Source organism: Sciurus vulgaris (genome assembly GCF_902686455.1).
Source record: "Sciurus vulgaris genome assembly, chromosome: 2".
Classification (NCBI taxonomy): Eukaryota; Metazoa; Chordata; class Mammalia; order Rodentia; family Sciuridae; genus Sciurus; species Sciurus vulgaris.
The window spans coordinates 111,470,804-111,715,700 of record NC_136462.1 but is presented as its reverse complement, the minus strand read 5'-3'; the positions used below and the strand labels follow the sequence as shown (position 1 = coordinate 111,715,700).

The 244,897-nt window shown below is 43.1% G+C and overlaps 6 protein-coding genes, 1 long non-coding RNA gene and 1 pseudogene across 24 annotated transcripts in view; 6 read left to right on the top strand and 2 right to left on the bottom strand.

The window, feature by feature from the left end:
- The window catches only part of CSNK1G1 (casein kinase 1 gamma 1), a 165,149-nt gene extending 147,753 nt beyond the window's left edge, over positions 1-17,396 (top strand). For all 7 annotated transcript variants that reach the window (XM_079125712.1, XM_079125711.1, XM_079125706.1 and 4 more), the window contains 2 exons: positions 3,856-3,962; positions 11,577-17,396. In XM_079125712.1, the coding sequence (XP_078981838.1) occupies positions 3,856-3,962; positions 11,577-11,631 (162 nt within the window). In that variant the 3' untranslated portion in view covers positions 11,632-17,396. The remainder of the gene's footprint in view (positions 1-3,855; positions 3,963-11,576) is intronic.
- A 1,852-nt stretch (positions 17,397-19,248) lies between these two features.
- Positions 19,249-25,771, top strand: PPIB (peptidylprolyl isomerase B). Its single transcript, XM_079130235.1, has 5 exons — positions 19,249-19,541; positions 20,188-20,301; positions 21,143-21,236; positions 24,304-24,488; positions 25,441-25,771. Exons 1-5 carry the CDS (start codon positions 19,407-19,409, stop codon positions 25,561-25,563), a joined length of 651 nt encoding a protein of 216 aa, XP_078986361.1. The 5' UTR covers positions 19,249-19,406; the 3' UTR covers positions 25,564-25,771.
- A 5-nt stretch (positions 25,772-25,776) lies between these two features.
- Positions 25,777-29,183, bottom strand: SNX22 (sorting nexin 22). 3 transcript variants are annotated; one of them, XM_079130237.1, is made up of 6 exons: positions 28,974-29,183; positions 28,517-28,600; positions 28,036-28,140; positions 27,448-27,542; positions 26,784-26,851; positions 25,777-26,367 (listed from the first exon to the last, which is right to left on the bottom strand). In XM_079130237.1, the coding sequence occupies exons 1-6, from the start codon at positions 29,046-29,048 to the stop codon at positions 26,246-26,248; spliced, it is 549 nt and encodes a 182-aa protein (XP_078986363.1). In that variant the 5' UTR covers positions 29,049-29,183; the 3' UTR covers positions 25,777-26,245. The 3 variants fall into 3 exon arrangements, with proteins under 3 accessions (XP_078986363.1, XP_078986364.1, XP_078986362.1); XM_079130238.1 differs by lacking the exon at positions 27,448-27,542; XM_079130236.1 differs by lacking the exon at positions 25,777-26,367 and having other exon boundaries at positions 26,374-26,851.
- A 288-nt stretch (positions 29,184-29,471) lies between these two features.
- Positions 29,472-40,082, top strand: LOC306655617. The gene is made up of 3 exons (XR_013762304.1): positions 29,472-29,579; positions 30,422-30,513; positions 31,352-40,082. It is a non-coding gene; the product is annotated as an uncharacterized lncRNA (long non-coding RNA).
- Positions 40,083-42,107: 2,025 nt separating this feature from the next.
- Positions 42,108-77,103, bottom strand: SNX1 (sorting nexin 1). Of its 3 annotated transcripts, none has more exons than XM_079130234.1 (15): positions 76,840-77,102; positions 62,443-62,554; positions 58,650-58,777; positions 58,011-58,077; positions 55,021-55,064; positions 52,020-52,161; positions 51,012-51,090; positions 50,505-50,580; positions 48,562-48,675; positions 48,254-48,347; positions 46,771-46,976; positions 44,243-44,386; positions 43,603-43,683; positions 43,123-43,211; positions 42,108-42,544 (listed from the first exon to the last, which is right to left on the bottom strand). In XM_079130234.1, exons 1-14 carry the CDS (start codon positions 76,996-76,998, stop codon positions 43,161-43,163), a joined length of 1,497 nt encoding a protein of 498 aa, XP_078986360.1. In that variant the 5' UTR covers positions 76,999-77,102; the 3' UTR covers positions 42,108-42,544; positions 43,123-43,160. The 3 variants fall into 3 exon arrangements, with proteins under 3 accessions (XP_078986360.1, XP_078986358.1, XP_078986359.1); XM_079130232.1 differs by having other exon boundaries at positions 43,123-43,194; positions 76,840-77,100; XM_079130233.1 differs by lacking the exon at positions 42,108-42,544 and having other exon boundaries at positions 43,202-43,291; positions 76,840-77,103.
- A 1,626-nt stretch (positions 77,104-78,729) lies between these two features.
- CIAO2A (cytosolic iron-sulfur assembly component 2A) lies at positions 78,730-100,919 on the top strand. The gene is made up of 5 exons (XM_079125753.1): positions 78,730-79,048; positions 83,956-84,120; positions 89,944-89,993; positions 96,767-96,812; positions 100,603-100,919. The coding sequence occupies exons 1-5, from the start codon at positions 78,925-78,927 to the stop codon at positions 100,698-100,700; spliced, it is 483 nt and encodes a 160-aa protein (XP_078981879.1). The 5' UTR covers positions 78,730-78,924; the 3' UTR covers positions 100,701-100,919.
- Positions 100,920-122,393: 21,474 nt separating this feature from the next.
- DAPK2 (death associated protein kinase 2) lies at positions 122,394-239,796 on the top strand. Of its 7 annotated transcripts, none has more exons than XM_079125704.1 (12): positions 122,413-122,535; positions 128,274-128,371; positions 183,616-183,837; positions 196,524-196,662; positions 213,206-213,335; positions 218,555-218,603; positions 219,380-219,406; positions 221,841-221,993; positions 223,009-223,054; positions 235,542-235,631; positions 235,742-235,825; positions 238,939-239,796. In XM_079125704.1, exons 2-12 carry the CDS (start codon positions 128,280-128,282, stop codon positions 238,999-239,001), a joined length of 1,095 nt encoding a protein of 364 aa, XP_078981830.1. In that variant the 5' UTR covers positions 122,413-122,535; positions 128,274-128,279; the 3' UTR covers positions 239,002-239,796. The 7 variants fall into 7 exon arrangements, with proteins under 7 accessions (XP_078981831.1, XP_078981830.1, XP_078981829.1 ...); XM_079125703.1 differs by lacking the exon at positions 238,939-239,796 and adding an exon at positions 238,240-238,474; XM_079125700.1 differs by lacking the exon at positions 238,939-239,796 and adding an exon at positions 224,201-224,508.
- LOC306652991 (large ribosomal subunit protein eL19-like) lies at positions 213,342-218,539 on the top strand (annotated as a pseudogene). Its single transcript has one exon. The product of its transcript is annotated as a large ribosomal subunit protein eL19-like (transcript).
- Positions 239,797-244,897: the final 5,101 nt, after the last annotated feature.

Genomic DNA, 244,897 nt, shown 5'->3' with positions numbered 1-244,897 from the left:
CTCCAGTCCAGTTCTCTGTCTTATTAGTGTTCCACTGCACATCCAGACAGTGGTTTGACAGCAGTTCAGTGGTTTGACAAAGTATCTTCAACTTGAAATAATTAAGTGAATGCTGTAAGGGTCTGGGTTCATAGCCATTGATTCCCCAGGCTTGTTTTAGTGCAGTTAAGTTTAAGGGCAGAAAACTGGTGAAAAGGTTCCCATTTGTGCCTGATTATTTGAGGCCAGATGCTCATTGATACAGGCAAGATGTCAGTTTGTAAACTGGAAATACCCCTTCTTCTGTTGATCACCCAAGAACTTTGATTGTAGACTGAGTAGTAATTTATAGGGAAGAGAAATGAGGAAGTATAAGACTGTGAAATGCTGTGAACAGGCATGACCCAATGTCACCAGGTATTTCTCGGTGTGATGCTAATTACTACTTTATTCATGTTGGTAGAAACGAAGACTTTTATATAACATCTTGTCTAGTTCTTCAATTATTCTTCAAGAAACTATGATTTCTCTGGTAACCCTTGTGCTACATGAATTTACTGTGTTTAACAATAATGTGCAGTCATAAGGGATCCACCAGAAGCAAATGTAGAACTGAGCAAATGTAGTATAGTGTTAGAGTATTTCTGTGGTTCTCTACTCTATAAACCCTCTCTCCTGTTTTTATTTTTGCTGGGTTTTTCCCTCCAGTATCCTCACCACCACCCACCCCTCTAATCGGGGATTGAACACAGGGGCCTTAACCACTGAGCCATATTCCCCAGATCTTTTTTAATATTTTATTAAGAGACAGGGCCTTGCTAAGTTGCCAAGATTGGTTTTGAACTCACAGTCCTCCTGCCTCAGCCTCCTGAGCCACTGGGATTACAGGTGTTGCCATCACACCTGACTTTTTTCCAGTTTTTATCTTGAAGTTTTCAAATCCACAGGAAAGCTGGGAAAATCCTTGAACTAGATTAACAAATTGTTAGGATTTTGCCACATTTGCTTTAAGTCTCTATGTATGCTTGCCTACTTATTTGAAAATAAGTTGCAGAAATCATTACATCTTACCCCCTATATTTCAGCCTGCATTTCCTAAGAACAAAGATGTTCTCTCAGGTAGTCAATAACACCATTGCCATTTCTAAGAAAAGTAATAATCCCATAATCTATATCACATTTCCCCCAATTCCACTTGTCCCCAAAATTAATATTATAGCTTTCAGGTTCTAAACAAAGTGCACACATTGCATGGGTTGTTAGGCCTCTTCAGTGTCCTTCAATCCTTTGGTCTTCTAATCCCTTTTAATCTAAGGCAGTCACCAGTGTTTAAAAAAAAAGAAGGGACAAGAATACTTTTGCTGTATGGTACTTATTACATCATTGCCAGATGATTATACATATAGTCAGGTTGTCTGCTAATCAGAGATGCTAAATTTAATTTCTAGCAGAAATTTGCATCTCCCTCACACAAGTCCAAATTTAATGTTGTAGGAGTTTTTTGGGCTTGTTTTTATATTTTGTTTGCTTTTGGTTTTTTTGGTACTGGGGATTGAACCCAGGGGAGCTCTACCATTGAGATATATCTCCAGCCCTTTTTATTATTTTTTATTTTGAGATAGGGTCTCACTAAGTTGCTGAGGGTCTCTCTAGGTTTCTGAGGCTGGCCTCAAACTTGGATCCAGCAGTAGTTTTTTTCTGTAACAATAATTCTGTAACAGCATTATTTTAATTAAAAAAAAATCTTATGTAAAAGCAGTAATTATTCTGGTTTTGAAATAATGGTGACTGTAAATTGCTGATAGGTAGTATTCATTCTTTCTGCCCCAAAGGCTGCTATACCAACTATTTCCTCCTACCTTCTTTACGTAAAAGGGAAATAACCTCTTATTCCTTTGATCACTCAAGAACTTTGATTATGGACTAAATTCATAGGGAAGAGAAATTAGAAAGTGTAAGACATGTGAAATTCAGGAAATTTTTGTGGATTAGCTGCTAGTAAGCACCCCAAAGCTAAAGATAGGAATGAATAAACATTTATAGGCTGGGGATGTAGCTCAGTGATAGAGTACTTAATCAGCATGCAGGAGGCCCTGTGTTCAATCCCCAGTACTACAATAACAATATTAAACATTTAAGATCTAGGCGTAGTGGCACACTCCTGAATAATCCCAGCTATTTGTGAGGCTGAGGCAGGAAGATCACAAGTTCAAGATCAGCCTGGGCAACTAAGTGAAACCCTGTCTCAAAATTAATTTTTAAAAGGTTGAGGATATAGCTCAGTGGTAGAGTATTGCCTGACATGTGCAAGGCTCTATGTTCAATCCATAGTACTGCAACAAAACAAAATAATATGTAAACATTTATGGACGGAGGAGAACAGTAAAATGAACATTTAGTGAGCCGTTACCATGTGTTAAGGCACTAGGCCAAGTACTTTATATGGATTAGTCACTATGACCCCATTAGGTAATAAGCAATATTGTTTCCCCACTTACAGACTAGAACACTCAGGCATAGAAAGGTCAAGGACCTTGCCCAAGGATCAGCAGCAAGTAAGTGCTAGAGCTAAGGTTCAAACCCAAGGCTGACTAACTCCAGAACCCATTTCTTTCTTCTTGTGCTGTGCAGCCTCCATTATTTTATACCAGGTATTGTACCCAACACTGTCTCATACATTTCTTGTATAATTCTCACATCAACCTGTAAGAACATTCTCAAATAGGGCATATGATATCTGAACCATTTATCCTATTTTGTGGTTCTCTCCCATGTTTCAGCCAAGGTCTTTAACAGCAGAGTGGTTTGTCCAGCGGGGTCCCTTTTCCCACTCCCCAGCACCCACATAAACAGGAATCATGTGCTGGAAATGAAACCAGGTGGCAGAAGCAGCTGCACAAGCAAGAGAAGCCTGATCGGGTCCACATTAACCAGATGACAGGAGTGAGAGCCTTCATTTACAGTTCGGGGACCATCAGTGAGAACTGGGATGACAGTGAACCTGAAATAAAGGTCGTTGAAATAAGACTGGTTTTCTAAGGGAAAGTGTTTCCTTACCGTTTTTCCTTCTCACCAGAGGGGATGTGGCAGTCTTGTTATTCAAGTAACTTCAAACCAGTGGTCAAAGCCATGAAGAAATTTCAGAAGGAAAGTGATTGCTCATAGTTTCTGGTGACCACTTTTAATTTCCTTTTCAGAATTCTTTTTAAACCATCATTATTGAGTCTATATGACTATAGCATAATAAACAGAGGAGTACAATTTACCCACCATGGTCAAGGAAGCAAAGTGGTTTTACCGTTAGAAACCAGCTGTGCAGTTATTTTTAATATGATAAAGTACTATATATATGAAAGAATGTATATTTAGGACAAAGTTTTTTCATGGAAGTCCACAAACCCTAACTTAACCTTTGGTTAAAGCTGTTTCTTAGCATTTCCATCTATTTATAAAAAGAAAGTAATAGTACCTGTTTCCTAGGATTTTGTGAGGATTAATTTTATACACACACAGAATGGGGTATATCTCACGGTAGAGTGCTTATCTAAAATGCACAGGCCCTGATTTGATCCCCAGCACCAAACAAAATTTACACACACACATAAAATGTAGGGGATTGCCTGACACAAAGTAGCACTCAGTGTGAAAGTAATTATTATCATTATATGATTAACTTTAGTGTTCTCACATGATATGGGTCTGGGAACCTTCCCTGAATTAGGACACTTGGCCTGCTAACCCAGGAAAACAAGCATTCTAGACACTACCTGACTCTAGCCTAAGCTAGAGACTTAATCTCCCTTAGTGACCCACTCTGGTACTGGCAGGAGGTTCATACTGCCATGGTGCATGTCACAATCTGTCTTTCTGTTTCAGGTGGTTAGCTCAACCAATGGAGAGCTGAATGTTGATGACCCCACAGGAGCGCACTCCAATGCACCAATTACAGCTCATGCCGAGGTGGAGGTAGTGGAGGAAGCTAAGTACGTTCATATTTCAAGGGGATTCTTGAGTCGTGGGTTGAAAATCTTTGCTGTCTCCTCCTCTCTGTGTACTGCTCATCTCAGACTTGGATTCTTCATGCTAGTGTCCATAGCTTTCTTCCTTTGATCATTTTGTTTTTTGCATGCTACCTTAAGGCTGCTGCTGCCCTTCTTTAGCTGTGATTTCTGGGACAATAGTCACATTTTTCTAGTCCACTTGGTGCAAAGGGCATAATGAACTAAATGAATTATGTTGTAAGGGCTACAACAGATAGTAGCCATGGGCCTCTGGAAGTCCTAGAGTTTCTTGTTCCCTATAAGGGAAAAAAACCTGCTAAACCATGAGCTGTGCTCAACAGCATTAAATTTCTGGTTGTTGGCCAACAACTCTGGGTGTACAGTCCTGGAACAAGAGTTTCAGGGCCATTTTATTTTCTCTCAAATGATTCTGGACTCAAGAGAGACTAAATAAATCAGGCAAGAAAAATAGTTTGCACCTGTGATTGAGAGTTTTGGAAAGGAAAGGAAGTGACCCTAATCCCAAGAAGGTGAGGCAGTTACCCTCATACCTTTTTCTGCTCTCTTGCATGTGTATGTCGTGGGCCTTATCACCAGCCCGTTGGTGCTCTCTGCATGGTCTGTGTTTAAACTCTTAAATTCTGGGATGGAAGGTGAAATAATTGCTGGTTCTGCTGCAAAAGCACCATTTCTGCCACTTTCCCTTTTGTCTGAGAGGGTTATGCCAGCAGACCATTTTTAGTAAGGAAACATATCAGGAACTTTGGCAGTGTTTTGATACTCAATTTTTCTTCCATTCTCCTCAATAAATATTAAGGTATTCCTACCTTCTGGGCTTTCAACCTTGACTGCACTTTGGAGTCACCTGGGGCATGTTAGAAAATACAGATGCTTGAGTCTGGCTCCAGAGATTCTGACTTGATTTATTGGATTCTGGCCTGAGCATCAAAAAATTTAAAAGTTCAGGTAGTTCTAATGTCCAATAAGGTTAGGAACCACTACATCAGGCATGGTCTGATCTTGAAAGATAGCCATATCTAGATCACCCCTCCTAGTTCACATTTGTGGCTGTTGCTTTGTAGAAGTTCTGCTCTGGATTTAATATTATACTTTGAATACAAAGATTAAATGGACTTTTAGTCTTATGATATGCCCTATACAGGTTTATTTTCTTAACCCATTCATCTCATTTCATTTTGGTAAATGTATACAGTAATTGTGTATGTGAGTATGGTGTTTGTGTCTTGTGTGTAAGATAGGGGGCCATTCACATAGAGTTCAGTTTGGTGTGTTCTGTTGTGGTATAATCTAAATTCTAGACTATAAAGAGTTTAAAGTCTTTCCTTTTAGCAACAAGGACCACTGTGCATCTTTGCCACCAGTTCCAGGTTTGGGCCTTCTGAAAGGTGTAGAAATCAGAAGGGGAGCCATTGTATTTGACCACTTGTCCAAAAGCTTATGGCTAGAGTATTTTGTGTGCTGATTTCCCTAGTGATTTTATGTGCTACCAATCCATCTTGTGTAGGGAACTGTCAGGGCCCAGCCATATGTTATTATTCTTTGCCCACTGGGGGTAGTGGGGCAGGAACAGGGTAGCCATGTGTCCACTTGCTTGATCATTTTCATGGGAAGAAGTCACAGCTAGAGAAGCATGAGGTGTCTTGAACAACCCCTCATTGCACGCAGCTGGGATGCCATTTGTTCATGCAACCTGTTTGTTGGGATAAGGGAGACTATTGCCTATATTAAGATTCAACTCAGAGACGGGGGTTACGACTCAGTGGTAGAACACTTGCCTAGAATGTGTGAGGCACTGGATTTGATTCTCAGCACTGCATATAAATAAATAAAATAAAGGTCTATCAACAACTAAACAACATTCAAAAAAAAAGAAAAAAGATTCAATTCGGGTACTGGGAGACTGAAGCCTTCACTTTCAAGCTTTTGATTTTGGGTTCCTCATCCAACTTGTTTTCTGTAAAGATGGAAAGATAGGATCTTGGTTTTTGTTCTGTGAGCAAAATGAACATTTGGTGTTCTTTTTTCTGTGGATGCAGGACACATGTCCTTGTTTAAGTATGGTTGGAAGGGTGGGGAGGGCAAGCAGCTTTTAAGTTGATTTTTTTGTTATAGAAAGTACATAGGAATTCCAGGTTATCTAGACTAAAGCTGTGACTTAATAAATGTAAACCTTATTTCTCCTGAGAATTAATGAGTAGGTTTAGGCACTTCTCTGGCAGTTTTGCCCAGAGCAGTGACCATCCTCCCTCTGGTCCATCTGATAAGACAAAATAAGTGTCTCTTAAACCTTTTCTCCCTCTTTAAAGCAAGAATTAATTGCTAGCAGCTTTGGTCAGGTGTGTTGGACTTGTAGAAAGCGAGGGACTTCTTTTTCCCTCAGAGTACAGGAGAGGTTAGCTCAACATTGGACAGGAAGACCTTGTGTGGGAACCAAATGGCTCAGTCTTCATGCTTGACTGAGTTTTTACAGGCAGGGTCATTTACTCTTTCCCCTGCAGCCTTCCTGAAAGTTGCCCAGAAAAGGCCATCCTGGGGCTCCTACCAATTCTTTTGTTTTGCCTTTCCCCTGAGATCCACCTCCTACTTTGATGCGTCTGACAGGCTCTTGCCCCCTCCACTTTAATGTGGAAACAAAGTGGTCTACTCAGCCTACCTCAGCAGGAGGAAACTAAACACAGACACATACTGCATGTTTGCATGGCTCACAGGGAGTCGCTTCCATCTCATCTCTGTGGACTAATATCTCTCTTTCTTTCTTTCTTCCTTTCTGTGTTTTTCTCTTTACATACTCTGTAGCTGCCTGAAAATGCTCAACCTGTGGTGAGTCCCTCTCTCCAGTCCACATGCAAGGGGAGTGGACCAGACTAGGCTGGGATTGGCAAAGCCAAACAAAATGCCTTAGGAAACATAGATGGCTTCCATATGTCTCCTTGTACCATAATAACCCAGACTGGGGAACTAGATCCACAAAGTGGGGATGGGGCAGACCTATATCCAGGAATTAATCTGTTCCTTCTTTCTTTTTATACCTACCTCATTTTTCTCTGCCACCTCCCTCAAAATAACATTACACATTATCCAAAATTATTGTTTTTTTTATTTTTGGCCAAGTAAATTTTCTCCCAAAATAATATGGCCATTATTATTAAAGGAAGAGAGACAGGTAAAAAGGTTAAGATAGCAGTTGTTTAGGTATCAGTTTTTTCCTTGCCAACCACAAGGATTAGTATTGTTGCCAGATAATCTCACATTGTGCAACTTGGTTTCTAATCTGGAAATTGATTGCTCTGGAAAAAGAAAATCTTTTTTATTTAGTGAAGTCTTCCATCTGTAGAGTGGGAATCTCAAAAAAACCAAACTCCTTAGGGGGAGATGGACATTTTGTTGTTGTTTTGGGGGTTGTTTTGTTTGTTTTTTTGTTTACTGTCTCTCTTTATTCCTATGATAGAGTATAGTAGACCAAGGGCTGGCTCAGCTGATGGAGATATTGGAGCCTGTCTCTTTTACTCCCAGAGAAGGCTTCTTGAATGCTTTCTTAGCAACATCAGAGGGTATATATGGAAATAGAAGCCCTACAGTGTTCATAGTGGTGACAAACATTATTGCTACAAGATAGGGCCCCTCGATAGCTCTCTTCCTAGACAATGCTTGTGACCTTCCAGGTGCTCCTGAACTTGTTGGTCTGTTGCAGTCTGGAATTGAAACTCTTCCAAATTGCCTTCATGCATTGGGTCATATTCTACACTGTGATACAGCCTGCTGGACTCATTTCTATTTTCTTCAGTGACTGGGTTGGGCACTAGTTTCTGATCCCTAACCGTTCTAGGCCCAATTGCCTACAGGACTTTCCCTAGGGACAGGAGTGTATTAAAGATAACAGCTGGGTTTTATGTAGGTAGGATTTGTAGTCTTATGGTTTCAAAGAGCACATTTGGCCTATTTATTTTGCAAATATGTGTCTGTGTAATCTGACATTGTTGTGGTCTATATTTTTTCTGTGAGATGTCAGTCACATGATCCTGGTTGAAAATTATTGCAGTCCTGTTGTGCTCATCAAAACCTGTACTTGGGCTGGGTATGGTGGGGCACACCTGTAATCCCAGGAGTTCGGGAAGCTGAGGCAGGAGAGTTGCAAGTTCAAAGCCAGCCTCAGCAACTTAGTGAGTCCTTAAGCAACTCAACAAGACCCTGTCTCTAAATAAAATATTAAAAAGGGCTGAGGATGTGGCTCAGAGGTCAAGCACCCCTGGGTTCAGTCCCTGGTACCAAAAAGAAAAAACCTGTACTTGGAACTCTAAGCCATCTCAAGGTCTGCCCAAAGCACTTACCAGAGATGAGATAAGACTTGATATTAGGTAAAATAACAAGGAATTCTCTAGTACGCTTACATTATCATTCCTAGAAGCCTAAAGGGGCCAAGAAATCACTCTGAATGGTCAAGGAAGATTTGCAGAACTCAAGCCAAGTTTTAGAAGAAAGGGAGAATGTGCAAGTATGGCAGAAAAGAGGAACATAGCAAGGGAGGAGCTGAAGGGAAAGAGCAGGAAACAATAACCAAGTGATGTGAAAAGGGGTAGTGAGTCAGAGACCTGCAGGAAGAGTGCCTGATGGCTCCTTGGAGTCTTGGATCAATTTTTGCTCTAGCATGTGCGGTCATTCAAATAATCAAAGAATCAACTGGAAAGGAACCTAAACATGATAGGAATTGCTCACCTGTCCTGATTTTCTTCTGAGAGTAACACACTAGTATGAAGTCAGTCAGTGGACTTGGTCTGGAATCCAGCCTAGTTTAATGGGTCCTCTTGCTAGTTAACACCACAGAAACGAAACAATTAAAGAACAGATTGCGGGGCCTGCTTCCTCCTGTGTGGAATTGTTCATAGCTTGTGTTACTGCTGAAGCTTTAACTATAATAACTAAGTAAAAATTAATCTAGGGCTTTAAGTTTAAAATATTACAGTTCCTCGGAAGGACAGTTCATGATGCTCCTCCAATCAGTTGATTGGGCACTGCAGGTCAGGTTGTGGTATTCCAGTAAGCAGATATTAATTTGCTTGACTTGCCTCAGAAGAGGTAAAAGAGAAGTTATTGTACAGTTTGAAATGGACCAGTATTTCAAACATTTTTTTGATTCCTTTTATTTATTTTTATGTTTGGTCATTCGTTTATTTTATACTGGAAGCTAAATCTAGGGATAACTTTACCAGTGAGCTATATCCCCAGTCCTTTTTTTTTTTTTTTTCAATTTTAAGATAGGATCTCACTAAGTTCCTGAGGCTAGCTTTGAAGTTGGGATCCTCCTGTATCACTCTCCTCCGTTGCTGGGATTATTAGGTGTGCACCACCACACTTGACAACTCCTTTTATTCAAAAACACAAAATCATCATCTTAGCATCCTCCAAAAAGAATAAGAATAAAAATTAACTTAAAAGTTAATAATACCTATGAAAATCATGATTAAAAAGGAACAGGTAACACTATTGAAATATTAGGGATCCCATGAGATGAACTTTGCCTCCTTAAATATTGCTGGACATTCATCTTGGAAAGTGTCCAACTCTATTACATACACAAACACACACACACACGTGTGCACACACACACATATGTATATACACATACATACACAGAACAAGACCATTTTTTTTTCTTGAATTCTTCCTCAGGGTTCCCACTGAAGACTATGTTAAGCAATCAGAAGTATTGATCATTTTTATTTAGAAGAATTTATTCTGTTCTTGAATCTATATAACACTTTGGTTAGTAATTATACTCACACCCATTAGTGGTATATTTTTTTCCATAGGAAAATCTCTTTTTTAAAAAATTTGTTCTTTTTAGTTATATATGACAATAGAATGTATTTTGACATATTATAGGTCCATGGAGGATCCCATTCTTGTTGTTGAACATGAGCTGGAGTTATACTGATCGGATATTCATGTATGAACATAGGAAAGTTATGTCTGATTCATTCTTCTGTCCCATTAATGGTATTTCAAGATGTCATTGTTATGCTTAAAGAAAACTTAACAAACTCTCCAAAATTTGCAAATTTGATTCATTCAGATATGGTTAAAGCACATCATTTTCTGTGTAAATATTTATTTCTGCCTTCTAAGGAACTTTCTCCAAGATTGCTTTGTTTTGTTTTTTTGGTACCAGGGATTGAACCCAGGGGTGCTTAATGCCTGAACCACATCCCCAGCCCTTTCTATTTTTTTAATTTTGAGACAGGCTCTTGCTAAATTGCTTAGAGCTTTACTAAGCTCTTGAGGCTGGCTTTTAACTTGCAATCCTCCTGCCTCCGCCTCCTGAGTCACTGGGTCTCCAAGGTTTTAATAAGTCCATCAGATGTAGTGATATCACAAAATATAACTAAAACAAGAGGTGATCTTAACTAGTGTGGAAAACTCAGAGGTATGGGAAGAGAGCAGTAGTTCTGTATTTCCATATGAATATTCTTAGCATTTATCCTAGAAGGATTAAGCAAGAGACTTAAAGGTAGTTTTCTCAGAAAAGCTTTTCTTTCAAGGATCCAGCAAGTCTGAGCTACAGTTCGGACTTCACTTCTCTCCATCATCTGGCATCATTGATTCATTCACTGCCTTCTGCCCCTCACATTCTCATTTCCCATGTGTTAGTTCCCTGGAGAGAGCATAATCTTTTGCCACCAGCATAGCCCTCATCACCCCACTCTGGATTGCCCAAGCAAGAGCAATGCTTCCTAATTCAAAGCTGGAGTGAGGAAGGGATACTCAAGCTTAGGGAGGTGCCAGAAGCATAGCTGTTCCTCCAGGAGATGGCATAAAGGGAGTAGGCCCCAACCTCTACCCTAAACAAGGTTAGTTCATAACTATATCTGACACAGCCAGCAGTAGTCTCAGGAAGCTACCTGAAGAGTAACCAGCAGCCAGAGAACCTCCTGTGTCTCAGCTCATAGGTTGGGGCATTGGTCCCTCAGAATGAAAAGGGAGCTGTTCTGGTCTCAGGAAATGGGGGTTCACAGTTTTTGTTTGAGTCAGGTCTTCTGCTTGTGCCAGGCATCTAAGTGGGGGCAGGAGTTGGGGGTGAGAGAATCATTAATCCTTTTCTCCCAGAACTCCATACCTTCTATGGGGTTTATTTGCCTTTGTTTAACTTTCTTGCCTACCGGCTAGTGAGTTGCATTAAATGATTTTCCCTCAATATCAAGGAGCAGAGAGTGAGGGTTAATTTTATGCAGCCCTGAGGACCCCCTGCCTTGTTCTAGACAAAGATGAGGCATCTGGGTTGAGTTTTAGACTAGGAAAGAAGCTGTCTTTATCCTCCTTCCAAAAATGCATGTTTCAGCCCTGCCTAACCTATAACATTTGGATGGTTAAGTTGGGCAAATTAAAGTTAAACAGCTATTTCCTTTGGCTTTCCTGGCAGACACTGCCTCCTGCCTCCAGTGGGTGCACTGTAGATGATGGGTGGCCCTGTGGGTGGATACCAGAGGGGAAAACCCCACTCTGCAGGAAGCAGAAGCAGGCAGAGGTCTGCTGGAATCTGCAAGCCATTAGCATTGATTTGCAATGTTCCTTGTGCTCCAGGTGCTGCTGTTTCTTTAAGAGGAAAAGGAAGAAGACTGCTCAGCGCCATAAGTGACCAGTGCCTCCTAGGAGTCCTCAGACCTTGGGGACTCTGACTCGATTGCACCTGCAGCTCCTGCCATTTCTCATTGGAAGGGACTCCCCTGTAGGGGAGGGTGGAGATCCAAACCAAAAAGAAGAAAACAGATGCCCCTGGAAGAAGCCAGTGTGGGGCAGCCAGGGCCCAGTGGGTCAGTTGCTGTCCCCTCCTGCCTGAGGCTCTGAGCAGGTCCCAGAGCTGCTGCTCCTCCACTGCTTGCCCTTGGGGCTACCTGGTTGACTCTCCTTCCCATTGTTTACAGTGAAGGTGTCATTCACAAAAACTCAAGGACTACTATTCTCTTCCCTCCCCTTCTACTTTACTCCGGTTCTTGCCCCACCCTCAACCCTCTCCAGCATAAAAGCTAGTGAGCTAAATGCTTTGTCTGTAATAAGAGCTCAGGAGGCTGGGGGTGTGGCCAAGAAGGTAGCAGGAAGATGGAAGCCTGGGCTGAGAAGCATCTTCTCCACTTCCCAGGTGCGTCTGGCAGTATGGCTTCCTTTCCCTCTGGGCAACCTACAACCCAGCTGGCCCTAGGGTTCAGGTTTATTCCTCCCTCCCTCCTATGAAATTACACTGTAGGACACAAGCTGTGAGAAATCTGCAGTCTACTGTCCCTGTGTGTTGGTGTTCTTAGCTTTTTTGACAAGCAAATTCCTTTCTCCAGGCAGTAGCAGGACATGCAAATTGTTCTGAGCAAAGGAAAGAAAACTGACTTTATTGCACTTTTAATTTTTTTTAAACAAACAAACAAACAAACAAAATGTGGCAGATGCATATTGTGTCTGGTTATATTGGGGGTTTTAACTTTTTTCTGTTTTGAGGGGGATGGACCCAGCCAAGCCATTCAGAGAGAATGTGGGTCCAGAGGACATTCTCAATGGAAAGAGATTGATCTGCAGCACCCAGAAGAGAAGCCAAACTCTTTGTCATTCTGAGTGAATACTCAGGTTGGCAAGAAAACATACTTGAATTTTATTCATCTTCTCAGCTGCTGAAGAATGTCCCTACCAGAGCCTCTTTACCTAATCAGACTGCAGTTTGAAATCCTAGCTCTCCACATGGAATGAGCAGCCAAGTCAGACTGTGACCAGGAGACAGCTCATCCCAGAGAAGGAGATGCTTAACAAAAAAATATCTGAAATGTCTGTTTCCTCCACTGCCAGGGACTTCCTACTATAGCCATGTGACTTTTTGGTGACTTGGGGGACAGGATTAGTGATTAAACAACCACCACCATATTGCCACTAGTGGACAAAAAGAGGACAATGAACCTGCCTTCCAAATGCCAGAGAAGCCTCAGGATGTGGCATCATAGGGCCAGGAAAAGCAAATGACAGTGTGCCCTGTCTGCCCCAATGGTTGCATTGTAGTATTTGGTCTGGACTGCCTTATCAGAAACCAAGCCCATGAAGTTCTTCTTTGAGCAGGTCCACAACAGCAGGCGTAGAACTCAGCACATGGGGCTACAGTGAATAGGAGATTTGGTGCTGGTAAATTCCAGGGAAAGGGGGCCTAAAATGAAATGTTTGAAATTATATTCTCAATAGGATGTAGACTCCTTCCAGATATATGGCCATGCATCTAAGCGGGTATTCCCCAGTACACCCTCCACTTCCCACCATGGTCCAGTCGCATGACGTATAACCAACAAGCTTCTAGGTTCCTCATCCTCTGGTTGAAAAATTAATGTGTGGAGTTAATCTTCTCATATTAGAGTTCATTCACATTTAGTGGCTTTTCCAAATAATGACTTCTCATTCCAGATGTAACAGAAGAGAAAGTATAATTTACATCAGGGAAAGTGGTCTTGTATCTGGGAGTAAAGGCCTAACCATGCAGAACAATGGCTGATGACTTAGTCTGGTGGTTTGTGGCGCAAACCACAGAAATCTTCACCTCTGGCTTGAGGTGTAGGGGCTGTCTTTTGGACTGGAAGTTTTAGGGATACTTTCTGGTAGTTGGGATTTCCTGACAAGTCCCTTTATGTACCTCGTGTGGAGCAGAGAGAGCATTCACATGAATCAGTTATTGGGCTTCACCTCTTCCATTGGATCTTGGCTAGTGAGTAACATTTCACTGGCTTCAAATGTGCTTGATTTATTTAAAGATTGTAATCTCCCATTTCTCTAAAAGAAATGTTACTATATACGATACAGAGTGTCAGGGAGAGGCAGTCATACCCTTTCCCCACAAAGATTTTGAATATTGGGGTATACTTCCTTGCCATTACCTAGTGGTTAAAGCCCATCACTAAAATTTAGTCTCTCATTTGGTATTTGAGTAACTCTAACTTCCTGTACAGAAAATTTAACTTCTTCACCCCTGTATAGCAATGCCTTACCTCTCAAGGGAGGGCAGGGGAAATAGTGGCAAAGCCTGGAGATCTGGGCACACTGTATCCCACAAAGTGCCTCCCGGACCCCGCTTCCACAAAACAGCTTGGCTGTAGGGCAGGCTGCCTTACAGCTGGGTCTGTAGCTTTTTTTTGTCTTAAGATTTTTTATAGGCTAGCTCTTGAGGGGTTGAACCTGAGCAGTTGGGGGGGGGGCTTCCTAATGCACTGTTCTCACCCTCCAAACCCCCATAAATCTCTTAGATATTTGGTTTCTAAAGAGCCCCAGATCCCTTTAGCATGCAGGGTAATGGTGATCCTTCCAAGGCTATGACACTCCAAGGTGGTCCCAGACCTGAGAGATTCTATTATTCCCTAAGAAAAACAAACCAAAACAAAAACTGCATAACCAAGAAACAGTTTGATCATCAGTTCCAGCCCTACCTGTTCTACAGTTTGGCTTTATGCCTCAGCCAGATCCTTAAAGAATGGTCACTTCTTCCCCATCTCCCATACTATCCAAGTCTACTTGCTCTATAGTTTTTAAACTTTTTCCATTTTACTCACAGCTATGATGCCAGAGGATCATTTTCTTTGGGATTGATGCAGTTATTTCCCCTTAAAGCTAACTGAACATCTGTTCTTACAAACACATTAGGAGTTATCAGCCAGGTGCTGTGGTGCACGTCTGTAATCACAGCTACTTGGGAGGCTGAACCAGGAGGATGACAAGTTCCAAGCCAGCCTGGGCAACTTAGACCCTGTCTCAAGAAGACTTGGGGTTTAGCTCAGTAGTTAAACATCCCTGAGTTTAGTCCCCAGGAGCTCTCTCAAGCTGTCCTAGGCATTGCAGCCTGAGTGGACCAAACGAAGCAGGCAGGATTCCACCAAGTATCCTCTACTTGTAACTGGACCAGCACTTGTTCCTGTACAGGCTAATCATATAAGGAGGATTGAGTGTCCCAGCAGCCAGCATGCATTCATGACTACCTTAATTAACATTCTTCGTGGGGTCTGAATGGTGTAAACAGGGTCTAGCTAGGAAGGTACAAATCAGGTGCCTAGGTTAGCCTTCAGTTAAAATTGCATTTTAGTTGGGAATGTGTGAGCTGCAGGAGATAGCAGAGTTCCTGAGGTTTCTAGAAGTGTTAGTTTCCTGTTTACTTTCAGTGAACTCCATAGAAATAGTCCTTGCCTGATAGCCAAATGGGGTTTCCATCACCTCTAAAGGAACTTCCAACTTAGTTCAGTGAAATGTATGCTGGTAGTGCTTTTTCAGTGTTGATTTTCAGTGTTGGTGACTGCTTTTAATGCCAGAAATATACAGTATGTTAAAAGTGGTTACTAATGAACTTTGCCTTAACTTTTTGTCAATGTAAAATATATAATCCATTCCACATCCCCATGAGCAAGCATGGCCTGCATTTCTCAAAAATAAGAAATGGCAGCTTAGAAAGCTTCTCCTCAAAGGAACTTGATCTTTCTTAAGCATCTTTCCCAAACCCACACACCTACTGTGTCCTAGCCACCTCTTCCATTTTCATATTTAAGCCAGTTTTTCATTCCCATTAAGTTACCCTGACAATGTTGTCTCCAGTGTGAGAGACATACTAAGTATAAAGTTTCTCAGATTGGGAGTTTGCAAGGCCATACAATCAATATTGCCTTTGCTAGGCCACTGCCACCATTGCCCCACCGTGGGCTGATGAATTCCAGAGACCCTTAGGGAACCAGGATAACTAAGTACCCTGTCTGGATTGGCCACATGGATCACAGGCACTTATCTCTGGGGTTCTTGGCTTTGCGGACTCTAGGGAAGTCCCATGTAGAGGTTGATAGCAGCGACTCCCAATCTTCCCTGTGATGGGCTAGTAGGAATCGGGATTCCTTTGGGTTGGAGTGTTTTGTTTTGTTTTTTGAGGGGAGGAGGTTGGTTTGTGTTTCTGAGTAAGAAAAAAGTAGCCATGGCCCTTCTGTGAGTGTGTAGAGTTTTTGAGCAGTGTTTTAGCCACCAATTGTAAGAGTCCCAGTAAGCAATCTTAAAAATATTTTTCCTAACTCCTTTTGCCCCTGAGTGCAAAAGTGTAAGAATAGGTTTCTTATTGTATTCAGAATAGTAAGTAGGTCCCTGAACATAGGTAATATAGTTGACATATTCTCTTAAAAACCCATCAGGAAATCCGATCCAGTATTTTTAAATCCAGCGTATAAAGGAAAAAGTGAACATGTACTCCATGTTTTTTGATTACCAAATTTGATGTTACAAAGAAACCTCAGTTGTGTGGACAGAATTTCTTTCATTTTTTTCTATTTTACTCACATCACTTGCTGGTGCCATTACCACCTTCCAGGTCTCAGAGCAGAGGATTATTCACAGTAATGAATGGGGTACCTGAACAAGAGGACCACTGTCCCGACTGCCCCCAAACCCCTCTTTCAGGATAGGTGAGACATTTTCAGTGTTCTCTTCATGAGCTCCAGACCAAATCCCAGGCCCTTGCACCAAAAGGCTTTTTAGAAGGCTTATCAATCTGTTAGGAATGTCTCAGGAAAGATGAGCCATTTCTTTGGGGAAAAATATACTTAACGATGGGGGTGTGATTGCATGTGTGTGCATGTGTGTGTGCGCTCATCTGTATGCATTTCACTTTCATAAAGTCTCACAACCCAGGCTGCTGGGAACCTTGTGTTCCTGAGTATTCTCATAGGTAAAGCTATAGTGAGCTTCTAAAATCAGTGTCTCAGCAAGCTGGCTCTGGGAATGAGCCCCAGTTATCAAGCAGAAAGAAGAGTAACAGCAGAGAAGATAAGAGATGAAACCAAAAATATAAACTGCCCCCTCATGGAAAATAATGTTGATTCAGCAATTCCCATTGAAGATATTACATGCTCTAATTTATTATATTATTATTTGTTCAATCTTTGCCCACTCTACTCTTAAAGATGTTGGGATGTTGATTGTGATTTTTTTTTTAAACTAGATAATGTATAAAACAGCTGAGGAAATCAGTTTTAATTGATGTGTGGAAGTGTATGATTATTAAATGCCTTGTTTTTTTACTTTTTTAAAAATATGTAATATTTCATAAACCCTGGCACTGGTCGCAAAGCTCAGCTGTGAAAATGAAACTTGTAGTATTTTAAAACGTGAATGTCAATTTCAAATGTATTTGAAATGGTTCCTTCGGGAGAGATTTGTACACCATTGGGGAAAACTCCTCTGCAGAGGAAGTAGCCTTCTTTGGAGAAAATGGGTCCTGATAATTATCTCAGAGTGGCCCATTTCCTAGAGCACCATGGAAAACACAAATGTGATCTTTAAGTATACCTCTTTCCCGGTTTGGGGAGGAAAGGACTCAGTTTGCACCCTTTTTGTATGTAAAATAAAATGTCTTACCTTTCTTGACTACTTTTACTTGTTTGTTTGGTTCATTGGTTTATCTGTTTTTAATGACCTGTGGTTCACTTCTAATTAGGAATCTTAGGTTAGGACTAAATTTGATTTGATTCAGTGCTCCCATGACCAAAAATGCAGGATACTTAGGCATTCTTGCTTTCTCTTGGGTTGAACATTGCCCTCTGTGAGTCACTTCAAAAACAAGTATTCCTAGAATGTAAGAGATACTCACAGGTAAGTTCTTATATCTTGTGATTCTCAGGTAGTAGAACACCCAGAAGTCAGGTTTTACTCTGTGTAACAACATGTGTATAGACAGAAGATATAATTCATGTGCAGTGTAAAATAACATGCATATGTGGCAACAATCAACAAACTGCCTATGTATTACTCAATAACTGATTTATTTTTTCACTGGTAGGCAAGTAGGAGCAGAAAACGTGTAAGATCATGAGAGAATCTACATGTTGAGGGCATTTTATCCATTACCTTGATTTTTTTTTTTTTTTTCTTTTGAAAAGGGGTGGGAGAGAGGCTGCTTTTGTCATTTTAGCCTTACCTCCTAATGTACAAGAGATCACTTTTTTTTGGGGGGGGGGTACTAGGGATTGAACTCAGGGGCACTCAACCACTGAGCCACATCCCCAGCTCTTATTTTGTATTTTATTTAGAGACAGGGTCTCACTGAGTTGCTTAGCATCTCATTTTTGCTGAGGCTGGCTTTGATTCTCCTGTCTCAGCCTCCTAAGCAATGGGATTACAGGCATGCGCCACCACCTGATTGAGGTGCAAAGAAATAGCAAACATCATTTGTGTTTATATAAGAGAACTGTCTTGAAGTTCTGCAGCCTGACTGTAGTGACATCAGTGTTAGCAAAGGACAAGTTAAGGAATGCCAGTGGCCATGCATAATTCAAACACGTCAGCACTTCATACAGAGGCCAAATTGCAAAATTCAACTATAGAAATGGAGCCATGCTTACAATCTGGGTGGTGACAAACTAGAATTTCTACAAAGTTAATCCTTGAAAATGAGTTTTAAGAACATTTATTAACACCATGGTCCAAATTTTAGAAAGATGTGTGCCATTCTATCTATTTTTCTAGGTAAGACTTCAAAACAATTTATGTAGTAGACTGGAACAAGAGCAAGCTTCTTTCACAACCTAAATAGTCCAGTGGGGGCATCTGATGACTGTGACCTTCCTGAAGGTCTCTGGAAAAAGTAAAGTCAGCTCTTTGCATGTATTTCCCACCTCAGTGCTAATGTGAAGGGATCCCAACCAACAGTTGAGCACCAGCGATAAGGAAGCCGTATACAGTGCAATACAGTACCTGCTAAAAATGGAAAAAAGAAAAAAGGAATGTGATCTACTTCGGTAAACAAATATGCAAAGAAAAGAACCAGAGTACAATAGAGTGTGCATTGATTCAGCTAAGCGCAGAACTACAGAAGGGAGAGAAAAGTGGAAAAACGGAAGTTTTACGAGACGAGTAGAAGCTGTAGACGACAGTGTAAGAATAAATGTGCTCTGAATTTTTGGAAGCTACCACACTGAAACCCAACTTGATAATGCCTGACGCTCGGCGGGCGGCACAGACCGTAAGAGTGTCCTCCACCCTTGCCCAGGCCACTGTCTTCGGGACACCCGACTCCACCGCCTCACGCTCGGCATGCCGGGGCCTGTAGTCTCTTCGGAGACCAATCCCCGCGATCTCCCAGCGTCGCCTCCCGCCTACCGCCTTCCAGCAGGTAGGCAGACGAGCTCTGAATCCAATGAGGGAGCAATAACGTGGCAGCCACCCACGAGCCCGCGTCCCCGCTGTCGCGCCGGCCCCGCCCCCTGGGGGACCTACTACCCGGCGCCGAGGCGGAGGGGGGAAGCGGCGCCCGCCCCTGGCTCCGAGGCCGCGAGCAGCCGCGGGCCCCCCCGCTCCGTGGCCGCGCCGACCCACGCCGCCGCGTCCCCACCCTCTTCCGGCCCTGGCTGCCCGGGCCGCGTTCGCTCCTGCCGGTGGATGCTGCGCCTCTCGGAGCGGAACATGAAGCTCCTTTTCGCCGCCGCCCTCATTGTGGGCTCCGTCTTCTTCCTGCTGTTGCCAGGACCCTCTGTGGCGGATGAGAAGAAGAAGGGGCCCAAAGTCACCGTCAAGGTTCGTACCTGCCTCCCCGCCCTGCCTGGCGCGGCCTGCGCTCCGCCGCCTGGGATCCGGTCGCTGGTCAGTCGTGCCCGGAGCATTTAGGGCCTGGGAGCTCGAGCCTTGGCTTCGAGTGTCCTTGGCCTTCTGGAGTCTGGGCCATCCCCCAATCCCCAGCCCCACCCTGACCCGGGGAGCCTGTTGGAGCCCGGAATGCCCAGCTGCGGCCGCCGCTGGGGCAGCCCTTTTGCAAATACCTTGCAGCTGGAGAAATGGTGAAAGATCACGTCTGTCGAATCCTTTCTCCTTGTAAACCAGAATTTTAACCACTTCCGATCTAAAAACACAGGTAAATGCCATCTTAGACTTGCATGGTGAACTTGGGCTCACCTCCTAATGTGGCTTTTTTCTTTTTTATGTGAATTTCTAGAATCTGGGCCCATTGTTCATTTAGCGCAAAGACTGGAGTCTGTGGAGAGTGCAAACACAAACACATTTTTCAAGAAGAGGGTTTGGAACTTTCGTTAGATTCTCACATGGTTTTTACCTCTACTGCTTTAAGTGACTGCCCTCTCCCGTCCTCATGGTAGCCTCTTGAACACTCCCTTCCCTACCAAGGCCCCTTTAAAGACCTTTACTTTGAAGTGGTCTTTTTCCTTAGGTGTACTTTGACCTACGAATTGGAGATGAAGATGTAGGCCGGGTGGTCTTTGGTCTTTTTGGAAAGACTGTTCCAAAAACAGTGGATAATTTTGTGGCCTTAGCTACGGGAGAGGTAAGTGACTGGCATAGAAGTTGTCAACTCCTGCAGTAGGTATGGCAGCAGAATGCAGCCCATTTGTAGCAGTAGCTGTCTCTGAGGGCCAATTGACCATGGCCATGAGGACCCAGTATTGTCATTTTCTTTCCCCAATACTGGGGCTTGAACCCAAGAGTGGGCCAGAGAGTTACATCCCCAACCCTTTTTATTTTGAGATGTGGGGGGGTCTCACTTAAGTTGCCTATGCTGGTCTCAAACTATTTCTCCAGCCTCTCAAGTCACTGAGATCACAGGCATGTGCCACCACATCCTGCAATAGGAGGTTTGTTCTTTGTTTTTCACTTTTTACAGTGTCAGGGTCTGCCATATGCTGGACAAGTGCTGGGCAAGTACTCTACCACTGAGCTACATCCCCAGCCCTAACATTGCTATATCATAAGAATAAGGGAGACTTTATCCTGGAATACAGCACAGTGTTTGAAGGCACAGCCCCTTTAATGAAGTTTATATTTCAACTTTGAGTTGTTCCAGCAGGTGACCTTTTTTCTTAAGTTTGTTTTCTTCTGTCTGACCTTATGGTTAGAAGAAAAGAGGGGACAGGCATTCTATAATGAATTGTATCAAGTCTGGCAACTGCACAAAGGCAGAGGAGGGTGGAGTCTTGGCTGTTCCCAGGTCTGTGTGCTTTGGGCCTGGCCTGTAGTTACTATTCACTCAGTAGCATGTTCAATGATGAATGTGGCCAATAGTGGGGTCTCTCTGTAAGCAGGAATTGTGGCCTGGGTTCTTTCAGGGCCTATTTGATATCTGCCTTCTGTCTTATGTCATCTCTTTGCTTCCTCATTCCTTTTTCTAGAAAGGATTTGGATACAAAAACAGCAAATTCCATCGTGTGATCAAGGACTTCATGATCCAGGGTGGAGACTTCACCAGGGGAGATGGCACAGGAGGTAACCTTAGGTTCTCTGGGTAGAAAAGGGTCTGTCAAAGTTAGCTTCCCAGGTAGAGGGGTCAGGCTGAGCCAGGCAAACAAGGTCCCTTCCTTCCCCAACTTCAGAAGCAGACCACTTAAGTTGCATTGAGCACAGCTGCATTCTCTGCAAAGTGGACCAGTACAAAGGAGAGGGAGGGATGGAAGTCATGTGGGCTTAAGAGGATCTCTCTCCTGTGCAGACCTGCTGATCCAGGCCTATAGCCTGGTGACTCCCACCCCCATCCCCACTCCCCATACTTGTGGAGTGGAGGGCAAGTGGGGGAAGGAGATGGCAGCAAAATGTGGGTGGCATTTCTAGATCAGATATGCGGAGCCTATATGTACCACCTTTGAAGCCCCAGAAAGGGTGAGAGGGGTGGCTTTCCTTGGTGCTTTCCCACCAGAGACTACCACCTCTGCATTACCTGTTTGCACAGGACAGAAAGACAGATAGCCTGGACTAACCCGTGGGTCTCACTGTGTTTGGATACCCATCCTGCCGTTCCCTCAGACCCCAGGGAGAGGGCTGAGGACATGAAGATTAGCAGGACATCAGCTCCCTTTTACTTCTAGTACCTGAAAATTCTGAAGTGGGCCACATACAGCTTTTAGAACTCAGGCTCTGTCCTTAAGTTGTTATTGTCTTTCCTAGAGGAAACTCTGAAAGCTACATAGCAACACAAGATTTCTTCCTCTTTTTTATGGACACAATACCTTTATTTTATTTATTTATATGCAGTGCTGAGGTTTGAACCCAGTGCCTGACACATGCTAGGCAAGTGCTCTACCACTGAGCTACAGCCCCAGCCCACAAGATTTCTGAAGAACAGGAAAAACTCAAATGCAGCAAATGGACAAGAGCGCACAAAACAGGATAATATGAATTGTTTTTGTGGAGTCAGACATGGTCGAGTTTGAGCCAGTGACTGCCACCTTTTTACCTCCTGAGCCCAGGCAAATGACACTTTGGAGCTCCTGTTTCCTTTTCTGTAAAGGAGGGGGAGCGTAGTGCTGGGAGGATTAGGTGAGATCCTGAGGGTTAAGAGATCCAAGAGTGTGGTGAATGCCCTAGTAAGGCCGACCATTGTTGAAGTGCTAACAAACAGGCCTCACTAAATGCCAGGGTAATCGGAAAATGGCCTTGTGAACATGAAGATGTGAGCAAGGGTACTGGATGGAGAATCTGAATGGACAGAGAAGAGGTAAGGTTAAGGACTGAGCCTCACTATGTTCTGTGGCAGGAACTTGGCAAAGGTGGTGTAGTAAAAACAGAAGTAGAGCACACGGTGGAGTGTAGAGAGGTGGGTTATGACCAGGCACTTGGGCTTTGTGCTCTAGGAAGTGGGACCTACTGAAGACTTGAATGGAATCATTGCCCACACAAAAGATTTGAGGGAAAATGATGTGGCAGGATTTACTGTATGGAGCCAAGAGCTAGCTGACTACTGAGGGATTGGTGCAGCTCTGCTCAGCAGGGTGACTTGGGCCCAAACCCCTGCAGATTATAGCCTAGTGGGTAAGAGCAGAGACTACTTGATTTGAAATCCAACTCTGCACTTCCTAGCTGGGTGCCTTTAACCTTTCTGCATCTTGGCTTTTTTGTCTTTTCAAAGAGTTGTTATCCTGCCTCATAGGGTGGGTTGCTGTCAGGTGCTTGGAGCAGTTTCTGGCACACCCTGTCCACACTCCAGGCATTAGCTATTGCAAGGAGGGCTGCGGGGATGAAAAGAAATGGGGGAGGAGGGTGGAGGGTAGAGACAGTGTCAAGCAATGTGCAGAGGAAAAGTTTTCAAAGAGTAAGTGATCTGGAGAGAAGGCTGGTGATGGATGTTGGAACTATCTCTTTGAGTTTGGAATTCCTTGTATCTTTGGAAAGTGGTTGGAGATAAAGGATATAGATTTGGAGATTTTCTGAGTATCAGCAATAATTAAAATATTGCAATTGATTGAGATTGATAAAAAGGGTCTTCAAATGGGAACATCTCAACCAGGAGTCACTGCAGAATTGTAGCAGTCTAGTCTCTGCCTGGTGTGGGAGTAAGGGGTAGAACACAGACCAAAACACCTCTTTCCCATCAGCTGGTTCAGTCATTCTTGGTTTGGGGTCTTCCTGCCTGATAGGCAGTCAGCAACACCACCCTGGTCAGACTTCGTCTAGGGCAGTTTTCAGCTCAGTTCCATCCTTTGGAACCACAGGATGAACATAGGTGCGTTGAGAATGGAAACAGGTTGACATATACAAGTGAATTGAATGGTATGGGGTCAAACAAAATGAAAAAGGCTTCTTTCCTTCTGGATTTCTCAGGGCCTTGAGCCTGCTGATGCATAGTATGAATCTCCAAGAAGTAACTGAGAAAGAGGGTTCCATTGTTTCTCCTGGAACCACTTTGGAACTAGGGTCTCAGAAGTGGTGTAAAGACTATGGGTCTGGCTCCCTTCGTTTTGTACCCTGGCCCCAAGTGAACAGACACATTACACATATTCATAAGCTTCTTTTATTTTATGCTCATTTCATTGATAATTTTATGTTCATTTCATTGATAAGGTGTTCTTTACTCTGCAAAACCCAAATGGCAGCCCCTATCTTTTGCCTGTCGTGGTCCCTCCACACTCATCTCTGTCTTGTTTCTGCTTTGTAGCTGTGCCTTTCCTGTCTTTTGTGCTCTTAGGAAGACAAGTTGGTCAGCCAAGCAGTCTTTTTCTGGAATGTTCTGTCCCTCTCCTACATCCTGCATAGCCTCAGAGCATCTGTCTGCCAGGCCCTCCATGCAGGCTTGAGGCTTCAGCCAAGAGTAGCTAAGAATGTGTCTTAGTTAAAAGCAGTAAAGCAATCCTTTACGCTGGTCACTCAGTCAGTGGCCAATGCCTCCTTTGGTCTCAGTCTCCATGGTTCGGCTATAGAGCTGGAGGATAGGAAGGGGTAAGCTTTAAATGCCACCCAAGCCTGGACTGGTACAGCTGGTTGTACCCCTCAAATCCTCACCCTGGAGGTCTTCCTGGTTTAGGCCAACCCAACTCCTCCCAACCTCCTTCTCTCTTCTCAGGAAAGAGCATCTATGGTGAGCGCTTCCCTGATGAAAACTTCAAGTTGAAACACTATGGGCCTGGCTGGGTGAGCATGGCCAACGCGGGTAAAGATACCAACGGCTCCCAGTTCTTCATCACTACCGTCAAGACAGCCTGGCTAGACGGCAAGCATGTAGTGTTTGGCAAAGTTCTAGAGGGCATGGTAAGTTCTGGAGGCGGGGGGCTAAGCCTGGACAGGTCTCACCAGGGATTCAGCACAAACCCTGGGGCAGGGGCTCCATGAATATTATCTTCCCAAAAGACCCACAGCCAAAGATTCAGACCAGTGCTTGTGTCTGGGGAGGACAATTGAGGATAAACACCTGGCCAGTGCCATAGTGCACACCTGTAATCCCAGCTACTTGGGAGGCTGAGGCAGGAGGATTATGAGTTCAAAGCCAGCTTCAGCAACTTAGCAAGGCCTTAAGCAATTTAGCGAGCCCCTGTCTCTAAATAAAATATTTTAAAAAATGCTGGGGATGTGGCTTGGTGGTTAAGCACCCTGGATTCGACCCCCAGTACCAAAAAAATAAATAAATAAAATAAAACAGCCTGGCTGGGTGTAGAGCACACAACTGTAGTCCCAGCTACTTGGGAGGCTGAGGAGGGAAAATTGCTGAGACTAGGAGTTTGAGGCCAGTCTGGGCATAGCAAGACCCCATCTCAACAAAAAAGAACAGTACCTCTATCCCCCAACGGTTAAAATCCCTCCAGGCCCTAGACAGATCTTGTTGAAGCTACACAACTGTAGGATCATCCATTCCATCACTCAGGCAAGGTTGTTCAGACTCCCACCCTGAGCTGTATAGGGTACAGCTGATGTCCCTGAGGAGGAGCCACTTGGAACCTTGCTCCCCAGTCACTCACTTCCTCCTTATCCTTTGCCCAATTTGGTTCTGAACAAAACTCCTGCATCCACTCATTGTCAAATCTGTGTTCTTCCCACCCTGGCCTGGCACCCTAGCCATACGTTCAATAGAATTTTGGTGCCTCCAGGTTTGTGTACTGTTGATCCCAGGTGGATCTCAGCCCTCCTCAATCATACCGAGGCTGTTGCCTATTGTTGCTGGGCCTCATGACTATCATGCCCTACTTTTCCCATCTTTCTTTTTCAGGAGGTGGTGCGGAAGGTGGAAAGCACCAAGACAGACAGTAGAGACAAGCCCCTAAAGGATGTGATCATTGCAGACTGTGGCAAGATCGAGGTGGAGAAGCCCTTTGCCATCGCCAAGGAATAGGGCCCCAGGGACCACTGAGCAACCCTCTGTGCAGGCCCTGTTGCCCTCGCCTGGGAGAAGGTAGCCCATCACAGGGCTCCATGCTGCACTGGCCCTAGTGCCAGCATCTGATGGAGCAGGCCCACTCCCCTCACATTCCACAGGCCCAGTTTTGTAACAAACTCATATGTTGACCAATTAAAAGAAAAGTGGGTTTTTTTTTTTATAATCTGAGTGTGGTCTGGGCTCTTGAATCTGTTGTACATTCCCCTACTGTGCATCCCAACATGTCTGGGACTCTCCTGTGGCTATAAGATGCTTCCTTCCTGAGGCTCCTGTCTGAACCTATACCCAGATGCTACCCACAAAATACAGGCAGGAGCTTTTTACTGGCTTCTGAACTTTGCAGATCTATGTCTCAGCCTTTACTGCCCTTGCCATCTTCTGGTCTAGCTACAGCTACAACTGTACCTTCTCAGTCTACTCCAAATTCCTCCCTTTATTCCTCAACTCCCTGGCCTTGCCTTGGCCCCTAGGCTCTAAGAGCACCTGAATTCTACCACCCCCAGCTGCCAGTGCAAGCTGAGTTAGGAGTAGTTAAGTCACAGGTCCAAGCCAAAGGAGGACACAGCCCTAGTTCCTTATATGGAACTCAGGACAGGCACATGCTTCCTGACAGGTAGCCCAAAGGCTTCTGGGCTGATCAGGGCATTGGTGGCAGAGAAGGTGGGTGACAGTCCACTTTTGGCTGGGCTGATGCTGGGCTGGCACTGAATCCATAGAGGCCCTGGAGCACACCGTTCACCACCACATCTGGTAGAAGCTCTACGGTAAAAATAAAACAATGGAGGGGTGGGGAGTGGTGTAAGACAGGCCTATCCCCAGACTGGCAGCCTCTGCGGTCCTTGGGATTAGAGCCCTTGTCAAGGTGGCAGATAACAGCTGTCCACCCAAATGAGGCATTGGCATTCCCAGGCCACAATCTGTTTACACACACATCATACATCAGCTTGGTAAAACCAGGCCACTGAGGAATGCAGACCTGGGGACCCAAGCTTATTTTACCAGTGTCTACAAAGCAGGCTATAGAGTTGGAGGAGCATTGGGTAATGGTCCCAAAGAAGATGTCCTAGAAAGATGCTGCCTGGGGCTCCTGGGAATGGAGAAGTAGTAAGCCCACACTCTAGCCCACCCTGGTACCCAAGCCCTAAGTGCAGAGCGTGGGTCAGGCACCTCCTCACCTGGAGAAGGAGTGGAAATGTATGGATCTGTTCCAAAGCTGATAACAGGCCGGTGGTGTAGCTGCGAGCTGGGAAGAAAGGGTCATGAGCCTTGGCGGCTGGGGAGAAGTCAGGGCAGAATCCCATATGGAGTGGAGACTTAAGGACTGAGATCACCAGGGACCCACAAAGGAAAAGGTGAGTAGGAAATGGATTCAGGAGGCACCAACAAGGACTGGCCCCAGGCTGCAGGCCCACCTCCTACCATGCAGCCACCAGGGGGCAGCAAGAGGCAGGCAGGCCAGGGCTTTGACTTGCCTGCTGTCGCTGGAATTCCCCCCGGCTGCTGAAAAGAAGAGAGACACTGTAAGCTGCCTGGGGATGCCTGGGAGGTGAGGAAGGGGTGGAGACAGCCCAGAACTTCATTCCCAGGGGACCGCTGCTTCTATTTGTAACAAGTCAGTTGCGTAGGTGGAGGTGGCTGGGGTAACCAAGGCTGTCCAAAAATCAGCCCCTCCACCAGGGTCAAGAAAGCTGAGGAGGGAGGGAGGTCATGTCTCAGAGGGAGAACCAAGCAAACCAGGGCCTGGCAGAAGAGAGGAGGAAAAGAGCTTACCCTGAAAAACTTTCCTCACCTGCTTGCTGCCAAGAGTCCCTTCCCTCCCCCAACTCTGGCCCTCCTTACCCCCAGCTACTGGTCTTGGGGTCTGTGGGGAAGTGGCGGAGTCTCAGGAATTCCAGTAACTCCTTGGGCACATCCTGGTTCAGGTACAGGATGCCCTAGAAAGGAGGACAGAGGAAACCTAAAATCACACCCAGCTACTAATTTACACAGCCCAGTACAAATGAAAATGTGAGACACTTAGTTCCAAATAAAATTCAAGGTGGTGAGAGCACAGCAAGGCTCTTCTGAGTGCTGGGCCCTGTGTGATTGCACGGGTTGTGGCCCAATGAAGTGGTCCAGCCTGCAATCCTACATCACTGTTGTGGACAAGAACCTACACTGGTATTGCACTGAGGGCACCACAAAATTTACCCTGGAATGGAAGGGAGCTAGTTTTCATTGAGTTGGGGCTACCTGCCCCCTGCTTGCCTCACTTAATCCTTTCAACAATCCAGTGAGAGATATTTGGACTCATGACTGTTCAGAAAATTGAGGCTAGGGATAGTGAACAACCCGCAAGTTGTGAGAGCCCTCCTATATCACCACTTTCTGTCTGGGTCACACCCTGGTCCAGCTGGCTGGAGACAAAAGAATATGACCCTTGCACACCTGAATATAGGCCTCCAAGCCCTGCCGGCGCTGTTCCAATCCTCTGGTCCTCCAATTGGGCAGGCGCTTCGATGGGAAATCAGGCACTTTGTACAGTTTCTTGATCTGCCGGGAGGTTATGGAGGACCCATCACAGTATCCCAACAGAGCCCCTCAAGCCCACCTGACCCTAGCCAAGAGTCCTCTCCGGACACCTCTTTAGGCCCTACCCTGGGACAGACCCTGGTAAGTGGTGGTTGGAACAGAGATGAGGGTCGCCCGAGGGCGGATGGGCACGCCAGGGACAAGGTAAGTGTGAGCTGGAATCCGCCCCTTTGTGCCCTCTCCACAGGGGACCTTGCAGCCAATGGGGAGTCTGCTTAGGATCTGTGGCCTTCAGATGCTAGGGTAGTAATGGGGGTGGCCGAAGCTGGGACTAGAGCTCTTCCACCCTCCACCCAGGGGTTAGACCGGGATCAGTTGATGGTCCGCGCCGCCTCACCCGTTTGTGCAGTGCGTGGAACTCGCTGTAGCGCCTTGGCACCGTGTGTCTGCGCCCGCTGCACAGCACCTCCACTCGGAACACCTGGCGGGCGGAGGTGCACTTGAGGCCCCTGGGCAGGATGCAGCAGGGCCCGCTCTCAGCGACGCTCCCACCCTCCCGCCTCAAAGGCACAAAGCGGACTCGGAGCGCCGACGCTCTCGGGGGAACCTCCCACTCCAACAAACACCTGAGAGGAAAAAGCTAGGAGACCCGCCCCTCTGCTCCATGCGGTCCCTCAAGAGCGCAGGCCACCTCCCGGGGACCGGCAAATCCAAACAGTCCGGAAACCCTCAAGTCGGGGTATCCTGGGACTGCGCTGAGACAATCCGACCTGGAACGATAGGTCCCCATTGCTCTGGGCGCGGGGAAATTCGGCAGATCCCGGCACGCCTTCCCAACTAGTGGTTCTGCTCACCATGTGGCCTTTCTCTGGGCTCTGCCTGGGCCCCTCGGCCTCGGGCCCCACCGACGGAATGTGAACTTCCAGCATCCGCGCACGAGCACCAGCAGCGTTCGCTCCTCCAGTACTGCTCTGAGCGCGAGCTCCCGGGCAGCCGCCAGCGGCCCCTGCGCTGCCGCCCCGCCTTTCGGGCCCGCAGGCCCCGCCCCAGACCCCGCCCCGGGCGTCCCCCGCGCAGCCGGGTCCTGAGCCGAGAAGATTAGGCAGGGCGCGGGCTGGCGGGAGTTGAACGCCGCCCCTTCAGTTCAGAGGGGCCGAGCGCAGGAGAGGAAGCCTCAGCAGAGAGTCATCTGTTTGTCAAACATTTGCTGAACGCCCGTCTGCCAGGTACGCGGGCAAGCCAAAATTTCACCTGTTCTTTGTTGAGTGCCTATAAGGACTAGAGTTTGCGGCGCTTGGCGTGGGCGGAGGCGTCTGCCCCGAGGACAGCCCTCGGAGGTCCCTTGCTTTCCTCAGACCCTTCTCCGGAACCAGGCCGCCCTGTCTCCTTCCCTTCTTCCCTCCTTTCAGTCTGGCCTTTGGGAGCGCTGGTCTGGAGACTCCAGCTGAGGCCATGCCTGGGTAAGACGTGAGTCAGTTCAGCTTTGATGTCCCCTTTCCCCAGCATCCACAGGTCTTCATTCATTTTTTTCTTCCATCCCTCTTCATATTTTTCAACCTTAACCTGTTTCAGGGACATTTTATAAGGAAGAGGTAGTTTAGGAACCCAGGCTCTGCTTTGGGGATCAGTATCAGAAACTGTGTAGACCTTTGCTCATCTGCAAACTAGAAATAATATGCTTCTCAGGGCTGGAGACCAAAAATTGAACAAAGCCAGATGAGATGGCGCACACCTATAAACCCAATTACTTGGGAGATTGAGGCTGAGGTGAGGCTGGAGGATGGCTATAGTTCAGGAGTTAAGGCCAGCCTGGGCAACATAGGGAGCCCATCTCAAATAAATAAGATGATGATCCATGTTAAGCCCTTAACACAGCAGGTATTGAATAAACAACTTGATTGTAGGCTTGACCTGGAGAGGCTGGGTGATGAGTAGGAGAAGTAGGTACAGGGCAGTGGACAGGGAAGGACTGTGGGAGGAGGCACCAGGCTGCTCTTCCCTACCCTTCTTAGCAAGGGTCATCCTGGGAATGTGGAAAGATTTAAATGCAGAACTTTCTCACCCCATGTGCTGAAAAGGCCTGTGCACATCCCACCTCTTTACCACACCCCTTAATAGCAGAGCTCCTACCACTCAGAAGTAGCATAACAGGTGCCCTCTAGCTCACTGACAAACCTGAGGTGAGATGTGATACCTGCCTCTCAAGAGCTCATACCTACTACCTGGTAGGAGGCCTGGTGGGGTGGGGGGGCAGAGTGCCTCTCTTAAGTGGGTTCTGATGGACTCACTTCTCTCCTATTAGTGCAGAGGTACTTCAGAGCTGGAGCAGAACATCTGCATTCCCAGTCCTGCCCCCAGAGAGGGGCTCAGAGGATGACCCCCCAGTAATGCCAGGTAGGTCTCATGTGTCCCAAACATTGTCCCTCCAAATTCCATAGCACAGGGGCCCCAGAATCAGGAAGCTGAAACTTCCTGCATCCTGGTGTGGTCCCCTGGAAGGGAAATGACCAACACTGAGGAGAAGTGCTGCCGTTTCATTTCCTCCCTGGCATTCTAGGGCCCCAGCTCTCCTTGACCTTCAGGGCCTTAGCAATGCCTTCTGTTCAGGGCACCATTCTAATGACCATTTGCCCTCTGTCTCTGGACTTCCCTACTTTTCCTTGCCTCCCTCCTCAGTCAACAGAAGGTCCATTCTCTATCCTGCTATCAGACTATGAAAGCATCTGCTTTCTCACTGCTTGGAATAAAACTCACTCTGCCTGCCACAGTCTACAAAGGACTACAACCCACCCTCCATCTCCCACCTCATTTCCTCTCCTCTCCTAAAGCACCAGGCTCTAGCCATAATGACCTTCCTCTAGTTCTTCAAACCTGACAAGTTCTTTCTTGCCTCAGGGACTTTGTGTTTGTTTTTCCTTTATTTGGAACAGTCTTCCTTGACTTTGAGCCTGGTGGGCTCATCCTCCAATTCTGAGCATAAAGCTTACCTCCTCAAAGAGGCTTCCTGCCTGACCCCCATCATATCACTTGGTTCATGCATGTATTGAGTCTGTAATTATTGTATATTATAAGTCTCCACAGTGCCAAGCATTTAGTCTAGGTCTTTGGTGGGTAGAATAGTGGGATACCTTTCCTCACCCATCATAAGGTTCACATGGACATTGCTATAACAAAAGATTAATAAGAGAAAAGCATAATAAAATTTATTTAATCAAAGTTTTATTTGATACAGGACCCTTCCAAAATTAAGGCCCAAAGACCCAGAGGAAACCATTCAACGCTTAGATCTAATGAAGGATGAACAGTCATGTAGAAATGTGACTGGACAAAAGGATATGAAAGACTAAGCGGGCAATCCAGCAAGGCCTGTTCAGATTCTTCTCAGCCTCTGGGCATTATTCATTTCTCCTGGATGTGGGGCAAGATTCCTCCGGAATAAGGGTCTTCAAGGGAGAAGGGAAAGGGTAAATAACTTTTCTAGGTTTTATGGTTTGCTTTAGGGGAATGGGGTTCTAGTTTTTTGTCTGTTTTTGATACTAGGAATTGAACCCAGGGCACTCTACCACTGAGCTACATCCTCAGCCCTTGTTTTTTTATTTTGAGACAGGGTTTCTCTAGGTTGCCCAGACTAGCTTTTAACTTGTGATCTTTCTGCCTCAGCTTCCCAAGTAAGCTGGCATTAAAGTGCACACCACCACACTTTGTGGGTTCTAGTTTCTGCGACCCACTTTGGGGAAGAGAAATTTTGATTTCTGTGGCTCACTTCAGGGAAGAAAGTAAGGGCAAGAGACTAGAGGGCAAGAGAAGGTCAGAGAGACCTTGCTTCTGAGGCCCTTCCAGTCTTTTTATTTTATTTATTTTTGGTGCTGGGTGGAACCCAAGGCTTTGCACATGCTAAGCACACACACTATCACTGAACTACATCCCCAGCCCCCATATTCTTTAGTTCAAAATATTTAGCATGTTGGGTGCCATGTTGGGTGGATTATGAGCCCTAATATACTATAAACAAAAATTTATTGATTGAAAGACTATATAAGAATGAATCTCACTATTATATATAATTGTAAAGCACCAATAATTTTTTTTAATAAAGTAAAAAAGACTAAATGAGGTGGGGAGATAGAGCAAAGGCTGGAGAGGGAAGAGAAAGCCTTGGAGAGAGGTACAGCGGAAACAGGTTGCTAAAGGGTTAGAAGTTCTGCTGCAGGGGGAGTACAAGAATCCTTTCCCCACCTTCAGGGTTAGACATCTATCTCTGCCTCTCTCTTTTGAACTGTTGTTCCTTTTATTCATTGACTTAATTTCCAGGTGTTCCTGAGAAGCTTCAAATCAATGGCTTTTCATTGCCAGTTATGGAATGAGATTCAGTGCAACTGACTTGAAAACTTCTGTAATAAACATGCAGGTCCTAATTCTACAGTGTCCTGTGATGCAAGGGTGCAGGTCCAAATAAGGAGAAACAAGATCCTTGACCTGGAGGTATTGTTTACAGTATCTTTGGGGAGATAGAACAAGTTATGTGGAATATTTTCCTATAAAGAGCAACACATGGCATGACAAACTCCAAAGTAGTTATTACAGTCAAAGAAGACTTTATTTTCTGTATACTTTAAGCACTGGTCAGTGTGGCAAATGAACACTGTTAAGTTCCAGACTTATACCATGGGTGTGGAGACCTCACAGTGACTTCTGTTTTTAGAATGAGTTGTTTTACTGTAGAAGCTTTGTCTTTCTTCAATCACCATCTAGCATATGAATTTAATGTCTAAGTTGCTGAGTGAAAATCACCTAAAAGTGTTAATTTATCACATTTTCTTGGTCAGAGTATTTCCATATTAGATTAGAGCAATAGTTTTCAAGTTTTCAGTCTGCAATATTCCCTAACGGTCCTGTTAAATCTCAGATTATAGGGCCCTGACCCCATATTTTCTGACTGTAGAGGCCTACATGGTACCTAATCATGGACATTTTTAACAGTTCCCTGGGAATGCCCCATGTATTCCTAGTTGGGGACCGTATGGTAGGCATCAGTCTCTTGACTCCCACATCAGCCCTTTAAGGGACTGTGCCACACTGGCTGCTTGTAGACAGGATCATGGCCTGAGCAAAGGGCAGGACTGGGGCAAAGATGTACCCCCAACACAGCCCTGCTCCTGTGGTGGTCCTGGTTACTGGGGGAGCACCCGATGCCAGCACACAGTTGGCTGGCCTGTGCTTCTGTCATGCCTTGCTGGGGCCCTCACCCTCTACCATTGCTGACAGCACACAAAGCCCCCTTTTACCCGCAGCTCCAGGGATGCTCAGGAGGTTTGGTTAACCCCATTAAGAAAACAAATAGCTCCTGGGCCAGGTGGGCAGGCGGATGCTGCTAGGCACAGAGGCTGGATTCTTCTCTGGGGGCAGGTGGGTGGACCAGAGGGAGGGGCCCAGCACCAGAGTCTGCCTGACTAAGGGTGAGCCTTGTCTGCTCCACCCAAGTCCTACTCTAGTCACTTGGGCAGCCCCTGAACCTGAGTCCTTATCTGTACAACAGAGACTTGTGTGAGGGTTGTGTGTAGGTTAAAAGACATCATGCTTCTGAAGTGCTTATCATGGGGCCTGATACATGGTAAATAAATATTAGCTGTTATTTTTTAACTGAATTATATGAAATTGCTATTTTTGTAATCCAAAAATGGTAGGCTATTGACAGGTACATATAGTTCAGCCTAACATATTGTTACTGATTTATCAACAAAAACAAATTCTATTCCTTTCAGTATGCCAAGCTTTAAAGGTTTGAAAAACAAACAACTCTTAGCTACTAACTCTGTGATATGGATTTTCCTGATTTTTCTCCATAAAAATCCATTTTTCAACCAAAAAAGAAGCAAATGAATTGGAAGCAGAGGTTGGTTTAAATCAGCAACTATCCTATTCATCACAACACCTCAGAGTTTCTACTGATTGTCTTTTCAATAAGTACATTTTATTAATTTGAAATAATATTTAAAAACTATTTTTGTTATATAATATTGAATTATGGAACAAGATACCTTAAAAAGAGTTCTTTTGCTACAAGATTTTAAAATTACCTATGTAGCCTAAACTCTTCATTTTTATAAACAGGAGAGTGAGGCCTGAATGTGAGAAGTGGTTCTGGAAAGGACTGGATTAGAAGGCACCTCTATAGAAAATGTCTTCTGAGAGCGAACCTGGCTCAGGGCAGGCTGGCAACCTGCTTTTCAGGATTAAGTAGGTTCCAGACCTGCAGCCCCAACTAGCAGTGTCACTCCTTCAGGACCTCTTTTCCCCAGCCCAGATATGACAGCTGTTTGCCCAGGGCTGCACCAGCACTGCCTCAGCACTTTCCATGGCACAGCAAATTTTTCTTGTGATAGAACTTCCTAACGCTCCTCAAACCATACGTCACTATACCTGGTTCAGCAAATGTAATAGTTTTTAGTGTCTGCCATTAAAGTTCCCCAGCTGCTCACTAGACCTGCTTCTCTGCTTCCAATGGCTGCTCCTAATACCCAGCTAGGCAACCCCCTGTGTGTGTCTCGGGAAAGAGGATCTCAAAGGGGTCAGAGAGGCTCAGACACATACAAGATCAGGTCAGTAACAAAATGGAACTTGCGCTAGGTACAGTAGCACATGTCTATAATCCCAGCTACGCAGGAGGCTGAGGCAGGAGGATCTCAAGTTTGAGGCCAGCCTGGACAACTTAGCAAGATTCTGTCTCAAAATAAAGTAAAAAGGGTTGAGAATGCAGCTTACTGCCATGCCAGCACACAGTTGGCTGGCTTGTGCTTCTGCCATGCCTTGCTGGGGCCCTCACCCTCTACCATTGCTGACAGCACACAAAGCCCCCTTTTACCGCAGCTCCGGGTACAATACTGCCCAGCATGTGCAAAGCACTAGGTTCAACCCCCACTAAAGGAGGATGGGGACCAGAATGGGCCTTGTCCTTAAAGGGCATACTGTATGGATTTATTGAGGCCTTTAAGAACTTAGTAGGTTAATGTCTTAGTAGATTAATGTTAGCTCTGGGGTGTTGCTGCTTGTTCTCTGAGCCTCAAATCTTTAAACATAGGTAATAATGTTTACCTTGCAGGTCGATGGTACTGGAGTAGAGATGTCTTAGAGCCTTGAGCACAATGCATGGCAGATAGTGTTTAATTAAGCTCTACAGTGGGAAGAGGCTACCAGGGGCAGTCTGTCCCTTGCCCTGCACATATTCCTGTCTGCCAGGTGCACTTCATCATTTTATCTGGTAAGGCTACTTATGTGCCACTGCAGGGAGACTTGCTGGTTAGGTCCCTGTGGTCATCATTGCTGCCACTCATAATGGAAGGGGAAGCTAAGAGCACTAAAGCTCAGAGGGGAAAGTCATTTGGAAACAGTTGTCACATCTCTTTAGGGAAAGGTTCTATCTCAGACTGGCCAGGGTTTTTCTGTGGGGTTTTTCTGGACCCATAGTACATCCTATGGAAGATGAGCAGCTGGGTTTCTCTGAGCTGCCTTGGGTGGGTGGGGCTTTCTGTCCCAGAGGTCTGGTCATCATAGCCACAGGGGCATTTCCACAACAGATAAGGAAGGCTTATCTCGGGTAAGCCTGATGGGGCAGGTGGCTGTCATGGGTCAGCCTGCAGGGCCCCCCTAAGGCTCTGAATACCAGTCTTACCAACCATGGTAGGGCCTACTGAGTCTCCAAATGGCCACATTTCTGAGCTGTTTGAAAAATCTCAAGATCTGTCCTCAGTGGGCTGCAGGCTTTTATGGCAATGATGTGGAGCTAAGGAACAGTTACTTCTTCCATAGGCTGCCTTTGAGGGTGGAGGAGGGTACCAAGATGAGTAGAAAATACACAGTCTATGATTTAAGGAATTCATTGCATAGGAGGCTAATGAGATAACCTCAGAGAGGGCACTGCATAAGGTAGAGACCAGAGTTTAAAAGGACAACAAATGCAGTGCAATGCAAAAGGTACAGGAAGTTGAGCTCCCACTCCTGTATGGGATAGGGATGAGAGTGGATCAGAGAAAGTTTTTCAGAGAATTTATGAAGTAAATTAGGCCCCAAAGGATGCACTGGATTTTTCTCCCATAATGAAAATAGCTTTATTTGATTTTTCTGCTTATAAAGATAATACATAGAAATTTTAAGCAATATAAACGGTATAAAAAATGGAAAATAATGCAAAATTCCATCTCTAGAGGTGACTATATTTAACAATTAACACCCTTCCCATATATAAAATTTTATAAAATGTGGATCATATCATACATGCAATACTATAACCTGCTTTTTTCACTCAAAAATGAGTTTTTCTTGTCAAAAAATATAACTACATATCACTTCCAATGGCTATGTAATATCCAGCTATATGACTGTACCATAATTAATTTGATCCCTTCATGATGGACATTTAGATTCATTCCAGTTTTTGCAACTGTAATCAAACATACAGTTTACAATGGGCATCTCTGGATAGTCTTCATGGGCCTGGTTTCTAGAAGTGTCTACAAGGATCCTCACTGAAGTTCTGACACCCTGGTAAATGCCTTCTATCTCCTTACACTTACATGCCCATCCACAGTGTTGAAAAATGTCTGTTTCAGATTGGTTATAATTCTGAAATTGAAGATAAGGATGGGAACTGAGAAAGAATGCCACAGGTACAAAGCCCAGAATTAACAAAGTCTCCTCCAGTCACAGAAATGAGAAAGGGAAAAAGCATGTTTGTAATCAGTTTCCATGAAATGTCAACAATGTTGTGAGGACTGGGAGCAAGGTGAGCTGGGTCCTCTCACAGGTGGCTGTGAATGCCAGGTGGCAGAATCTGCAACTGAATAATCATGCAACAGTTATCTATTGGACACCTGTTTTGAACCCCATCTTTTTCTCGAGCCATGAAATGATAAAGACATATAACCTCAGAGTTTATAGTTAGGTGGGAGCATCAACACAGAGCCACACAACTGGTATACCACAACAGTGACATATGCTCCATTCCCAAGGTTCAGAGGACAGGATTGAGTTGTTGTCCATTTCTAATTCTTAGCTCAGGCCTGAAACTACTCAACCATGGCAAAGAATCTTAGCCAGTATCTTCGAAGACAAAGTATATAGTTCAGGCATGTGCCAACTGCAGCAAAGATATGTCGTTTTTTCTGCTAGGGCAGGGATCACTATTCTTCTCTTTGCCTTGTTCCTTCAAAGCTGTCAAGTACTGGTGGAGAAAATCCCACATCTTGGGGCTAGATGTCACCATAATTCATAGACTTCAACCTCATGGAGGCCCTAAGCATGCTCAGCAAAGGATGCTCCTTCCATCACCATACTTTGCCCAACAAGACCTTTGCCTGTTTGAGCAGGTTTCCATCAATTCTCCTTTTTAAGATTTGAGTTTCTGCAAAGGCATTCTTTATTTAGGGTTCCCAACTACAGGTGCATTCAGAATAAAAGCCTTTTGCGAAGACTTAAAAGTTACTAGTATTTATGTGTGACACTTCCTATCCATTTTATTTCTACTCCACTCACTTATTCTGTCACAGAATACTTATATTGAAAATTATAGTTTCTCCAGCTCTAAGTCCTGACTTTCATTTGGAATCCAGATTCTTGAGGAGATAACCCAAGGGGCAAGCAGGGCAATTGTAGACTTATCTCCGTACCTTTAGTCTAAACCTCTTGGCTCAAATAGGTAAACAGAATGTCCCTGCCAGAAGGCATGAACCCTTCTTCTGCCTTCCCTCCTCCAACAGATTTCTTTCTCATAGCAGACAGCAGTAAGGCTCCCCTCTGAGCATGGGAACTGCTCCCTCCTGTGCTCTGGGCTGCCTTTACTCCCAGATGTGACTCTGATAGTTGTTCCCTTTCTCGCCTCTGAATTTTTGTAACATGCTTAAGTCTGCCCTGCCTTTAAATAAAACTCTGCATCCCCCCAACCTCTAACCACCAGCCTCCCATCTCACCCAGAGGAGCTTCACTGTCCCAACTGCTTCCCCTCCCATCTGCTCTAAACCTGTTTACCTCCTGTAAACTGTGTTACAATGTGTCACCTGTATCCAATACTCAAGCCTGATATCTGAGGGTCATGCCAGCTACCTCCTTCTCCCTCAGGTCTCTCATCAAGTTGGTGGCCAGATCCCAGTTGTTGCATCTCCAACTTCCAAACCTCTCCCTGAGTTCTAACCCCATTATTACTGTCCTTAGCCCTATGGATGTCGGGAGGAGCCTGGCAGCAAGGTAGAGACCTCTAGTCTGACACCTTCTGATATGTCTAAATCACAAATAATTCCCTTCAGTAGCTTCCTATACTTGTAGGGTAATGTTCAAAGTGCCTCATGAGTTCTCAGGCAGTATGATCCAGCTTCTGCTCGTTACTCTCACCTCACTGATTCAACTCTGACCACACCAAGCACTTCTATTTCCCTAGATATCTGTGCCTACCTTCAACTGCCAGATAGGCAAGGAAAGCAGAACGGTCCTGGTAGAAGAAGCAAACACCTCTTCACCTTTAAGACACAGTTCAAGCATCACATTCTCCATCAATTTCTTCCTCCTGAATTTCCTTCTTTTGTGCCCTTTCTTTATTCCTTTATTCATTTATTATTTATTTATTCATTTGTGCCTGTTATTCCCTGTAGAGGATTCTGGCTCAGTACCCCTCACCTGCGTCAGCCTTCTTAATTTCCATGTCTACAAACTGCACAGAAATGCATAAGCCCTGAAGTCAACTGGCCTGTCAGTTTTGAGACACAGAAGACTCAGAGGGAAGTTTTGAAACCAAAGGAGCAGTCATCCCAAGAAAATAATGAAATATCAAGATGATCATTGGATAGAGCTTAACTAAGCACAGAAAAGTTATTTTAAAAATAAGTCTCAAAAAAAAAATAATAAGCCTCTGTGGAGAAAAGAGTTACAAACATAGCAAAGGGGACAGACTAGATTAAGTTTATAGGGCTGGACTAGAACTATCAATGTGAATTCATGATTTTTTTCTTATTATTTTTATGGTAATGGGATTGAACCCATCATGACTTGTGCATGGTAGCCAACTGCTCTACCACTGATCTACACTCCCCAGCCCATGATTTTTAATATCTACTTATGTGCTGTATCTCTACCTTTCACAATATTTCTGTATACATCTATATATTTTCTTGTCCTGTCTATTAAGAACCTTGCAGCAAAGATGCCCCAGTAACAATGAGCACACTCGACACCCAAATCTTGGTTTCTAAATTCTATTCTTCATTAAAAAGAATCAAGGCTTCCTGGAGAAATGGCTGATTCTAAGGCGGGGCAAGGAAGATATAAGAATGAGCCTAGAACATCTTGTTATGCCAGAAAGTATTCAAAAATTAAAGACACAAGAGCCTGCTACCAATGTAGGGCAGTCTGAGCAAAATACAGTCAAAGCAATATCTTGCATTTGAATACAGTAAGAATCCATGTATCCATACGGATAAACAAGTGGTTAAATAAATGAGGAAAGAGTATGCTTTTCTTTAGAAGGAGAGTGCCAACCAATAAATGTAGAAGGCATAATGGAGCTGGAAAATAACACTGCTGAATCCTTGTAATAATAACTCATTCAGGCAAGACTAATCACCAATGGATGCTGTAACAGAGAATAAACAAAATACTTGTGTGATCTCAAAGTATCTTTCACAAATTACTTGATAATTACAAAGGGGAAAATAGTAAATTTAAAATGAAAAACCTGGCAGACATCAACTTAACCAAGTGATCAGATTTATTATCAACATTAATGAGACAACCAACATCATATGCCAACTTCAGAGGTATGGAGAAGATATCACTTCTATGATGTTCCTATCCAGAGTGGAAGACCCCAGTCATGTGGAACCATAAGAAGAATGCAAATTAAGGAACATTCTACAAAATAACTGGCCTGTATTCTTCAAAAATGTCACCAATGTCATCATAATGAAAGACAAAGGCTGAGGAATTCTTCTGCATTCAAAGAGATATAGGTAGGGATGGGGAATATAGGTAGGGCTCAGTGATAAAGCACTTGCCTAGCATGCAAAGCCCTAGGTTCAATCCCCAGTACTGCAAAAACAAAACAAAACAAAAATTATTTTTTTAAAAGACAAATAATCATATGTCACAAATAAATGTATCACATGATCCTGCATAACAAAAAAGAAATGATACAAAGGACATTATGGGGACAACTGACAAATTTAAATATGGTGATCATGGGTTAGATAAGTAATGTATCAGTGTTCAACTTTCTGGTTTTGATAACTTCTTATATGACAAAGTCCTTGTTCTTAAAGAAATGCAAACTGAAGTTTCTGGGGCCATGGGGTTCACTGGTATGCAATTTACTCTAAATGATTCAGAAAATACAATATGTAAATATAGTAGATAAAGCAAATGGGGTAAAATGTGAATACTTCATAAATTTGGGCAAGGGGTATATGAGTTCTTTGTAACATTCCTGCCAACTTTTCTGTAAGTTTTGAAATTAAAAAAAGTTATCAAAACAACCCCCAAACCAAGAATCCAACAATAAAGGATGAATAAAAATTATGGTATAGTCAAAAATTATGGTATAGTCAATCTATGGAAGCCTTAAAATGATATAGCCTTATAAATTTGTGAAGGTATATAAAGATACAGAAAAAAATGCTTACAACATAATGTTGAATGATAAAAGCAGGATACAAAATATTTTATGTGTATATTATTATAAGTACGTAAAAGTAAGCATATTAAAAAGGAGGAAGGATAAAATCAAAAGTGATAATAAAGATACAGGGGAGAAACTGAGTAACTTTTTCCAAAAACTTAACTTGTTGGAAAAAATACTTGCAGCAAAGACACCTTCCCAGGTACAGGTCAGCACCATTTCATGCATTCTTTTGCCTCAGGCTGCCCCTCCCCAAACCTTAGCCACCACCAAAAAGAAGTGAAAGAGCAGGTCCTAGCGCTTCTGTGCAGGGGGTGTGGGGTTGGAGGTGGCAAGATTCCCAGGGTAGGCAGTTAGCCAGCTCTGACCAGTGTGGCTCAGGCAGCTGTGGACACAGCTGAGAGGAAGCCCAGCAATGACTGATCTGAGGCTCTGGCCTTTTCTGGCCAGATCAGTAAAGACCTGTTGAACACTCTTGGCTTGTGCTTACAACACTTGGGGGGCTCTTCCTGACATGCTCCCTCTGAAGACAGACAGTAAAGCTTCTGTGAATCTCAAAAAAGACTCAGGATTTTGGAAATGACCCCATCCAGAGGCAGAAGGTCTGGCTCTCTGTAGGGATAAAGCAGCAAGTCCTTATCATATCTTTACACCTTAACAAGAACAGTCTGTTGAGGATGTGGTGTTTTGCTTGCTTACTTATTTACTATGGCTTATTTCTGGTGCTGGGGATTGATTCAATCAGTGTCTTGTACATGAACTCTACCACTGAGCCACACCCCTCAGCCCCTAAGGACATGCTTTGATGGGTGGCTAGAACATAAAACTAGGTTCCAGAGGCAAGACTCAGAGAGTCTTGGGCAGCTTAGGGCAACAGTAGGAATAAGAGAAAGTTGACCTCCCTTCAAAATAAGTTTTTAAAATTCCTTCTCTAAAGAAACAGGAGTTAAGAAGTAGGCAGATTTGGACTGGGGCTGTAGCTCAGTGGCAGAGCACTTGCCTGGCATGAGTGAGGTACTGGGTTCGATCCATAGCACCACATAAAAATAAACAAAATAAAGGCATTCTGTCCATCTTCAACTGCCAAAAAAAAAAAAAAAAAAAAAAAAAAAAAGAAAAAAGAATTAGGCAGATTAATGCAGCCTCTGAACAGTACCTGAGGTAGGTAGAGAAAAAGAATCCTGTTCCACAGGGAAGGAGCAGCAAAAACTTGTGACCTTCTATACAGAGAAACTTTCTACACCTGGGCAGCTTCTTGGTTATGAGTAATTCAGACCTGCTTCCCAACTGCTCCCCGGACTAAAGCAAAAAGCACCACATTCTGAGTCATGTGACCGGATTTTAAAATATTTTATTACATAATCTTTTCATGGCACCATCAGGAGTAACAGAAAACGTTATTCCCAGTTCCTAAACCACATCCTGAAAAATATACATTTGTATTTATATATTTATAGCAATACTCCACCCCTATTCCATAATCCACCACCTATTGTAGGTCTTTTGCTTAAAGCAGGAAACTATTCTCTTAGGTAAGAAAATATATATGGAAGCTAAATGAAATACTGGTTAGAGTAACTGGGAACAGCTTGGTCATAGGGGCAGGGAGGAAGGGGCTAAGTCCAGCCTAGGAAAGATGCATCACTGGGGTCCATCAAGGGGAAGGAGAACGTATAAAAAGGCAGCGTCACACAGGTAGGCTCTGGTATCCTTGGTCCATTAGGAGATGGCCTTTGCCTCAGGAAGGAAGGCTTCCCAATACTTTGCCAGCTGCAAAGAAGTGGGGACAGTAAGCGAGTACCCCCATGTAGTAGCAGGGCCCGAGCTAGCCTGGGAGGGGAGCAAGTACCTCAGCCACCCCAAGGAAGGTGTGCATCTGCTGAGCAGATGCAGAAGCCACATTGCCCTCCCCTCCCTATATTAGCAGGAGTACCAGTTTCTGAGTTCCAAGTGTACGGGAATTCTCTCTAAAGACAATCTTGGTTTTGTCCTGAAAGGTGTACCCCTAGAGGCCACAGTTTCCCAGCTGTTAACTTCTCACAGCAAGGCCATTGTTCCACATGCTGATTGAGAAGGCAAGGTGGAGACACAGGGTGGCCACTCAAAGGATAAGGGCTGCCTTTACTGGGAGAGAAGATATAATTTCTCCTTAAAAACTAACCACAGACTTAGGACAGAGATGGATCATCCTGTTAGATGTTCCATGCTAGAGTAATTTTCAATTATTAACTATAGCAGGGTCCCCTCCCTCCAAGCAGGGCCTGCCCATTTTGCCACCCAAGGCCTAAGTGGGGAACTGACCCTTGAAGTGGGTAGTAGGGGACAAAGTTCATACATAACTTACATACCTGCTGCTGTGAATACAGGAGTGTCTCAAGGTACTTGATTACGTGGTTTTTGAAGTCCTTGGATTTCTCTTTCTATAGGAGACAGGAGTCTACACTAATCATCCAGACAGTTGCTCCTTCCCCTTTTGATGGGATGGTGGTGTTTTTGCTGATCAAGGCCAAACACAACCTCCAAAAGTAGAGCCAGCAGCTGGAGTAACTATAATTTCCAGCCAAATAGCCTCTGCTAATGCTCTGCAAAGCATTCTTGGAGGACAGAGGATGGGTAGGGGAGGAGTGAGAATGGGGGCCCAGAGGGTGCACAGCAGCTACAAACTGTTTTGTGTCTAATTGCTCTGATTTGGCAGTTAAGAGAGCTACCATGCTTCAGGAACAAGTGCACATATGTGCATGCACATGTACATACACATGAGCACACGAAGGCCTTGTCTGTTCATACGAACTGCATGCTAAGTTAGAAGTTAAGCTCTTCTATCTTACCTCAAACCGTATCACTTCTTTTCGGACCACTGTTGAGATCCTTTCAAAGTCCCTTTCATACTGAGTCACCCGAGACTCCCACTGTGAAGAAAAAGAAAGAAAAGATCATTTAATAGTACGGTATCATTATTAAGCCTTTACATTTGGTCAGAAATTCCACATGAGACCTCAACTGATCATTATGGTTTATGTCCCTCTAGGTAGGATTAGATACATAAGAGATTCAGCATATAAATCAATCCAGCAGAAGGCCACTTCAGGGGCTGCCGAAAAAGAGATGCCATGTGTTCCAGGCCAAGTCTGGTCTTTGAGAAAGCTCTGGTACTGCAGTAGCCTCTCATTTAGGTTCTTGCCAGCAGCCCCAAGAACCTCATTTAATTCTCACCAGGTCACCATTTCTGCATCACCTAAGCAGCCATGCCAGGATCCCTTGCTGAGACTCTGATTTGCCAAGTTTAGGTGGAGCGGGAAGAGAAAAGAGCCAGGCCTCAAAGAAGGCCTGCAAATCACTCTGAGGCTTACTTTAAACTCAATCAGCTTTCCTGCCTGCTGTGGGGTTCCAAGCATCTGGGTGGGATGGGACCAGGGCTCATTCAGAAGCCAGCAGAATACCCTGGCTGGGATACCTCAGGAAACTCACCTCTGTGATTTCATCCTTGGCCTGCTGTAGCTTGTCAGGCTTGTTGGCCCACAACAGCCGAGCCTCAGCTTCCCGCTTCTTCTGCAGCATGGCTTGAGCATCCTGCCAGCGCTGCCATGTCTTCATGCGCTGGTCGAAGGCAGCCTATGGAGGTGGGGGTTTGGGAGGAGCACAACCAGCTCTTCAGGAGCTCTGCTAGCTCTGCCTTGTGGAGAGGCTCTCCTAGCAGTTGTGCCAGGGAAGGACTGAGCAGGTTCTGCAGCCATGTTAGTGCCCAGCTGCAGTTTAATGTCTAGAAGCACAAGCCTGGGTAAGATCCTCTCCAAGCCTTCAATGGGGCAGTGCCATGCTGCTTCATGCTACTTCCAGGATTGGATGGCTGGGAGCACAGTAGGTGGCCTGATGCCAGTGACCAATACTATGACTTCCGAAATGCCTCCCTCAGAAAAAATCAGTCCATGAGACTACACGTTTTCCCTGATGCCAAAAGCTAAGAATACAGTGGCAGTGAAACACATGATCCAGTTTTCATTGAACTTATCATCTATTGGAAAAAGCCATCATTATATTATCAATCACAAATACATACAAGTATATGCAGAGTAGTAGGGAAACAAGCAGGGTATTTTAACATAAAGCTAGGGACCTAGCTTAGCCTTGGAGATATGTCAGGGAAATATAACCCAAGGAAGCAACCTTTCAACTGACACCCAAATGGCATACAGGGTTAGCTTAAGAATTCTTTAAATAAACACTTAAAACAGGACACACTGCTTATATCTCAACCACACACTCACCTTCTCTGGCTATCAATGCTGTCAAGAAGCTCCCCAAAGTCTACTTGCTGATTTTCCCTGTTTCTAATCCCTTGAACACAATCAGCATTTCCAGAGAAAGGCAGTTGTTGATTTAACTAAACTAACCCCACTCCACATTTGCTTTGAAGACCTCAAGAGGCAGCACAGATCAAAGTAACTAGAAAGGTCCATGCCTAGGGCCAGCCTCCCGGCCCTGTTCCATTAGTTCCCCTTCCCTACAAAAGTTACCTGTACATTTCCTAGGCTTCCTTAACATGGGCCTTTGCCAAAACTTGAACATTAGGGAGTGCAAACCCACCAAATTTACCTTCCTCAGCATAGTCACTGCTGACTGCCTGCAATTACTCAGATGATTTCACATCTAAGACTCAAACTAACAGTGGGCTAATAGTGGTCTAGTTCTAGGTTCAGGGAAGGGCAGGAAAAAAAAAAAACCCTCTGCTTATCTCTCCAGTCCCACAGAAGCATATGACATAAGGTGGGGACATGAAGGGCTTTGAGAAATGACCAATCAAGTTCTATACTCTAAGTCATACTTCCCCAGCCCTGGCCTGTGGAGCTCCAGGCTAGCTTTCTCTCTCTCCTGTACATACAAGCTCACCTTGCCCAAGGGTTATATCCAAATATTCTCCAGAGACCCCCAAACAATGCTCCTCTCAGAAAGCTTCCCCTAGACAGAAGTCTTCCTTAAGATGACTCCCAGTCTAAGTAGTCTGAAGAGTTCTAAGAATTCCATAGCAGGTTATTTTTCAAGCCTCTAATCACTCTGGAGTTAGCAGCAAACCAAAGAGCAAAGGGAAAGGACAATGAGCAGTCTCACAGCCTATATTAAGCAACCTACTGCGGAGGAAGTGAGAGCTTTGGGAGCATCTCAGTTCTTGACAGAACACAGAAGCTCCCTAGTGGGAGAAATGTTAGGGACAGGGAGTTGGGGGTGGCACCATTCCAACTCAGAGGCTCACACATCCTGATCCCAAGCTGAATCAAATTTATTGGATAGGCCTCTTCTGTTTCAGAGGCCTTATAAGAGCTAATACTACTGCCCAGTCAAGCTTCCTTAACTGCTCTGAGATGTCATAGGAAACCAGACTTCCCTGGTCACCAGGAGAAAAAGAGAGGTGTTTGACCTGAGGGGCAGGCTACAGTGTTGTTACCAGGGTGGTCAGCACAGCACAGGGGAGGCTCTGGTGACACGCTCTCAGACCCCTGGCCATACTCCTCCATGCAACGCCAAGCCAGTTCTGTGTAGTTACCTGACTGCCCACATTGGAGGGACAAGTGGAAGCCAGCAAGAGCTCTTATCAGGGCAAAGCCACCGCTTGCTGTTAAGGAGGCAAAGACCAAAGGACTGAAGAAGTCAGTGCTCTAGGGAGCCAAGATCATAGGTCTATAATAAGCCTGGCTTGAAAGAAAGAGCACAGAGGACACTGTCCTTCAACAATGGGGTGGGGGGCTATTTGGAAATTCAGGAGTTGTCTTTTCTCCAAATGCATCTAGGAAATTGACTATGGGTCTCATAATAACTCAATCATATTTGACCAACAATTAAACAGATTGCTTAGTTGGGTGGATACCTTCTCTTTTAAGAGTAGAAAAAGTTACACCTATTTATAAGCTATAATGAGATCAAACTTTCTTGGAATAAGAAAGAGCAAGAAAAGACAAATTCAATAAAGGGGAGGAGAAAGAGAAAAAGAAACAGAAGCTTACCCGGACTATGGCCAGGAGGCGAATGTAGTCACTCAGGAGCTCAGCAAGGAGGAAGAAGTCATTGTTGGCCTGTTCCTGATGAAGCTGCTCAATTTTTTCTTCCACCTCAGCCAGCTGGGACAGTGCCCGTGACAATGCTGTGTTGTCCTCAGAGCTCCCAAGCATGGCTAGACTCTTTGCAAACTGGGCTGTGTGCAGTGCTAGCTCTGAAAGGAGGAAAAGACAGCAAAGGCCCCTCTGATCTCACAAGAAAAAGGGAGAAGTCAGCTGACCTTGCATGACATGTCTTAGCAATTATTGTCCTTGTATATCCAGCAGGGATATAGAGGGCTCTATAATGCAGTTATCTGTAATACACTCAACCATATTCAAAAAGTGAAGGTAAAGTGGAATGGTCACAGGAGGAGGAAGGAGAGGCATCTGCTAACATATATTTTACCAGATGGGCCTATCTGAAGGAAGCAGCTTCAATATTCCTGGAGAACACCAAGGGGCAGATAATAAAAATGGGCCAAAGGAATAATGCTTTTGGTTTATATTTTGATTTTGATACTAGAGATTGAACCCAGGGTCATTTAACCACTCAGTCACATCACCAGCCCTTTTTATTTTTTTTATTTTGAGATGGGGTCTTGTTAAGTTCCTGAGGCTGGCCTTGGACTTGCGATCCTCCTGCCTCAGCCTCCCGAGCTTCTGGGATTACAGGTGTGTGCCACTGTGCCCAGTGAATTATACTTATTTTTATGTTAGAGCTCATGCACTATAACCTGTCTACATGAAAGAGACATACACTATGTAGTTTTACATGCTCTACGGCAGGGCAAATTTTCTCTGTAAAGGATCATACAGCAAATATTTTAAGCTTTGCAGGCCACACATGGTATTGCTACATGTTCTTTTCTCTCCTCCAACCTCCCTTTAAATATTCCTGCTCATGGCAATAGGCCCCAGGGCTAGGTCATCATTTACCAATTCTTACACTAGCCTCACATTAGTGGTCTGTCTTTTAGATTTCTAATTATCAATATGTTTAAGGCAGAGAGGGAAAGCTTTCCAAATTTGGGAAATTTTACTAGCTCTTAAGCAACTCCAAAGAAAGAAAGATGAAAAGGGTTAGGAGACATATATGGTTTCCCTGCATTTACACATTGCTGGTACAATGATGTAGCTAAAGCATGTATGATTTTTTCTTGGATGTAAACTCAAATCATTTTAACAAAAGCCCTCATCCCAGGTCAATATGTATCTGGGACAGCTTCTTTACATCTCAACCAGATAGAAAGTGCAATGTCCACAGTGGCTGAGTCATGTTTCCTGCCAGGAGATGTAGGGCTTATCTTTTTGATCAGAACATCAAGGACCAGGTGGGCTGAGAATTTCAATTTAGATGCCTGACAGGCTTGGGAACAGCATATGCCCTCCCAATCTCTAGCTCACTGGAGACAATTTCCCCCAGGTCCAAGTGCATTTCAGAGGTGGTTACCTTTTCTGTGGTTGACTAGAGTTTCTACCACAGCATGTAGTTTCCTTAGGCGCTGTTCCTCACACTCTACCTCCTGGAGCTTCTCTTCAAACCACTGAAACACAAGGCCAGAGAGTCAACAGAGGTTACTTGTATAGGTGCAGAGCAGTCTTTCCTTAGCAATTTTTTTTTTTTAAGGAACTAAATCCTTTTAAAGTTGTTTTTTAATTGAGAAAAAGTTTCTAATCTCAGAAATTTCAGCAATCCTCAGGGCTTCTGACCAATAAATCTGAGGGGTAGAGGGAGCTGAGAGGTACAAGGCTACTCACAATGTCTGATTCATTCATCTTGATGGTCATTTTGCTGACTGCATCTGTGGCTTTGTTGAACATCTTGAGGAGACCAGCACCGCTCAATGTCTGAGTACCAACAGCCCGTGGCAGCTACAAGACCAAGAAGGCGGGGATGGCAAGTTATCTGCTGCCCCTATTTTAGGTTCAGAAGAATTAGTATCCATCAGATGGCATGCCCAAAACTTGCCAAACAAATTATTTGAACTGTAAATTGTTGTTGTATTCTAAGGCAGTTACATCAATCTAAAACTAATATATACAAAAGAAAATCAAAGAACCATGTTAAAAACAATCAGTAAAGTTTTCAAATTTTGATATTATTCACAGAAAGAAAGTAGACTGGGGGTAATGTGACCAGGTGACCCCATATATGATACTTCTGTGCCTACTCAGGTATGAATTGCTTAAATGCCAAGTATACATTTGTTTAGTCAAAAGTTCCTTTGGGGGCTGGGGTTGTGGCTCAGTGGTAGAGCACTTGCCTAGCACTTGTGAGGCACTGGGTTTGAACCACATAAAAAAATAAAGTTATAAAAAAAAGTTCCTTTGGATTAGCATATGCTGCACACAAACCAGAATTTGAAATTATATTGTGATTTAAGTTTTCTTCATTAAACAAATGTCCAATAATAGGAACATTACTTATTCATATTGAGGCTACTTTTACATAGTAGATTATGCTAAAAAAGTTAGATTTTAATGCTTAGTATTTTATGGCAGTAGGTCTCAATTTGGGATCATTTTGCCCACCAAGGGGACATGTGGCAATGTCTGGTTGTTACAGCTTGGGAGGCTACTGGTATCTAGTGGGTAGTGGTCAGAGATAGTGCTAAAACATCCTGAAAAATATAGGACAGTCCCAACAAGAATTATCCAGCCCAAAGTGTCCACAATGCTGCCATAGACAAACCCTGTTCTAGGGGTATGAGGTAAGGATGAGGCAGTGAAAAGGAAATATGGATTTAAGAATACCCAGGGGCAGACTAAAAAGATTTATAGCATCTGACTGAGAATTTTTCATTAAGAAATTCATTTTGGAGGAAAAAAAATTCAATACATTTGGTACCATTTTCTTCACTAGAGTAACATATTCTATATGCAAATTAAAGAAAAATGTAAAAGTTAAAAACAAAATATAGTCTTATCCTGTCACTTCTAGTTTTCTCAGATAAAACACCTTTTTTTGTTTGTTTGTTTTTTGTGGTGCTGGGGATTAAACCCAGGGCCTTGTGTATGTGAGGCAAGCACTTTACCAAGTGAGCTACATCCCCAGCCCCAAAAATACTTTTATTCTAGAGCTTCTTCTGATCCTTAATGACTTGAGTTTCTACAGCTATATTTATATGCTGTTTCATGTTTCACTTTTTGTAACTCTTTTAAAATATGCTTCCATATACTAGTATTTCTGTATACTCTGTTTATGAAAAGAATAAAGTATTGGTTATATTGATATATTTGATTCTTCAGCTATTGCAAATTGTGTTGTCTCTAGTTTTTTACAATCATGAATAGCCTAGGCATAGCCTGTAAAAAAAAGACTGTCCACTTGAGTCCACACTTTTGCTACATGTCAATTCTATGGTTTTTGTTAAATGGTTTTTAACCAATGTTCCTCAGCTCCTGGAACAAATACACATTCAATTGAGCCAACAAGTAATCTATGAAAGACATGCCAAGGACCTGCCAAATAGATCTCTGTGTTAATTCAGTGGATAAAATTAGGCTGCCAATTGACCTCTATAACCAAATTGCTTTTATTTCAAAAGCTAAAAGATACTTGTAACTCTTGGGGGCTCACATAAAACTAGGATGTAGTCTCATAATAGTTATGTTAAGTGCTCAAATATTTGGTGAATGATTAGTTTCACTTCACAAGAGGTAGATATAAATTATGAAATTCAGTTTCAGACAATACTGACCTCTTCTTTTTCCAAAAACTCCCTGACATCAGGGTCCTGTAACATGGTAGGATGATTCACAACCCTCTGAAGGTACCTAAAGGGTAAAGAGTTATCATCTGGTTAGATGATCTGACCTCAGAAAGTTTTGGGTAATGCACTGCTGGCAGAGGCACTGTATCTTTCACTACTTAAAATATCTGTCCTCAGAGAAGGTACTCAAACAGGACTCTAAGTATTCAATTTCATGTTCTTCCCATTTACAAAAAGGGATAGTAAAAGAAAGAGATCTAAGAACCATTCATATTTGATTGTTGAAGAAGGTGAATATGATTGTGCATCAGGATGGAGACAGAAAGGAAGATGGTTTACGCCTAAGATGGGAAGATAAGGGATTTAGAAAAAGGAATAATATGGAGGTGTGACTCTTTAATTCAATCTGTTTTCATGGCTACTAACTCATAATTCTCAATTTCAACATCTTAATTGTTCTCAAGTTATTCAGAAATGTGGTTGTATGGCACCTACCTTTCTAGAGCAGCCCTCCGTTTTTCAAGAAATTCTGCTGAGGAAGAATCTTCCTTCCCAACTTTCACTTTTGTCATTCCTAGAATGGAATTTAAGAAGCAAAATAACCAGAAATCATGAAAAGAATAAATCTATTTTATTTTATAAGTACTGGGGAATGAACCCAGGGAGACCTCTGTCAGTGAGCTACACCCCAACTCTTTTCATTTTTATTCTGAAACAGGGCCTAAGTTGCCAACGTTGGCCTCAAACTTGCAGTCCTTCTGCCTCAGCTTCTCAAGTCATTGGGATCATAGGGCATGCCCCACTGATCCTGACTGGATAAATGTATTTTAAAAAGTCACAAGGAGGAAAGGCCCCAAGGATAGCACTAAAAAACAACCTAAGGCCACTTCTGTGTCATGAGCAGGCAAGAACAAAAGGTTCTTTACATCAGAGTTACTTTTTTTAAACTAGTTTCCAGGGCTATGGATGTGGCTTAGTGGTAGAGCACCTGCCTAATATGTGTGAGGCACTGGGTTTGATCCTCAACATCACAAAAAAATAAATAAATAAAATAAAGGTATTGTGTCCATCTACAACTAAAAAAAAAAAAAAATTAAAAAGATATTAAAAAAATTAAACTAGTTTCTAGTGTTAAAGATTCTAAACTCTGGAACTTGTAGTGCACGCTTTCTTAAAAAAAAGGGCATAGGACTGAATATAAATTAACAGTCAATTGGTGGTAATGAAAAGGTTCCTCCCTGACCCCAAAACCAACTTAGTACATTTCAATCTATAGGGAACAGCAGTATTTAAGACTCCTGAATAACAACACAAGACATGAACAGGTTAAAGGCTAAAACCAAAGCACCCTACTGTACCCAAGGAAAGAGAACAGTCAAAATATGCTATTTCTCTAGGCCTCAAGTGTTCTACATCATTAACAGAAGTAGTCATATACTACATAGTAAATTCATTATAGAAAAAATATAAAGGAAAAACCCAAAAGAAAGACCTCGGCCTTACCTATTAGACTCTTCTCAGGTGGAGGAGGGACAATGAAACCATTCTGAGAGTGTTTCTCTGAAAGCTTCTCATAAAGACCCAGAAAGTCACTAAATCTTCTTTTCACTGCAAACTGTTTACTTCTGAACATTGGTAGGCTGGTCTGGGGTACAGAAAAAACACAAGGTGATTTTATTCCAAACACAGGATGAATGAGTATGTTGAGAGCCATCCAGCTGACATCAAAGGACTCCCATTTCCCAGATCCTTGCCCTTTAGCCACCTAGCAAATACCTTTCTCCCCGGCAGAGGCAATCTTGTTTGAGCTGTTTGGCAGTCTGGGAGCCTAATAAGGAGCCCAGCTTAGAATAATGATTTTAAATGCAAAAAATAAAATATATAGGATTATAAAGGCAACCAACTAAATTCAAATATAGTTTCATTCCTAAAATCGGAATACTTGCTCTAAAGAAATAAATGTTGAATTCTAGTTTAAAGCTAGAATTCTACTCTCCCCAATACCCAGTTCATCCTTTACTGGTCTTCAATAATCAATTTATCCCTTATTGGCTTCTATAAAGATATTAGCTGCTGGAATTAAATTAAAGCAGACAAACTTTAAAATATAAGACCAATGAAAGAGTGCTTCTAAGAGGGGCAGGGAGGAATCAGAAGATATGTATAAGCTGCAGCCACTGACCTCTCTAGTGTCACGGGTTCTATAGAGCTCACAGGAGACAGGTCAAAAGCAGTAAAAAGACAATAAAAAGGAGACTGAGAGTAAAAAAAGGACTAACCAGTGAGATAAGTTTAATAAGGATGGCCTACCAATTGCTGGCAAGGAAGCGAATCAATGGGAGCTTTTATACACTGCTAAAAGAAGTATAAACTGGTATTTTTTTTTTTCTTTTCTTTCTTTTTTCTTTTTTTTTTTCCAAATTAGGAGTTAAAAAATGTAAAAAAAGTTTTTTTTTTTTGTAAAAAAAGTTTTTTAAATTGAACTTCAAAAAGTTTGTATTCCCTGAATTCAACATTTGCAGAACCCGTGACAAAGGGAAATTATTCCTAGTTACGTACCCTAGAGAAACTCCATGGATATGCTAGAGACATGCAAAAAAGTGCTGAGTTCATAGAAACAAAAACTAGAAACATGTTTCATGACAGGAAAAGATATTCTATGGTATGTCCACACAGTGGACTAACTAACTACAGCTATGCTCTATAAGAATGGGTGTGAGAAACAATGCTAAGTTTAAAAGTACTATTTTCAGTATGATATATGTATTTTCAATGCTGGGGATTGAACCCAGAGCCTCACGCATGCTATGTGAGCATTCTACCACTAAGATACACCCCCAGCCCTTTTTATTTTTTATTTTAAGACAAGGTTGGCCTTGACCTTGAAATTTCCTATTTTAGCCCTCTGAGTAGCTGGCACATGTACAGCACATGGCATGATAGCATTTTTTTTTTTTTTTGGTGCTGGGGATTTGAACCCAGGGCCTTGTATTTTCGAGGCAAGCACTCTACCAACTGAGTTATATCCCCAGCCCATGACAGCATTTTTATGAAACTCAAAATCAAAGCAAAACAGTACATTATTCAGAGATACATATATAAAGATTCTACTTGTTTATTTATTTAATGTAGCAGGGATTGAACCCAGGGGTGCTTATCACTGAACCACATCCCTAGTCCTTTTTATTTTATTATTTTGAGACAGGGTCTCAGTAAGTTGCTGAGAGCCTTGCTAAGTTGCTGAAGCTGGCTTAAACTTGTGATCCTCCTCCCTCAGCCTCCCAAGCTGCTCGATTACAGTTGTGCATCAATGTACCTGGCTATAAAGATTTTTTTATAAAGGAAATGAGAACTCAGGAGAGTGTCACCACTAAGGTATGAAGAAGAGACATGGCAGGGAGAAACATGAAGATACAGTTAATGGTACTCCTCTTAAAAACTGGTTATAGGTTCTGGGCCTCATTTTGCTTTATAACTTGCATATAACATTATATAAGTCTCATTTTTGTTTTTTTTTTTTTTTTGAGACAGGGTGGTCTCAAACTCCCTGATCAAGTAATACTCCTACTTCAACCTCTTGCCAGTCGTGGATTATTGACATGCACCACCATGCCCAGATTGTTCGAAGTTTTGTATGCATTAAAATTATATTAAATCTGCCATTCCAGGATCTGCTGCAAAAATACATATGTATATTAAAAAATAAGACCAGACTTGAGGGGAAAATGTAAAGGTATTAAAAGAAGCTCTCTCTATAAAACCTGAGAAGAGCTGAGGTCTTTATTTGGTACTGGGGATTGAACCCAGGAATGCTTTACCACTGAGTGACATCCCCAGCCCTTTTTAATTTTTTATTTTGACACAGGGCCTTGCTTAGTTGATGAGGACCTTGAACTTCCAATCCTCCTGCCTCACTCTCCCCAGTCTCTGGGATTATAGGGATATGCCACTGCACTGGGCTGAGCTGATGTTTTTTATTTATTTTTATTTATTTATTTATTTATTTTTTTGCAGTACCAGGGACTGAACCCACATACTAAGCTAACACTACCACTGAATTATACTCCAGTCCCCCCTTTTTAAAATTATTCTGAGACAGAGTCTCACTAAGTTGCCCGAGTGGCCTCCAACTTGGGATCCTTCTACCTCACCCCTCCAAGAAGCTGTGATTACAGACAAGTGCCACTATACCTGGTTGACCTCAGAATTTCTAAACAGGTAAATTAGCCTTGGTTTGGGGCAGTCCACACCACACACTTCCTAAAGGGAAGGGGCTAAATCAGATAGATACACAGCACATCTTAATAAAATTTACAGTTTCACTCTGGAAGAATAATGGAAAGGCTCAGTGTGGAGTACTCAGATAAGATCACCTTAGTATGTAAGGGGAATTCTAAACATGAAGGGAAAATGTTGGCAAAGAAATCAAAAGATACCCAGAAATAATGTGAATGATGATCTTGGTATGAGTGGTGTGGTAATAAGCGGGGTCACTGGGACTCACCTGTGTTGTAACTTTGTAGGCCACATAGGCATTCATACCATCCCCTGTGGAAGAACAGGAAAGCAGGAAAAGATTATTCTTTAAATCAAAGTAGTGTAAATCCAGTAACATTTAACCAGGAATCATAAGCCACAGGAACCCTACATAAAAAGGATTTGTTTTGACTCCAAGCTTTACATGCAATCCTAGAATCCAGTTCCTAATTTGCTTCAGGGCCTCTGTGGCACATATAATGTCCCCCGCCCCCCCACGGATGCTGGCTACACCCCAGTCTGAGTTAGACGAGAGAGTCAGCCCCCTGTTCCAAAGCCAGGCTCCATTTATACCCTCTACAAAGCAGCACTGGATACTGACAATCCATCAGTTGTTACCATGCCAATATTTGGGCTGGTTACACACATCTGTCCAAAACCAAACAATTCCCTTGCTGTATAAAGCAGGAGGAGAAGGAAGCAACTGATGTAAAAGGAAACAAGTAGTTCTACCCTAGGCTAGCTCTGGGCTTGGTTTGCTCTTTCAGAAATATCAGCATGGCCCCCTCCACTGGAGCTGGGGGACACTGACCCTCTCTGATCTAGCATGCTCACCCAGAGCAAAGGGCCTGGCAGGAAGACACTTGGGCTGCCTGATGTCACACAAATCTCTCTTTCCTGAGGAATTATTTTTATGAAAAAGCCTTTGACTGTTAAATAATCTGGGATTCAAGCAACTGTTTTTCTCTGTTGTAGTGTCCTGACCTAGACCACTTAGGGAGATAAAGGCATCATTGACTCCTTAAGCACTCAAAGGACATACACTGGAATCCACAGAGTCACAGCTCCAGTGCTGCACCATGGTATTTTGGGTTGATTTTGTCCCCTTTCTCCCTTGCCCTGGATTCCTCCCCACATCAAACAGGAAAGCCTAGGTTAACAATCAGTAGTTGCTTAAGCTCCTGAATTAATTCTGGGAGAGGGGTCAGGGGAAGAAGGGGCAGTAATGGATCAGCAAGGTCACATACAACAACTTGGTTTCAAAAAGATGGCTGGAAATGCTTGCTGTTTTAAATATACAAAGAAGCTGGAGATTATACAGGAATAGAGGGCATGCCTGTTCTACCTTCTCAACACCTAACAAATGAGTATGTATATACAACAGCAATTAAGCTAATTTAAGCTGAGCTTTAGAAATTATTTTATGCTGATTACCACACCTTTAGTTCTCTTCTAAACCATTTGTACTACATTGCCTAATATTACTTAGTATATTTACCACTGGAAAGAAAAAAGCTAAATTTACTTCATAGAAATAGTATTCAAAATTTCATTCACTGTTGAAGTAGTCATGTTTAAATGTACAAAAGACCAGTTTCATAATTTAGTGCCAGCATGATCTTCAGACACTGCCTGTATGTTGGCTGCTTTTAATAAGGCAATGTGTGTGAAAAAAGACATACTGTTTACATATGGACGGAATACATAAGATCTGGAAATGGAAATAATAAAAGAGTCTGAAAATTTATATACATTTCCTAAATAATTTCCAAGAGGTGAAGATAGCCTATATAAATTACCAAATTATAGAAAGAGTATCCCGGTGAAAGCAGGATTCTAATTTATAAAGATGTGTTCAGGACTAAGAAGCACATATTGAATAAATAGCGCACACATAAGGCCCTAGTCTGGGGTTGGGCTCAATGGTACAGCCCTTGCCTAGCACGTGTTGAGACACTGGTTTGATCCTCAGCACCACATAAAAATAAACAAATAAAATAAAGGTATTGTGTCCATCTACAACTAAAAATTAAAAAAAAAAAAAAATCAGGCCCTGAATATGAAAATGTCTTAATGAGCTGGTTTCTTGGCATCAGCATGACTAAGAATCACAGTCAAGGGGATGAAAGCTTATCACCAAGAGTGATTTGTGTTCAAATAAATCTAATCCATAGGACATTGAAATTATCCTACTGTGGGGTAAATTATGCCCCTCCAAAAAGATATGTTGAATGTCTGAGGTACTAAGGTACCTCAGAATGTGACCGTATTTGGAAACATGGTCTTTAAAGATATAATCAAGTTAAAATGAGGACATCAGGGTGGGTTCTACTCCAACGTAACTGGTGTTCTTAAAAATAGGGAAAGTCAGACAAAGACCTAGATATGCACCAAAGGGAGATGATGTGGAAACACTTAGGAAAAATGCCATATGACAATGAAGGCAGACATTGAAATAATACATCTATAAGCCAAGGAACACCAGAGGCTATAAGGATCTAAGAGAGAGGCATGGAATTAGACTTTAAAAATTTCTGTTCCTAGTTCTAAGAAACTGTTACATTTGTGTTCTTAACCATATGAACATCACCTTTGTTTAGAAGGACAAAGTTCTGAAATAGCCTTTTCTGTAAGGGACTACACTTGGAACAAGGAAAAGTCAAGGTCTACTGTTTACTGCTAATAATTTTCACAAACCTGGGAGAGGGGAAGATTATCTTAAAATCCAAGCCTGGCCAAAGTTAAGTATTATATTTTTGAAAATCTAACTTCAATTTGATCATGCTTCAACTTGGGTCCCCTAGTCTTCCATCTATGAGAAGAGGATGCCAACTTCCCCATCTCATTTAGAATATCAATAGTGCATGACAAATGTTATATAGCAAAAGTTTCAAAGTTCTTGAGGAATTTTTTTTATTTTACTTTTTAAAAATAAATTTGAATGCTTCATGAATTTGCATGTCATCCTTGCACAGGGGCCCGGCTAATCTTCTCTGTATCTTTCCAATTTTAGTATATGTGCTACCAAAGTGAGTACCCATATCCCAGAATTTTAACATATTTTAAGGTGCTTAAATGGAATTTATGATCTAAAATGGGAGTAAAGGGCTGGGGCTGTAGCTCAGTGGCAGAGTGCTTGCCTACCATGTATGAGGCACTAGGTTCGATCCTAAGCACCACATAAAAATAAATAAATAAAAGAAACCTAATATCACAAGAAGTCCCAAGGACACTCACCTATCTTCTCAGGATCAGTAATACCAACTGTCAAATCAAAGTGATCCTCCTGTTCTTCTTCCTCTAGCTTTTTAAAGAAAAAATAAGTCATGAAAATTGATACAAAAAGTTTATTAATTTTATCCATTAATAAACATTGATACAAAAAGTTTATTAATTTTATCCATAGTAATATATCTGTAACTTTATAGTCACATAACAGAATCAAGATATAACCTTCTATATATCAGTGTCCAGCTCTGTCCATTTCCAATAATTTCAATTAACCAATGCCCACAATTTCAAGTTGGGAGCCAGTTCACAGGTCTTTGTTACATCTATCCCCTTGAAACCTCATTTTGATGACAATGAATAATTACTAGATTTTGGAAGACTTAGACTTTCAGGCTAAGGAGGGAGTGGAGAGAGACTACATTCCTGAATATAGAAACTTCAGACACCATCATTAGTGCTATCCTCTGGATAACAGACTGTTTAAGAAAGGGTTCTTTACAGGATTCTAGCTGTCTATTAACCACAGAAGGTCTCCTTCACGAATCATAAATATGTTCTCAAGGTTGATACTCAACTGAACTTTAAATTGGTGACACACAGTCCTAAATATCCAAAAGCATCCAGATCAATAGCACAGATTCTCACCTCCTCATAGCTTGGCTGGGACTTAGAAGAATTTGTGGCTTCCTGTGGAGGAAGAGAAATGAGTGTTTTGGCTGGTAACTTCTTCTGATTATTTTGTGTGCTGTCCAGTGATAGCTCCACTGTGGCATCTGAAAACAGTTGATATTTTTAAATGAAGGTCAATAATGGGTCTTTGAAGGCTGAACTTCAGTTCTACAGGCTGAGACTCATGCGAACAACAGCAAGTACTATTAAGTAAATACTTGGAGGCTCTCAGATTAAGAGAGCAAGAATCACAATTTTTACATGGATAAAAGGGAAAGAACATGAGGGAAAGTGTTCTTTTAGCACAGGCTTATGAGTAGAGCAATCTCTCCTTTTTCTTTCCAACCACAACTGCTTGGTCACCCTCTCCCTCTAGAATTTAGGCAAGAACTAGGAATCAAGCCAGGTGGTAGCACATGCCTATAATTCCAGCTACTTGGGAGGTTGAGGTGGAAAGATCAAAAGTTCCAGGCCAGCTGGTCAAACTTAAAAAGATCCTGTTTCAAAATACAATTTTAAAAAAGGCCTGGGATATAGCTCAGTAGCAGAGCATTTGCCTAGCATATATGAAGCCCTGAGTTCAATCCCTAATACTGCAACGAACAAACAAAAATGGATCAAGCAAAAAGATTCCACAGTCAAAATAAGGGTACCAATTAATTTTACTCTTGCAGGTATTCCTTTAGAATCTGACATCAAACCTATTTATCCTTGTTGTAACTGTTTGTAAAAGGACAATGTTTGGTTACTTGCTTTACAAATCAATGTGTAAGAAGAAGAGGCAAGCATACTGACAAAAAAATAACATCAAAGGAGAGTCAGGAAAAATGTAAGCCAGAAAAATCAGACTCACAATACAAACACACAGGGCTGGGGTTGTGAGTCAGTTGTAAAGCACTTGCCTCATACACATGAGGCACTGGGTTCGATCCTCAGCACCACATAAAAATAATAAATAAAATAAAGGTACTGTGTTCGTCTACAACAACAACGGCAACAAAAAGATACAAACACAGTTATTAATACACAGGAAAGGGCAGTTTGCCATACCTGAGGACAATCATTGTTAATTTAGCACATTTAAGAATTGTTCAAAATTATAGTTTAGTTATGCTTATAAAGACTGAATCATATTTAAACATGTTATCCAAATAGGAAAAAATTATATCTGCAATACCTGAAAATCTTTCAGATCTAAGTAGTGCTTAAGAGCTACTTTTGTCTATCTGGGGAAAACTCAGTTGAGTGGAACTACTTACTCTCTAAATGTTCCAGAGAGGGAACTTTTAAAATAACATTATGTACCATTTTTAGGCATTAAGAGTTCTTATGCAAATAAAAAGGATGTACTTTCAACTTGGAGCAATGAAGCTAGACGTTCTAAACCTAACCAGTTCAATTTTTTTTTCTTTTTAAGTAAAGAGAAACATAAATATCCATTCAGGTTTGGTCTGATCAGTAGGTGTTAGTCTGTCTTAGGAACTTCAAAGAAAGCTATTTCTTTTTCTTTTTTAGATTTTCATTTGAAAAACAGAAATGGGGCCCAGAAGTCATAATCAAGTTCTAGGTCAGTGTGCTAATCATTAAATGTGAATTATGTCTGCAAAGTTGCTACACTGTTAGAAATAGTGTCAGTTTTAGATGTAATGTAAACTGGTGTCTGTTTTAGATGTAATGGATGTCAAAAAGGCAGGGAAGGCCGAAGACCAAATTAAATGGTTCAAGTCCAAGAATCGAAAAGAAAATGGTACCATTTTTAGAACCAAATTCTAAAGAAGAAGGAAAATAATGACTTTAGGAGAAAGTCCTATCAGGAAAGCAAAAACAGTGGTAATATAATTCCACCAGAAATAGGAGTACAAAACAGAAAAAAGTATTCATAATGAACATGGTAGGTTGTTAGGAGTCTGAAACAAACAGCCAGCTGAAGTATGTGTAGGATATTTCCATCATGCAGGTTCCACAGAAATAATATATGTGTTTGTTTGGAAATGAAATAGGAAGTACTACTGCTAATTCAAAATGTTTGACTTTCATGTTAGTAAAAGAATTTTGAAAAGGTGTATCTTTTCTATTAAAATTCATATAACAAAGATGCTCAAACTTACATTAAAATACGCTTTTTTTCTTTGAACTCCTGATAAAAGCAATGGAAAAAGCCTTTGGGCTCCATCAGATATTCTGGTCATCACCAGACTAATGATGCAGAAAATAAAATTGAAACCTTTAAATTTCTATAGTTAATATGGTGGTGGTGCATGCCTATAATCCCACCTACTTGGGAGATGGAGACATTGAAAGGTCGAGGCCAACCTTGGCAACTGAGCAAGACCCTATCTCAAAATAAAAAGGGCTGGGGATGTAGCACAGTGGTAGAGCACCCCTAGGTTCATTCCAGTACCACAAAAATAAAATAAATAAGTAAATAAAACATGTGAGAAGCTATTCAAGTCCTAAACTAAATGTCTCATTATAGACATTCCTTTTTAGAAATATCTTATGTTCCTTTCTTAGTACTGAGACATACTAGTTGCTTATGAAACTGGAAGGGGAATAAAGTAAATCAGAATCATTATCACTGATAAATATGTCCTTAATAAAGATCTCCAGTACGTACAAAAGCCCAGGCATGAGAGTAAGTCTGTTATACACATGTTAAGTTTTCTCAAAGATAGAAAATTTACCTTTTAAATCTATCCTATAATGGAAAGAACTCATTTTCACGTTTATAATTTCTCCTGCAGAAATTTTATCCAAAAAATAATTGCTATCAAATCAATAGTGTGCACTTCAAGTTTCAGGGATAAAAGAAGTGGAAAATCTTCTAAATCTTTATATTCCTTCTAATCTCTTCTTCCCTCTCATGTCTTTTTAAAATTTCCTACCAGAGTTCTAATGTGAGAGTCCTCCCAAGATCTTGCCCTTTATCCTCTTGTGTCTCCCCTTGCTCTCCATTCTCTCCTTTGAGACTTTTATTCACATGGCAATATTGACTACCACCTCAAGGAAGAAGATTCCCACATTTCCAGTTCTTTTCTCTTTACCAGGTAAAGTACCACAGTAAAATCACTTCCCGGGTATTTCTCTTCGCATCCCAATTTAAAATACCAAAAACCCCAAACTAACTTTTCTCCTAAAGTCATTATTTTCCTTCTTCTTTAGAATTTGGTTCTTAAAATGGTACCATTTTCTTTTCGATTCTTGGACTTGAACCATTTAATTTGGTCTTCAGTCTTCCCTGCTTTTTTGACATCCATTACATCTAAAACTGACACCAGATTTGTTTTCCTTTTGAAAAATTTCATCTTTCCCTGATTACTTCTATCATCTATGTTTGGTCTTTGTCATTTCAGTCTTGAACTGATCTGTGACTGTCTTCTAAAAAGCTTCCTGTTTTTGTCTGCTGCAACTCATTTTATATAATAATTTCTCTACATCAGTTTTTCTAAAACATTACTTTGCCCATACACATCTGTTACCCCAAACTGCCAAAGGCTTTTAATTGTCATTAGGATGAAAATTCAAACCCAAATTATTGATGTATAAAGCCCTCCTAACCTGTTTCTAAACAATATTTCTCATCTATCTTCCATGGCTTCTCTAAGAATCTCTGCTTTGGCCTACCAACTTTACTGACTGTCGTTCAGTTATGCTTTATGCTGCTGGTCCAACCATTTTTTTCTTCTCTCCTACTTTTTCTTCTCTCCTACTCTCCTACTTCAACTTAAAAAAAGCTATTGAGAAGGTTCAATTTTGAGTCCATACTTGCCTGCAAAGAGATCCTGTGGTTCCTGGTCTTGTTCCTCCTCGATTCCATTTTCTTTGGAGCCATTGTTGATGGGAAGAATGGATGTGGTTCTCTTTGGAGACTGGGGTTTACTCTGAAAACAGTGAGATACTCTGAATAAAACAATACTATTAAAAACAAACAACCTGCCTAGAAAAAAATATTTGATGCAAATCCCTTCATTCCTAGGTTGTTCCCCCAAGTGTTGTAGGGGACAACAGGATCACTTGTCAGCCAGTTTGATTAGCAGCAAATCATTAATAGTAATGAAAGTGCTGCTACTCAAATGATCACAGAGTTAAAATAGGTTCATACAATTTAGGATTAATTTCTAAAACTATAACCTTGCTGAAATGCCCTATCCCCCAAAGCACATAACAACAATGGTGTGTGTATGCACAGATAATTTTCAAAAGAATCTGTCCAAATGCATTTCTCCTTCTCAGTTGATGACCTTTATTCTTTCAAATGCTGATGAGGCACATTCTAGTGACCAGGACACCACTCTGGAGTTCAGAATTCAAGCTCTGACCCTGGCTTATTTCTATAGTGTTGGCTGAACTGTTAACTGAAGCCCACTTGTGCAGATATTACGAACCCAGCTGATGGGCAAAAGAGGGTATACACTTTACATCTAATGCTGTTTGTAAATACAACTTTCATTTCATCCTTCTCACACGTACAAAATTTTCAACCACACTCTCTCAAGCTAGGAGAATAAAAACCAGTCATGCTTTGCCTACTAGGCACACGGTGAAAATACAGTGAGTACATGGCCTTTATTGAAAGAGGCAAACAAGGGTGGGGTGGGTCCCCAGACCAGTACCAGAGGGAACAAAGCCGGATTGTGCAGCACATGCACAGAAAGCTGGGAATCTGGTTTCAAAAGTCTATCAGTGTGGAATTGCAGGGTTTTGAAGTCAGACCCTAAGGCTAAATCAGTTAAAAGACCTGAACCTTTTATGAAACATGTCCTTAACAAATCTGAGGGATTTTGTTCCTTAGAGACAGACCTTTTCTGACCCAACAGAACAAAGTGAAATGACAGATCTATTTGGGTACTCTGAATTTGTCATGCAAACAGCTTCATCACCATAGTGGGGTCACCCACTAGGAAAGAAACTTACCAATATTTAGATATATATTAGTAAATAATGCTTCTACTGCAACTTCTCTATGTTAATAAAATTTAACGAGCACTTAGTTGTATATGCCTACATGTTATACCAATTCTGTTGAGACAGTGGTCCTGTCCTCTATCTGCTTCCACAATCTTCAAAAACAAAACAAAAATCACTGTCTGCTGGGCATGATGATGCATGCCTGAGATACCAGTTACTGGGAAGGGGGAAGTTGCAGAATCACTTGAGCCAGAAGACCAGACTGGGCAACAAAAGCAAGAAGATCAGAGAGAAGACAAATAACTGGGTAAAAACAAAACTAGTACTTCCCTTTGCCTCACAAACTGCAACCACCCTCATACACAACCACTTCCTTCCTTCACTCTTGTACAGAACAGAATCTCATAAACTAACTGATTTCTTTTAATCCACCTCCCGCCGACACCAATCATCTCCAGATAAAGATCCAAGATAGATTAAAACCCAGTATACAGGAAGAATGTATGTGCACAAATGTAATTTACTAGTAGCTCACAAGGGAGACTAAAGTAACAGGAAAGTCAGTTAAGAATTTGGTCATTTTAAAAAAATGCCTACAAGAATCTATTCCTGTTATTTGCAGATGAATAAATTTAAGCCAGCTTTCCACTTCTGATCTATCACCTAATCCTGGAAGGTTTATGACTAATACTTTATGAAGCAGTGTTAAGATAGCAGTCTGTTAAGTGACAGACCCAGATGAATGGGATATACAGGGACAACAAGAGCACTAGCACCTGTTTCTCTTCCTCCACCCAGCCACCTTCAAGCCCAAACCAATAAGTTTGACTAGAAATATGATTTTAAAAAATGTGTGCTCCCTCAGTAAGATAAGTGACTTCAACCTGTGAGACTAGAAAACTGCTCTCAGATCTCCTCTGAGAACCCATTCCCAAAATCAAACACAGTTGATTCTAAGAGAGCTGAAGACAGACTGATTACCATACCTATTACCTTAATTTTCCTCTGCAATTCTTTTATAAAATTAATCTTCTACATGTGTAAAACTCCGTGTCCTGTTTCTTCCCCCTACCTTTTTTTTTTTTAATCTGTCACTAATAACTGTAAGGCTGGGGGTGTTGCTCAGTGGTAGAGCAGTTGACTAGCATGATGAAACCCTGGGTTCAATTCCCCTAACACCATCAAAATAAATAAATAAATAAATTGGGGGATGCAGAGCTCAAAAGGAATTCTGGTCATTTTGGGGGCTGGCAATGTGGCTTAGTGGCAGAGTACTTGCCTAGCATGTAAGAGGCCCTGGGTTTGATCCCAGCACTGGAAAAAAAAAAAAAAAAAGTACAAAATCCCACTTTTAGTTACTTAATTCCTCCCCCTCCCCCCAGGGCCCCCCGTGGTACCAGGATTGAACCCAGGGGAGCTAACCACAGAGCCACATCCCCAGTCTTTTAAAAAATATATTTTATTTGGTGAAAGGGTCTCACAGAGTTGCTTAGGGCCTCAATAAGTTGCTGAGGTTGGCTTTGAACTCACGATCCTCCTGCCTCAACCTCCCAAGCTGCTGGGATTACAGGCATAACCGCTATGCCCAGCATGACTTAATTCCCTATCAAGTGGGTATATTCCAACATAATCATTCTCTTAAGGTTGGACAGTTAGCTAGCTTTCAGATTTCATCAAATAATGCTGTGATGTTCATCTTCAATATAAGTCCACATTTGATTTTTAGGGGCAATAGATTGTTTGTCGGCCATTTAATCCCCTTGGCTTAACTTGATGTCCTTTGCCTATTTTTGTACATAAATTATCATCACTTGGGTACACTTTTGTTTGCTTTTATTGTTTTGGGGTGCTGGGGATGAAATCCAGGGTTTGGTACATGGGCAAGTGCTCTATCACTAAGCTACCTCCCCAGTCCACTTTTCTTAAATAATATATTAGCCCTCTTTCTGTCATATTGTACAGTACCCCTCTCAACTTTACTTCTTTTCATATTTGTTTTATTTTTGTTTGTTCATATCAAACGTGCCTTCAGTTAATTTGGACTGGCACTGGACAAATTAAGCTGCTTTCTTTGACGGTATAGTACCCAACACACAGCCTTCAAGCTGTAATAATATTCTCAAGTTTTAATTACAATCATATTTTTTTTTTAAAAACTAACTGAGCAGAACCACTTTTAAGATACAAAAGGGACACATGTTCATGGCATCCCATATTCACCCAAGAAAACAAGTTTTCCATGAGACTAGAGCTATAATAATAAGTTGTCACTAAAATACATATCCATCCAGGCATTGTAACAAAGCATTTCATATGCCATGAAAAGTTAAAAGACCATTTAAAAATTACTATTAATAATGTATAATTTATATTAGAGAGCTAATTTGTGCTTTATAATTATATATAGTGTGGGGTTTGTTGTTCAATATTTGTACATGCACACAATATAAGATAATTTGGTAAATTTCATTTCCAGTATTTCTGCTTTTGTTCCTCTCTTCCCTCCAGCTGGTCTCCTTTCCATTTTATTTTTTAAATTGTAAATAGATTCAATACCTTTATTTTATTATTTTTTATTTTTATGTGGTGCTGAGGATTGAACCCAGTGCTAGGTGAACGCTCCACCACTGAGCCACAACCCCAGCCCTCTCCCTTCCATTTTAGAAAACTAATTTTGATTCAACAATTAAAATTCCAGGGTGAACTTATTTTGCAAATTCCAGGATGAACTTATTTTGCGAGAAAGAAGATACACTGATTACATTGAGTAGTAAACTCAAGACTGAAAAATAAGCCTTGCTTTATAATCTATATTTTAAAAACCTTTTGTTAGTCAAGAAGTCAGATAACTCTTCATCTGTTTGAAAGGGGATAAATTTCTAGGCAACAGATAAAAAGTTAGTTTGTAATAAATAAAGCCGCCAAACTGCTATTTCCTTGTCTTTTTCTTTTCTTTTCTTTTTTTTTTAATATAAAAGCATTCTTTTTTGTTAGTAGATAGAATTCCTAGCTAGGATATCCAACATTTGCTTTACTGCCTTTGGCTATTAATTCTAGCAGGTGGTTCCACTGATAAGCCTGTTTATAATTATAAGAACACAAATACAGACCAATACTAATTTGCAGACAGGTACCAGAAAGATCATCTAGCAAGAGAACACTTTTGTGAAGAGCAAATGGGTATCTCTCAAAAATTACTAGTCTCAAGCTATGAGGCCCAGGTCATTAACCCTATTTTCTCAGCTCAGGGAAGAACAGATGTGGGCTTGCTGCCCTTCAAAGCTGACACAGTCATTCAGTACTGAAAAGGCCTACTGTGATTCCGGGTAACTTCCCTGTAGGTTAGCCAGTTGTGGTTCTTCCTCGTGTTGCCAACTGCTCTTTACTTCACGCAGAACCAATGCATTACATTCAAGAGATATGCTTCTGAATATTACTCATTTTTGGAGAGAAAGTAAGTACAATTTAGTAAGGCAAGATGGAGCTAAGGAGTTGTGTGATCACACTAAAGTAGTAAGGCAAGAAAAATTAGAAATAAGTCAATGACAGGAGCTATACCCAGATGAAAATAGGGCAGCCATATAGTCTTTAAAACAGTACCCTGGAAGACTGCAGCATTAAATACAGCTCCTTTTGTCATCTTCACTGATAGAAATGAAATGGGTTAGTATATTTTATTGCTATTTTAATGAATTGTCAAAAATTTAAAGTTTAAATAATGCAAATTTATCACCTTATAGTGCTATACAAGTCTGATACAGGTTTCATCGTACAGGCTAAAATCAAGATGTCAGTGGGGCATTTCTTTCTGAAGGTTCTAGGGGACAATTGGTTTCCTTGCCCTTTTCAGCTTTTAGAGGTCCTCTTCCTCCATCTTCAAAGTCAGCAATGTTGAATCTCTGTGTCTTTCTTCTCAGTCACCTTCCATATTACTCCTCTCACTGGTCCCATGAAGATAATCCAGGATGATTACTTCATCTTAAGGTCAGGTAATTAGCAATTTTAATTCCATCTTCAAATTTAATTCCTCTTTGCCATGTAGCCTAACATATCCACTGCTTCTGGGATTTGGATGTAGATACCTTACTGGGAAAAGAGGGGGCTTCATTCTGTCTACCACAGGTAAGTTACTCCTGTCCCAGCATCATTCATCTGAATTCACAATAGCCAAACTATGGAACCAACTTATATGTTCACAAACAGATGAATGGATAGAGAAAAAGTGGTGTATATGTGCAATGGAGTTTTTATTGTCATAAAGAAAAATGAAATTATGTCATTTGCAGGAAAATGGATGGAAGTTGAGACTAGTATGTTAAGCAAAATAAGCCAAACTCACAAGGTCAAGAGTCACATTTCTCTCATAACGTGAGAAGCTAGAGAGAAAAAAGGAAAAGAAAGGGGGGTGTCTCATGAAAATCAAAGGAAGATCCATAGAGGAAGGAAGATCAGGGAGAGGGAGGTGAGGGAAATGAGAAATACTGGGGAATGATATTGGCCAAATTATATTGTTATATTGTGTGCACATATGAATATGTAACAAATCCCAGTATAACTATAATGCACCAATATAAAAACATGGAGAAAAAATGGTGCATTTGTGCTTGTGAGAATGGACATTCATTGTCCACTGGATTTGGGAGTAGAGTGCATCTTACTCTGTGAACTTGGTGAGCTAAAATGATGTCACACTATTACTCCTCTCATAGCTTAAGGAGTTATATTAGGGGTTCTTATCTTGGGTCCATGAACCACAGAATTCAGGGGCTACCTATGAACCTGAAAGGGAATAAAATTACAATTTCATTTTTCCTAGCCTATAACTGAAATTTAGCATTTTCTTCAACTATAAAGATAAGCAACAAACTATAATTGCAATAACAATGCTTGAGACTATATCTTATAGATATTAGGTGCTGGGCTCAGTGGCACATTCCTACAATCCCAGCAACTCAGGAGGCTCAAGCAGGAGGATCATAAGTTTGAGACCAGCCTGAGCATTTTAATGAGGCCTCAGCAATTTAGCAAGACCCTTTCTCAAAAAAACAAAAACAAAAACAAAAAAACACAATGAACCAAAAACAGGTTAGGGGATGCAGCTTAGTGGTAACGCACCCTTGTGTTCAACCAAAAATTAAAAAAAGATATTTTTATAATATCATAGTTGCTATAGATCTTAAAGTGTCATTTGTGCTCATCTCTATTTAAAAGTTATATAGTTATTGTACCTATTACTAGCATTAAAAATACTTGTTATTGGGCTGGGGTTGTAGCTCAGTGGTAGAACACTTGCCTAGCATGTGTGAGGCACTGGATTTGATGCTTGTTATCACATGTAAATAAATAAAGGTATTGTGCCCATCTACAACTAAAAAATACTTATTATTAATACAAAATTATTTTAATGTTGATAACTATATCTCAATATAATTGGTTTCCTTCTTACATGCTATATTTTATAAATGTTTTTAAAAACATTCTGAGAATGGATCCACAGGCTTTACTGCCTTGCCCAATGAGTCCACAGCACAGATAGAGGGTAGGAGGTCTACTGAAAATGGAAAAGGAGGAGCTAGAGGATGGCAAAAGTAAGCCTCAACCTGACCATTGCGCTAGTTAAGGAAAACCATGAGCAAGGTCTCTAGGGATCTCAAACTGAAAGGGCAGTACATTATCTACCAAAATTAAGCTATAGATGTTCTACTTAATTTTCTACTATAATTTCTCAACAAAACTTTTTGGATCTCAAACTCACAGAACTCAGAAGGGCCCAGAAAACTGCAGAAAGATCAGAGTACTAATGGATGGATTTTCTTCTGAATTGAAAAAGCAAACCCAGTCTAACTCTGCTCTGAAAGCAGATTGAAGCTCCAGCTGTCCATTTGACTAAGCAAAAGAATAAGCCAGAAAAAGTTGAGCAACAGGCTTTTCCTGGAGATGAGATATTTACGGCTACTTGCTCTAGCAACAATCAACTACTCATGATTTATTTATGCCAAAAGTTACTTAAGAGTGCTGAGAAGCTTTGAAGACCACGGGAGAGAAATTAGAGTATTCTTTTTCCCCTCTCCCCTCCCAACCTAACCAATTGTAAATGACCAAGTCAAAAGTACCTGAGTAAGCAAAAGGGGCAGCAAATCCCTCCAGAAAGCAGAAAAAGTCCAACAGTAACCTTTGCTGTTTCTCTCATGTCCCAAATTCTTTATTTATTTATTTTTTTAAACAACACTGGGCACTGAACCCAGGGCCTCACACATGGTAGGCAAGGGCTCTACCAATGGGCTACACTCCAAGTTCTTTTTAAAATTTTATTATGAGATGGGGTCTTGCTAAATTGTCCAGGCTGGCTTCAAATTTTCAATCCTCCTGTCTTAGCCTCCCATGTTGTTGGGATTACAGGCATCTAACTACCATGCCTGGCCCCAAACTCTAATTTTAAATAAATTTAAAGTTGGGTTCTTATTAGACAGCTTTATAAGTCTTCTCTCTTCCTTGAAAAGGGCTTTATAACTACATTTTTTTTGGTGGGTGGGTACAGAGGATTGAACCTGAGCCACATTCCCAACCCTTTTTGAGACAGTTTCTCACTAAGTTGCTGAGGCTGACCTCAAACTTAAGATCCTCCTGCCTCAACTTCCTAAATTGCTGGGATTATAGGTATGCCTCCATAATTCTGAAAGTTAGGTTAACTGCTATGGCAATTTAATGATAAATAAATCAATGAGTCTATGTACTTTAGGGAAATATAAATTTTTGAGAAGTAAAATCTGTTTATCATTTCACTAAAGTGAATCTTTGGCCATAATACCTATCACTGACTTTTTAAAGAATACTTTTATCAGAATGTGGAATTTCAACTTCTGATGTTAACTCCAAAAAGCAGTGTTTGAAGCAATGTGCCTGTAGAGGCTGAGGCAGGAGGATTATAAGCTTGAAGCAAGTCTGGCCAACACAGAGAAACCCTCAGCAACTTAGCAAGACCCTGTCTCAAAATAATAAATAAATAGGACTGGGGATATTGCTCAGTGGTAGAGCATTCCTGAGTTCAATCCCTAGTACTGAGGGGAAAAAAAGATATTTTTAAAGAAATTGTTTTGTAGATTTACTTTCAGAAGTCTGATTAAGACCACAAAATGTCTAAGAGCCAAGTAACTTATTGAGGACAGGCTACACTTTGGGAACAACCACTGTGTACTTTTACAGAACAGAGAATTAAAATACTGGCCAGTTGAACTATCAATGTTCTTACTGCTATTAATAAAACTACCAAATTCTGTCCCGGATCCAAAGAAGTTATTCTATAAACATGAAAGGTCTGAAAAGAGCTGAAGTGGGATTGTAAAATGGTGTGGCCACTATGGAAAACAGTATGAAAGTTCTTCAAAAAATTAAAATAGAACTATCATATGATACAGCAATCCCACTACTGGATATACATCCAAAGGGGTTGAAAGTAGGGTCTTGATGAGATATTTGCACTTTCACTTTTTTTTTTTTTTTTTGGTGGTGCTTGGGATTGAACCCAGGGCCTTGTACTTGTGAGGCAAGCACTTTACCAATTGAGCTATCTCCCCAGCCCCTACACATTCACATTCTAAATAGAACTTTTTGCAATAGCTGAGAGGTGGAAGCAACCCAAGTGTCTGGTAGGTGATGGATAAACAAAATATGATGGATACAAACAACAGAAAATCATTCAATGTTAAAATGAAATGAACTACTGATACATGCTTCAATATGGATGAACCTTGAAGACATTATGGTAAGCAAAATAAATGTCAGAAAGTGACAAATACTGCATGATTCTACTTATATATCTAAAATGGTCAAAATCATAGAAACTATGCTAGGTTCAGTGGTATGGCCTGTTACTGGGAAGAGACTGAGGCAAGAGGATGGCTTGAGCCCACCAGTTCAAGACCAGCACAGGCAATAAAGAAGGACTCTGTTTCAACAAAAAAGAAAATTATTTTCATAATGTTAGAATGGTGATTACCAAGGGCTGGGTATTATTTTTTTATTGTGGTGCTGGAGATTGAACCCAGGGCCTTGTGCATGTGAGGCAAGCACTCTACCAACTGAGCTTGGGAGTTGTCCCCAGCCTGGGAGTTATTCTTTAATGGATAGGGGGTTTTAGATTTGCAAGTTGAAAACATTTTGAAGATGTTTCACATCAATGTGAATATATTTAACATTACTTAAATGTACATCTAAAACAATTAAGACTGTACATTTTATGTGTTTTTTTAAACCATAATTTAAAACAAATTAATTACTCCCCCCACCAGGATACATACTATACAACTCACAGATTTAGAGCTGGATTCTATGACTATGCCCTTTCCTGTTTAAATGTTAATATATAACTTACATTTACATAATTTTCTGCAGTCTACATAAAACACTGTCAATTAGAAGTCAACTGCTATCCCCAAGACATTTAAATACCAATAAAAGTAAGTAACACTGTACATTAATCTTAAATACCGGGGCTGGAGTTGTGACTCAGTGGTACAGCGCTTGCCTGGCATGCATGAGGCACTGGGTTCGATTCTCAGCACCACATATAAGCAAATAAGATAAAGTTCATGGACAACTAAAATTAAAAAAAAAAATCTTAAATACCAGTAGACATACAGACATATGTAAATATTTTTTGGAGGGGGTACTGGGGATTGAACCAAAGGAGCTTAACCATTGAGCCACATCCCCAGTCCTTTTTAAAATTTTTTTAAATTTTGAGACAGGGTCTTTCCAAGTTGCTTAGGACTTTGCTAAATTGCTGAGTCTGGCTTTGAACTTGTGATCCTCCTGCCTCAGCCTCCAGAGCCGCTGGGATTACAGGTCTGCAGCATCACACCCAGCAACATACATAAATGACTCTTGACTAATCAAATTATTAAACATATGACTTTTATTTTTTTGGTATTGGGGATTGAACTCAGGGGCACTTAACCACTGAGCCACATCCTCAGTCCTTTTTTGTATTTTATTTAGAGACAGGGTCTCACTGAGTTGCTTAGAGCCCCACTAAGTTGCTGAGGCTATCTTTGAACTCACGATCCCTCCTGCCTCAGTCACCCGAACTGCTGGGATTACAGGCATGCACCACCACGCCTGGCTTCATCATATGACTTTTCACGTTCCTTTTGTTAATCCTTCTTTATCCTATTTCATTTTTTCCAGACATTTCTGTAATCACTAGGGCTTCAATTCACAAAATAAGAGTAATGGGAAAAAATTCCAATTGGTCTGATGTACCATCAAAAGAAGTTGTCAAATTTGGCCAAAATATGAACTGAAAATATTTATGCTTTCTTCCTTTCTGTCAGCATGAGAAGACCTGCCACAGTTCTTCCTTTTATTTAGAAGATAAATCTAGTCACAGTCCTAGTATGCTGCTAACGAGGGACAGGCATATAAGAACTCCTGGAAAGGCAAATAAAAGAATTTGCTTCAATGTAATCACTTTAGGTTTAGAACTTAGCAAATAAGACCAGTGAGCAATAAGACCATAAGACCATAAACCAAATGAGGGGAAAAATGCATGACATTTATAGTCTTTTTTTGAACATGACAATTTTAAGAACTAGGAGAACCAAAAGAAAGACTTCACTTCAGTCTCTTGTTAAGGGAAAAATTAATCCTATACATCTGGATTCAAATTCAGATAATATATTTAAAGCAGACTTTTCTTATTTATGGGCCCACAAAGAGGCAGAAAGAAGAAAACATCTTAGGTATTGTTAAGAATTAGACCTTTCACAAGCTGGTTTTCAGTCTAAAAGCAATGACTTCAGATTTGTTTTAATAATTCTTTTGCTTCAGTCTCTTCCACTCAAATAACTGGTTTATAGATTCTGAGATGTATATCATGGGCTGCTCTTTCTATTATAAATTAAATCACATTTTTATTATTGTACTAACAAAACCAATACTATACTCAAATCACATTTTTATTTCTGTACTAACAAAGCCTAGTACTCTTGGGCTGTAAAAGAAAGCAGATGGGATGATTAATAGCAGCAACTGTTATACTATGTCCAGAAAATTGTATGCATACAATTAGTTTTAAAAATTTATAAGCCTCAACTTCTCAATTCTTTAATGCCCATCTCTTTACCTCCAAATATAACAAAACACAACATGAAGATTCACTTATATCAATAGGAAACTACTCCAGTCACTGAGTGCCTACTTTGATAGCTTTTAGTTGATTAAATCAATCTTATTACATTTTTTGTTGTTGTTTTTGTACCAGGGACTGAACCCAGGGGTGCTTTACTAATGAGCTACATCCCCAGCCCATTTTATTTTTTGAGACAGGATCTCACTAAGTTGCTTAGGGCCTTGCTACATTGCTGAGGTTGGCTTTGAACTTATGATCCTCCTGCCTCACCTCCTGAGCTGCTGGATTTATAGGCCTAAGTTTTTTTTTGGGGGGTGGCGGGGGCAGGTACTGAGGATTGAACTCAGGGGCACTCAACCACTGAGATACATCCTCAGACCTTTTTTATATTGCACTTAGAGACAGGGTCTCATGGAGCTGCTTAGCGCCTCACTGTTGCTACGGCTGACTTTGAACTCTCCATCCTCCCAAGCCATTGGGATTACAGGCTTGTGTCACTGTGCCTGGCTAGACCTAAGTTTTTATTTTGATAAACTGTATTATCCATTTTTTATGGTTAATTAATTTTTCTAATCCATTATTACATTTTATGGGTTTTATAAACCCATAATTTTATAAACTAAAATTATTTAGTTTTATAAACTAAAATTATTCTTAGAATAATTTGTTTATAAAATGCTCATCACAAATATAGCTCAAACCCTCAAAACATTAAGTACTTTTAAAAACGTTTACATGTGGAAGGAACTGTTCTAGAATTTCACAGATATTCTAAGTTAATTCTCAAAACAACAGAAGTAAATATAGCAAACCTGGGCTGGGGATGCAGCTCAGCAATAGAGTGCTTGCTGGCATGTGCAAGGCCCTGGGTTCAATACCCAGTACTGGTCCCCCTCAAAAAAAGGTAGTCCCTCCTTCCATATATGATGGGGACTGGAATGGTTCCAGTAATCTACCCAACTGTAGCTCTGCTCCATCCATTTTCAGGGATGCTCAAGTTCACTGTATAAAATGGCATAGGATTTGCATAAAACCTACACAGCTCCCTTAAACCTAAAATCATCTTAATTACTTATAGTACGTAATACAATGTAAACAGTTTTTAATATTGTATTGTTTGGAGACTACAGATAAGAAAATCTATACATGTTCATTACAGAGCAACCCCCCACAGCCCCAGTATTTTCCATCTGTGGTTGGTTGAATTCAGATGTCAAAGTCAAGATAGGGAGCCCAACTGCACTATTACTATTCATATTTTGTAGGTGAGAAACTTGAGATGTTTATGCAAATTTAAGCAAGCAAGTAGTACAGTCTGGATTTAAGTCAGAATTCAAAGCACACTCTCTTTAATTACTTTATCCTTCAGTGCTGTTCCTTAAAATACAGAAGGGCTGCAATCCCCTACATCTTCTCGCTTACAGCTAAAGAATTTATTGAAATATAATTTGTAGTTAATGGTTGTTTAACAAAACAGTTTAACTAGTGAGGAAACTTGTGGTCTCGGCTTCCTGAAAATTAGTATCAAGGAGAGACAGCTCAAGGAAAGACAGCTAACAAGTGGTATTTCAGTTTCCTTAGCAACTCAGTTTTCTTGGATTGAATATAAATAAAAATATAAATAAAAATTGTTTTCTGTGGCTGAACAAGGTCATTGTGATCCCCTCCTCCCATTAGCTGGAAAGTAGGCAAGATATTTTAATTTTACAACCTTAGGAGAGAGGTATCATGCCTCCATAAAGTAACTTGGTGAGATCAATTAAATCACAGCTTCCTGAACTTCTTTAGAGAACTCTAGATAATGATTTCTCACCCTTCCAGCCATGTTTTTGGAAAATAAATCAACAATTGTTCAGGAACCAATCACTTTCAGTGCCAGAATTTCTATTTTCAGATACTTGGTCTGAATATCTCTCATCCCAGTAGTTACCAACAGTAGCTGTTCTCCATGACTTATGGGAGATTAACTATACAAAGACTTGTTTAAAATTTGAACAAAGATAAAATAACAGCAAGAGTTATTTCCTGGGATAACAGACTTCATTAGAAAGTTTAATGCTATGTTAGCATCAGCAAGCACTTTAGGAGCACTGATTATGGGCTTAATTCCTGAATACCGTGTAAGGAAAATTCTAATGATTGTCACAGAAGAGGTTTAAAAAGAATAATCTTTTTTTCTGCCACAAATAAGTTTAGTCTCTGACTTTTACAGACACATACTACATAACAAATTTAAAGTTGTTTTAGTCAATTAGATTCTGAATAGCTACTATGAAGAGAAGCATTATCCAAGATAAAAAGATAAATTCACAGACTCAGCACTGAACTTTAAAACCTGGAACTAACTGAAACTGCTATGAGTCAGTATTCTCATAAAACAACCCCAAACATCTCCACTAGTTCCATAACTGATTATTGAGTATCATGTTCCCCATATAAAGATTAGTTTTTTGTAGTCTCTCTAATTAGAAATCTGGATATTTACTATGGGAAATATCATTTGCTCCTCCCATTTACAGATTTGCTCCCAATTAGGTCCTTGGCACTGTAATGCTTTCCTTTAACAGGAACACTGTTTTCTGGTTTATGTAGTAATTTACCTGGCAGGGCCTAAGCTGAACAACGGGCTTTGACCCTATTCTCCTGAAGAGAGGAGTCAACCTAACTTTCATAAACTAAGATCTGGAATGGGCCTTTAGTAATAACTGGTAAGAGCAGAGGATCTGTGGGCGGGTCACCATCCTGGGCTATGCCAGGTAACGTTCTTCAACCTAGCAGCAGTAAGGCAGAGGAAAGGTCTGCACCCCAACCCCTTATCCTGACCTATTGAGTCAGCATGGCCAGGGCACAACCAGAAAACAGTCCCGTGGATCTGTGGGGTGATCACACCGCAGGGCCAAAGAACGGTCTCAGCGGCTCTGGGCTCTTAAGGACCTCGGCGGCGAAGCCACCACACCCCTCATTCCTCAACCCACCGATCGGCTTTCATTCAGGACCTCCCAGCCGGGACTGCAGACACCGCGGCGACGTCCACCAGGCCCACTCTCCCCAGTTCCCTGAACCCTCTCCTGGCATCTCTTCTCTGTTGGGGCGCTCTGCCGCTTACTGCCCCGAAAGGTGTGAACTCACCGCTGCCGCGGCGCCAGTGAAAATGTCCTCCCCCTCGGTGTCGCTGTCCCCAGCTTCGGGTTCTGACCCCCCGGCTGCCCCCTCAGACTCCGTATCCAAGCCGGGGAACGGCGGAGGGAGTCTCTCCGAAGCGCTACAGCCACCACCTCCCGACGCCATCTTCCTCCACCCGCGGCGGAAGCCACAACAACAACTTTATAGAGAAAGCGCGGAGAGCAAAGCGTTCCAGCGGTGCGAGGAGCCCGAGGGCCGCGACCGACCCTGTGGGATTGGGGGGGCGGGGCCAGGGCTCCGGGGGCGAGAGGGGCGGGGCCACGGCTGCAGCCCAGCAAATCCAAGCTCCGGACCTCGACGCTGCGCTCTTAACGAGGCGGGCCAAGGGGGCAAAGAAGGAGGGGCTAGGGGCTGCCGGTTCCTAGGGCCCTTTGTGCTCTGCGTAGCTCTGTTAGGCTTTTAAGAATTCGTTTAAATAAAGAAGTCTAAAAATATTTGAAAACCTCTACATGCCACCTACCCATTGCAAGTACAGTGCCCTCACAGAAATTCAATAAATATATATATTTTTAAAATTAAGGTCTCTGAACAAGACTACAGGAAAGTTTTACCACTTATTATTTGACATTCAGTTAATATATTCAATATATACTGAGCATTTACTGTGAGCCTAGCACCTTGCTCTGCGTTTGAAATACAGAAATAAGCTCTTGGACCATTGGGTGCTTACAACTTAAAGAGGGAGGCGGCCATGTAAGTCAACGATTCAATATGTTCCCTGCTGTAGTGTGTGCTGGGGGAATAGAGAAAGATCATTTCTGCTTGGAGAAGTCGAGAGGCCTCATACAGGGCGTGACACCTCAGTGTATGAAATATGGTTAGAAGGAGGTAGAATTATCCATTTATTTGCTGTAAGTGGGGTGGAATAGATGACAGGGAAACAAAATGTTCCTGGGACCCAAACTATTCACTGATTGGTCATCCAGTCTAAATCAACCAGACAAACAAGACTGGAATTTAAAGATATGGGACATGTTGTCATGTGATAATTCTGCAACATAATCCTAACTTTGTTTTCAGTACAGACGAAACTTTCACCAACAATGACAAAATGTTGTTTCTAACTGCAAATTCCTAAAAATCAGGTTCACTCCCTCAAGGGCAGGGGCCATGTCTTTGTAAATTTGGCGCCTACAAATCTCGTAAGACAAATTAAGTACCTAATAAATGTTTGACATTTGGACGGCGGGATGGATGGATAAAACAACATCGTCAACCTTGTAACTGGTACCCATCACAGTTACGAACACCAAAAGGTTTTTTAGGATGGCGATTTCCATTATGTCACTGTTGGGCACATTAAACACATTAAACAAAGTTTTCTCCTTATAAGTTGTTTTTGAAGGAAATTGGCAATAACATTACCCGAGGCGGGTAGTGGCGCTGGACTGAGTCCACAAGAAACGAGAAAACCAAAAAGTCGTCCCCTCCCCATCGCCATGCTTAACTTTCCTTACTGAACTCCCAAGACGTCCCACTTCACCGCAACGGAAACCCACTTCCGGACTGATCAGGAAGTAAGAAAGATTTTGGCTGGAAGCAGCTCCCTTAAAGAAATAACTGTAAAGAGTCTCCGTGTTAGAAACGTCCTCATGCACTAGAAGGTCTCCTTTCCCCTACCTCTTCAGGATTCATCTTTAGTTTACTGCGGGTGCTGAGTGAGGTACTCAGCGACCGGTAGCTGACCGTTACATTCCACCCCCAGCAGGGACTACAAATCCCAGAATACAGTTCGCTGTCTTCCAAAGGAAACGTCCCATACATCCCAGCATGCAATACGCCTCAAGAGGCGCCAGGAAGCTTTTCTTGTTCCCCGGAAACCGAGCAAAGCATGCAGGGGCATGTAGTCCTTATGTTTCCCTTCCCTAGGGCCTTCGCGCTAGTGTGTCGTGTCCCGCCTATTCTCTGCTCCCCTAAACCTTTACACTTGTCTTGACCATTTGAAGACCAGGAAGTTGATAAATCCTGAGGCTGGCTGCAGAGAGACGGTGGCTCAGATAGGACAGTCGCCAGGGATGGCGGAGCGTGAGAATGGAGCGAGTGTTGGGGCTGCTTTCCTCTACGCTGAGCAGAGCCCTGTGGTCCTCAGGCCTCTCTGAGCAGGGAGCTGCCCGGCAGCCCCGGATCATGGAAGAGAAAGCGCTAGAGGTTTATGGTAATTAATTTTACCCAGTGCAGCATTTGGCGTTATACATGGAATTGGCTGGGGAGGCGAGGGGGACAAGGGCCTCACCCGAGGGTTGGGAGTGGACACCTGTTTTTTTTGCCGAATCTAGTGGGTGGGAAGCATGGGAAGCGTTTTCTTCGGGGTCCTAAATCACGCAGAAATGTGAGTCCTTCTAGCACCGGCCTCTTCCTAAACTTGGGGCAAGCTGAGACTGGGAGTCAGCCGGCTTCATTCCCCTTTTTTGCCCCCCATGCCCTAGTGCCGTTACAAGAGGTGTAGACAGAGCAGAAGTCTAGGGTGGTCAGTTAGGAAGCAGAGCTGTCCTAATTGCACCTCTCATGTGCGTTCCTGGACTCGCACTGTAACCACTTCTGAGGGCACTGCTATGAGTTGGGGACTGGCTCAAGGTCACAGCCACTCTTTTATGTGACAGATTCGATACCCATAGGTCCCTGAGAGAAGACAATGAGATAGGCTTCTTATAGTGAGGCCTGGAAATTGCAGTTCCTTAACACAGTTAACCTGTGTTTTATGTATGCATACTATATACACACATATATATGTTCTCTACTGTATATATTTAGTAGTCTCCTCTTGGAACTGTCTTCATTGTACAGATAAAGAAACAAAAGCTTAGAATAGTTAAAGAACTACTTGGAGGTCACACTGTCAGTAAGGAACTAAGCAAAAATTAATTTCTCATTCCAAAGGTAGTGCACTTTTGCACTTCTCAGCATTTCACAATTGCCATTTTTCTCTCTCTCTTTCTCTCTCTCTGCCCCCCCCCCACCCCCGTCCCTTTCCTTCTCCTTAGGTAGTATTTTTGAAAACCAAAAAGATCCCATACAAAAAGAGATCTAAGGCTTAGGACATAGCTCACTTGGTAGAGTGCTTGCCTCCTATGCACAAGGCCCTGGGTTCAATCCCCAGCAAACCCCCCCCCCCAAAGGAAAAAAAAAAAAAAGAAAAGAAAGAGTAATATCTAATCATTACAATACAAATGTAATTGGGGCAAGGACATAGGCCAGTAGAAGAAAGTCAGGGATGGGAAAGACCTTTGGAGCTAGTCTAGTTTACTTCTCTCTTGTTAGAGTCAGGAATACTAAACCCCAACCAGATGATAATTATGAGTGTACAGATCTCCACAAAGTAGATGAACACATTCCTGTTCTGCCAAACCTCTATCTATAGCATTTAGGAACTGCAGGGCCCTGGGAAGACAACTTTGGAAGACACATGACTCTAACCCTGAAACTTACATTTAAAGAAACCTATTTATGCAAAAATATAGTATGCATTAGAAGGCCGTAGACTTCAATAAGAGATACAGAAGTTTATGGGAAGGGGAGATAATAGTCTCTTTGAGGATCTGAAAAGAGTTTAAAGAGAAGGAGCCACTTGAATTGGGCCTTGAAGAATAGTTGGGACCTGAGGACTAAGGCTATAGCTCAGTGGCAGAGTGCTTGCCTAGTATGTATGAGGCACTGGGTTCAATCCTTAGCACCACATAGAAATAAACAAATTAAAAAAAAAAAAAAAAGAATAGTTGGGACCTGAATATGTATAGGGTCAAAAGGGTATGCTAAGCCCAGGAGACTGAAGCACAAGTGTGGAGATTGGAAGATAACATAGCTAGGGAATGGGAGATAGATGGAGCTCAAGGGTAGGTTTTATGGTTACAGGTAGACGTGTGGCTGAATGTTGTTTTAGATAGTTTGGAATTGGATACTGAAGCTTGTAAATATAAATGAAGACTAATCAATGCAGAGCCATGGAAAAATTTTTGTCAGAAGTAATGTGAGGAAAGCAGCATTGATTTCTTTAAAAAGAAAAACCTCTGAAATCACTAGAAAACTAGAGAAGTTTAATAAGGGGTGAGGTTTAATTTCAGGGTTTAGATGCATATACAGTATAAACCAGGCACAGTGGTACACATCTGTAATCCTAGCAACTCAGGAGGCTGAGGCAGAATAGCATAACTGAGGCCAGCCTCAGCAACTTGGTGAGACTGTCTCAACATTTTAAAAAAACAAAAACAAAAAATGGGGATGTAACTCAGAGTTAGAGGACCCCTGGGTTCAATCCCCAGTACACTTCTCCACACACACACCAAATAGTACAACTTAGATAAGTGAACCTTACAGGAAGAAAGTCTGGGAAGAAAGGTAAAAAAGCCTCTTTTTTCAAAAAACCCTATAAATCCCATGATAACACAACTCCTGTAAGAGAAGCTATAGCATCTTTCCTGCCTATATTTTAAAATTGTTTCTAATTAAGAAATAAGCCCAGGGGGCTGGGGTTGTGGCTCAGTGGTAGAGCGCTTGCCTAGCATGTGTGAAGCACTGGGTTCGATTCCCAGCACCACATATAAATATTGAATAAAATAAAGGTCTATCAACATCTAAAATAAAAAATATATGATCAAAATTTATTAAAAAATTAAAAGGACTGGGGTTGTGGCTTAGTGGTAGCGTGCTCATCTAGCATGCCTGAGGCCCTGGGTTCGATCCTCAGTAAGCCCAGGAGATAGCTGGGGAGAAGGTAGAGTTTAATTGATTTTTCCCAGTTGCATTTCTGATTATAGGAGAGCTATAAATAATAGAAAAAAATGTGATGCTTGAGAACATCAAACCTATCCTACCTAAAATTCTACTTTTTTCCTTTCTGTATCACTGTTTATCATTCTCTTTATCCTTTTCTACACTTAGCCTCAGTAAGAAGGAAATCTTGTCCTCTCCATGGCCAACTCAGGCTCCCACATTCTTTTTGTGTGTGTGTGTGTACCAGGGATTGAACTCAGGCACTCACCCTCTGAGTCACATCCCCAACCTTGTTTTGCAGTATGTTTAGAGAGAAAGCCCACTGAGTTGCTTAGCACCTTGCTTTTGCTGAGGCTGACTTTGAACTTGCAATCAATCCTCTTGTCTCAGCCTCCCGTGAGCCACTGGGATTACAGGCATGTGCCACTATGCCGGCCAGGCTCCCGCATTCTTAATCCCATTGCCTTCTGCTTAACTTTACTAGTTTCCATCTACCCCCCCCCCCCTTCCTTCCCTTTGGGTTATCTAACTTACTTGGGTTTCTTCTACCCTTGTCATTGGTCTTCCTCTGCCCCTTTTTTCCCCTACCAAGATACCTTAAGAATACATTTTCAGGGGCTGGGGTTGTAACTCAGTGGTAGAGCACTTGCCTCGAGTGCATGAGGCACTATGTTCAATCCTCAGCACCACATAAATAAATAAAATAAAGGTATTGTGTCCATCTACAACTAAAAACAAAAAATTTAAAAAAGAAAAAAGGAATACATTTTCAGTTCTTACTACTTCTCCTTTTGAAGGCTGACTTTGGCTCTTGCTTTTCTGCTGAAACTGCTTTTTTTTTTTTTTTTTTTTAAATGGTACTGAGGTTGAACCCAGGGACACTTTACCATTGAACTACATCCTCAGCCCTTCATATTTTTTCTTTTTGAAACGGATTCACTAAGTTGCTGAGGTTGGCTTTGAACTTCTGATCCTCCTACCTCGGCCTCCTGAGTTGCTGGGATTACAGGCATGTGCCACTGTACTTAGCTGAAACTGCTTTCTTATAGGTGACTTCCTGGGTGACAAATCAAAGGCCTGTGTTAGCTCTTGTCAGCCTGATTTGCTTCAGTGTTTGATGTTGTTAACCACCTTTCCCTTCCTTTCTCTGATTCTTCTAACTTTTCTTTCTCATTCTAACCCTTAAATGTTTCCCAAGGATCTATCCCTACATTTCTTTCTCCTTATACAAATAATTCTCAAATTGAGCTGCACATATGATAACCTGAGAAATTTTTTAAACTCTCAACTCTCAGACTGTACCCTAACCAATTAAATCAGAATCCCTCAGACATTAGTTTTGTTTCAAAGGTAAAATTCTACTCAGTCTCTGTGAATTCCATGGATTCAACAAACAGTCTAGCCTTGGTACCCTCTTAAACACTATGGTACAGTTAAACATTTGCTGGAAAATTCCATTGACTTGCCCCTTATACACCTAGAAATCACCATGTAGGACTTGTCCCATCCAAATTTCTCTCTTATTTTTATCCTATTTGTGTTCCCCTCGGCACTTGGACCTAAAATTTGAGTATCTTTCCTTGTCTTCTGTATCCAAAGAAGTGTCAAATGCTGTTGATTCTGCCTCTGAAATTACTTCTTCATTTGTTCCTTCCTGTTACCATCATGTACTGATTTTAGGGCCAACTTTTTTATCTAATATTACTAGCTCTATTCTTTATTTCTGAGTCTGGTAGTTGGTGAATGAATCACCAGCTGACAGCAGAGTGCTATTCATGTCACTTCCTTGTTCCCAATCTCTTAAGGACTCCCTGATGACTGTAGCCAGCTGTAAAAGACCCTTGATGGTCTGGCCCAACCCTTATATTCTACTCTTCACTTATGCTGGATTCTAGGCAAATGAAACTTGAAATATTACCTATTTTTTTTTTTTTTTTTTTTGCGGTGCTGGGGATTGAACCCAGGGCCTTGAGCTTACAAGGCAAGCACTCTACCAACTGAGCTATATCCCCAGCCAAAATATTACCTATTATTAAAGGCTGGATTTCAAATTGCACTTCTATAAAGCCTGAAAGAATATTTTTCCAACCCAATAATTCCTCTTGAGTTCCCATGACACATTTCCCATTCTTATTATATTCTCTCTACAGTGTTGTATCCGAGAAACTGGATATGGTCTACTAATGATCCAAGAAAACAGTTGCTCTCAAAAGGAAACCAGTAGTGGAAATCTGTCAGAAGCCCAGGAATTGCTGTAATATTTGCTTAAAAAGAAGTCAGTACTTAGAATTGGCAATATCCCTATTTAGAATATTCATAATTTAATGTAATACCTTGTCTCTCATAATTCTTTAGATTTGATTCGAACTATCCGGGACCCAGAAAAGCCCAATACTTTAGAAGAACTGGAAGTGGTAACGGAAAGTTGTGTGGAGGTTCAGGAGATAAACGAAGAAGACTATCTGGTTATTATCAGGTTCACACCAACAGTACCTCATTGCTCTTTGGCAACTCTTATTGGTAAGGTTATATGTGTGTATGTGTAAATTCTAAATCATTCATGTGAACTTGACCCAAGATAACAATTTATTTCATGTATCACGCTTTATTGTTTACAGAATATTTTCATGTATTCATCTTCTATCATCTAGTACCTGAGACAGTTAAAATACTATTATCTTCATTTTATAGATGAGGAATTGGAAACTGAGAGAGTTCAAATCACTTACTCAGAATCCAGTAGACAAGAAATGGTGAAGGTGAGGCTTAAACCCAAGTCTCCTGACTCCAGATCTCTTTCTCTAATTACCTTACAATGTTTCTCTTAGGTATACATGGTCACAATTAACAGAGAGTGGGTATAGGACAGATCTCCTAGTTGTGGAGATTGGAATGGGTGCTATCAGACTAGCACTGCTGCCATCACCATCTTTGCCATTCAGCTTCTCTGTTGGCTTCATGTATATGGGCGTGGAAGGGTTAGAAGGGTTTTGTTTGATTTGGTTTTGGTTGGTTTGTTTTGGTGGTTTTGGATATTGAACCCTGGTCTTTCATATGCTCTAGAAACACTCTTCCACTGAGCTGTATTCTGAGTCCCTAGGAGGTTTTTTTTGTTATTGTTTTAGTTTTATAGTTACTGGGGATTTAACCTGGGAGTACTCTACCACCAAGCTATATCCCCAGACCCTTTTGTTTTGAGACAGTCTTGCTATTGCTGAGGCTGGCCTTGAACTTGCAATCCTCCTACCTCAGCCTCCCAAGTAGCTGGGACTACAGGCATGTACCATTGTGTCCACCTCTGGGATGGTATTTTTTTAAGCAGTTTTTCACTTGTGAGGCTGCAGTCTCAATATTTTGAATTAGGTTAGCAGTGCTTTGAATATATAAGTTGTTATAAGGAATAAAAAGGTAATATAAAGGAATATTTCAAAAGGTTTCTTTGAATATGTACTTATTGTAAAGAATATAAAGGAAATTTAAAATTTTTTTTTATATTCAAAATTTTATTCTCTCTCATAGAGTATACAAAGACTTTAACATCAGAAAATACATGAACCAATGAAAATTCTATTTCCTTAGTTAGATTCTTGTTTCAAGAAAATATACCAAAGAGATCTCAGAATAGGAAATTTATTTTATACCAAATGTTCCCCAGTGGGGGATTGATTAAATAATTAATTATACATATAAATGAAGGAATACTATGCAACTATAAAAAGAATGAGGAAACTCATTAATAGTAAGTACTTATGACAAACTGTTAAGAAATAAAAATAAGCATAGTGTTGCTACTGTTTATACAAAAAAAGGCAAAAATAGCCAGGTGTGGTGGCACAGGCCTGTGATCCAATGCCTTGGGAGGGTATTGCAGGAGAATTGCAAGTTCAAGTCCAGTCTGGGCAACTTAACCAGACCCTGTCTCAAAATAAAAAATTAAAAAGACTTGGGATGTAGCTCAGTGTAAACACCCTGAATTAAAAACCCAGTACCATAAACACACACCAAAAAAAAAAAAAAGACAAAAATAATTTATATTTGATTGTATATACATAAAGCATCCATAAAAAATGAATAGCTATGATGGGTATAAGTGGGTAATAGTGGTGGTGGGAACTGGGCAGATGGGGGACAGGATGAAAGGGAGACTTTATTGTGTATTATGTTTAAAATTTTTTGAACTGTGGGAATAGATCATCTGTTGAAAAGCAAACAAGTTTATAAAAATTGAAAAGGTATTTTGTTATTGTTCCCACCATTGTGATTTTGTGTCCTTCTCACTAGTTGACCTAGATTCCCTTTGTTAGTGGTTTCCAGCACATGAGCCATATCTTGAGGGACTGGAAGTTCTGTGTATTCATAAGTGTTATTATATTTATTAAAATTTTAATGTTAGGAAAAGTATTATTGAATGCAGTTATTTTTTGTCAATAGAGAATTTCTGAACCAACAGATATTGGACATACTACCACCATCTTGAGGAAGAGGGAGGTATCTTAAACTATTTTGACATTGAGCATCTTTAAATAGCATCCAAAAGTCTATTGAAAATTCATTTTTTAAAAAATTAACATTTATTTAAATTATAAAGTGACATGTTTATTTGCAATCATTTTGAAACTCCACAACAAAGTATAAAGAAGAAAGTAAAATTAGCTGTCAAAAAAGAATGTATACTTTGAACTAAAATCCCAACTCTGTCAGTTCTCCCATTTTGTAGCCTTGGGCAAGTTACTTAACTTTTCTGAGCTTCAGTTTCCTTATCTGGAAAAGAGAGATAGTAAACATATTTTCAGAGTTGTATAGGTTAAGAAATAGAAAGCATAAAATATAGGATTTTTTAAAAATTTTGTTGCCTTATGCATCCTAGGCAAGTGCTCTACCACTAAGCCACACCCTCCCCTCAAAAAATGTTTTTGTTGTATTAGTCTTTAATTACATAGTTATATGTTACATGATAACCATATCAATATAATTACTGCAACTACTTGGATTGCCTCCAGCCTTTCACAATTATAAATAATACTGTGATGAACAACTGTATACATAAATATTTTTATAAATCTTATTATCTCAGGATAAATTCCTATAAGTGGAATTATTGGGTTAGGTGATCTAAATATGTTTAGGCCTTTTGATATTTATGGCAAATCCTTATCAAAAAAACTTATACAACCCAGGAATTAATGAAATAATTCCATAGAAAAATACTATTATGTATAAAATGTTTATAATAAATTTAAAATAGTGAAATCTGGAAGAAACTATAGAATCTATTAATAGGGAAATGGCACTAATGTAATATGCTTTCATATTGTTATTAAAAATAAATATGACCATGGAAACAAAGTATCTGTGTGAAAAATGTAGGGTGGGCATGGTGGCCCACCCCTATAATCCCAGCTACTCAGGAAGCTGATGCACGAGTATCATAAATTCAGGGCCAACTGGGCAACTTAGTGAGACCTTCTCAAAATTAAAATAAATAAATTAATTAATTAAGGACTGGGGATGTAGCACAGTAGTAGAGTGCCCTTGGATTTACTCCTCAGTACCAAAAATAAGTAAGTAAGTAAATAAATAAATAAATAAAAGAAAAGCATATGAGATTTGAATAAGTTCAATCTGCATCATAATTTCAGTTATAGAAAAAATATTTATGGAACAAATAGTGAGTGAATGAAATAAAAATAATGCCTGTGTGAGGATACTAAGTTTATTTAATGGTTGATATTGCAGATGTTTATACATACTGAGCAAAGTTTTTGTCATTTTTCTTGGCCCTTTTGATATGTATTTCAGTTAAGATTCTTGACTTTTTAGGGGTCAATATAGTAGGTAATCAAATTCAGTCAACACAGTTGGAAAACTCAATGAAGAAAGCCTTATTTCTATGAGCAGATAGTCCCAGTAGAAAAGGTACCAGAGTAAGAGTTCTAGCTTAGATTGTCACCTACTCAAAGTTATCCTGGTGAATGATTCCAAAGATAGGAAAACTCAAAGGGGTCAAGTGAGTAGCAGGAAAACCAGTTGATGATCATTTATGTTGACAAACCAGAAAGAATAGCTGTAGGTAGCTGTGGTCCTATGGGAAGGGCATAGGATTTGGAGTGAAAAGCTATGGGTTCAACTTCTTCCTCTGCTACTTGTTAGCCATGAGATGTTGAACAAATTGCTATAAAATGAAAATGAAAGAACAGTAACAGCTAATGTTTATTGTACATTTTATGTGCTGTGTACTATTTAAAGCTCATTGCTTAACAATTTATTCCTCATAGCAGCTCTATACATTGGGATACTAATATAATACCTGTTTTACAGATGAAGAAACAAGCTCAGAGTGATTGGGTAGCTTGCCCAGCATCACAACTAGTGTGTAGTAGAGCCACTTTTCAACACAAAGTATCTTTCTCAGTTATGCTATAGTGCCTTTCTTGAGGATAATGATACTCAAAAAGTGCTTTGTGGGTGCTGGGGAGGAAGCTCAGTAGAGCACTTGCCTTGCATGTACAAGGCTCTGGTTTCAATCCCTAGTACCTCCAAACAAAACAAAATAAAACAAAAAGTGTTTTGTGACTTGTAAAACAGTCATTAATTTATTTTATGGGTGAAGCACTTAACCCACAGTGATGAGATCACATGTATATGCTCATAAAAATTAAGGAAACATTGTGGGAGCCAGGAGAGTAGAGTTCTCCTGCTTTAAGGCAGACCTCTAAAGGGACTCTGTTAAGGAAATGATATCTTTTCTTTAGAGTCCTCTAATATTTAGTAGAGAACTATTGTTTGTTTGGTGCCAGGGACCAACTGTAAGACCTCATCATGCTAGGTAAGCACTCTACCACTAAGATACACCCTATCCACCTAGAGTTACTGTGTTTGAGGCTCTGAGCTGGGCACAGTCTCATTATATCTCATCTAATCTTTTTCTCTCTTCTGGAATTTTTCAAGATTGTGTTGGAAACTTAATGGTACTTAGAAAATAAAAATAAATTAATTTCATAGCCCCCAAAAGATAGGTAGTTGGACAATTGTACTTTGCTGTGTTAGGGTAGTTTGGGGTTTTATTGTTAATGTATATTTTTAATAAGCCAAAATGCTAAAAAATTATTTTTTATAGCATAAAAGCCCTTATGCATTAGTTGGTTGGAGCAAGAAATAAATTACTCCAAATAGAAGGCTGCAAAATCTGATTTATCTTCTGTTGTATAAGAGTATGGATTTAGTAAAATTTGATTTAAGATTGATTATGTTATATGCATGTATGAATATGGCATAGTGAATCCCACTATTATGTATAATTATAATGCACCAATAATAAATAAATAAATATTCATTCTTTAATTTGGAGATGGGGGAGAAGTTGAACATTGGTGTGTGTTCCAAGTTGAGGGTGTGTTCCAAGTTCAGTTTTAATTACTTTTCTTTCTTTCTGTCTCTCTTATTTATTTATTTATTTATTTATTTATTTATTTATTTATTTATTTTTGTAGTACTGGGATTAAACCCAAGAGTGCTCTACCACTGAGCTACATCACCAGCCCTTTTATTTTTAAATTTTACCTTGAGACAGTGTCTTACTAAGTTTCCCAGGCTGTCCTTGAATTTGCAATCCTCTTGCTTCAGCCTCCCAAGTAGTTGGGATTATAGACATATGTCACCACATCTGGTTCCAGTTTTAATTTCTGGCACAAATCTCAACTGAAAAAATAAATTACTGAACTGTGGCTTAGCTATGGTGACAAACTGAACTTCGGTAGAGCTTGTTTTAGGATAATAATGATTTGTACTTTGCAAGCATAAAGAATTCCCACTTCAAGAAGTTTTACGTGGCCCTTTTTAAATGACTCTTGGTTTTATAATTTTTATTTAATCATTTTTAAAAATATGTGCTGGGGATTGAACCCAGGGCTTCCAGTGTGCTGGGTAAGGTCTCTACCACTGAGTCACATCCCCAACCCCTCTTACTTGGTTTAACATTTTTGCATTGCCTAGCCTGTTGTGAACATTAATAAAGTTTAGTGGAGTAATTGACCTTTGCTGGAAGACTAATTGATACAGTAGAAAAGTCATGGATTTTGTAGTGGTCCTAGGTTCCCCTCCCAACTTTTCAGCTTTACTAGCTCAGTGACTTTGGCAACTTGTATTGAGACTGGTTTCATAATTTATAGAATGGTGTTAGTGATGCCTGTTTACTGGATTATCATGTGAAATACATAAAATTGTATATTAAATTTCCTAGCATTGTACATGTGTTATGGGAACACATAACACAGCTATATAACTTTTAAGAATCAAGAAGAGATCAAGTGATAATTGGAGGATTTTTTTTTTTCTCTTCCACAGGGCTGTGCTTGAGAGTAAAACTTCAGCGGTGTTTGCCATTTAAGCACAAGGTAAGGAAATGCTTTATCATTGTCTTGAACCCAGGGCCTCACAAATGCTAGACAAGTACTCCACCACTGAGCCACATTGCCAGCCCATGTTACTGTCTTTCATACCTGCTCTGTTTGAGATATAATTCATACATATCACATAATTCATATATTTAAAGTATATAGTCCATAGAGTTTTAGTATATTCATAGAATTGTGCAACCATCACTCTAATCGATTTAATATGTTTTCATCACCCCCAAAAGAAACTATGCCCCCATTAGCAGTCATTCCCCTTTTATCTTGAACCCTTCTCCATCTATGGGCAATATCTGTCTCTAGATTTGTCTATGCTAGATATCTCATTTAAATGAAATTATACAATGTAGCATTTATGTCTGACTTCTTTGACTTGGCATGATTTCAAGGTTCATTCACATTTTAGCATGTATCAGTGTTTCCTTGCCTTATGATATTCCATTGTATGAATAAACCACATCTTATTTACCTCTTCATAATTTGTTGGGGCATTTGGTTGTTTCTACATTTTGTCTGTTATGAACAATGCACATTTGTATACAAGTTTTTGTATGGGCATGTTTTCATCTCTTCCACCTAGGAGTAACTCTCTGACCATACCATTTTACATTTTTACCAGCAGAATATGAGTGTTCCAATTTCTCTGCATCCTCACCAACATTTATTATTGTCATGTCTTTTTGATTATAGCCATCCTAGTGGGTATGAAGTAATATTGTGGTTTTGATTTGCATTTACCTGATGACTAGTAATGTTGAACATCTTTTTATGTGTTTTTTTGGATATTTGTGTATTTTTTGGGGAGAGCTACCTATTCAGATCTTTGGTTCATTTTTAAATTGAGTTTTCTTTTTATTGTCAAATTGTAAGCGTCGTTGTTTTGTTTTTTGTTTGTGCTGGGGATTGAATCCAGAGCCTCACACGTACTAAGCATGTGTTCTACCGCTAAATTATACCCACAACCCCTAAGTGTTCTTTTTAAATACAAATTCCTTATTAAGTATTTGGCAAATATTTTCCCCATTTTGTGGGTTGTGTTTTCACTTTCTTGATGATATCTTTTGTACAAAAGTTTTTAGTTTTGATGAAGTTCAATTTATCTTCTTTATCTTTTCTTTTATATATGTATACTTTTGGTACAGTATCTAAGGAAGATGGTTTTGACCAACTGTTGAGCAGGAATGCAGATTCACAGTTAATTCATGATAATTGGTTATAGTTCATGAAAGGTCTTATCTCTTTCAGTCTCTATAATTCCCAAGCAAGTATGCCTTCTATACATAGCTTCTAGCTCACCTTTGCTTGGATTACCCCAACTTTATAGAGTTGCCAACTCTCCAAACTCATATGTCCAAATCCTGCCCAGTTTTTTTTCTACCCATCGTTTAAGGCCCAGTGAAATCCTTTCTTCCATAATGTCAGTCTTGATATTTATGACAAAAATTATTTTGCTCTTTAAACTCCCATAGTTCTTTGTCTTCTAATGTAGAAAGTGTCATTTTCTAATATGTTTTCTAACCAAGTCCATATTTCATCTCCTGGGTTGTCAGCCTTTTTTTTTTTTTTAAGGTGAATTTGTTTCTTCGTTGGTATCTTAGAGTCTCATTCTGTTGCCCAAAGCTGGACTCAAACTCGTGAACCTCCCATCTCAGCCTCTACTGTGGCTGGGATTATAGGTGTGCCCCACTACACCTGTCAACTTCTTGAAGTCAGAGTTTTTGTATGATCTGTCTCTTTTTTTCCACTGTGATTTTATACATAGTAGGAGCTCAATAAATGTGTGCTAAATTGAGTAAATTAAAGAATGCCAGTTCTAGTGGTATCTGATATACTGTAAACTTTGTTTTGCATTTTAACTGTTTTAATTAAAATGTCTAATTTTTAATTTTGGAATGATTTAAAATTTATAGAAAAGGTGGGACATAGTATAAAAACTCCCATATGTTCTTCACCCAAGTTCACTAATTGTTAATGTTTGCTCCATTTGCTTTATCATTTTCTCCCTCTCAACACATATATATCCACATATAAACACACACACATACATATAAATACTCATATAACCACATTTTTTGAACTGTTTGAGTGCAGGCATTCTACCATCATCTTACTCCTATATATTCTAGGGTGTGTTTCCTTAAAAAAACAAAAGGACATTACTGCAGTACAATTTTGAAAATCAGGAAATTTAATGAATTAAACGTTGGTACAATACTGTCATCTAATCTACAACGCATTCAAATTTCCCTTGTCAATAATACCCTCTGTGATGATCCTCCTCCTGTCTCTGCCTCTTCTCCATCACACATTGCATTAGTATAGTAGTCAATAGATTTAGGTTCCTTTAATCTGGAGTAGCCTTTATCTTTTATTATCTTGATATGTTTAAAGAATGTGGGTCAGAAATTTTGTAGATTGTGTCCCAATTTTTTTTTTTAAATTCTCTCATTTATTTATGTATTTTTTGTTACCAGGGATTGAACCCAAGGGTGCTTAATGACTGAACCCCATCCCTAGCCCTTTCATTTTTTTTTAATTTTTATTTTTACATTTTGATTCATTGCACACAAATGGGGTACACCTTTTCATTTCTATGATTGTACACAATGTAGATTCACACCATTCATGTAATCATACATGTACATAGGGTAATGGTGTCTATCTTAGTCTACTATCTTTCTTCCCCTACCCCCTCCCACCCCATTTTCTTCTACACCATCCAAAGTTCCTCCATTCTTTTCTTACTCCCCTTACTCACCCCCATGTTATGTATCATCATCCACTTATCAGAGAAAACATTCGACTTTTGCTTTTTTGGGATTGGCTTATTTCACTTAGCCTGATATTCTCCAACTCCATTCATTTACCCTGCAAATGCCATATTTTTCTTCTTCTTTATGGCTGACTAATATTCCAATTTGTATATATACCACAGTTTCTTTATCCATTCATCAATTAAAGGGCATTTCCTTTGGTTCCACAATCTAGCTATTTTTGAATGGAGCAGCTATGAACATTGATGTGGCTGCATCACTGTAGTATGCTGATTTTAAAACCTTTGGGTATAGGTCAAGGAGTAGGATAGCTGGGTCAAATGGTGGGTCCATTCCAAGTTTTCTGGGGAATCTCCATACTGCTTTCCAGAGTGGCTGCACCAATTTGCAACTCCAGCAATGTATGAGTGTGCCTTTTCCTCCACATCCATGCCAATACTTATTATTGCTTGTGTTCTTGATAATAGCCATTCTAATTGGAGTTAGATGAAATCTTAGGGTGGTTTTAATTTGCATTTCTCTTATTACTAGAGATGATGAGCACTTTTTCATATATTTGTTGATCACCTGTATATCTTCTTCTGTGAAGTGTCTGCTCGTTTCCTTAGTCCATTTATTGATTGGGTTCTTTGTATTTTGAATGTAAAGTTAAGTTCTTTATAAACTTTGGAGATTAATGCTCTGTCTGAAGTGTGTGTGGAAAAGATTTTCTTCCACTCTGTAGGCTCTCTTTTCACATTATTAATTGTTTCCTTTGCCAAGTAAAAGCTTTTTAGTTTGAATCCAGCCCACTTATTGATTCTTGCTTTTATTTCTTGCGCTCTGGGGGTCTTGTTAAGGAAGTCTGGTTCTAAGCCAACATGATGAAGATTTGGGCCTACTTTTTCTTCTATTTGGTGAAGGGTCTCCAAATTGGGTTTTTTGATGTTCCCTGATTTGATGATGATGATGATGACTTGGTAAGAATAATGAATAAACATTTTCTCATTGAATTATATCAGGAGGTCTATAATTTTTTTCCTTCTTTTTTTTTCTTTTTCTGGTACCAGGGATTGAACCCAGGGGCACTTAACCACTGAGCTACATCCCCAGTCCTTTTTTTTTTTTTGGTACTGAGGATTGAACCCAGGACTGCTCAACTACTGAGTCATATCCCCAGCCCTTTTTTATATTTTATTTAGAGACAGGGTCTTGCTGAGTTACTTAGGGCCTTGCTAAATTGCTGAGGCTGGCTTTGAACTCTCGATCCTCCTGCCTCAGCCTCCTGAGCTACTGGGATGACAGACTTGTGCTACCCCGCCTAAGAGGCCTATAATTTCACATTTGCCCCATTATTGGTGACAGTTGCCTTCATCAACTGTTAGTTTACCCTGATAGGTATTTCATGTGGAAATAGCAGGGTAAATGCTTGAGTCTTCCCCTTTATTTGTTATTTTTGGGATTAATGAGTCATATATAAGTTTTTTATTGGTACCTAATAATTATACAAAATAATTGGTTTCACTGTGTCATATTTATATATGAGCATAGCATACTGACATCAACTTTATTCTTAATATCTCCCCTTTTCCTCCCTTCCCCTGGATCTCCTTCCTCTACTATTTTCATGAGCCTTTTTTTCCTATTTTCTCTCTAGCTTCCATATATGAGAGAAAACAAGCTCCACTTTTTAAATTTTATCTCTGATCTTTATTATTTCTTTCCTCCTACTGGTTTTTGGAATGGTTTGTTCTTGTTTTTCTAAGACCTTCTTATACGTCGGTGGGTTATTTAATTGGAATCTTAATGTTTGTTTGTTTGTTTTTAATATAGGCTCTAATAGCTATAAACTATTATCTCTTAGAACTGTCTTTACTGTGTCCCAGAAATTTTGGTGTGTTGCATTCCTATTCATGACTGAGTCTCAGAATTTTTAAATTTCTCCTCTGATTTCTTCAATGACCTACTATTCAAGAGTGTATTATTGGGGGCTGGGGAGATAGCTCAGTCGGTAGAGCGCTTGCTTTGTAAGCACAAGGCCCTGGGTTCGATCCCCAGCACCCCCCCTCCAAAAAAAAGAATGTATTATTCAGGGCTGGGGTTGTGACTCAGTGGTAGAGCACTTGCCTAGCATATGTGAGGCACTGGGTTCGATTCTCAGGACTGCATATAAATAAATGAGTAAAATAAATGTCCATCAACATCTAAAAAATATTTTAAAATTTTTAAAAAAGAGTGTATTATTCAGTCTCCCATGTGATTACATAACTTCTGTAGTTTTTTAATTGTTGATTTCTAATTTCATTCCCTTATGATCTCATAAGATGCAAAAGAAGTTGAATTACTTCAATTTTTTTGTATTTGCTCAGATGTTTTTATGTTCTAAATGTAATCAATTTCAGAAGAAGTTCATGAGAAGCTGAAAAGAAAGTATATTCAGCTGTTATTGAAGGATATATCCTATAAATGTCCATTAAGTTCATTTGATTAATAGTATGAATTAACTCTGTAGTATCTGTGTTGATTTTATGTCTGGATGACCAATCAGTGAGAAAGGTGTATTGAAATCACCCAGTATTATTGTACTGTGGCCTGAGACTTTATATCGAATAGTGTTTATTCTATATAGGTGCACCAATTGTCGGGGAATAAATATTTACTATCATTATATTTTCTTGTTGGATTATTCCCTTTGCCAATATGTAGTGACCTTCTTTGTCTTTAATTTTGGCTTGAAATTTACTTTGTTAGATATGAGAATAGCTACTCCTGTTTGATTTTGGATTTCATTTGTATGTAATACCATTTCCATCCTTCACATTAAGCCTGTGGATGTCTTTGCCTATGAGGTGCATTTCTTGAAGACAATGTATAACTGGGTCTTGTTTCTTAATTCAGTGTAGTTGCACATAATTTTCAACCAAAGTTAATGAATGTGGAGTTATTCTATACCTTGTTTTGTACTAGGGGCTCATGTATGGTATTTTGTCTTTTAAGAGAGATTAGATGAGATGATCTCTAAGGTCCTTTTTAGCTATAATAGATTATGCTTTTTTCATGGAAAGCATTTATCTCAGTAGTGAATAAGTAAGAATTAGTTCATATGTTCCAGTGTTCTGTGGACAGCATGCTTTCTTTTTTTATATACATTTTTAGTTGTAGATAGACACAATACTTTTATCTTATTTATTTATTTTTATGTGGTGCTGAGGATTGAACCAAGTGCCTCACATGTGCCAGGCAAGTGCTCTACCACTGAGCCACAACCTCAGCTCAGAGAGCATGCTTTCTTAACCACAGGATTTGCAGTGATTTTGTAGGTTGTCTCAAAAGCTCTAGGTCTTAGAGGCTAACTAATTTGTAGGAGTGCAGCAAGGCCAGGAGGGATAGCTTAACCAATATGATACTTAAGAATAAATGCAGCAAAATAATAGAGGATAAGAAAAGGAGATGCTAAAATTGGGTATATTGTGGTCCCATTTTTCTAAAATAATGAGAAAACACTTCCAACCTCTGTGCGTGCATGTGTGCTTGTGTGTGTGTGTGTGTGTGTGAGAAATGTGTGTAAGGTTATATGAGTATAGAGAAAAATATCTAAGAAACTACATGAAATTATTAATGTGGCTTTACCTGAGGAGTGGGGCAGGAGGAGGTTTAGATACTAATTTGGGAAGAAGTAGAGTACAGGGGAAAGATATTCCTGAGTAAAACCACACATATAAGATTTCATTTGCCAAAAATTTTATGTGTATTCTTTTTAAAAAAATTCTTGAAAATGCCCCCTACAGGATCTGCTCAGTTGAACAAAATATTATTAATTTCAGTCCTTGTTTTAGAGAAGAATGTGAGGGATTTGAGCCTAAGTCTTTAATGTCTGAAACAGGATTTAGGCTTTTATCCCAAATTTCAGATGTATGGATTCTTGAGTCCTCTAAACATTCTGCCTCATTCTGTCATCTTAGAATGCTTTAATGTTTTGCTTCTATTATTTTTTCTTCCCAGTTGGAAATCTACATTTCTGAAGGAACCCACTCAACAGAAGAAGATAGTAAGTGAATCTGCAAATATTAAAAACACCTATAGATAGTACTTTTAAAAAAAATTTCTTTTTAGTTGTAAATGGACACAATACCTTTTATTTAATTTATTTTTATGTAGTGCTGAGGATCAAACCCAGTGCATCACACAGGCTAGGTGAGCGCTCTACCACTGAATCATAATCCAGCCCTACAGATAGTACTTTATCTTGAATACTGGGTTATTCTACCAGCCAAATATCTACTGGGTCACTTGTGAAAAAAGAGTATACTGTCAGTTATTTTGATCCTTCTTCATAGGCAGTGAAATCCAGGCATTTGAAAGAAGTGGTTTTTTACACCAAGACTCTTAACTAGAGTCCATGGATACTGACTGACTTGGGCCAGAGACTGAACATCTATAAATGATATCTAGGGACCTTCATCTTTGAGCTGAAGGGCATAATCTGTTCTTTGATGGCAGATTAGAGAGCCGTGTGCTTCAAATAGGAGCTCTTGTGATGAAAGCATTAGGGAATCAGGGTAGGTGCTCTTTAGGTTAATGTGTTAGAATAGGAGTTGGGAATCTTTTTTATATTTAGAACCTCTAGCCTACAGTGAGAAATCAAACAATAACTGCTTAAAAATCACAGTGGTGGGATTTGGGAAATGCAAAAGGTAAGAGTTCTAGCTGGTCTCTGTGTTAATTTTTTTTTATTTGTTCTTTTTAGTTATATATGACAATAGAGTGTATTTTGACATATTATAAAAACATGGAGTATAACTTATTTTAATTAGGATCACATTCTTGTGGTTGTACATGATGTGGAGTTTCACTCGTGGTATCTGTATGTTAAATTAAAAACAGAATTCTAAGACAGGTTCAGGGATACATGCCTATAATCCCAACTATTATACACACCTATAATCCCAGAGTGTGAGGCAGGAGGATCTCAAGTTTGAGGCCAGCCTGGGTAACTTAGCAAGATCCTGTTTCAAAATAAAAAGGGCTAGGAATGTAGCTCAGTGGTGGAGTATTTATCTAGCATGTACAAGGCCCTGGGTTCCATCCCCAGTAACACAAAAATCCAAAAAAATTTTTAAAATATAAAAAAATAAATAAAAACAATTTTGTACAAATGATAGAGCACAAATAATGAGAAATATATATAAAATGTATGGCTATATTAAGCTTTCATCACTAAATAGAGAAAAGAGAAAAGATATCAGAGGAGAGGAAGAATGAGAGAGCAATTTAGAAAGAGCAATAGTAAGATAGGTATGTAGAAAAAATAGTGACTCCAAAAGGCACACAAGGCTGGGGAAATATGCACCAAAAAAAAAAAAAAAAAAAACCAAACAAACAAACAAAAAAAAAAAAAAAAAAAAAAAGAGATGCAGAGAGGAAAACCTGCTACTTTCACAACAACAGTCTGTTAAAGAAACATATTAGGTACTGCTATGAAAACTATTAAGGTCATGTCCTATTTTCACAATTTCAGACTTATAGATCATCATTCTCCTCATGGGCTAAGCTTATTCAAACCCTATAAACTGAGGGCTTCTACCTCTAATTTAAGAAATAATAGACTGGCCCAGGTGCAGTGGCGCATGCCTGTAATCCCAGCTGCTTGGGACACCAAGGCAGGAGGCTCTGGAGTTCAAAGCCAGCCTCAGCAATGGCGAGGCACTAAGCAACTCAGTGAGACCCTGTCTCTAAATAAAATACAAAATAGGACTGGGGATGCGGCTCAGTGGTTGAGTGCCCCTGAATTCAATCTCTGGTACCCACCCAGAGGTTGAAGATGCAGTTTAATGGTAGAGCACTTGCCTGGCATGCTCGAGGACCTGGATTTGATCTTGCCACCACAAAAAATAAATAGGTAAATAAGCCATGTGCTGTGGTACATGCCTGTAGTCCTAGCTACTCAGGAGGATCCCTTGAGCTGTGGAGTTTGAGGCCATCCTGATCAAGACCCCATCTCAAAAAATTAAATAATAAAGTAATAAAGTAAAATTTAAAAAAATAAAAGAGTTTAAATATCCTTAAGCCACTCAGGTTATCCATTTTTTTTCTCGGTTCATTATAGTTGTACATAATGGCTAAATCTGTTATATATTTGTATGTGCACACAATACAACAATATAATTTGGCCAGTACGATTCCCCAGTATTTCCAGTATTTCCTCTTTCCCTTCTCTCCTTTCTGGTGTTTTTTTTTTTTTTGTTTTGTTTTGTCTTTTCTTTTTCTTTTTTTTGTACTGGGGATTGAACTCAGGGGTGCCTTACCATTGGGCTACATCCCCATCCCTTCTTATATTTTAATTTTGAGACAGGGTCTTACTAACTTGCTTGGGCTTGCTAACTTGCTGAGACTGGTGTCCAACTTGGGATCCTCCTGTCTCAGCCTCCCAAATCACTGTAATTACAGTGTGCACCACCATGCCCAGCCTTAGGTTATTCTTTTGAAAGTTCTCTAACCTGTAGGATTTTATAAGAACAATAGTATTAAGTCTTATGATTCTGGTTTTTCATTTTTAATTATTTACTGAGTGCCTTCTATGTGTCAGCACAGTTAAACCTTTGAGATACATACCTGCCCATGTGGAGCCTACATTTTCATAGGAAGAAACAGAATGAGCTGCATTTGTTGATACAAGAATGTGTGTGTTTTTTGCGGGGGGCAGTACTGGGGATTGAATCTAGTGTCTCACAAGTCTAGGCAACCACTCTACCACTGAGCTACTTCCTCAGCACTTCAAAATTTTTTTTTAATTTTAAGACAAGGACTTGCTAAGTTTCCCATGCTGACCTTGAATTTATGATCCTCCTGCCTTAGCCTCCTAGTAGCTGGGATTACAGGTATGTGCCACCATGCCTGACTGGGTGTGTTCTCTGCATGAGAAAACCCAGAAAAATCTATTCTCATTCAGAATATGGATATCTCCCTTTTGAACTCTTTTATTAATATCCCTATTAGTAAATTGTAGACAACAAAATGGGTCAATAGCTTTATTATGTAAAGATCTATGCAAGCTGATTTAAAAAAAAATAGATTAATAGGAAGAGATATTATCAGAAAATTCACACAAGAACTGATCAATAAACATGGAAAATGTTCTATTAATCAAGGAAATGCAAATTATAGCAATAATATGGAGCCATCTTTTCTTGTTTTGTATTTACATTTAGGTGTATTGTTTTTATTAATAAAACCAGCTATTGCTAGCAAAATTATAGCTTTTGTATTGTTCTTAAAAATGTAAATTGGCAAGTAATCTTGGAAAAAATTCAATAATATGGAGCAAACCATAAAAATATTTATACCCTTTGCTCTCACAATCACATTTTAAATTTTTTGTAAAAGAAAAAAACATGAAAGAAAAGGCTATTTTAAAGTTTTTTAAAAGATCTTAATGGACTTTATATTTTATTCTAGATTGGGCAACATACAGAAGGCTTTATGCTTAAAGTTGTTTATTATAGCATAATTTCCATAATTAATTTAAGTATCCTGCAGTTTAGAAAATAGGCTTAAGGGGAAAATAAAGAGCCATTTCCAAAATTGTATTTACTCTGAGTGTATACAGTTGTATAGAAATGGACAATCACAGGAAAGAAAGAAATTTGGTTGTAGTAGGGTTATAGGGAATAGTTTTCTTTTTAAGTCTGCCTTCCAGTCCTTAGAAATTGCATTCTGAGTAGTCAGAAACAGCTCTGAGTTCTCAAGGAGTTAAATTCTTTGTTTCAGCAGACTAATAAAAATATTGTGACCCTCTATATTGACACAGTTCTGCTCACTTTTGTCTGTGTGTTTTGCAGTCAACAAGCAAATAAATGACAAAGAGAGAGTGGCAGCTGCAATGGAGAACCCCAACTTACGGGAAATTGTGGAACAGTGTGTCCTTGAACCTGACTAATAGCTATTGTAAGAGTCTCTGAACTGTAATTATTTGATAGATTTGTTTAAACTCTTTGTAAAATGTAAAAGACTCATGTTTAATACATAAATGATTTGTACCTCAAAGCATTTTTTAAAGGATTATTTCCAAGCAAGTTATAATTACAAGGTAGGACCTAATTTGTTCAGTGAATAACATTCTCAGGATTTGTAACACTTAAGTGATCAGACAGAAAAATATTTTCTAGTTCTTATGGTGTAAGATGAGTTACTATTTTTCTGATGCTCATTCTGATACAACTACTTTTCATGTCAAATCTCTACTGTGCCCAAATATATTTGATTTAAGTCATTACTATAAAATAAATAAAACAGATGATTCTTATAATGTCTCACCTTAGAATTTTTTCATTGAATTGTAAATTCCACTATAAATGTCAACTCTTCAAAGATATTTCCAAAGCTTTATTTTTGCTGATTATTATATAGTATCAACTAAAACCCAAAAGGGACCCTTAAGATTGAACCCTGCTTTCTTTCAAGGAGAATCCTGGACACATTTATATGGGAGGAACAAATGTGAAGGTAAGATGACTTACACAATTTTGAAGATAAAGAAGTACCCCAAAGGCCTGGAGATGTACCTTAAAGATAGCAGGCTTACCTAGAGTGCAGAAGGTCCTGGGTTTGATCCCCAGCACTGCAAAAAGAATCCCTCCAAAAGGAGCATGTAAACATGCTTAAGATGCTTGAAGCCCTGAATTTAATTGCTAGCATCACCAAAATAAATAAACAGGTAGGGCTGGGAATATAGCTCAGTTGGTAGAGTGCTTGCCTTGCAAGCACAAGGCCCTGGGTTCAATCCCCAGCACTGCAAAAAAAAAAAAAAAAAAAAAAAAAAGAATTATAAATAAACAGATAAAGTATGGATGTTTCCCAAAGAAGTTTTGATTAAATCAGTCTAAAATGTATGGTTGGTTCTTTATTTATATTTTGTTCAGTTTATTTTAGGGGTTAATGGTCATTTGAAGTGCAGCAGGGTATAGTAGGCAGCCTTCAAGATAGACCCTCACTTCCTGCATTTGTGCCCTCGTATAGTCTTCCATATCGATTCAGAGCTGATAGTTTGCGCCTAATAAGGAATAGTAGAGGTGGCAGCGTGTAACTTCTAGTCTAGATCATAAAGGTGTCGCTGCTTTTGCCTTGCTCTCTCGGATTGCTCATTCTGCCCGAATCTGGCTGCCATGTCATGAGAATACTGAAGCAGCCCTGTGGAAAATTCTACATGGAAAGGAACAGGCCTCCCACCATGAACTAGCACCAACTTTCGAACCATGGGAGTGAACCATATTGGAAGTGATCTCCAGCCTCAGTCAGGCTGTCAGATTGGAAACTCATGAAAGACTCAGAGCCAGTACTGCTTAGGTAAGCCACTCCCAAATTCCTGACCCAGAGAAGCTCTGAGAGGTAATAAATATTTATTATTTATATCACTAAATTTTGGGGGCACTTTTTTATGAAGCAGTAAGAACTAATGTAGAAGGTATACCTGTGCTGAGTGCCAACCCACATTTTGGCAGAAGTGCGAGGGAAGTGACATCTCTCTCTACCTGGTAAGGGGAATTTCAAGAGGATAACTGAGAGTTTGGAAACATGCTGTCTGTAGGTGAGAGACCCAGAAAATTGGTGCCTGACTCAGGCCTAAAAAAGAAAGTGGAACTGTCCTGAAGGTTGGGGTCTGACTCCTACCTCAGCAACCTAGAGGGCAGAAGGTAAAGGTAACTATTTTGAAGGCAGAGCCATACCTGAATGTTTTTCATAGGCCTTGCTGTGCAGTCATTTGACATAGTCCAGTAGGCCATCAACAGGGCCAAGGAGACCTCAGCATACAGCATCTGAACATGTAACTGCCTAGTGCCTAGGGACCGAGTGATGATAGCAGCCAGGGTGGAGATGGATCTGCTAGGATCAAGAGGCTCAGTAGGAACCCCTAGTAAACCTGTGAACCTGCCAAGAGAAGAAGCAGCTCTTATCACCAGGTAGGCCCAGAGAGCACAAAGCCAACTAGCTAAGTAGTAACCGTCCTGTATCTTTAGTATTCCCCCTACTTCCAACTTTGAAGGCAGTGGTAGAATAACTACCGAGTTGGGAGTTAGGAGGAGGGAAGAGGAACCATCCACCTCTCCACGGTAGATCTGAGCTTCAAGCACACTCAAGATTTAATGCCAAGTATGTACTTATGACTACTGGCATCAACTGCCGCCAGTATTCTGCCCACCCCCCCACACACCATTTTACAACCCAGATCGGCAGTCTGCAAACATCCTAGCCAGCCATTGGTCCAGATTGTTAGCCTGCAACACATTTTCATCAGTCATTGGTCCGTTGTTATTAGCCCATGAAATTCAACTACTTAAGAATGGCTCCATCGCCATTCTCCCCCCCCCTCCCTCCCTCTCCCTCCCTCTCCCTCCCTCCCTCTCTCCTCCCACTCTCCTTCCTTCCTCTGTCTCTCCCCTCTCACCTCTCTCCCCTCTCCCTCCCTCCCTCTCTCTCTCCCTCCCTCTCTCTCTCCCTCTCTTACCCTGCGGGCAGACACTCTGCCTGTCTGCTTAGTAAAATCTCATGCGTGAGTTTCTGTGTCAGGAGTGGTTTCTGGTTGCTTTCAATGACTATTAGAAGTGACCAGATAGATGTTTTAATGAAATGAGATTGTATGATTAAAAAAGTGGCAGGAAGTGGTTGGGGTATAAATTAGTGATGGAACACTTAGGATACTAGAGGCCCTGGGTTTGATCCCCAGTACCCCGCCCCCCCCAAAAAAAAATGACAATAAGACTTAACTGACAGAAATCCTGTATCTTTTCAAATCTTCACTTACGGGTGGAGTAAAATGCTGACCATAAAGAAATTCTTGGGACTGGGATTGTGACTCAGTGGTAGAGCACTTGCCTAGCATGCCTGAGGCACTGGGTTTAATCCTCAACACCACACAAAATAAATAAATAAATAAATATATTGTGTCCATCTACACTAAAAAAATTTTTTTTTAAATTCTCTGACAGACTGATAGATGATCTGATGATAGGTCATAAGACCCTTGTTTCAGAGGGGCCCTGTCCCATACCCAGGAAGAAGGAACACTGCATAGAGAAGCCAAGAAGAATCTGAACAGACAGCCCTCACTGGATTTCCCCATTCATTCTCTTAGCATTAGATCATACTCTTCTGTCCAATCACATTTCTACATGACTGTCCACTCTAAGCATAACAATAGAGTGACAGGGTTCTTGGGTCTTTGGGCCTTCTTTTTTTGCTTGTTTTTGTTTTGTTTTGGTACCAGGAATTTGAACCCAGGGGTTCTTAACCACTGAACCACATCCCCCAACCCTTTTGTATTTTCTTTTGAGACAGGGTCTCACTAAGTTGCTTAGGTGTTCCCTAAGTTGCGCAGGGTAGCTTTAAACTTATGATCCTTTTGCCTCAGCTTCCTGGGCCCCGGGGATTGTAGGCATGCCCCACTGCTGTGGGCCTGAGCCTTCATTTTTGAAGTCTCCTGTGTCATATAAATAAATTTGTTATGCTTCTGTTAATTAGTCTTTTGTTGTAGGAGTGTTGGCTATGACCCTCATAATGTTTGAGGAAAGTTGTCACACCTTTTCCACTCCTATACTTTTTGTTGGGAATTTCCAAATACAGTAAGAGGGTTCTGATGACTGATGTCTACTACATCAATAATATTTGAAAGTGAATTTGAACTGTATCAGTCATAAAAGCATCCACATGCAAGTGAAAAAGAGAAGTACATACATTCATGATGTGTATTATCTAGTCTATCTCTGGCAGAGGTTGGCAAACTCTTTTCAGAAAAGTGCCTAATGGGCAATATTTTAGGGGGCTAAGGATATAGCTCAGTGGTAGAGCACTTGCCTAGCAAGTGTGAAGTCCTGGGTTACATCACCAGAACTGCAGAAAAACAGAAAGGGAGAGAGGGAGAAAGAGAGAAAAAGAGAAAATATTTTAGTGGTTTCTTTTGGGGGTCAGGGAGCATGGGCTATTCTGGGTTGAACCCAGAGCCTCCCACATGCTTAGGCTTCACCACTGAGCTACATCCCCAGTCTTTATAATTTTGAGACAGGGTTTTGCTATGCTACCCAGGCTGACCTCCAACTTGTGATCCTCCTACCTCAGCCTCCCGAGTAACTGACCTTTACAACCCAACCCGGCTACTTTAGCCTTTTTGAACCATATGCTTTTTTCCAACTATTCAACTCCACCCTTGTAGTACAACAGGAGCCAGGATGATATGTAAATGAATGAATGTGACTTTATTACAATAAAACTTTATTTATGTACACACATTTGAATTTTATATGATTGTCATGTGTCATGAATTTTTTTGTTTTTGTTTTTTCCCCCAACTATTTGAAAATACAGAAGCAAGCATTGAACTCCATTTGGACTATGGGTCATTTGTGAATTGCTGATCTACCAGAAAGATTCTTAAGCTTTTTAGAAGTTCTTAGACCAGTTCAAAAATTAGATAAAAGTTACATAATAGATTCTGTTCCTGAAGGATAAAGGCACTCCCACAAAATGGTACATTTGACTCCCATATGTTCATGGAGTTGCTGAGGAGCCAGAACATTCTGACAATAACTCTAGCCTACAAATAATGTGAGCTGAACCTTTGGGTTTCCCATTCCTTTAGTAACTCCTCAGAGCCTTGGGGTTTCAGGGTTAGTAGGTAGCCTTTACCTTCTTAAACCATAGCAATCCAGAAGCTTCTCAGCTCCCCTGTGAAGCAAGTACTTTGTTATCAAAACTGCAAATGCTCCAATAGGATACAATTAAATATAATTAAGGGAGGACAGTTTATTAGAAAGGGGAAGGGTTGCTATAAAAGTCACATGGTTTCCATACCCTAACTGGTATCCCTCACCTATTAATTCAATGCCAGAAAATGAGCTGGGGAACATAGGGGTAACTCATCACTGACAACCTGTTAACAATTTGGTTTTTAAAAAGCTGCTGTTAGATACTATTTGTTATGCTATTCCTTGTCTCTTTTTGTATCTATGAAATATTTTATAGATAAATATATATATTTTTAAAACCCTTAGAACTAGCCTGGGCTGGAGGTTGTCTGTGACTCAGACTGCTTATAGGGCAGTGGGTGAACTCAGCTACTGTGTGAACTAATATGGGGCAAGTGTGCTGGGGTAGGCAAATGTTGCCTCGTGGGCTATGAGTTTCTCTCCAAGTGCTACTAGTAGTACACAGATTCTTGATCCTTGCAAAGAAGGTGGTCAGGAGCACAGACCCTGGTGCCTAACTGCCTCCTGTTTGAATCCTGGACTCAGTCACTTAGTAGCTGTGTGACCTTGCCTCTGTACTTTCATTTCCTCGTTTGTAATTGAGATAAAATTACCTACTTATTTCTTTTTGTTGTTGGTACCAGGGATTGAACCCACATCCCCAGCCCTTTAAATTTTTAAAAATTGTATATGGACACAATAACTTTTATTTATTTATTTTTATATGGTGCTGAGGATCAAAACCAGTGCTTCTGACGTGCTAGGAAAGCGCTCTACCACTGAGCTACAACCCCAGGCCCCTAATTTTTTTTTTTTTTTTAATAGGCAGGCTCTGACAGGGTTGCTGAGGCTGGCTTGCAACCTGGGATCCTCCTACCTCAGCCTCTTAAACCGCTGGGATTACAGGAGTTCGCCACCATGCCTGAACTACCTACTTATTTCATAGGGATGAAAATAATTTTGAGCACAATGCCTGGAGCCTAGTAAATGCTTTATTAGAGTTTGGTAAAAACAGGAAAAAATCCCTTGGGGATTACTTGTCCGAGGCAACCATTTTTCTCCCCGTCCCCATTGGGTGCAATTACTCAGGGAAAACACTAGATGGCAGCAAAGCACGACTCCTTCGTGCACAGCATTGTCCACTTTGGCCTGGGTGTTCACAGCATCTGCAGACTTGAGGGCACATTCACTAACTCTCTAAACAGGTAACATTAAATGGAGCCCTACCACAATGGATTCTGCAGTTTGTACTTTTATTCTGAATGTGATGGTATCACTGAAGACTTTCTGACACGTGGAATTACTTTGCCAAAAATTATCGATAATTTGGAGACTTTGATACATATTGTTAAATTGCCTTTTGAAGAAATTATATCAATTGCCATCCACCAAGAATGTGGGGTAGGTGTCCCTGTCCTACATTAATATTGGATATTTTTATTTTAAAAATATTTTCTCAAAGCGAGTAATAAAAAAAGATATCTTTCTTCATTTGCGTTGTTTGCTAACGTTTACCATTCAAAAAAATCTGGAATTAAAAAAAATCTGTTTATATCCTTTACCTATTTTTCTATGGAGATGGTCATTTTTTAAAAAGTTAATTATACAGTGTGGATATTAGCAGTTTCTCTCATGTTTACTACAAATTTATTTCCCAGTTTTTTGGTTGCATAAACTCTATTCAGTTTTTGAATGAGTGGTTCAACAGTAAAAAACAAAGAATATGGTGGGAAAAAACTCTTCCTCAAATAATTCTCACCCTTTTTCAGTAGATTTTATGTTTGATAATTTCTTTTTCTTTTTTTCTTTTTTTTAGTGATTGGTGGACCTTTATTATTTATTTATTTATATGCAGTGCTGAGAATTGAACCCAGTGCCTCACACATGCTACACAAGTGCTCTGCCACTGAGCCACAACTCCAGCCCGGTTGATAATTTCTTACTTGTTATTTCAGAGAGTTTTTAATACCTGTAAAAGCCAATACAAATATATATGCCCACTTTTACACAATTTTTAGCATACACTATGCTGGGCCTTGCTGTTCTATGCTTTGCTTTATTTTTTTACTTAACAATGTATCTTTGTGATCCATTTTCCCATATCACTCTCCAAGAGCTTCCTCATTTTTTATAGTATTGCAGTGTTCTATTATGTGTATCATATTTTATTTAGCATTAAATAATATTATAATGATGGACATTTAAATTATTTCCATAATTTTGCTGTTCCAAGCAATGCTACAATGAACAACCTTACATATGTGTACCTCATATCATATGTACAAGTAGATCTCTAGGATAAATTCCTGGAAACAGGATTGTCAGGTTAAGGGATTATACATAACTATAATTTAGATAGATGCTGGCAAATTGCCCTCTATAAAAATTGTGCTAATTTACGTTGCTACCATCAATGTATGAAAGCACCTGTTTCACTATAGCAAAACAGGCCATTATCAAACTTAGATTTTCGTGACACCTATAGGTGAAAACTTACTCCTTAGTGTTTTAGTATTTATCCTATTATGAATGAGGCAGACCATTTTTTTCTTATGCATTATGGACATTTGAATTTCTTTTTCTGTGAACTATCTGTTGTTATCATTTTTCTCAAAAGCAAAATACAAACCAATATGTCAGATGATCTCAATTAAAAACAAAAATGCTTATATGTATAAAAATAGCTTAGCAGGAAATATATGAAAAATTTAAGAGTTATCTGTCTTTAAAAGTTTATTGCAGCCAGGTACAGTGGTATAATCCCAGTATCTCAGGGGGCTGAGACAAGAGGATCAGAAGTTCAAAGCCAGCCTCAGCAACTTAGCAAGACCCTAAGCAACTTAGTGAGACCCTATCTCAAAATAAAAAAAATAAAATAAATAAAAGGGCTGAGGATGTGGGAATGAGACTAATGGTTAAGCACCCCTGGGTTCAATTCCTGGTACCAAAAAAAACAACAACAAAAAAGTTTATTGCAATAAATATGTTTTTAATGACTTGGTAATCTATAATATTATTTTAAATGACAAAAGTCTTATGGTATATGTGTATATAAACATATATCATATATATGTGTATTTCACATATATATTTATATAATTATCCTTCCTGCCCTACAGGTGGTTTTTCTTTGTAAAACCATTAAATGTGAGTGTGTGTGTGTGTGTGTGTGTGTGTGTGTGTGTGTGTGTGTAGTACTAGGCCTTGAACCCTGGGCCTTGCTTATGCCAGGCAAGAACTCTATGAGCCCCTAAAACCTATAAATATTTACTTGTTTATTTTATTTGGTACTAGAAATTTAACCCAGGGACACTTTACCACTGAACTACATTCCCAGTCTTTTTTTTTTTTTTTTTTTTTTTTTTTTTTGGGGTGTATTAAGGATAGAACCCAGGATTGCTTAACCACTGAGCCATATCCCCAGCCCTTTTTAATTTTGGATTTAGAGACAGGGTCCTGCTATTTTGTTTAGGACCTTGCTAAGTTGCTGAGGTTGGCTTTGAACTCTGGATCCTTCTGCCTCAGCCTCCTGAGTCACTGGGATTACAGGTGTGTGCCACCGTGACTATCATCTCCAGTCATTTTTATTTTTTATTTTGAAACAGGGTCTTGTTAAGTTGCTTAGGGCCTTACAAAGTTGCTGAGGCTCTTTGAACTTGTGAGCCTTCTGCCTCAGTCTCCTAAGTCACTGGGTTTACAGGCATGTGCCACTCACTATACCTGTCCTAAAATAAGTTTTCAAGGTGAGAGATAAATAAAATAATACATATTTTCCTCTCAGTAAGTTTTCTGTGATTTTATTCCAAGCCTTGGATCTTAGTACTGTAGCATACTGCGCACATTCTTGGTCATCATAAATATGTTTTCTATTTCCTATCTCCTTAGGTTCCTCCCACATCTTCCACAACTTGTAATATGGTGTTTGGATACAGTAGGTCTTCCGCAACTTCTTGTTGAGTTATTTCAGGCTTACTTGGTCCTAACAAGTGACTGGCTTTACTCGGGGCTTCAGCCTTTGGCATTTCACATGAGGAATGTCCATTGAGCAGGAGGTCAGTGGGCCTGAACTTCTGCCCCAAAGAGTATGAACTTGGGTAAATTCCATTTCTCTCTTTGGGATTCCTACTCCCTTCTATAAAATGAAAATGTTTGATGATTTCTAAGGTTTCTTCTGGTTTTAAACTTTTACCTACTAGAAACCACAGTGGATTTTGTTTTAGAGGGAGTTCTGAGGATTCATTGGTCTCATTAACAACCACAAGACTGATTAATAGTTGCTAATCTGTTGATTCATGCAGAATTTAAAATAATTATGACCCTTTACCAAATCTTGTTAGCATACCATTCTTTTTAAAAGAATGTTGTAGTTCTTAGATTTTTGTTGCTGTCGTTCTGATTAAGCTAATGAAACTGAATTGGATTATATCAACCCAATTGTTGCTGGATTCCTGGAGGCCATCATATCAGTGTCCTTTGGCTACTTTAAGGTAAAGTCTGTAAGATACAGAGTAAATATGTGTGCAAGCTTGAGTTTGCCTTGCATGGAGAAACTTACGTTGCACAACCTTGTGAGAACTTCATTTCTCCAACAGAAATACTTGGCTATTTTCAGGGTTTATAGGGGCTGATTTTGTGTTAATCTAATCCAACTACTTCACTTTATAGGTAAGAAAATTAAGACCAGGAGAGGCTTAGTGACCTTTCCACACCTCACAGCATTGAAGAATTGGGACCAAGGTTATGGAGTTAAGATATATAGAAAGAGGCATGGTTTTCAGTTGAGCAATTACCAAGAGTCAGCATTATGATTTGGGTGAGGCATTTCTCCCTCTGTATCAAAGTGAAATAAAAGACTGGTGGAAGTGTAGCTCATTGGGCATCCTAAATACACACAAACCTCTGTGTTCTAGCCCCAGCACCACGTAGAAACAAAAAAAGATAAAATGAAATGCAAAACTTTCTAGGCCGCTGGTCTCTTATTTATTTTGTGGACTGATAATAGGGGTTAAATAGGTTGACAGACATAGAATTTCCTGATGCAAAAAAGTAGGATATAGTTGGACATAAAAATCAAGATATGGTCTTACTGGGGACTGGGTTGTAGCTCAGTGGCAGAGTGTTTGCCAAGCATGTGAGGCACTAGGTTCGATCCTCAGCACCACAAAAATATAAATAAATAAAGTTATTTTAAAAAGATGATTCTGTTCATTTTGTCAGTTTTATCAATTTCTGAAGGATATTGATAGCTCAGTGTGTCTTCACATTAGCAATTTTAATGTTCTTGGCACTTTTTTCTCTTAGTAGGATTTAGCAAAAGAATACAATATCCTTAATAAATGTTATTGAACAGAAATTAGACTATTGAAACCAAGTGAGTTCCAAGAAACTCAGCACTCATTAATAGGTCTAAAATGAACATTAATGGGCATTAAACACAATGTGAATTAATTCTTTTCTGGAACGAAGAGACCTCCATGGATACAAGTTTACTATTCTCAGAACAGCCTCAATTATAAATATTTTCTTTTATGAATTAACCTCATTTCTTTAATCATAGACGCCATACAGAAACATGGGGCTGGGGTTGTAGCTCAGTGGTAAAGTGCTCACCTAGCATGCATGAGGCTCTGGGTTCGATCCTCAGCACCACATGAAAATAAATTTAAAAAAAAATATTGTGTCCATCTACAAGTAAAAAAATAAAAATAAAAAAAGAATGCAGAAACAGCAAAAACAAAAAAAGTTGAAAAAGTATAAAATGAAATGTAGAAGTCTGTTTTTTTCCCACTCTAGTGTTATTCACTGCTATGGTCAATGTGTGTATTTCTTTCATATGTTAAAATTCTAACCCCAAAGGGGTTAGGTATTAGGAAGTGGGACTTAGGGAGGTCATAATAGTACAGCCCTTATAAAAGAGTATAAACAAGAGTCCAGTGAGCTACTCTTTCATCTCCACCATAGGAGGTAGGAGCCAGCTATGAATCAAAAAGTGAGTTTTCTCTAGATACCAAATCTGCCTGGGCCTTGATCTTGGCTGGCTTTCCCAGCCTCCAGAACTGTGGATAGTAAGTTTTTGTTATTTTCAAGCTACCCAGTTTATGGTATATTGTTATAGCAGCCCAAAAAGACTGAGATACTCCCTAAAGACAACCACTTGCAATTTTTATTTGTGTGTTTTTCTGATAATAACTATAATAAAGTTATGTTTTATTTTCCCCAACTTTTGATTTTGAAAATTTTCAAACTTACAGAGAAATTGTAAGGATTCATCTAGATTTATCAACTGTTATCAAATGTGCCATATTTAGTTTTCTCATTCCATGTATATACAAATTCTTCTTTTGTATGTGTACCTGTGTGTGTGTGCATGAGTGCAGGCATGGTCCTGGGGATTGAACCCCGGGCCTTGCACATGCTCAGAACATGTGCTAGTGAGTTGTATCTTCAGCCCTCCCCCTTTTTTTAACAGTGATAAAATGCATTTTTATTTACTTGATTGAGTCAGAGAGTCATAAATAATCATTGCTAAAGTAGATATCAGGGAAACAGACAAGTGCTTTAGAAGTCCAGTTACCTTGAAATTTATTTAAGTCATAATGTTTTCATGTAATACTTGATTATTTAGATAACAGTTGTGACAAAATAGCAGAAAGAATTAAGGAATGCTGCACTAACGATTCATACAAAGCACCAGTATTTTGGGTTGTAATAATTAAAGAAATACTTTAGTTTTAAAAATACCGTAATAACCAATACACAGAGGCATGCCTTAGGTGGGCATAGCAATGCAGTTTAAAAAAGGAAAAAAATATCATACTGGAGCTACTCAATTTCTTTAAAATCACTGAGCAAGAAAAGCAATGTTGAGCTTCGCAAGGGCTATATAGTACCTTGACTTAAATCCAAGAGCAACGGTTAAGACTCTCCTCCTCTATTTTTGGTAGACAACTGCCTGGTAACCTTAGATGACATTCCCCCCTGGATTTTATTTTGGAGTGGCCTTTTTAATATTTTATTTAAAAGAGTACAGATTTGGCACTTTATACTAGTATCATCAATGTTAATATTTCTTGGGATCTCAGGAAGATTCCTTTTTTCGGGGGGTATCAGGAATTGAACTCAGGGGCACTTGACCACCAAGTCACATCCACAGCACTATTTTGTATTTTACTTAGAGACAGGATCTCACCGAGGTGCTTAGCACCTCGATTTTGCTGAGGCTGGCTTTGAACTCTCAATCCTCCTGCCTCAGCCTCCCAAGCTGCTGGGATTACAGGCGTGCACCACTACATTCAGCACAAACAGTTGAAAACAATTTTAGACACTATGAGAAACAATTGTAGACACTATGCCATTTCCCCCTGAAATACCTCAACATGCATGCTCTAAGAATAAGGACATTCTCCTCCCATAACCACAATATGATTCTTCCACTCAGAAATACACCATTGATGCAATTATGTAATAAAATGTCCATATTTAAATATCTACACTGTATTTTTTTTGTGTGGGTACCAGGGATTGAACTCAGGGATACTCAACCACATCCCCAGCCCTATTTTGTATTTTATGTAGAGACAGGGTTTCATGAAGTTGCTTAGCATTGTCTCTTTTTTTTTTTTTAATTCAGGATTCAATCATTCATTACAGGTTGCACTGAGTTAAGTCTCACCAATCTCCTTTAATTTGGAACAGTTGTGTTTTTGTCATGACACTGATATTTTTGAAGAGTACAGGAAAGTTGTTTTACAGAATATCCCTCAATCTGGATTTGTCTGATTGTTTCCTCATGATTGGATTTAGGATCTACATATTTTTGGCATTAGTACTAAATATATGATGGTAAATCTTTCTCCATGCGACACATCAGCAGGCATATAATATCAATTTGTCTCATTCTTCTTTTTTATGATTTATTATTATTTTTTGATTCGTTGCACACAAATGGGGTATAACTTCATTTCTCTGGTTGTACACCAAGTAGTGTCACACTGTTTGTGTAATCATACATGTCTACAGGGTAATGATGTTTGTCTCATTCCATTATCTTTCCTTCCTCCACCCCTCCTCACTCCTCATTTCCCTCTACACAATCCATCCTTCCTCCATACTTCCCTTACCCTCCCAACCTCTGTTATGTATCATCATCCACTCATCAGAGAAAACATTTGGCCTTCAGTTTTTTTGGGATTGGCTTATCTCACTTAACATGATATTCTCCAGCTCCATCCATTTACCTGCAAATGCCATAATTTTATTCTTCTTTACAGCTGAGTAATATTCCACTGTGTATATATACCACAGTTTCTTTATCCATTCATCAATTAAAGGGCCTCTAGTTTGGTTCCACAATCTAGCTACTGTGAATTGAGCTGCTATAAATATTTATGAGGCTGTGTCACTGTAGTGTGCTGATTTTAAGTCCTTTGGATATAGGCCAAGGAGTGGGATAGCTGAGTCAAATGGTGGTTCCATTCCAGTTTTCTAAGGAATCTCCATACTGCTTTCCAGAGTGGCTGCACCAATTTGCAGCCCCACCAGCAATGTATGAGTGTACCTTTTTCCCCACATCCACATCAATACTTATTGTTGCTTGTATTCTTGATGATAGCCATTCTAATTGGGGTGAGATGAACTCTTAGGGTAGTTTTGATTTGCATTTCTCTTATTACTAGAGATGTTGAACATTTTTCCATATATCTGTTGATTGCTTGTAAATCTTCTTCTGTGAAGTGTCTGCTCAGGTCCTTAGACCATTTATTTATATTCTTGGTGTAAAGTTTTTTGAGTTCTTTATACATTCTCGAGATTAGTGCTCTATCTAAAGTACGTGTGGTAAAGACTTTCTCCCACTCTGCAGGCTCTCTCTTCACATTGTTGATTGTTTTCTTCGCTGAGAAAAAGCTTTTGAGTTTGAATTGTCTCATTCTTATTGATGTTAAACTTGGTCATTTTTAAAGGAAGTATCTGCCGAATCCTGCATTGTAAAAAGTACTTTGTAATGAGTATAATGAGTGATTTGTGATAGAGACCATGTAAATATCCTGCTCCTCAAGAATATTTCAAACAGTGGTTTTAATATCCAGGGATAGTTCTTATCTGAATCACTTATTACTATGTAGTATAAAATGGTGATTTTTCTAATTCCATCATTTCTTAAATCTTCAACTGTTTGCGGGAATTCTTTTTTTAAAATGTCATTTTCCTTTCTTTAAAAGATATATTTTTCAGTAGATCAGAACATGTAGATACTTTCAAAAGTACTAGATATATAGGACCTATTCCTATCATTAATTCATATTCAAATAATTCCAAATCTGGCTAGTGGGAGCCCCTTCAAGCCAGTAACCTTACCCTCCTAACACATTTCAACTGCTTTTTTGGCCCTTCTTACTTTTTGGCACAAGTGCTCTCTGTTTACCTATGTTGTCCCAGTTCCAGGCTTGGAATCTGTCATTTCCTTGGAAGACTTCCTTAATAATTTGAAATAATGTTAACTAGAATGAATCTCTTCTTTCTACCTCTTTTTCTACTTCCCATGTTTGTTTTCTACATGTTTTTTTCATTGTCAATATTTATATAATGACATTTTGATCTGAACCTTGTCAAACAAATCACTCCTTTGCCCATAGGTTAATTCTCAAAATCAACAATAACACATTTATTTTATGATTTCATATATTATTCCTTTCTAGAAACAAATACTTGTTGAGCCTCAAGCTTTAGAGTAGATATGAATCTCCTAAGGGATCTGCTAAAGATTCGAGTTCTTCAGTGTGACCCCCACAAGCTCTAAATCAATAACTTCAAAGGATCCAGTGATTCTAAGACATTCTAAAGAAGTAGTATTCGATGCATAAAGAAACATAATTCCCTGTCATTAAAATTTGGCAGTTTGACCAAGAATCCTCTGAGTGTCAGTCCCTATTTTCTTTCTAGCTATGCCTTTTTTCTGGATTATAACAGGTCCAACTGTTTCTTATGTACTCTATCACTTTCTTTCTTGGATTCTTTAAACATTTTTTTATACCTTCTAGAGTTATTTTTTCAGATGTGTATCATAAAATGATAGTAGATATTTTGACTTGACTAATAAGTCTGTTGTTGATCTGATTTATATTTTTGAGGCACATGCTTTCCCCTCTCTTCTTTTAGGATTTTTTTCCCTATATTCTTAGGGTTCTAAAATTTCATCATGATGTGCCATACTTTTTCATTAACCCTGTGTGGCCCCTGATGAGTTTACATTTTTCATTTTTGTTTGTTTGTTTCTCTCTCTCTCTCTCTCTCTCTCCATATATGTATATATACCTGTGTGTGTGTGTGTGTGTGTGTGTGTGGGTGTGTGGGTGTGTGTATACACACACTCTCTTTCCCAGTGTTGGGGATTGAACCCAGGGCCTGGTGTAGGCAAGTGCTGTACCACTGAACTATATCCCCATCCTGGTAGGTTCTTTTAATCTGAAGACTTATATCTTTTTTTTTTTTTTTTGGTATATCTTTTTACTATTTCTTTCTTTTAATTTTTTCTTTTGTCCTACCTCTCATTTTATATAAATACTGAACTTCCTAGTCCTGTTCTCTATGCCTTTCAAAGTTTGTCCATATTTCTCACCTTTTTGTCTTGTTCTTACATTCTGGCAAACTTCTCTATTCTCCAACTTATAAACTGTGTAAGTGCATTGGCATGTGAGACTAGCTTTCCTGTCAGGGATGATGTGGGAACATACAGATTGGGGACACACTGCCAAAAAGTAGGGCTTTATTCAGAGCACAGTGCAGCATGGTGTAGTTCACTTCTAGATGGAGCTGTCTTTCCTTTCCCAACTCTGTCCCTTGAGGAGGGTCAGAATTGCCTGTTCCTTGCTTCTCCCTAAAGCCCCCACTGTCTTCATCAGGAGGCCTCCTCAGGCAAGTTGTCCTCTTTCCTGGAGTTACTTCTACTCAGGCTTTCCTCAAATCCAAAGCTGTATCTTCTGGCCACTGTTGGGTGAGAAAGAATAGGTCCTGTTGTGCCTAAGGTGCCACTTCATTATCCTGAGGGTCACTGAGCCACCCCAGTCCACTTAGGCAGGTTTCCTTGGCTGAATGCAGAGTTTGGCACTTTAGGGTATGGCATACCTGGGGCTCTGCAGTCATCAGACTGGTTGCATAGGTTTCAATTTTGGCTCTGCTACATGTTAACTATGTGAGTCTCAATAGCTTTCACCTGTAAAGTGGGTAAAACTAGTCACTGCATCAGTGGACGATTATTCTTGGTTACTACGAAGCCCACGAACTTTAATTTCTTCAGCTATGCTTTTCTTTGCCTTTTTTTCTATCAATCTTTTCCTTTTTTTCTTTTAATTTAGTTTTTACCAAAGTAACATTTTTGTACTATAGAGCAAAACTTTATGAGTCTTACTACTAAAAACCACCATCTTCCACCCCATCTGGCCCCACACTTGAGCCTGAAAGTCACTAGTTTCAATAGTCAAAGCTGTTTCTTTTGTTATTTATCATTGTATTTCTAAAAAAACATTATTATAATGCAATTTCATGCTTTTCTCTTTTTTTTAATCTACTGACTTCCAATTATGACTGATTGGGATTTAATGCTTATACTTTTTCCATTCCTATCTATCTCTCCACTGAGATCATTTAAAAAGTATCATTTACATTTTAAAAACATGTAAATATTATTCACAGTTCAAAACTGAGCCATAGTGCATTAGTGACGTTTCCTTGTTTATATACCTTTTTGTTTTTTCTAGGTTTAATATCACTTAGTTTTATATTCATTTAATTTTCCTAGAAAAGGAGAATAAATTCATCACCAAGTCTTCTCCGAGAGCACTACTCTAGGTTGAAGCACATTGCCTGATGTATCGGTTTCACTTTTTTCTTAGAGACACCCCCCTGGGCCCCCTTTTTCTCTGCTGCAATCTGGTCTGGTTGCTCTCCAGGCCAGCGCCCGCTGTCAACCTTGGATCCTTGAATCCCGGTGAAGAGGTGGAAAATTCTGGCTGTGCCTGTCTCTCCTAGTATCAGTGAGTTTCTTGTCAACTCAGCACAAAAGGATTTACCAGAAAGCTAAAGGGATTCAGAATCAATGGAGGCTGGAACAGCAGGGACAAAGGGGCTCTGAAGACTGAACATAATCTGTCCAGGATGCCTTGACTGCTGCTGACCCCCTCTGTGATCATCTTGCCATTACTTACTTGGAATTCAAAGTGCTGGGAGGAAGTATCTAATTAGCCAAGTCTAAGTCTCAAGGACTGAGGGAGAGAGGATTTTCCCTTTTCAACTTTGGTGGTGGAAGACGATGCTTTATATCCACTTGCACCCAAATACAGCCACCAAAGCCATTTCCTCCCAAATAGGAAGGTGGAGTTTGGAAATTGCACAGCCTGGATAAATGCAAATATTTGCTACTCTCTTTGAGTTTCAGTTTCCTCACCAATTAATAATTGGTTTAAAAATAGGCACTTAACTTGGGGATTAAAGGAAATCATTGAAAAATAGCACAGTGGCTGGCTTATGATAGACTCTACACATGTTGATTTGATCTGGGTAGAAGGATGAAAACACTCTGTATAGATAGAGTGATGGAAACCAAGTCTGAGAGACCAGAAAAATCTCATGAAAGAGAAGGGTTGAGGAGGGCTGGGGCTGTGGCTCAGTGGCAGCATGCTCGCCTAGCAATGTGAGAGACCCTGGGTTCGATCCTCAGCACCAAATTAAAAAAATAAAATAAAATAAAGGTATGGTGTCCACCTATGACTAAAAAAAATATTTAAAAAACAAAAACAAATAAACAAAAGGGTTGAGGAATCCTGTGTCCCTTAGCTTAGAGAACAGATCTGGAGGGCACAGAGCAGGCCCAGTCCTATTGGGACAGAGAGCATTATAAATGGCTGGACTTGGCATCCTGTGACTTTGTTTTCCCAGATGCATCTTATCATAACAGAACCTGGGCTCAGTAGAGATGGAGTCAGAGCAAGGAGGGCAGAACAGGAGCTTTGAGTTCAAGAGGGCAGACCACACAGAGGTCAGGGGCCAGTCAGTGGTGTAGAAAGAGCTGCCTTCAGAGTGACCAGGGATGGCCCTACAGTCAGAGAAGGAGGGGAGGAAATGCTTTCCTACCCATCCTGCCTGTGTGGGGAGGTCTCTCATGGGTCGAATCACATGACTGGCAGTGTAGGGAAGGCTGACAGAAGTCACTCCAAGGATCCATTAGCAAACCCCGAAAAGTGAAACCATATCTTCAGCTTGGCAGATGTGACTGTGAGCTATGGGAAGAGTTCTCTCTTCTCGGAGCTCCTTTCCCCTGCCCCCTCCCAGGCACTCAGGGATCATCCCCTTATCTCTGGACTCACCTCTCTGGCCCCAGAACACAGGATTCCAGCATCCCAAGGGGCCCAGGATGGAAACTACAAAAATGTCTGAAAAATGAATGAGGTTGGAATTGAGCTAAGCCTTGGCTTGATGAAGGAAAGAAGAAAGTATTTCATAGACATAGGCAGGAACAACATGGCTAGAGAGAGATGGCTCAGGGGACAGACTGTATTGAGGAAGGGAAGCCAAAATTTGTGCCAGTGCTTCCTCAAACATTTGGCAAAGTGTAGGTGAACCTGATCCTCACATCAGCACTGAAAAGTGTAATTACTCCCATTTTAAAGATGAGGCAACTGAGGCCCTGAGAGGGGAAGTGACTAGCCCCAAAAGTGGGTGAGTGGGAATACAAATAGGCCTGGCTGATTCTTGAGCCCAAAGTAAGTGGATGGAGTTCATAACCCTAAAGGAGAGCATGGAAAGGGTGTCTCTGGCCCAAAGGGAATGCAATACCATAGGCCTGGATCATGATCCTGCAAGGTGACCCCTGTGTGGCTCAAGTAGAAGTCTGGACAGTAAATGACAGGTAGTTTCATACCCACAGCCCTTTATACACAGCTGCTCCCACTCACCCACCTGTCTCCTCACTCACGTGATCTTCCCTCCCAACAGTATTCTTCTTTCAAGGAGAATCAAGCCTCCCCTTTATCTTGAGGACCCTTCCAGAGGAGACCTGACCCTTTCTGGCTTTAGGCCTCCACTTCTCCCTGCTCCAGTGCCTAACCCCCAAAAGTGGTGTGGAATGTTTGTAGAGTGAATGAGTGTGCACACGTGCCCAGAAATCCCCATCCTCCAGGACCTCCAAGAAGAAGTAAGGTCTCCCATCTCCAGCTCCTTCCTCTTCTCTCTCCTCTTCCCTGTCCCATCACTGTGATGGGGTCAAGGCCTTTCTGAGTCCAGCAAGGTGCTGGCCGTAGAAGCCAGTTGGCCTCCTGAGTGGGGAGCAGGAAGGACTGCCAGGCCTGCCTAGCTCCATGCCCTGACGTTGCCTGGTTGGGTATTGGAGAGCAGAGGGCACGAAGCAGGGTGGCAGGACTGAGAAGGTTGAGAAGCCAGGCTGCCAGTCCACCTTTGGAAGGAGGAGACTTCCTGCCTACCTGCCTGTTACCCAGGGAGTAAGCCAGCTGGGAAGGAATCACCTGGCCTGCCTGATTGCCAGAGAAAGGTGACAGCACTGGATCCATTGACAAGAAGCCCACATTCCAGACTATCTGATACTTGTTGAGAATCTGGTTTGGGCAACATGCGGGTGAAGTTGGGTGCAAAGGTGAATAAGATCCATCTTCTCCCTAAGGGAGCTCATACCAGATATTTAAAAAAAAGAACAAAAATAGCTAATACTCATTGAGTGCTTTACCGAGTGCTAGACACTGATCTAAATCTTTCACACATATTAATAACTAACCAAATAGTAGGTATCCTTGGTTCTACTGTCCTTGAGCCTCCCTTGGTCTCTCCACTGTTACCTTAGTTCCATGTTCAGTGCTCAGTGTCTTGTTTCTGCCCTCAGGTGAGGGAGGGCCTGATGAACTCTCTCAGCCTCAGAAACAAAATGCAACTCCAAATGGTATCCTCCTAGGCAACCGCATGTTGGCAAGTACAATGGAAGGAACATGAGACTGAGAATCTGGAGGAGACCTTATTCTAATCTTAGCTCTGCTTCTAACCATCTGTGTGAACTTGGACCAGCGACTAACCTCTGAGCCTCAGTTTCCTCATCTGAAAAAAGACTGGGCCGGATGGGTTGACAATGACCCTTCGAGCTACAATTTTCTCTGACTAATTTACTAACTGCCAAATTCAAGAATGTCTGCTTTGACTCAGGCCAGGGGATGCCACTGCTGAAAATTAGTTCTGGAACATGAGGATCAGGAGAAAGAGGTGGAGCAGCTACTTACAAGGTGCTCAGCAGTGTCAACTGAGCTCAGGCTTGGATTCATTGCAGCCCAGGCACTGGGCATGATGATGCTTCCAGATGATTCAAGTCCCCAGCCATCCAAGTCACTGCCAGCCACTCAAGTCTTCCGGATTAAGTCCCAAATGTTGTGGAACAGAGATGAGCCCCTTACACTGAGCTGTCTGAATTCTTGCTCCTCAGAATGCCTTAATATAATGAAATTATTGTTTTGTGAAACCAAAGTCAAAATGGTGTGTTACATAGCAATAGATAACTGGAAATGAGGGAGCAGGTGTCAGGGATGGTTGGAGGGTGAGGGGCTCCCTATGCAGGTGAGACCTCACCAGTGGGTATCATTCCCCTCTGTCTGCTGACTTCAGTCCTGCCTTTGATGATGGATGTTACCCCGTCTAGCATGGTGCTCTCAGGACAGGCTCATAGCCTGCCCCCTTTCCTGGAATGTTGTACAGGAAGCTCTGGGATCTTCCCAGAGGCTGAGGCACTACTCACTGTGGGGCGGGGTCTATCTTTATTTGTCAGAACCCCAGTGTCCAAAAGGCTAAATCAGGGACAGGATGTGCACATTGGTAGAGCTCCTCTGGTACATCTTACACACGGTCCCATTTCAGCACCGCAGCAGGTCCGGAGGAAACTACTGAAAGGGATGTTTCTCCCTCTTCACCGATGAAGGAAGAGCCATCCCAAGACCACACACAGGGAGGGCAGAATAGGGCTTTTAACTGGGCCATAGGACTCTGCATCTAATATTCAGCTCTCTGGAGGGGCCCTGTGGGTGATCTAGCAATAGCTCCAGGAAGGAGACTGTTTCCTTCCACTAACAGGTTTCTTGTCTTGAAATAAGACCACTGAAGTGGGTTTAACTTGTTTCCCCTTCCTTTCTCCCATCACCTCCTCAGCTATCATTCCTTTTTTCCTTTGGAATTTCCTTTTTCTTCTTCCTTCTTTCTCTCTTTTTCCTTTGGCAGAGAAAGAGGAAGAATCCACTCCTAACTCCTTTATTAGGAAAATATTTTTGGTGACATGGGGGTTTCACTAACTCTAACTCTGTCAGGACTAGGGATGGAAAGGGCAAATGAGACCGGATGCTCCCAAACTGGGTGGGGGGCAGTTAAGGAGGGAGTGTTCCCATCACAGCTGCTACCCTGCTGTGAAACGTGGGCGGTGAGGTTCCCAGAAGAATCTCTGCAATGTCAGGGAATACTCTGGCTGCAAGCGGGAAAAGGGGCCTATTTCCTGGCCCAATTTACTCCCTCACGGTGAGGGTGTGGGGGTGGGGGATTGGAATGAGGTAGGGGGACCAGAAATGCTGTTTTCTGAGCAATTGTGCCAGACTATGTAATACACCTATCAGTTCATTAAGACAAGGCTTGGAGAGGGTTTGCTGACTTGCCAAAGGCCGCCCAGCAAGTAAAGGGCAAGAGTGGGAAAGGACGCTCTAACCATCTTGCCACCTCTTGCGGCAAGAGGCACCTCAGGGCTCCAGGCAGCAGAAGGGCTCCAGGCCCTCGCCCCCGGGGCGGTCGGGAGGGGGCTCCCAGTAGGGGGCGCCCGGAACCCCGGACGCTAGCCGGGCGCGCCTCCAGCCGGCGCCTGGGACGGGGCCGGCCGCTCCGCCCCCTCGGCTCCTCCAGGACTGCGGGCGGGCACTGGGCGCTCTGCTAGGAGAGTGGAGCTGGGCGCCGGGAACGCCGCCGCGTTCCCGTCCCGTCGTGCCCGCCTCGGCCGCCGCTGCGCAGCCTTCCGCCGTGAGTAGCGCTGGTCTGCGGGCTCGACGGGCGGGACCGCGCGCACAGCCCGACGGCCGCAGCGCCAGGGGCTGGGGCTGACGGGCAGAGCCCCGGGGCGCACTTTCGGGGATCCTGACGCCGGCCCCTGGTATGGCCGGCAGTGCCCTGGGCATTGTGTCTGGCATCAGATCGCCAATCTGCCCCAGGCACGCTCGGAAGCCTGACAGGCAGGGGCGGCGAGCAGAGGCCTGGCGCGGGTGGGGAGCAGACTTCCATCAAGTTAAGCCCCCTCAAAAGGCAAGAGCATGCTCGGGGCCAGTTCCCGGGAGAGGAGAGGCCAAGGTTCTCAGCCTCTGTTGTCTTTCACACCTCCTATGCCTGCGGCCCAGGAGGTGATGCGGGAAGTGTGCTCAGTATGCCTTGAGCCTCCTGTGTGGCCGAATGAGCTGTGGGCCCCTGCTTCAGGAGCCCCTCTCTGGGGCAGAGCTAGGGTGCGCAGAGCTCAGCAGCCCGTGGAGGCAGCCAGCCGGTCCTCTGCAGGCTGGGGTGGAAGGGCATTGCCAGGGTTGACCCGGACTCTGGGCAGGCATTGTGGATGGCTCACAGGCATACCTTGGTTTGGCTAACCCTCACTATAACGCTGCAAGGTGGAAATGGATTTAGCTTTCAAAGGACAGGACGAACTCTAGTGGGGTGAGCTGCTTTGAGGCCATGCAAGTAGTGGTAAGTTAGGGGTGCACAAGGGTGCACACTGGAGAGGGTGCCATAGCTGGCTGCTGCAGTCAGATGGGCACAGCCCCTGGCACCCTGTACTCTAAAATCCTGTGGAGGGCAGCTGGGGGATGCTGTTCTGGTTCCAGACAGTTTCCCAACTGTCTCTGCAAAGGTATTTCAGGGGCAGTCCTATTGACTAAGGGGTGCTGGTGTCATGGCTACTCTATGGTTATCTTGGAGCTGTTTTTCCCCAAACACCTATCCCCCCAAGATGTGTTTTAGCATCTAATTGACCCCACTGATAATTCAGAGGCTTCCTGGAGGGCTTGGATAGGGGCTCAGGAGTGTGTGGTGTGGGTGGACATCTGCTGTCCTGGGCCAAGTTTCTGGCTTGCCCTGAACTGACCCTCATGGCCTCCCAGAAGCCTTCCTATTTGTTAGATGAGGAGGTGGAGCAAAGCCAGATCTTTACCAGGAAGATGGAGTTTTTCTCATGTCAGCTCAGGCAGGTGGCAGACCTCTTGTGCCCCAACTTCCTCATCAGGGATTGTGGTGGGTCAAAGCATGGAGTGGCCAGAAGGGCTCTGTAAGCCCTCCTCCACTTTCTTTTGGCAGCCTCCCCACAGCCTGAATGTGATGATTCCTAATGTGGGTGTGTGTGAGGGATCAGTCATTTGTATTTGACCCAAACCACTGCCTGTCCCTGCCATGGTCCTGTTTCTCTCACTTACTGTACGAGGTGAGGTGAGGAACTCAGAGTTTACTTTTGCAGAGTGAACTGTGGACAGTGGGAGAGAGGGCTTAGTGAATGTGAAGTGATGTTTCAGGCTTGAATATCTCCTAGGTTGTCCCCCAGGAGGCCACTGACTTCCCAACCCCAAGCTACCCTTGGAAGGGCTGGACGGCTCTCTACCCAAGCCCTGAGAAGTTCAATGAGCTAGCTGTGTGACTGTTGGCAAGTCCCTTCCCCTGTCTGGACCTCAGTTTCCTCCTTTTGTCAAACAAGTAGGTTAGACCAGAAGCAGTGGTTTCACAAAGGTGTGAAACTTCTGTTTCACAGTGAGTTCTTACCCAGAATCCTAGCACATAGAACAGATAGTGTGAAACTACCCTGGCCCCACTTTCTCACCCTGTTGGCTCCTGAAGCAGAGTCTAAAATCCCCTAAATAGGTGTCTGTGAGGTCCACTTCTGTGGGGTCCTAGGAAATCTGTTAGCACCCCAGGGTATTGCCTGTTATTGAGGTGGTAGGCAGGAATATGAATTCCAAGGACTCCGGTAGGAGAAATGTGGGTACTAACGTGGGTCTCATCCTTGGAATGTCTGGAGCTAATGACCTGTGTCTCTGGCCAAAAGTTGTAGCCATGTCTCTTCCCTCTGCCATGTGGTTTCAGCTTTTCAGGCTCAGAAAGGCGCCTGTGCCTTTCGGTCCTTTTCTAGGTCCTACCTGGTGACAATAAATCCACCTCAGAGTTTCTCTAGTTTATTTACATGCTTCTAGACTGATAAAGTGCAGTCAGTTTGGGGGAGGTATTAGGAAAGGGCTTTAAGCTGTTATGTGTTGTTTTACTGTATGAGCTATGTCTTTGAGAAAGGAGGCTGGGGCACTAAATGCAAACCAACCAACATTTATGGAGTGTCTGCTGTATATCAGCTACTTCGAGGGGACAGGAATGAAAATGTCACAACACTTATGGGGTTCCAAGACAATAGGCAGGAGAGGAGAAACATATCAGGATTGTCCAGAGACCATTTCAAACATTTCATGTATCTCACTTATCCATAAAGTAGAAATGTCTAATTTTAAGAATTATATAAAACTTTGATTGCAAGCAAAATACATGCACATCCCATGTGTCCATATTACCATCACCCAGATTGAGAACCAACATTGCCAACACCCAGAAGTCTCTTGTGTCCCCTTCTAGTCACAACGTCCCACCCAGATGGAACCATTGTTTTGACTTCTAGCATCACAGGTTAGTTTTGCTAAAATGGAACCACACACTATGTAATCTTTGGCATTTGACTTCTCTCATTCAACATGTTCATTAATGAGATTCAACCCTGTTGTAGCAGGTAGCAGTAGTTTGTTAATTCTCATTGTTGTATAATTCCATTGTATGGATACATCTCAATTTATCCATTCTTCAGTTGATAATTATTTGGTTGGGTTGCTTCCAATTTTTAGTTATTCCTAATAATATTGTGAACATTCAAACATGGACCATTCTGGAAAACAACCACACACATTGCTTTTTTTTAGAATATTTTTTTAGTCGTAGATGGACATAATACCTTTATTTTATTTATTTATTTTTATGTGGTGCTGAGGATCAAACCTAGTACCTCACATGTGTCAGGCAAGCACTCTACCACTGAACCCCAGAAGGAGCTGTATGCATTTCTTTTATTATGTCCCCCGCTCCAGCAGTTTTCCAGAGTGGTTGTCCCTGTATGTACTCCCCTTGACAGTATTTGAGAGCTCTAGTTGCTCCACATACTCAACATCAGCAGGCATTGTATAGGTCTAATTTCCCATGGAAGTAATTTGAAGTTCAGAAAAGCTATCCTGTGCTCAGCTAAGGACAATGTGTTTATAAGTGGCAGAGTTGGGATTTGAACCCAGACCTGTGTTACTGTGTAATCTGTGCTGCCTACTTCTGAGATAGACATAGATTATGATCTGAACCCAAATTCTAACCCTAAATATGTATGAAGAGCACTCTTTGGGAATTTAAACGGGGAGAATTTTCATTTGTTTGTGGGAGGAAGGATTGTGGTGCCTCACAGAGATGGTAGCATTTGAGCTGGGCCTTGCAGGAAGAGGGTTTTGCCTGGAGGGCTCTCCAGGTTGGGCTTCTGTGGAAAGGGCCCTGCTCCAGCAGAGGCATGGTAGGAGTGAAAGTTTTGGGGGAATGGGAAATGTCTACTTTGGCTGTGATATAGAATAGGTGGACAGATAAGTTGAGGCCAAATTTGGCAGGTGAGTTGAACCTTACGGTGCTCCCCTTCTTGCTAACATTGACCATCCTAGATGTGGAGCTGTTTTACTGAGGAACTGGGGCTTCTTCAAATGCATCTCAGCCTCTGGTGGTGAATGGAGCTGACCTCTCACCAAATGGAAAATTCCTGAGACCACTCTTAGGGTTTTTGCCAACAAAAAAAATTTTTTTGGAGTTTTCTGCTTACATCTAGCTATGTGAGTTTAGTCACCCCCACCCTTACGACCTGACCCAAATAGTTGTTTGGAAGGAGTTTTTCAGCAAAAAGAAGATGGTAGACAGCAGTCCCACCACCTCTAAGACTAGACTCAGAAGATTTGCCATAATATTGGGGGTGAGGGTAGGCCTAGCTTCTGATTCTGGTTTTGCTGGGGGACTCCGAGACTGTTTTTTCTGAGAAAGGAACCAAATTGGTTGTCTCAATGGCTGTGGGAAGCAGAAACACAAATAATAATCTGAAATGAATCAAGTAACATTAACAATCATCCTCCTTATTTGTATAGCAGTTTATAATTCTTATCACAGTGGATTCCCAGATGCATATATCACAGTAGGTGATATGGATAATGTTACCTCTGTTTACATTTGAGAAGACTGCGACCCAAAGAGGGTGCCAACCTGTTGTGGGCCATAGTGCTATTGCACACCAAACTAGTCCAGAGCTGGGGATGCTGCAGCCTGTTCTTTTTGTTATTCCATGTCCAGGCTCTGACTGCATAGTAGAGACCAGGCAAGGAGAGGATACGTAAAGAACTATGGAGGCAGACAGGCAGGTGATCCTGAGAGTTAGACCTTGAAGCCAGGCCAGCTCTGCCTGGGGGGGTCTTCAGATGTGTGTGTGCCTTGGCAGGAGGGACAGTGGAGGTAGCATCTAGATAGTGGTGCTCTGATTTGCAGGGGGCAGAGCTGGAGGAAAGAAAGTGGAAATGTGTATATCCCCTGAGAGTGAGAACAGCTCCAACCACTTGGCATTGGTGAGATGTGCCCTTATGTAATGGTGTCTCCACCCAGCCTGTTGAAATTGATCTTTTGAGTTACATGGAGCCTGGGCATGTTTGGCATCTGATTGGCAGGCAGGGGTGCTACCCATGCTAGCCAAAATGGGTTCTGAGAGGCCTTTTCTAATTAATGACTTTTGAAATACAGATCCACAAGTTTTATCTTTTTGACTGGCAGACTATGCCCTGGGCCCTGCCCTCCCGGTGCTGTCCAGGGTGGCAAGTAGCTGTCTCAGGAATGGGCAAAGATCCCAGGGGAGTATGCAAAGTCTCTTTTGGTAGAGTGATAAGGGCTCCTGATGGCTCAGAGTAGCCCTGTGGTTCTCATTAAGGTGCCCTGGGCGGGAACTTAGTTCCACTTTACAGATGAGGAAACCAAGCCTCTCCACAAGCAGTGAAATCACAGATCTAGTTGCAGGCAAAGCTGGAACCAGTACCTCAGGCTTCTGACTCTTGGTGCCTGTTATAATTTGTCACTTTATTCCCGCCCATCTTCCCCTTGGGGTGATGAGTGAGAGCAGTTACCAATCTGTTCAGACTTGCAGTTGGGTGGCACAACCCCTGAGGGAGCTGAGGTCATGATAATTCCTGCCTTTTTATAGCATTTTGTCATTTACCAAACAATTTCATGACTTGAAGTTGATTTTTACAGAATTAGCCCATTTTACAGATGAGGAAGCAAAATCCCTTGCAGCCTAAATGGGACTTGAACCTGGGACTTCTGACTCAAAAACTAGTGCTTTCATTACTGTACCACAGTTTTTTCTTTTCTCAGTGGATCTGAACTTAATGAGAACAAATAGTTCACCATGGATCTTTTTCTCAGAACTTCTTCAAAAGAAGTAAGAAGGACTCTTTTTCTGTCTCCTTAGTAAATTTGAATAAATAACCAGATGTGGTGGCACATGCTTGTAATCCCAGATTCTCCAGAGGTTGAGGCAGGAGGATTGCAAATTTGAAGCCAGCCTGAACAATTTTGCAAGCCCCTGTCTCTAAATAAATAAATAAACCGAATTAATTTCAGGTTTCTTCCCATTTCAGGGTTGTATGGTCCAGGCCTCCATGAGGAGCTCAAACATGGAGACGTTCAAGCAGCAGAAGGTGGAGGACTTTTATGACATCGGGGAGGAGCTGGGGAGGTAAGAAATTGGTGGAGGGGATGTGACCAAAGCCAGTTATGCTGCCTTTTGGTGGATTGTCAGTTGGTGTTGTAAGACATGGACTTGCCAAGGAATAGTGGGAAGCTTTAAAAACAAGCCCGAGGCTTATTCACTTCATGGGTGACTCTGCAAACTGTCATCTCTCTGGAAATAAAGACTTGCTAGTAGAAGGGACTAGAATTGATGAGATCTGTTTTCAGTATAACCTGACAGCTGTGGCAAATCTTAGTGATTCTTGTCTCATCTGTTACTTTTTTCACAATTCCCTCTCTAGGCTCTGGACAGAGACCTGAACCATTGATTTTCTTCTGAGCCCCACTTGGGATTCTCCGTGGTTCCCAGGATTTTGGTTTTTAAGCTCAGAACCTGAATGGGAGGAGGTGGAGTAATCTCCTGTAAATGGATTTACAGTCAAGTAAACAGTCACATGAGTCTAGTCATGAAGTTTCTTGGAATCTGAATTACTTAGTGCATTGTTGGGTTTGCTCAACCCAGAATGCAGTCAGAGCTAAACTCTGAGGTATGAAAACAATTACTCTTTGGAGAGAAATTAGGGTTTTTCTCAAGTTTTCAGGTCTTCTAATTTTTAATAACTGCTGATACTTAGGTGGTGTTTTTTTCGTTTTGGTTTTGTTTTTGCTGTACTGGGGATTGAACCCAGGGCTTGTGCATGCTAGTAGATAAGTGTTCTACCTACCTCTGAGTTACATTCCCAGTAAAATTTAAAAAAAAATTTTTTTAAAAATTTTACCTTGAATTAGGTTCACACTAAATTGCCAGGATTGGCCTCAAACTTGTGATCCTCCTGTCTCAGCCTCTTGAGTAGTTGGGATTAATAGGCATGTACCTTTTCGCCTGGCAAGATGGTGTTTTTTAGTAGTTACAAAACACCAGTCATGAGATCTGATTCTCACAACAATGTGTGAAATAGAAATTATTTCTACTCTTATTTTCCAAATAACAAAACTGTAGTCTACAGTTTAGGCGAGCTGCCCAAAGTCACTGAGGCAGCAAGTGACTTGGCCAAGGGGCTGACCAGTTCAGTTTGTATGTGCACATTTGTCCTGCTCTCTTCTGTGAGAATGACACTGCACAGTCACATGGGCTCACCAGAATACCCACATGCCCAGCAGCATAAAACCCTGGCAGTTTAGGGTGTCCATTGTATTCAACAAGTAAAATAAGTGGCCTTTTCCCTTTATAGAACTCTTGGGTCAGGACTAAATCTTTTACTTTAGTTTTTAAAGACAAGCAGAAAGAACTCCAAAGCCAAAAGTTTCATTGTCAGAAAAATGGAAATAGCAGATGCAGTGTTAGTTCTGGCTGGCTGGTTAGGTGGGAAGCAAGTGACTGCAGAGACCTCAGAGGAGATGACTCCTCAGCCTTCTATTGGAGACTGGCTGCCCCTGCCAGTGTGGGGCCCAATGAAGATGTGTCAGGAAAACAAAAGGCCAGAGGCTTGGGGGGCTCATCTGGGTTCTGCCTCTAAATTGGAAACCAGGTTCTCTTCTCCTCAGGCCCTTCTGCCCTTGGGAAGTGGCCTCTTCTGCAGATCTTGGCAGGCCCTGCCCACGGTGATGGATTTGGCTTCGCCTTGGCCATATGGAGTATAGGGTGTGTGCTAGGTGCCGTGAGTTCAAAGATGAGCAAAACACAGATAGCCTCTAGCTCTGCTAGAGCTCCAGCCTGCAGTAGGATCAGCTGCATACACAATGACAAGGACAGAGTGGGATTAGACTATTGGAAATTGAGAAGTCAGATGGGGCAAGGGTCCTGATGAAGAAATAGAGGCAGTTCCCTGGGAAATTCATTCGTCATCTCCTTTCCCATTTACTCTGTACATTTGGGACATAAGTGGAGCTGGTGTCCGTCTATAATCCTAGCTACTCAGAAGGCTAAGGAAGGAGGATTGCAAGTTCAAAGACCAAATTCAGCAACTTAGCAAGACCCTGTCTCAAAATTAACAAGGGCTGGGGATGCAGCTCAGTGGGCAATTGTTGTAGCTCAATTCCCAATACTGCAAAAGCAAACACAAAGGGACCTGAGCTGTTAGAACTGGAAGAGAACTCATGTTTTCTGGTTCTCCCCTGCAGCAGGTGTGAATGCCCCTCACAGGCTGGGGACTCCCTATCTAAAGTGCTATATGGGTTAAAGGTGGGTAAGAGGCAAACGAGGCTTGGGGTCTTGAGGCTTTTGGAGTTACCAGCATGCTAGAACCTGTGGTCTGAAGGTCAGGTGGGCTCGAAGGCTATTAGAGGTCCTCTGTTTTAGGACCCTTATTTGACAGTTGAGGAAACCAAGGTTCAGAGCAGGGAAAGGGTTTTGCTGGGGAACATAGAACAGTTTGGAACTAGACCTGCCTTCAGGCAACCACTCAGCTTAAAGGGACAGTCCTGTCCTTCTCTCTTCCCCACCTTTTCTTCACTTAACATATTGAAGACCTACTATGTGCCAAGTACTACCCAAAGCAGCGATAAACAAAACATATACATTTTTGTCCTCTCATAGTCTGTGGTCTGTTGGTGGAAAAAGGCACAAACTAGTGAACACAGAAGGGTGAACCATTATACAGGGTGTTAGGGCTGCAAAGGGAGGGAACAGGATGCTCTGAGAGAATAATGGGGGGCATAGACCAGTGGCTTGTCCAAGGTCACACAGTGAAGCTGTGATGGAACTGAGGTGGAGTCTGGTGATCTGACTCCTAGCTTAGGGTTCTAACCATCATACCAGGAGGTTGCTCTGAACTAGCCATTTTGAGAACTGAGTAAACGCCAGGCAAAGGCAGCAGTGTGGACTGGCCCCGTAGGCAGGAAAATCCCAAGGCCAGTGTAGCTTTGGGGCAAACAGTGCCAGATGAGGTAGGTGGGAGCCAGGTCCAGTTGGCAAACTTCCTGCCAACTTGGAGTAGTAAGAGGTTTGGCATTTGGGGTCATGTGGGTTGGGATTTGAGTTCCCTTCTTAGCTGTGCAACCTCAGGACAATTTATTCAACCTCTGTTTTCTTCTCCATAAAATGTTTTCTTCTCTATACCCACCTCATGGCTGTGGAATGGTATAAGATGTTGAGTCAAAGGTGTTGAGTCAAAGGTGTTGAGTCAAAGGTGTTGAGTCTAAGGCGACCTAACAATGGACTGAGGCTTTGAAGTAAGTTTGGGACATCAAGGCCTCACTTTCCACCTCTACAGCCCCCCAGGAGGAAGGCGTGGGACTCTGCAGGAAGCACCACATGGGGGTTAACTGATTTCTGGAGGATTGTATGTAAACCTGCTTCCTCTTTTTTTTTTTTTGAGAAATGAACTCAGGGGTGCTTTACTATTGAGCTACATCCACAGCCCTTTTAATTTTTATTTTCAGACAGGGTCTCACTTAGTTACTTAGGGCCTCACTAAGTTGCTGAGGCTGGCCTTGAACTTGTGATCCATCTGCCTCAACTTCCTGAGCTGCTGGATTACAAGCATGTGCCACCACACCTGGTACCTGCTTTTTCTTCTATCAATGAGCACCCTACCCTAGACTCAAGGTTATCTCATTGATTTTAACTCTTCATAAGTTCTTACTATGCGAAAGTGCAAATGAATGAAAGCTTGTTACCTATCATAATGGATGAAGCTCACAAGCAATCCTGAGCAAGGGAATTAGATTCCAGAATCCATACTATATAATTCCATTCCTATCAAGTTCAAACCAGGCAAAATGAATCCATGGTGTTAGAATTCAGAAAGGCAGGTATCTTTAGGGAACAAGAGACTCAGAGGGCATGGAGAGGATTTCTGAGGTGCAGATATCGTTCTTTCTTGATCTGTACTTGTCTCATGGTATTGTTCATTTCATGTGTATCAAGATGTACATGAATATGTATATTTTCCTGTGTGTATGTGATACCTTAACTGAAATAGACTACTAACAAAGATCCTTCAGCTGTACTCCCTGTCCTCATCTGTCCCTGAATCACATGTTTTTGATTCCTTTAGAGGCATTTTCTTCTTTATCCTAGGGGCAAGAGACCCTCTATAAACTTTGGGTTGGAATAGCGTACCCTCACTGGGACATCCTGTGCTTAGCTGGGGTCCCATCTGCCTACACAGCTAGCCTGATTTCTGGCTCCCCACAATGCCCGCAGATGCTTGGCTGTGCTCACACTTTGGCACCAGCCTGTTCAGGGTGCTGGAGGTTGTCTGCTCTTCCCATGAGTGTGGAGAAACGCTGGCCTGCAGATTATGGCCTCTCCCAGCCTTGGTATCCATCAGTAGGGCAGAGCGGGGGAATATTAAAGCAGGACTCAAACAGAGAAGCCTGTTCAGCCCCTCATTTTATGGATGAGGTAAAGAACAGTGGCTTGTCCAAGGTCACACAGTGACGCTGTGATGGAACCGAGGTGGAGTCTGATGATCTGACTCCTAGTTTAGGGTTCTAATCATCATACCAGAAGGACTCACAACACACAAGATCATTTTTTCTTTTAATGTGAATGCTTCTGGAGAGTTGGAGAGAATACAAAGCAGGGTAGTCTTTTTGGTTTGACCTTGAGGATAAACCATTACAGCCCAAGTTAGGAGGTGGAGCATTTGGGAAGGAGCAATGTTTCCCAGGAGAAGAGTGCTGGTGGATAGGCCCAGTGGTAGTTTCCGACCTCCACCTACACATCCTGAGGATATAAAGGAAATTAACATCATGTAGCAATCAGAGATTCTTTTTTTCCTATTCTTCAATTACTTTCCTTCACTTAATTTCCTTTTCTTATATTATCATATTAATGTAAAATCATTAAATGTTACCATTAAACTGGATCGCAACAAAAATTTAATTCAAATCCCGCATTTTATAGGCAGGGAAAGTGAGGACCAGAGAGGGGAAGTGATTTGTCCAAAGTCACAGAGCAAGTGATATAGGAGATAGAACTCAAAGGCAGAACCTTCTCAACGATATTGTGCTGGTTTAAACAAATAAACAGACAACAACCAAAACTTAGCATTGGACCTGGTGGTGTGCTCCAGTAGTTCCAGCTATCTGAATGCCAAGGCTAGAGCATGTTTACAGTCCAGGAGTTTAGGGCCAGTGTGAGCAATGTCACAGGACTTCATCTCTCTAAAATAAGAAGATAATTTAAGATAATAAAAGATCAGTAACATTAACCCAATAGCTATTTATTTATTTATTTTGCAGTGCTGGGGATTGAACCCAGGGCCTTATTCTTACGAGGCAAGCACTCTACCAACTGAGCTATATCCCCAGCCCCTAACCCACAGCTGTCGTTATTTCTCTGTCTTCCCTTCTAATCTTTCTGAGGATGTTTCTCATATCCACACATTCCTCCTCCCTGTGTCCACTTGAAGCACACATGCTTGCACACAGTTCACATTCCCCTAAGTGCTAAGCAGGCTGGGGAGAACCAGCAGAGCAGAACAGGAATGGCCCCTGTCCCTGGGAGAGGCCAGGGATGAGATTAGGCCTGTCTCATATTTGTTTATACTGGGCTGTCAACTCTTCGAAGTCAGGTCCACATCTGTTCTATTTTGAGCACTATTTAGTACTGAGATGGAGGCCAGAGGTCCCCAAAACTTCTGTGACTCATCTTTATCCTTGTTCTTCCCTCGCTCTTGGAAAAACTATACTTTTCCCTTAAGGACCAGATCAAATGCTATCTTCCCAACAGAGCCTGTCATGACCCACCCTCCAGTCCATCCCTCCCTCTTCTGGTGGATTTAGTTACTTTTTATTCTGGAACACCATCTCTATTGAGTGCTAAAGTCACTAACCCTCATGTTACACAACAGGGTTTATTTGGTCCTCTTCCCTGTTGGACCAGCAGTTTCTCCAAGTTGGACTTCTGTATTTTTCAGCTTTTATCCATCTGTCCCTGCTACTGTGGTGTCCATTCCAGGCCTTTTATACTCAACACCCACAGTTCAACTGCAGAACTATCTGGAACCTACCTTAAGTTAACAATGAGTCAGAAAACCCCCCTTCCCATAACGCTGGACTCCATGAGTGACTGGGACATCTCAGGTACAAAGTGGGAAACACAACATAAAAGTTACTTCTGTGTACCTGACACACACTGTTGTATTTAATTCTTATAATACCATGTGAAATAGTTATTTCCATCTTTTTTTTTAAAAGAAAAGTAGATGTGGATTATTTTTTAAGCTGTTGATGTACCTTTATTTTATTCTTTTATTTATATGTTGTGCTGAGAATTGAACCCAGTGCCTCACACATCCTAGGCAAGTGTTCTACCACTGAGCCACAACCCCAGCCCAGTTGTACTCATCTTGAAGATAAAGAAACTCAGTCTCTAAGATGTTAAATAATTGATGTAAGAAATATAGACCTGCCTTATCAAGGAGAAGCCAAATTGGACATTCAACTCTGTGTGACCCAGTAAATCTCAGAAAAAGTCAGAAATAAAGAGCCCTGTCCTTCACCCTGGCCTGGGATATTTGTGCCCTTATGATCACACACATGCCAGCATTTTCTGCTGCTGGGAAAACAGAAACTACTGGAGTATGTTAGGAATCTACTGCCCTCCTGTCAACCTGGACTGAACCCTTCTCATCTTTCTGGAACAGCACAAGGGGGATTCCATTTCCATTTGACAGATGAGGAGAACAAGGCTCAGAGAAGTTAAATAAGGTACTCATGGTCACACAGTCTGAAAAGTGAAGTCAGGATTCTCTCCTAGATCTGTGAAATTAAAAAACCCGTAGGCTTTCTATGGGAATTTCATGATTTAATCAAAATCTATATGGGAGATTCTTCGAAGGTCATCTGTTCTAGTAGAGGCCAGGGCTCAGGCTGGTGGGGGTTGAGGTAGTTTTACCAGTAACGGGGACTCAAAGTGAAGAAAAGAGAGCAATATATACATCCTCCTCATGGGGCAGTAGCTAGGATGACCCCAAACTGCAGAATTCCCTTGGTGGGATTCCGTCTTGCAGCCTTGATGTTGTTCTTATTCTCAAGCCTTCTAGCTATAGGACAGTGGCCCAGCTCAGTGTGGAGAGTGGTTAGACACAGGGGAGGTGGGTGGCAGGAGTCAGTGACAGCCCCCTCAATATCCAGAAGCAAGGAAAAAACGCCAACTCCAGTCCTGTCAGCACCACAGAGCAGGCTTCAGATGGGAAGGGTCCTCACCTGGCTCAGAAGTCCTTGTGGCCTCTAACCTGTGGAGTAAATCAAAGGGTAAAGGGAACTGTGAGTGCAGAATGCCACAGTTCAGCACAGTGCCCTCTTGTCCCTCAGGCTTTAGGCTTGAGACTTTCCAGGGCCTGTCACAGATAAACTTGGAGTTAGTGGTAAGGAAGCTACCTGGACCATAGCTGCCCCCTAGATAAGCCAGTGGTTTCCTGAAACTTAGTGGGTGTGTGGATGTGTACGTACATGCACATCTGTACTCTAGGTCATTGTTGCAGTTAACAATAAATATTTTTACCCATGATACCCTGGGAACCTAGATGGAGAGAGGAGACTTAGGACAGGCCTGGCTCCACAAGACCTTAAGACTCAGTTCAATCCCAGGGATGTTCTCCTCCAAAGATGAAATGAGCAAAGGGACTAGACCATGTGCTAATGGAGTGACCCCCATTAGAGTTCCGACCCCATTAGACCCCATGGAGAGTTCAGAGGAGGAAACCATCACTCTGGGTGGGGCAGCTCCTCATGGTCTAATGTGGGAGATGGCTGTGATCTCCTTGAGGAAGGGCTCTATCAGGACTGTGGGGCAGAGGCTGGGCAGGAGGAGAGGGTGAAGGGATGGAGCTGTGGAGAGGACAGACTGCAGAGGGCCCTGGATGACAGAAGCTGTAGATGAGGGAGGGAGGTGTTTTCATCACCCATTGTTAGGAAAACAAAGCACAAAGCCACTCAAACAAAGTGGTTGCATTGCACATGCTTCAGTCAGAAAGAAGCTCAGCACCCAGTGCAAATCTCTGGCCCTGAGGTGTGGGTCTCATTGAGCTCTGTCTACCGTAGGAAAACTGTAAAAACTGGGGGGAGGGACTGTGTGGGGGTGAGTGAAACCATTATCTCCCCACCATCTGCTGGATATCCTTTCTTTTCTACTTATTTGTTGCCAGTGTGTAAATTCTGTGTTGTGGTTTTGGGTTGTGGTTTTGGACTCATGTTATTTATTTATGTGTATCTTTCCATGCATCTGGAGTTCATATACTCAAAATTCTTTTGTTTTGAAATAACTTCAAATGTAATAGGAAAGGTATAAGAATAATAGAACTCCCATGTACCTTTGACCCAGATATACCCATTTTAACATCTATTTGTCTCCTGTCTCTTTCTCTCTCTCCCGTTTTTCCCTTCCCTTCTTCTCCTCTTCCTGTCTTCTTACCTTTTCTTCTGAGTCAGACTCTGTATGTCTCCATCTATCTGACCCATTTGAGGGCAGGTGGCAGACATTCTGCCTCTTCATCCCGTAGTACTTCATTGTGTATCTCCTGGGAATGTGGACATTCTCTTTCATCACCACAGTACAGGATCATATGTGGCATCTTGTTGTCACATCTCTTTAGTCTCCTTTAAGTTTTAAGCTGGAGTTATTCCTTAACCTTTTTTTTTTTTCCACTTTCATGATGTTGGTATTTTTGAAGAATACTGGCCTTTTTAAAGATAAATACAATCCATAGACTTTTGTTAACTTCAAAATATTCAACCACGTAGGCATTCCAAAATTATTTAATTTTCCCCTGTTGTTTTTCATTGCTAAAAATAATAGTATTTCTGTGAACACATTTGTTTAATTTCCTCTCTGCGTTATTTCTGTTGGGCGTACTCCCAGAGGTGGCATTCCAGGGCAAAGGTTGTGACTGATTTGCTTAATGGTTCAAACTAGAAATACTGAACCAGCTTACAGCGTCACCAGCACATACTTATTTCCTTATGGCTTTGCTGACACTCTCATTGTTTTTGTGTATTTTTGGTAGTTTTAGAGTTTTATGAAGATACAGTAATATTTTCATTGTGGGGAAATTTGAAGAGCTTGAAGTCTTCTGTACTTTTCCGTTTATTCAAATCTTATTCCTTATGCTTCTTTATCATTTTTCATGGTATTTATGTTTCATTTGCATTCATTACCTTTTCATGGATAATTTTAAATTCTGATAGCAACAGGGCAGGTAATCATTTTATAAGTGATGAAAGGGAGGCTCGAGGACTCTCCCTGACCCAGGCCTAGACACAGAGTTCTTCCCTATAGACCCACGGTGTTGCTTCCTCTTACCAGAAATAGAATGCATGTTTCTCAGGGCCTCCAGAACTCTTCAAGGAGTCTGCTTCTTTGTCTCTGCCTTTGGAAGCCAGCTGGAAGGGTCCTATTGGGAAGCTTTCTGGGAGAGTGCTATTGGGAGAGGGCTGCTTGGGGTGGATGTGCTTTTGGGAAAGCCCAGGAGTGAGCTCTTGTTCTCCTCCTTGCTGGGGAGAAGGTGAGGGCTCTGAGACTCCCATCTTCTCAGGTCTAGCAAGTAACCCAGAGCCCTGGGGTGCAGGGGGGAAACCCTGTGAGACCCTACAGCTTCCAGTGCCTCCCATAGAGGAGACAGCCCTGGCCTTGAGTCTCCCTTCTGATCACCTCACCCCAAAGCAGCTTTTGAACCCAAGACCTTTACCTTTCAAGGACTCTTGCATCGTCCAGGGGACAGAAAACTGTAGCCCTGTGGCTGAATCTGATCTACCACCTGTGCATGACTGACCCTACAGATAAAGATGGTTTTATAGATGAACATTTCCAATCAATTTGATGGTAGGGAACACTAACTTTAGACCCACATTAAAAATACCTCTCCCCCATTTCTATTCTTCTCATTGGAACACCTATATTACAACAAAAACAAAACCAAGCAACTTCACTTATATTACTGTGTTTTGGATTTTATCAATTAAATCTTGTGAAAATTTTGTTTTCTCCTTCATTGTATAAGTACCTATGTAATACTTTAGATTTTGCTTCTTGGTCCTCAGTACCTCAAACATTTACCATCTGGCACTTTGCAGAAAAAGTGTACCTGCTTCTGAACTCCTCCAGTAGGGTTTACTATTTAAAGCAGAATATCTTTTTGAAAGTGGAACTACTAAGGGGTGGCAGCCCTCAGCGAAGGTGCAGCCTCGGGGGAGCAAGAAGAAGGGCTTAGCGGAGGCCCTCTGCCCTACTCACCACCCATGAGGAACCCCCAGGGACTCAGGGCTCTGGGAAACCTCATTTCAGAACCACTGCCCAGTTGATAAATCCTGCCCTCTTCAGAGAGTGACTAGGAAGAGGAGGGAAGAGCTCAGTATCAGGGACCTTCTTCTCCAACCCTGGCCCTGCACTAGGCGCTGAGGTACGTTACCTGGTTCAATCCTCCTGCAACCCTATGGGGTGGTATATTTCCCATTTTATAGATGAGGAAGCTGAAGCTTAGGCCAATATGGGTGTAGATTTATAACTCCTGACTCCTGTCCAGTGGTCTCTTTGAGGTACAAAGTTGCTTAGGATTCTTTTTCCTGGGACACTCAGGTCCCCTCCAAAGAATATGGAAGAGGGTGATAATATTGCTTAGCATTCTTGGTGGTTTAATGGAAGCTGCTCAGAGTCAGTTGTTCGGTGTCTAATCATTTCCAGAGCTGGCACTGGCTCACCCTCAACTTCTTGCTGCCAGCATCTAACCTGAGGCCTCAGGACCCTAATCTTGAATCCTGCCAGCCCTTGGTGACCTGGACACAGGGCCTGGAGAGTGATGAAACATCCTTCTCTCGGTGGGGTGAGGTTTGTTGAGCACCCAGGGGCAGGGTCCACCAGTAGATAGGAGGATGTGCTGCCGAGGGGCTGCCATGTGGTCCTTTGGGATGTGAAGTATTCCTACTCATCTGAAATTTGGAGGGGCCTGGTTGAGAAAAGGTGAAGGTGCAGGAGAGAAAAGGGCAGCAGAGACCCAGGAGGACGGCCCAGGGCAAGCCAAAGGACCCCAGCTTGGTGGCGACTGTTCTGGGCCCTGGAATTACTAGGTCAGACTATGACTCTGGCTCAGCCACTGTGAGCTGTTCTACACAGGCAGCTTTGCTCTCACAAGCTGTTTCTTCAGCCTAAGATGCTGCTATCTCACAGGGTTGCTGAAATCCCACAGGTGAAATCTAAGTCCCTTCGTTTTCCAGTCTTAGGGTTCTCACAGGAATAAGGAACATTCTATTCCAGGGAAGCAGGATGTCCTGTTCCCCAGCCCAGCCTTCTGGAGGCTCCCCAGGGAAAGCTTACATCTTTCTTCAGGCTCCAGCCCTTGGAACTCAAGTACCACCTTCCTCCTTTGAGGCATGGCTGTGCCCCCTCTGTGATCCCAAGACTTAGCCCCCTGTTTGAGTCTGACCCTTGTCACTAACACTGACTGCAGGAAACTGAGTTTCATGTAAGATTTGAAGGTGATGAAAATTTCTTCATGGAAAAGGAAATAGCTTAAAGTTGGGTAAGAGACACCTCTGTTCCTGTGACTTGTGACCTCTACCATGCCTTCCAGGACTCTACCTGAGGCCCCAAATCTGCTACCATCCTTTATAATTTACTGCTGAAAGGAGACACCCCTTTTCTTTCACACACAGGCAGTGAAACTCCATGTCGTTAACTACCTTTCCCTGAGTAGATGCTGGGCTTCTCTTTCACAGAACCAAAGGTGCTTTGAAGTTTTTCCCAAACAGAAAGTCATCTCTGACCCATACACAGTGGAGTCTTCTGTCTCCTTTAGCAAGTGGTAACAGCTTTGAGCAGCTTTCAAAATAGCTCTTTCTGGGATCTCGCCACAGAAGTAAGGTGCATGACCTAGTGTGAGGGAAGAGCCCAGCAAATGACCAGATATCGATGCTCTTGTCTTAGAGGCCCAGTGGTCAGTTGTTTTGGAGAACTGAATCAAGCAGCTTCTCCTCGGTTACCTCATTTGGTCTTGAGAGTCCTTGTGTGGGGCAGGCAGGCAGGAGGCAGGTGGGAAGTCATTGTCCCCATTTTACAGAGAAGGTAATAGGTACACTCCAGATGGAGTGGAGATAAGTGTGTTCACAGAGTTTCAGAAATATAGATCCAAGCTGCAATGTTAAAATGATTTCTTGAAGCAAGAGATTTATAACCCACCTGCTAACTTTGCAGAGTTTAGGGTCATGAAATTCTTCCTGATGTCTCCTCTGACTCCTCGCTGGAGTCCACACATGCCTCTGAGAATATATCAGCTCCCTGCCAGTTAGGAAGCTCTGCCAGGCCCTGGTTAAGTGAGCCTGGCCCACCCACCCTCTCGTACGGTTCCTGGTGCTGCTCCTCAGGCCATCTCTGTGGGGCAGTCGAATCACCTTTGTCTAGCACATGATCAAGAATTTGGCCCTCAAGCCCAAGGGTCAAATCTGGGAGTGAATCCGGCTTTACTAACTGCCTGCATGACCTTGGGCAAGTGTTTTCACCTCACTTAGCCTTGGTTTTCTCATCTATGAAATGGAAAACATACCCTCTACCTTATCAGGCCAGGATTCAAACCCAGATATGTCTTGGCTCTAGAGAACTGATGAAGTTACAGCTGGAACACGCAACGCAGTGGTTGTCATCCCAGGCACGTGCCTCAGCATCACAGAGGAGATTTCAAACAACGGGTGCGCGTGTCAACCGGTCAGTTCCTCAAAATTGTACTTGAGACACATAGTGGGCTCTCAGAGATGTTAGTTTATTCCTTTCTTGCTTTTTAAAAATATTTTTTTAGTTGTAGATGGACACGATACCTTTACTTTATTTATTTTTATGTTGTGCTGAGGATGGAACCCAGAGCCTCACGTGTTAGGCGAGTGCTCTACCACTGAGCCCCAGCCCCAGCCCTTACTTTCTTTCTTTGATTAAGGAAGTCTCTTTATTATTCTTTGTCTTTGCCTTTACTCACACTAGACCGCTCCTGAGACCCATGCACACGTGTGTGTGTGCGTGTGTGTGTGTGTGTGTGTGTGTGCATATGTGCACCACACTCGGCATTTCTTTCTTGCCAAAACCCTCTTTCCCCTTACACCCACAGCACCCTGCTCCATGAGTGGAGCTGGACTGGTCTTTGCATAAGTGGTCCCTCCTTGGAAGAGGAATGTCTTCTGATCCAAGAATGACTCATTCATTGGCTACTTGTATCCTAGGTGTTGGCTGGGCTCTGAAAGCTCTGCCCATTGACTGGCTAAAGTCAATTAAGGAACCTCTCTGTAGGACTTGATGCAGAGTATGAAAAGGAATGGAGCAGCCACTGAAGATGCAGTGGACTTCACAAGCCAATTCCCATTCTTATGTGTTTCCTTCTAGTGGCCACCTTTCTCTCAAAGATCCCCTGTAGCATGCTTTCCCTGTGCACAGCCAGATCTCACCCGTCCATTGAGCCCTACTCAAGTTTTGCTTCCCACAGCAGGCAGGGCTGGGTGCCCTCTTCTGCATCCCCTAGCACATGTGGATACCCCTATTGTCCATTCTATAGTCTACTCCACACTTGTATGCTCTGGTCTTTGCCAAGGAACTACCCAGAGCAGCTCACAGTCCAGTGAGCTGGAGGTCATTCTGTTTTTATCTCTTAGTGTCTTACTCAGAGGTCAGTGCATAATAGATGGACAATAAATATGTAGCTGGAATTACAGATGCATGCCACTACATCCAACACCCTTAAAAGTTTTAATAGTATTAGAGACAGACACAATGGCACATGCTTTAATCTCTCTACTCAGAAGACTGAAGCAGGAGAATTACAAGTTTGAGGCCAGCCTGAGCAACTTAATGAGACCTGACTCAAAATAAAAGTAAAAATAAAGGACTGGGGATGTAGGTAAAATGATTGCCTAGCAAGGACAAGGCCCTGGGTTTGATCTCTAGTGCTGCAAAAAAGTTAAAAAATAAATTTTAATAGCATTGGTCATAGGGAGGTGGTGAGGAAGACAGGGCTGGGGGTAGGACTATGGATGATTTAATTTTTTCACTTATAATTTCTGTATAAGTGAATTTCTTCTAAATTTAAAACATTTAGAATGCATTCTAGTGTCACTTGGAACACATAAATTGCTTCTTCAAAGTATTTCGTGCTCAGGAGTTTGGATCGCCTACTGATTTTGAGCTGGACTGTCAGGAAGAAAGGTTAATGGGATTGGATGGAGAAAGGAAATGTGGTCCAGTCTGTGAGGAATGAATCACTGTGGAGAACATGAGATGAGGCAGACCTGGAAGCTCTTCAAGGGTGAGGTGGAGGCATTTCTGTCTGTACCTTTCACACAGGAAGAAAAGCTCAGGAATCCCTTGTTGAGAATCAACAAGTTAGGATGACAGTAGCTAAAGGAAAGTGAAGAGGTGGTCGGGCACATGCCTGTAATACCAGTAGCTCAGGAGCCTGAGGCAGGAGGATCTCAAGTTCGAAACCAGCCTCAGCAACTTAGAGAGGCCCTAAGCAACTCAGTGAGACCCTGTCTCTAAAAAAATTTTTTTAAAAAGGCTGGGGAAGTGGCTCGGGTTAAGCACTCCTGGGTTCAATCCCTGGTACTGAGAGAGAGAGAGAGAGAGAGAGAGAGAGAGAGAGAGAGAGAGAGAGAGAGAGAGAGACCTGCAAGGTGGTACCTGTAGTGAGATTCCCATGTATTTGCCAGATAAATAGATAAATTCTAGCAGAGACACCACAAGGGATTTGGAAAGAGTTGTTATCTTAAAAGTAGGACTGATACCATCATCTAGCCTCTTCAAAGAACTGTGAGCTCTTTAGGATAACTTCTAGATTTTAAGCAATACAGTCCATAGGAGAATTTACCAGGCACAAATCCTTTCTTGGGTATTGGGAAAAGTGACTTGACTTTCAAAAAGTCCATGTTTTGGCCCTGTCTCACTATGTGTTGCCCAATATCTAGTTATGATACAGGAAGGAAAACCTCATCAAAAAAAAAAAAAAAAAAAAAAAAGGAGAAAAGAAAAAATAATTAAGTCCTCTTTTTGGGAACTAGCTTGTTGGGTGAATGAAGTACACTTGTAGCCTAAGCCCTACTCCAGCTAGTGCTTCCTTTAGGAAACCAAGTCTATAAAGTCTGAGAAACATCCAGATGCTTGGTGCAAGGAGTGTATGTGTGTCTGTGTTTTGTTTTTGCTTTTGGTACTAGAAATTGAAATTAGGGGCACTTTACCACTGAGCTACATTCCTAGCCCTTGTTATTTTTTATTTTGAGACAGGGTCTTACTAAGTTGCTAAGGCTGGTCTTGAACTTGCAATCCTCCTGCCTTGCCTCCTGAGTTTCTGGGATTACAGGTGTGCACCATTGCTCCTGGCTCGCCTTATGCTTTGAAGAATATGACCATTAACATTAAAAGAACTTGATCTATCTGTTAGTAATGCAGGGTGCTCATTTATGGGTAACAGATGGACGTTTCTTTGTGTCTCTACAAGATTGCCCAGTGGCCAGCACCTACCTGTAACATTGTTGATTAGTTGACCCTTATTAACATTAACTGGATAACCCTTCTAAGATTGTTCTCTATGCCTACTTCATATGTTTCTGATATGTTTACTTTCCCTTTTTGTTGCCACCTTAACTTTCTTTCTGCAGGATAAGAGCTTCGAGACCAATGTTAGGCCATGTCTTCCCTATACAATGTCTGATAAAGAACCAGGACTAATTGACTTGTAGATTAAATTGAAGGATGTGGCTAACTTAATCCCATTACTTTGCCCACTCTACCATAACACCATTTACCTCCTGAACTTTGTCTGTTCTCATTGCTCTTTTATTAACTATTTTTTTCCTCCTTCTGAACACCTCTCTTATCACCCTTCCTGCCTCCTACTTACATATTTCTTACCAGACCTCAAGTCCAGTGAAAATACCTCCTTTCCCCCTGGAACCTTCCTGTGCATTCTTCTTCCCAGTCCCATACATCTCTCCAGCTTTGAGCATCTATAGCCCTTACAGACTGTGCCTCAGACATAATTAATTGTTCTGACATAGAAATTTTTCTAGATGTTCATTGTGCATTTCAAGTCAGACTATGAGCCCCTGAGCACAGGCCCAAGTTTTCTCCTTAATGTTCCTGTTACCTCTAGCATATGGCCATATCCACACTCGACAAACATGGGGGCCTCAGGGTCTTGGCAGGGCTCTGAGTTTGCATCTGCAAGTCCAGGAGAAGGAGAAATTCAGCAGAAGCATTTTCATCAAGGCTCTGTTCACACGACATTCTTTGTTTTCTTGGCTGGAGGGGGCAGGGCAGAGAAACAGGACAAGTGTGCAGAGTTGTTTGACACCCATTGACTGCATAGAATGCTCACTTGTGTTCCTTCTTATGTGTCAGGATAAGCCCACATTATAACATCTTGCATGGTGTAAGCTGGTGGCCCCTGTCCTGATCCTGCTTTTCCAAGAAGTGACTGAGCCTGGTTCTTTGAACCCAGTGGGTGAACCTACTCCCAGGGAGAGAAGATGTCAGGGCCTTTCTTTGTGGGCAGGGCCTCCTCCTTAACTGAGGAAGAAGATGAAGAAAAGTCCTGTTGCCAAGGAACTTCCAGATTAGAGTTGTGGCTTTCTTGAGGTTAGCCAAAGATTAGTAAGGTAAAAAGAGGCATCTTTGGCTTCTGGGTCATCAGTCACAGACTTGGAGTGAAGAACTTATTTAGGTTGCACATTGGCCACTTTCTTTATGGGTCATGTGTGGCATTTTGGTGGCAGTGGGACCTCAATGCACATCTCCTCATTTCAGGTTTTTCAGTCTTTCCACTAATTCTCAGAAACACTATAGTCATTTAATATCACACCAAAGCCTATCCTTTTCCTTTTGACTTTTCCTTTTGGTACCCTGGTTGCTTGGAATGGGGACTTTATTCCAAGGACTGCAGTTCAAGGGCTACCCCAAACCACGATTCTCCTGCATTTTCTTTCTATGGGTACTTCCTTCTAAGCCTCAGACTTCCTTAGGTTATCCAATGGGTGTTTCTCCTTTGGCAACTATACATCCTTCCCAGAAGAGGCAGGCAAAGTGATGTTGCTTTGGTGAAGCAAGAAATATCGCCCCATAATTGATGCTTAATAAAAACTTGTCATATGAATGAATGCCAGCAAGAGAACTGATGATGCCATGGTATCACCTTAATCATTAAGAGACCAGGCCACTGGTCTTGGCAGATGCAAGCTCAGAGCCTTTGTGGGCTAGTGCTGGCTGAGGACAGTGTATGACTGACTGCACAAGCACCCTTCACCCTTTGGTGAAATTGACCCTCTCAGAGCAACCTCTGCCCAATTTCCCATCCTGATGAGATGGATTCTGTTTCCCACAGCCTTCGCTTCTATTTCTCCGTGTTGATGTGTTCAATGAGACAGTTTGAGAGTGTTGATGTAGAAGCAAAGGGATCCTGACTTTGCTTGTAGAGCTGCATGTGTTTAGACAAGTCCTTTTCCCCAGCAGAGTCTCAGTTTCTCCATTTCTTAAGTACCTTTCAACCTAGCACCCTAAACTTCACAATTATGTGAAGCATCCTAGCTGGGCCTGAGCCGCACCCACTCCTACAACCCCGCATTCAGTTAGGGCTGAAATCACTCACTTAGTGCTATGACCTGTGGCACAGTAAAGCCTTCAGGTGCCACTGAGACTGCTGCTGCTGCTGAGATTAAACAAGGGGACTTGGCACCATGTCTGTGACCACTGCCTGTTTTAGCAACATGGCTAGTAAATATTGACTTTGGCATGAAAATGGAAAGCAGAGATGTCTATGTTAACTCATTCAAAGGGTAGAAGTTCACCAATCGTTGATAAGACAAGATGTAGTTATGCAATGTATAGGTTTTTCTGCTAATAAATACATTGTGTAGGGATGGAAAGAATGGAAAACAGGACAGGGAAGCCTTCCATGCACAATCAACAGCTGTCTGCACTGCTGGCTCTCTTTCTCATTTGTTCATTTTAAAATAAATGTCATAGGGAAAAAAGAATATATAAGACTGGAAAGAAATATACCAAAACTGATGGTGGCAGTCTCTAGACATGGTGAAATTGCCATGGATTTCTTTCTTTCATATACCTTTTTTCTGTCTTCTACACTGTCTGTAATGTCATATGACTTTTATAATCCAAAAGGTCAAAGTGTTAGAAATAAAATAATTGTCTTCAAAGAGTCTGAAGGAACTTTCAGATCATGTAACTACCTTCAACCTGTGTTATTTTGCTTGTGGAACACTGTAATTCCACAGCTTTCAAAAGAAAAGACCATATAAGAGAAGTTACACTTCTGAATAAACTTGATCTCAGTGTGTTTACTTATTGATTTATAACCATAAAAGCAGTATGTGGTGGGAAAAAATTCCATGATTTAGGATTTCAAGAGTAGTTTTTTTTTTTTTTTTTTCCCCTAAGTAAACAGACACTTACCGAGTGCTCTTTGGTTGCCAGCCCTGTGCTCCACAGCAGCGAGGCCCCAATTGGCCCAGAGCTGGGCAGGGCTGAGGACAGGGCATACTGGGAAGTGGTTACATGGGAGCTTGAGGTGGCTGGAAGGACTAGGCCTTAGAATGTGGAACCCTGGGGTCTGGGTTGCAGGTGGAAGTGGCACTGAAATAATAATTAACACTGATTAAGCACCAACCATATAACAGGAGCCTTCAACAAATTTCATAAAACTTTGTGGGATGGGCATTAACTTTTAGAGATGAGGAAACCGGGGCCAGGGCAGTCACTTCTTCAAAGTTCCAGGGCAACTCAGCAGCAAGCCCTGGATCCAAACAGGTGTCTCTCAAACAGTTCAGGGTTTTGCAGTGGAGAACAGAAACCTCTGAAGGGATCCTGAGCTAACAAACAGGTGTGTGTGGTCCTCATCCAGGACAGAGGGCCTTTGGAGGAAGAGGCAGCCCCAAGTGTGAAATACGCACAGGCTGGAGGTAGGATCCCGCTGTGTCTGCCTTGAACTCAGGACTGCTCTCCTTAGCCCTGGGAAAACCCAGTGGGGGCCATTTGGCCTGGGCTATGGGGCATGAGAACCACAAACTGACTGCTTGTGATGGGAGGCCGTTTGTCGGGAAGCAGGAGTAAGGGGCTGCTGAATCAAGGCCTGTGGGAGAGAAGAAATTGGTTTTTCTTTGTACCTGGTTTGTTAAACCAAATAGTAAAAAGGGATCTTAAGGTAATTTTGCTTTTTGGCTGGATTATAAGAGCTAAATTTTGAGACTGAGGCAGCAGTTGTGTCTTGGGGCTCACAGCCCTTGAGATTTACCTAGGGAGCTCCCTCCTCTTCCACCGCTGCTGAAAACCTCTATCTGCAAACTGTGACTGTGAATGCTTGTGTCTGCAGCAGGGGAAGGGCCTGCTTTCCGAGAACAGTTATTTCTGAGTTGAGTTTCATCACTTAATGTTGGTTTCCACTGATTTTATCTTCTTAGGAGAAGTTTTGTGGGGAGGGACTGCATTGTGGTGTGTGGTGTTTTTTAAAAACTTTTTTTTTTTTTTTTTAATTTTGGTCTAAGCCGCTGAGTGGATTGAAGCCCAGCAACACCCATTATGAAAATGGCTTGTCTTGTGGTTGGACTATTTTTGAGTTGTGGCTAGAATGTTTTTGGTTTCCTGGCAAAGCCACGTAGGATTTAGTAATTTGATGGTGAAGTTTTCAAAGTCACAAAAATTGAAAGGAGCTGCCACATATGTGCTCTCCTCCTTTGGGCCCGGAGTCTGTGTTCTTCCGATGCATTCATGTGTCTGGTTTTCAACCTGAAGTGATCATTGCAAGAATCACCTGCATTTGTATAGAACTTTACAGTTGACACATTCACATACAATATCTTATTTGATTCTTGTTGGTACATTTCTAGATAGGCAGGAGTAATTGACCCTCTTTTACAAAAAAGAAAACTGAAGTTCAGAAAGGTTAAGTGACCTAGTCACATGACTAGGAAGAGGCAGCCTCAGAGTTGAACTAAGGAAAGGCATGGAAGTTTGCTCCCAGTTTAAGGTGTGGGCCTGTGCAGGGAAGTGTGAGCACCTTGAGATCTCACCGTGTCTGTCCTAGGCCCAGGAGGCCACCTTAGGGTGCACTCCAGGCCTCAGTGTGGTGCTTTGCCCTCTTCCTAGGCCTTCCACAGCTGCTACCTCTGTTTGGTCTTTACACCTGCCCTGTGAGTCTGTGGGGAAGGGAGATACTTATTTAACTCTCATTTTGTAGAAGAGGACAATGATGTTTTAAGAGCACCATTGCTCACTGAGCACCATTTATTCATTATTCACAAATTAAATATCTATTGGGTGTTTATTGGAGGCATCTAGGGGACTAAGATCACAGCTAGTGATTGGGGAAGAAGGGACTTGAAGGCAATAAGAGGAAACATAGTAGGTTCTCAGTAGTTCTCTGCTAAATGAGAGACCCTAGGGCCAGCCCTGGGTATCCACCACAGCAAAGAGAACAAGGTGGGCTTAATTCACTGTTCCAGAAAAACTTCATTATGATGTAAATAATGGTGATGCAATGGCCACCACTTATGGTGCTTTTGCAGTATAGAAGACCAGAGATAGCAGTTATGTACCCCACTTTACTGATGAGGATGCCAAGGTTCAGAGAGATCAAATCTCTCTTATCCCAAGTCACCCATGATTAAAATCCAGGTCTTTTTAACTCAAAAGTCAGAACGCTTTCCATGGAACTATACTGCATCTCTGCGATGATGGGATCCGAGGGTACTTGGTGGGGAAAGATGGTGCTGGTTTCTTTTGGGAAACTCATGGATGAAGAGTGTCAGGTGTGGAGGAAGTTCAGGTGTATGTAGAGGACCATGGCTCTGGGCAGAGAATCTGTGAAATGCTGTACACTCTGTTGGTGGCAGCTGGTAATTGAAAGAGAGGAGGGCAGTGTGGGGCAAGCATCCTGTTCATGACCCTTGTATCCAGCTGGCCTGAAGTCCTCTGGAGGCAGGCCCACCTGGGCTCTGTGAGCCCTGCAGAACAGAGGCTGCCCTGTCACACGTCCCTGAACCCTGCATCCTGCTTCCCTACTCCCCCTTTCCCTGCCATACTAATTTCCTGGGGCTGCCGTAACAAAGGCCCACAAAGTGAATGACTTAAAACAACAGAAATTTATTCTCACAGTTGTAGAGCTTAGAAGTCCAAAATCAAGGGGTAGAACTGAGGGAGAAGCCATTCCATGCCTTTACTAACTTCTGGTACCTGCTGGTAATTCTCGGTGTTCTGTTTTGTAGATACCCCACTCCAGACTTTGCCTCTGTCTTCATGTTGGTTTCTCCCTTTGTGTCTCTGTGAATTCTTCTCTCCTGTTTCACTCTTATAAGAACACCTATCATTGAATTTAGGGCCCACCCAGGTAATCCAGACAATCTTATCTCAAGATCCTGAAGTTAATCACAGATCCAAAGACCCTTCTTTTCAAATAAGGTAACATTCACATGTTCTGGGGGTTAGGAAATGGACATATCTTTTGGGGAGCCACTCTCCTGCCCACTATATCTGTTTCCTCTTGGGGTCAATGCACGCACTATAGGCTGGGCCCCATGCCTACAGCAGCAATTTGCTGTGCCCCCAGCAGCATCCTGGACCTTATGGTCAAATGGGTCTTGGCTTCCTGTAGACCAGCAATGGGAGAACCTTGTATAATGAGCTCACAGAGCCCTGGGATTAACTACTTTTGAACTTCAGAATGGTAATTCCTACCTGGAACATGCTGCCCTTGTACTGTGTGGCACAGGCAGGAGAGAGGGTGTCCTTGGCCTTGCAGGGCCCCATGGTCAGCCAGGCTGTTTGTTCTCCTTCCAGACTGCAGCTGGCACAGATCCCTGACCACACAGTACCCTTTCCTGCTGCCTTACCTTTATTACCTACTCTGCAAAAGTCTGCTCTTCCCTTCTGTCTAGATCTCCCCATCCTTTCCTACCCACCTCCCCTTAAGGTTCTGCCCTATCACATACCTCTTGGTTATCTGCACTGTCCATCTACTAACTTACCTCTCCTCCCTCAACTGTGGCATGTTGTATATTTACTTAATAGTATTAACCTATCTGAGGGACCAGGTCTCCCATGGGATGTAGGTTCCCCTGTGGTACCCCTCTCCATGGTCTTTGGTAAATAACTATAGATGCCTCCTTGGCTGCTTACCTGGTATAGAAAGGTGTTTGGTCTCATCCAATCTCTGTTCCTAAATTGTTGGGTGACTTTGAACAAGTCACCAGCTTTCTGAGATTGTTTTTTCCTCTGGAAAACCAGTCTTAGACTATTCGATACTCTCGAAGGTCCCTTTCTGGTTGAGCATTATGTGATTGTCCCTACAGTGCTCAGGTCCCTGAAGGCTCATGCCTGATAATGGCAAGATTTGGACCAACTTGAATGTTTCTCCTGTGAACAAGATAGGAGGGGTCAAAGATACCCATTCCTTGACCCCTGTCCCCAGCAGTGCTGCCTGCACATGTAGTATATTCCTAGACAGCATGCTGCAGGAGGGACCCTACTTCTCTCTATAAAGCAGCTTTCATAATAACTTCTACTTCCCATGGATCAGGTTCTCTAGGGTGCTCTAAGGCCATCTTGGAGCCTAGTTAGAGGAAAACCAACTAAATAAATGCTTGACCTGTACTGGTACAACCTCAGCAAGGACTCAGGCAGCTGAACTTCTGTACCCAGAAATCCTACTTGGAAAGTGTTTCTTTCTGGCAAAGCTGTCAGCCACACCCCAAAAGTCCTCTCATTTGTTAAGTAAAATGACTAATTAGTTTTGAAGTGGGCGATTTCTATCTGGTCACAATGGTATCATGATTTATTGATGTGAGGCCGGGCCACTTGTAGTGAGTGGGCCCTTATTTCCTGTGGCTTCCATGTGATGTGTAGCCAATTGTATTTTTCCAGAATCAATATTGAGTATCTTAAATCCATCTTGCTTTCCCCGTTGCTACCAGGAAATCTATAACTCTGGTCGCTCAATAACACTCTCATTCCCAGGTCTGTTGTCATTTTAGAAGAAATACATTCTTCTTTGGGCCTCAGCTCCTTCTCTAGTGTTGTAGGGTTTGGTCTAGATACTCTCAGGGCCTTTCTAGCACTTAGGTTCTTTTACTTCCTTTTTTTCCCCAATAAATTTTATTGTGCATATCTTAGGATGATTTTGTTTATTTATCTATTTTTTTGGTGCTGGGGATGGAACATGCATGCTAAATACATGTTCTACCTCTGAGCTATATCCCAGCCTCAGGCTCTTATACATTTCTCTTTGCTCCCAGTTAATCCTCCTATTTTGTTGATGTGTCTGCTTTTATAGGACTGCATGGATGGTCATCAGAGACATCTCAGCCACTTGGAAGAATGTCTCCTGGTTTCACTTTTTTACTAAGTCTTAAATGCATCTTGTGTCATTTAAGCTGGCCTCTTAAGATACACAGATTCATGTAATGTTATCCCACCGTAGTCTCCTATCCTAAAATCTCAGTAAAGAACCAGATCTCAGCCCTTGTATAGAGATAATGGCAGGCTCACCCCCCCACTCCATAATCCCACGCATAAGAAAGGAGTTAGAACCGTCTCACTTTACAGGGTGTTTGAAATACTATTGTGACTGCTTCTGGCTGTGCACTCTAGCTGTGGAATGAGTCAGCTCTTTAATGATTTGGTTTCCATCATGTGGATTGGCTTGGATGGGGGGGTCTCAGGTCTCCTTACAAGACATAGACTGGGAGGGACAGTGATAATTTTGCTTCTGTAGATTCTTTTTTGTGAGTTTGACATTATGACCACACCAAACATTTAATTTATATCCTGTTTCCCCCAATTATGTTGTAGTAGAAACATTTTTCTGTCATTTTCTCACTTAATATATTTATTGGCCATGCAGTTTTCCATATAGAATTTTTAACATGATCAAGGTTTAACTTTTATAGTTGAAAAATAAAAATAGTTAATTAAAAAAAAAAAAATAGTAGCCTTTCACTATCCTCCTGAAACTCTCCAGTCCCAATCTACGGTAGTGACCGTTGTTGAGTTTCTTGTATATCCTTCCAGAAATTGTTTTTACATATACAACTATTCATATGCATATTCTATATTTTTTAAAATTAGATGGGATCAAAGTACACACATATATGGGATGAGAATGTTGTTTGCAACCTGATTTTTTTAAATCTTGTGCATTTTCCCAGATCAGTGTGCACATGTGTATCATGTTCTCTCTCTCTCTTTCTTTTTGCAGTTTCGGGAATTGAACCCAGGGCCTCATGCATGCTGGGCAAGCACTCTACCACTGAGCTACATCCCCAGCCCTTTTAGAAATTTTAAATTTTGCCCTTTTTAAATTTTTAAAAATTTTGCATCAAGTTCTTGCTAAATTGCCCAGGCTGACTATGAATTTGTGGTCCTCCTACCTTAGTTTCCTGAGTTGCTGGGATTACAGGCATTATTGTCGTGGAAACAACAAGATGGCACTCAGAAAGTAGGAGAAACCAAACAGTATTTTAGGCCCGCGGACCCGGAGGAGATAAGCACTCCAAAATTCTGAGCACCTCTGACTAATTTTTCATAACATTTATAAGCTGTCTAGTGTCATAAATTTTCTAGTCTAAAACAGTACATAGTTGGACACAAGATTTCAAAAAGTAACATAGGCTTGTGTGTAAGGGTTTTAGAGCAGGAACTGTTTACAAAAACAAACTGTGATACAGGAAGCTGGCTTACAGGGTCTTCTGTATCTCTAACCTTGAGCCCCAGCTTCCACAGGTGCATTTACACTTCAAAGGATGTGATTAGGTCCCAGGGAAAGTCCTTCTAAAAGGAAGGAGTAAATGGAGCTAATTAGTTTTCCAGAAGCCCAGCTGGTGGGAACATGGGGGAGGAGAACTCTCTCGGGCAACATCCTCAGTTTATTTTATATCCAGGCCTGGGTCAGTTACCCACTACATTATCACCACACCTACTTTATCACGTTCTTTCTTCTTCTTTTTTTTTTTTTTTTCAATTTTTAAATTTGTTCTAATCAGTTATACATGACAGTAGAATGCAATTATGCATTTTGATAAATCATACATGAATGGAGTATAATTTTTCATTTTTCTAATTGTACACATTGCAGGATCACATTGGTCATGCAGTCATACATGCACATGAGGTGATAATGTCTGTTTCATTCTTCTATCCTTCCTACCCCCATGCCCTTTCCCTCCTTCACTCCCCTCTACCTAAAGTAACTCTATTCTTCCCTAGTGCCACCCCACCTTATTGTATCACGTTCTTTTTAACAGCTTCATAGATCACCTGTTTTGGATGGATCATAATTCATTTAGCCAGTGCCCTGTTGATAGGTTGTTACTGAAATGAGCATCTTTTTGTGTACACCTGTATACCTCATTTACTCATGTCCTGTCTGACAAATATGGTTCTAGGCATTGAGGATTCAACAGTAAACAAGACAAACTCTTATGCCACCCTTGTACTAGTATAATTGTCAAACAAATTCTGGAAAGTAGAGTTGTTGATAAGTTGATTTATCACATTTGTTGAATGTATGCAACCTGTATAGCACACAGAATATTTTGTTTTTGTAGCACTAGGGGATTGAGCAGAGGACTTTGCACATGCTAGGCAGTACTATGTCTGAGTTACATCCCCAGCCCTTGTTTTTAATTTTATTTCGAGACAGGGTCTTGCTAAATTGCTCAGGCTGCTCTCCAACTTGGATACTTCTACCTCAGCCTTCCAAGTAGCTTCCCAAGGGCTGGGGAGATAGCTCAGCTGGTAGAGTGCTTGCCTCGCAAGCACAAGGCCCTGAGTTCGATTCCCCAGGACCGCAAAAAAAAAAAAAAAAAAAAAAAAAAAAATGGTGCTGCCAAGTAGCTTCCCAGCTTGATTTGAATGTTTGTTCAATTTGGTGGATGTCTGAAGATATCTCCCCTCCCCTTAACCCTGGCCATAGTAGGTTCATCCTCTTCCCAACCTCCCAGTGGCTAAAGGGCCCTGGAAGGTGGCTCCAGCAGCAATAGGTGGTGGCAGTAGTGCATTTGCAAGTACTTAAAAGTTCCTTACAGTACAGTAGACTCACAACTCTGTGAAGAAGTCAGTGACTGACTTGCACTTTATAGGAAAAAGTGGGATGTGTGGAGAAACCAAACTTGTTAGGGCTGAAAGGGATTCATTCCTAGCTCCCCATGAAGGTGGTTGGCAGCAAAGCCAAGCTGAGGACCCAAGAAGAAGGGTCCTCATGGACCCTTTAAGAATCCCTTAGAGTTTCTGCCATCTAAATGAAGAAAGCATTAGCAAATTGGAAGAGCAGTTTTTTATCTTTTTATTTACTGTATGGAGACAGAGTTCTTAAGACCTTTGTATTTCACGAATTCACTTTGAGTTACACTGTGCAATGTGGTAACCACCAGCCACCTGTAGCTATTTAAAAATTTAAATGTAAATTTATTCAAGATATGTAAAATTGCAAGTAAGTTCTTCATTCATAGTAGCCACTCTTCAAGTGTTCAGTGGCCACATGTGGCTGGGAGCTAGCACATTGGACAGGAGAGATACAGAGCATTTTCGTCATCCACAGTATGGACTTGGTGTACCTGGAAGCTGTACTGTTGTTTTTCTCCTAAACACTTGAATGTTTGGAAGGGATTTTTTTTCGGTAATCTTCATTTTCTAACTTTTAGGAAAAGTGATTTTGCTGCCTGCAGTCATGTAGTAGGAGTGCAAAAAGCCACAATTAGAACCAGACTTCTGCCTGGGTTTTCTCTAGTTCAACCTGCTACATTTATCCTGAGAACTTCTTTACATATGGCCTCACCTTGCCCTGCCCACTGACTGATCCAGAGGGTCAGATCCAGTGCCTGCTGTGAGCAGGGCCTTCTGCCAAGTAGCTTCAGGTCTGTGTTCATGCATTGTCCCCAAGTCCAAGAGACCACAGAGTGAGTCAGCCACCTTGGCCCTTGGCATGTGGATGCTGTGCCTGCAGATTCTCCCCCAGGACTACAGGCCTCCCCTTGAACCTTCTTCTGAGGAGGTCTTCAAGACAAGCACCAACAGTGTACCTACAAGACCAGGGGTAGCTGGCCTGCTGCTGTGCAGACAGACCCACCCAGTCAGCAATCTGCGGGAGTGGGACAAGTGCTTATCACTTGGAGGAGCAATGCAGCTTATCTCCATGGATGGTAGAAAACTGGAGATGCTGGCAGAGACCCAATGTTTTCACAAGTGGAGGTGGGTAGACGAATTAGAAATCAAAACTCCTTGGAGGGGCTCAGAACAATTAAAGTTCAAACTCTGTCAACTCTGGGCGGGGCCTTGGCTGGAAGTGGTTTTCTGGGGTTAGAAGGTGATAAGAATCATTCAAGACCCAGAGACAAATGGGGATCATCATCACATTGAAAGGGCCAAGAATGTCCCTATCCAGGCCTTGTATATTTTATCTTCTACTCAACCTCTTGTTCTTGAAAACTAGATAGCTAGAAAAATTGGCAGAGAATGCTAGGCAGCCAATAACTGCTGTTGTTATGATTATTTTTATTGTATTAGGAGTAGTAGTAAACAGAAAGACAGGAGTTAAAAATCACACCCTTAGGTAGTCTTTAGAGGTCAAAGAAACTGACCCTTCTGGTGTACCAGGATATTCCTATTTACATTAGTGGTTCTCAAACTTTAGTGGACTTGGGTACCAGCCCCAGAGTTTCTGAGATCTGGGGTGGGGTCTGATAATTTGCATTTCTAACAAGTTCCCATGTGATACTTATGCCCCTGGCCTTGAAATCACATTTGACAGCCATTGGCTTATATTGTCAGGGTTTAGGAAGACCTCACTAAGTTTCAGAAGCATAGGTCTAAAGTTCTATGTTCTTTTTACAAACCCTCCTATCCAGACCCCAGCAGTGCTGGCTGCCTCTGTACCAGAAACTACTTTGTTGTTTCTTTCTTTTTTCTTTTTGATATGGGAGATTGAACCCAAGGGAACTTTACCACTGAGCTACATTCCTAGCCATTTTTATTTTTTGTTTTGAGACAGGGTCTTGCTAAGTTGCTTAGGGCCTTGCTAAGTTGCTGAAACTGGCCTTGAAATTTCAATCCTCCTGGTTTAGCCTGCTGAGTTGGTGGGATTACAGGTGTGTGCCACTATGCTTGGCCCCCTTTGTCATTTCCAATTATGACTGGCTTCAGTTTTTAGCCCTAACCCTCATTAAGTCTTTTTTTTTTTTTTTTTTTTTTTTTTTTTTTTTTTTTCTGGTACTGGGGTTTGAATCCAGGGGTGCTTTACCTCTGAGTTATACCCCCCAATCCCTTTTATTTTGAAACAAGTTCTTAATGAGTTGCCCAAGCTGTCCTCAAACTTGTGGTCCTCCTGCCTCAGCCTCCTGAGTAGCTGGGATTACAGGAATGTGCCATTTTGCCAGGCTCTTCTCTGTCTTGAGCTTTATAATGTGCCTCTCTTAAAGTTGGTGTGGTGGTCATAGATGAAGTGTATGACATTGTCCTGCCCTTAAGCAGATTAAATCTAGTTTGGAGTTAGGGGACTGACAAACACAGGAAGGAAAAGGGCACAAAAAGATAATTAGTTGTACTCAATTGTAGGAGCTGACATATTCAGAGCTAAGGATTCCTGGAGATTGGCATGGTCAGGAGGACTTCCAGAAGGAGTTGGAACTTGACCTTAGGAGTAGCACTTGGGTAGGCAGAAGGCCTCCCAGGATAGGCAAACAGAGCTAGCAGAAGCCCTCAGATGGGGATGCTCTTGCTGAGCTGTGCCTGCTTGGAAGCCAGATTGCAATTGGGCACATAGAATGGGGTCAGGTGATGAAAGGCTCTGGGGCCCTGCCAAGGAGCTCAAGCTTGATGGGCAGGAGAAAACCATCTTGAGCAGAGGAGAACCTGATGACATCAGAGTTCAGGGAAGGTGGACTGGCGGATGTGGGCGGTGGACTGGGAGTGTGAGTAGAAGGTTGAGGAATGCTGATCAGGAGGCTGTACTGAGAGCCTTGATCTTTGAGAGTCTAGCTCAAGAGGATGGCAGGTGATGTAGCCCAATTTCACTCAGAACACATGTGCTATAGAACCTGCATGTCTAGCATCGTATTAGGTGCTGGGGGCTACAAGGAGGGTAATTATGGACCCTGTCCAATGAGGAAGAGGAATATTGTATGGAAAGAGAGAACTTCAGTCAAATGTGCTGAGTGCCATGATGGAAGTGTGCACAGAGGTAAAAATAGAGGAAAGCCTGGTGGCCAGGTCACATTTTGAAGGCAGATCAGTGGTGAGTGAATAACTGCTGGCCAACTTCCTCGTGCCTTCTTTTGACTAAGAGGAGGTTTATAGAGTAAAAAGGGGAGTTTTGCCTTTTCCTCTTGTATCAACTATAAGACCCTTAGTGATCTTGTAGCCCAGTGGCCTGTCCCCCAAGTTCACCCTTGATTGGACAATGACAGTGCCCTGCTGTGCTGGCTGGAGGATATCCAATCAAGTGTTTCTTTTTCTCATTTCCTGTTAAAACAACATAGGAGGGCTGGGGCTGGAGCTCAGTGGTAGAGCACTTGCCTAGTACACGCGAGGCACTGGGTTCGATTCTCAGCACCAATTAAAAATAAAACTAAAGGTATTGTGTCCATCTACAACTAAAAAAAAAAAATTAAAGAAGAAGAAAACAACATAGGAAGTTTTAAAAGGAAAAGTGTCACTCAACTGTTTATCATCCTCACATACTTTTGCATCTGTGTTCTAGGGTATTTTTTTTCCACATAATTATATTTACAGAACAAAATTTGAATCAAACCATACAAGTTATTTTCAAATGTTTCCTGTCATTGTTTTATAAACATGTCTCTCATGATACTCATATTTATCATTTTAATGTTTGTGCAATCCCATTGCATTCAGACCGTTGTATTGCCACAGTCCTTCTTTAGCAGGAGGTACTTAGCTTATTTCCGGCTTTTCTTTGTCTATGGAGCTGTATTCTATGAAAGGATCTCCATGGGATAAATTCTCAAAGAACACTGCACTTGGACCTAGATAATTTGAAGTTTCAGATCTGTGACAAATTATCTCTGCAACCTTAACTTGAGTTATGACCCAGTTTATGTAAAGGTGCTTTGTAAAGAACCTACATATTAAGGCACAGTTGTAAGGGCATGTATTTTTCTGGTTCTTTTTTTTTTTTCTTTATAGAGATGTAATTCATGTGTCATGTAATTCACCAATGTATAGTACGTAATTCAGTGGTTTTAGAATATTCAGAGCAGCCGGGTGTGGTATTGCACACCTGTAATCCCAGCAACTTAGGAGGCTGAGGCAGGAGGATTGCAAGTTTAAGGCCAGCCTCAGCAACTTAGCAAGGTCCTGTCTCAAAATAAAAAAATAAAACAGACTGGGGATGTAGCTCAGAGGAAAAGTACCCCTGTGTTAAATCTCTAATACCACCCCCCCAAAAAAAGAATATGATGATCACCATAATACACTTCAGAACATTTCATCACTTCTCCAAAATACCTCTGTACCCATTATCTGTCACTCCCCATTTCCCCCAAGTCCCTTAGCCCATGGCAAGCATGAATCTACCTTCTGTCTCTATAATTTTGCATATTCTAGACATCTTATATAAATAGAATTATAATATATCATCTTTTGTGATTGGTTTCTTTCAATATTTTCAAGGTTCATTCATGTTGTAGCATGTAACAGTACTTCTTTTCTTTTAATTGCCAAATAGTATTATTCCATTGTATGAATATACCACTTTTTTTTTTATCCATTCATTAGTTGGTAGACATTTAGGCTGTTTGTTTTTTGATATGAAGTGGTAACTGGCATCTGTCAAACATTGTCTCATGTCCCAAACTCTTTGATGTGCTAGCACATAGGTCTCTTGGTCCCTTTTGCAGCATTTATTAATTAAACTGGAAATTAAGTAACTATTAGGAGATGCCTCACAGAGCTGTCCCGGTGGGTCATGGGAAATCTACCTGCAGAATAGCACCCTGCCCCAAGGGTCCTCTGCCTGCCTTCACCATGCTAACCCTCTGGGGCTGGAAATCAGAGGAGGGGCTTCAGGTCTGGCCTTAGAGGATGGAAAGCCAGCTATTACCAGGAGGGGTGGACATCATGGACAGGTGTGAGCAAGGGGCAGGTTGCCATGATAAGGGAGTGAGGGAAGACTGGAGGAAAACTGAGTGGGGGCCAGAATATGACTGTGGGGATCCTACAGCTTCCTGTCATTTGGAGATAATTGAGAGAGGGTTGGGTGGTAACCATCATGATGCAGTGAGAATGCCTTGTAGCTTTGCCTTCCCTGGTAGCTGATGGAGGTTTTTCCTGAGTGAGGTTTGGACCTCCCTGCATTTGCTGGTTTCTTGGAGTCAGGCCACCTGTGGGCAGGAGGGAAGAAGTCTCCACTTCCTTCTTGGCTACCTGCTGGATTGATGTAATCAGTACTTGGCCTTATCCCCTTCTAGCTGCCAGCCCTTCCCTGTGTAGGTGCCAAGACTGAGCTGTCTGAAACATGAGGCTGGGTAAAGAAGAAGGAGAACTGGGCTGCTTGACAGGGGACCTGTCTGGTCCTGGATCTGCCACTGCTTGGGAGAGTGGGCAAGTTCCTCCCCTTCACTGGACCTCAGTGAGGGTGAATGTGAGAATTTCCCTTTATTTCCCTGGTTCCATGAGGTTGGCCAAGTCTTATCATATACTGGAGGATCTCAGATGACTTTCCTTGGTTGGTTTTGTCCTGCGTTAGTAAGGTGAGAATGGATTTTGGGGAGTTTGTTGTTTTCTTGAGGGTCTTAATGTTAGTGATGAGGTTGTACATCCTTAGCTAGGGGCTGTCAAGGACTGACATACACTGTACATACCAGCATGTGATATGAAGAGAAAAAGTCATGTTGGTTTGTGCCCCCAGCTGGTCAGTCTGAAGACCTGTGGCCATGGTGGCCAGTGCTGACTCTCTGGCTCTAGACTGTTTCTGGTAAACTGACCAAAAGTTACATGCTAGATCTCGGGTGGGTGTACATCTCAATGGCAGTTGCTGCTGTGGTGACAGAGGTCAGGCTGTCCAGGGAGGCTGGATGGACCAGAGTAGTGGGCCAGGACCCCTCTGTGGAGGTTAATCCTGAGTCTCTCAGGAATGATGGGTGCCAGGAGCTGCCACAGGCAGAGCCCAGTCAGCAGGCTGGCTTTGCCCAGTTCTGAGTTTTATGTGGGCTGGTTCTGGTTGTACTCCTGGATCTAGTCCAGATAATATCTTCTCCTTCATGGTCAAGAGAGTTTTTTGTTTTTGGGTTTTTTTTCCCCCTTCCCACCTAACCTTGGCCATCTGTCTCCCAGTGCTTGCTGTTGGCCTCAAGCACAAGGGCCTCTGCATAGATTGGTACAAGTCCATTCCCATCTTGGGAGTGCACAGGGCTGTCCTCCCACCTTCTGTATTGCTTCAGGCATCCCTTTCCACATCTTCTCCAGCACCTGCACATCTTTTCTGAACTGCACATGGTATTTCTGGGTGACATCTGGGACCTTAAGTCAAGGAAAAATAAGTTTATGTTCTTATTACTAATAGCCGTGATATCTATATTCACTAAAATCCTGATTGAAACACAAGGCCTGAGCCAAGCGAGATAGAGCATCATGACAGTGCATGCCTGTGATCCCAGCACTCAGAAGGCTAAGGCAGGAGGCGCTCGAGTCTGAGGCTAACTGCAGCAATTTATTGAGGCCCTCAGCAACTTAGGAAGACCCTATCTCATCATAAAACAAATTGTCTCAAATTAAAAAATCAATAGGACCATGAGATGTAACTCAGTGGTCAAGTGCCCCCTGCATTTAATCCCTGGGACCACCCCCCAAAAAAACAAAAACAAAAACAAAAACAAAACCACATGGCCCGAAATGCAGAACCTAGATTTCAAGTTCAGATGATTAGCTATGAGCTAACTGAGTCCCCTGCCTGAGGAGAAATCTCCTGCTTCCCTGAGATCACATAACAGATCCTTTATGGGAGGATGTGGATTTACTCAGAAGGCACACCATTGTCCTGTTAAAGGCACAATCTTGTACCCTTAATTTCATGGAGAAGCTAGAGCACCATAGCAGTGGGGCAGCTGAAACTTTGGCTTTGGTTTCCCTGTCGGGGAAGTGGGAGTTCTCTGCTAGTCATCTTCCTTACTTACTTAAGGGCTAGAAGGATTACGTAAGAGTCTTTTGGAAGCTCTTGAAAATCCTCATCTAAAAGGACCTATGGGAGTAGGAGTAATTAACTTTTCAAAGGAATGAAAGTCCACGGCTGCTTTTGGAATGTGAGGTCAAAGAACAACTATGACTGCTAAAAGGAAGGGTGTGGCTTTTAGAGTTATAGGATCCTTAGGTTGGGTCCTTGGCTGACTCAGGAGGCAGTTCTGCACGTGCTTAGTGTGTTTCCCAGAACCCATCAGAAAGCCCACTGCCAAACCAAAGCTCCCAAAGTAGGACTGTTGTGATGAAAGCTGAGGGGGAGTCCCCACCCAATGGACCCAAAGTTTCTTTTCTTTTTTTGTACTGAGGATTGAATCCAGTGGCACACTGCCTACCACTGAGCTACATCTCCAGTCCTTTTTATTTTGAGACAGGTCTTGCAAAGTTGCCCAGACTGGTCTTGAACTTGTGATCCTCCTGCCTCAGACACCAGAGTTGCTGGGATTACACTGCACCAGCGTGCAATCTGAAACACAGGGAGAGGGGAGCATGCAAACAACATGCTTGAGAGGGGAAGGGAGCTCTTTCATGAAACAACTAACTGAGAAGTCAAAGACAAAGGCTCTCATTTTCCTCTCTGGTGACCTGCTATTGTGACTGACATAAACTGTGTTATGTGGGAGTTGTCATTTTTTCAATACTTGGCAAACTTGGTTCAGAGCATGCTTGTTCTCAGGAGTTTGGGGCACCTTGTAGGATTTGGACTTTCAAAGATGCTACTGCCCCATTTGCAAGGGGTGAAGGTAGGGGAGTCTACCTGCAAAATCCAGACTGAAAAACTATATTGGTCAAAAGACCTGATATTTTCACAAATGAAGTATGAGAAAAAGATAGGGAGGGATGAATGAAGTTGGGTGGGAAAGAAGAGAGAAAGAGGAACATATCAATTAAAAGAAGCATAAGAGATGTATCAAATGCAATGTGTGACCTTGTCTGGATCTGGATTTAATGAACCAAACTGTAAGAAAACCTTTATGACACAAATGAACACCAACTGAATATTGAAGATGTTAAAGAATTATTTTTGAAAGCATGATCATTACTATGGTTATAGAGTTTTTAAAAAGGAGCCCTTATCTTTTAGAGAAGTACATTAAGATAATTAACCAATTAAACAATATGATATCCACAAACGAATCCAATGGGGAGGAGAATAGGTAGAAATATAGATGAAATAGATGACTATGAGCTGATGATTGTAGAAGTTCCAAATCCTCCCGTTTTTTTTTTTGTTTTTGTTTTTGTTTTTGTTTTTTTTGAGATGGGAGTCTTGCTATGTTGCCCAGGCTGACCTTGAATTTGAGAATCTCCTGCTTTAGTCTCCTGAGTAGCAGGGATTACAGTCATGGCCACAATGCCCACAAAGAACAGCTGTTTCTAGTGAGATCTGGCAAAAACTTTGATGGGACAATTTGTCCCCAAGTTTATTCAGAAACTTTATTGTATGGAAATGCCTCTTAGTTCCAGTGTCATGACATTATTGAAGTATTTGAAAATCAAATGAACTCTAATACAGTAGGACACAAAATAGGATAATTTTCTGGGTTGGCACAAACTAGTACTACTGCTAATAAAAACTAGTGTCTATAGAGAACCTATGCATTGGATGCTGTTCCAAGCCCTTTGCATTAGCTCATTGAATCCTCATAGCTCTGTAAGAAGGGCTCTTAGCCACCTCAGTTTTTATCATGCACTCTTCATTTGGAATAATTTAGAATTTACAGAAAAGTTGCAAAGATAGTGCAGAATTCATATACCTCTCACCCAACTTCTCTCTAACATTAATACTTTGCATAATAACCATGGTACTTTTGTCAAAACTAAGACACCAAATTTAGTACATCAACTAATTATTGGTATTATCAATTAAACTCCAGACATTGTGTGGATTTCACAGGTTTTTCCTTTAATATTTCAATTTCTCTTCCAGAATTTCATTTAGGATGTTACATTGCATTTCATTGTCCTGTCTGTCTGATCTCCTTAGACTATTTCTCTTTCTTTGTTTTTCATGATCTTGAAGAGTTAGAGGAGACCTGGTAGGATATTTTGTAGGATGTCCTCAATTTGGGTTTGTCTGGTGATATTCATGAGTAAGATGGAGGTGGTGGGTTTGGGGGAAGAATATCTCAGGAGGAATGCCCTTCTCATCCCCCCATATCAGGGGCTCAGGATTCCAGCATGACTGGGATGTTGGTCTTGATTGCTTGGCCAAGTCTCCCACTGTACAGGTACTGTTTTTCCCTTTCCATACTCCTAAGTCCAGCCCACACTCAAGGGTAGGGAATTAAGCTCCACCTCTTGGAAGGGGAAGCATCTGCAAATATTATTTGAGAGTCTTCTCTAAGATTTAATAACTTTATTTAAAAGAGGAGAAAATTGAGGTATAGGGTGGCAAACTAACTTACCCAAGGATGCCTTCTCATGGGCAACCATTCACTGTGTCTGTTTAACCTCAGCAATATCCCAACTCTAAACCTGGCCAGATTCCTGTGCAGCCAGCTGCCCTGACTTGGCTGGAACAATCACTTTGTCTGATGTACTCTGACCTTCTTCATCAGCTCCCAGCACAAATCACAGATTCCCATAGGGTTGGGACATTGATTTCAAACCACATTCCTTAGAACCAAGGGCCCCCAGGACCACCATAGGATAGAGGGGACAGGAAATTGAGTATCTGGGCCTATCATTTCTGTTTACATGTCTTTTACACATTGGGCCTTCCTAGCTAAGAAATTTGAAGAATACAGAACTAGTTCTGGTCCCATAATCTCATTCAAAATGAGGAAACTAAGGCCCAGAGAGGGTGGCTGACTGGCTCTTGATTCCTCAGCTAGCTAAACCTGGGTTCTCGTTCTTTTCTTTTTTGGTAGGTGCTGGGGATTAAGCCAAGGGCCTCACATATGCTAGGTAAATGTTTTACCACTGATCTCCAACACCCCTGTAACTCAGGTTTTGAACTCCACCATGGATCAGCAAGGGAGTGGTGAATCCTGGTGATCTAGGTGCATCAGAGGTCCTGTGAGGGCCTTATTTTGCAGTCTGCAAAGTGAGTCTAGGTCTTTGCTGAGGCAGACAGTGACCATGTTGGAGCGCCGTTGTTAAACCTTTCTACTGATCAGACTAATTTCACACCCTTTGGAAGTGTAACTGTTTTTCCTTAGTCACTGGAGAAGAACAGAATCTAAATATGCTCTGGTCTTGAGCTGGCCTTCAGGAGTGGAGGAGCAGAGCCAGCAGGAGTCATCTCTACTTCTCCCAAAGGAGTTCTCTTCTGGGGTTTGCCTAGCATGTGCAAGGCCCTGGGTGCCATCCCTGGTGTGTGTGGGGTCTCTTTTGAGACCAGTCTCTCCCACTTCACCTCATTGCCTCCTCCCTCTCAGCCTCCAAGCCCAGGTCCCATTCCAGTTAATACCTGCTTTAGATGATTTGACAAAGGGTTCAGTCGTAACCAGACCCCACTCTCTCACCCCCACAACATACACACACATGTGCACACACACATTGACTCCCTCTGCTACAAATTAGGCTTTTCTGTATTAAAAAGACTCAGGACTGGGAGGAATGACACTTTAGAGATGACAGGTCATGGGTTTATATGGGGCAGAGGTTCCCTGAACTCTTACCCAATAGCTACCTGCTGTGTCTTTGTGAGACTGATGGGCTTCACAGCAGCCTCAGATAGACAGTTGTACCCTCATTTTACAGAAGAGGCAACTGAGGCTGAGAGAGTTCAGGATGTATTATGATAAGTATTCCTGTTGGTCATCCACCCATTCATCTTTTAATTAGTTAGCTAATTTAAAAATATTTATTATTATGTGCAAATCACTGTGGAAGACACAAGGATACGTAGGAGAAACTGTAAGACCTTTCAAGACCTGGCCATCTTCAAAAAACATTTTGTTATCTAGGTACTGTTGCATAGCCCTGTAATCCCAGTGCCTAGGAGGCTAAGGCAAGAGGATTGTAACTTTGAGGCCAGTCTCCACAATTTAGTGAGACACTCAGCAACTTAGCAAGATCTTGTCTCAAATTTGAAAATAATAGTAATAAAAATAAAGGAGGAGAGGGTTGGGATGTAGCTCAGTGGTAGTGCATCCCTGGGTTCAATCTCTCTAGTAACAACAAAAATAGTGCATTTTGTCAAAGCACATATACACAATATTATTAATTAACTCTTTATTACTACAGCACATAAAGCCAATTTAGGTTTCCAAGACCCAAATGATAAAGGTGTTTCTGATAAACTCTGCAAATAGAAAAAGTTTAAGCTCGTCCATCCTTTCCTCTGAACACTGTGGTTAACCCATGTTGAACACCAACATCTCCACCAGATGTGAACCAGAAGCACTACATTGGGGCTGATGCCACCACGCTAAGTCTCCAGTACTTGGCTCCTCCTCTCTAATAGGAGTCAGTAACACCTGTTCCCGAGGGCCTCCCAGGATTTTGTGAATAGGAAATGACAGAACTTTTGTGAAACCACTTTGCAAATCATAAAGTCACTCTTCCAGTCTTATTATTCATGGAAGAAATCATTCAACAGCTTTTTATTAATTTGTGTTTGCTTATGATACTGCTTTTACCAAGGGAGGAAAACAGAGTTTCAGCAGAAAGGTTCAAACTGGAGGGAATTTCGAGGTCCCTAGGATTCTGCTAGGCAGTGGATTGGGGCTTCAGTTTCTAAAACAGCGCTTCTGACATGTTAATATCTTCATGATCCACCTGGGGGTCCACATGCAGATTGTGATTCAGAAGGACCCGGTGGGCTCTAATAGTCTGCTTTTCTAATAAGTTTCAGGTGAATGCCATGCGGCTGGTCCAAGGACCACGCTTCTTAGCTTTACTTCTTTAAGAGCAGTGTTCTCAGGTGCCATATCCAGGGGTGAGGGGAGGAGAGGTAGTGCAGCCCAGGGCCTCAGGAGGGGTGCAGCTCACTGCTGCCCTGAGAACCAGAGAGGGATTTCCTGCAAAGTCTTGTTGGGAGCTCTGATTGCTGCTCAGTGCCCCCACTTCCTTCCAGCCCCCATCTGGTGGGCAGAGGCTGTTGTCTTCTTAGGCTGTACACTTGCTCTGAATTTGGAAGGAGAAGATGTATGTTGTGATTGCTGAGCCCCGTCTGGAATGAGGAAGAGGAAGGAGGGAGATTGCACCTTCAGTGTGGTGCTGTCCTTTTGAGGGGACACACTGCATTTCCCCACTGTGCAGCGATCTAGAGGTAGCAGAATGGACCAGTTCCCGCCGTCAGCATCTGATGGAGTCACAGCACAGCAAAATCTCGGGCAGACCAGAAGGTTGTGTTTTTGTTTTGTTTTGTTCTTTGGTGGGGATTGGATGTTGTCGAAGAGAGCTGACTTAAGGGCTTTGGAGAAGGGAAGGACCAAGGAATAAGCAATCTCTCCTCTTTTTGCTGTATTCCTCTTGACACCCTTTGTCCTTACCTATGCCCAGCTTGACAGGCTCGGGGTGCCCACATACTGCCCTCTAGCACCCCAAATACCACTGCAAAGCCCATCTTGCCCTCCCTTCTCCCTAAGTACATATTCTCCCCCATTCCTAACTTTATCCCTTCTCTTTCCCACCCTGACATCAGAATTTCCTTTTCCTCCCTAGTTTAGCTGAGTTCTGCCACTTGGTTAGGAAAGCAACCTAATGCCATTGATTCCTATTAAGAGATATGTGACTACTAACCCAACAGGCTAAGAGTTATTTACAGCTTTATCAGTTGTGACACATGGATCCCTCCCACCTTTGCCTCTCTCAGTCCAAGTCTACACTTTAGAGAAACCTTAAGACTTTCTAGAAGTCTCTTTTGCTGTAGATGGTGATACCCCCAAGAGTCTGGGTGTGAGGGGAACTGTGTGAAATATGCCCAGGTCTGCTTGGTACCGGTGTGTCTGTTCAGGGGAAGGGTTCCCTCTGGCTCCACAGCAGGCCCAATGGAAGCAGGAGGCTGTGACATATAGGTTTTGTAGTGGCATGCTTTCCATACCATACTAGAACTGTCCTCCTAGTCCCAGCTGTGCCTAGAAGGGCTTGGGTCTGACACAGAACCTTTCTCCATTTTGCATAGAGAATTCCTCTACTGGAGAAGAAGAGTTTTGAACAAATTACTTTTCTTCTTATTGGCCTCTAGGATCTGTGGGAAAATTCTTCCCAGAACAGGAAGTGACTGGGTGAATGTCCAGCAGAATGTATGGTCCATGGTCCTGAACTGAGGTTAGTGTGTGTCAGAGTGCCTATGTGTCAGGTCAGGTGTCCTGGGATAGGAAGAAGTTTCACAAAGTGGCCATGCCCTTAAAGACACAGAACTTCAGTTTAGCAAAGAATCATTGTGAAGGTGGGAATGTGGGGACAGGTAACTCTCTTCTTCCAGTATCAGTTGGTTCCTCTGTGGATGAGGGACAGTGTCTTATCCATCTTTGTGTTCCCAGTGCTGGCACTCAGGACTCATTTATTCAGCAATACTCACTAAACATTCTTGATGGTGAAAGTACAAAGATGAACAAGACAGTGACAGGGGCCTTTCAGGAGTTGACAGCCCAGGGCGGGATTCAAGGCACATAGTCAGCACCATCAGGGGGCAGGCAGCAAGAGCTGCCTTGGGGAGGATGCTGAGATGTCACACAGAGGGTACCTGTTGTTATGGTTGTAACAGTCTTAGTTGCTCCTGGCTGGGCTTCTGGGCAATGCCCCTGGGTCTCCTCTAGGGAGTGGGCCTAACCCCCTACCCACTGCCACCCACCCCCACCCTGCCTCACCCAACAGAAACCCAGGGACCCAGGTGAAGAGCCAGACCCAACCTCTGGCAAGAGACTCTGCAGAAACCCTGACCTGGAACGAACAGGGTGGTGGCAGGTAGCCTAAGGGAGAGTCTGTCCCCTGGCCATCCTGGATCCTGATGTATTGAGACATAACTTGGCTTCTCCTTCTGCTCTTAAGGGAAGCTTAGACCTACCAATTCTTAAGATAAGGCAGGGGTGCACCTGTTTGGTCATCCTAAGCCTGTATAGGAGTCAGGGACTGTTATTCCATGGGCCTGTCTCTCTCAGGGTAAAGGTGATTTTTCTGGGATATTGGGTGTGGATCAGGAAAGGGCAGCCTGAAATCATGGGTGAAAATGCTTGCTCTGAATATGACACTCCTTGTCTGATTGGTTCATCCTTCATCAACCAGAAACCATTTACTGAGCACCAAGGATCTGCCAGGCTCTGTGCTAATGTTCTTATATTTCTACAGTTAAATTTTCTCAAGGGTCCTTCAGATACACATGTATTATTTTCATTTCACAAATGGGGATACCAAAGCCCAGAAAGCTAGAAATAAAATCACGTTTGTCAGTGTTTACCTTGTGCCAGGTGCTGTTCTGGGCACTTGTACGGATCAATGCATTTGATCTGCTTCACAGTCTGTGAGGGTCTTGTCATCCCCATCTTAATGATGAGAAAACTTGCCCGAGGTCCTACTGCTGGCTAAATAATGAAACTGGGCTGGAGTGATCCTGGGGTCCCTCCCTCCCAGATCTGAGCCCTCTGCATCCTGGGATAGATGCTGGTTGACCTCTGCTCCTCTGTGATTGCAGTGTGGTCCACATGGGCAAGGATAAGTCTACCTGGAGGCAGCTAGAAGGGGAGGCTTGGTGGATGGGAAGAGGCCATTTTAGAGGCTGGACTCATTCCACAATGCAGTTTGGGTACACAGAGCCAAAATAAACCATGTTGGCTGTGACCCATACCTTTGCTGTGTTCTAACAAATAGGTTTGAAGGAAACTTGTCAGGTAGCGCTAAAGCCAGTAATGACATAGAGCTGAGTTAGAGGAACCCAGCAGGGGTGGCAGCCCCGAAGGCGCCTGGGAGCTGTTAATTGGGGGTGGTGATGACAGAGGAGATGGCCCAGTGCCCTTCAAGCTGCTTGCACAGCAGAGGCTCTGGCTGCTGCTGGAGTCAGAGCTGGGCAGGGGAGAGTCTGGAGGGAAATAGGCTTCTAAGATACTTGGACCATTTCCTTTCACCCCCACCCTGCCCTCCAGTCTTGTGAGCTTAGGGAGACTAGATGTGGATCTAAAGTCAAATCCTTTTAAGGGTGGGGATGAGAGAAGGGGCCACCTGCTAGGCTGGGGGAAGCAGAGGGTGGGCGGTGCTACTTTATTCCTGTGGGACCTGACTTCTACTTTGCAATCAATTGACTTGGCCATTTGGATGACTATGAATGAGTGTTTTTGCCTTATGACCCCTTTAACACTGTGGCTCCACCTTTAGCCCTTAGTGAAATGGGCCTAGCCCTATTTTTATTACTCTGCTGCTCATTCTCTCTCTCCTGGGCCACTGAACTCCACAGTAATGGCAGTGCAGAACCACTTATAGTTCTTCCACTCCTGTATGCTGAGGACTTGGAGCAACATAACAGTGAGAGGCACATAGCCAATTCAGAATCTGAAAATAGAAGATTGAAAGCCACAGCCCTCCAAAAGATTATGATTTAGCGAACCTGTAATAAGGCCTGAGCATCTATCTATATTTTAACAAGCTCCTCAATGATTCTGATATACTCCCAAGTGTGATAGCCACCAGTGCAAAGGAAGGAAGAAGGAAAGATTCAGGCCTGCATAGCTGTTTTTTTTTTTTTCCTCTTTAGTACTGGGGATTGAACCCAGGGGCACTTTACCACTGAGCTACATCCTCAGTCCTTTTTATTTTGAAAGTGTCTCACTAAGTTGCCCAGGCTGGCCTAAAACTTGTGGTTCTCCTGCCTCAGCTTCCTGAGTCACTGGGCTTAGAGGTATATGCCACTGTGCCCAGATCATCTTTGTTGTGATTGACCACCAATACAACAAAAAAGAAATAAGATTGATTATGTCGTGCTCTGAAGTGAGGAAGGGTGTCAGTTTTTCAGAGGAGACAAACATCATCAAGATAGTAATTTCTGGGGCTAGGGATATAGCTCAGTTGGTAGAGTGCTTGCCTTGCAAGCACAAGGCCCTGGGTTCAATCCCCAGCACTGCAAAAAAAAAAAAAAAAAAAAGTAATTTCTGAACAAAAGTTATTGTGTGAGTTCTGTTCTACAACAGGGTGCTGCACAACATGATGGATAGTTTGGGGGTGGGGAAAACATTTTGCATCCCTAAAGGAGTCTGTTGGGCTGGTTGATCCCAGAACTGCTGCCCACCCTCAGTGCCACGCTACAGCAGGATCTGCTCACCCTGGATGTCATACCTTCCTTCAGCTGAACAGTAGGAGGGACAGTACCAGGAGCAAGAGTGTGATGACTTTGACAGCATGCTGAGGCAGGAGGATCGCAAGTTTGGAGATCAGCCTTGGCAACTTACCAAAATAAAAAACAAAAAGGGCTTGGGATGTAGCTCTCTGCTAAAGTGCCCTTAGGTTCAATTCCCAGTACCAAAAAACAAAACAAAACAAAACAAACAAAAAAAACCATAACTGAAGCTGGATATAATGACTCATGCCTGTAACCCCAGTTACTTGGGAGGAAGGCTGAGGTAGGAGGATTGCCAAGGGTGAAGCCAAAATTTAGTGAGACCCTGTCTCAAAATAAAAATTTAAAAGGTCTGTGGGTGTCGCTCAGTGGTAGAACACCCTTGGGTTCAATCCCCAGTACTGCAAACGAAAACTCTTACCAGAGCATAGTCACTCCTGTCAGTGCCCCTTGGGCACAGCAGTTGGATGATTGACAGGCCAGAGAAAAGAGAGTTCTGTAAAGGGGAAAAAACCTGGTTAACACCATCTGGTGCTGAGAAAGACCTAAAGCTCCTTTACAAACAATAAGCCTATAAGGACTCAGCCATAAGAAAATCAGTTAGGAAAAATAGTTTGCCACATACATGACAAAGGGTTAATATCACAAATATGTGAAGAGATTTTACAAATAATCAGAAACAAGCAAATGTTCCAGTAGAAAAATCAGGGAAGTGCATGTAAGTAGACATTTGGAATTACCAATAAATATAGGAAAAGATGTTCTTTTCCTAATCTTACTAGTAATCAACTACAAGTTAATTCAAGTTTTAAAAAAGTGAACTATAATCTTTCAAGTATCAAAAAAGTTGAAAAAAATTGAGTGTTTGGGGAGATGTGTGGGGGCTAGAGGTGCTGAGGATATTTATGGCTGATGGGAGTGTTAATGAGACAATCTTTCTGAAGGATAATTTGTTAAGCATTAAAAAACCTTAAAAATGTGTACTCTATGAATCAAATGTGCTCTGTATACATAAAAAAATGCACATTTTAAACAATGATTCTGTTTCTTGGAATTTATCTTAATCAGAGATGTATTCAGAGATCTATACATAAAGGTATTTATAACATAAAAGTATTTCTACATCAAGGCATTTTAATAATATTAAAATTGGAAACACCAAAAAATGTCCAAAATTACTAGTTTACTTTAAAAACCATTTTTTTTTTGGTATAGTGAGAAAGATGTGCAGCCAGTTAAAATTAGGTATTGAAATAATTTTTAATTGTGTGGAGAAATATTCATGATCTATTATTAGTGGATAATAAAGCAGACTTAAAAAGTGTATATGGTATCATCCCATTTACATTTTAAAAATGGACAAAGAAAAAGAGAACCAGAGAATACACTGAAAAAAATCCAAATGAGCAGATACCCAAATGGTAATGAAAATGGGATTAAGTTTTAACTTCCTTTTTCTGTTCCTCTACACCACCGCCCATATGGGGTATTGAACTCTGGATGTGCTAGGGTGTACGGAACACATTCCAAAGACATACAAGTTGATCTCTGGGTTTTCTAATGCACAGGGGCCAGACATGGGTTCCGGCTACAATAAAAGATTTATCACTGAACTGCATTCCCAGCCCTTTTTATTTTTTATCTTGAGATACATTCTTGCTAAGTTGTTGAGGGTCTTGTTAAATTGCTGAGGCTGCCCTCTAACTTGTGATTCTCACTGGGCACAGGGTACATGCCTGTAATCCCAGCAACTTGGGAGTCTGAGGCAAGAGTATCTCGAGTTCAAAGTCAGCCTCAGCATCTTAGAGATGCCCTAAGCAACTTAGTGAGACTGTCTCTAAATAAAATGTAAAAAGGACTGGGAATGTGACTCAGTGATTTAAGTGCCCCTGGGTTTAATCCCTGGTACCAAAAAAACAAAACAAAACATAATGTGACTTTCTTGCCTCCACCTCTCAAATTAATGGGATTATAGGTGTGCCTCACCATGCCTGGCTCTTTGTTTTGCTTATAAAAATAATGCACATATTTCTTTTCTAATAAAAAAATGTCAAGAATTTTTTTCTTTTTAAAGTGAGGCTGCCAATGAAGTATTCCCGGTGCACTGGGGGTTGCGGGGGAGGCTGAGGGTGATGGGGTCCTTCACCACACTTCCTTCCTCTTCAGTTTAGATCATCATTTCTACAGACACTGGCTGCATACTTCTTTTGTACCCAGTGCTGAGCTGGTCCTATGAGAGTAATAGAGTTGTCAGGTCTTATCTCCAGGCTGGCTGATAATTGAGGGCCAAGTCCAGGTTATTTGCTATAGAAATACTTATGTATTGTTTGGAGTGGCCAACATTTGCTGACAAGAAGATGCTACCTGGGCATTTCTCTGAGAGTTCCTGAGATCTGCTCAGCTTGCCTAAAGCCTTGGTCTCCCTGTTTTTAGAAATTTAGTTGGCTAACATGTTATAAATCACCCATGGCTGGACCTTGTGCAGTGGCTGACTCTGTGCAGTGGGAAGCCCAGAGATCACCTTGCGTGTCTTTTTAATGCGTTTCACCCTGATAGATACATGTGACATACTGACCTGCATCAGAGAATGCTAACAGGTAAGCTGGGATGGGGCCTGACACCTGAAAGAGATATTTTGACTAAATATGGTAATACATGCCTGTAGTCCCAACTACTTGGAAGATCACTTGAATGCAAGACTTTGGGACCAACCTGGACAACATAGGAAGACCCTGTCTCAAAAGAAAAACAAGAAACAGAAGAGATATCTTGAGTAATCCTTCATTTCTGATAAGGAAACTGAAACCCCAAGGGGGCTAGGAAGTTGGTGGTAGAACCAGGACTCCTGGCTCTGCCCAAAACACTTGATCTTCCTCATGTACACCCCTGTGTGTTTGGGAGAGGTGATCATGAGCATTGTCAAGTAATGACAAGGAAGCAAACTTTGAATGAAAAATTCACAGAAATTCTGAGAAACAGGTAGCGTCCATCCTAGATGGCTAAGAGTGGAGTACATCAGTGAAGAAGTTGCAACAAGAATCTCTCATTAAGATTCAGGTATAGGGGCTGGGGTTGTAGCTCAGAGGTAGAGCACTTGCCTAGCATGTGTGAGGCACTGGGTTTGATCCCTAGCACCACATAAAAAAATAAAAAGAAAAAGAAAATAAATGTTTTGTGTCCATTTGCAACTAAAAATATTTTTTAAAAAAGATCCAGGTATACTCTGGTAGGGTATAGATTCATGGTAGAAAGCTTTCCTAGATGCCTGAGGCTCTGGGTTTGATCACCAGTACCACCAAAAAAAAAAAAAAAAAAAAAAAGTAAGAAAGAATAAATAAAAAAAAAAAAAAAAAATTCAGGTGTATAGAAGAAAATAGAAAAGGAACAGTTGGTTAGTTGGTTATGATTAGTATTCTCATTAGTACACCCAGACACACATATTCCTCTGTAGAGCCACCTATTCTGTGTAGAAAGGCCTTTCTACCTCCAAGTAGTTTCTCAACTTGCCACCGTTAAAACCCCTTTTTGCTGGGCACGGTGGTGCACACCTATAACCCCAGCTTCTAGGGAGGCTGACACAAAAGGATCTCAAGTTCGAGGCCAGCCTGGGCAACTTAATGAGACCTTGTGTCAAAATAAAAAATAAAAAGGATTAGGGATGTAGCTTAGTGGTACAACCACCCTGGGGTCAATTTTCAGTAAATCTCACCCTGCACACTTTGCCACAAAAGCCCCTTTTCAATGCAAGATGCCATTAAAATGTAAACATGTTAGTTTGGAGGGAGGTTAGGTTAATCTTTGGAATCCTTTGTCATTTTATGTGAATTATAAGAAGGATCATAGGGAGATGTGGGTCAGGGAGAAGCAAAAAGTTCACAGGCCAGGTGCAGGAGAACTCTGCACTAGAGGGAAGGTACAGCAGGTGGGAAAGTAGATATTCTAGAAGATGAATCTTTTGCTTCACTATTTTATGAGGGATGGCCCCAAACTCCCCCACCCCCCCACACACATAATAATAGGAGAGCCATCTGGATTTTTCCATCTTTCTCTGCAGTCCTTTTCTTGCTCTTCAGCCTAGGCTCATGCTTAAGGTCCTATCTTTCTTGGTCTAGTCTCCTGGGTTTCACCCAGGCTGTGAGGCTGGCTGTTTCCAGAAGTGAGCAAGCTGACCTATTCTGCTGAAATTCTTTCATTAATCAAACATACATCTGATTGTAGGAACTTGGATGGTAGAAAGTGCCCAATACAACTTAGCACAATTAGTCACCTGACTGCTGGTTCTCCTTTTCCTTCCACCCCCACAAGAAAGAGGAAAGGGCAAGTTCAGCTTCCCAGTGTATTTCTTAGAGAAAGTGGCCACTTAATAGGGAAGAAATGAGGTAGACAGATGATGACCTTGGAGCCTCCACAGATTGAAGCTCTCGTGGATCTCTCTCTCTCTCTTTCTCTCTAGCCATTGCAGATATTCCTTTCAGTTAAGTCAGTGATCAATAAATGAAGAAAATGGACTGGAGAGGTGACTCAGTGGTAGAGTGTTTGCCTGTCAAGCACAAGGCACTGGATTTGATCCCCAGGACCACGAAATAAACAAATGAATAAATAAAGGAAGAATAGAGGAATACATTCATAAATAGATGGATGGGTAAATGGAAGTTAGGTGGATGGGTGGGTGGGCAGCCCCACTCTGCCACAGTAACCTATATCATGTGAGTATCTAGACTCTAAGGGAAATATCAGAGGACACTAATTTGGATTTTCAGTGAAAACCTTTCTATATGTGGCCAAATTTAACTTAAGTGGAGCCTAATTTATTTTAGATCTCGGACTTGTGGGCCTATGTTCATTGGACAACAGTATCAAAATGTGCTTACACTTAAAAATAGATTCCAGAAAGTAATCATCCCTCAGCCCAACTTGGCTCTGCTCAACAATTCCTTCCTTTTTGTGCTTTAGGACTTTTTTTCTTAAAAAAAAAAAAAAAAAAAACCAAACCAGAGGAAGGAAGTTAGTCTGCAGGACTAGGGAATTAAATGAGCTAACCTATGAAAGCAGCTGTCACAGGCCAGCACAGAGCAGCCACCTGTGACTTTGTGGATGGGGCCATTTGTAGGTTGGTCTTCAATTCCTTGGACACTTCTGGTTCCTGACCCTTATTCTATACACATTTCTTACTCTTGACCCTGAGTTTATCTTGGTTAGAGTGACTTCTTGAAAGACTAAATAATCATTTTTTTGCAAAGCACCAGTGTGTTCTGTTTCTATTTTTGTGTTTCTTTACAGCTTGAAACATCTTTGGGATCATGTAAGAGCATGCTTCCATGATATTGAACAGTACTTTTCAGACTAAGTTTCTTGGAGCTTTGGGGGTTCCACAAAGCTCCTGTAACCATAGGGGTAGGGATGGTAAATGAATGGTTTGCCTTTCCCCAAAAAGCACCCAGATTTTTTGTGTGGCACTGGGGATTGAAACTAAGGGCACTTTACCATGGAGTCACATCCCCAGTCCTTTTTATGTTTTATTTTGAGGCATGGTTTTACTATATTTCTGAGACTGGCTTTGAACTTGAGATCCTCCTGCCTCTGCCTCCCAAGTAGCTGGAATTACAGGCATGCTGGGATTACAAGAATAGTTTTTTATATGTTTTACATATTGGACTTCTGCTAAAGGCTTACTTTAGAGAGGGCTCTACATCTCAAATAATTGCAAAAGCCATTGTCAAGAGTCATGGAAGAGAAGCGGGTTCATTAGATAGCAGGTTTGACTCATTAGCTGAGAGTCCTTTTGAACAGCCCCAGACCCTCTTCTATTGGCAGGTTACTGCTTAGCCCATATTTTGTGGTTCTAGATCTTCCACCTGCTTTGGGTTGGTTTTCTGCTGCTCTCTCCTTATCTTGCTTATTTATCCTCATTTCTCTGACCTGGAATCCTGACCTGCTTCCCACTCTGGCTTCTGAGAGTGGGTTTCGTCTCTGTATTTTGGCTTCCTGGCCATCTGGTCTTGTGCTTGCCCTGATCTTAGGTAACAGTGTCCTTACGTGTTTTCTGCCTTCCTGGATCCTGACCCCACCAGGAGATCCTACTTTTCAGTGGCCATGGTCCTCCCCAGCACTATCTACTTTGAAGCTGGAATCTGAGGATGGGGTTCTTTGGAGATCAATCATATTCCAGAATACACTGGGACTAGAAACTGGAGACAGCATTCAGATGTGGTGATCCAGTGAGTGGAAGGGAATGATAATTCACTTTGGTGGAAAACAGGGCTTATGTGGTGCTTTCACATACTCATTTCCTTTCATTCTCATTGTCGTCTGGTGAGACAGGGATATTCTCATGTCTGTGTTGGGCACAAAGAAACTGAGGCTCAGAGTTATGCGATTTACTAAAGATGGCACAGCTAAAAGTAGAATGTGGATCTTTTGACTCTAAATTCTGAACTTGAGTGTATGAGCTTAGAAACAGATCAGTCACTAAGGCAATGGGGGAAAACATCTTCTTCCTGCAAATTAGGAGTGAGTTGGTTAGAGGATGGGTATGTTGGGAAGGGCTGGGGATAAGAGGCAGGGTCAGTTATAGAGGCTCCACAGTGGAACCTGGCCAGGTAGAGGAATGGAGAGGGTCCTCAGGGACACCATCTCCAGTCTGGGCATGCCCCCCCTCCACCAACCTGGTCATGCTGATTTGATTCCTCCTGCGTTTGATACATGTTGACTGAAGGCTCCATTCTTCCTCGTGGGCTGCACCTGGGTTGGCCTTGAGTGGAAGTTTCTAAGCATAATCCCTGCCCTATGGCCCAGAAAACTTGCAGGGTAATTCCAGAGGAATTTTGGCTCATTGTTCTCCTGGGTGGGAAAAGGAACTGCAGTGATCACTGTGGGGAAGCAGGAGGAACATGATCGCCACATCTTTCTGTCTTGGAGCACTTCCCATTTGATACTGCTGGCCTCACATGGCATCTTGTCCCTGGGTTGTTGGGACTTTGCATTCTGTGCAGCTCCATCTCCATCTTGATAAACTGGGCAAGTCACTCAATTTATGCCACTTCAGAGATGACTGAGAAAGAGAATGAGTTAGACTTATTGTTTTCATAGACCTTACAAAATCTTTCGCACTGGCCCCTGGGAGTTGACAGAACATGTCTGGTTGGTCATGGCTTTCCATGGAGGATGGGAGTGGGTGAGCAGTGGGAGTGGTCTACCTTGAAGTGGGCCATGAGAATTTAACATCAATAATAAAATCAAGTAAAAAAATCACTGTGCTTTTTATTATCAGCAGGTGCCAACAATTTTAAACAAGAGCAGGAGCAGCAGGAATAAAATACCTTCCTGGGAGCTGAGGGTGTAGCCAAGTGGTAGAGCACTTGCCTAGTGTGTGTAAGGCCATGGGTTCTATCCCCAGCACTGCAAAAAACCAACCAACCAAACAAAAACCCATACACAAAAGTCCTTCCTCCTATGGAGGATCCTCCCACAACTACTTGACACACCACTGCAGGTTAGTTACCTTGAAAGCTTCCCTGAAGCTGGAGTCAGTAGATGTGAATTTGTGTCCTCACTCTGCTGCCTGGCTCAACTTCCAAGTCATTTAACCTCTTTTAGCCTCAATTTTCTTATTTGTAAAATTGAACCAAAGACAATGCCTGCAAATATTAAAAAAGAGGATGAGCCAGGCATGGTGGCATATGCCTGTAATCCCAGCTACTCAGGAGACTAAAGCAGAAGGATTCCAAGTTTGAGGCCAGCCTGAGCAATTTAGCAAGATCCTATCTTAAAAGAAAAAAAAAAAAATGTGGAGATGTAGCTCAGTGGTGGAGAGCTCTTGGGTTCAATCCCTAGTGCTCCAAGGGAAAAGAAAAAGAGAAATAGAAAGAACATAAGATTAGCTTATAAAGAGACTAGTTATAATCTCCACTTTGCTATGCAAATCTATCCCATAGTGTGAAGTCATTTCTGGGTTATTCCCACTTAACAGTGAAGAATTTGAGAGGGTTGAGCCAGACTCTTTCATGCAGTTTAGGAGCTGGGGTTGGGACATTTCTGAGAACTGACAGGCTGTTCTAGGTGTACTCATTTTGTGCCATTCCTAAGCAGACAACAGGAGAACCTGCATGAGGTGCCAACCTAGACCCAACCAAGTTTAGGAGCAAGGTGCACTTGCCTGCAACCTAATCTCCACCCAACCCTACTTTGTCCTCCCAAGTGCTGAGTGAGTGAGGAGCTGAGCCCTTTGCCTGGGAAGAGGGGCGTGATCTTGACATAATTGCAAGAGAACGTGTTGGCAGGGCAGGCAAGACAGTTTCTGTGTCTTGAGGATTTACTGTCCCTTGCTAAACCTCCTACATGACTTTGCAAGCCGGCCTCAGGCACTGAGTTCCCACCTGTCCACACCTCCTGCTTTTCTGCAGCTGGATTGCAAAGTTCTTTCTCAGACATGATCTCATGATTTACCAAACAACCCTGGAGATGGGCAGAGCAGGTTTTATTGTCTCCATTTGAGAGGGGAGGAAACTGAGGCCCAGGGGGCTGCCCAGGCTGCTCAGGGTCACAGCTGGTTAGCAAAGGGGCTCTTACTCGAACCTATATCTCCTGATGCCAGACCAGGGGTAGAAATTTGGAGAGTGAAGTGGAAACCTTCATTTCTGTTCAGAGTCGTCACAGGCTCTTTGAAGTTTCTTGGCAGGAGGCTTTCTCAGGTGACAGAGGGAGAGAGATGAATTGAGAAGGCAGTTCCTTGTCCATGCCTATGAAACTCTTTGTGGCGACGGGGAGTGGGAATGGAAATGGGGTTGGGGGAGATTGAATCCAGACTCTTATGCATACTAGATAAGTGCTGTATCACTGAGCTACATCCCCAGCCCTATTCCCATAATTTTTGAATTGATGTTGGCAATGACAACCTTTAGAGGTTGTCTAGCTCTTCTCTGCTCTGTTCCTGCTTGACTCCCTGGGGGTCACTGTCCTAACCTAGAGCACCCTTACCACTCACCCCTCTCCCCCCATAGCCCAACTGGTTGGCTTCTGTACTGTGGGGCCTCCCTAGTGGGAAGAAAAGTGCCTTTCACCATCCTTCACCTGTCCTTGAGTCTGCTGGCACATTCTGATGAGCATAGTGGGACCATCTCAGATTTTGCTTTTCTGTATCTGTTGGGAGCACAATGGCCATGGGGTGGTCCACTGCAAATTTCCACTTCTCTTACCCCCTGAGGCCTAGGTAATGTGTCATGATTTGTGAATTAATACCACTGTAATTTTATTGGTGACCCCCTCAAGCAAAAACTGCTGGTGAGCTGAAGGAGGTGGTGCATACCTATAATCCTAGTCCAGCTACTTGGGAGGCTGATGCAGGAGGATTGTATATTCAAGTCCAGCCTAGGCAACTTAGTAAGACTGTGTCTCAAAATAAAAAAATTAAAAAAGGGCTGGAGATACAATTCAGTGCTTGTCTAGCATGTGCAAGATTTTGGGCTCAATCCCTAGTTTAAAAAAAAAAAAACTGCTGGTGGGAGAGTTGCTCCTTCTGATTCTCTCTCCTTCCCTTAACGATGCAAGAATGCTGCAGGGAGAAGTATAATATTGCAAAAGACAGAAATGATAAGAGTAACAATGGTGTGGTTTCTTCATCTGTGAATGGAAATAGAGGGCTATTGTAAGTCAGTGGTTCTCAGCCCTGGCTGCACATGAGTTACTAGGGAGCTTTTAAATATGCCTATCTTCAGGCTGCAGCCAAGAGCAAGGAGCTCAGAATCTCCAGGCTGATACCTAGAACCCAGTAGTTTTAAAATTCCCAGGGGATTCCAATATGCCACCACTAGGATCAAAGAGTTGGCTAATCGTTTAGAACAAAGATATATCCCTGCAGGGTGTGGTAGTACACACCTGTAATCCCAGCTACTTGAGAGGCTGAAACAAGAGGATCCCAAGTTCAGGGCCAGCCTCAGGAACTTAGTGAGGCCTTGTCTCAAAAAAAAAAAAAAAAAAAAAAAAAGGTGTTGGGGAGTATAACTCATTGGTAGAGTGCCCTCTGGTTTCTAGTCCCCATACTGGGGTGGGCGTGGGGAGGAACAGGGATATTCCACATCTGTGAATGCTGGTTATGGGGGAGGGGGGCTTTTTAAATCATGCCAATTCCCTGGCCATACATTCCAAACCATTTGAATCAGTGACTTCTGGCTCTAGGTGCCTCTCTGTTCAGCTTTCACCTGAACTAGTAGTTAGGCTGATGCTGGGCCAACATTATTAATATTTCCAAACTTCAAAATTATCTAGTAAGGAATCATGATTCCCATTTTACAGATAAAGAAACTGATGTTTAGAGTAGGTAGTAACTTGACCCAGGTCATAGCCTAAATATGTTCCTAAGACCTAGTCTGTCTGATCTTGAAGACTGCTATTCCTGACCAATACCCATAGTTGGGGCCTGGGGCCTGGTCTGGAGGGTGTTCTCCTCTCTTCCCTAAATGGCTCAAGCAGAGGAGGAAACCAGCCAGCTGCCTTTGCCCTCCCTGAGACTCCCCACAGCAGGTTAAGCACAAGGTCCTTTGCCAGTGAGGAGAGGTGAGATGCAAGGTGTGGCCTGGCATTTGGCTCCTCTTAGTCACCCACTTTCAAAATACCTTCTTTTGGAGGAAGATTAGGTCTGCTCCAGTCACCTCCCAATGCGATGCTGCTCTCACAAGGAAGAAACTCAAGAGGGAAAAGCAAACACTCCTTTGCTTTTTGAGAGTTTGAGGAATTTTTCAGGCATGTGACATAGAAAAATGCATCTGTTCCCCTCATAATACAAAGGGTAGGCTATGTCAAGGTGACCTGAAACCTTTAGCTCTACTTGACAAAATTGCTTTTGGCCCTTCCCAAACCCTAATGTCGTTAATGCAGATTGGGACTGGGAGCTGGGGAACTTGGGTGCCAAACCCAACCCTGTGCCACCACCTGCATGCTCTGTGAGCTTGAACAAGCCACTTAAAATCCTTCAGCTTCACTTTCTCCATTTGTCCAGTAGAAACTTAGGGCTGCTATAAAAAGACCACAAGAACTCTGAAATGCCAGTCCCTGACAGCAGCCTCTTGAGGTGTCAGAAGAGTGTGGTTGCCCGACCACCAAGACTCACAGCCGTCTGGAACCAGAATCTTTGTCAAGTGTTTGCTGGCACCTGCTCAGTACCCAATGTCCCGGAGGCCAGAAGTAGCTCCTAGTGACCATCTGTGTTAGAGACACACTGAATGCGTTCACTCTGGCTTCACTCCAACTGCATCAGCTCCTAGTGTGTGGACAGCTCAGAACCAATGTTTGGGTCTAAATAGCTGAAACTTGAGAGTTAGTGGACTATGTAGTATAAATTTGGCTCCAGAAAGCCTTCCTTGCCTAGCCAAGTCCCCAGGAACCCTTTCTCCCCAAAACTCCCTCTGCACCTGTTGCCTGTGCCTTTGGTCCCTGACCCTTACTGCCCAGCACACAGTGATGCTGTGTTGAGTGAATGGAGGATGAGGAAGGAGATATACATGAACCTGTGCTTGTGACATTTCTGAAGTGGATGCCATAGAATGCTATGGTGTAGCATAGGTGTTGGTGTATCTATGCCTTGCTTGCTCAACATGACTTTCTTGTCATCACTCAGTTTATTTTGAAGACCATATGGTTTAGGATTATTCTAATAATAGAGTGGTTTAGATGCAATGCTATTTTCTGAGATTGGGACAAATATCATGAGTACCTCATCACCCCAGAGCCACTAAGAGTGTACCTCTTTAAACTGGAGCCTGGTGGCCCCTTATTAAGCCATTAAGTCAAACCATAAAACTTTCTGATCTGGGTGTGATAGCTCAAGCCTGTAATCTCAGCTACTGAGGAGACTGAGGTAGGAGGATTGCATCTTTGAGGCTGTCTCAGCAATTTAATGAGAGCCTATCTCAAAACAAATATAAAAAGGGATGGGGATGTGGCTCATTGGTAGAGAACCCCTGTGTTCAAAATCCAGTACTAAAAACAAACAAAAAACCTTTCTGAGTTACCTAAGCAGTGGGTTTTGGGAGAAAACCTGGGGCAATGTGGAAGGGGAGTGTGAGAACCCCCAAGAGGTGTGGCCCCTGACAGTCTGCAGGGACTTAGATCTGCCTCTGCTGATGGCCTGCTTTGAGATGGAGAAGCAGAAGGTTGTTGCCCTTCTTTTGGGGGTGGGCTGCCCCTGGAGCACTGGCTCAGGAGTGCTTGCCCCTCTGGCGTCGGTACCCTTTCATGGTTATTGTCTTGAAAGGATGAAACGAAGGATTCCTAGGCCCAGCCCTGTGTCCTCGGGAGCAGGCCTTCACTCCTGTGATTATCTGAAAGGTTTTGTGGAGAGTGGGTTAGGCAGCTGACTTTGAGACCTGGCTTGGCAGTTAGCATTGTGATGACTTCAGGCAAGCCACTGCCTCAGTTTCCTAATTTTATAACTCTGTGGTCACACTGTCAGGATCTCCCATTATGATGACTACGTTTGTCAGGCCGCCCACACCCCAACCAGGATACCCACCAACCTCACCTGCTTATGACATTGTGATTTCATCTGGTGGGTTCCAGCTGAGGCTTTGCAAGGACAAGGCTGTCATCCTGATCAAATCAGTACTTTTCAGGGCCTCGGTGTTCACCTCTGTACACTGGGGATAACAATTTTAACATGCATTCCCTGTTAAAGGTAAAGGACTCATGAGCAGAAGGGAAGCCCATTACCTGTGCCATCTTGGTCACTTGTCAGCTATATGGGGATGCTGGCCAGTGGTATGCTTTGTCCTTTTCTGGTAGAATGACTGAATTAGTAACACGGTAGCTGGCAGTGGGGGTCACTTCCCCAGTGGGCACAGGGACATTCTAATTGTGTGGGTCTGTGTTTCTTCAGCGGCCAGTTTGCCATTGTGAAGAAGTGTCGGGAGAAGAGCACAGGACTGGAGTATGCGGCCAAGTTCATCAAGAAGCGACAGAGCCGGGCCAGCCGGCGGGGTGTGTGCCGGGAGGAGATTGAGCGGGAGGTGAGCATCCTGCGGCAGGTGCTGCACCCCAACATCATCACGCTGCACGACGTCTACGAGAACCGCACCGACGTGGTGCTCATCCTCGAGCTGTGAGTGAGGTGCCAGCACCCGTGGGGGCAGCGGGGCAGGCAGGGTGGTGGAAGCTTTACTGTAGGCTGGGGGAGAGCCATGACCAGACCTAAGCTCAGACCAGAGAGGAAGTCAGTGGTGGGCAGTTTCTCTCTACCTCAGTCACCCCCATGCTGCTTCTGGAACTGGGCCAGAGGAGGGACAAGCTTGCTGAGTAGCAGGGGCAGAGGGTGACGGTCACAGTCCTGCTTTCATTGGACCCTGGGGATAGAAGGGAAGAAATGACTGGCGCTGGGTCATCTTCTGGCTGGAGGAGCATGTGAGAAGGTGAGAGGGAGCAGAGGGTGGGCTGGGGAGTAGGGGAGGCTGTCAGGAAGGGATCTGTTCTATGAGGAGGGGAAGAACAAACATCATTTGAGCTCTGTGACGCTCGTCTGCAGCCCTTTCCTGGGGAAAATCCACTGTGTCTGTACTGTGTTTAACACTGTCATTGTTATGATGATGGCTATTATTTAGAGAGCCCAACCATAGGCAAGTGTTTTCTGGGTGCATTATGGTTGTCACCTTGTTCAATCCTGTGATGGCGGAAATGTCATCTAACAGAGGTTATTCTGTATTCGCAGTGCCAAGCACTTCTATTACCTGGTTTAATCCTCATAACAATGCTATCACATGATGACTCTTATTATATTCCCATTTATAGATCAGAACACTGACAGGCTGAGTCACTTACAAGATCCAATAGTCACCACAGTCGGGGGTGGGAAGGAAAGAATGAAGGAACTTTGGATTGTACAGAGGGAGTGGGGGAAGGGGTGGGGTGGGTGGGGAGGTGAAGGACGGTAGACTGTGAGACAAACATTATTACCCTATATGCATGTATGAAAAGAATTTTTTAAAAAATATTTATCACTGTCAAAAAAAGTTAATGAAAATAAATAAATAAAAACTAAAAAAAAAAAAAGATTTGATAGTCAGGAAGTGGCAGGGCCAGAACTGCAGTCCACATGACTTGTGCAGACAGTTATAGACATGAGGCAGGACAACATGATGTTGGTCTAGCTGAGGAGGACTTCACAGTGGTTGGTGAAATTTGGATAGGTGACATCAAGACTCTGGGGGTTGGTTGGCCACTGTCACATCCTCTTGGTGCCATTTCCATAGAACAGGCAGGTAGGGCCCTGGCAGACAACAGGGTTTGAGTTGCACTACGGTCCAGGTCACAGGGGCTGTGTCCAGTCCAGAATAATATTCTAGCTGGGCATGTTGGCACACTCCTATAATCTCAGCTACTTGGGAGGCAGAGGCAAGAGGATCTCAGTTCAAGGCCAGCCTGGGCAATTTAGTGAGAACCAGTCTTGAAATAAAAGTTTATTAAAAATTTAAAAAATAATGTACTGAGCTTCATAAACATAAGCATGTGCCAGTTAGCAGGGGAGTGGTGGCATTTACTTCAGCGATCCTCGATTTTGTGTCCTTGGGTAGGTTACCTCACGCCTCCATTTCAGATCTCACCTGCAAACCAGGTAGCCATCCTTAATCTGCCAAAAGATTGGCTGTACTACCTGACATTTAAAATAATTGTTTCGAGAACTATCCTGTTGTTGGCAAGATATAGATTTAAGAAGCATGAGAATATTTGTATACTCTTGAATTTAATTCCTGCCCGATGTTTAAATGCATAAAATTGTCTATGTTCTACCCTTTTATAGCACCCAGTATCCATTCTGATTATCCAGTGCATCTCCCTGCACATGTCTGACTCAGATAAAAGCCTGGTGGGGTCCTCCAGGAATGGCCAGCAGGGCTCACCATCAGTCAGTAGTGATGGGCCGTTTCTTGGGAGCTCAGGGGCACCATCCATTGCATCACATTGATGCTCCTGCTTGTCTGGGCTACTGTGCTTGTTGAGTTCTGTCTGTTCACAGTTTCTGTCTCTTTCACTTCTAAGTTGTTTCATTTCTCTCTGCTCTCAGGATGCCTGTCTATGGAGTGCTCAGGATTTTTTTTTTTTTTTTTTCTTTTTGGTATTAGGGGTTGAACCCAGAGGTGCTCTACCACTGAACTACATCACCAACCCTTTTTTTTCTTTTTTTTTTTTTTAATTTTGAGACAGTATCTCATTAAGGTGCCCAAGCTGTCCTCAAACTTGTGATATTCTTTCCTCAGCCTCCTGAGTAGTGTGCCACTGTGTCTGGCAGTGCTAAGGATTTTTGAAATTAGAAAAGACCCAAGTTCACTAAGACTGTGTCTAAACCGTGTGTGGCCAGAGTCTGAGAGAAAAGACCTCCTTTTTGTGCTTAGATTTGGTGTTAGGCACGTGGGAGTCTGTGACCCAGGTCCTCACTCTGCCCTCTAAGTTACTGGGTTTGCCTACTAGTTGAACATGGGTGTTAGTGTCCACTGCTCAGCTGAAACTGCTTAGTTACAGGTTGTTGTTGTTGTTGTTGTTTTATTGTTTTTTTTTTTTTTTTTTTTTTTTTTTTTTTTTTTTTTTTTTTTTAGTTGTAGATGGACAGAAGCACTCTGCCACTGAGCCACAACCCCAGCCCTAGTTACAGGTCTGATGGATGAGTCTACCCTGATCCCATGACCCCTCTTAGCACCTTGTCTGGCACAGGGCTTCCATTTGCTTCCCGCTAAAGCAGCTAGTAGGAGGAGGACATGACCAAACCTGACTCGAGCTCCTTTCAATTGTCATTATCCTATCTGTCACCTCCTTAGAAGGCGCTGCCTCTGGTCATGGCTGCTGAAGGCAGGGTTGAGGATTTAATTGTCCGTACAAGTTGACTTCAGTATGGTAGGAAGAATGTATTCAAAGTCTCAGTAGATTAACTCGTGTCTTATATGGAGTTTTCTGTGAAGAATATCAGCCTTCCTGTGAGGGCCAGGCAGGCCCCTGGTTGTAGCCCCAACTACTTAGGACCTCCCAAGACTCCAAGCCTGCAGAAAGTGATACCCTGTGGTTACCTACCAGAGATGGCCTGCCATTGGTGCTGAATCGAGTCCAGCAGCTCTGGCAGCATCCTCCCCCCATTGCTACATAAGCAGATCTTTTGTGCATACATTCCTGGAAGAGTTCTGGGAAGCATTTCAGCTAGGAGACCAACCTGCAGGGAGGAAGGAAACAAAGGTCAGGTTAGCAGGCAAGGAACAATCCTGGAAGGCTTGAGGAAGAGGCCAGGCTATTAAATTTTGCTTTTCCTATCAAAGCAGGAGATTTGGGTATGAAAAGAAGCTTGGAAGGAGATGGGAAATGACTCCAGAGCTGAGGTCATAGAGTCAAGAAGACCTTTGTAGAAACTCTGTTGCTGGCATCATTGTGGTATGTACTCAGAGACCCAGCTGCTCAGGAGGCTGAGGCAGGAAGATTGCTTGAGCCCAGGAGTTCAGACTATACTGCACTATGTGCCCCTCGGGTGCCTGCAGGCAGTATTTAGAAGTTTGTAGCCACTGCTCTTGACCCTCTCTCTTTCTCTCCCGCCCTGTTCCTCCCTCTCCCTCTTGCTCCCCTCCCCCTATGGTGCTGGCATTTGAAGCCAGAGCTATGCTAAGCAAGTACTCTACATTGAGATTTATCCCCAGGGTGGGACCCTGTCTCTTTCTAAAAAGAAAAGGAAGAGAAGAAAAAAGTAACTGTGTTCATGGGAAAAAGAAATAAAACCCAGGCTACTTGACTGGGCTTTGAAAAGAGGCAACTGAACTTTGATATGAATGTCCCCAGCCTGGGTATGCAGGGCGTAGATAGTCACCCTGGGCAGTCTTCTCAGCCTTCCATTTTCTGAGTCTCCAGGGGAGATTCTAAGGGCTGCAATGACAGTTCCCTTCTTCATCCCAAGGAGATCATGGCATACCAGGTCTCTGCCCATGTCACTTCTTCAAACAGATGACTAATTACTACTTCCCAAAGTCCTCGTCTAGCCTCCTTCTTCATTTTAGTGACTTTGGGGTAACAGGACACATCGCCATTAGAATGATAATCTTTTACACTTCAGCAACACCTTATTTAAAGTGGGAATAGTAGAATTATTATTTTAGACTGAGAGATTTGCCTTATACATCCCACTTGCAGGGTAGGAATACAAAAGACAAGGATGGAACAGGGTTCTGTGTTTCAGAGGTGAAACAATAGATTTGAAAAATTGAAAAGGCTCTGGAGAGGTCCCTTGTCAATGCCAAGTTTTTGCTGTCTATATAATACAGGATATTCTGTCTTATTTATTTATTCATTCTTATGTGGTACTAGGGATTTAACCCACAGATCTTGTACTGAGCTACGTCACTACCCCTTTTTACTTCTTATTTTGAGACAAGGTCTAAGTTGCTAAGGCTGACCTTGAACCTGTGATCCTCCTGCCTCAAGCTTCCAAGTCATTGGGATTATAGGCATGTGCCACAGCCCCAGGCCCGTAATGATTTTTTTTTTTTTTTTTTTATACCAGGGATTGAACTCGGGGGTGCTTAACCATTGAGCCACATCTCCAGCTCTTTTTATTTTTTAATTTTGAGTCAGGGTCTCACTAAGTTGCTGTGGATCTCACTAAGTTGCTGAGGCTAGTCTAGAACTTTCAATCCTCCTTCCTCAGCCTCCTGAGTCACTGGAATTACAGGCATGCACCATAACTCCTGGCCAATATTGATATTTTAAGCGTTTTGTTTCTTTCCTTTTTTTTATTCACCAAACTTCTATTCTCACACTAGGTGCTGTAGAATCACAGATATCCTAGCTGGGGAGAGAGTCCAGATAAAGAAGTCCAGTGTGTTGAGGGCCTGGTTGCAATGGAACAGTGGGGCAGTGCTTGGGTGGCCTTCATTCTGCATCAACAGTTCAGGTTTTGCAATGTGGAGAGGATATGGCAAGGGACCTATGGCGGACTTGTATTTAGGACACCTAGGTCTAAATCTTGGTTCTATTACTTACTAGCTACAGGATCTTGGGCAAGTCACTTACTCTCTTGGGACCTTAGTTTCATCATCTGGTGAATGGAGATAGAGGTTCCATCCTGCCTCTCAGGGTGGACGAAAGGTACTAGTAAGAGAATGCTTGGGAAAGCACATTGCACAGGTGGCAAACTTTAACTCGAAATCAAGCCTTCTTCACCCCCACCACCCCACAGTGATACTGTGCGTGGTTTTTACTTTGACGACCTCATGGCCTGTGCCCAACATTGCATCAAGATTCCTCCCACTCCCACCCCCACCCCAGAGGTGGTGATTAGACTGTTTTCTTCTTGTTTCACAAGAAGGAAAGCTGAGCCCTAGAATTTTCACATGCCCCACCCCAAGGTCAAGGTTGAGTCTTTGATGTAGGAAGACTGGGACCCTGTCTTGACCCTTTAACCCCAGTCTGCAACTCAAGGTGACTCCTGCAGCATCTGCGGGGGTGCTCCAGTTTCCAGCACCTATCCCAGGTCAGGGTAGGGGTAGGGTGGGGCACGGATGACTTCACCCATGAGACGCTGGGAAAAGAGCGCACCAGACTCACCTCCAACACTAAGGCGGCCACTTGACGGTGTGAGTGAGCAACACTGCAGCTCTTGCAGATGGCTTGCTCCAATGTGCCATTCTTATCTCACTCTCTTGTCTCCCTCTCACCTTCCTCCTGTTCTTTCTTCTTCTTTTTAAACAATATTTTTATTTTATGTATTTATTTTTATGTGGTGCTGAGGATTGAACCCAGTGCCTCACACGTGCTAGGCAAGTGCTCTACCACTGAGCCACAGCCTCAGCCCTCTTCTTTTTGATGCCATTGATTTGATGGAAAAATATGGTCATTTGTAATTATCTCAGTTCAGATTTAGCTTATTCCTTCCACAGTTATTTAGCTCATTCCTCTGCCCCCTGTATTTCCTGTAAGTTGGTAGTTAGATCAAAAGAAGATGCCTTCCTATTACTACTGTCCGATAGAAATTTAATATGAACTACATATGTAATTCTAGGTTTTCTTTGTGTGTGGGGGGGACTGGGGACTGAATATAGGGGCACTCTACCACTAAACCATATCCCCAGTCCTTTTATTTTTTTATCTTGAGACAAAGTCTCACTAAGTTGCTGGGCTGGCCTCAAATTTATGATGCTCCTTCCTCAGCCTTCCTATTTGCTGGTAATGCAGGCATGTGCCACCACACCCTCTTCCTCCTCCTTCTGCTCCTCATGTATGGTACTGGGGATGGAACCCAGGGATTCTCTACCATGGAGCCACATCCCCAGCCCTTTTAATTTTTTTTTTTTTTTTTTTTTTAATTTTGAAACAGGGTCTCGCTAAGTTGCTAAGGCTGGTCTCAAACTTGCATTCCTCCTGCCTAAGCCTCCCAGGTAGCTGGGATTACAGGTGTGCACCACCATATCCAGCTTCATGGGATCTTTTATTCCATTCCAATTTTAATTACTAATACATATATTACCTAAGTCACACAATGATGTGTAAGTTACTGAACAGCTAAGGGTTAATGTAGCCACAGTGTTAAAGAGGTACCTCTGACAGCAAAGGCAGACAGCAGACACAGAGGCAGAATAGTTTCTGCAGGTGGTCAGAGGAGGCTACTTGTTCAGCACTCAGAACTTGTTCAAGAGGATCCAGACACCAAGTGGTCTGACAAGGTGAAGGGTAAAGGACCAGTGTGCTGCAGGGGCACTGTCTTAGGTATCCTTCCTTGTATGTTTCAGGTAAGAGGGTCACATCACTTGGTGGTCTGTTGTGTTTGATAAGCTCATGAACCTGGTTTCTCTGATGAGACTTTGATACACCCCTATATCCATCTGCCTCTAGTTTAATTTGAGAAATTCCTGGGTGCTCTATCACTGAGCCACACACCTGTGGCTCATTTTTTAATTAGCACAATTAATTTATTCATCAGTTTGTGCCTTATGATTGTGCTGTGCAGCTGGGGGTTGTTCTTTTTGGTAAGTCTGTATGTTCAACATCTAGTGGTTATCAATTTGACCAGGCACATTACCAAGTCATTCTGCCTTAGCACTTGACTCAAAATGCAGTAACTCAGGGTAAACTGCTGCTTCATAACTCAGAGCTAACTCTGGAGTAACTCAGGGCTAGGCTGTAAGGCCCCCAAAAAGGAAACCCCAACTCTGTCCCATGGATGGACGGCAACCCCAATCAACCACAGGAGGCGTCACTTGATGCAAACCGCAAGAGGTGTTTATTCCAGCGCGCTGGGACCCAACTCCAGGAGTCGAGTCCCTAGCAGAAAATCTTGTAGGTTTATAAAAGCAGAAACCACACATCGGGAGGGGTCACACATGAAAGGGGGAAAAGGGGGAACAAAGCTGCCAGGAAATTTCAAAGGGGGTCTGGGTTTGCTGACAACATGTTTCACAATGTTTTACAACAGGCTGTAGATTCTGGTCAATAGTTTCTGGTAATCCTACTGTTTGAGCACTATCTGGCTATCAGGCTCAATTTACTCTTTTACTCTCTGTTTGGGAACAGAGAACAGCTTTAAGGGCTTTGTTCCCATTACTGGGAGGGAAACCTTAGGGAGTTGAGATAAAACAGACAGCTTAAAAAAATGTCCATTCTTTCAGGCATGGCCTGAAAACTGTTGTTCCATACAATATGGGAGTAGCTCAGAGCAGGGTCACAGCCTGCTCTCTGCAGTCTAAACTCTCAACTGATTCCAGCATCTAATCCAAAGTTTATTTGTTTACTTTGGTGTCAGAAATTGAACCCAGGGCCTCATACATGCTAAGCCAATGCTCTACCACTGAACTACTACATTCCTAGCAACTCCAAAGTTTAAAGTCCAAAGTCCCATCTAAATATCATCTAAATCAGTTATGGGTGAGACTCAAGGTATGATTCATTCTGAGGCAAACTGCTTTCCAGTTATGAATTTGTGACATAAAATGTGTTATATACTTCCAAAATATAATGGTGAGACAGGCATGGGATGAACATTCCAAAAAAGAGAAATAGAAAAGAGGAAGAGTGACAGTTTTTGTTTGTTTTTATACCAGGAATTGAACCCAGGGGCACTTAACCACTGAGCCACATCCCCAGCCCTTTGTAATATTTTATTTAGAGACAGGGTTTCACTAGGTTGCTTAGGCTGGCTTTGAACTCACAATCCTCCTGCCTCAGCCTCCCTAGCTGCTGGGATTATAGGCATGTGCCACTGCATCCAGCGGGAGTGACAGGTTCAGAGCTAGTCTATAACTTGAGGCTCCAGGGTAGTTTTTGGATGAGTGCTCTGCCCTTCAGGCCCTCTGGGGCAGAGGTCCTGCCCCTACAGCTTTGGGCGGCCCTGTCCCCATGCCTTTGCTGTGTACAGCTCATGCCTCAGCTCTCAGGGGCTCTCCAGGCAGGAATCACACTTGTGGCTCAATTGGTCTGAAGTCTCAAGGACCCCATTCTCACAGCCCCACTAGGTATTGCTCCACTGTGTAGTGTTCTCTGCACTAGCCTCCATCCATGGAAGTTCTCTGCCCAGGGAAACCCAGGTGGAGGCAGCCATGCCCACATAGCTTTGCTTCGCACAGAGCCCATACCCAGGGTCCTCTGGGAACCACACAAGAAGTGGCTGAGAAGTGTGACAATAGCATTGGGGAAGAGATCCCACAGTGTGAGGCAGCACTGGGCAGTGAGACCTCCTATGGTGGTCTGTCCCCCAGGCCCTGGCACTATGGGTCTGTGATAGGAGGGGCAGTCCCCTTTTCTTCCAGGATCTCTGAAATGACTTCAGGGTCTTTCTTTCATTGTCTGGGACAGTAGGTTGACTAATCTCCCTTTAGTATTAGATTAGATGGCTGACTAATCTCCCCATTGTCTTGATGAGTAGCAGCTGGCTTCCCTTGACATGGCTGATCCAGACTAATCTCTTTATGACTAATCTTTGGCCACACCTTTGTTCTCTCCTGAATAGCTTTTATCATCCCCCCCCCCCCCCCCCCGCCCCCAGTGTGATTAGGCTGAGAATTTTAAGTTTTCCTGTCTTTTTGATGGACAACTGTCTTTAGAACATTTCTCAGCTGGGCACAGTGGCATTTGCCTGTAATCCCACCAGCTCAGTAGACTGAGACAAGAGGATTGCAAGTTTGAGGTCAACTTGGGAAATTTAGTGAAACCCTGTCTTAAAACAAAATTAAAAAAAACAATTGGCAAGCTGGGAGTGGTAGTAATGCCTGTAATTCCAACAACTCAGGAGGCTGAGGCAGGAGGATCCCAACTTCAAAGCCAGGCTTAGCAACTTAGTGATGCTTAAGTAGCTTAGACCTGTCTCAAAATAAAAAATAAAAAAGGGTTGGGGGTATAGCTCAGTGGTGATGTACCCCTGGGTTTATTCCCCAGTACTAGAAAACAAAAAAAATTTAAGAAAGGGTAACAATATAGCTCAGAGGTAGAACACTGCAGGGTTCAATCCCCAGTGCTACAAAAAGTAAAATCAAAATTAAAAATAACTAAGAATAAAATAAATAAATAATTTAAAACATAAAAATTAAAAAAGTTAAAACATTTCTCTTTTCACTTACCATAAGCAGTCAAGAGGAACCAGGTTACTCCTTCAACACTGTACTTAGAAATTTTCTCAGCCAAATATCTAATTCTTTCACTCCCAAGTACAACCTTCCACAAAGCACCAGTACACAAACAAAATTCAGCCAAGTTCTCTGCTACTTTACAAGAAGAGTGACTTTTTCTTCATTTCACAGTAATAGGTTCCTCCTTCTTACTCTCCATATTTCGACCAACATTCTATTCATGATCATTTAGGTATACTCTTGCAAGACTGAGAATCTTCTCCTCTCCTTCCAAGCCCTTACCAGAATCACCATTCATGATCCATTCATGACAACATGAACTGGATGGTTTATTTAAACAGAATTTTTTTTTTCTTTTTTTTTTTTTTTTTTTTTTTGCGGTACTGGGGATCGAACTCAGGACCTTGTGCTTGCGAGGCAAGCACTCTACCAGCTAAGCTATCTCCCCAGCCCTTAAACAGAAATTTATTTCTCATACTTCTGGAGGCTGGGAAGCCCAAGATCAAGGCATCAACAGATTTGGTGTCTGGTAAGGGCTACTTCCTTTTCTCTCGCAGCCTTCAAAATCCTATCTTTATTTTGAATGTTAGGCATTTTCATTATAATGTGCCTTGTTGTGGATCTGTTGTGATTCTGTGCATTTGGTGTTCTGTAAGCCTCTTGTATTTGATTTTTCATTTCATTCTTCAGGTTTGGGAAATTTTCTGATATTATTTCATTGAATAGGTTGTTCATTCCTTTGGTTTGTATCTCTGTGCCTTCCTCAATCCCAATAATTCTTAAATTTGGTCTTTTCATGATGTCCCATAGTTCTTGGAGAGTCTGTTCATGATTTCTTACCATCTTCTCTGTTTGGGCGACTTTATTTTCAAGATTAAATATTTTGTCTTCAATGTCTGAGGTTCTGTCTTCCAAGTGGTCTAGTCTGTGGTGATGCTTTCCATTGAGTTTTTTATTTGGTTTATTGTCTCCTTCATTTCAAGGATTTCCGTTTGGTTTTTTTTTTTTTTTTTTTTTTGAGAATCTCTATCTCTTTGTTGAAATGATCTTTTGCTTCCTGCAGGTGCTCTTTCAGCTTATTGGTATTATCATTCATTGCCTGCATTTGCTCTCTTATCTCATCCTTTGCTTCGCGAATCATCTTAATCATGTATAATCTGAAGTCCTTTTCTGACATTTCTTCTAACACATTGTCATTGGGTTCTATTAATATAGAATCTAGATGTGTTTGGATCATTTTCTTCCCTTGTTTTTTCATGTTGTTCATGTATCTTCCCCTCTAGCAGTGCAGATCTGGGGTATTGCAGATTTCCCCCTATAGGCTTATAGTGGCCTTATGGGTTTCCAAAAACCCTTTCTTTAAGGGGATATCAATATTAGCAGTTCCCAAATCAGACACTATGCAATCCTAGACCAAATAGCCCCTATGGGGACAATAACAAAATTGTCATAATAAACAAAATGAGTTCAAATATTATCTTTGGTAAAACAAACAGGTTTGCAATAAGGTCTGCAGTTTCTAATGGAGGACAAAGAGGATGCAGAGAGATGTAGAATGTGGCTGTTAATGGGATAAGAAAAGAATATACAAAAGTTCTAGAAAATAGAAAGGGTGAGAGTATAATCAAAAGAAATCGGATGTTGGCACGCAAAAAAGGGAGAAAGAGACTCTGAGGAACAGGTAAACAAAAGGAAAAGAAAGCAAGAAAAGTAAAGAAATAAAAACTTAAATTTTTTTAAAAAGGAGAAAAAAGAAAATCTACTGTATAACAGTCATATAGTAATGAAACCTCCCAGAGTTCAGTAGCCTGATGCATGAGAGGTACCTGACAATGAGCTTCAAGCCTCCAGCAGGCGTCGCAGGATGGGATTTGCCCCACCCAAAGATCAGAGCTGTGGCTTCCAGGATTATCCAAGATGGCTGCTCTGGCTTCGAAATGTGTTGGCAAATGGGGAGCTGCAGCTCAGGGGTGGATGTGGTCAGCTGGAGGTCCTGGAGATGGGATGCAGTTGGTCTGACAGGGGTCCTGGAGGTCCCGTGTGTTTGGTGCGGTTGTGGGATCCTGGAGGCCAGGTGCAATCAGTCCGTCTGGGGTCCTGGTGATAGGGCGCAGTCAGTTGTTCTGGGGGTCCTGGCAGCAGGGAGCAGTCAGTCGATGTGAGGGCCCCAGAGGCAGGGAGTGATCGGTTGGGCTAAGGGATCCTGGAGATGGGGCTCAGTCAGTCCGGCCAGGGATCCTACAGGTCCTGGCTGTTGTCTCAAAATGGCGGCAGCCACGTGTAATCAAACCTGCAGGTACTGTAACAGTGAACTTCCAGGCAGCAGCAGGCAGCTGGTTCTCCACTGGTGGTTGGCAATCAGTTTGCTGACTGTTGTCGGACAATCGGGAGGTGAACCTCCAGCGTTGGGTGATGGGTAGGAGTAAGGCAGGCGATGGACAAGCGAGAGGCAGGCAAATGGCCGATGATAGACGCCTGAGAGTTAGCAATCTGCTCTCAAAAAAGGCGTCTATGTGCTGGCAGACTGCAGGTCATCACAGCAGACAAATGGGTAAACACCAGGGGATCGATAAGCAGCAAAAACTGCCTCACCGAGAAACAGATAGCCTCTGCTTGAAACTGGCGTTAAGGAGCAACAAGGAACGCAGCCTCCCTCTAGTCCGCCATCTTGGATCCTCTTCAGGGCTACTTCCTTATAGACAGTGTCTTCCCTGTACCCTCACTAGGTCGAAGGGATGAATGAGCTCTCTGGGGTCTCTTTTATAAGGGTGCCAATACCATTCATAAGGCCTCCACCCTCATGACCTTTACTCCCTGAAGGCCCCACCTCCCAATACTATCACCTTGGGGGTTAGAATTTCAAAATATGAATTTGGAGGAACAAATAGCATCATTCCCCAATGCTTCTTTCCATTCTTTGCCACTTTAGTCATACAGAGAAGATGGTAACAGCCAGGATAACCAGGGTCCTGGGCCTAAGTGTGAGCAGAACCCTTCTGGCTACATCTTCAGGGTAATTTCTGCCCTTGACCCCCAAAAGAAAGAATACAGCAGTCAGTCTCCAATGCTGCTTGGACAAGATCCCAGGCAGGGCAAGGGGGATTCTGCCTTCCAGGATGCCTGGGGGTCAGCTGCAGGGTGCACCCATCCACCTGACCTCATGACACACAAGGCTGACTGGGCCTGGGCCCTCCCCGCTGGTGTCTTGCAGAGTGTCTGGTGGAGAGCTGTTTGATTTCCTGGCCCAGAAGGAGTCGCTGAGTGAGGAGGAAGCCACCAGCTTCATTAAGCAGATCCTGGATGGGGTGAACTACCTTCACACAAAGAAAATTGCTCACTTTGATCTTAAGGTCAGTAAGGGGAGTAAGGAAAATCAGTTTAGGGAAAAGGGGTTCAGTCCCTCCCAATGTCATTGCCATGTGGGTCCCAGTGCCCACTTGACTCTCTTCCCTTACCTTATAATTTAAACCCTTGAGGGCAGCTGGGCACAGTGTCACTCTCCTATAATCCCAGTGATTTGGGAGGCTGAGGCAGGAGGATTGCAAGTTCATGGCCAGCCTTGAGCAACTTAGCAAGATCCTGTCTCAAGACAAAAATAAAAAGGGGTTGGGGATATAGCTCAGTATTAGAGTAGCCCTGGGTTCAATCCCTAGTACCATAAAATCCAAAAAGAAAAAAAAAAAAAAGAAAGAAAGAAATCCTGAGGGCTAGGGATGTAGCTCAGTGGTAGAGCACTTGCCTAGCAAGCACAAGGGCCTAGATTCAATCTCCAGTACTGAAAAAAAAAAAAAAAACACAATTAATTAAATAATTGAAACCCTGAAATGATGCATGGCAAGTGGCCACCTCTTCAGTTTCATTTCACCTAGCAGACTTTCTGCAAATTGGGGCCTATTACAAGAAGCTTCTTAAATAACTACAGGCACCCTTGTTTCTTCCAGGGGGAGAGTGGGACATAGTTTTTAAATAAGTAGACCAATGACAGGAAACTTAAAAACAAACCCATTTCACAAGATTGAACTTTTCAGCAACAAAGAGCTCTGTCCTGAGTGGGCAGAGGGTTTGGAGGATTGCTAAGCTTGGCCACTTCTCCAGTCCCCGGGAGCACAGCACAGCCTCCAGCATTCCTCCGCCAGAGGCTGTAAAGCGATCCAGGGACCGCTGGCTGCCCTCTTCCACCCTACCCCAAACACTGGACACAAAACTGCTTCCACGACCCACTGATCATTTGTGGTAACTGGCATTGAGGGTTGATGAAGTTCACTGTGACCACATAGGACTTCATGAAGAAAGAATGTGGTCAAAGTTAGAAGGATCAGTTCCTTAGTAACTGACCTCAGTCACACAGACATCCAATGAGCCTTGCAGATACCTAACACATAAAGGTCCTTGAACTTGTGATCAGATCCATGCTTCTGGGAAGGAGGCCCAGTCATCCTTCTATCCAAAATTCCCTGTGGCCTTTCATCCAGCTCTCTCCTGGATACCTGGATATTGCTGCAGATACAAAATCACCTGAGGCCTGTCATGGCTTTGTACAGAAGATAGAAAGGAAAGATCAATAGCTCTAAGTATTGTGATACAGGGAAGCACAAGGGCACTGGAGAGCCCAAATGAGGATACACTTAAGACTGGGGTATCAGAGAAGGCTTCCTGGAAGAGATCATGTTTGAGTTGTTTTCTGAAGGACTGGTAGGTGTTAGCAGAGGGGAAGGCCCTTCTGAGGAAGAACGGCCAACAGTGTACATGTCATGAAACAGCACAATTCATAGGAGGCAGACAAAAGGAGTGGGAGCTAAGCCAAGGCAGCTGCACTGTACTCTGAGAGATACAGAGGCCAGGTGAGCAAAGGTGTTTCAAAATGATCCCTCTGGCTGGAATATGGATAGGATGGGGACAGCCTGGCAGCTGGGGGCCCTGCTAGCAGGCTGATGCAATAATCTGGGTGAGACATGAGGAGGGATGGATTCAAAATCTATTGCAGAGGTCAATCTGAGGATTGATGAGGTACCTGATTCAATGTGGAGATGAGGAAGAGGGCAGAGTCCAGAATGACATCCAAGTTCTGTCAGCGGGGACTGGCCCAGAGGAGGTATGGCCTGCTGTAGTCTCATAGCTGTGCAAGGTGGGGGCTCGATTCTCTCACATAGGTTCCTGCCCTACCTCTTACCTTCCCTCAATGGGAGGCACACACAGCTGGAACTTTCTTTTTTCTTTCCCTCATGGGGTGACCTGCTGTGAATCCCCTTAGCATGTCCCCGCTTGTGAGGCTGATTGTCACAGTATTTTGAATTCAGAAAACGTCTCGTAGAGTTTCATTGAGGTGTTAGAGTCAAAGTTGGGATCACACAGGAGGGTGATGCCTGGACAGTCTTTGGACCTCCGTGTGTGGTGACATGCCAAACAGGAAATGCTCTGCCTAGACTGTACCTAGGTCTCCTTCCCACAAACAGTTAACCTGTTGTTTTATTGTGTCTGCTGGCTCCAGAAGACTGTCTCAAAACGGGTTCCTTTGTCTTTCTGTTGCTGGAGCCCTGCAGCACTGGTACCGAAACAGGTCCATGGTGTTTGGTTTGCTTCCATGGCAGGACATGTGGTGCGGGAGGGCTGGCTTGCAGTCAGCCGGGTGGGACTTTGCTCCTCACTCCCATGTACCAGTATACATTTGAACCTCAGTTTCTCATCTTGGATGCAACACATTTGGTTGCAAATAACAACAGCTACCTGGCAGAATTGCTGTAACAGAGAGAAGAGGCATGAAGTGCTGAATATGGAATATGTGCTCTATAATAATAACTCTTATTGCTATTTTTCTTCCCAGAATAGAGGAAAAGAGAACACAAATCTTGTTACAGGGTTTTGAGATCTGATAGCCTAGGGAAATGAACCCTGCTTAATGCAGTTCTAAATTGCCCAGCAGACAGCTAGGTGGGACTGCTGGTGGGGACTGGGCTGGTATCTAGCTCCTGGACTCAGTCTGGACATTTTCCATGGCCTAGAGGCTGCCTAGGTTTCCCCTGGAAGAATGCAGGGTGAAGATGCTGCTAACCCCGACCCATGGCCACATATCCTTAGAGTGTATGGACTCTGAGCTTTCTAACTCCCCGGACCATCGGTGTCTTGGCTCAGGCCCAGCAGGGTGACTTCAGGAAGTGAGGAGTAGCTGGACGTCAGCGACATTGCCTCATGATTGGGTAGATACTTCCTGCACTCAGAATGTGGGTATGTGTGCCTCTTAGCTGGAACTTTCTTTTTTCTTTTAATTTTCTCCTCCTCCTTCTACTTCCTTCTACTTCTCTGTCTCTGTCTCTGTCTCTGTCTCTGTCTCTCTCTCTCTTCTGTAATGGGGATCTAACTCAGGGCCTTGTGCATGCGAGGCAAGTGCTCTATCACTGAGTTATTTTTTATTTTAAGACAGTGTCTCACTAAATTGCCAAGTCTGACCATAAACTTCTCAGACTTGTGATCCTCCGACCTCAGTCTCTCAAGTTGGTGCAATTACAGGTATGCACCACTCTGTCTGGCTTGAGCTGGGTCCTTGCTGCCCACAGGATACACGAATCCATTCTCAGCATGGCGTTCAGGCTTCTCTTCACTGTCTTAGCCCTGTTCCTGGCCTTTCACCCTGCCCCACTCCAAAACCCCAGCCCTGTGCATTCTGGCTTTTCTCCTCCTCTGTTCATGCTGCTCTCATCCAGGATGCTGCTTTTCCTTTTCTTCCCCAGTGACTTCTTTATCATTCTTCAAGTTTAGCAGAAATGACTTTTCTTTTGGGCTTTGTCATCTCTGCAACCTCCAAAAGCATAACTAAGAACTAAACTGCTGACCAGATGTGGTGGCACAGGCCTTAAGACCAGCAGCTCTGGAGGTTGAGGCAGGAGGATCGTGAGTTCAAAGCCAGCCTCAGCAATTTAGTGAGATCCTAAGCAACTTATTGAGACCCTGTCTCTAAATAAAATATTTTAAAAAGGCTGAGGATATTGCTCAGTGGCTAAGTGCCCCTGAGTTCAATCCCTGGTAACAAAAAAATTATAAAATAAAAAGAAATAACCTGCTTGTCTGCTTGCTGCCTTTTGTATAAATTTTGCTAAGAGCATGCATTATTATGAATCACTTTCTGCTGCAGTGTTTGCCATATGATGAGTCACTTTGTGTCAAATGAATGAATGGATACCTTAGTGAAGAACAAATGAGCTTATGGATGTCCAAGGCCCTTTTGTGTCTCACCTGGAAAATGTAAATGAGGTTACAGGTAGAGTGTAATTCACTAATGTGAACATTTCTTTTTTTTAATTAAATTTTTAAAAATTTTTACAGATTGCATTTTGATTCTTTGAGCACAAATGGGGAACAACTTTTCATTTCTGTGGTTGTACACAGTGTAGTTCACACCATTCACATAATCATACATATACTAAGGGTAATACTGTTTCATTCTACTATCTTTCTGTCCCCCACTTCCACCCCATTTTCCTCTACACCATCCAAAGTTCCTTCATTCTTCTCTTCCCCACCCCCACCCTTGTTATATATCATCATCCACTTATCAGAGAGAACATTCAGCCTTTGGTTTTTTTGGGATTGGCCTATTTCACTTAGCATGATATTTTCCAACTTCATCCATTTACCAGCAAGTGCCATAATTTTAATCTTCTTTATGACTGAGTAATATTCCATTGGTATATATATCACAGTTTCTTTACCCATTGATCAATTGAAGGGCATCTAGGTTGCTTACATAGTCTAGCTATTGTGAATTGAACAGCTATGAACATTGATGTGGCTATATCACTGTAGTATGCTGATTTTAAGTCCTTTGGGTATAAACCAAGGAGTGGGATAGCTGGGTCAAATGGTGCATCCCTTCCAAATTTTCTGAGGAATCTCCATACTGCTTTCCAGAGTGGCTGCATCAATTTGCAACTCCACCAGCAATGTATGAGTGTGCCTTTTTCCCCACATCCACACCAGCACTTATTATTGCTTGTGTTCTTGATAATAGCCAGTCTAATTGGAGTTAGATGAAATCTAATGTGAACATTTCTTGAGGGCCTACTATAACCTACTGGGGAGAGTGACAAATACCAATGTGACATGTACCTGCCCTCCAGGGGTTCACTGTGTTCTGGGAGATGCACATAGTGAGACTCCATGGAAGGCCATATAAAATAAATGCTAATGGATTCTCATCAACAAATGCCTATTCTGGTGCAGCTCTCTGCATTAGCAAAGTGGAGATCATCGTGGCCTGTGTTGCAAATTCACCACAGATGTAGCAACCTGGGGGTGGTAAGGTTAGGTGTTGTAGTTACTCAGATGGAAGGGACACCGAGGCTGGCTGCCCCTCAGTGCTGGTTGGCACCTGACAAGCCTCCTGCAAGATAGGCATCTAGGAAGTGGGGCTCAGTACCACTCAGGAACCTCACCCATTTCAAGACAGATAAAGGCCTTTTAGTGAGTGTTCATATGTGGTTTTATGCTTATTTTGGATTTGGGAGTTTTTCCTGAGTATGGGTGTGTCCTCTCCGTCCTCTCCCCATCCTAACTTGATCCAGTTTGAAAACTTGAAATGGAAGGTAGTCTCCAGGAATAATGGCATTTTAAACAAAAGAACAAATCACGAGAAATGATTAAAATTGGGTGCCAACCAGGAACCCAAAACCCCAAGGGAGTCTTTCAATTTACCCCTCTTGTAAGAGGAGGTAAATTCCTGAGCAAGATACTCCAAAACATCCAAATACCTCTATACCTCGAATAACCCTCTGAGCTGTTCTTAGGTTCATAGTGTGATGGAGATTGCTGGTCAAGTTTTCATAAGAATGATAATGATAATGCTTTAAATGTATATGGAACTTTCTAGAATGTAGCATGCTTACACATTTTTTTCGTCATTTAATCTTCATTGAAGTAGAAGGTTGTCACTTTTTTTTAACATACAAAGCAGCTGAGATTCAGAGAGATTAAATAATTTGCCAAGGATCACACAGATATTGAATGATGAGGACCTGAACTTAGAGAGGAAACTCTAAGAAAAACTGGGTTATTTCACCAGATGCTAGCAGCTCATATTTCTTACTTCCTTAAATCATGCTTTTTGCATACAGTTAATCCAAGGTCTATAATGTGCTATAAATATATTATTTAGATAGTTAATTTCTCAGCTGGTTACACTGTTTTCCCTTTCTAATAGGCTAGAAAAAAGTTGTGAATTACTATAGAATGTGATGCATTTGAGAGTTAGGAACTGGTATGGGCTTGGGACACAGGTGCAGAGGGAAAGGAAAACTGTGGTCTTCAGTCTGTGGGGGCATCCATGATCCCCATTTTTCAAGTGAGGAAACTAAAATAAAAATGCTGTCCTTTCTCACTCTTTTGTCTTTATGTCCTTTCCCATCACTGTTAGGCTTCTTGCTTCTCCCAATTGCCCACTGCCCTCTACTGACCCCTGAACAGGCCTGACCTCACCAAGGTATCATGTGACCAACTAGAACTTTTTAAGTCACATTCACAGCCACCATTAGCTCTGCCCTTGCAGTGAAACTCAGCAGGAATGAAAGAGTAGAAGTCTGGAAGCAATTAAGAGGGTGGAAAGATCTTGGCAGTCAGAAGTTCTGGGTTTAAGCCTGGCTCCACTACATATTAGTTGTGTGGCCTCTAATAAATTACTCTGGGTGTGGTGGTGCACACCTGTAATCCCAGTGATGGGAGGATGAGGCAGGAGATCCCAGGCCAACTTTAGCAACTCAGTGAGACCCTGTCTCAAAATAGAAGTCGAGGATGAACCTCAGTGATAAGCACTGCCTAGTAAACACAGGTCCTGGGTTCAGTCCCTATTACCATTAAGAAGAAAAAAAGAAAAAAATTTACTCAGTTTCTTCATGTCTCAGTTTCCTCATCTGGAAAACCCAGACTGGAGTTGTGGCTCAGTGGTAGAGTGCTTGCATAGCACATGTTCAGGCACTGGTCTGATTCTCAGCACCACATGAAAATAAATAAATAAAATAAAGCTAAAAAAAGAGTCTATTAAAAAAAAGCCAAAAACCAAAAATCAAAAACAAACAAACAAACAAAAACCCAGACAGTAATTTACTTAAATGAGGTTCTGTTCAGTGGTCTTCTGATAACAGCAAGATCCCTGGGGGAAAACGTATGTGCACACATAAGTTTACTATATATTTTACTGATAAAAAGGTTTGTGACACACTAGTTATAATACATATATATATATAATACATATATAATACTCTTTAGTATAAATTCCACATAGCTGATTGATTCTCACAGAACACTGTCCTTGGTTCTTGTCAAACTCTTATATTGGTTCCAACCTGTGGTTGCAGCTAACTAACAAATGTAGTTCTGACAAGAATATTGGCTAAAATTTTTGTTTCCATTAAGTAAGGTGAAAATGAAATAAACATTTTGGGACTTTACTTATTTGCCAATGACATAAGTGACTTCTTTGCTGAATAGGACAGTGTTTTTTTTAATATTGTTTTTTAGTTATTGATGGACCTTTATTTTCTTTACTTATTTGAATTGAACCCAGTGCCTCATACATGTTAGGCAAGTGCTCTACCGCTGAGCCACAACCCCAACCTAGTGGCTTTTGAATATTGGAAGAATGCTCCATTTTCTGTGCTATTTACAAAATAATGTCTGCAGACAAGGCACCCTTTTAAGTTTAATCTGTTATTAAGTTATGTTCATAAATTTTTAAAGCCTAAAATCAAAAAGACAACAAGTCGAGTCTGGATTTGTAGTGTTTTCCAATTTCTGTGGTGTAAATATACCCATTAGAGCTGATTTCAGGGTACCAACGTGATGTCACTGGGATTGGGAAGCCGTGTGCAGCGGCACACCGTTATGGAATACTGACAAATGGGCATACAGCACAGCAGGCATGAAGAACCTAGAGAGTAGAAAGTACTAAAACATAGTATTTTTTTCCTAAAAAGGAAGTTACGAGTTTCAAGTATTTTCTGCTTTTCACATAAGGTTTAATTCATATAATTTAATTTTTAATTGCCCTTTCAATAACTTAACAACCTTCTTTCATGAGCCAGTAGGCTCCCATACTCTGTAGGCAAAATCATTTGTAAGCAGGACAGTTCCACACTTAGACTGAAGTGTTATTGTGGCAGCAGTAGTGGAATAACAATAACAGCCAACATTTATTGAGCACTTATTTTCTATGTGGTTTCCTGGGCTGGATGTGTATTCAGTAGTGGTGTGCTTGTCTAGCATACATGAGGCCCTGGGTTCAATTTCCATCATGGCAAAATAAATAAATAAATAAAACCCAACTATATGCAGGTATTTATTATTATTATGAATTTTTATGATTTTGGTGATATTTGGTGCTCTACCACTAAACTATATCCCCAGCCCTTTTTAATTTTTTATTTTGAGACAGGGTCTTGCTGAGTTGCTGAGGCTGACTTTGAACTTGGAATCCTCCTGCCTAGGCCTCCCAAGTAGCTGGGATTACAGGTGTGCTATGCAGGCTCTCTTCTAGGTGCCTTGCATGTATTTACTCATTTTATCCATAAAACAACCCTAACAAGAAGGCTCTGTGATTGTGGCATGGAAAGGGGAAGTTGCTAGAGGATTCCTAGGGCTTCACAGTGCCTTCTCAGAACCCCTCACCATATTAATCTTCCCATTTGGCATATGAGGGACTCAAGGCTCAGAGAAGTGAGTGACTTGCCAAGGTCACACAGCTAGCACGGGGCAGAAATGGAACTTAAACCCAAGTCTGTCTGATGGCAGAGTCCCCAAATGCTGGGTACCAAGTGACTTGACCAAAACTAACTCTGAGTTCCACTCCTGGTGAGATGGATTTAGTTGGCTTGGTATTTTTAATATGATCCCCAGGGAATGACAAGAGGTAATTAGTGTCTGGACACTTGGGGCCCCCAAAACATAGGTAGGACTCAGAATGCCAGTATATAGACCTAGGTTGCTTGCTGGCTAGATGGGGGCACTGGCCGTCCTGACCTGACCTAGTGGCTTCACAGAATTGATGAAGGGACGTGCAGGGAGAGCTCATAGCAAATGCTAGTTGTCATGTGGCATACACTGCAAAGCCTGTGTGCTGACTGGCTCTACACTGGGAGTGGTCCTGGAACGGCCTTGAAAGTGAATCCTTATTTCCCTACCTCCCCACCGGAGCATAGAGTCAGGAAGATAGTGGTTTTCTTTCCTGCTTTACCCAGCAGGGCAGCAGGAGGTCAGAGCCAGGCAGTGGCCTTCTCTGGTAGAGGAGTGGCCAGAGGCTGTGGTTTGGCAAATCCAAATGCATCTGAGTTCAGGCCCTTTCTTAAGCCACAGCTGTGGATTTTCTGGGAAAAATATGGAGCTGGAGCAGCAAAGTGGCGAGGCACCAAACCTAGCTTGGAATATCCACTTTCCCAACAGGCAGGGGTGATTCCAAGAGCACCCTTGCATCCACTAGAGGAACACAGGCTATAGGGGAGAGTCGAGCTGGGCATAGGGTGCACACCTGAAATCCCAGCTACTCAGGAGGCTGAAGTTGGAGGATCAGATGTTCAAGCCCAACCTCAGTGACTTAGTGAGACACTGTCTCAAAATAAAAAGGGCTGAAAATGTAGATCAAAATAAAAAGGTCTGAGAATGCAGATCAGTGGTATCATGCCCCCTGGGATCAATCCCCAGCATCATGTGCACGCACGTGCACACACACACACACACACACACACACTCACACACACACAGTGGGAAAGTGGAAAGCACACAGGATTTGGGTCAACTCCATTGCCTACTTGCTGAGACCTGTTGGGCAAACACTTAACCTCCCATTCCTCAGTTTCTTCATTTGTAAAACCATAGTGGTGGCAGTCCTTGCCTCACAGAATGGGGTCAAATGTGATAAGTGTGGCTACTTTGTAACCTGTAAAGTGTTATGGGTTTTGCTGTAAATGAATCACTGGCTGAGTGCTTTGAGGAGCACAGGAAGTGTGTCTGCCCTCAGCAAGGGGAGGCACAGTGGTGGAGCCTGGAGGGGAAGGGGCTGGTCTTTGGGTTTAGTGATGCTACCTGGGAGAGACAGGATTTTGTCAGGGCCAGGCAGGGTGAACAGCAGTTCAACAGTGAGATGATAATAAAGGTTTTTATTTTTAGAAGGAGACATAAGGGAATAGTCACAGGAATGATGATAACAGATAAAGGCCACTTTATGTATCTTGTTTGATTCCTAGTAACCCTTTAGAGGTAGGTTTCATTATCACTCCTAATTTAGAGGTGAGAACTCTAAGGCTGAGAGAGATTACACAACTTGCCCAACCTGAGGATGCTGGTAATTTTGGATTTGAACCCAGATTCCAAAGCCTGTGCTCTTAGTGGTTGTCTATATTGATTCTCCAAAAGCAGGATGTGTGAGAGGTGCCTATGTGATTGTGCTGACTTGTTCATTCATTTGTCTAGTAAATGATAGCGGAGCACCTACTACAATGCCAACCCCTCTTGGTTGCTGGAGATGGAAGTGAGGTTCTCTGCCAGAGGACCTTTGGGTGGGAACAACCAGCTGTACATGATGGAGGGGAGTGGGTCCCAGCAGACATTTTAGTGTGGGTCCTGGAGCTGGGTGGTGAGGAAGAGAAGGAGCTTGTCAGGAAAGTCACTCCAGCAGAGTGATCTGCAGGTGGGGTGGGGGGTGCAGAGACGGGGGGATGCAGCAGAGGGCTTTCCAGAGCTGGGAGAGGGGGTCAGAAGGTCCTTGAAAGGAAGTGGACTTTGGCATAGGCTACAGTGGAGTTTGCAGGGAGGGGCTGCTTGTGCCAATGTGCCTGAAGGAGAGGGAGCCCGCAGAAGCCTGGAAACCTGCCCACAGAGGCCTGGCAGCAAACAGCCTTGCTTTCTCAGGTTGCCCAGTGCTGCCTGAATAATCTGGGCTGGGCTTGCATTGTCAAGTGAAGGTTCCCAGGCAGTTTCCTTGTCCCCATAGCACAGACATGGCTGGTTCTCAGCTCTGCTGAGCTGAGTAGCCTCACCCAGCAGCAGGCAGGCCATGCAGGCACCTGGAGAGAGTACTGGGCTGGGGCTCAGCAGACTCGGGCTCTTCTCCTTGCTTTTGACCTCTCTGGGCTGCTCTACAACGTGAAGGGGCCAAATGATCTGCAAGATCCTTTGAAGCACCAATTTTGTGAGCCTGGGGGTGAAATGGGGTGAGAGGGAAGCAGGAGATGAATGGGGAGGGAAATGAAGGACTGTGAAAGGGTTTGGTCTTCAACTGAGTGCAGGTGATTCAATTAGTACTATCTGAGCTCCCAGGGATGACTATTAGGGCTGCATCCCAGAAAAGAGTGAACAAATGTAGCCCTGTTCTTCACTATCTCCCTGGGTACAGCTCCTTATATGGACCATCTTTCTGAATCCTCAGAACAACTCCATGACTTATTAGATGTTGTTCCCATTTTACAAATGGGAAACCAAGGCTCAAAAAGGTCCAATAAATGCCAAGATTTCATATTCTAAGTGACAGAGCTGAGATTTGGACCCAGACCTACCTGACTCCAAACCCTTCTGTTTTGCACTCTACTACATAGCCTCCTGAGGGTGCCTTCATTCTGCATGGGCTCTTGGGTGTGTCATGTTAGGCCCTTGGGTCATGGGTCCCCCCTGGAGGACCAGCATCTAGTTGGCACTGTGGCAGGAAGCTTTGGCCAGATCCACCAGGACAGGAAGAGACATGTTGGTCTCTCCCAAGATGCCTGCCTAGCGGGCAGAGCTGGATGGGTTGTTTGGACAGGCGGGGGCAGTTCTACTTCCTGGAAGCAGCTCCACAGGCCCAGAGCCAGGCAATAGCAGTACCTACAGGAGTGTGAGCCCTGCCTCCAGCCGTGTTTTGGAGATGATGTCAGGTGTGTGGGTGAAGTATTTGGTTGAAGTAAATCAAGCAGGAGAATGATAGAAGTAAAGGAATATGGATAAGATCCTTCTCCCCAGAGGGTGGGCTGACTTGGGCCCAGCTGTCTGTGACCATAGCAGCCTTTTCTTCCTTCCTGACCTGGGGTCAGGAGACTGAACATTTTCATGTCCTGCATTGGGTCCCAGAGCAGTGGAATTTTTCCCAGCTCACTTGGTAGTTTGTGCCACCTTGAAATTGCTTAGCTTAGATCTAGTGTCTAACCTAGAACTGGGGACTGAGGCTCAGAGAAAGGATGTGGCCAGCCTAAATTCCCACAGCCTTGAGTGATAGAGTTGGAACTGCAGTTTCCCAGTCCCAGGTCTGGACTCTTTCCACTACTCTGCTATGTTTGGGTAGTAGGAAGTCTTAGACTAAACCTTGGGGAAGTGCTACTTTGCTGGCCCTTGGACTACCTTTCAGACTCTCCCTTGGTCCTATTTCTTCCTGTCCAACCTTGTAACAGCACCAAGGGGAGGAGCTCACTTTGGCGCCCCTAGTGGTGGTTAAAGATCTCTGCAGGACAGAAAAGAAGGGGCCTCTGGCTCTGCTCCTTTCAATTCATTTCTGCAAAATTAATAACATGCAGCATGCAAGAGAGCATAGGTAGTGTTAGGAATTTAAAACCAAATTGAATTTCCTCAAGGAAAAAGCCACCAACTAGGAAAGTAGTATCATAGATTAGAGTCCTATGGCTTAGAACTGCCAGTGAGTGTTGGCGCTGAAGGAATTAGAACACAGGTCAGGGGAAGAATCACTGAAAGTGTAATGAAGTAAAAGGAGGACCCCTACCTCCCTACATGGGGCATCAACTCTGAAAGTGTGAGGAGAAGTAGGAAAGGCATTCCAGGCAAGAAGAGCATCCAGAGCAGAGGCTGGAATTGAGAGATCATCCTGACAGTAGGGACACAGCCAGGGCTGGACCATGAGGCTGGAAAGGCAGCTTGGGGAGCTGGTGCAGAGCTGCAAGTGCCTCAGATGTCAGGCGTGTTCTCTGGAGGACAGTGGCACCTCTGAAGATAAGTAACCAGGCTAGGTGATGTTGTGGGAAAATAGGGGATAGACTGCCAGGGAAGCTCTCCTGACTCTGCCATCATGAGCTTTGGGATATTGAGCAAGTCATTGATCTCCCTAGACCTCCTTGAAATGGGAATGCTAATAGTACATTCCATTCAGGGTGGCTGCAAGGATCACACAGAGCTCTGGCATGAAGCTTGGTTGATAAATGTGTGAATAAATGTTAGTTCCTGCTTGTCCTTCTGGGTATCATCAGGCTATTAGTAGAGCTTGGGAATAGCAAGAAGGAAAGTCTTTCTGAGAGCAGGAAGAGCCAGAGACATGGTGACCCAAGCTTCCTAACCAGCTTGGAATCTCCTCAGTGACCTGGGAAGGAAGCAGAGCATTATTTGGTGGCAAGGAGCTGATGGACTCTGTTTGCTCCCTGCCAGAGCAGGTCTGACTGTGCAGGTACATATGTCTAAATGGTCTGATGAGTGAGCTGTGAGGCAGGGATAAGAACCCCAGTCCTGACCACCCAACAAAGCATTCCTTCTGCTCCATGGCCACCTCCTCAGCTGAAATCCTCAGCTGATAATTCCCTTATCCAGACCCAGCTTGGGTCCTTTTCTGCAGGACCTCTGTCTTCTCGTCTGAACTATCCAGCTCAGGAGCTCCTGAGTCTCTGAGTACCAGGTCAGGGATGCAGCCTGGGGGGCCACTTACCTGCACGAAAATATCATCAGAAGAAAGGCACCCTGGCACCTGCTCCAGCCACACACCTGGCTCAGCTCAAATGGCCTGCCCCTGCTCCCTAGGATAAAGTCATAAGACCTTTGAGAAATGGAAAGGGGGATCATTTGATGGGTAGAAGCACAAGCTTTGGAGTCTGATAGATAATCATTGAAATTCTTATATTCACCAGCTTTGTGTTAAAATCTTTGTTTCTTTTTCTGCAAATGAGGAACAATAGCTCCCAACCCATGAGGCAGTTGAGAGAGTTGAATGAGGTAGAAAGTGTGTTATGCCCTTGGTCCATGCCAAGTCCTGCATATTTCGGGGGCTTAGTAAATGGCACCTTTACTCACTCAGGGAGCATTTATTGAGCACCTGGTGTCTGCTGGGCCCTGTCTCAAGCTCTGCTGAGATGATGGGAACTAACCCTTAGGGAGCTTGCAGTACACTGGAGGGAGACAGATAAGTTATCAGACAAGCTCAGCATGTAAGAAGCACAATGCTGGGAAGAGCAGGGTGTTTTGGGAACTGGGGAGGTGGTGGGCAGTGAGGAGACCAGGAAAGGTCTTCTGGATGAGGCCCTGTCTTACTGAATGTGAAGAAGAATTAGCTAGGTTTGGGAGGGGGCAGGATGGGAAAAATGTTCCCAGCTGGGAAGAAGTCTGCTGTGTGTTAGGTCCTTACTGTAGGGCTGGAGACAGGTGGCACTGCCCTAGAGATGCCTCTGGTTTTCTCCTCCACCTTATCCCTGCTGCTCTGTAGGCCCGGGGATAGCAGGTCTGGGTGTTTGTCCATCCCTGTTCAGTGTGGGGGCCCTGAGCTATGGTGGTTAGTAGGACCTGAGTCCTGGCCCCTCAACTTAAGAGGGAAAGTTCCTAACAAGATGACTGAGGAATATAGGTGAATGGCAGAGAAGCAGCCTGCTCAGGAGTGGGGTAGGGTGCAGCTTACTTCAAGGGGCAGAGGGCACTTGGGGTCCATGGGCAGCCACAGTAGAGCTGGGCCCAGGGAACTGGAGTGGAGCCACCTGACTGGGTCCTCTGATCTCTCCCACCCTTCTCTCCTTTTTGCAGAGACTAAGAATTTGCTCTGCCTTGGGAAAGACTTTGACACATTTTCAAAATAAAGTTGAGAGTAATCTCCTGAGGGGAAGAAGAATAAATAAGTTTTAAAAATGCAAAAGGAAATGTGTTATTTATTTTTTTCCAGTGGTGGAAAAAAATGCAGGGGAGGGCCTCAGCAAGCTCTCTTGAGTGAAAGTTTCCAGCCATGGTGACAGGAGATCACAGAGACTTTAGGGAGGTAGGGGAACCTAGGGGGTGAGGGGTGGGCTCTGGTCCAGATTCAGCATGAGTTCAGCTAAGAGGTAGGGCCAGGCTCAGTATGCCACCATCAAGGATCAGTGCAGCTGGGGGTGGGGGCAGTGACAATGCAGTCCTGCATTCTCCCTCCAGCTGAGGACAACTCTGCTGGAAGAGCCAGGCAGACAGCAAACTGACCCCTGGAAGAGGGAGAACCTGCCAAATGTCATAACAAAAAGATCCAAAGAAGTGCAAAGAGATCTGGAGGGGAGGGTTCACTGTGGGGTTTTGGGGGCCTCCGGGGCTAGTGGGACCCTGACTGTGAGGAAGGTCTTCAAGGTGAGAGGGTTAAATTAGACTTTGAAGCTCAATCAGGATTCAATGGATAGAGATAGAACAGAGGCCTTTGGGGAGGGTGAATGGTGTGAGCAGAAGTGCAAGGTGGAAAATCCCGTGGTACTTTGAGAAACAGGGATATTGGAGTTTCTTAAACATTTATTTATTTACTTAACAGCTTTATTGAGATGTAATTTACATGCCACACAATTCACTCACGAAATGGGTACAGTTTACAAAGTTATATACCACAACCATTCATAGAACAATTAAGGAACACTTTCATCACCCTAAAAGAAGCCATGTACTCATTAAAAGTCACTCCCCACCCCTCTATCCCCTGCAGCACCAGGCACTACAGATCTACTTTTTTTCTATGGATTTGCCTATTCTGGATATTTTATATAAATGGGATCTTATGTGACCTTTTGTGTCTGGCTTCTTTCACTTATAATAATATTTGCAAGCATGGATCAGTACTTTATTCCTTTTTTATTTGCTCCCTGCCAGAGCAAATAAAAATTAATTGACTTAATTCATTTTTATGGTTGAATAATATTTCTACATGAATGCTATATGTGGTATGTGTTTATCACATTTTGTTTATTCATTTATCAGTCAATGGACATTTTCCACTTTGGGGCTATTGGGAATAATGTTGCTGTGAACATTTCTGTATAAATGTTTGTATAGATGAATGTTTTCAGGCCATTCCATTTTGAATGAAATCTAGGACAGTGTGGGACAAGTGGAGGAAAAAGGGACCTGCCCACTCGATTCCTAGTCTGAATGTATGTTTGGGAGTAAGAAGGGTGTAGTTTAGGACCCTGTTCTAGCCTCACTGGGAGCCTGGGGTGATTGAGGGCCCAGGCAGGGTTGCCTTGGCTGCCCACCAGCCTGCACTGTTGTGTTGAAGCTGGTAGATACTTGCAGGGCTGCAAATAGTCTGGGGCGGCTGGTATTTTCCCTGGAAATCAGGTGCATTTTTTCCTATGACCTACCGAGGGCCAAAATTAGTTAAACACACAGAGAAGCATGAGCTGAACAGTTAGTCTGGGGAAGAGGGGAGTCTCGTCAACAGGAAGCTGGCTGGCCACGGGAAAGAGGTGGTCAGGAAGCCCAAGGTCAATAAGCCAAATATAAACTGCCACCAAGCCATGATGCCCTGCCCCCATTGCACTCACAGCAGATGTGGCTTTGTTAATAGGAAATGCTGTGAGCATCTTGTTGACCCTGTCTGATAGACTGGGAAATAGAGGCACTCCGCTAAAGGAATCTGTCATTTAGAGAGAGAAAGGAAATTAAAACTCAATTCTTGGTCTGTGGTGGGCATCGGGTTTAGTAAAACCCAGGCCTTGCTCTCAGCACTCCGCCTGTTTTTCAGCTCACAGAAGACTGGGGATACAAAAACAAGGCTTATGCTATTTTAGTCTCCTAAAAAAGAACAACAAACTCCACCCCAGTCCCCACAGCGAAAACAAAAAACAGGGCTTTAATCACCATCTCTTCTCTCTTCCCTTTTTTTTCCTTTCTTTCTTTTGTTCTCTCTCTCTCTCTCTCTCTCTCTCTCTCTCTCTCTCTCTCTCTTTTGTTCTCCAGCCAGAAAACATTATGTTATTAGACAAGAATATTCCCATTCCACACATCAAGTTGATTGATTTTGGCCTGGCTCATGAAATAGAAGATGGAGTTGAATTTAAGAACATTTTTGGGACACCGGAATTTGTTGGTGAGTTTTAGAACTAGTTCTCTCCCAGAAAGAATCTGGAATCAAAATATAGAGAAATCCTGGGAACAAAGTTCAAGTCTGAAGCTGTGTCCTCTGGGCTGAGAGACAATGCTGTGGCACCCACTAGAAACCTTACAGGGGTGGGGGCAGATGACTTGTTAGGGTCCTGGTGAGAGTCCAGGTGCAGGCTTTGAGCACCCGGTGGGGCAGTGGGTAGCCAGAGAGGCCTTTCCAGAGTTGAATCTTCCCAGAGCTGGCCCTACCTCTTGCTCTTAGATAAGTTTGTCACACAGATTTAAAATCACCTTGCCCTCTTGCATTCTCACAGACTCAGCCTTCTCTGAAGTAGCTTTTGATTTCCTGAAAAGGAAAAAGGCAATCATTTTCCAAATGCCAGATCCACCCACCTGCCTCTTTTGTGCCTGGTCTTTATTCATGCTTTCATTATCCAGCTCCAGCAGGACCCTGGCTGCCCTCTCTTCTTCTCACCTTTGGTCTAGGCCCCACCTTCCTGTACTCCAGAAGCCCTCTCATGGGTCTTGAGCCAAAGGTTGGGGAAATCACAAAGAAATAGCCCTGCAGAGAGGAAAGGAATGGGAGTTAAGAATTCCATTTCTCTGCTTTGGGAGTAGGGGAGGTATTGGGGGGTGGAGGGTTGACGTGGTCTCCTTAAAACCTGGGAGCTAAAAACTCCTGATCACAGTCTAATCAAAGAGAAAGATAGGCTGGGGGTGTAGCTCAATGATAAAGCACTTGCCTAGCATGCATGAGGCCCTGGGTTCAATCCCTAATACCACCAAAAAAAAAAAAAAAAAAAAAAAAAAAGAAGAAGAAAGAATATGTTAGATGTTAGACCCTGCACCCTGAAGGACTCCAGCCTTCATATACCAGCTCTGCAGCCTCTATGGAATGGTGCTGCAGAGACTCGTCCCTGGCTCCCCAGACCCCAAGACAGGGAACCCTGACCATATGCCAGGCACTATGCCTCACACTCTGCTGACTTTGTCTCAGTTAATTCTCAAGTGGCCTCATGAAGCAGATTTAATTATTTTCTCCATCAAGTGCCTTCTTTCAGACAACACAAGCAGTAGATGGTGGCACTAGATTCAAGTACTGATCAGCCAGCATCAAATCTGGGCTCTTTCTATTATACCATGGTGCTCTGAGAAGACTCTGCCCTCAGGGAGCTTTCCATTTAGTTATGGATGTAAGACAGCAAACCACCTAATAAAAGTGCTGGAAGAATCTTTTCTGATCATCTGGTCTAGTTAAACAAATGTGGAAATGGAGGGTTGGGAAATTTTCATTAAGGTCACCAAGATTGTTCTTTACCTCCTATATGACAGTTTTTAGGTAAGGTATGGGAGACACAGTGATGATAAGGAGCCATCTACACTCAGAATGACACATCCAAGGTCACAGGTTGGTGGGAGAGCCAATTGGAACCTGGAGCACAAGATATCTAGACTTAAACTCTGTCTAAGAGAACAGTGACTGCCCCCCTTTCACATATACGGTTGAAGTGCTTATATTCATTAGTTAAGTTCATATGAATTGTTCAATAACAGTCAATAGTTCAACTAGAAATTCAAGGCCATAATGGAAGAGCTATCACAAGCCAGGATGTGATTAATTGTAAAGTAAGTAATACAGACAGCCCTGGAACACTGTTCAGACAAGATATCCACTCTGGCACAGTCAATGGGATTGGTCATGACCTTGAGTCAGTGAGGGACAAAAAATTGGTGGATGGGAATCAGGGGAGAAAGAGAGCCAGGGTTGAGGAGGAGCACAGCCAGTTCAGTGGTAGCACAGCAGTGGGGAAAGGCTAGAATGAGTACTTTTATTGGGACAGGTCAAAGTCCACTCCGCATAAAGTTGATAATTCATACCAGATTGTTGTCATGAGTGGGTTGTTGATAGCTGGGGCCAGACTTTGGAGGGTTTTGCCCAGTAGTGTGCAAATGTCTAACAACCAAATCTCAAAAACGTGTCTCTAACTTACAGCATCAGCCAATTTCAAGCTACCAATATGTCACTGAATACAGAGACAGAAGAGATGCACACAGTTGGTTCTTATGCATCAGTATGGTTTTGTTTGCACTGGATTTGTTTATATCTTAAAGATTTATAGGGTGCCTTCTCTAGACCCTCCAAAAACTAAGATGACTTTATTTTCTCAAGACTCCTAAGAAACAGGTTATGAACACTTGGAAATTTCAATCTGAGCCTCAGGAATAAAAAGTCAACAGAGTCAGAGTTCTTTCCTTTTGCTGTCACAACCACAGCCATGAGAAAACTTTGGAGGACAGATCTTGGGAGTCTCATTTTTGCCAAGGAATGACTACCATAGCCTGATGATGGTTTACTGTATGTCCTAGCATGCTCAGGCTTCAGAAGAGGCTTGCCTCTGGTGCCCTTGCTGTGGGAAAAAGGTCTGGTTGGACCCCAAAGAGACCAATGAAATCACCAATGCCAAATCTTGTCAGCAGATCCAGAAGCCAATCAAAAATGGGCTGATCATCTGCAAACCAGTGACTGTCCATTCCCAGGCTCGATGCTGGAAAAATACACTGGCTCACTGGAAGGGCAGGCCTATGGGCATAGGTAAGCGAAAGGGTACAGCTAATGCTCAAATGCCAGAGAAGGTAACCTGGATGAGGAGGATGTGGATTCTGTGCAGGCTGCTCAGGAAATACCGTGAATCTAAATAAATTGACTGTCACATGTATCACAGCCTCTACCTGAAGGTAAAGGGGAATGTGTTCAAAAACAAGTGGATCTTCATGGAACACATCCACAAGCTGAAGGCAGATAAGGCCCTCAAGAAGCTCCTGGCTGACTAGGCTGAGGCCGCAGGTCTAAGACCAACGAGGCATGCAAGCGCCATGAAGAGTTTTCCAGCCCAAGAAGGAAGAGATCATCAAGACTCTGTCCAAGGAGGAAGAGACCAAGAAATAAAGCTCCCCTCTTGTGTCTGTACATAGTGGTCTCAGCGATTACATAGATCAGCCCTTGAGGGGGGAAAAAAAGTCAACAACAACTGCCAATAGTTTGGGGGATCAGGCATTTAGAAAGGCCCTCTAGCGACATGACTGGATCCATGAGAGAAATTTTCTTTTGAATAAAATTCTTAGGAAATAAGAGAAATCTTTAAAAGTTGTAAGCCCTTCAGCATGACCCATCCCACCCCCAAAAGCCAATGAATTGAACTTAAAGCTGAGCTGCAAAAAGCAAGAAAATTCATAGGAATATTCTTTCTTCCAACTTCCCCTGAAGGCAAGTGTGCATATCAGCAATTCAGTCAAAGGCTAACAAGGTGTAGATGTTCAAGGACAGAAGATACTGAAATTATCAGATGATGACTATAAAATAAGTGGAATGTATACAGAAATAAAATGTGGAACCACAAGATGAGCAAGGAATAAGAGATGTCAAAAATGATCAGGCAAATTTTTGAAAGAACCACAGAGAACTTTAAGAAATTCCATATATAGTCATGTGCTGCCATCTGTCCTGGACTGCTGCTTTAGAAGAGACAATAAAAATCAACTACTCAAAAAATGATCATAGTTTGGATGTCATGGCAATGTCAAATTGCTACAAGAGTCTCTAAATGCATACTTCCAATTCTGCACCTATCTTCTTGGACCTGTCTGCAGATCTTTGTGGATCCTGCTGTGAAGACCAGGGTCCTAAAGAAAGTTTTTTATGTGCTTATCCGTGAACAAAAAAGTTTGTAGCAATATTGTTCCAATAATAAAAGTAATGGAAGCCACCCAACTGCTCTCTTAAGAGGAGAATGACTGAAAAATGATATATAGTTACACAATGAATTGTTGCATAATAGTGAAAATGGAAGATGGTGGATGAGCATTCAATGAGCACTAGAAGCATGTAAAAGACAATCAAGTGACAAAAGATGACATGCAGGGTGACACCATTTTTATAAAGCTAAAAATAAGCAAAGCCAGGACAGTGATTATCTCAAAATGGGGGCAGTAGGAGAGTGGGAGGACAGACACAAACCTGTAGATGCAATGCTTTAGATATTTTCTAGATAGAGTTTGCCTTTCCCACTCTCTGCCTCCATCCTTCCTCCTCCTCAAGGTACTGCCTTCTCTTTTGCCTCCACTTCATTGCCAGTCTTTTTAAGAGTCATCACTACTCTTATCTCCACTTCCTACCTTCTGGACACTGAGTGCTGCAGTGAGCTTGAAGCCCAGTGCTCACTCTCCAGTGCTTATCTGCTCCATCTCTGGGTGGCATATGGTCTTCTGCTGTCCCGGCAGTCTTCTCTCCTACTCAACACTGGGCACCATGGTGTTGGCTCAGCTCCTGGTTCTTTCTGTACTTCAGTGACTCCAAATGTGGTGACCCAGGCCCACTCCCCTATAGCCATCTGCCACCTGGACATCTTCCCTGGCTGCCCCTCAGGCAGCTCGGGCTCAGAATCTCATCTCAGTGACCACAAGGATACACTCTGCTCCTCAGTGGGAGGTCCCTTCTTTCTACCCAGACTCAGGGGAACGTAGAGTCCTTCTCTGCTTTTTCTTCCCCCTCGCCCTCCAGCATTGACCTGTGTCCACTAGAGAGTTCTAGAGCAGGACTCCATTGCTCCTTCCTCTCCCCTTCTCCTCCTCCTTTTCTGGCATTCCTATATGCTTTCCCTCTCCTTCACTATCAAGGCCTTCTTGTGGAAGTTCTCTACCAGATTAACAGGCAACTTGTGACATAGTCTGTCTGAGCTGCTATTAAGAAATGCCTGAGACTGAGTAATTTATAAGCAACAGAAATGTATTGATCACAGCCCTGGAGTCAGGGAAGTCTAAAATCAAGGTGTCAACAGATTCAGTGTTTCACTGTGTCCTCACATGGCAGGAGGCGTGAACAAGCTCCCTCAGGTCTCTTTTAAAGAGTACTAGTTCCACTCACGAGGGTCCTGCTCTCATGACCTTCTCACCTCCTAGAGGCCCCACCTCTTTTATGCTATTGCACTGGGGATTAGACTTCTACCTGTGACCTTTGGGGGAACACAAATATTCGGGCCATACTTTTTCCTCAAAATTCTTAGATCCAGATCATCTCCATCTGCTGCTCAGATTTTCCTTACTAGAGAGGCAGGATGGAGACATTTGACAGCAGATTCCCTAGAATTCCCTACAAGCATCTCCTCTCATTTCTTCCTCCTCTTGACTTCTGAACATGACTCCTTTCAGCTCCAGAAATCGTGAACTATGAGCCCCTGGGGCTGGAGGCCGACATGTGGTAAGTCGTACAGGTCACCCAGGTGGCCTAGGGATCCTTCCAAGAACAGATGTTCTCGGGATCTTCTTCAGGTGTCATCCCCTTGATTGTGAGAACACCATTCTCCACACTGACCTCTTAGAGCCTCAGATTGCTCCAGAGGTGCTGCCGCTGCTGGAAACAGCAAGGCTAGGACCTGAGTCCAGTTAGTGCAGGGCCAGGTCAGAACTCTGTCAGATGCACAGAAGCAAGGGTAGGGGCAGGGCCGGAGTGCAGCTCAGCCCTGGGCTGCCATAGCCATGGTCAGGATAACAGAGACAGTGGCTCAGTCAGTCCACCTAGCGTTTAACAAGGGTCTCCCACATCCTAGACACTGTGTTGCCCTGGGGGTGCTGCTCCGGTCAGTTCTCTGCACATGTGGGACTCTTTCATTTGAATGCTGCTTGATAGTTGACTGAGCACCTGGTCTTTCAAAATCCTGCCAGTGGTCCTGGGAGGTAGTTCTTATTATCCTCATTATATAAGGAAGAATGGTCTCAGAGGTGGTGAGAGATGTGCCCAAATCACAGAACCTCTAAGTGTAGAGATCAGATCTTGAACTTGGATCCTTGGACTCCATGTGCTGAGTTCAGTGACTCCAGATGCATCCCAGGCTGCTGCTGAAGAGTGGGATGGAGAGAGATGTGGGGACACCTGGAGGAGTCAAGTGACCTCTTTTCCCAAGACTGCGTGAGGAGTCCCTTGCTGGTCTGGGTTGGAGGCGGGAGGCCCTGACTTGACTGTTTTCTGTTTTGCAGGAGCATCGGTGTCATCACCTACATCCTGTGAGTATCCCTGATTCCAGGGCTCCAACCCAACTTAGATTGTGGGGTCCTAGCAGGAATTGTGGGATCCTGAGAGAGGGGCAGGTAGAAAGATGGACTGACATTGAATGAGCACCCACTATGAGCCAGATGTGTTAAGTCCACAAACCTGAGACTGAGTGCTCTGAGCTGTTTCATCCATTGAACCCTGGCATTGAGTTTGAGCAGGAAGCCAGGGGAGCAGCCCTCCCTCCTGCATAACCCATTTCTGCATTCCTTGTGGAATGCCAGGGCTCCCCTGCCATGGGAATGTAGGGGTTAAATAAGAATGCATGTGAATTCCCTCGTCCCTGCTCTGGTGCATGGCAGGTTCTTAGGAATTCGGTCCATCAGTGCTTCCCAATCGTCTTTCCCTCACAGTACACATGGAAAATGCCATTTTTATGGCCTGCTGCAGTGAGAGTCAGCCCATAGCCAGAAGGAAAGGGGGGTACCAGTGCTCCAGGACTGAGGGATCATCTCTCAACACCCCCATGAACCAGCTTTCTGACTCACAGCAGCACTTGGACTGAGAGCTCTGCACAATGACACAGTGGATTCCCCTGAGCTGCAGAGAGGGTCTCAATCCTGGCTGCACATTTGAGTTTTCAGTACCTACCGTGGCCAGGCCCACCCCAGATCTACATAAGTTAGAATTGCTAGGGGTAGGGTCTCTGCATCAGTCAATTTTAAAATGCCTCGCTGAATTTTATCAAAAGAGAAGCTGAGCATCACTTCACCTGATCACTTGATCTATAATGCTGGATGACAGCCAGAATATTCAGATCTTGAAATCTGGGTTTCTCCAGAACTCTAGTTTTCGTACTGAACAATTAAGGAATTCCAGCATCTGCAGGGAACACAGTTGGCTCCCTTGAATTTGACACAGCTTTATCCATGGCCGGCACCATCATGGCATTATACCAGGCTCTCAGGATACGGACATGGAGGAGAGCCTTCACTGCTTACCTGGGGCTCCCTGTCTGTGGGAGGCACACCATATAGCAACCTCTCACCCATGGTGACGGAGGTCATGCTGGAGGTATGAACACACCTCTGTGAGACACACAAGGCGAGGTGCTGATTCCTGGAGCTGCGGAAGGTTTCAGTGAGAGAGAATGAGAAAGGTGTTTAAACTGGGATGTGAGGATGAAGTCAGTTCTCCAGGTGGAAGGGCTGAGAAGAAACAGCATGAGGAAAGGAAAGGTGAATTGTAAAATATGGCTGAAATGTACTGAGCATGTGGCAGTGACCACCTTCTGATGCTTTGCTCAGGGGTTTAGATGTGATCTGTGGAAACTGGTGAGTGACAAAGGTTGTTGTATTCTAACAATGACAATAATAAGGCCTGTTAATTGTAGAGCATTAGTATGGTCCAGGATTACACAGGACATTTTATATATCTTTGCTCTTCTTGTCAATCATGTGAGGTGGAAGCAATTATTTTCTTCACTTTACAAATCAGGAAACTGAAGCTCAGAGATGTTAAGGAACTTACCTAGGTTCACACAGCTAATGAGTGGCACAGCTGAAATTCAAACCCAGCATTGAAATATCCAAAGTTTTCCAGTATACCTTGCTACTTCCCTGCTAACAAAGAAGCAGGGGTTGGGGGTGGGAGATAAATATTCAAGGGATGTCTAGTAAGTAGAAACAGTAAGACTTTTGGCCAGTCAGGTGAGGAGGGACTTAAAAGAGACCAAGGTGACTGCTGTGTTTCTAACGAGCACCACTTCACATTTGTGAAGCAATGTCATTAATCAAGGAAAGGAGCACATGCTGCGGGAGTAGGCTGGCACAATAAGTCCCAGCACTTCTGGGTAGTGTTGTCCCATGAGCAACTGGAATGCAAGTCAAGAGGTGGTAGCTTCAGAAGTCACTCTCTGTCTGAGGTAGCCTTGACAAACCCTGTGGGGAACCCACAGACCCCAGTTCCTTGCCTCTGAGGATTTTCGCAAGTTGCTCCCTTGACCTGAAAGAGCTTTCCATCTCCTGCTCTGACTGCAGACAACCTCTTCATTCTCCAAGACATGACAATGCAGTTGTCAACTCTCCCACGGAGCTGTGCTGGGGTCCCCCTTTTTGGTGCTCCTCCAGCCTTTTATCTGGCTTTCTATAATTTTTTGCTTTGTTCTGCTGGGGTTTATAAAGAGCTCTGTCTGTTTTTTTTCTCCTCTCAACTTTTGCGTCCACTGAAGATGCAGTTTGTCCTGTCAGGTACTTGATAGGAGCTCCATAAAGTGTGTTGAATTGGACTGCATTGAAGAAGCTGCTGGTTGGCTGCCCAGAGAGGGCAGGCTGTGTTGCCAGGAGCTTCCCAGCCTGGTGCCATAGTATGGGTCAAGGTTCCCAAGTCCATGACCCCCATTTCCATCTCCAGTCCCATAGTCATGTGGTTTCTCTCTGTTGTGTGTAGCCTCAGTGGAGCATCCCCGTTCCTGGGAGACACAAAGCAGGAAACACTGGCAAATATCACAGCAGTGAGTTATGACTTCGATGAGGAATTCTTCAGCCAGACTAGCGAGTTGGCCAAGGACTTCATTCGGAAGCTTCTGGTTAAAGAGACTCGGTAAGGGAACAGAGAAAGGCACTGGTTTCTCAGGTACTGATCCTCTTCTGTTACCTCCGTCAAAGATGTCAGTTTGTGCTTGCTTTGTGGTCTAATCTGGGCAGATGCTAAGAAGAGTGACTGGCCAAGACTTGACTTTCATCTTGTTTACTCAAGTTTTTCTGCTTTCTTCTACTGAAATGCCAATAACTGTGTGTATGTGTGAGAATGTGTGTGTGTGTGTGTGTGTGTGTGTGTGTGTGTGTGTGTGTAAATCAGCCTATGTTTCTTAGGACTACCTCGTGTAGGTTGTCCCAAAGGCACCTCAAACTCAAATTAGAGAAATAAAGTGCCAGGGTTTTCAAGCCAGTTCAGATGGGGAGTGGAGGAGGTAGGTCCAGACAGGTCAGTACAGTGGAAAAAGAGGAGACATGCTAATCTGACCCCTGCCAGGGCCCAGGGTGAGCCCCGTTGTTGTGGGGTCAAAGGAGGACATGGGCAGGGAATATAGGGTACTGGTTGCCCAGAGGAGGACCTAGACAGGGCACAGGGAAAGGCCCAGAGACTCTAGAAAATTATGTCCTCTTGGTCCCACAGACTTCAAAGAGGGCCATAGTGGTACTAAGTACTAAGGTCAGTACTTGGAACGGCCCCCACTATCTGGGAACAGGGCAGCAAAGGACAGAGGAGGCACCTGGGAGGCAAACAAAGACCAAAGGTTTAGCAATGGAGAACTGACTCTTGCAGGATTCTGAACTCCGAAGAGCACTTATGACCCCTCTAGAGGGAGGTGTTAGCGCTTTCAACTTTGGAACTGAAGGTGAGGGCTCAGGTCAAAAGGTCCTTCTGTTGTGGTTCTGCCCAAACCTCTTTCCTGGGACCGTGGGGCATGCAGCCAGTTCCCATCCATCTCTGCATCCTCCATTATGCTATGTTGATGACATGGTCAAAGAAGGCCTGAGAATGTGAGAATGGAAACAGCTGCTCCCAGATCCTATCCTCATGGATCATCACCATTTTTTAATCCTCATTGCAGGAAACGGCTCACCATCCAAGAGGCTCTCAGGCATCCCTGGATCACGGTAAGGGCACAGTGGTGAGTTCCAGTGAGCAGGATCCCTGCTCTGTCACCAGGGCTGGCTGTAGCAGCCGATGCAGAGCCTTTTGCTGGAAACACTGATCCTTGGGCACAGAAGACAGTTAGTCAGGGGCCCCAAGGGGCCTGACCGTTTTCAAATAGTGTTATGCTAACTGAAGTTTGTATTTTCTAGGATCAAATAGCTTAAAAAATGAAACCCTGACTTTGTAACCAGGGCTCCTTCTTTCTGATGTTTAGGGCTTAGGTAAAGGATGTCCCTCAAATCAGTTAGCTACTTTCCATGGACACCATGAAACCTTAGGAATTGGGCTCTGAGACAGAAGCCTGGTAGAAACAGGCTGCTGCCCTGTTAGGGCAATTCTGTTCCATTTAGGGAAGGGCCAGGGGAAGAAGGTGAGTCTTTGTCTAACTCGACTTGTAATTGAGCTCCAGCCACTGGTTTTCCAGAGGGTCTCACAGTCTGGTATAGTGAAAAGCTTTTTGGGAAAGAGAGACTCAGAGACCAGTATTCTGCTGACTAACTAGCTGTGTACGCCCCAGACTTCTTATTTGCCTTCATCGTCAGAGAAGAAGGCTGGCAGGAATGATCTGAGTGTGCGGACAAGAGGGTAGAGATCTGTGGACCATGGGGAGCAGGGAGGGTTGGAGTGGTCTGGGAGATCAGGTCTATCTGCTTGCTGAGGGATGGGGAAGACCAAGGGTCCTCAGCTGCTTCCTGCTGGGCATGCTGAGTTTTGCCAAGGCCGAAGGAACCCCAAAAGAGAGACATCCCTCTGCCTCCCTCTGCCAGCCCTGGTCTTGCCTCTCCAGCCCTGGAGTGGATGTCTGCAGAGTCCTGACTACAGCCTGCTTGTCTGTCTGAGCCCCTTTACATGCTGTGCGTGTGGAAACCCTCTAATAACTGTGGACCCCTCTGTCCTGCAGTGAGCATGCAGGGAGCATTCCCATACTTCTTGACCTTTGTTATGGACTGTGGGGTTGCTTACCCCACCCTGGCTCTCCCTGTGGCCTGATGCATGCAGTGAATGCCAAAAAGACCAACGTGTTTGCCTTCCACCTGCAGCTTGGACTGCCCTTTGGCGCATGCATCATATTAACATTCTGGTTCTTATGTCTGAACATCTGCCAGTCTGAAGGAGAAGTCAGAGCTCCTGAACAGCGGAAGACCCAACCCACCCAGCTGAAGACCAAGCGTCTGAGAGAGTACACCCTCAAATGCCACTCAAGCATGCCCCCCAACAACACTTATGTCAACTTTGAGCGTTTCGCCCAAGTGGTAGAGGACATGGCTCAGGTGGACCAGGGATGTCGTGCCTTAGTAGGGGCCCGTGATACTCTCCAGGATGATGTGGAAACCCTGGTGTCCATCTTCAATGAGAAGGAAGCTTGGTACCGAGAGGAGAACGAGAGCGCCCGGCACAATCTGTCCCAGCTCAGGTATGAATTCCGCAAGTTGGAGTCCTTGAAGAAGCTCCTGCGGGAAGACATCCAGGCCACAGGGGCTAGCTTCGGAGGTGTGGCCAGGAAGTTGGACCATCTGCACACACAGTTTGAGGCTTTGAGGCAGGAGCTCTCAGCAGACCTACAGTGGATGCAAGAAGTGATGATCAGCTTCCAGTTGGAGAGTGGGGACACAGATGGCCTGGGAGCCATGTTCCACCAGGATGCCAGTGATTCCCTACCGGAGCTGCTCAGCAGGTCACACACAGAGGAAGTCCTGGCCAGCCTGAAGCTCTGAGCACTAGAACCCCATCAATACAGCACTTTCTCATCCTCCTGCCTCTGCATCCAGCTAGAATCATCCTCTAGGGTGCATGTCTGTAGGGTGGCCTTCCAGCCCTCTCCAGAGAATCCACAGTTGCTGAGGTGCTGGTTAATTATTCATTCCACACCTCCCCTCACCAACCTGGATTTCTGAGAGAGTGCTGGCAGGGCAGCCAAGCTGTTAAAACAATTAGAGAACAAATTCCCCTTACCATACCCTTTTCCACAGGGAGTACAGCATTCCCTGGGGAGATGCTTGAGACTGGATTTGTGGTGATGGGTTTGTTTGCCTCTCTCTTCCCACCTGCATGCCTTAGGATTACAGATCTTGAGTGATATTTGAGTTAACTAAGGATAACTAAGTCAGCATGGTACTTTCCTGCTACAGAAGCAAGAATTTAAAATGCACAGAGAAAATAATACTGCCTTTTATTTGAATTGACTTCTCACTTAAGAAGTCCTTGTGTCTGTGACCTCACTTGATCCTTAAACAACTCTTTGAGATGGGAAAGTAGGCGATGATATGATTTCCATGTAACTTATGAGAAAACTGACTCAGAGAGGGAGGATGACTTAGGATCATTCACAGCCAGCTGATACCAATGGAACAGCAATCCAGGTGTGCATCTCCAAGATGAGGCATGTGGGAGGAAGTAGTGAGGCTTATTGTAAATATCCACCTTAGTATTAAAGTTCAGATCCCAGAAGCCGAGTAAGCAACTTTGTGTATCTTTCCAGCTGGGGGTGGAATGCATACACCTGCACACAATTGTTCTAGGAGCCATGCCCCAGACGGTGCAATCACTGTTCCTACCCAGCCCTGTCCCTGTCTGAGACCAACCTACAGAGCAGGAGGGAAGGGGAGCATCTCCCCTTTCTCACCTCTTGCCCCCAACTTCTGGCTAAGGGCCCCAACTGTGCACGATAATGAGGACCAAAAAGTGCTCAACCAAGCGGCTCCTTTTCCTAGGTACTAGGCCATTGGGCCTTGAAGGTCTAAGAGACTCCATCAGTTTTTGAAGAGGGTGGACAAGAAGACTGGGAAGCACAAGGCTCAGTGGTCCCTTCATGACCCAAAGCTTTAAGCATCCCTTCTTGGGAATTATGTAATCCCATCCCCCTTTCTCCAAAGGAGGAAGAAGTCAACATAACCATAAAATCGTATTGGCAGTGCAGGTAGTATGGACACAGCACTGCTAGAAGTTTGGGGTTGGGAGAGGTCCAATTATAGTTTCAAAATGCCTTCACAGCTTCACGAAACATCCCTGTCAAGTATTTGGATTGAATATTATTCCCAGTTTAGAGATGAGGAAACAGAGAAGATGTGATTTATTCCAGGTCATATCATTAATGACAAAATAGGAACCTTCTGATGATAATCTGTGGCTCTTTCTGCTTCCTCTAACTGCCCCAGTTTCTAGGAGTTTACTGTCGGCTTGTGGAGGCAGATGATATCCAGATTCATCTGTTCATTCACCAATAATTTTCAGGCACCTACCAACTTCAGACACTTGGCTTGACTGGTGATACACTGCTGAGTCAAAAACAGGGCCCATCTCTTGCCTCACGGAGTTCTTAGTCCACTGAAGGATTCCAACATTAACCAAGAATCATTCAACAGTAGAACCGTGACTGGGACATACACTAAGAAACGGATGCATTCCTCAGTGTCAGAGCCTGCAGTGGGGCGTTTGATCTGGTCAGAGGAGGTGTTAGTCCCTATAGCAGGGATGCTGGAGCTGAGACCAGCTAAGCAAACAAGGGAGAGAGGTGTTCCCAACAGGGCCATCATGCCAGGGCTCTGTAATGAGAGGGACATGAAAGACTGGAAGTGGACGGACAGTAAGAAAACTGGAGCGTAGAACAGGAATGTGGTGTACGTAGACATGGCTGGGAGGAGGCAGGACAAGGACCCTTGGCCACATTAAAGAACTTGCCAGGCATGGTGGCACGTGTCTGTAATCTCAGTGTCTTGGGAGATTGAGACAGGAGCATCGCAAGTTCAAAACGCCAGCATCAGCAATTTAGTGAGGCCCTAAGCAAATTAACAAGACCCTGTCTCAAAATAAAATAAATAAATAAATAAAAGGACTGGGGATGTTAAGCACCCCTAAGTTTAATCCCTGTACCACTATATCCCCCTGAAAAAAAAAAAAGAAAAAAGAAAAAGAAAAGCTCTGCCTTTGTCCCTGGGTCATGGGAAGCCACTGATAACTCCTGGACTGGTGTTGGAGGGGAAGTGCCCAGTGAGCAACATAGACAGGAAGTGATTTAGGACAATACATATTTTGATGTCATGAAACCATTTCTTCAGAATCTTATCTCCTTTTGTATTAGCAAATTGAATTATTTCAAATATCACATATAATACTTGAAACAATCTTTTCATCAAAAATATAAGAAACCATGATTTTTTTTTTCTTTTGGTACCAGGGATTGAATCCAGGGCTGCTTAAACACCAAGTCACATCCCCAGCCCTTTTTTATATTTTATTTAGAGACAGGGTCTCCATGAGTTGCTTAGTGCCTCACTGTGGAGGCTAGCTTTGAACTTGTGATCCTCCTGCCTCAGCCTCTTGAGCCACTGGGGTTATAGGCGTGCACCACCACACCTGACTAAGAAACCATGATTATGAGATGTATCATTATTTTATGTACCGTTGAAAAATAAAAAATGCCCAACATGGAAAGCCTAATAGGAGAGCCCCAGACACATAAAGCTGTGACACTCCTAGTAAGAGGGTAAATGAAGGCTGCCGTGAAGCAAGAGAGAGCAAGGGAACACGTCTCAATGTGGAGGCTAGGCGGGGATGAAAAATCCTCCTGAGAACAGGAGGCCCGGGCTGCTTGTCCCCATGCAGGGTTGCACTTTGCCACCAGCTATGTGATACTGAAGAACTTCAAGCAAGGAATGTCATGGCCAGTAGTCTGAGGCTGGGTGGCCTCACAAGGCCAACAAGAGCAGTCCTCTCTGGGAGCACCTGCCTTTACTCCAGGCCCACAGCAATGATATGACATCATTAATTTGGAGATGCCTCCTGATAACTGAGATCCAAAAACATGGATCTTGGAATCAAGGAAAGATGACAAAAACCCTACTTCTCTACCTGAGAGAATTGGTACAAAATGACCTCTACAATTTCTCCAGAGATTTATCTGCCCTGTCACAAGATGCTGTATACTTGTTTGGCATAAGAGTCTACAAATATTAAAAGTCCCTTTGGCCACGTCAATAAACGTTGACCTTCAATGCCAGGCTTCCTGAGGCCAGGATGACTGCCAATTGAGCAACACAGGGCATACTTTCTGGTGAAGGTCAAATACATGCAAAATAATAATAATAATAGGAAGAAGAATATGGTGGCAATGAATTGAAATAGGAAGATTGGTAAAAGGGAGGAAGAAGTGGTTATCTTAGATTTGTGGAATCAGCTACACACCACCCGATATCCTCAATTCATAGCCTAGTAGAGGGCAGGACTTGTTCAGTCCCCCAGCTGATCAGCCCCTGAGCTGGGCACCCAGCCATACATAGTTTTCCTCACACAGTAAAGTGGTCCTGTGTGTGTTTCCAGTCATTGGTAACTGCTTCCCCTTTAAGATATTTCAAAACCAGAACTTCTTCTGTACAAAGAGCATCTAAAGACAAAGTACATTGAGAAGTGCCCCCATGTCTCTCAGGGAAACCAGAGAAGACTGTGACCTTCCTCTGCCACCTGCCAGTTGAACTCCTTTGGCATCTCAACCTGGTGCTGAGGGGAACCCAAGGAGGCCTGTGGAAAGCAGCCAGTGGACCTGCTTGCTCTGTTCTTCACGTGCCCATGGTTGGCATTGGAACAGTGGTGGCAAGGGCAGAACTGGCCATGGTGGATGGGATGTGGGAGTGGAGTATTCCCTTGAGACCTTGAGGGAGGACATCTTGGGGGGCACTGCTCTGTGGACAGTCTCCTCTGCCATCATGGAGGATTTTTAGTTCACCAGAATTAAGTGAATTAAAGCTCAACTACCCTGCTCAGTTTAAACACCATCCTGGGTCATTCGGGAGGAGAGGGTGACTGTGTAACATCTCCCTGATTCCTAAGGAAGCAGGAGAGTCAGCCCTCAGGGAGGCAGCAGCGGTGACCCTGCCCTGGAGCAGATGCTCATGGCTTATCTCTGTCTGACTAGTTTGTCTCAGGAAGGGTGGCGGATGGTTTGGTAGTCAGTGATTTTGCAGATGCCGGAAGCTAATGATGGCAGGAGAAGCCAGAGTGTCCTCTATGAGCTCCCTCCTCTGCTAGTGACTATGCAGATGGCAGCTTCCATCTTCACTGGATCACATAGCACAATTGGTCCATGTTGGAGGTGGCTGTGTGCCCAGCAGTCACCTCCCACTGCCCACCTTTTGTAAATGTCTGTGGAACTGAATGCCTTTTCTCCTTTGTCTGTGAAGTTCTTGGCCTATGGAGAAGATTCTTTACCCTGGAGAGGAACCCAACAGAGGGCATATTTGAGTTGCAGAGGGGCCAATTCAGTTGAACAAACACTGATTGTGCTCTGGCTGGTGGTGGGGTGGGGTGACTGATAAGGACAAGACAGCCCCTGAATGAAACACTCAGTATCTGTGCCTAATGGGGACCCAACCAACTGGGAGGTGGGAAAGGCCAGGGTAAATGATGAAATAGAATATTCTAAAAATCAGGAGAGAGATGAATTCTGACTAAGATAGGATAGGAGGGATGCAGAGAGCAGAGGTCTTCTCAGGGCACCAGCCCCATCGCTGACACCCCCACCACCGCCACCAAGCTGTTTCCTTATGAAGAAGGTGCTAAGTAGAATTCCAAGGGATGGCTGTGAGCCCAGATTGGGTCAGGAACTCAGAACTATTGGGTGGAGACTAACGAGGGAGATTACAGAGATTAAAAAGAGGAGAGTTTTTATTTTTAGCTTTTTATTATGGAAAATTTTCAAAACTTACCCAGAAGTACAGAGAATAGTATGGTGAATTTCAGGTACTTTTACCCCACTTCAGCTGGAATTAAGTCATGGTCAGTCCTTTTTTTTTTTTTTGGTACTGGGAATTGAACCCAAGAACGGTCAACCACTGAGCCACATCCCCAGTCCTTTTTTTATTTTTATTTTTTTTTTGGTGGGGGGTACTGGGGATTGAACTCAGGGGCACTTGACCACTGAGCCACATTCCCAGTCCTATTTTGTATTTTATTTTTTTAATTAATTAATTAATTTTTATATTTTATTTAGAGACAGGGCCTCACTGAGTTGCTTAGCACCTCACTTTCTCACTTTTGCTGAGGCTACCTTTGAACTTGCAATCCTCCTGCCTCAGCCTTCCAAGCTGCTAGGATTACAGGCAGCTCCACTGTGCCCTGTACCAGTCTTTTATTCATTCCCCCGCCACACGCATACCACATACTATTTTCTGGAGTATTTCAAGATTTTAACACATATTTCAGACTTAATTCAATTCATAAATTCTTTAGCATGAATCTCTGATAGGATTTTTTTTTTCAATCCTGGAAATTGAACCCAGGGCCTTGTGCATGCTAGGCAAACACTCTGCCACTGAACTACATCCCTGGCCCTTTTTATTTTATTTTGAGACAAGGTCTTGCTAAGTTGTCTAGTTTGGTCTCACACTTGGATCTGCCTGCCTCAGCTTCCCAAGTAGCTGGGATTACAGGTTGTATGCCACCAAGCCCAGCAGGACTTTCTTTTTTATATAACCACCATGCCATTATTACACCTGACAAATCAGCAATAATTCTTCCATCTCATCTGGATACGCATTCCACACTCACATGTACCCACATTTTTCAAGAATGTCCTATTGAAGGTTGGTTTGTTCATATCAGAATCCAAACACAATTCACACATGGCATTTGGTTGACATCTTTCAAGTCTCTTGAAACAGTATCAGAGGGAGAGCTTTGGAAGCTTTTGCTGGAGATGAACAATTGCTCAGAAAACTGAAGGTCCTGGAGAAGAGAATTAAGGGTCCCCATGTGTCCATTCTGAAACCTAACTCAGAAAAGTCAGACCAGGCAAGGAAAGGGGTATTGCCACCTCCTCCCATTCCTTGGTTGCTGTCGGGGACAGCCTGCAGCTCTCCCTACCCGGTGAGGAGACAGACACCCAGGTACTCACGAGCCTCACTTGCACCTTCCTGAGAAACGGATGGTGAGGCCAGCCAGGATGGGGCTCCAGCCATCAAAGTAACCAGTAAAGGAAGAGGCGGAGGTGCTACCTGGAGAGATGCAATTGAGGGAGGCGGAAGTGGTGAAGCCCAGAGTGTGTCCTGGGCAGGAAGGAAAAATGGGTGACCCAGTTCCATGGTGTATGAGGCTGGAGAGATGGAACAGATGGAGGTTTGAAAAGTTGCAATCTGTTTGCTGTTTCTACAGGAAGCCTGGTATTTAGAGAAAAGCATCCGGGGTGTAAAGCTGGGGTCCCTTTTTCATGAATTGTTTGTGACTCCTTCTTCCTCTGCTGGCTCTGTGAATGTGGGCACCGACCTAGAACAGCCCACCAGACTTTTCAAAGCCTTTTGCATCTGTATAAAAAAAATCTGACTCTAGCCACCACTGCTTTTGGTCTTCTTGTCTCCCTTCCTGACATCTTCCCAAAACACAGAACATACTCCTTCAAGAGCCAGGTGGGAATCCCAGACTCCTGGTAACCCTGATGGGCCACAAGGTCAGAAGACAGTTACTGTTTGCAGGGAGGAAAGGACCAGAGAAGGCAGACCTAGCTCCTTCTCCCTCTCACATTCTCAATTTAGTCAAAAGTGTTTGTGTCACAGTCCTTCTGGGAGCAAATTTCACTCCAAATTTGTCTTTGACTTTCCAGGCTGGGGTGATAGCATTAGCCTGGCGTTGAGCTTTTTAGCAACCAGGGAGTTCCATTGATTAGGAAAGGTAAGCCAGACAGACTCATACCCTGGGTGGCTGCCTCCTCAGGGGTCATACTGTGGTTTTTTAGCATATGAACAGGACCTAAGAAGTAATTGCATCACTTTCCATTAATGACCCTGGGAATGGTCTCACCTGGCATTTCATCTGGGCCCCTCTGCTCAGTGGCTGATACTGCTGGGCCAATAGGAAGGGGAGATTCTCCTGAACAGGACCCCCTTGCCTGTGTTGATCTTCCAACCACGAGGTCAGCCATTTTTCTCCTGGGTGAGGGTACCCAGCAGTAAGTGGACAAAAAGAGGTTCCTTTCCTCTCAGAGCCTATAACCTCACCTCATAAGCTTTCCTTGTAAAAGACAAGCATCCTCTGCCAGGGTTCAGCTCAAAGGGCAAATTGTGGCTGAGTGAATCACAGGCAGGAGTGAAATTAGAGGTAGAAAGATTTTATGGATTGGGAGGCAGCACGCTAATCACCTTGGGAAGGAGATACTAGAAGCCAGGAGGTATTCGGGAGGTGGGACTCACAAAAAGCACTCCAAATTAATACAGAATAAAATGCCAGGTAGTGACAAATGCAGTAGAGAAGACTGTCATAAGCATAGTGAGTAGTGGGGGGCTGTTGGGGAACTGTTTTATCTAGGGGATCGAGAAAGATTTCCCTGAGGAGTTGATGTTTGAACAAAGACCTGAATCAAGAGACAAAGTGATGTAAGAATGAGCAAGGGTAAAGGCCCTGAGACCTTGGGTTTAAGATAAGCAAGCTGACCCGTCCAGGGGAGGAGGAGGCAGATGCTGGCCTTGGAGCCTCCAGGAGTATGCTGGGTTGTATGGAGAGTGCTAGAAAGCCACAGGAAGACTTGGAGCAAGAGAAAGGCAAATCCTCAGTACAGAAGGGCTGCCCTCTACCTGCTTTTTTTTTTTTTTTTTCTTTTTTCTATTTTTGTTGTTTTAGACATACATGACAGTAGAGTGTATTTTGACATATATGTACATGGACTACAACCCATTCCTAATTAAGATCCCATTCTTGTCGTTGTACATTATATGTAGTTACACTGGTCTGGTTGTTTATTCATATATGAGCAAAGGAAAGTCCTCTGTCTGCTTTTGTGCCTCCCTTCCAGGTGGGACCTGGACCCAGGCTGGACCTGCAGGCATGGCCATAGGTGGTTAGAGGAAAGGGTCAGGAGAGCTGGCGTGGCCTGATGATCCCTTCTGTGCCCTCATCCTTTTCTCTTCCCTTTACCTGTCTCCTTCTTCCCCTCCTCTTTCCTCCTGCACTCTTTGCCCAAGCCAGTGTGTGCCCATTTGGGAAAGTAAGCAGCCCCTGGCTTTCCCATCTCCCATCTACGTCAAGGTTGCTAGAACTCTGCCCCTGCTCCTTGGCCTCCATAGAACTCCGCATCTCACTGATAGACTCATAGCACTCTTTCAGTGGACTCAGCAAGGTGACCTGGGCCTCTCACTGCTGAGAGTGAGCAGGTCCCAGGTCCTTGGATATCATTCTAATTTGTTTCTTGAGCAGCTCAGGGAAACAACCTAGCAGCTATTAAGTACCTAGAGTTGTTGGTTCTGGGCAGAGAGGAGAGAGGGACTGGAGGCATTGATACAGAGATGAAAAAATTTCTGTGCTCTGGGGTTGCTTTCCAGCGGTGAGATGCCTCCACTGAAGAGGTGACAGAGACAGCTGCCACACATGGAACGGCGCATACAGGTGCTTTGGTCATGCGGGGGGCGGGGGGGGACATTTTTTCTTGGAAGCAATTTGGAAGGAGGTCACACTTGCATTCGGCTTTGGAACACTTGGAAGCCTTCTGGGGGCATTAGGGGATGGTCCTGCAGTGGGCCCCCTGCCAGATGTAAGTCCGGAGCAGCATGGGCCCACAGAATGCACTGGCTTTCTTTTGGTGCCTGATGGAAAGATAAACAAGAATGGAGATGTGCTCCACAGGTGGTTAAAAAACAAGACCAGCCCTGGGGAATCAGTGAGCTACCCACTCTCAGCACTCACCAGGGCCAAATATGGCCTTGCCATGAGAAGGTTGTCCTAGTAGAGAGAAAAAATCTGCACAGGGACCTCAGGGGTCATCCTGGGCAGTTCGTTTTCTTGAGGTCATAGGGTCCTTTAAGAATCTATGAAAGCTGTCAACTCAGAAGAAATGCTTGTCTGTGTAGACACACTAAATTGTTTTTTTATTGAGATATTACTCATAGCTCATAAAAATTGCCATTTAAAGACGTACAATTCAATGCTTTTTTATATATTTACAAGGTTATACAACCACCATTGCTTTCTTACTCCAGAGTATTTTTTCATTACCCCAGAAAGAAATGCCATACTCTTTGTAGTCATCCCCCATTCTCTCCTTTCCCCAGCCCCCAGCAACTTGATCTACGTCCTTTCTCTGGATTTACCTATTCTGGACATTTTATACAAATGGAATCATGCAGTATGTGGTCTTTTGTGTCTGGCTTCTTCCACTTAATGTTTTCAAGGTTCATTCATGTTGTAGCACATATCAATACTCAATTTGTTCTTATGTATAATGTTGCTGAAATAATATTCTGTGTATGGATACTATGTTTTGCTTATCCATTCATCAGTTGATGCACATTTGGGTCGTTTCTACTTGTTAGCTCTTATGCTATGAATATTCACATACACATTTACACACTAAAATTTGCAGACCATTTCAGAGATTCACAGAACCCTGAAACCTATCTCATGACCTAGAAAGGTCTTGTTTTATTAAAAGAGGGAGACAGACACAGTGTCACTCGCCTGTAATCCCAGCAGCTGGGGAGGCTGAGGCAGAAGAATTGAGAGTTCAAAGCCAGCTTCAGCAACTTAGTGAGGCCCTAAGCCTGTCTCTAAATAAAATATTAAAAAATGGCTGGGGAGGGGCTGGAGTTGTGGCTTAGTGGTGGAGCGCTTGCCTAGCACATGTGAGGCACTGGGTTTGATTCTCAGCACCATGTATAAATAAATAAAGGGTTCATTGCCAAACTTAAAAAATAAGCATATATATATATATATATATATATATATATATATATATATATATATATATATATGGCTGGGGAGGTGGCTGAGTGGTTAAGCACCCCCGAATTCAATCCCTATTACCGAAAAAAAAAAAAAAAGGAATTTGAGAGGAGATGGAGAAGGCAAAAGGGCTAAAGATAATTTATTACTGTTTGTTGAGTGGTGCTAGGTTAAACTCTTTATATGATCCTCAACAACCCTGTGACATATTATTATTCCCCATTTCAGACAGGAAAACTGAGGTTCAGAGAAGCTGAGGTATAAGCTAAGCCTCCACTGCTAGTCACCGAAGGGCCACTACACATCTATCCCCACCTGACTCCCACCAACGTCCCTATTTCCTTCCATTTATTTTCTAAAGATGTGTTAATCCTCCATCTGCCAACTAGGCATCCATTTTGCTAAACCCAGAGCCAGCCCAGCGCTCCCCTGACTGCTAGAAAAGGACCCTGTCCCTGGAGTGATGTGTGATGGAAGCCCCTGCCTCCTGCTCTCCCCCTTCAGAAGCCAGGCCTCCAGCCACGCTGGCATGCCTGTCCGGTCGTGGTAATAATGGCTCAGGGGCATCCATCTCCTGAGCAGCGGAGACATCTGTAGCCATTGCCCTCACTGTGACGCTCCCACTGCACACCCTGCCTGGCAGGGAGGTGTCAGGGGCAGGTTGAGGACGGTGTGTGGCTGGGGTTCTACAGGGAAGTGGGCAGCTGCTGTCTGAAGCCCAGTGACACCATCACACTCTGCTTTGTCTTGTAGCCGGTGGACAACCAGCAAGCCATGGTGCGCAGGGAGTCCGTGGTCAACCTGGAGAACTTCAAGAAGCAGTATGTCCGCAGGCGGTGGAAGGTGTGTGCGGTTTGGAGTGGCAGGGGGAGGAGGCCAGCCAGGCTCCTGGCCTCTCTCCAGGGTTTCTGGGCACATTCTCACCTGGCAGCTGTTTTCTCCCCCTCCCTCAGCTCTCCTTCAGCATCGTCTCCTTGTGCAACCACCTCACCCGCTCCCTGATGAAGAAGGTGCACCTGAGGCCAAATGAGGACCTGGTGGGTAAATGCAGAACCCTTTTGGGCAGAAATCTGGGGTGGCTTGAAGCTTGGGGATAGGGGGACCCTCTGTCCCCTGCTGAGGCAGGTGGGTATTGGGTATTTCCAGCCTCTTCTGCTGGCACTGTGCTCCTCTTCCCTGGAGGCTAGGGTGTAATCAACAGAGGTTTATGTTTAGGGGCCTCTGACTGGTGCTGGGTGGGGTGCTCCAATGGGGCAGCATGAGCTTTTGGAGAATCTCAGATTCTTTCCTGCTCAATCTTTGAAGAGATCGCTGCTGCCACTCCTCCCCATCCCTGCAGCACCACCCTGAAGATTTATAGCCTTCAGGGGATGGTGGGGACTCTGGAGAATGAGCACCACAGACTGTCCAAAATTTATTTCTGACAATCCAAAAATCTACTTCAGAATGGGAATTTTACATCCTCTTTTTGATTTTTCCATTTCTAGTTTGCTTTAGATTATCATTATTAATAATAATATTTAGATGCTTTCTTATACTTGTTACAGTTTATGTATCTTAAAATAAGAGGCATATAATAGAACATGCTGATCAAGAGCATAGCCTCTAGAGCCAGACTGTCAGGATTCAAATCTGCTACTTACTAGCTGTGTGACCATGAAGAAATTACTTAACTTCTCTGTGCCAAAATGTCATCATTTGTAAAATGGAGTTCCTACCTCGTAGAGTAGTCATGGGGTTTCAATAACCTGTCCTTGAAGTTTGGCACATAAATGTTCTGTGCATGCTAGCAATTATTATTATTTATTGTTTAAAATCCTCCTGTAGACTTTGAAATACAACACCAGTGTCAATATTTCAGTCTGTAGCGGTTCCCTGGAAACTCCTCCCCACTGGTCACTGCATGTGAAGAGGGCCACTCAGGAGTGTCTGAGTTGGCACAGACCAGGACAGGAGGTGACTCCCTGATGAAGAAGGGACAGGGAAGCAATTGCCTGAGATGCCCTGAGCAGCCTCAAGATACACAGCACTCAGGCTGCTTCCCAGGACCCAGCACTTCCCGTTTGTCCCCAGTCCCCCACATATCCCGGAGTTCTCTTTCTTCAGTCTGGGCTCTTGTTATTCCTGCTCTTGCCAAGGCTTGAAGATTTATGACCCCAGAAGCCTGCAAGGCTTTGGCCCAGCCAAATGCCTTTCTGGCTGCTCTCCTCACCTGCTATAAAGGGGACTGGACCACTCTCTCTGAGCACCCCTGTCAATCACATGCAAACTTTACCCAGATTACTTTTTTGTTGTTTGGCTCTGACTCATGTTAAAAAGTTGCTGGTCAGCAGAGCTTGAGTTATTTTTATTGTAATGGCTAGGCTTGGTCCAGGATGTATTTGGCTAAAGTTGATCTTGCCCTTGGATTTCCTGCTGGCTCAGGCCAGCCTGGGAAGGTGCATGGCAGGCAATAGGCATGCCTTTCATTAGCCCCTGACCCCACTGCCCTGATGAGATGCAGTCTGTGGAGAGAGAGGACCAGAGAGTAATTGCGAAGAATGCACATTCCTTTCCTAAGTTTTGTCCCAGAATAAACACTTAGAGATAGTTTTCTTTTTACTCAAACACTCAACACTGTCAGCTCCATGGCTCATTCTACAAGTGGAAAAGGATTGAGTCCCAGACATATATAGTTTTCCCAAAAGGGCTTTTCTTTAAAAAAAAGAAAAGAAAAAAAAAAAAAAGATAAAAAGATAATGATAAGACCTTTTGTTTACAAAATATTGAAATTGAACATTCAACAACAAATTTTTAAATGACTTTCTGAAGTCTGAATTAGTTCTTGTTTTAATAATTTTAATGATTAGATTAGTTGGTGTGACCTGAACAGAAAGACATCATGTGACCTGAACAGAAAGACATCATGCCTCTGGGTTGTTGCCTGGGCTCTGCTTTAGCCATGTCGGAACTGACAGACTATACTGTATATCTCCTTCCTTGTTCATGAAAATGAGCTTTTCGGAAGTGGTTTCCTTAGAAAAGGTGCAGAGCAAGGCTTGCTGAAGGTGCAACGGAAGCCAGTCAAGATGGAGGGGGTTGGAATGGTGGCTGTCAGAGCGTGGGGAGGATCCTGTAGCTCACCTCTCTCTAGCCTGAGCCAGAGACTCCGCAGCCCACAGCCAACTTATCCTTACGTGCAGCCTCAAAATGCTCCTGATGTAATTTTCATTATTAACGATAGGGCCTCTCTTGGTACCTGGTTTCCCTTAGATGCCCTGCCTGCTTTCCTGCCTCCCAGGAAGCCTCGAGTTTGTTGTTCTGGCCTCATTTCAAGTCCCCCACCAGACCCCTCCCTTCCAGTGGTCTCCGGATATACCCCAGCCCAGGTGTATCAACTCAGGCTGCCCAGCCCAGCTCCATTCCTGGCATCCCATAACCCCCTGCCCTGGTCTTCTTTTTTTCCCCCCAGAGGAATTGTGAGAGTGACACTGAGGAGGACATCGCCAAGAGGAAAGCCCTTCACCCCCGGAGGAGGAGCAGTACCTCCTAACTTGGCCTGGCTTGCAGTGGCCGACAGGGAGGTCCAGGCCCAGCAGGACTCCCTTCTGTGCAGACTCTTGGACCCAGCTCATCACCAGCAGCCAGGCGTTCCACATGAGCACTTTGCAAGAGAGGGGCCTGCAGGATTCAGAAGAATTTGCAGCGGAGCCAGGAGACCCCGGGAGCTCTGGCTATCTCCTATGAAGGAGTCTCCAGCACTTCCAAAGCTCTTTATTCTCCATGAAACTGGCTTTAATCCATCTGCCAATCTCAGAACCTGGGGCGGGGGTGTGGACTTGGGAAAATGATGTAAAACATCATCTTCATCCAGGCGTGAAGGTCAGATTCAGGCAGCTCTTCTCACGGGGTGAGGGAGTTCAGAACCAGTCTGGTCAAAAACCACACCAGAAAGACAAAGGCCTCCCATTAAGGGAACAGTGAATTCCAAGATTCCTCATATCTTGGAATATGAGGGACCAATCTGTGACCTCCTAGAACCCACTGGAGTCAGGACATCAGACTGACCAACATACTAGACCTTCTAGAACAGTCATTACCAGCCCACTGTGCTGTAATTTTTTTCATTTTTATTAAACTTTGGATTTACCTGATGCTTGACTTCTTTTAGTGCTACCCACTCCTGATTTCCTGCAGCATAAGGGCCTGCGACTTGAGGGTGCTGAGGGGATAGAACCTCAGAAGGTGATTCTGAACTTTCCCCTCCAGTCTGAGGGTGCCTTCTGCATCCTTCTCTAAAAGTATGCAACCCTGACGCCAGCATGGAAGGCCTATGCTCCCTGCCCCACCCCTGCCACCACTCCTTCTGCTAAGGGCTAATCATGGCTCCCCCGAATTCATGTGTTGAAGTCCTAACCCTCACCACCACAGAATATCAGTGTATTTGGAGACAGGGTCTTAAACAGGTAATTAAATTGAAATGAGTTCACTGAGGTGGACCCTGATCCTCTATCATCGGTCTCCTTATAAAAAGAGATTAGCTCTGCCAGGCACAGTTGGTACATGCCTATAACCCCAGCTACTCTTGAGGTTGAGGCAGGAGAATTATAATTTTGAGGTCAGCCTGGGCAACTCAGTGAGAATTTATCTTAAAAAAGGAGGGGAGCTGTAGGAAGAGCTGGGGATATAGTTCAGTGGTAGAGGGCTTGCCTCATATGCACAAGGCCCTGTGTTTCAGCCCCAGTCCCACAAAAAGGGGTGGTGGGTATCACTTGGCATAGTAGCCTCTCACTATTGTCTCAGATACTGGGGAGGCTGAGGCAGGAGGATCATTTGGGCCCAGGAGTTTGAGGCCAGACTAGGTAACACAGCAAGAACCCATCTCTTAACAAAAAAAAAAAAAAAAAAAAAAAAAAGGAAGGGGCGGGGAGATTTGGATATGGAGGGAAAAAAAAACCTATGCAGACACAGAACAGAAAAGTGGCCACCTACAAGCTGAGCAGAGGGGCCTCAGGAAAAAAAACCAACCCTGTGAACATCTTGATGTCACAATTCTAGCCTCCAGAATAAATAAATTTATTTATTTATTCTGAGAGAAAATAAATTTCTGCTATTTAAGACACATAGCCTGTGATACTCTGCTGTGTGGTACTCTGTTGTTCTTAAGCCCTAGTAAACAAAACACCTGCCAACCATGGTCAAGATAGAGATGGGAATTTAACAATGCAGACACAGGGGCGCAAAGAGGGCCCACAGAGAGAAAGGAGAGGAGAAAGATGGATTACCTGGACCTTTGGGGGAATATGCAAGGGAACCTCCACAATGTAGAATCCAGACCCTGCTTTCTAGGCAAAAGAATGGCCTTGCTGGCCAGACTCAAGGGAGGACCCAGGGAAGTCAGAAGTGAAGAAATCAGGGGAGGTCTTGAGACTGAGAAAGTCTGTGGAAAAGAAAGGGGAGTAAGCAAGGGAACCTGCTGAGGAAGAGAGCCAGGGAGCACAGGGTGAGAGGGATAAAAAGGGCGGAAAGGAAAGGGCCCTGGTGGGGGGCATGCACTCCCACTGTCAGCACATTGTGGGAGAGAGCAGGCCAAGCTGCCTTCGCCCTGTGGATGGTTCCTGAGCAAAATGGCCCCTCAAGAACAGAAAGGCCATCCAGTTTCAGAAAATCTCCCAGCAACATACAGGGGGGCTGCCAGCATGCTGCAGAAAGCTCTGCAGCTGACCTGTAGGTCTTGGGCTTCCCCAGTTCTCAGGCAGAACCAGCCCTTTGCCTTGCTCCAGCTTGGAAGGACAACTGAGGCTGAGGATGGCTGAGGACTGCTGACTGCATTCAGCGCCCTGGACCTGTGAAGGATTCTTGACCGTGCCTGGTGAGGTAAATCAGCAGGGAATGTTCTGGAACAGGGGCTCACTGGGCACTACTAGGAAGTCAGTTGTTGTAGAGGGAGGTGGCTCCCCTCCTGCTGGAAAGGAGAGCCATGAAGGACTTTGACAAACCCACGCTCACGTCTGATCCTGATCATAGGCTTAGCCTTTTAGAATTTGTCTAACCCAACCACTACATCTTGCTGAAGAGGAAACAGAAGCCTAGAGAGAGGAAGTGACAACTTCTACTTCACTGAAAGTTTGTGAAATGTCTGGTTTGGTCCACCTAAACTTTCTGACTTCTAGTACAGTGCTCATTTTTTCAGCTCAATTAACTGGTGGACATTCTAGGAAATAGGTAGATTTGTCTTTTTTTTTTTTTTTTTTTCTTTTAATATATATACTGGGAATTGAACCCAGGAGCACTTAGCCATTGAGCCATATCCCCAGCCCTTTTCTGTATCTCATTTAGAGACAGCATCTCACTAAGTTGCTTAGGGTCTCACTAAGTTGCTGAGGCTGCCTTTGAACTCCAGATCCTCCTGCCTCAGCCTCAGAGCTGCTGGAATTACAGGCATGTGCCACTGTGCCCAGCCAGATTTGCCTCATTTTTAACAGACTGTCATCTGTCCTTTACTTTGTCCTTCATTATTGGAAATGGAGGAAAGTGTCATACTTGTTTCTACACATCTTTCCATATTAGAAAAGGTACTGCCCCTAGGTGGGGACAGCTTAGCAGCCAATCCCCATTGCTGCAAGACAGACAGGGAACTAGTATTTACTGGACTCCCACAATGTGTTTGGCAGTGTCCTAAATGCTGGGGTTAGATCAGGGGAAAGGAAAGACCCAGTCTCTACTCCAAAGGGGTCTACTTCATCATGCCCACAGACAACTCCTCCTGGTCTTCCTGTCCAGGTTATACAAAGCCCTGTTGACTGAGACCCCTCAGCCCAGCTCTCTGGTGTTTGATGGCATCTGCTGGATTTCCCAGAATCCTTTGGGAAGCACAGGGCCAGGCAGGGGCAGAGAGGGCCTTTGAGGATGCTTATCCATTGAGGACGCCTTTCAGGGCCAGAAGCCAGGCGCCAATGCAATTCCCAGACGTGGCCCCAGTCACTGTGTCTCTGCTAACAGATGGCTGCTGGCCCGCAGGTGACAGGATGAGTGGAACAGCTAGCCCAGGGGAACCAGGAGTGTTCTGTTGGCTCTGAAGGAGGGTGTGTTGGCCAGCTGACACTTCAAGGCTAAAAGAGGCCACAGTGTGCTCTGAGGCAAATGGAACATTTCCAGGGATAAAAGTCATGCTCAGTGAAGATGCAATTCTCTGAACAGATCTGAGGGTGTCCTGCCCCAGAGCATTTGCTGTGTGCTTCAGGATGCTGCATTAATATTTCACAAATATGCATATCAATATTTTAACATTGCTGTGTTTTAATGTCAACCTCACCAGTTTTCCTGACTATAGATCTTAGATTATACTTCTGTTTTCCACTCGCATGTTTATTTGCCAAAAACCTGGTTTTGAAAGCAAATGAAGGGCATACTGTAAGAGGTAAGCCATGAAATCTCTATGAAAAAAAGGTCAAGTCCTATGTTCAGTAAACGAAGCGAGTACACGTGAAAAGAGCTAAACTGAGAACTGGGGTGTTGAAAAGAATTGTATCTGGCACAGGTTTGTAGAACTTTCCATCTGGTCCCCAGCTTGATGTCATCCTGATATTGTTCTATTCACTGTTGCTGCACCCCAAAGAACATCTTCCTGGGTGGTCTGCTGAGAGAATCCCATTCTAAGCAAACCTTAATAGGCTTAGGGACTGGAACAGTTGAAGAGCTGTGAACAATGGTTGACATTTCCAAAAGCAGAGACACAGTTGGTGATTTTCCATTAACAGTTTCTCTCTTTTTGATTTTCCCTCTCTCCCATGAATTCTCTTTCTCTCCCCCTACAACTATTAGCAATTTATAATATATAGCTAAGCATGTATCTTAATAATTACTTATTGAGTAACATTCATGTTCCCAGTTCTTAATCTAGAAAATAGTTTATTATATTTTCTAGGGAGAAATCGTTTTGTAAGTATTTTCCCCCTGTGGATCTGTGATCTTCCGCCCCCACGTGAGAGGGGTAAAAAAGGAGCTCACAATCATTTTTTTAAAAAACTCCGCAATAGGAACATTCTTCACACATTTCATGTGATTCTCTTCATAACCTTGTAAGGGAATGAGAACCTTATTTCTATAGATGATGAAGAGGAGACTCGGAGGAGTTAAGAAATTTGCATGCAGTCACGCAGCTGGAGTACTTGGAATCTGGATTCCAGCCCAGTTTTGCCTTCCCCCACATCCACGTTTTTCTCTGCTTTTCCTGGAGAAACACAGTGATAGATGGAAAAAGAATCCTGGAGAACCACGTACAGTATGGCACTATTTTTTTAAAGCTCAAAATCTATAACATATTCTTAGAGATACATGCAAATTGATAACATTATATTTTAGAAGCAAGGCGATGATGAACCCCAATTCAGGGTGAAGATTATGTCAGGGGGGCTGAGATAGGGAGGAGGACAGGGTGGGCACGAGGCTGTTGCCAGTGTTCTGACCAGCACCCAGTTCACAGTGGGCTCAAGGGAGTTCACTTTATTATTATGCATCCTAAATTACCTATTAGTTGTCTGGTTTTTGCATGTACCAAATGTTATGATGAAAATAATAAAGGGAGAAAGTGAGGTGAAAGAAGCCCACCCCAATGATGATGGGCTGCCACAGTGGCCTCTGTTGGGACAGCATATGGCAGCTGCACAGTGACCACCCTGTGTGCTTTTTCCCTCTTGACGCCACAGTGGGATTTTCCATGTGTTCTTCTACTGGTGCCTCCACCAGCGATCATCACACCACCCTGTGAAAATACCTGGGCTGAGTTTTTATTCTCACTTTAATGAGAATAATGAGTTGTATTCTCACTTTAATGAGTTTTTATTCTCACTTTAATGAGGCCTCCCAGCCTCACTTCCTCACGTCACCTCCCCTTGAAGTTTGCCTAACAACATAGGTCCCAGGACATCTTCCAAAAGCAACCAGATTATTGTCGACTTGTGCTCCAGCTGCCTTCATGTCTCTTTGGCTGGGATTTGAAAAGTCACCTGAGCCATTCCCCTGAGTTCGCGCTTGGGTCTATCTGTTTGGAATTAAGCCAAGGAGAGGCTCTATCATCCTTTGGCTCCCCTTTCTAGTTCTTAACTGTCCTTATTATAGTTCACCACTCAGAGCCATAAAGCTTAGGTGAAGTCCTGCCACTCTTTGGCTACTGGACCTTGGACAGTAAACACTGTGGGCTTGGATTTTCTTATCTGTGAAATGGCGATAACAACATCAACGTTACTTGTCCTGAGTGTCTCGTTGAAACCAATTTTGTAAAGGACCTTTGTCAACTTTGAAGGACTTGGCAGAATTTTGTTATTTACATAATTTAATTATACTCTGAGAACTCGGGTCAAAAAAACAACTCTGAGAAATGTAGAAGTTGACCAACATTGTCAATACTGGGACTCACATGGGTCACCTAGATTCTGGGTGGAGGGCTCCTGGGGACCAGCTCTGCTTCTTACTCTCTCTCAGACACACCTGTATGATGCTTGATTCAGCTCACTTAGCAACAGTTTATGAAACAGGAGAAAGAATGAGGGGGGTCTTGCTCTATCACATTGATGTTGGAGGCTCTCAGCGAGGGACACCTCCGGAAAGGTCCTGCTGGGGAGACAGAAAGAGTTCTGGTGGGAGTCAGGTGCAAGAGGACAGTCTTTCCAGTCAGACCTCGATTGTGTAACAACTTTATTTATTTATTGTTTTAGTATTGAGGATTGAACCCAGGAGTGCTCTACCACTGAGCTATATTCTCAATCCTTTAATTTCTTACTTTAAGACAGTCTCGCTAAGTTGCCCAGGCTGTTCTTGAACTGGAGATCTTCCTGCTTTGGCCTCCTGAGTCACTGGGATTACAGGCGTGTACCACCAAGCCTGGTTCATGTAACAAACTTTGAAAGAAGAAACTTCAGGACTTTGACAATCTGCCCCCACCCTGTTTTCTCATGTTGTTGGTTTTGGTGTTACATTAGTTTTCAAGGAATCCTATAACAAAACACCACAGACTGAATGGCTTAAACAATAGAAATTTATTTTTTCAATTCCAGGGTTTGGAAGTCAAGGATCCAAACCAGCAGGGCTGGTTTCTTCTAAAGCCTCTCTGGTTGACTCACAGATGGTTG

Excerpts from the sequence above, each read along its gene's own strand:
- PPIB (XM_079130235.1), top strand. The coding sequence starts at position 19,407 with ATGCTGCGCCTCTCGGAGCGGAACATGAAGCTCCTTTTCGCCGCCGCC. Across the intron at positions 21,237-24,303 it reads CAGGGGAGATGGCACAGGAG|GAAAGAGCATCTATGGTGAG; the intron begins GTAACCTTAGGT and ends CTCTCTTCTCAG. Across the intron at positions 24,489-25,440 it reads GCAAAGTTCTAGAGGGCATG|GAGGTGGTGCGGAAGGTGGA; the intron begins GTAAGTTCTGGA and ends TTTCTTTTTCAG.
- SNX1 (XM_079130232.1), bottom strand. The coding sequence starts at position 76,998 with ATGGCGTCGGGAGGTGGTGGCTGTAGCGCTTCGGAGAGACTCCCTCCG. Across the intron at positions 52,162-55,020 it reads CCTACAAAGTTACAACACAG|ACCAGCCTACCAATGTTCAG; the intron begins GTGAGTCCCAGT and ends TCTGTACCCCAG. Across the intron at positions 43,684-44,242 it reads CCAAGGATGAAATCACAGAG|TGGGAGTCTCGGGTGACTCA; the intron begins GTGAGTTTCCTG and ends TTTTCTTCACAG.
- CIAO2A (XM_079125753.1), top strand. The coding sequence starts at position 78,925 with ATGGAGCGAGTGTTGGGGCTGCTTTCCTCTACGCTGAGCAGAGCCCTG. Across the intron at positions 79,049-83,955 it reads GAAAGCGCTAGAGGTTTATG|ATTTGATTCGAACTATCCGG; the intron begins GTAATTAATTTT and ends ATAATTCTTTAG. Across the intron at positions 89,994-96,766 it reads GTTTGCCATTTAAGCACAAG|TTGGAAATCTACATTTCTGA; the intron begins GTAAGGAAATGC and ends TTTTCTTCCCAG.
- SNX22 (XM_079130236.1), bottom strand. The coding sequence starts at position 29,048 with ATGCTGGAAGTTCACATTCCGTCGGTGGGGCCCGAGGCCGAGGGGCCC. Across the intron at positions 28,601-28,973 it reads GCCCAGAGAAAGGCCACATG|GTGTTCCGAGTGGAGGTGCT; the intron begins GTGAGCAGAACC and ends TCCGCCCGCCAG. Across the intron at positions 26,852-27,447 it reads CCCAAGACCAGTAGCTGGGG|CTCGCAGCTACACCACCGGC; the intron begins GTAAGGAGGGCC and ends CTTTCTTCCCAG.
- DAPK2 (XM_079125705.1), top strand. The coding sequence starts at position 128,280 with ATGGTCCAGGCCTCCATGAGGAGCTCAAACATGGAGACGTTCAAGCAG. Across the intron at positions 183,838-196,523 it reads GTGGTGCTCATCCTCGAGCT|AGTGTCTGGTGGAGAGCTGT; the intron begins GTGAGTGAGGTG and ends GGTGTCTTGCAG. Across the intron at positions 223,055-224,200 it reads TCAGGCATCCCTGGATCACG|TCTGAAGGAGAAGTCAGAGC; the intron begins GTAAGGGCACAG and ends AACATCTGCCAG.